At 48.6% G+C, this 248284-nt stretch overlaps 7 protein-coding genes and 2 non-coding genes across 14 annotated transcripts; 6 read left to right on the plus strand and 3 right to left on the minus strand.

Moving 5' to 3' along the window:
- Positions 1-7400: 7400 nt before the first annotated feature.
- PTBP1 (polypyrimidine tract binding protein 1) lies at positions 7401-60488 on the plus strand. 2 transcript variants are annotated; one of them, XM_077805416.1, is made up of 15 exons: positions 7401-7527; positions 13098-13128; positions 30981-31056; positions 32097-32269; positions 33855-34001; positions 43048-43218; positions 45153-45263; positions 45670-45844; positions 46936-47010; positions 48727-48875; positions 51671-51704; positions 52208-52300; positions 52762-52978; positions 56822-56899; positions 57365-60488. In XM_077805416.1, exons 1-15 carry the CDS (start codon positions 7520-7522, stop codon positions 57495-57497), a joined length of 1671 nt encoding a protein of 556 aa, XP_077661542.1. In that variant the 5' UTR covers positions 7401-7519; the 3' UTR covers positions 57498-60488. The 2 variants fall into 2 exon arrangements, with proteins under 2 accessions (XP_077661542.1, XP_077661543.1); XM_077805417.1 differs by lacking the exon at positions 30981-31056 and having other exon boundaries at positions 7426-7527.
- LOC144257537 (U6 spliceosomal RNA) lies at positions 21040-21146 on the plus strand. The gene has a single exon (XR_013344559.1). It is a non-coding gene; the product is annotated as a U6 spliceosomal RNA (small nuclear RNA).
- Positions 60489-84846: 24358 nt separating the features above from the next.
- Positions 84847-123237, minus strand: PLPPR3 (phospholipid phosphatase related 3). Of its 2 annotated transcripts, XM_077841894.1 has the most exons (10): positions 123140-123237; positions 120881-120977; positions 111429-111556; positions 92006-92125; positions 91171-91356; positions 90534-90663; positions 89765-89960; positions 89488-89545; positions 88729-88902; positions 84847-88510 (listed from the first exon to the last, which is right to left on the minus strand). In XM_077841894.1, the coding sequence occupies exons 4-10, from the start codon at positions 92078-92080 to the stop codon at positions 87209-87211; spliced, it is 2121 nt and encodes a 706-aa protein (XP_077698020.1). In that variant the 5' UTR covers positions 92081-92125; positions 111429-111556; positions 120881-120977; positions 123140-123237; the 3' UTR covers positions 84847-87208. The 2 variants fall into 2 exon arrangements, with proteins under 2 accessions (XP_077698020.1, XP_077698021.1); XM_077841895.1 differs by lacking the exon at positions 120881-120977.
- LOC144280121 (complement factor D-like) lies at positions 107176-114365 on the plus strand. Its single transcript, XM_077841897.1, has 5 exons — positions 107176-107281; positions 109342-109498; positions 109997-110141; positions 111012-111269; positions 114210-114365. Exons 1-5 carry the CDS (start codon positions 107224-107226, stop codon positions 114363-114365), a joined length of 774 nt encoding a protein of 257 aa, XP_077698023.1. The 5' UTR covers positions 107176-107223.
- LOC144280120 (mast cell protease 1A-like) lies at positions 118629-124334 on the plus strand. Its single transcript, XM_077841896.1, has 5 exons — positions 118629-118782; positions 119474-119630; positions 120059-120194; positions 121877-122128; positions 123234-124334. Exons 1-5 carry the CDS (start codon positions 118632-118634, stop codon positions 123381-123383), a joined length of 846 nt encoding a protein of 281 aa, XP_077698022.1. The 5' UTR covers positions 118629-118631; the 3' UTR covers positions 123384-124334.
- Positions 124335-129110: 4776 nt separating this feature from the next.
- Positions 129111-153389, minus strand: MED16 (mediator complex subunit 16). Of its 3 annotated transcripts, none has more exons than XM_077841940.1 (15): positions 152770-153072; positions 151510-151709; positions 151094-151201; positions 150263-150432; positions 149053-149484; positions 148609-148714; positions 148089-148244; positions 146557-146768; positions 145741-145947; positions 144731-144941; positions 143914-144047; positions 143014-143206; positions 142519-142735; positions 141495-141578; positions 129111-130753 (listed from the first exon to the last, which is right to left on the minus strand). In XM_077841940.1, the coding sequence occupies exons 2-15, from the start codon at positions 151643-151645 to the stop codon at positions 130726-130728; spliced, it is 2394 nt and encodes a 797-aa protein (XP_077698066.1). In that variant the 5' UTR covers positions 151646-151709; positions 152770-153072; the 3' UTR covers positions 129111-130725. The 3 variants fall into 3 exon arrangements, with proteins under 3 accessions (XP_077698066.1, XP_077698064.1, XP_077698063.1); XM_077841938.1 differs by lacking the exons at positions 129111-130753; positions 152770-153072 and adding exons at positions 137628-138288; positions 153247-153389; XM_077841937.1 differs by lacking the exon at positions 129111-130753 and adding an exon at positions 137628-138288 and having other exon boundaries at positions 152770-153070.
- Positions 153390-153762: 373 nt separating this feature from the next.
- On the plus strand, positions 153763-153869 carry LOC144257535 (U6 spliceosomal RNA). The gene has a single exon (XR_013344557.1). It is a non-coding gene; the product is annotated as a U6 spliceosomal RNA (small nuclear RNA).
- A 3356-nt stretch (positions 153870-157225) lies between these two features.
- Positions 157226-188735, minus strand: R3HDM4 (R3H domain containing 4). 2 transcript variants are annotated; one of them, XM_077805405.1, is made up of 9 exons: positions 188600-188731; positions 179583-179731; positions 176398-176552; positions 175146-175264; positions 166952-167075; positions 166161-166246; positions 163333-163418; positions 162436-162491; positions 157226-160669 (listed from the first exon to the last, which is right to left on the minus strand). In XM_077805405.1, the coding sequence occupies exons 2-9, from the start codon at positions 179681-179683 to the stop codon at positions 160566-160568; spliced, it is 831 nt and encodes a 276-aa protein (XP_077661531.1). In that variant the 5' UTR covers positions 179684-179731; positions 188600-188731; the 3' UTR covers positions 157226-160565. The 2 variants fall into 2 exon arrangements, with proteins under 2 accessions (XP_077661531.1, XP_077661532.1); XM_077805406.1 differs by lacking the exon at positions 179583-179731 and having other exon boundaries at positions 188600-188735.
- A 22466-nt stretch (positions 188736-211201) lies between these two features.
- KISS1R (KISS1 receptor) lies at positions 211202-221389 on the plus strand. Its single transcript, XM_077842150.1, has 5 exons — positions 211202-211445; positions 217304-217428; positions 218902-219037; positions 219737-219975; positions 220639-221389. Exons 1-5 carry the CDS (start codon positions 211202-211204, stop codon positions 220993-220995), a joined length of 1101 nt encoding a protein of 366 aa, XP_077698276.1. The 3' UTR covers positions 220996-221389.
- Positions 221390-248284: the final 26895 nt, after the last annotated feature.

Consider the following 248284-nt stretch of genomic DNA (forward strand, 5'->3'; position numbering starts at 1 on the left):
ACAGGTTTTTTTTATGTTCATGATTTTCTACTAACCTTGCTGGCGCACCTTTCATAGTTATACCATTGACAAGGGCGTGATGAAATACCCACCCACCTTCCTTACTGAAGAAAGACCGGGAATTAGAATATAGTGTATATAATATAAAAATATTATAGTTCCTTCTATTTGGCCTGACTTTGGTTAGGTCTGGCACTGGAGCAGAATGCGCTCCCATTCATGACTGAGTACAAATATTACTAAATAGTAAAGGAGCGGTTTTGCGCACACACACCTGCTCTAAGTAGCTGAAGTATGTTTGATATATACCACATTTTGAGTGCTAATGAATAGAAGACAAGGACTGCTGTGGGTACTTGTACAATATATTCTATTACAGTTAATGGAAAGTCACAGAGGAGGTATCCAGCTCTTGTGCAAGAATCAGTCATTAAGGGTATGAATTATTCAGTGATAATCCACACAGCATGTGCTATATGCAAACTCAAAAGGGGCCATATCCCTAACCCAACAATCCTATTGTTTAATTTCCTTCAGCACATAACAGATGTATGACAGGCAAGTAAACAGGACTATTCAAACAAAATCATGGGAGAAGCATACATAGGAGCAAATTGCTTTGTAGCAACAAGGCATTTTTTGAAAGAGTTGAGACGCTGCAGGCTGGAGAGAACACTACTGTAAATTGGGTCACCATTGCAAGGCCAGCCTCTAGAATAAGACATTTTTTTTGCCCAAGGTAGCTTTCCACAACACAGTTACAGGATTCCACTAAGATGAAAAACTGGGAAATAGTTTTGCAGGAAATTAAGAGTGTGGGGATAGAGATGAGTTAAAATTATGAAAACAAAATTAAAAAAAAAGAACAATGTCAAACAGAAGAGTTATACTGGTCCATATCTAATATGAAAACCAATATCTCTATGATCTGGACTAGTCAATAATAAAATTAATTCCTGTGCACATAACCTTGCTGCCATTTATTAAAATAATCAAAAAGTCATTGGGCCAGATACCTCCTGTAATTTCATTTTCTTCAATGCCATTATCCTGTGGATGAATTTGGCACATCATATCTTTTTAAATGTCCTATTTGCATGCATTGAAAATTATTGGATGAAATTAAGAAAAGGTTTTGGTTCTAGTGCACTAAAGAATAGTACCATTAAATTTGGATCTATGGAATTATTTTAATTTCAACACACAAAAAAGGATACTGAAACCCAGCCTGAAGAGGGCATACTAATGATCCCAAAGCAACATCGTGACAGTCTGGCAATATTACCATTTCATAACATTGAAATAAACATTCACAGTTCCAACCTAACTTGGAGGGGGTCTGACCAAACATTAGATCAACCCACTCAGAAACTTAGAGCTGAGTGGTAGAAGAAGTTCCTGAATTCAATAACCAGGAAATGGCTGGTTCATTCTGCAAAGGAAATGAGTCACCCAAACGCATCCAAGAGGAGCAATGAAGACAGGAAAGAGCTGAAATAACATGAACTGATAAAGACTGGAATAGCATAGACCAGTGGTTTTCAACCTATTTTTCATTTGCGAACCCCTAAAATATTTTCTATCGATGTACGGACCCCTTTGGAAATCATAGACAAAGTCTGCGAACGCCACAAGTTGAAAACCACTGTTCTGTGGTAATGACAGCCTTTCATAGCCCGCTTAGACGTGGTCTGCAGACCCCCAGGGGTCTGCAGACTACAGGTTAAAAACTACTGGCTTAGACAGATAGCACTCTCTCAGTTTGTAATAGATTAAAAAGAGGGAAAGAGAAATAATCACTAGATTCTGTAATTAAACATGGAATTTTCATTCGTTCAGTTTTATGCATACAAATTATATCTAGGTTTGATTTGACACAGTTATCACATTAAAATCCAAAAACCAAAATTTATAATGGAAACACTGACAGACATTTCATGAATAGTGCTTGGGTAGTACAATACTTAAGGCCCTACTTGAATTGTGAGATGATTGTCAAAAAATTACAGCTGAGTTTTGGACAAACCTTGGAAAATTGGAGAAAAGTAATAATGGACCTTATTATTGGGGTAATAAAGTCTATTATTACTTTTCTATGATTTTCTACTGTAGGCCACTTGGGGCTGAGAGCCAGGGATCCCGCTGTTGGCTACCCAGGGCTCAGATTGGGCGGCCAGGGCTGAGTTGGGACTTCTGCTGTCAGCCACCTGGGGCTGAGAGTGGGGGCCTGGGCCTAAGAGTGGGGGCTTGGGGTTGACAACAGGGGCTCCCGCTTTCAGGCTCCGGGTGGCCAGGGCTCCCACGGTCAGCTGGCAGGGGCTCCTGCTGTCAAAATTGCGGTGGAAGCCTAATATTGCGGAATCCACAATTTCCACAATATTGCAAGTTAAGTTGGGCTTTGGCAATGCTATTATTAACTGATCCCTGAAAGACAAGTAGCAGGAAGTACCAGCATTTGGCTGTCGCAACAAAGCAATTCCATTATAAAAGTCTATTTTAGGGAGTTCTTAACCTAGTTATAAAAAATTCACTCCTCATTGAAACTTAATATCAATTTAAAGGTCTCAATTCCAAACCCAATTTATTTAGTAATACACTGTTGCTACTTGTAAGATACAGTTACAGAATGCAAGCCCACTAATTGAATTTATTTTCATTCTTAATGCTTCTGTATCCCCAAACTGTTTGAACCAAAGGGGAAAATCCCCCAGTTTCTAACTACCTAGGTTGCTTCTGAATCCGTATCTGAGGAATATGTTAAAAAAAAAATATCAAACACAACGGGAATTTTAGCAGGACTGACAGCAATACAAAGATACTTATACAATAGGGAGTGCTCTCTCCACTAGGTCTATCCAGCCTAAGGATTCCCAGAGCTGCGCTGTGATATCATGAACAATGCACAAGAGAATGTTCTGGCATCTTAAGTTGCTGCAAAAGTTGCAAATTTTGTTTAAAACAAAACAGCCATGTTAATTGCAGGTCACTTTTAAAAAATAAGGGGACTATGTTTTGCCATTTGGCAGAAGGACAGAAGTGCCTTGGGGATGATTTTAAAAAAGTCGAAGGCCTCATTCCTTCAAATACTTGCAAACACGCATCCGCACTGGTGCACACTCTCCCACCCCCATTTACTACTGTGACTAGTTCCATTGATTTCAATGAGACTAGTCACAGCAGTGAAGTTATACAAATACATGTTTGCAGGATCAGGACCCAAGAAACTATTATAAACAAGGAAAAATAGAAAGTGACTGTTTTTTTCAATAAAAAATTATTTAGCATATTATTATTGTGTACAGTATATTTGAACACAGACGATCTTCTTGGAGAGAGAAGAATTGTTTGTTTTCATTTATCTTGAAAAGCAGAGCAGCTGTCAGGAAAGCAAGGTCATGAGGGCTGCTGGTTTTCACAGAAAATAACTGCATGGAAAAATTACCTGCACAAAGCATTTTCAGCTTGAAAACCATTTTAAAAAATACAGAGAGAGAGAAGCAGGGAAAGTTTCTCTGATGAAGTGAGCTGTAGCTCACGAAAGCTTATGCTCAAATAAGTTTGTTAGTCTCTAAGGTGCCACAAGTCCTCCTTTTCTTTTTGCTGATACAGACTAACACTGCTGCTACTCTGAAACCTGTGCAGAATGTGTTAAGCTCAACAGAAGATAACACATACAGTAAAGGTTTTAAAAGGGGAAAAAAACCTGGGTGTGTCTCCCAAAGAACCTTCAACCGCAGGGCTGGGGGTCAGGGAGAGGCTCTGTAAATCAGGCAGGGCTCCCTGCTGGCTTGTACAAAAGAGGCTGAATCATGCTGGAATTTAGCCCATTTTCAGTTGGGTGGCTGTTTTTTGTTTTTGGTGGAAGGAAGGTGAGGCAAGTCCTTTTTCCATTGTTTCCAAGGGAATGGATTTTTTTTTAAATGCATCATGTTCGCTCCAAAGAAAAATTGCATATTACCAGATGGTATATTTACTAAATGCACTAATTTTCTCTGTCAAAAGGAAAAGACATGATAAAAAAAGAACTTTTAAAAATTAACTGAGTAACTTTATTACCTGAGCAACACCCTTACCAGTGCACACAGGACTGAACAAATGAGTAGCTGAGTAACCTAGGACACTTCAAAATCAGACTTCCTTTTATGTTGTCCACAATCAAGTGCTGTAGGAAGAAATCTAGTAAAATATTGCTCAATCTGAAAATCTGTTTATCTGATATATTTACGGGAAATCTGAAGAGGCGTGCATGACATTAAATAATAAGTTTCAGTTACATTTCATTCATTCTTTCTGTCTTTTGTAAACCACATCATGACCATATGAAAGATGGCTTGCACAAGCAATAGTTCCTTGATGTTGAGTGCCTGTGTTCAAAATAAGTGGGATATCTGCATATGCTATAAATTGATTTGTAATTTTAATAGTTGTCAGTAAATTGGGTTTATTTTTTATAATTAATCAGTGGATTTAGTGCTAATTAAATTTCACTTGCTAATTTGTTGCTTCCACATCTTTCCATATTGTGAAATGGGGATGATAATCCTTTCTTTCCCCCCATCCTTTGGATATGTAAAAAAAGTCTGCTGCAGTTTCCACGGTATGCATCTGATGAAGTGAGCTGTAGCCCACGAAAGCTCATGCTCAAATAAATTGGTTAGTCTCTAAGGTGCCACAAGGACTCCTTTTCTTCTAGCTGCAGTGTTGGAGTCTAGACACTACAGAGATAGAAGGGTTTTTTCTGTCACTGTAATAAATCCACCACCCTAGAGAGGTGAAAGTTGGAAGAATTCTTCCATCAACGTAGCTGTATCTACTGTGGGGGTCAGGTTGACCTAACTACATTGCATAGGGCGTGAAATTTTTCACAGCTCTGAGTGAAGTAACCTAGATTGACCTACATTTTAGATGTAGATCAGGCCTTTGTCATGTTAGATTGCAAACTCTCTGGAGCACAGTCTGTGCTTCTTATTTTTAGCACCTAGCATAACAGGATTTGATTTTGGTTGAGGCCATTAGGCACTATTTAATACAAATAAGTATGAAAAGGTAAGAACTTACCTTTTCCCCACCTCAAGAGCAGCAATCAACACGGTGATCCATGTGTGAGGAAAAGTGATGGTATGTTCCAACACTTTCACAACTTTTTTTTACCTTTCTTTCAATCTGGCAGCAGTAAAGCCTTAGCCTAAGAAATGCACTTATGGTATACCTGATCAAGTTGCCTGAAGCTACATGGAATCAGCAGCCTGAAGGATTTGCCTCCAAATCGATGCTAGTCTATTATTTTATATATCTATATCTATATATCTTCTGTCATTACAGCTCCGCCAGTGGTAACAATGACGGGATGGCTACTGTAGACAGGGTTTAGGTGTTTCTACCACTGTGTCACCAGCACTCTTTTACGGAGGTGCTTCCATTTTGCTACCACCAGTGGAGCTATGCTGGTGGAAGTGCAAAGGTGGGAAGTTTTAAAGAAAAATTTCTATGGTGGGCCCAGGAAGAGAAGGAAACATGTCATACTAAAGGTCCTGTCTACAGGGCGATCAGAAACATGTAAGTTACAACTACCTTTCAAACACAGTTGTAACCAGTGCAGCTCTGATCCCAGGGTGGATGGAGCATTTCATTCAGTGCTGCAAAAGGGATTTTCAGTGAGGTCTGAGCCTTTACTGAAGGCAGTAAAGTTAAAGTGGCAGTGGTTAAGAGATGGGATTATTACAAATAAGAACAATGAAAGTGAATTGCTGCTAGAATTCCAGATGAACAGACCTTATCCATTTTAAGCAGAAAATTATCATTGTGTCTAAGGAAGCGTATGGCTGTACAGCAAAACAAGCTAGAGAAAGGAAACCAAATAACTATGGTGCATCATAAACAGGTTAGTAAGGGGGAAAAGGAGTTATTATTATTTGAATTACAGTAAGCACTAGAGGACCTGATTAGAGTCCCCTTTGAGCTGCATAGGGGCAAAGTAAAAATACAATGCCTGTCCTAGAAATCTTACAGTGGGACTCCATTTGGGAACAAGCAGGTATCTTCATGAATCTCTCTGAAGGAGTGGGGCCTAAATACACACAGCATGGACTAGATGACCTTCAGGGGTCCCTTCCAACCCTGATATTCTGTGATTCTGTGACTGAAAGACAGCTATCTCTGGAGCGGAAAGCATCAACTAATTCAGGGGTTCGCAAACTTCATTGCACTGCAACCCCCTTCTGACAAAAAAATAAATTACTAAACGACCCCAGGAGGGGAACCGAGCCTTAGCCCATCCGAGCCCCGCTGCCCCGGGAAGGGGGGCCTAAGCCAGAGCCTGATCCCTACCGATCGAAGCGGGGGCACCAAAGGCGAGGCCCAAAGGTTTCAGCCCCAGATGTGGGACCTATAATCTGAGCCCCACCACCCAGGACTGAAGCCTTTGGCCTTCAGCCCTGCACAGTGAGGTTTGGGATTCAGCTTTAGCCCAGCTCCCAGCAAGTCTAACACCAGCCCAGGTGACCCCACTAAAACAGGGTTGTGACCCACTTTGGGTGATTTCTGAGAATCACTGAACTAATCCATGTAACCCATGATGGATGGATGGATGGATGGATGGATGGGTGGGTGGGGGTAACAATAGGGAAGATTTTGGTCAAGAAAGCTGGTGCGATCCTGCCTCTTATGAAGAGAATCCTAATGTCTGGACAGAGCAGATAGAGTTCTTTATCTCTTTCATTAAATATTATTGTGCTCTCACAGACACACAGAATAATTTTCTCCCCAAACCACCAACTCCAGTTAAAATAAGGTTGATTTTATTATATAATTTTTAAAAAGTAAAACAATTTGATGTATTCATAAATGTTAATGAACTGCATTTAAAAAAAAATCCCCAAATGACAAAATGTGCTAAATATTTAAGTACTTTTATAAGAAGCACATGTTCCTTCTAGCTTCCTGTCCACACTCAGGCTGGCTGTCTAGGGAGTGAGGCCTTTTGGGGCTTCCTTGCCCACATTCACTATGGCTGCTTAGCGCGGTCTTTGGACTGTTTTACCATATTTAAGATGGCCACCCACTGCATGCGTACCCATATTTAATATGACAACCCAACGGGCGCGTTGGAGATCTTGCCCATATTCAAGATGGCTGCCCAGCGTGATTATGCCGTTCTTTGCCCCTATTAAAGATGGCTACTCAGTGTGGTCATTGGGCTTCCTACCCGCTCTCAAAATGGCTTCCTTTCACAATGCCGACCGTTCCTCCAATCTCGCCGCGCACCCACTCTTCATCCCGCCCCCTGCCTCCCTTTCAGCCAATAGACTTCGCAGCAGCCGCCCCCGGCCCCGCCCCCTGAGGCGAGTGATCCCCGCCTGTGTCGTCAGGCCGACAACGGCGGCAGCCAATGGGGTGTTGGCGCGGGTGAGGCGGGCCGGACGGCGCCGCCATTTTGTGAGTCTATAACACGGAGCCGTTGGGTTCGTTCTTGCTATTCCGGCGCCTCCACTCCGTTCCCTGCGGGTCTCCTCTCTGTGCAATGGACGGGTGAGTCCCCGCTGGGCCGGGCCCTGCTACGGGCGGAGACAGGAGGGGAGTTGTTTGAGCCCTCACTGGGCCGTGGGAGAACTCGGGACCTCCTAAGGGGGCTCGGGCGTTACCTGCGGGGGCGGCGGCGAGCGGTTGGGGGGAGGGTTACCTGAGAGGGGTCCGTTGTGGCCCGGGGGGAGTGCCCGGCTGGATCCCCTCCGTCGCCGCAGCCTCCTACTTCCGCCCCGGGCCCCTGTGTCGCCGTGTGGGGCCGCAGTAAGGGGGTGGGGCGGTCCCCCCGCTGCCTCCGCTCCGAAAGTGAGGCGAGGCCGGGGCGAGCGCGCGGGGCCTCGTGCGGCCACTCTGGCGTTCGGAGCCGCGCGCGCTCGGAACTTCCCTGCTCTCTTCCCCTCTCCCCCCCCCGCCCCGGGTGTTTCCAGCCGCCTCGTGCTCAGCTGCCCGGGCGTTAAACCCCCCTCCCCCCCCCCCCCGTGCGTCCGAAGACACGGTGCATGATACTCGCTTCCCTGTCTGCGCGTGGCTGGGCCCTGCCCTGGTCCGCGCACCTGGGGGCGGGCACGCGCGCTCACCCCTTGTGGAACCCCCTTTCCGTGCCCCTCGGGAAGGCTCTTCTCTCTCCCCCCCCTTTCCCCTTCCCCAAAAGAATCCAGACTCCCCCGTGCGGTCGCGGAGTGGGAGGAGGGTTGCCATGTTTCCTGTAAATTGCCTGGGTGTGGGCCGTAGCGTCTGCTTGGGGAGGTGCCTGGGAAGCGCTGCAACGTGCACCCACTCACCTTAGGAGTAGCAATCGCTCAAGATTGTACCGGGCGGGGACTCTCGCAGGCGGCAAGATCGTGGCTTTGGGCGCACCCAGAGCTGCCTCAGTAATGGGTTACGCTGCCATTGTCCTGGCCTTTAACAAACGCGTTTTGAAGTGTAATTTGGCGTATACACGCTCACGCTAGGCTTTGAGGAGCTTGAATGCCTTCGGTCATAGTTAAGGAATTTAGTGGAAGTATGGTTCCCCTTGCCCTGCTACCTGGGCATCTCAGTCAAGAATTTTAACGTTCATAAACCAGTCGGAGAACACTTCAATCTCTCTGGTCACTCGATTTCTGTGGCTATTCTTCAACAAAAAAACTTCAAAAACAGACTCCAACGAGAGACTGCTGAATTGGAATTAATTTGCAAATTGGATACAGTTAACTTAGGCTTGAATAGAGACTGGGAGTGGTTGAGTCATTACACGAAGTAAAACTATTTTCCCTTGTTTACCCCCCCCCCCCAGACGTTCTTGTTAACTGCTGGAAATGGCCCACCTTGATTATCACTACAAAAGGTCCCCCCGTCCCCCCCCCGCAGCAATAGCTTATCTTAAGTAATCACTCTCCTTACAGTGTGCATGATAAACACCCATTTTTTCATGTTCTGTGTGTATGTAAATCTCCTCACTGTATTTTCCACTGAATGCATCCGATGAAGTGAGCTGTAGCTCACGAAAGCTTATGCTCAAAGAAATTGGTTAGTCTCTAAGGTGCCACAAGTCCTCCTGTTCTTTTTGCGAATACAGACTAACACGCCTGCTGCTCTGAAACCTGTCAGGTTAAGCTGTAACAACACAACAAGTCTTGTGGTAGTGTTTCCTTGCCCTTCTGTTGTTTAACTATCAACCTTTTCCCACATAAAACTTGCCTTGCTAATGATGTGGCTCCTGTAGTTTTGCTGGATTCAACTTTTGAATGCCAAGTAATGCTGCTTCTCTCTAGTGACCACCCCATCTATTTTAGAGGCACTTCAAAATGTGGTGCTTATTGAAGACATGACTTAACAGAAATGAGACCTTCTTATTTACCTTGTCTGGAAGAGTAACTACAGCAGTGTGCTGACTTTTAAAGAGAAGAATGTTGTCAGTCAACCCAAAATATTTGGCACTTCCAAAGAGACAGTATTTATGTATCCCAAAACCCTAAATTAGAGAGCCTAAATTAATGACTGGCTTCGTAAAAAGTTTCATTCACAACAATGTATCTGAAAGGCATCACAGTCTGGTTCCTTATATGAAGACTACCTTAGTTTGCTCAGGAACTTCAGTTCAGCTTGTTACACTTTTAACAGATAACTGCTCAACATGTTGAGTTGGGATAAAACTTTTTCTATAACTTTAATAATTTACAGCTGTAACTAATTTGAAAAAAATGCTATTGTTTTTGTGAGTATTCTTTCTACTAATCAGGCTACATTGTAGCAAAACTAGCTTGGTTATCTAAATTAAAATATTTATGTAGACAGTTGTAGCTTTTCATCCTGTAGTGGAATTGCAGTGGAAGTGGCAGTATGAGCTGAAGCCTAAAATTTTAATTATTCCATGTTGGTTAAAGATCCCAGGACATGGTTCACTTTCCTTTCAGAGTCTAGCTGCTGTTTGCTGGGTTCGTGATGAGATGTGTGGAGTTTGTTTCTTCTGGAAATTGTTCCACTTCTGCATAGCTAACTGTCCATGACCTTTCATCAGTATTTTTCTAATGCTTGCAATCCTGCTTAGTTGCATTCTTTTTCTTAAATTGTTTTTGGTATAAATTGTCTTGTTAAATATGCAAGGGAGATTGATATGGCAAAGATTGCATATTAGAAAATGCCCAAAAGAATGTCATCCCAGATCACTACTTTCAGTTTTCTGTCCATCATTCCAAAGGAAATGTTAATCTTTCTATGTGAAATTAAATTTTGCTGGAATTGGTGGCCTGTACTGTTAAAAACTAGGAGAAAACTTGGTAACTTAGGCTTGGTTGCCAGGATCAGTGAAACTTGCTTCAGAAATGGCTGTTTAAGAGTATATTCAAACTGAAAACTGACTTCTTTTTAAAAAAATTGTCTAAAAGCTGTTGTGTTGTGTATCATGTGACCTTAGTTATCAGATTTACAAAAATGTTCCCGAACGGAACAGTTTTTGGCAACTAAAAAAGCTGTTCTTGCTGGATAATTTTAAATACCATTCTCTGTAAAGGCTACTTTATGTAAAACATTTCCTGTGTGTGAGGCCCTCAAGATGAACAGGAAGCAAAAGAAATTGCTCAAGGATAACTTTGAGAGGTTTGGAAACTTTAGGTGCTCCTCACTATTTTTCTGCCTCTCTGGATGGTTTTTCTTTGATTCAGGTGTGCAAGAAGAACTCTGAATGAATGGCAGAAATGGTATTTTTTTTAAACTGAAGAAATACCAGTATGTTAAATAACTTCGGAGTGGTTACGTGCACAGCATTCAGTTGGATTTTCCACTGATGTACAGATGGGTTTAATTACTCCACTTTAAAGCTCTCCCCCTCAAGATAAAACAAAACCTATCTGTCTTCAGTGGTGACTCTGAACACCAGTGGGATTGTAAAATCCTGCAGTCTCATACAGAGTTTTTTTTAATAGCAGTCTGAGCTAGAGAAACCATAGTGTAGTTTCTTGGCATCAGCCACTGGAGTAGATTGTGACTCCAGCTTTAAATTGCTGGGTTATGGTGACATGGCAGGCTGGTTCTGAGGAAGAAGTATGAGAAGTTGAGCTGGCTTATGCTAGTACCGGGGATTGTTTAAATTGGTGAAACCTGAATGATTTTGTAATAAGTGTGAACAGTGTTAATTACCTGAAAAATTACTAACATGCAAGGGAAAATGTAGCAAATGTAGGTTGTGGTAGAATTAAATCCCTTTGAGTGGTAAAATGTTTCTTAATGCAATTATGGTTACTTTTTTCATATTGCTGTGTAGGACTGCGTAGAACCCAACTTTTAGCTGTTTTCTGTGATTCAGTAGTAGGTTATTGCAGACCTATTGGCTTGTGTCTGCAGGATCCTCTATCATTCCAAGTATTTGTACAATGTATCCTGTACTGGGGAAGGCTGACACAAGAATTCAAGGTTCATGGCATGGTGTGTACCCTGAAGGGCTGCAGCAGTGGTTCCCAAACTAGGGTTGCTGCTTGTTCAGGGAAAGCCCCTAGAGGGCCAGGCTGGTTTGTTTACCTGCTGTGTCTGCAGGTTCGGGGGATGGCAGCTCCCAATGGCCGCGGTTTACTGCTCCAGGCCAATGGGGACCGCAGGAAGCGTTGGCCAGTACGTCCCTCGGCCTGGGCTGCTTCCTGCAGCTCCCAGTGGCCAAGAATGGCAAACCGCGACCACTGGGAGCTGCAGTCGGCTGAACCTGCGGACACAGCAGCTAAACAAACCAGCCCAGCCCACCAGGGGCTTTCACTGAACAAGCGGCAACCCTAGTTTGGGAACCATGGGGCTACAGAGTCAGTGGATGTGTGCCACCCACCTTTACATCACTACTTTACCATATTTTGGACTTCCTACAGCTCAGTACCTTAGTTACTCTACAGCGGCGGTTCTCAAACTGTGTCGGGATCCCAAAGTGCGTCACTACCCCATTTTAATGGGGTCGCCAAGGCTGGTGTTAGATTTGCTGGGGTCCAAGCCCCAGGGTTTCAGCCCCGTATGGCGGGGCTCAGGTTACAGGCCCTGCAGTGCAGGGCTTGGGCTTTGGTCCCCTTTCTGGGGGTCGTGTAGTAATTTTTGTTGTTCGAAGGGGGTCGCGGAGCAATGAAGTTTGAAAACCCCTGTGCTAGAGAACCTCAAACATACTGAAAGAACTTATGCCCTGATGCATGAAGTTTAATGTTCCTTACAAAATTTAAGCTGTCTACACTGCCACTTTCAGTGCTAAAACTTTAGTCGTGCTGTCATGCTGTAATGTGGGCAGTGTAGACATACCCTCAATTATCACACTCAATATTCTTGATATCCATATAACCCTGGGAAATCACCTTTGTTGGTTTTTGTTTGCTGGGTGGAAGTTATTGTAGGAAATGTATACTGTTTTGGGTGTATGTGGGGGTCACCAAGGTTTTGTTTTCACTAAGTACTTTTAACCGTCGTCCTGCTATTAGTTTAATAATTGCTGTCACTATCGTGGAAGTGCGACTGTAAGCCATGCACAGGCTGTTTTATTCAGGTTTAGATGAGGCAGTGGTATAAAAGCCTGTCTAGTCTATGCAAGCAGTTCCACTGTTGCTTACATCATTGGTATTGCACCATTCTTGGGCGAATTCCGGAAGCATTACTAACCCATCTTTGTAGAGGTAGCCCCCTGAGGGTCAGCTCCCTTGAATTATTCTGCTGAATATTTGTGCCAGCTTGATAGTCTAAGTATAAAGTTTTGTTTTAAGAATGCTTTAGATATGGATTGTATGGACTATATAGGTGAATACTAGTGACTGTAGGAGATTAATTTTGACACTTCACTCTTGCTGTGACTTGGCTCTTGGTTGTGTGCTGTTTGTCTTACGTTCCTGTGAAGAATACTGGCTTTGGTACCTGCATGCTCCTTTCTGTGGTTCTCTGGCAAAAAGGTGAAAGTTCCACTGTTAGAACTAAATACTTCGGGGTGTTGGGTCTTCACTGCAACTTCAGTTTTTTTTTCTTGTATGAACTGTCTTTGGTTCACTTGTGAAGATGGGTGCATTCTGACTAGCTTTTTTCTTACTGCTGGATATTTGTGGCAAACCTATGTAACTTAATCCTCTTCTTTCTTTTTTCCACAGCATTGTCCAAGATATAACAGTTGGTACAAAGGTAGGCACTTCTTGCTTTTTCTTTTTGCACTTGCTCAGTATTTGACCTAGTTTAGTGTTAGTTGTAAACTTATCTAAGTTAACTCTTCAATTTTAAAGGGTCTGTTTCTTATGCTACATCACAATTGTTTTTAACCAGAAGGCTTATTTAATTTTCATGTGTATTTAATACTCAAGTCAAGGCCTTGTTTTTACTCTGCTGTTGGAGGGCAGAAAGACACTTGTAATTGTCAGATGAGATGTTTAAAAACAGAAAACACAAATAATGTTGTTCAGACAAACTTGTGTTGTATCCATATAATGGGTAATACATCTTGAAAGAGAAACTGGCAGTTAATTGGATTGAGAACGCTCAACTTACTTCGTTTTTGTGGCTCTCCTGTTCAGTTGGATGTTGCAATAATCTTTTTACTGCTAAAATAAAAAGCATGTTACCCATTGATTCTTATCTCTTGGGAGTACAGTAAATATGACCTTTACCCTACCTAGTGTCTGGTTTTGAAAGTGCAGCCCTAACCCTGAGACTCAAAGTGCTGACAGGAGGAGCCTCCTTATCAATGGAGTATGGTAATAGGCTGCTGCTCAAGGAGGAAACTTTGTTCCTGAGAACTGCTAAACTGGAATGTTCAGGATAAACTAGAACTCCTCATCTTAGTTCATTGCCAGAATCTTAATTGTTTAAAGAGTTAAATTGGAAGGATTCGTCAGGTGTGGCAAATGTGAAAAGTTGAACTGTTGGTGAAATGATTCAATTTGGGACAGGACTAAGAATTTAAACTGAGCTAAAGATTCATGGTGAGACAGGTAGCTTATGTTACTTCATTTTCTATTTTATATATTGCCTTAAGCACAGGGCCATTTTTGCTACATAAAATCTAAAAGCACTACAGGGAAGCTATTAAAGCGTAGTGTCTTTCATATTCAAAGAACAGAACTAAACACTAGTAATGCCATAACTGTGGGCAAGTCTGTTAAAGTTCTGTGTGGTTCCAGTGAGCAGCAGACAGGTGGAGAAGAGATTGGCTTAACATCTATAAGGGAGAGGTTACTACTTGTGCTACAGTATTTAAAACTTTATTATTAAAAAGTATGAAAATGGCAGTGTCTAGTTTCTGCTGTGACCAAATTTATCCTGGCTTTCAGTCTATCTGCTACAGGGAGGAGTTCACATTTTGAATAGGTTGCCATGCTGCTTTATGGGCAAGGGAGAAAAAACTGAGTTTTGGTTTATAATTAGATGAATAGAATCATATAGGTTAGACTTCCTGGAATCAGTCAATTACCTTACCCCTGGAGGATCTTTCCATGTAGTAGAACTTTTAGTGATGTCACCGTAATTCTACTGTAGTGCTAAAATGTATTTAAGATGCTCTAGCCAAAGGAAGCTCTCTAGTTATGCAAGGGAAAGCGTTTGCCCAGAAGGGTTGTGAAATGTTAATTTTTGATCTTCAAGCTCCAGTGATGGCAAGAACTTCAGGATGTGTTACATTTTGGGCATGCAGTTCTTATCTGTTGCATGATTTTAATTCCTCAAGGGGGGGGGGGAGAGGGTATGGTTTGTCATCTAAATGGGGATTGGAAGAAGTCACACGTCAGCACTTCCACTTCTAGCACAAGACAGAACTACTGTCGCTTCTATGCTGCAAGTGCCAGGGGGTATGAGAGATGGATGAGAACAAGAGGAAAATGTATACACCAGAAATAGTACCTCTTGTCAGTCAGGCCCCCCACTTTTAGAAAGCCAGTTCAGGTTTTAGAAGATGACAGGAGGAGAGGATTGAATCACATGAACTAGGGTAAGAAGTTGTCTGCTCATAAATCTTTGGAAATTCCCCTCTATGTGGATAAGTTTAGAGTCATGCCTAAAGTTGTGTCTGAAGGGTACCTTCCACAGCAAATAATGCAATACATTCTGTAGTATTACACCAAAATATGCCTTTGACTTTAGAATAAGTGCTTGGTTATTTACTGTTAAATCTAATTTCTAAAGTCTTATTTTTAGAGCAGTGGAATGCTTTTCTTCTGTGGCTAATGCCACTCTTGCCCCAGCTTTATTATAGGTAATCTTCTAATTCCACACTAGCATGTCCAAAGGAATAGGAGTCATTTCATTAGATCTCAAAAACCGTATAACCTTGTATGAGAATAGTTTAAGTTGAAAATAAGTTCACACTTACCTGCAAAAGAACTGACAACAGCATTTGCAATTGCTCTTACTAGTGTCCTCACTTCATTCTAGCTTCCTGTGAGTTTTTTTTGAGTAATTGGGTTACTGAGTATTGTGCAGAGGAAACTTTCTATACAGTCTGGAAGCATTACAGCAGGATTTCTGTCGAAATACTTTTTGAACGTTTAAGCTCTGTTCTTTGCTGCAGCTGTTAAGTGTGATTTCTTAGGGCATCCATTGTTAGCAGTCACTTTATTAACATCATTTTTTTCCTCCTTTCAAAAACAGATGTTCTTTATTACTGTAAGTTACTGGATAATTATAAAATTGAACAGCAGTTGAGACATATACCACTATTGAATCTGTAAAAGATTAAAATAGGAATAAGATTTACCTGGGAATGAAAAAGCTACACCACTAGCATCCATTCCTGAAAACTGTTCTGAGAGATTGTTTGCTGGCTGTGCTCTTAAATTGGCATGGGTATTAGTTAGATACATATGTTTCTTTTAAATCAGAAGTGTTAAATGATTTCCCTCCCCATCATCCCAAATTATGTTAAGGATATGCATGAGCAGAGATGGCAGAAACCGTATTCCTTTCAGTTCATTATAAGCTTGAAAGATCATAGATTTGTAGTGACTTTTTTTCCAGACAGTCTTGGTCCTTTTGTTAAGCAGCATGGTAAAGAGAATGGTAAACATCTCTTGAACTATACTGTTAGTCAATATACTGGAAAAAAGTGAAGACAAACCCAGCAGACTAATGTGGAAGGAGGGAAAAACAATAGGGGAATTAAATGTTACAAGTTATTTTCCTGATGTCTCCTTTTAGGTTTCAGTGGTAGCTGTCAGAGTAACAGCCGTGTTAGTCTGTATTCGCAAAAAGAAAAGGAGTACTTGTGGCACCTTAGAGACTAACCAATTTATTTGAGCATAAGCTCTGTAGCAGCAAAAAGAGTTCTTGTGACACCTTAGAAACTAACAAATTTATTTGGGCGTGAAAGCTTATGCCCAAATAAATTTGTTAGACTCTAAGGTGCCACGAGTACTCCTTTTAGGTTGTCTGTCAGTCCTAAAGTTTTAGAAGTTTACACACAGCTCTTCTGTAGTGTTCACACTTCATGTTCTTTAAATCAGGTGCTTTGATTAGACTGATGTGCTGTACTTCATCCAGCCCAGCAGGCACACAGTAATTGAATAAAAGGAGTACTAGTGGCACCTTAGAGACTAAGGTGCCACTAGTACTCCTTTTCTTTTTGCAAATACAGACTAACACGGCTGCTACTCTGAAATCAGTAATTGAATAAGCATCTCCACCCTAAATTAATCTGTTTTAGGTACTTGTGTGGGCTCTTTTTTCATTATTCTGAAGTCTTTGAAATATTGTCCTTCAGTAATTTTGCTGTTGAGAACACTAAGCAGTATTTCAGTCTTGAGAATAAGTCCTATAATCTAATTTTATTGTGATTTAGTGCGGTGCTGGATAATCTTGAGTATTTTCTGGATCATAGTCCAAGTTAGCCAGTCCAGAGGTTTAAAATATGCATATCACGTGTCCTAACTCTGGGTTTCTTCACATCTTAATATGCAGATACAGCTAGTTTAGGAAATTTATTACTGTTCTGTTGCTCACAAAGCCCTGCAATTATTGGAGACCCTGCTGGAAATAGTGCTGCAGCCATAAACATGTGATCTACTTAAGACTTCCTCTTTCACCTAACTGACTTGCTATCTGGAAAGAAAAGAAGGGGATGGCATTGTGGTTGAGACATTAGATTTGGACTGCAAGCTGGATTATTTTTCTGGCCACGTCAAAGGCTCCCTGTTTGATGTTGGGTGAATCACTTAATCTCTTCATGCTTCAGTTCTCCATCTGTGAAATGGGGGTAATTTCTCTCTGTTTTGTCTGTTTAGATTGTTTTATTAAGTGTGTGCAGTGGGACTTCGATCTCAATTGGCATTTCTAGACCTTACAGTAATACAAATAATTAATGATGGCAATTTAATATTTTGTGCCAATGCACCATTCTTTGGGAAGAGAACAAATGGTATTGTATTTCATAACAATGAATTGCTTTAAAAATATCTACCTATTGGATAATCCTAAATGTAAAGCTCCATAGTGGATAGGCCTAAACACAAAACTCCATAGTACCAGACCCTGAGGCCATGTCCTCACTACCCTTTGTCGCTCAGGGGTGTGAAAAAACACCTCTCTCAGCAGCGTAAGTTTCGCGGGCATAAGTGCTTATGTGCATAGTGCTGTGTCAGCAGGAGAGCTGCTCCTGCTGACATACCTGCTGCCAGTCGTTGAGATGGTTTTATTATGTTTCTGGGTCCTGTTGGCATAGAATGGCTGGCTACACGAGTGATCTTAGTGGTGCAGTGTACAGCTGTCACTGTAAGTTCCCTAGTGTAGACACGTGGCCTTAGAAATAAATATGCAGTTTGAAAACAGAAAAGTGGCATCTGCAAAGTTAACTCTTAAAATATTTTAGAACAGCTTTTGTTAGAGTATGGTACAGGCTGACTGCCTAGAAGTGGTTTTGTGGTCAAGCCAGGCTCTTTGCCATGGGAACAAGTAATTATGGATTCAGGCAGTAGGCCAAGAATGTTGTGAGGAAATTCCAGTCCCCTCTTATGGCTCTAGTTCAAAGGCTGCAACAAGCTGGCTCTTGTGGACTTGCTGTTACAGGCGTGATCACACATGTAAGCCACATGTGTTTAATATGGACACAGGAAAAGCAGTATCCCAATGGCATGGTGATCAGAAATTGAGGGGAAATAGCTGTATGTAACAGGAATGGTAACATGTTTTGTGGAAGGAACATAAGGAATCAAATGTCATCTGATACGATTTTTATGTACAGCTACTTCAATTTATGGATAGATTATTCATCTTTATGAGCAAATTGAAAACTCCCTCTAATGGAGTATAGGAACTCAAACATTGTTGCTTTATTTGCAACAATCAATTGCACATATTCCTTCAACCTGCATTATGGGTTGTAAGCAAGAGATTACAGGTAGCACATATTCATCTGCCAGTGAATCATTGTGAAGTGCCTTGAATCCCATCTAAACCTTAGTTTCCACTCAATTACTCATTCATTCTTATGTAGAAATTAATTAGAATGACTTGATCCATAGCTTGCTTAAGCTCCTGCTCTCGTTCCTACTTTAACTTTATTTTTCCATAAGGGGATTCTTAAGAAAACCCCGTGTGATGAAATGGTGAAATGAAAACATTTCTCTCCAGATCTGAAACTTGAATTTTATTTTGTAGACTAGCGATTATAGTTAGAAATACTTGAGACAGTATTTCACAGACACTGTGTAATTCTCCTCACTCCTGTGATTTATCATTTTCACTAATAGGTAGGGAAACAGAAGAGGAGATATTCAGTGACTCACCAAAGGCTACAAAAGGACTCAGTGTCTGGTAGAATGAGAAGTAATGAGTTTTCCTGGCTCCTAGTTCTGTGATCAGTGTACTTAGACCAGGATAAAGGGGCTTTATCTAATTTTAAGTTAACAGATACCCAAAGTGATCAGCTTGTTTTCCAGCTTCATAATCACAATCTGATTTGAAGTTGATCTTCGTCTCTAACATAACAATGTTTTGTTTATAGAAATTCTGACCTAACGGTTGCCTAGTATTTACCAAAGCACGTTTTTGACACACCACCTCACTATTTTGTAATTGCACTTTTTAAGTTAGTCTTTGATCTAAACTGTGTAGGCATTCCTTAAACTGTATGTACACGGTGACATTTTATAGAGTAATTCATGTCGTCACAAGATGTTAAAGCTCTCCCAAGTTATCCCTTATTTTTGCTAAGCAAGGTGAATTATTCAGTTAACAATTATTTTCTGGCACGTAGAAAAGCACTAATTGTACTAAGCGTTTACTATTAATGCTATATAAAACATAATCTTTTGGTTTTAAACACTCTCAAATAGTCTTTAAACATCTTGTTGGTCACAAAGTGGTTAAATTAGGTAGGTGGTCTGGAACATGATATAAATGCTGAAGGCTGTTAGCTGGGGTGTGTACTACCCTATAGAGCAAGAAATGACTACCTTACATAGCTACTTTTAGCACAGGAATTTTGGGCCAGTTAAAATGGCCACACCTTTTATTTGCTCAAAGGGCAGGTTTGTTTTACAGGGTGTCTCCATAGTAGGTGTCAAGACTATTTTTTGTGAGAATGAAGGTTAGGGAGAGGCAGACTAGATGAGAGGGTTGAGGAGCAGGGACTTCCTGTTAGCTCAGTGATAAGCTAAAGACTTTCTGCACTGAGACAGGAATAGAATAGGGGCTTAAATTTTAAAAGGGGGCAGAAGCAGCAAGTAGCTGTGGTACCACTGTAAAGAGCATGACAAAAGGTATACTTTGATACTACCAACAAAAAAACCCTAATAGCTGTACAAGTTGCTGTGTGTACTTAATCTTGTAACAGATTTTAAGCAGAAACCCTTTAAAGCTTTGGTTTACTTGTTAACTATATACTGTTTTGCATTCAGGTCCTCAGGTCAGCTTGTTTGAGCAATTGCAAGATGTCATCTGAAGTAATTTTTTAAAAGTGACTAAAGTAGAAACTCAAGGAATTCTAAGACCTTCACTAGAGAAATTTGATGCTCTAACCACCATAGCAGTGCCTAAACTAGGAAAAGGGTATTTTTAAAATTGCTAGCTAAATAATTTATAAATATTTATATATCTTAAAACCTAATATAGGTGGTTTAATCTCTTCAAAATTGGGCTAGCCTGATCAGAGAGGACCCTAGAGGTAGCCTAGAGTTAGATTCCATTTTTAATGTTAAACTATATCTACAGTAAGGGTTTCTCTAGACAAAGGTACAAGTCTTAAAAATGTGTTAATGTTTTAGCTACAATTTAAAAAAAAAAAAAAACCCAACCTTTTATCCTAATCTACATATGCCTTAGGTTAGTATTAAGTAGTGTTTCAAATAGGACTAGTGAGCATTTTTTTAAAAATCTTTTTTGCCTAAAAGAATAAGGTCCATGTGGTACCACTTGTATGCCAATAACATCTGTCATGAGAGCAGCCAACAGTGAAGAGGCATTACAACCACCATTGGTTTAGACTTGCTTTGAGTTATGATACACACTTGATTATGGATGAATTTGAAGATCACCGGAGCAGCTACAGAGAGTGCCAAGCACTTGTTTTGAGTTCAGTTGGTCAGAAAAGCCTCCAGAAACATCTGAGCTGAAGTTTAGATGTTTGACTGTTTGAAGACTGATGCATGCTTTGCAATCATGGCAGCAAACCAGTTTTAAAACTACTGGTCTAAAGTTTTAAATAGACCACTCTCATGTACAGGTTGAACCTCTCTAGTCCTGCACCCCCAGGACCTGACCAGTGCCGAACCAGAGATTGTGCCAAACCACAGGAGGTTAATGCAGAGTGCCAGCAGGTCTCCATAGGCATGGGGAGTAGGGATGCAGGGGTGCTGCAGCTGCCCCAGCCTTTGTGCCCAGCATGGCGTGCTATCCAGGAGCCCCGCTGTCAACCGGGATCCTGGCCACCGGCCCCTCGCCCAGGGTCCCAACTGCTGGCTCCAGTTCCTCCTCCTCCGTCTTGGAGCTTGAATGCCATGCCCCAGTTCCTCCTCCCTCTTGGAGCTTGAGTGCCGTGTTTGCGCCGGAAGCACTGGGAGGGAGGAGGACGAGTTGGTAAGCAGCGAGGCTGCTGATGCACAAGATACTCTTGTAGTGCTTGCTTTGGCAGCACATATACTAAAATTGGAACGATACAGAGAAGATTAGCATGGCCCCTGCGCAAGGATGACATGCAAATTTGTGAAGTGTTCCATATTTTGGGGGGAGGGATAGCTCAGTGGTTTGAGCATTGGCCTGCTAAACCCAGGGTTGTGAGTTCAATCCTTGAGGGGGCCGTTTAGGGATCTGGGGCAAAAAAAATTGGGGATTGTGCCTGCTTTGAGCAGGGGGTTGGACAAGATGATCTCCTGAGGTCCCTTCCAACTCTGGTAGTCTGAGTCTATGGGGGAGAGCATCCACAGAGTCAGCACCTATGCTGGATCAGGGTGTGCTGGGTTAGAGGTGTTCAACCTGTACTATCATCACAGTTCATTTGTAAAATCTGATGCCACACTGTTAGGTGAACTCATCCAACGCTGAGATTCCAATCTTTAGACTTGGCGCAAGATCATCTTGCACCACTTTGTCAGAAGCTGGGACTGTCCAACAGGGTTAATCACTCAGTAGTGGCCCTGTTTTGCCCATTCTCTCTGAAGCATCTGGCCACTGTTGGAAGATTGGATACTGGGCTGGGTGGACTGTTAGTCTGACCCAGTGTGGCCATTCTGATGTTCTTAATGTTAAGGTCTGCTTCTCTCTTTCAATTTTGAACTCAGGGAGGAAGTAATTCTATATTCCAGTTGTTCTTTTGGTGCATTTTCACATATATCAGTTAACATTGCTGCTTCAATGTGACCCAGACTGTTCTAATTTCCTGGGACATTGATCTACCTGCCTGTAGATTAGTGGGAGGTAGGAGGGAAAGACTATGGGAATAGGAGCCAGTCCCTTACTAGTGGCAATCTCCTGTATGAAATGAGGAAAATAGACATGAGATTTACCCTAATAATTCAGACACTTCTTTTTTCTGGGTGAACTCACTCTTGAATCTAACTCCACAAAAAGATTATTGGCATATAACAGCATCATAATTCATGTTCATGGCATTAAGAATTCATTTGTCCTGTCAACTTCCATTTTAATATATTTGATATGTGAAATCAAGTCTCAGATGCACATTCCCTTGAATTGTCTAATGAAAAAACTCTAGCAGTGATCTTTTTTGAGGGTGGGGTGTGTTTTTTTTAGGGGGAAAGAGGAGGGGGTGAATCGTCCCTGTTGGAAGAAAAATGTTTAGCTAGCTGAGACAACCCTTGAATTGTCCTTCCTACCTCATAAAGAAGCTTCTAAAAATACTCATTAAACAGCATGTATATCCAGCAAGTGTTTCAACATTTATTCTTGGTAGATTGCTTCGAAAGTTCCCACAGTGATCAACAGTTTTGAAGAGCTCACTGTTTTGTGTGCTATATACTAGATCACCTGAAGTTATGGGAGCTATTACAATTTAAATTTAGTGTCTCATTTTACTGACATGGATCCCTCTTACCTTGAAAGTCTAACTTAACCCTTCAAAAACCAGAAATCAGTTAATTTCACAGGGCCTATAGACAAAATTCCTATCTGTGCAAGGAAAATGACCTGTTGACAATGGCTGTCCGCTACAGTCTCCCCAGGGACCCCGTCAATTAGTGTTGAAAGCTGTTTAGCTAGCATAGATATCCAGTGTGTTACAGAATGTGGTAGATGGTGGAGCGTGGTCTCTGTCGTGGTTTTTGTAACATTGTTTCAGCCTGCGCTATCAGCTCAAACTTTTTACATTGGGCAGAGGGCATCTGATTTTTTTTAACTATTTTTGTTTGTACTACCTTAGTGCACAGGAGCCCTAGTCATGGACCAGAACTCCATTGTGCTAAGTGCTGTAGAGAGAGAACAAAAGGATGGCCCCAGAAAGCTTACAATCTAAGTGTGATTCATTTTAGTGTATGTGACATATGAGGAAGCTGTTGGAGAGGCATTGACTTAGTCTGTCTCCCTCGTTCTCACAACAGTAATTCTGGATCTCAGCACCACAGTTGGATGGCAGTTTCAGTGCAAGCCTTGCAGCAGGTCTGCACTTAAAAAGCTGGTGCAGCTGTGCAAAGATGCTACTATGCCAATGGGATAGTGTTTCCCGTTGGTGTCGTTAATCCACCTCTGTGTGAAGTGGTAGCTATGTCAATGCCCTCCCGTCGACATAGTGCTGCCCACCCTTTGAGGGTGGGGGGAGAAGGGAGTAGGTCAGTATAACTATTCACTCAGGGTGAGGAGTTTTCACACCGCTGAGCGATGTAGTTTTGCTGATATAAATTTATAGTGTAGACCTGGCATTGATGTCTCTATCAATTCAGGAGTTTTGGGGTAACTTTCATAGGAAGGTAGAGCATTGTGGTGCAGTAGCAAACCACCTTACTGTGCCCTTTTAAATTGGTGTCAGTACTGTCTCATTGGCATAAACAACATAGGGGTTGAGAGCGGCATACTTGTATAAAAGGACACATTCTTCATATTGTGTACAACTTTGACTTCAGACATTTATGAAGGGAAATGGAGTATGAAAATATCCAAGTTGTGGTTGGTCACAGTGGTAAAGGACAAAAGCCTTAATCAGGGATTTTCTTGTCTGATAAATTTTATCGGGTCAAACATGTTGACTTTACCAGCTGACAGTTTCGTCTGTGGGTGGGTGGGGGTGTTCAGAGGTGCAAATGAGATAGGTGCCCAACTCCCATTGAAAGTCAATAGGAATTAAGCAATTACCTGCTTTTTTGTGCCTTTGAACATTTTCCCCCTGGGATCCTAAAGAGAGGCAGGTTAACAGATGCTGTTCCTTCCATCTTCACATGGAATTGATGGAACAGTGTGAGGCACTTCGTATCCAAGGGCTGGGTGTACGGCTGCTTTACAGTATTTACCACTGTTTGACCCAGAGTTAAATTGAGTTTGTATATCTGTATTTTATACTGCCAGTAAACCAGCAGAGTAGTCTTTTTTCGAATTCTTTTCATAGCTTAAATGATACCTCTGCCCCCACTGACAGGCCATGTAATGCAGTATTCTGGAAGTATGGGTTTAATTCTGTGTAATAACTTGAAAATGTGGAGGAGTCCCACAATTTCATGTCCTGTCTAAATGCTTGCTAGAGCTTTATTAGTTTTCTCTCATTAGTAGCTTTGATGCAGAGCACACTGGAATTCAGGTTTTCAATTAGCTGCCACCATGTAACATCACTAGGTTTAGTCTTTAAATTATTCATGACTAAACAGTCTATCTAGCTTGGATTGCTTTCTAGCCCTTTGCTCAGACAGAATACAACTAATTTATTTTTATGGGTGACTAGTTTTTAAGTAGATGAAGGATTATACAGATCAACTGAATGTATGGAGTTCCATAGGTGTGCTTTGAGACACATGGCAAGGCCCTCCCCTAAGATGTTTGTATTCATGCAAGCACACTCTTTGCTCAGAAACTCAAGCTAGCTAATTGGAAGTAAAATTCTAATGAAGACAAGGCAGTTTGTAGTTTTCACATGAGTTAGCAGGTTGAATTAGATTGGGTTTCCACCATAATGTTTAACTTGACCCACTAACTTATGTGAAAAATACCAACTGCCTTGTCTTTTACCTTGAGTTAACACACACTTTTTTTTTTAGTAAAGACAAGGCTGTCTTTATTTTACAAGAAGGGGAAATGGGAGCTGGCATTTGAGAATTCAAAACTATAATTTAATTTAGAAAACGTGTGTGAATGTTTATATAATCCCACAGCAACTTCCACTTTTGGGAGTATAAACCTTCCTTTCGGAATATTTTGAGGAAGGAATTATTTGAAGTTAATATTGTACAGCTAGACTACATGGTGTATATGTGCATTTTATTAGATTTATGCTGCTAGAACAACAAACCGGTAGTGCTGTGTGTGGTAGACAAAAAGCAGGCTGCTGCCATAGAAACACCCACAGTCAGTATTTAACCTGTTAATATTTTATGATGTAGCTAATCGGTGATTTTTTTTTTTTTTGGACTACAAAGACAAGGTATATAGCTACCCTGGACAAGACTTGTCGTCATATTTGAATGCACTTGCTATGCTTTGTTTTCTGCAAACAACAAGAAAAGTAATATTTCAGTAGCTATAATAAAAAATACAAATTAATAGGTTCTTACACGAACACTAATACCATTCCTCATATTGGCAGTTTGGTTACTCTTTTCTGAAATAGCAGGTGGGTAAGGGAGATGGCTTTCAGAAATTGCACTGCAAGATAAATAATGTGGTGTTATCTGTCATCATAAATGTTAACTTCAGTATCTGAAGAGCTATTTGTGCAGAGATAGAGTATAATCCTGGGCCTTTGGGACAGTAGTCTGGGAACAAAATTGCAATATTCTCAGTGGTTTGAGCATTGGCCTGCTAAACCCAGGGTTGTGAGTTCAATCCTTGAGGGGGCCATTTAGGGCTGGGGGCAAAAATTGGGGATTTGTCCTGCTTTGAGCAGGGGGTTGGACTAGATGACCTCCTGAGGTCCCTTCCAACCCTGATATTCTATGGTTCTATATTCTTGTAAAAAGTGATGATGCAGCAATTAGAAGGGGAAGAATGCACTATGGTATAAGATCTACAGGAAGTAGGGTTGTTGCTTAATCACAGTTAACTTACGCAATTAACTGAAAACAAATTAATCATGATTAATCGCACTGTTAAACAATAGAATACCAATTGAAATTTATAAATATTTTTGGATGTTTTTCTGTACTATGCTCACTTTATATTTTTATTACTCATTTTTACAGTGCAAATATTTGTATTTTTCAGTTCACCTACAAGTACTGTAGTGCAATCTCTTTATCATGAAAGTGCAACTTACAAGTTTATTTTTGCTATATAACTGCAATAAAAAACAAAATGTAAAACTGCAAGTCCACTCAGTCCTCCTTCTTGTTCAGCCAGTTGCTAAGAGATACAAGTTTGTTTACATTTACAGGAGATAATGCTGCCCACTTCTTAATTAGTGTCACCTGAAAGTGAGAACAGGCTTTCCTATGACACTGTTGTAGCTGGCATTGCAAGATATTTACCTACCAGATGCGCTAAAGATTCATATGCCTCTTCATGCTTCGGCCATCGTTCCAGAGGACAGGCTTCCATGCTGATGACGCTCCTTTAAAAAAAATGTGTTAATTAAATTTGTGACAGGACTCCTTGGGGGAGAATTGTAGGTCTCCTGTTCTGTGTTTTACCTGTATTCTGCCATATATTTAATGTTATAGCCGTCTCGGATGACCCAGCATGTTGTTCGTTTTAAGAACACTTTCACTGCAGATTTGACAAAACACACAGAAGGTACCAATGTGAGATTTCTAGAGATAGCTACAGCACTCAACCCAAGATTTAAGAATCTTGAGTGCCTTCTGAAATCTGAGAGGGGTGAGGTGTGACACATGCTTTCAGAAGTCTTAAACGAGTAACACTTTGATGTGGAAACTAGAGAACCCAAACCACCAAAAAAGAAAATCAACCTTCTGCTGGTGGCATCTGACTCAGATGACGAAAATGAACATGAGCCGGTTCACACTGCTTTGGATTGTTACCGAGCAGAACAGTCATCAGCATTGATGCATGTGCTCTGGAATGGTGGCTGGAGCATGAAGGGACATCTAAATCTTTAGCACATCTTAATATCTTGTGATGCGGCTACAACAGTGCTATGCAAACACCTTTTCTCACTTTCAGGTGATGTAAACAAGAAGCAGTCAGCATTACCTTCTGCAAGTGTAAACAAACTTGTTTGTCCGAGCAATTGACTGAACAAGTAGGACTGATTGGCCTTTTAGGCTTTAAAGTTTTACATGGTTTTATTTTTGATTGCATTTTTTGTACATAATTCTACATTTGTAAGTTCACCTTCCATGATAGAGATTGCACTGCAATACTTGTATGAGGTGAATTGAAAAAAAATTCTTGTTTTTTACAGTGCAAATATTTGTAATAAATATAAAGTGAGCACTGTACACTTGGTATCAATATATTTGAAAATGATTGAAATCAATATATTTGAAAATGTAGAAAAGATCCAAAAATATTTAAATGGTATTCTATTGTTTAAAAGCGTGAAAAAATTAATTGCACGATTAATTGCAATTTTTTTAAATCTCTTGACACCCCTAACAGGAAGTAAAAGGGGAATCAGTTTACTAAGCTTTTTAGTTTTTTAAAACACATAGACTTCTGAGTCTTCAGACATCCAGCATTGAGTGATCCTTAATACTTGCTCTTTAAATATAAACTGCATTCCTTGGTCCCAAAACTTAAGAAATGGGTGAACCTTTCCTTGTGTCTTTTGATGGCAGGAGACTATAAAGAGCACCAAATTGGTTGTCCGGCTTCCTGAAGTTGCTTTTTGTGGAATAAAATTACTAGTACAACGTGAAGTTTATGCTGGTATAGCTTACGCTAAATTGAAAAAGGCGACTATTATTCCGAACGAGTGTATACACAGAGTTATACTTGTACAGTAATTCTGTAAATTCCCCATGTAGGCAAGACAGTGTAATTGTGGTTTTCCAGTCTCTTCAGTTCTCCCTCTTCATTAGCTCACATTTCCAGCTGGGAAGCTTACAAATAGACTGCTGCTTCTTTCCGTGTAAAACAGTCTTCCCCCTCTACCTTCTGGCTCTTGTCACAACAGGCATTTAGAATGTCTTGAAGATAAGAGGGGTGTGGATTTGTGAAGTTACACGTTGATTAAAGAAACCCTGAAGTGTAGAAAACTAGCAGCAGTAAGCATTTCTTGCTTCTATACACTTGACATATTTTTAAGTGTAAGAAGAAAATGGTGTAACTCTTCAAAGTACTACAAAAGCATCATTCAATCTGGCAGATTTGGAGGAGCCAAATTCTTTCTGACATAGAACGAATGTTTCTTTTTCCAGTTGATAGTTTCCTAACCTTACCTCCCACAGAGGGCAAATAAGTGGCTTATTCTTCTAGTGTTTCTGTAGATATATCATGAGGACTTACTGCGTGAGCTGAACCAGTCTCCGCATGCTATCAGATTGATACTGGAGACTTCTGATTCCATTAAACCTTGCCTGGTGTTTAAAAAAATCACCATGATTGCTAAATTTTCTATTTAAAGATACTTGGGTTAAAAGCTGGGATTTGCAAGAGCGTCTCAGGGAGTGAGGCAGTCAACCTCCCTTAGATTTTGAAAATCCCAACCAAAATTTTTTTCTTTTTAAATAAATAAATCTTATGAATGCCATAGTAGATGGACACTTGAACAGTGAAATGTGAACCAAGATTATGCTGCTTTAGCTTGTATTTCACTGTTTGAACAATGAAAAGAGACTAATTAGGTGCACTTCTTAATAACCAGTTGCAATTTGACTCCTAGTTTCTCATACACTAGCAATGTTGCAGTTTTTAGGTACAGCAGAGGAATGTTCCTGAGAACAGATTTATTGGAATTATTAAATTTCATGGAACAACTTTGTCTTAAGTTTTACAAAGGCTTATTTTCATTTTTTTAAAAAAGAAACCTCTAAATTTAAAATGGTGTAATACTTCAGTTCCAATTGCTGTAGTGCCAGGGTTCACAAACTTTTGCAAGATGGACTGCATCTTAATAGTGACGTTCTCTTAATGCAGTTTATTGGTTGGAAACAAGGAGAGACAACGTTGTGTGCCCAGTCCACTCTCTGCAGACCACAGCAAATGCTTTGCAGATGACCAGTGACCCACAGACCACAAACTAGATCAGGTTCCCAAGTTACCTTGTGGTGTGCACCAAAGTGTTGCATTTGGCCTTGGAAAGTAGTTAGCAAGTTGCCCAACAGGATATTCAAGATGCAAATAGATAAAATATGTTTAGAATATAACTCCAGTTCATTTTGAGCTGCTTGTATGACCTACTTTTTTTAACCTGCTCATAGATGCAGTGAGCAGAGTGCTTTTGTCTTTACACAGATACTGTTACTGCTTCAGTTGTCACTAGATAGCTGCCATGTTAAGAGATAATGTTTCCAGTAATTGGAGTGTAATGATAAAGGGTATGGTTTCATCAAGATGTTGGAAAACGGAACAACTTCCCATTTGATTGAGTCAGAGGCTATAGAAGTAGATAAACCAAGTTCTCAGTTACCGGGGAAGTCTTTGTTGTGCAGTAATTTCATGTGCGGATCAAGATAAAACTATAATTGACCTACAGCTTTAAAAAATGCCCTTTTTGATAATACCCAACTTACTTATTCTGAGTTTTCAAATCCTCTCCATAATTATTTTAGACTTCAGCGTTGAGACTGTTTTGCTGTGTAGCACTAACTTAAATTAAAATTAGGGAGATGATTAGCTTGTTCTAAAACTTCATACACCAATATGAATATAAGCCATGCTGATAGTTAATGAGTTTGAGGTTATGCAGTTTTGCTTTTTTCTTACTAAAAAATGTGAGCAGCTAATGCTGTTTAAGTAAGATTGGCCTTGATCAAGAGAACTAAACTAGGTGGTTGAATCAGCTGAATACTTACATCAGTCACTGCCAACTGTTTCACAGATCTGTATGGTTTCTCTTGCAATGTTCTTTTCACTGTGGATTGCAGGGTATTGGGAGATGAAGTACCAGACTGTTCAGTATTATAATTGCATTAGAGTCAAGGGTCAGAATTGTCATAGTTGTGGTACGTGAAAAGTGTGGCATTTTAAACTGTCTCTATTAAATTTATAGTAGCAATCAGAAGTTTGTCTATGTAGTCTCTCTGGTAGAAACACAATTTCTGTTAATGAAAGCAACAATAGTTTGTATCCAAACTGATTTTAAAAATCTGCTATAGAAATTTGTTGTCCCATATAGAAATGTAACTTTACAATGAGTTACTCAGAGGCTGCAGGTTGTGCTACCTTTGTGTTCATTGGATAGTTACTTGCTCAACAAGTAGCCCCGCTGATTTCAGTGGGACTACTCATGGCATAAGGTACTATGCAAAGTGATAGTATCACAGTCTGGCCCAGTGCTTTGGTAATACATATTGTCTGTATTTCAGAATAGTTGAGTCTGTTCAGCATTTTTATTAGAATAAACTTGTACATTATCCAAGTGTTTCGAGTCTAGTTCTCCAGGGCACTTATTTTATATGGAAATTAGGGTGTTCTTTGTTACTCTCTAGACTCTAGCTCCTAAGATACTTTTAAGTCCTTTAATTTGTAAGATGGCAGACAAATGGCCACAATACTTTTTGCTGGAAGTGTATACTTGGACTCAGATATGTGGAGATATTTTAATAAAATAATGTGGAACATCCCTTAGGTTTATAATAGGACAATATCAAATAATTGACAAAAACTATCTGGGGAGAGACTTGTAGCTTTGCATTTTCAGTTCCTGATCTGTCTTTGTAACCTGCGTCTTCTCCTTGCCACCGAAAAACATGCATCATATGTCTTGTTTAGCAGCACCTCACGTAATGTGACTTAATGTCATACAATAATGTTTTTAGATGGCGTGGTTTTAGACCTTATAAGCAAGGGTTTAACTAGCAGTAGCATTTAGAGCTTTTTGACTTGTTCTTTATAACCTAAGGCAAATATTTGGAAGGGTGGGTTAGTTTAATGTTGCTGCCAGTGTGACTGGAGTATTGTTTTTTTGTTTTTTTTTAAACTAAAGAGTGGATGAAAATCTTGTCTGGTACAGGTAATTCTGCCACTAGATTTTCAGTGCCTGTTATCCTAATAGTCCAGGAAGGTATGCAGTCCAGAAGTTTTTGTTCCTGATGATCTTCACACTTTACTCTCCGCCTCCCCACCAAATTTATGTAGCTCTACACATTTGCCTGATTTAAAATTACATACGGGTGAATGAAAGGCCAAGTAGATCTACTGTCAAAGTATTTTTCCTTACACACTTCTGCTCAGTTTCTCTACCATCTTAATTTCTGAATTGTCCTCCTGTTCTCAAAGTACCTGAGCAGAATTTAGAAAAATGCTGTCAACTTACCCTTTTCCATCTTTTTCTCTTCCAGCGGGGATCTGACGAGCTTTTCTCTACTTGTGTTACTAACGGACCCTTTATCATGAGCAGCAACTCTGCTTCTGCAGGTAAAATTGCTAGCAAAAAAGTATAGCAACCCATGATGAGTGTTGAAGGTACAATTAGCAGGGCTACTTTATTCCACTTGCTCTTGGTTTAAAATCTCTGCTTTCATTCTCACTGCTTGTTCTGGTTAGGGTTTGTGTAAGACCATACAAAATATCTGACTAGCTGCTGTCCTACATCCTAAAAAGGCCTAGGAGCTTGAACAAAATTGGTATCACAGGACAACTAGTAAAATGGCCCTTTAAGAGATTAGATCCCACAGTTCATACTATAAACCTCTGCAGTTAAGCATAAATTGATCCTTAGGTTGATTTCGGACATATGTAGTCACCATGATGGGTATTATTGAAACAGTCTTACGCAGTATGGAGGTGAGTTCATAATCCTGCTCTAGATAAACTCATTAGTAATTTGAGTGCAGAATGCTGCATTTCATGGTTTGCTTTATTTGCCTCAAATTCTGCAGCTTTGAGCTAACACAATCCTCCAGTTATCTTATGTTCTCCTTAACTTCTGGCCTTTCTGCCAAGCTATATCATCTAGTGTATGTTAGTATACTGCCAACAATGTATGGCTAGCAATCGGATGATGCAGAATCCAGCTGAGCTAAGATGAAGTCTAGAGTTGCCATGTTTTCTTTTTGATATTGCCTATTTAAGGTGTGAGCCCCCTCAAAAAGCAGCTTCACCTCACCAATAATACTAGTCAAAGTGAAAAGGAAAAAGCAGACTAAAAATGTCTCAAACCTCAGAGTAGAAATATGGGCTGTGACATACTGTAAACATAAATGGTAAAATGGCCGCTTGAGAGTTAACTTGTGATTCCATTGCTACTATGTCACTTGGCTCACTTATATAATTAGAAAAAATGAGTAGAACCATGTGTCTTATTTAGGTTGCCTTAGAGCATGGAATTTCTTTATAATTTGGGGAGTTGGAAACTGAATGTGGGAGGCAAAGTGCAAGACAAAGTGGTAACCTGATGCCCTCTCTCAGATCAATTGGAACTGTAACAACCAACAATGCTTGTTCATTCTTTTCAGCTAATGGAAATGACAGCAAAAAATTCAAAGGTGACAGTAGAAGTGCAGGGGTCCCTTCGCGAGTAATCCACGTCCGCAAACTCCCCAGTGACGTCACGGAGGCAGAAGTCATTTCTTTGGGATTACCTTTTGGCAAAGTCACCAACCTTCTAATGCTGAAAGGGAAAAATCAGGTACTGTCCCAACAATTGAAAGTGAGGATTTTATGGGAGACTTGATTGAAACCATTATCATGGCATCAGCAAATAAGATGTATGTTGCTTACATAACTTTCACAACTGCCATATAGTAGTTAATAACTTCCAGATAAAATCATCTTGAACAACAGAAAATGTAAGAGCTATTCAAAAACGCCCTCTTTTCTGACTTCAGGGGCTTCAAACACTGCTTGCATGCAGTCACTTTTCTGTTATAATTGATTGTAAACTACAAAGCAGGAGAGTAGTTTACACAAGACTGATGAGCCAGCTCTTAGTCATGCTGGCCTAGTAGCCTCTTTGGTCTTCTAACTTTTGAAGTTAAAGGATGCCTAAAAATTTAACAAGTAGTCAAAGCCAAAACCCAGTTGGACAATATAGTAGGTTAGCACGAATTCATGGTGACCAGGAAATCCATTGTGGATTATAAATTGGAAAGCAAAGAAGCAAACAGTTTTACAGTTACTGAATCACATAAAATACTTTATTCTCTGATTTTTGCAAGTATGAAAGTGTGTAGTAGCTCTTTTGATTTGATATTTCATAGTACATAAATTGTATTTATGCAGTGTATCCTAAAATTAATGACTCACTGCAGCACATTTGCATCTTTGTTAGAAGTAGTATGAGATCATAAGAATAAGCAGATTTGAAGATTAGCAGAGAATTAGTGAGGTTCTACGTTACATGTGTTAATATATAGTTCATGTGGTTTCATGCACTCAATTGTTTGCAGTTTTTTAAAATGCTATTGTAAAAAAGTGGGAGATTTTAGCTAATAAATTTAAAATATTCAAGATTAAGGCCTGATTTATATCTGCAAAAGGTGAAAGTAGGCTGAAATCTGGGGTAACACTTCAGTCTGCGCTAGTGTCACTGTCACTTTGGCACTGTCAGAATTGATGGTCTCTTCAGTCTGATTATTGAAATTCTTTTGCAAACTGTTCTGTTGCCAAAAATTGCAATCTGAAGTCCTAAAAATGAGACCCAAGCAAATAACTTGGTCCCACCTGGTATTTATAACTGCACAGTGAAAACTCTCACTTGTTTTCAATATGGTTAGTCTCTTCTAAAAACAAGACTTAGTTGAAAAATTCTGTTATACAAGCAAGTGGCCTTGAAAGCTTGCATGTAAACATGTTTCAGAGTAGCAGCCGTGTTAGTCTGTATTCGCAAAAAGAAAAGGAGGATTTGTGGCACCTTAGACTAACAAATTTATTTGAGCATAAGCGTTAGTGAGCTACAGCTCACTTCATCGGATGCATTCAGTGAGCTACAGCTCACTTCGTCGGATGCATCCGATGAAGCGAGCTGTATCTCACGAAAGCTTATGCTCAAATTTGTTGGTCTCTAAGGTGCCACAAGTACTCCTTTTCTTTTTGCATGTAAACAGAGACTCAGAACACACTACTGGTGTACATCTTGCTGAATCTCACTTAATATCCTGTACAGAAGACCTTCCATCGTTCACATCACGGTACCATCCAACATTCAAATTGCCACCTTAATGTAAGCGGCTCTGGTAATAACTGGAACATGTTGCATTTGTGATCTTATGCAGGCTTTCATAGAAATGAACACTGAGGAAGCAGCAAACACCATGGTAAGTTACTACACCACCGTCACTCCAGTCCTCCGAAGCCAGCCCATCTACATTCAGTTCTCCAACCACAAGGAACTCAAAACAGACAACTCTCCAAACCAAGCAGTGAGTAGTAATTCTTTACATTGTCCTTCAATAACAATTGCCTAGCACTTCACTGAGTACCCTTAAACCGCCAATTGCCAGAAGCTGGGTCTGGATGACAAGACAAATCATTCAAAATTGCCTTGATCTTTGAGTAGTGTCCCTATGAGTGCTCCGCCTCATGTGCACATGTGCCCCATGTGCTTTTGATTGGAGACTTTCATTAGTATTGTTTGTCCAGCCTGCACATGTGCCGTTAATACCCTCAGTGCAAGACATGAGGCTATGTCAGGCTGTGTGAGTGAACTGCCCTCAATTCCTTTTCAGCCATCTTCACCTGAGGTGGAGCTTGGCGTGTTTGCCTTTGCTTTTGCAGTGCTTGTTTATCCCAACTTAGCTAGCCTAGTTAGTTCTTAATTTGTAATCACAGCTTGTAGTTTCTTGTTGGGAGAGGAGGAGTTTTTTTCTTTTCCTCTTGGGAAATCCTACCTGTGTGGGGCATGACCGGTTTACTGGGATTTAAATGTTACACCTCATGTAGAGGGAAGCTATCCCGATCAGTGCTGGAGATCAAAGTGCATTTGCTGCCTGGGAGAGTCGCGTGTTCCTCAGAAGTGTCCCTTCTGGTTGGCCCTCTAATGTAGGGTTTGGAAGAACTCAGAAAGGAGGCTGTGACTACTGATGGTGGAGCGTTCCCTTCACCCTGATTTGGAGCCAGGTCAGGAGAACTCCATGTACATCGCTCCCTTGGGGCCTCTGGCGCCCCTTCACCACAGCACTCTTCCAGAAAGGGGAGATCCTCAGAGTCCTCTTCTAAACATCCTAAGAGGAGGAGCGCTAATTCCCTCCCAAAGAACCCTCCTCAGAGATCTCATTCCCTCACCAGGTCGATGATCTCAGAGACCATGTCTTTGAGGCTCAGTACCGTGGAGGCAAAAATAACTTCCAGTGCTGGTAAGCAAGAAATCCAGTTTAAGTCCAGTCATGGTTCTCTGAAGGCCCCAGTACTATCTACTGGAGATGCACAGACCAAACACAGAGGAACAGAACTGGTGGACTTAACTCCTTTCCCCATTCCCCTATGGAGTTCTTCAGTACCTTGTAAGCCTCCAGCCACATCAGCATTCTAAACAATCGGTACTGACTAGCATGGACAAGCATACTGATCTATTTATGCTGTAGCAACATTCAGAACTGCAAGATTTTTAGATACACAAAGGACTTATCAGTGACTGCTGAACCAGAGTCCTCATTGCTGGTGGTTACGGAGTGCCTTTTGGTACTGACAGGTTTCAGAGTAACAGCCGTGTTAGTCTGTATTCGCAAAAAGAAAAGGAGTACTTGTGGCACCTTAGAGACTAACCAATTTATTTGAGCATGTAGCTCACGAAAGCTCATGCTCAAATAAATTGGTTAGTCTCTAAGGTGCCACAAGTACTCCTTTTCCTTTTGGTACTGCGAGTCACTCAGTCTTCAGAGCTCCATACATTTCCAGTACTTTCACCCCCTTTTCAACTGAATATCTAACAATAAAAGAAGAGGATGATTATTTCCCTTCAGCATCGATTGCTGTACAGGGTTCCCTTATGGTACCCGTATATGGACCTCCTTTCTCAGAGGGGTAGGAGCGGAACTCAAGGACCTCACAACTGCTGGTGGGAGCATCCCTGGGTGCCACCTCTTCCTCTCAGTGGTGGTGATGGAATCCTTGGGCACTTTATCACAGTTTCCAGGCCCCCAGCCCTCTCCATCGGAATGAAAGGGAGACTCAGGCTTCTCCTCTCCAGCAAGAGGAAGAAACATATGAATCCCAAGAAACTAGGGCAGATGAAGCCAATCCTTAAGCTGCCACTTTGTAGTTTTGTACCATCCTCACCAGATGAATCTGTAATGCCTCCTCCATCTATGCTGGATAGCTTTTGGCAGTTCCAGGATCTTGTTAGGATCCTTAGATACCTCGTTGAGGAGGTCAGAGAACCCAAACACAAGCTGCTGTATATTCTGTGCTTTGCAACGCAATCCAGAGTTGCCCTTCCTCTCAACAAGGCTCTCCTGGAACCTTCTAAAACCATTTGGCAAACCCCAGCTACAGTAATGCCCACATGTCAGAGGACTTGGAGGTCTTATTCTCCCACCCTCCACCTAACACTTGGTGTTGATACAGTTAATGAACGGGGCAAGCAACATTGTAAGTCCTCCCCATATGATGGAGACCAGAAGTGCCTGGCCCTGCTGGGCAGAGAATCCTATTCATCAGCAACCCTACAGATCCATATTGCAAATTACTGGGTACTGATGGCAAAATACAAATACATGTATAGTTTATTGAACACCTTCCTTCAAACCAAAGGGAACAATTGCAGGCTACTGTTGCTGACAGACCATTACTGGCCAGGACGTCTCTTCAAGCAGCTCTGGGTGCTGCAGATACTGTAGCCCACTTCCACTCTGTGGCAGTGGTGATGCGCAAGGCTTCATGCTTACAGCTTCCCCAGAGAAGTCTAGAATATGGTGATGGACTTTCCATTTGATGGACTGCAGCTGTTTGCGGAAAATACTGATGAGTTTTTGAGTACCCTTACGGATTCCAGGGCCACATTACACTTGTTAGGTATCTACACTCCTACAAACAAAAGGAAGTTTAGATCACAAATGGCTCAAAGTTCTTGTGATGCAATTCTTTCCATTTCAGAGGCTGAGGGAACCTCTTGAAAGACACAGGTTAGATCCTTTTCTCTGGAACCTGTCTGATGCATCTGTGCAGCAGTCTTTTTCATAAAAATATCCATTTTGACCTGGTGGTTAAGGGTTCAAACCTCAGACTTCCATTCACTTGTCAACTTCAGTGTTTTCCCCATTTCCCCCCTTTGGAGACACTCACACCCCTAGGCTTGTTGGAAATGGGAATCACCTCGGACAAATAGATGATGGACGTAATACCTGGCAGCACCACGCATTTTACTCCCTCCCGCTGCCTCATTCCCCTTTCCTGTCCTTCATGGACCCCTCTCACAAATCCCTATTAGGACAGGAAATAAACTCTCTCCTTTGTTTGCTCAGCCCAGGGGGAAAGGCTTCTATTGATGGCATTTCCTTGAACAAAAGAAAAACAGAGGGTGGAGACCCATCTTAAATCTAAGGCTCAAACAAATTTGTGAAACCTAAAAAGTTCAGGATGGTGACTCGGGGAGCTATAATTCCTTCTTTAAATTCAGGGGTTTGATTTTCAGCCATTGATCTTCAAGATGCATAATTCCATATTGTGATATACCTGTCTCACAGAAGGTTCCTTCACCTTGTCGTAGGCCAGGTTCATATTCGATATCAGGTGCTCCCGCTCAATCTCTCCTTAGCTCCATTAGTGTTTCAAAAGGTTCTCTTCATGGTGGCTGCCTACCTCCATCATCAGGTGGTCGTAGTATTTGTGCCTTGATGACTGGCTGTGCAAGGGGTTGGTCATACCAAGAGGTGTCATCTGCCATAGCAAAAACACTTTTCTTGTTCTTAGACTTGGGTCTGCAGTTGAATGTGGAAAAATCCACACTGACACCCCTTCAGAACATACAATTTATAGGGATATTCGTGAATTCTTTAGCAGACAGGGCCTTCCTTCCCATGGACAGGCTTGTGATATTATCCAACCTTGTCAAATTATTCAAGGGAGTCCCCAGACTTCAGTCGTGGTAGTTTATACCACTGAGACAGAACAGGTGAGGTTACACCTTTTGCTGTTTCCAGGGGTAGCTTGGATCAATTTATTTGCCAAACAAACACAGCCTAGAGAAACAGGAGTCAGTTTCCCAGCTGGTGAAGCGTTCCCTAGACTGGTGGATGGTTCTTCGCAGTGTAGGGGGCAGAGGTTCCTTTTCTTAAACTAGCTTTCCTAGTGGCTATTACCTTCACTCCGTAGATTCAGAAAGATTGGGGCCTTCATGGCAGACCCTCCTTTCACAATTTTCTACATGGCTAGTGTCCTTACCTGCATCCTGGGGACCTTCCTAAAATGTCTTGAGTTTCATCTGAATCAGATCATTTGCCTGCCAGTTTTCTTTCCAAAAACTTCACAAATCCAACATGAAGACAGTGCTCCATACTCTAGATATCAGAAGGCCATTATCTTTCTCTCTCTCTCTCTCTCTCTCTGTATATATATGTGTATATATATAGGACTAAACCATTTAGTAAATCCCATAGGCTTTGTTTTGTTTGCAGACAGATTAAAAGGCTGTTATTTCTATCCAGAGGGTAGCAAAAAGGAATTCAGGGCATATTATATATGTGGCCAATGGGAGCTGCAGGGGCAGTGCTTGCAGAGAGGGCCACTGTGCAGAGCCACATGCTGTCCTCCCCTTCCCCCAGGCCACAAGGGCACATTGGCCCCTTCTGGGAGCAGCATGGGGCAGGCAGGAAGCCTGCATTAGCCTGCCCATGGTAAGCACCACCTGGTGGGGGGCCACACCCCTGCCTGGAGCCAGCGCCCCAGCCCAGAGCCCCAAAGTGCACCCCAACACCTTGCCCCAGGCTCTGCCCAGAACGTCTGCCAACGCCCCAGCCCAATGAAAGTGAGTGAGGGTGGGGGAGAGTGACCAATGGAGAGAGGGAGGATGGAGTGAGTGGGGTTTTGGGGAAGAGGCAGGGTAGATGCTGGGTTGCCCTTAAATTCAAAGTGATCTTGGGCCTAAAAAAGGTGGGAGACCACTGTTCTAAATCATCAGGCATTGGCCGCTGTCAGAGACAGGGTAGAAAGCTAGATGGACCATTAGTGTGACCCACTATGGCCATTCTTAACTATCCATTTGGTTTCATTGTTGGTCCTGATGTGCCGCTAATGCTGTGGCTCAAGGATCTGCAAGGGCTAAATTTATGAATTTTATACTGTGTATTATATAAGCACTATTATATGGGATAGGGTTTGAAAATTATGCTGGTCTGAGGCTCAGGCTGGATAAATTTAGTCCTGGATTAATGCTAAAGCACTGCCAGTCCTTCTCTACTAACATGCTATCCCACCTTTATATCCTGCTGTGGACAAGACCCTAGACTGAGGCTGACATGACAGCCTCCAAGGCATGATAACTTGAATAAACAGGACAGGTCTCCAGTAGTCTTACATAATCACTTCTAGTCCTGGTAGATTTTGCAAGAAATTGGACCTTAGAATCACATGTTTTTGATTGCCCTCTTGCTTTTTCCTCCACTTTCTGATAATTTTAAGTGGCTAACTTAAACCGATAGAGCTAGAAATTAACAACTTTTGCAATCTAGAAAGCTTGGGGGTGCAGCTCTCAGATAGTTAATGCTGTTTGTTGTTCATTTCTGCATTCTCTGGGAGATGAACTGCTAAAATTATCAGTTGAAATGATAGGGAGTGAAGAACGTGGTAGCATTTTCTGAAATGTTTCCCATTCCACATTCCGGGCCAGTTAGACAAGCAGAACTTCAGGGCCTCAATGCATAGATGAGATGATGCTAAAAGGAGAGATTTAGGTTTATTAGCAACTGGGGAACTTTGGGGAAAGGAGGTGCCTTTACAGCAAGACTAAACCAAAACAGAACCAGATTGTTCTAATTTTACGTGCCACCAATCATAGAGGAGACTTTAAACTAAGGGCTCAGGGAAACAGACAGGTGTGGAGGTGCACACAGTTCAGGCAGACATCCCTTAGGTGAGGATTTATTAAAGAGAAGATGATAGAAGTTGATAGAGTACAGGTAGGAACTGAAGAGAAACAGTCAAATGAGTCCTATTCAGTTATATCACATAAAGATGGATACCTAAATATTGACAAATTTAAGTGCTTGTATACAAATGCCAGAAGTCTAAATACTAAGATGGGTGAACTTGAGTACCTGATATTAAATGGGGATATTGATCTAATAGACATCACAAAAACTCGGAACAATGATAATCAACATGACCTGGTAATATCAGGGTAAAAAAATATATAGGAATGACAGAGTAGGTCATGCTGGTGGGGGAGTGGAAATATAGTAAAAATCTTAAATGAATCAAATTGTACCATAGATTCTCTGGATAGAAATTCTATGCTTGATTTAATTTAAGAGTATAGCAATAGGAGTAGAGGACCAACCACCTGACCAGGATGGTGATAGTGACTGTGAAATGCTCAGGGGTGTTAGAGGCTACAAAAAGAGAAAAAACAATAATGGGGGGTTCAGCTATCCCCATATTGACTGGGTACATGTCACATCAGGATGGGATGCAGACACGCAATTTCTAGACCATATTAACGTCTACTTCTTGGAGCAGCTAATCCTGGAACCCACAAGCGGGGAGGTAATTCTTGGTTTAGTCCTAAGTGGCACACAGGATCTGGCCCAAGATATGAATATAGCTGAACTGCTCAGTAATTCCAACCATAATGTAATTAAATTTAAACTTCCTGGTAGAGTGGAAAACATCAAAGAAGCTTTTAACTTCAAAAAAGGAGAACTACACAAAAATGAGGAAAAGTTAGTTAAATGGAAGTTAAAAGGAACAGTCACAAACGAAATGCCTGCAAGCTGCATGGAAACTTTTTAAGCACCATAATAGAAGCTTAAACTAAATGTATTACCTCCCCCCGACCCCCCCCCCCAAGTAAAAAAAAGCAAGAGGACCAAACAAATGCCACCATGGCTAAGCAATAGAGTAAAAGAGGAGGTTAGAGAGACAGTCTTCCTTTAAAAAATTGGAAGTCAGATCCTACTGAGGAATATAGAAAGGAACATAAACTCCGGCAAATCAAGTGTAAACCTATAATTAGGTCGGCCAAAAAAGAATTTGAAGAGCATTTAGCAAAAAACACACAGACTAACAGGAAATTTTTTTAAGAACATCAGAAGCAGGAAGCCAAACAATCAGTGGGGCCACTGAGTGATTGAGGTCTAAAGGAGCACTCGAAGACAAGGCTCTTGAGGAGAAGCCAAATGAATTATGGCAGTGAAGCTCAATGCAAATAATTCATTTGGCTGTTCAACATGATCTGGAAAAAGGGGTAAACTGGGGTGGCAAAGCTTACAGATACAAAATGTCTCAAGATAATTAAATCCAAAGCTGATTATGAAGAGTTACAAAGGGATCTCACAAAACTGGATGCCTGGTAACAGAATGGCAGATAAAATTCCGCATTGATAAATGCAGAGTAATGCACACTGGAAAACATAATCCCAATTATACATACTAAAGGATGGAGTCTGTTAGCTGTCATCACTCAAGAAGGATCTTGGAGTCGTTGTGGATAGTTCTCAACCCATCTGCTCAGGCTGCAGCTGCAGTCAAAATAACGAACAATGTTAGAATGGTTAGGAAAGGGATAGATAAGGCAATAAGCATCATAATATCGCTCTCTAAATCCACGGTATGTCCGCACCCTGAATACTGCATGCAGTTCTAGTCGCCCATTTCAAAAAAAAGATATATTAGAACTGGAAAAAGCAGAGAAGCGCAACAAAAATGATTTAGGGTGAGGAACAGCTTCCATTTGAGGAGAAATTGAGAGTAGGACTGTTCAGCATGATAAAGACATTATTGGTGGGGATATGAGAGGTCTATAAAATCGTGACTGGGGTAGAGAAAGTGAATAAGGAAGTGCTATTTACCCCTTCATGTAATGCAAGAACCAGAGGTCACCCAATGACAGTAATAGACTGCAGGTTTAAAACAAACATAAGGAAATATTCCTTTGCACAATGTGAATCTCGTTGCCAGAGGATGTTGTGAAGGCCAAAATGATCACTTAATTCAAAAAAGAATTAGATAAATTCCTGGAGGATAAATCCATCAATGGTTATTAGCCAAAATGGTCAGAGATGTAATCCAATTTCTAGGTGTCCCTAAATCTCTGACTGCCAGAAGCTGGGACTGGATGACAGGGAATGGATCATTTGAAATTGCCCTGTTCTGGTCATTCCCTCTGAAGCATCTGGCATGGACTGTCAGAAGCCAGGATATTGGGCTAGATGCACCATTGGTCTGACTCAGTATGGCCGTTCTTATGTTCTTAAGTAAAGTGAACATAGATATGATTCTGAGAGCCCAGGTGTCTGATAAATAGTAATGTTGGTGCATTTTCCAGTTTCCAGTGTGTTCTATAAACAGGCTCAGAACAGGAACCTCACAAAGGGAGACTGTCTCCATTTTATGAAAATATTTTTTTCAAGTTTGTTTTAACTTCACTGTCCTTAAAACATCAAGGATTTGTAAACTTGTTTAAAATTCCTAAATAGTTTTTTTTAAAAAGTTGCTCATTAATCTTTGTTTTGTCAGTTTCTGTGGCTTGTCAAAAGTTCAGCTCTGATTTGCCAGTTGTAGCATTACTTTATAGCAGAAGACACCTGCAAGCACCATAACTAAAGAGCCTTAATTCTAGTTTAATTCTCAGTCCTGGGGATGAGGGAGTATTCTTTGCACATTTAGAAGGGTGAAGCCCCAGTATGTCGTGGTGTTACTTTTAGGATAGTTCTGTCTCCATGCCGTTTGTTTTCCTCACTCCTGTTCCATATGTTTCTAGCATGACCCTAATAACAGTTATAAAATGAAATGTGTAATGTTACTAGTGCTGCCTGTTTGGCATGGATCCAAGTAATGAGACTAGTAATCCAGACTCCATCTAGGGTGTGGGCGTGCTCTGCTTGAAGTTTTTTATTATGGAATAACACAGACCTTGCATCAACAAATGTTGAACAAGATCACTCAATTTAGGCTTTTGGGAGGGTGGGTGGAGGGGAAGCAATCACTAGTAACTGGATCATAGCACGTATGAACTCTAGCTGTCTTTTCCTGTAAGCAATTAATGCGTGTGAACTTCCAGTTCGCATTTTCATGTTGCAATGCTCTTGTTGGCTCTGAAGTGTGCAACCACTGCCAGAAACTTTGAAATGTACTGTTATGTGAACAGACTCTTAGTTGTAAATTTCCTTATACAGACTCCTAATCTCCAATGGTGGTGATCAGTGTTGTGTTCTGTGGTAGTTTCCAAGTGGGAAACTTGCAACAACAAAAAAATTAAACTTGAGTACTTCTACCTGCAGTATTATTAACCTGAGAGGATGTTTGTTTCCACAGCGGGCCCAGGCAGCTCTGCAAGCAGTGAACTCTGTTCAGTCTGGAAACCTGGCACTGTCAGCCTCTGCTGCTGCAGTGGATGCAGGAATGGCAATGGCTGGTCAGAGCCCTGTCTTGAGGATCATTGTGGAAAATCTCTTCTATCCTGTCACTCTGGATGTCCTGCATCAGGTGAGATCATGCTCAAATTCCCTCATGCAGATCAATATGGAAGAAATGGCAACAGCAGTTTGCATGGAGCAGTGTTGCTTTATCCAAAACCACCTTCATGTGATCATCCCTTCAGTGTTTTTCTCCTTTGTCTTAGGTTAAGTCCTTGCATCCAGGAATGTTTATGACTAAATGTACATGGTGCTTTACAGTGATACATAAATGTGTTTTAGCAATGTAAAACACAGAAGCATCTCAGAGAATCCATAAAAACTATTGGCTGGCACATCAAAATTTTCACATTGACTATTCAGCTTTAAAAACAGCTGGCAATGAAGAAGTATTTGACAGGTATTAAATAGAGGCATTTCAGTTACTAACACTTCCTGTAGTATCTCCTCATTTTTAATTGCCAAGTCACATTCACAATATTGGACTGCATTGCATTCGTTTGCTAGTGTTCACTCCCCACCTGAAATCTAGTTCTGTGAAGCCTATTGCAGTGATAGGCGTTCAAGATGTGTGGCAGTGAAGCAAAAAATGACTACAGAATAGGTCGAAAATTCTGTCTAGGAAAACTTTGAAGTGTAGGCAGCGGTAAGGCAGACTACACTGGGCAAAACTGTCTCAGTGAGACTACTGGTGAAGTTAGGGAGTTTGTCGATGAAATAGTGTCATGGCTTAAACCAGGAAACTTTAGTTGATGGCATTACATATAATGCTAGTAAAATGTGCCACATTTACATTCTTATAGATGCTGTCAACCATTACAAAAAAACTAGTTTAGCACAAGTGCAACAAAAGCATACATTTAAAATAGAAACTTTAATTTTTACTCTTGTACAACTAAACCAGGCTAATTTCTTTAATTGCAAAGGGCACCAGGGACTATAATTTTGCTATGTTCAGTGTCTTTTCAGTTTAAAATGCAAAGTTTGATTTTTGTACGTGAAGCATCCTCTTCCTTCAAACCCTCATTTCAAAATGCACTAAGTGCAAATACTACTACGCATGCTTTAACAGTACAAGTTTATCCAGCTAGAAGTTGAGTTTAAAGTAATTTTGAGAAGCGCCATCAGATGTGCACACTTCAAAATAGTAGCGGGTCATGTTTCAGACAGAAAGGGAAAGGACCTAATTGTATCTTTTAACAGGTAGCTAGTTATGCATGCATTATATTTTTCTCATGCTGGTAAGCATGTGTGCAGTGGCACCCATGAAAGCTTATGCACAAATAAATTTGTTAGTCTCTAAGGTGCCACAAGAACTCCTCATTATTAAAACTGCCATTGATGATTCTATTCATTGGAGGAAACATTCAGGTCTCTTTTTTGTGAAGAATCCATATTAAACTGTTTGTCATACATGGTATTAGTCACCTTGACTGCAAGACAAAGATGCAAATTAAAAAGTTACCAGTTTTTTAATCTGACAAAACAGGGAAGTGCCTTTGCTTAAACATCTTCAACTCCAGTGGAAGTAAGTAACTCTTCAGGGAAACTACTAAAGTATTTCTCTTAGCAGGGTTTCAGCATTGTCGTACTAAAGTTTTTTACACAGGAAAGCTAAAATCATGCATAATACAGCTTTGGAAATTCAAATTCAGTAAGCCTTTACAGAGATCCACAAGCCATTCATTAAACACAATCAGAACATAGTTGAGAAATGTGTTATAACACCCTATTTCCTATGTTACTTTTCCATTCTGATCTTTAATTTTAGATATTGTGTGAGCACTATAAAAAAGGAGTGCCTCTAATACTGTTTATAAACTCAGTTAAGTTTAAAGTTAGAAAAGGAAAACTATTGAAATTTAGTCCTTATAATTCCATTGTATAAAAATAAGATGAAAGTGGCTTTATTTGCAGTTTCTTACTGTGAAAAGTGGAGATACAAAGAGGAAAAAAAACTGTTAGAAACATGAGATGACATGATATGCAAACTTCATCTTGCAGATTTTTTCCAAGTTTGGCACAGTGCTGAAAATAATTACATTCACCAAGAACAACCAGTTCCAGGCCCTGTTACAATATGCTGACCCTATGAGTGCTCAGCATGCCAAACTGGTGAGTACAGTGGCAGCTCCACACACCTGAACTTGTTAAGGGATGACTTGAAAAGAAAGGGTTTCAACAGATCTAGGAATAGCTGGGTGTCTTGATTCTGTCACGCTGGAAATGTTTAATAGTACAGGGTCAAATCCTGCCCTCAGTTTCACATGTGCGACTGTTTCACTGAGGTTTCTGTGTGTAATTGGGAGAGAATTTCACCAATGAAAGTGCATTGAAAGTGAAATTTTAAATCTGTCAGGATATTGTTAAATAATTTTACAGCATGTTATCTAAGCAAGCTATTTGCACTTATTCTCACAGCTTTAAGATGTCAGAATAACTTTCCAGGTTAGTCAGATTTGTTCTTTAGCATAAAGGTACCTTTGACAAGGTAAAAGAGCTCTGGTTTGTTTTTCTGCAGTCTTTAGATGGGCAGAATATCTACAATGCCTGTTGCACATTGCGCATCGACTTCTCCAAACTCACAAGCCTCAATGTTAAATACAACAACGATAAGAGCAGAGATTACACACGGCCAGATTTACCTTCTGGGGATAGCCAGCCCTCTCTCGATCAAACCATGGCAGCTGCTTTTGGTAAGAAAGCCCCTCTAAGAATATATTGACTTCTTCCTAAAAGTCTGTGTATTGTGGGCTTCAACATTCAGAACGTGAGTAGAGTAGTGAAGAAATCTGAGTGTTGACACCTCACAGACCATAGTTGCTCATTGCACTGTTGATTCAGACCACTTTCTGTACAGAATGAGATGTTTTGTTGTTCCCTGAACAATACTAAGTATCAGTTTTTAGTGGAGTACACCTGGTTCCTCCTTTTCATTTCATAATGACCCCCTCTATAGTGAAATTAACTGTTAGCTCTGAAACCACATTTTGCAAAGTGGAATGTTGGCATTAACCCATTAATGCATTTTTAGCAACAGCTCCTTACCTCCATTCAGAAGTTACCCCCATAGATAGTATTTGAGTCTCTTTTCTGCCGGTTTGATTTGCGCGGTAACCAAGACCTCTTGTGTCCAAAGTTGGATTTACTGCTTAACCAACAGATTATGCTGTATTGGATCAGTCAGTTTAATCTCCTTGTAGTCTCTTTGGTGGCATATTAGGCTTAAGCTAATAACATGGAACACTAATATGGTTGTACCAAAAAAAAATTAACGTGCATCTTTGATAAGCCATCTCACTTCCCTTTACCAAGAACACTTGCAGATGCTTGTCTATTCGCTGTGCTGTTAGTGCCACCTGCTGTTCTGCCAATGATACGGAGTGGCTGGAGTTACTAGTTATACCCCTGGCTCTTTGAGAATGGCGTTATACTGAAACTGACATGACCTAGGAAAAAGTAACAGGCTTTTCAAAAGTGCAAAGTAGATAGAGAAAACAGTTTTTAATTGCTGCTTCAAAGCAGGAAAGTGTCTTCAAAGCTAAACCTGGAATAGGAAACTGGTTCTTGGTATTCAGCGGTGACACTTTCAAAAGAAACTTTTAGTAGCTTTGTTAGGTTTGAGACTGTTCTAATGTTATGTGTCTAGGAGCGTAGTCTATATCCTTTCTGTCCTCAGTTACATGCATTTCAAGACGTGAGGAGACAAACTGGCTGTCTGAAGTGGGGTTGTCTTGTCTATTGGAATTAGATTCATAGACATACTGTCTTACTTTTTCTTTCACAGGAGCTCCAGGAATAATTTCTGCCTCTCCATATGCAGGAGCTGGCTTCCCTCCTGCCTTTGCAATTCCTCAAGCAGGTACTGTATTTCAAACATTAAACTTGAATTCCTTAGGTTGCCTTCCAGTTGCTGGCCATTACTAGAGCAGTGCCTTTTTAAACGTTCCGTCACTGGACAGCCACTTCAACCCAAGTTGTCTTAAAATCATTAGGTTAAAAAAATAAATATTTATTCCCTCTGAACTGTTAAGTCTGTGTGCTGACTACAGGGTATAGAATGAGATGGTTTTGTAATAAGTAGACAAAATGGGGAAATGGAAGATACTGAAGTCTTTGAAGCCATCTTCACGGACAAGTGTGACTGCACTAAATGAAGTAATCAACATAGTGGGAGGGGAAAGAAGGCAAGACACAAATAGTTGAATAGTATTTTGAAAATAAAGAATTGCATCTGTTTCTGAACTCTCAACCAAGCATAGAACATTTGGTATGTTAGTGGCACTGGAATTTTAACTTTATGGCACTTATGGAAGCTTCTTCTGAAACTGGAAACCACTTTCTATTCTGTTTTAATACTAAATTGAATAAAGTTAATTAAACTTAAGTGTGGTAAATAGACAGCCCTATGAACTTCAGGGCTCATTGCAGAAATCAAAATGATGCATATATGACTGAAGTGCCAATTTTAATAAATGTCATTCTCAAACCCTTCTCAGTTTTTGGGTAGTAAATACTTGTATTGAACTTCAAATAGTAGGCTAAGTACTAGGTTGGCTCCTTTTTACTATAGTAAACTTTGGAATAAGTTACCAATAAACTGTAGAAACAGCTTAGCTAAGTAGAATTTAAGATGTCTATGGGATAATTTAGTCATGAGCCAGGTGGTCTGTCTGACCATCAATTCCTCTTTAATGTCCCATCCCTCTAAGGAGGTTGTACATATGCCCCTTAAATGTTGTGAATCATTTATGAAAGAAATTAACCAGTTGCTCTATTGGTACTTAAAGATTGAAAGCTCTAAATTGAAAGGTGTCTATGCTGCAAAAAACACAAAAAAAACCCCACCTCGACAGTCTCAGAGCCTGGGTCAGCTGTCCTTGGCTCCAAAATCTGGTGAGGGGGGTGTCTCTCAGAGCTCAGGCTCCAGCCTGAGGGAGAACATCTCTGCTATTTTTAGCCTTTTAGCACAAGCCCAAGTCAGTTGACCCAGACACCAAGACTTGCTCCTACACAGGTTTTTTCAGCATAGATGTACCTTTAGAGACTTTGTGATGAATGTTTGATATTGTGAGCATCACATACCTACAATGAGCCCCATAGAAATGCCTGTACATACTACTAATCCTTTCTCCGATTCAGTAGTGAATAACTGGTAGGAGTGTATAATTGTTTTCATTAAATGCATGGTAACAGAATGAAGCACTTGTAGCATGCATTGTTTGGAATAGTGTTACAAATGCACTGCTTGTAGCACCCTTCCTGAACCCACAGATTTGAGGCTTTGCGCTCATACAGTTTTGTAGCCTGTGGAACGTGTGAAACATTAAAACCAGCTAGATCACATCCAGAGACATCTGTCATGCAGCCGGCACCACAAGAGAGCGAAATACACTGTTAGAAGAACCGATGACGATTTCCTTCTTAGTAGTACCAGAATTGGAGGCACTTGTCATTATTAGAGTAAATGCTTTTGGACTGTGATTGGTGGGGTTTGAAGCACTCCATTCTAGTGCAGCAGACACATTAGAGTACATGCTGTTAGTTTCTTTACTGGCTAATATTCTTTAATTTCCAGGCTTGTCAGTTCCAAATGTTCACGGAGCACTTGCTCCTTTGGCTATCCCATCAGCAGCAGCTGCAGCGGCTGCAGCAGGACGGATGGGCATTCCCGGCCTCACTGGGGCAGGGAACTCCGTTCTGCTGGTTAGCAATCTGAACCCTGAGGTTAGTGGAGTTGTAATTTCACTTTTTTCTCCTTCCAGTTACCTCTACTTTCACTTTCTGAATACTAAGATTGTGGTGGAACTTACTGAAAGTGAAATCTTACTGTGTCCTAACGGAAACGGCAAAACTAGAAAAGCAGATGAAATGTGCTGTGCCAGTCCTAAATCTCAAAGCAGATCAATACTCTAGCCACTAAAGGGAAATGGGAAGGTCTATCTTTTAAATTGAAATCTTTGCTCTTCCTTGGTTGATAGCCAAGGGTGTTGCCTGTCTGCTCTTGTCCCATAAAGCTACAGTGTGTCCCTCCCTTGTGTTTTATTTATTTATTTATTTTACAATCTCCCACTCACTCCCATGGATCTCATGTAATTTGGGTCACAGAATAGCAAAGTTCCTCCCTTCCTTCCTTGGCATGTTCTAATTTTATACATTAATTCAGAACTACAGAGAGAGTTCATTCTGCCCTCTACTCTTTCTGTTTAATGTCTTGACCCCCGCCAGCTTGGCTTCATTGTACCTGTGCAGTGTTTCCTCTGCCATGTGCTCGCACATGTATTTTTTTTCCTTTCCAAGATTCCTTGAAGTTTTTCTTTATTTATGCTTTTAACTCTCAAATTTACATTTTCAATTCCATTTAACTTTTCTCAGAGTTGAAAATATTTGGTTTTTTTAAATGAAGGCAAGTAAAATTGGAATAATCCTTCCTAATAGAAAAGGATGAAATATAAAAGATCATTTGCTAAGAATTAAATATATTTCTGTTAAGTCAACTTTTGGCTGCTTGTTGGATTGAAAGTGTAGACTGTATTTCAGTTTGTGTGCATTAAAAGATAAGTCTGTACTGCCTGAAAAATAATGCTTTACTATATCTGGTAAATCTGCCCATAAAACTTAATTCCTACTACGTGTAATTATAAAACTTTTTTATCAGATGTGTCAAAGTACCCGTAAAACCTCTTTTGCTTCAAAAGGGAAGCCTGGATGAGATGAGGAATAATCAAAATATTTAATTCATTAAATTTGTTAATCTATCAAATTTCAGACTATTCTATTCACCTGACTATCATTACTGTTTTCTTCAGGGCATGAGATAATGCCAGTGGCACAGTCAGGATGCTCTGGTTACAGGCTAGATCTTGTCCCTAGAGTGGAAATTCTTACGATGCTTCAGGAGTTAACAGTGACTTCCTAAACAAAACAAATGGGGAGCCCCCTTAACTGGCAAAGGTCTGGCATTATCATTTTCAGATCAATATCGTGAAATTAGGTGCACTTTGATTCCAGATGTTATGTGCTATGCCCAGGTGTCAATGACAAGCACAGCATAATCCATTTTTCTGTGTAGGCCTTTAAAATTTGGAATTCTGATTGATTTTTTTGTAAACTGACTAGGCTTCTAAAGAACCATTTCTGAACAGCGTGAACAAATGTTTTTGCCTGAATGTAGGAATTAAGCAATTATATCATGCCTTGCATTTTTTGATGACCTCTTCACTATCCATCCAGCTTGTCTTTGGGTTAGAGAGACTTTGATACCTATAGTGAACTAACAGACTTAAACTTTTTTCACTGCTTGTATAATCAGTATTTTAGAAACTTACCTATGCAACAACTAGACAGTTAAGAGACTGTATTTCCCTGGAGTGACTCTCTCCCTCTAGTAATATGTGAAATTTCTTTCTAAATCCTAAGAGCTAATGTGGGATTGGTAGGGAGAGGTCCAGATTTCTTCCATTTGCATTGTTTTTCAATGTTTATTGTAGACTGTGTGTGCTGGTGTTTGCCTGCATGTTGAATTATCATTGTGCCTTGGGAGGACAAGCTCTTCCTGCTTACTACCCTCGCTGATTAGTATTGGCACACTGACCTCTGCAGTAAGATACTTGCTTCCTTAATGTGTTGAGTATGTGGAAATCTCAGTTCCCCTGCAGTGCCTGTGGTAGTGTCCTCTTACAGCAGACACTTCTCCTTTAGCAGTTCATTCTGATATATAGTTAGCAGTGGTTCAGAAGTTATTCTAGTTAATCTTTGGCTTTGAAAGCAGTGATTCATGTCGAGACTGCACTCCTTTAGTTTAGTTGCAGTGAAGTGTGCAACACACATCCTCTCCACGAAACATTCCTGTGTTTAAGCAGATACAGAGTGTCGTCACACTGTTTTTAGTTTGACCATTAGTAAGGTTTCAGCGTCTTCTAGAGGCCAAAAAAGTCTTGGACCATTGCTTTGAGAAGGACAGTTGGGATATTAATGTTATCGCTCTAGAAGTCACTCCGCAGTGATATTGTCTCTTACCTTCTATGTATATCTTAAGTAAAAATGCTTTTCTTTATCATTGTGTTCCACTAGGTAAAACCTATTAACTATTCTTGTAAAACAAGTATTGTATGTAGAAATCTGTAAATCTGACTGATGGAACACTACATATTCCTTATGTATTTACTGACCTGTGTTTTTTGCTACTTTTTCTTTTCTCCCCATCCCTGAATTTTTTTTCTTCCCCTGATCCGGAATTTCTTTGCCAACTGACTGCACGGTACTTCTGCTTCCTGTTGTTGCTTGAAACAAAAAATAAAATAAAAAAAAATCCCCCCTCCAAAAAACCCTGCTCTTCGGAAACCAACCTGCCCTTCAATATTAACCATCTTGAAAACTTCATCATCCATCAACCAATTTCGCCATTTCCTGCGGGGACTCTGCCCTTCCTCGTTGTGGACGATTTGTGCAACCTCGCTCTCCCCTTCGATTCCTTACCTCTTCCCTGTCCCTCCGCTGCCTTGCTCTGCTGTTCTCTAAAGAGAGTTACACCCCAATGCCTCTTTATTCTTTTCGGTATGTTATTATTCACACTTTTTATTACTTTGTTTTTCATTTATTTGAGATTACTTTTTTGATACTTCAAAAATGTACAGTTTGCAGTTTGCCATTTTTGAATGCATAATTTCATTTTTTTACATTGTTACATAGTTTGCTGTTTAGTTTAGTTTGCCTTTATTTTTATGTTCAGTTATGCATGGTTTATTGCTTTGCATGTCTTTTTATAGGAGTTTAAAATTTGTGGTAGCATGCTATATTGTCCAGTTCAATCCTTTGGCAGTTAGATTTTTTTCTTTTTGCTGAAACCCAGTATCTGTTTTCTTTAATGTATTGTTCCATTATTATTCTGCTGCATATAAGTTTCTCCCCCTAAGTAGAGCAGAATAAGTAAACTTGGTTGGAATGAGATCCGTCTGGTTGTGGATGATTTTGGTGTTGAATTGATTTGTTATAAAGTTGGATGAGACTTTTCTTTTCCTGCCTAAAGACTTTTTTCCTTGTCTCCTCACTTTCTGAAGGAGTCTATGGTGATGTGCAAAGGGTGAAGATCTTATTTAATAAGAAGGAGAATGCCTTAGTTCAAATGGCTGATGGAAACCAGGCCCAGCTTGGTAAGCATGCTCTGTTGCATCACTGTGGTAGCATAGCAGTCTTTCATAGCACTGCTGCTTGTTTAAAGGTTTAACATCCAACTAAGGATCATATTGTTATGGCAGTCAAGTTAGCAATAAATTCCTCCTCTGTGGAAGAGTGATAGTCAGTACTAATGTTACTCTTCAAAAGGTGCAGAATAAGTGTCCATTCGCTGAATTGCTTTCCTCTGTAGTAGGCTGGGGTTTGGTGTTACACTCAAGTAGATATTCTTATGCTAGACAGTATGCTAATTGTAAAATGAGAGAGGGCAAAGAATATAAAAAGGAGCAGAATAAACAGTAATACTGATAGGTGTCTTGGTGTTTGGACAGTCTGTATAGGGAAGTGGATTTGATTGGAATTTTAGGTTTGGGTTAAACATCCGCCTGAACTAGCCTTTCAACTTCTGTTCCCTTACGCTATATTTTAATTGTTGTAGCAATGAGTCACTTAAATGGTCAGAAGCTTCATGGGAAACCCATCCGTATCACCCTGTCTAAGCATCAGACAGTACAGCTTCCCCGTGAGGGACAGGAAGACCAAGGATTGACTAAAGACTATGGAAACTCTCCTCTACATCGTTTCAAGAAACCAGGCTCCAAAAACTTCCAAAATATCTTCCCGCCTTCTGCTACCCTTCACCTCTCCAATATCCCGTAAGTACCCATGTAAGGAATGTATGTATGCTCTGAAAAAGGGACACACTTCGCAAGTGGAGAGGATATTGGGTACCAGGTTCTGTGGAGCATTAATTTAAGATCTTCATTCTCTAGGTATAGCTGAGTTTGGCCGCATTCATCTTAAACAGGGGGCTGTCAGTGCACATGCAAGAGCTAACTTGCATTATGTCAACTCATCTAGATTTCCCCACAGCAGTTCTAGTTCTAAGGTCCATTTCTTCCAGAAACCTGAAGACACCAGCTGTCTAAGTTGGTCCCATTAGTCATCGGTCCTTGAGTAGGTTTGTGCTTCTATGGTTGTTCACTTAGAAAATAATTTTATATTGGTGGCACTTCTTCGAGTGATTTGCACATGTCCATTCTCCTTCAGGTGTGTATGTGTCCAGTGAACTTGAGTCAGATTTTTCCCCTGGTAGTACCCTTGGAGTGGCACATGTGCCCGCTTCTGCCTCGCATTGTTGCTTGGTGATATAAAAGACAGAACTGCCCCCGACCCCCTCTCAGTTCCTTCTTACCACATGTGACAGTTGTTGGAGCATTCTACCTTCTGTTTCCCTCTTTTTTAGCATTTCTATTGTATATTATTGATACTCGTTAATAGTTGATAGGTTATAGTCATACTGTAGTTCTATACTAGTAGGTTTCCTTTTTGTACTAGTGTACTTAGTGTACACTCCTGGTTCTTGCCCTTTCAAGGTACCAACACACATGCCATGGTATGCTTTGGTCCCCAGGCTTCAAATCTTGAAAGATGCAAGAGGCTGATGCCTGAAGTGTCTAGGAGAAGCACACACCAGGGCAGGTGCCACATCTGCATCTTATACTTCCTTTCCCTTTTGGGGTGGGCATCGAATGCCTCTGTTTCAGTTAGGAGTACTCCTCCAGTCATGGCAGGGTCTCAGTGCCAGTCTCCTTCTCCAGTACTGAAAAATGAGGACTGGAAGATTGCACCCTGGTATTGGGCATCCAGGAAATGAAGGTCCCCAGCACCAGAGTCCAGTGAACAAGCTGGAAAGGAGGGTAGTGTGTGCTTGGTGCTGAGACGCTGGTTTATATATCAGTGCACCTCCGGCAGGGTCTTCAACTCCAGCACGGGTACTGATGCCATGGAGACCAATCTCTAAGGGAGCACCTTCCAGTTGAGTGGTGCTATAGTCTGTCTCTTTGCTGCTGCAGCAGCAAGAGAATCTCCCAGTGCCATCAATGTCTGAGACACCTACTATGGCACCCAGTCTAAGTCTCTTAGCGCTGGCTTTGCCAGCAGTTCAAGAATCCTCTTGCATGGTGCCAGCAGACACTCGTAGATCTGCCAGCCCCTTGGGTTCAGTGCCAAGTACCATGAGCACCTCTGGCCACTCTAGTACATCTTGTACGGTGCTGTTGAATGGCAAGCCACCTATGATTTCCTTAATGCCATCCTCTCTAGACTGCCAGCACAACTCCTTGCTCAGATGACTCCAGTTCATAGTTCAAGTTGGAAGATGAATTTTGTGTCACAGCTGCATTGCATAAGCCATCACTCTCCCAAGGGTTTTCACCCCTGGTATCCAGCAGAACCTCTCCATTAGTCTGCTTGTAGAGAGCCGTGGTTGGGAAGAAATTGGGCTCTGACACCATATTAGTGGCCACATTGGAACCCATGGGAGTTTCCTCATGCCTCCAGATCCTCTGCACATCCTCCAGTAGATATCACTAAGCTCTGCAGCAAGAGCTGCAGGAAGTCCACTCCCAAGCTCGGTACCAAACATGGGCAGTCTGCTTTAGTGAATCCTTCTTTGGAGGTCCACCTCAGCCATTCTTGGGTTCTGCCTCATCTGTCTGAGGAGGCAGTAGCAGGTAGTATTTTCTCTCTTCCCCCCCCCCCCCTTTCCCTCCCCCACTGTTACGGGGCTCATCAGGACCTCTTAAAGAGGGTGACTTCCTCCCTAGATGTACAGTTGAAAGTAGTTCAGGAGGGCTCAGATTAGTTCATGTCTTTGGATCTATGGGGCCTTCTCAGGTGGCACTCCCCAATAAATGAGATTATTTAGGTGCCCAAGTAGCAAATGCCATGTTCCCTGCCTCCTACAGCTAAAAGGACTGAGTGGAGGTATCAGGGTGCAGCTTGCTGCTAACTCTGCTTTATAACCTCTTGGTAGTCTCTCTTACTTTTCTCCGAACCCATGTCACTAAGGTTTTTGAAGAGTCTGGACTGATTATATCCCCAACTAAAAGAACGAGGAGGACTTGTGGAACCTTAGAGACTAACAAATTTATTTGAGCATAAGCTTTCATGGGCTAAAACCCTCTTCATCGGATGCATGCAGTGGAAAATACAGTGATCAGTTAAGGTGAGCTATTAGCAGGAGGAGAAAAAACCCTTTTGTAGTGATGATCAGGATGGCCCATTTCCAGCAAAAAGAAAAGGAGTACTTGTGGCACCTTAGAGACTAACCAATTTATTTCTCTAAGGTGCCACAAGTACTCCTTTTCTTTTTGTGAATACAGACTAACACGGCTGTTACTCTGAAACCTGTCATTTCCAGCAGTTACTCACACCTTCTTGTCAACTGTTGGAAATGGGCCATCCTGATTATCACTACAAAAGGCTTTTTTTCCTGCTAATAGCCCACCTTAACTGATCACTCTCCTTATAGTGGGTATGGCAACACCCATTGTTTTCATGGGGTGTGTGTGTATCTTCTGTGACAAAGCTCTGTCCTTGCCTCTGTGGGTCCCGCGTTTCCTGGTGGATTTCGCTAGCCACAGAGGCACACTGTGACCCTCCACGTAACCCTTCTCTCTAGAGACAAGGGTCACAGTCTGCTGAGCCATTTTCATCATAAGCCAGCGAGGGAGGTGAGGAGAAGTTATCCTTCCTTGCACAGTTTCTGTTGTCTCCCAGTCTCAGTGATTAATCAGAGGGCGGGGGGAGCCCGGGCCCACCCTCTACTCCGGGCTCCAGCCCAGGGACCCTAATAGTATCAGCTATGGTAGCTGACCTTTTAGAAACATGACATGTACAATTCCCTGGGCTACTTCCCCCACAGCAGCCCTCACTTCCTCAAGCTCCAATTCATCCTTACCTCAGGGCCTCTTTCCTTATGCCTGATACGGTGTGTACTGCTCAGTCTCTCCAACAGTGCAACTTCCTCCCACAGCTCCTGACATGCACACCCACCTGACTGACTGGGAGGCTTTTAACTAGTTTCAGCCAGCCCCTGGTTGGCTTCAGGTGTCCCAATCAACCTAGCATTCTCCCTGCCTTCTGGAAAGTTCTTAATTGGCCACAGGTGTCTTAATTGACCTGGAGCAGCTGCCATTTCACTTATCCTGGTACCAGGGATTTGTGGAGCCTGGAGCTCATATCTATCTCCCACCACTTTTCTATAGCCATCTGGCCTTGCCCCGTCACACTTCCTACTGTATCTTCCACTGCATGCATCCAGGGAAGTGGTTTTTAGCCCACAAAAGCTTATGCTCAAATACATTTGTTAGTCTCTAAGGTGCCACAAGTACTCATTCTTTTTGCTGATACAGACTAACACGGCTACCTCTCTGAAACCTATCCCCAATCTAAATTCCAGTAATGTTATCAGAATGCTTCTCATAGTACAAAGTAATAACTCACTCACTGAGAAGTAAGGGAATTGCGATCTTCCATGTGTAGCAAGAAGAAATGCTTATCCATCATTCTACAGTATGACATCTTGGATGCCAGTGCAAGGATGACAGTAGAAAAGAGTTTAGAAAAGGAACTCGTAAAATGTATAGTTAAGGCATAAATTCCTAGTTCATGCCAGCTGACTAGAAAACTGACTAATTTCTTGACTTTTTTAGACCTTCGATAACTGAAGAAGACCTTAAGATGCTGTTCTCAAGCAATGGTGGGATGGTGAAGGGATTCAAATTCTTCCAGTAAGTCTAAGATTTTAAAACTGTCCTCTTGGGAGAAAACTGGTAAAGCTAAATGAAATCTACCAGTGAGTTCTCCACAAATTTGAAGGTGCTAAAGGCGCTGGGTAGTTACGGTCTCAGAGCAGAAATTTAGCTTGGCTGAATTATTGGTTGTATGGAACGGTCATTCCTTGATGATATCTGGTTTAGAGAATGGGGGCAAGGATAATAAGTGCACATAGAGTGCTGGAGATGAAATTTAGTCTAAGATGACTGCGTTGGTGGCTTGGATGCATGTTTTCATCGTAGAGACTACTCAGTCCTGTGGGAGGAAAGGAATAAATCTTTTAATGAGCAGTTTTACTTGCTGAGATGTCTGTTTGGCCTTCAGCATCAGACAAGAAAACTTCTATTGAGTCAGCAAGAGCGAGGCTACACAGAGACAGTACCAAACGTGTCCTATAACTAACTGACTTTTCTTGGCAGGAAGGACCGTAAAATGGCTCTAATCCAGATGGGCTCTGTGGAAGAAGCCATTCAGTCACTCATCGAGCTCCATAATCATGACCTTGGTGAGAATCACCACCTGCGTGTGTCCTTCTCAAAGTCTACCATTTAAAGCTTTGGAAGGCATGAGACAGAATGGACCTGACTAAAACCTCATGGGTTCAGCCCTGACCTTAAAGGGCTGAATGCTAGGAGACAACTTCCATCATTCCAGAAAAAAAAAGCCACTTTAAAAATGCAGCTGAAGTGACCTTAAAGACCAGAGATTTTATTTTTTTAAAGAGAAATCAGTTTACCGGTTTTTAAAAAAATTAAATCTAATTCATATTGCTAACCTTGCGGTGATGGGATAACAATCTTGATGGCTGTTCAAACAAAAAAAATCACAAGTTAAAGTTTACACTTTGGAAACTGCTCTGGGAATTTTCCTCTTCCTCCCTCTGTCTCTCCCCCCACCCCCCATTAAAAACAAAAACAAATGGATCCTAACAAGCTTATCAGGTTTCACACTGATGCCTTTTTTATTTTCTTTACCCAATCAAGCCTTGGAAGACCCAGAAACCACTGTGTGAATTCACATTAGCGCCTTTGACTCAGGATCTTGCAAAGTACATGGTGTGCAGGAGATCCTAACCCACCCAGTGCAAAGGGTTTTAGGGTAATATTTTCTAAGCTGCGCATCTGCTATCCTGTGCCTTAAATTCTGTTTATTTGGGAAAGAACATCATCTGAACTGTAAGGATTAGATTGGGGGAGTTGAGGAGAAAAAGTGAGTTCTGGTTGTTGGATCAACTCGTAATGAAGGACAAGTAAAGCTGGCAGAGTGGATAAAGAAAATATTTGGCTTTAATTCCTTAGGCAATTGATTGTCCCACTGTCCATGAACTGTCTAATAATCTGCATAGTATCATGTATCTTCTTGCTACTTTTCTAGTCCGCATGTGGTTTTATCTCCGTCTGTATACTCTTCTAGGTGGGAGTTAATTAAAATGCTTGGTTTATTTCATTCAAACTAAGCAGAAAGGTCTGCATGGGGAAACATTCCTATGGTCTCATTATATTCCAGTGTTGGTAGCAAGCTGACAGGCTCTCTCTTCACAAGAGCCTTGATCAAGCTATAAAATTAACCACTGTTGGACACTTGTGAAGAAAAGAAATGAGTATGAGCTTGTCTGAATTGTACATATATCTAAACACTTGACTAGGATTTGAAGAATTATTGGATATCCCATGGTTAGAAAGGTGTTCATCTGAGTCACCTTCATGCCCCTAATTTGGCAATTAACAAGACCAGTGTAGCTCCGCCATCATTCTTGTAGCATGTCTTCAGCGTTTGAGCTTTTGTTTTAATCCTTGTATTATACTTTTTGATGCAGTTGCTGTCATCTGTGCCTAGCAATATTTCCAGTTGACCAAATATTCTAATCTCTTTATATGCAAAAGAAATAGTTTAACTTTTTTATAGATCAATAAGATGATATAAACGTAATCTAAATTTACTCCTTTTGTTGGTATTACCCTTGTATACTGTACTTATTTTATTCTTTTTTTTGTAATTGAAACTGTAGGGCAGGAATTTAGTTTCAGGCTGAGGTCATGACTGAGGATGAGTAATGTAATGAAACCGATAAAACATGTTAAGCTAAGCAGAGCTTTTTTAAAAGGCAAAAGGTGTTCAAAGTAGTGAGCACCAGAGACTTCTGATTTCGATTGAGTAAATGGACCAGGCTAAAGTTTTTACTTTTTTTTTAAAACCTATAAGCCCAGATCTTTTTAAGTTATAGGAAGGAAATTTGTTAAAAGTAGAAGAATGCGGCAAGTTGGTTTTTTCCCAATGATAAAACCACTGTTAAACTGAAACACCATTCCTCTGGCTTACAACTCTTTCCCGTGCCGTTCTGCCTTCTATTTTGTATAATCCAATGTTGCCTTACATTTCCCTTTAACATGCAACCTGTTTGGATGCAAAAATAACAATAATCTTATACTTTTTCAGGGTTTTTCTGCAAATAGTGGACCAAAGTTTGTTTTTTAATTGTCTCTTTGTGTTGCAAGTTGTTTTCCTTGCCTAGCATGGAAGCTCCTGACTTGCCTGTCACTGAGGGGTTGGCAAAGTCTTAACCTTTCTTAGTTCCTCTCTGAGCTCTTGTGGTTGTGAACTATGCTGGAGAAGTGTGTGATGTCTGAATGAGAGTTCAGCTTGGGTTGCTGGCATGAGCTTGGTAGTACTGGCCTGCCTTATCTTCATCTTCTCCTTGCTTGTGGCTGAAAGGAGTTAGAAGCCATCTTAAATGAAACAATAGCGTTGCCCACAGTTTTGAGCTGAAAAAAGGGCTCAGCTAACAAGTAGATGCCGGCTCCAAATTACCATAGATCCTTATAAGCTTGTTACAGAAAAGTCTTATGATCTCCTTATCTGAAAAGCTCCAGATTTCCTTGGCCAGCATCTTGCACTCAGTAGAGCAAATTAACTGTCATTCTCGTAATTGCTATCAACCAGAGTTAATTTGCTTAATCTCCCTTCCCTCAAATCAAAAACAGTAAAACAATTTCCCTTGTAGCTAGGGGACACTGGCTGTTGAATGTGCACCCTTGAACATGCCACAAGCAGCATTCTGCCATGAAGAGAGATCCATGCGCAACCCAAGTGGAACAGCTGCAGTTTAATTTTTAAATGCATTCAATCAACCTCACCCAAGAAACTGGGGAGAGGGTTATTGGAATTAAACCTGTTTGCTGGCTGCTCATATGGATCGGTCAGCAAACAGACTATATATTTTGTAAGATGCAAGCAAATGAATTGAGGTGACCCCAGAACCCAGACAACTGTGGGTTTATCCTTTGCATCCCTATGTTTGCATGTAAAGAATGAGTAACAAAAGGGTGTAAATATTTATAATTTTTTTATACCTGTTGTAAGACATGAGGGGGCAGCAAAACCCAGTTTTTTATGGTGAACAGATGTATTGTATATTTTGATAACAGCTATTACAGGTTCAGTATTGTGGGAGGGTGACCACACACAACATCAAAATTCCATTGCCTCTTTCAAAGAATGTTTGTAATGCAAAAAGAATTGAAATTAAAACTATTTTATAACAAACTTTGTACCTTTCTGTAGATCTATTATTTACTGTTCAGATTGTAGAAAGCAGTTATTGGCCAGTCTGTACTTGTGCTTTCAATAAATTTCTTCTGTATTCTTTGCTTCTGATTTTCCTATCTTTTTATTGTGCTTTTTTTGTTTTTGCTTCTGATTTTTCCTTCTAATGTAATTTCAGCTGCCTCATTTTATATAACTTTGACTTTCGCATACCTCTGGGCTGGTGGAGTGTTTACATTCGCATCTTTGGCTACACTGAGTCAAGGGTGATGAGAGCCAGATTAAGAGCCAGAAAGGGAAAATATAGCACATTTAAGTAATCCACTCCAAACTCTTCACACTCCAGTCCTTCCATGTTTGAATGGGTGAAGTTCAGAGGTATGAGGTTACAGGGTCCTTAACTGATGCTCTGCCTTTGTCACATTCCAACACTTTTTACTTCATGTTCCTAAACTTTCCATATACTCTAGCTAATATCCATGGAATAACCTAACCTTCAAGTTAAACATAATAGCCTTTGCAGTATTCTGCTCTAGAGATGTCTGTAAACTTTTTGGTTAGCTTGATATTAAAGCAGTGAGTGATTCACTGCTTATGTTCTTGTCTCTAACCAAGCGAGACTCCTGTTCCAGTCACACCAGTATAGCACATTTCAGAGGTAATATGAGAGATGCTCTTGATCGTTGCATGTGATTTCAGTGTGCACTTGCACAGACAGACACAATTCTGGGTCTCTGAGTTGGTGATTATGATAATGACAGATAAGAATTTGTTTCTTGAACAACTCAGTGAATTAACAGTTCCGGCTTACTAAAGGTAAACATTAACCAGTTCATCTGGAAGCTTAAGGATGTAAAGTGCAAACCCAACAAAAGAGAAATGTTTTTCATCTCATTAAAAATATCTGTTAGTGAATTTCCCAAGGGAAGCTGTGGTAATCTAAACACTTAAAACTAGACTACTCAACAAAGCTGTGTTGATATATCATGGGCAAAATGGGTATTCTCATTTCTGTGAAGGATGGCTGCTCCGTTAATACATCTCGCCTAAGTTCTTTGACAATAAACTTTCATCCCTGGACTCTCAGTACAGTGACTGAGAAATGCTTGAGAAAAACACGCACTGTCATTTTTATTCATAGGTTGTGCTGTAAATGGCCAGAGACTTGTCACTGCAATAGTTTGTCCATAACAGGAAGGCAAGGTTGGTGCAGGCCAATGGGTTGCATTGTTGTGCACTGGACCCTAGTAAGTGATGATTGAAAACACAGTTGCGTTTGACTAGTCGTTCCCCAGGAGCAGGAAGCATGGTGGTAGAAAAGCTCATTGAACTAGGTTCAAAATACGTATTTGGGTCTCTGCGTTTTTTTAACCTTTTTTAGTGGAGGGTTAATGCACATTTACATCACTCTGCCTGTGTCTGTTCTGTAGACAGATCAGTAAGACCAGCCTTCAGTGTTGCCAAGCTGATATTTTTCTAATTTTTCATTTTTCTAATAGAAGGAAAAGATTATTTTCCCCCCTAAGGTGTCATGAGATTTGCAGTAGCCTCTTTTCCCTCACCTGTGCTCATGCTGCATTGGAAATGTAATGCAAGCCATAAGCAGCATCACCCACAAGAGCCAGTGAGCTAATCATTATTCATGGAAGTAGTGTGCAAGAGAAGTTCCTTTTGATGAGGGGGTTACTAGGGCTGTAGCCCAGTGCCAAATGTCAAAAGATGTAAACTAAAAAGGATAGTTTTGTCTGACTCTAGGCAGAGTAGATCCTCTATCCTTGCCCTTAATTACTGTCAGGAAGTCTGTTATGAACTGACCCTCCCTGTAGAAGAGGAAAGTGCTCCTGAATAGTAAATGGAGCACAGTAACTGTGCCCAGGTAATTCCCATATGATCCTGACCCATGCTGAATAAATTGCTTTTTAGGTACAAAGACATACGTTTGGCCCTTGGACAACACTTGTGCCGCCTTATTGGGATCCTGGAAGTGGGTGGGCAAAGCCTGCCCACTGCTAAAGGTTCCCCCCCCAGCCTAAGAGGGGGCTCCACAGGACCTGGAAAACCAAATAATTACGGGGGACAACCAATGAACAGGGACAGGAGTGCAGTCAAAGGGTCAAACGAAGGGAACCGGACAGGGACACCAAGCAGAGAACCCCAGACAGCGCCCACTGCTCCTCGAAGGCGTCAGTGGACACTGCCCAGAGGAACTCTGCCCGGAGGCGTGAACGGATGGAGGATCAGAAATAGGCCCCACAGTCACAGGAGACTCCACTGGCCAACTTCCTCACCCTGGTTTTATAGATGGCCACTTTAGCCAGGGCCAGGAGGAGGTTGGCCAGGAGGTCCTGTGACTTAGTGGGGCCATGGATAGGGAGTGCATAGATAAGGAGGTGAGGGGAAAAGTGCAACCAAAATCTTAACAAAATATTTGTGAGGATCTGGAATAGGGGCTGCAGCCTGGGACACTCCAGGTATACATGTGCCAGGGTTTCCCTCACGCTGCAAAAGGGGCAGGTGTCCGGGTTTAGGGTGAACCATGCTAAGTACACGCCTGTGCTCATGGCTCCGTGAAAGAGCCACCAACTGATATCCCCGACAGGCCTCAAGACCAGGGTGGAATATAGGCCGGCCCACCAGGGTTCCTCACCCTCTAGAGGTGGCAGGAGGTCCCGCCACTTTGTGTTGGGGCAGGACGCGAGGGTGAGGATGTGAAGGGTGTGAAGCACGAGCCTGTATAGATGCTTTCTTGGCGTGGTCCAGAAATGAACTGGCTGCAGCTCGTGTAGCTGGCTCACAGTGAAGAGGCAGGGGGGTTGGTCAGCTCCACAGGGCAGGGGCACGATGAAAAGGTCCGGAGGGCCTTGGGTGGGGGGTGGGCGCGGCACGCCCTCTTAGGACCTGGTCGAGGTAAACCCGAGCGGCAAAGTGGCTCTCACCTCCTGAAGTACGCACAGGGGAGTATGAGGTCTGGAGATCCCCATGTGCTGAGCGAGCATCAGGGGATCCAGCCAGTCTCCCCAGTCATAATCCAGGAGGTCTCAGACCCTGGTGACTTCTGCCAGGACCAACCTCTGGTGCAGCAGATACATATAAGCCCCACGGGGTCCTGCTGTGTCTTGAAAAGTTGTTTCCTTTCCCATTTAGCTCTTCCTTCCAGTTAGAGAAGTTGGTCAGTATTCCTGGAGGGCCCTTCTGCTGTGCTATAATCCCACCAGCCACATTCTGCTATGGCTTGTTGGTCTGAGGTCTCTGGTGTTCGGGGATCTCCCCCCTTCAGAAAAGGTGCCTGAAAGGGAAATATCGAGCTTCCTAGAACAGACTGAGATCGCCTAGGAGGGGAGGAATCGGGGCTTGTCCTGCATTCCTGTCCCTCTCAGCATTGGACAGTAATGAATTGCTAATTATCAGCTGTCTGGTGCAGTAATTATGCCTTCCCAGATCTGCCACTCTGGGCAAAGCAAATATCGATTGAAGGGACAGGCAGGAGCATACAGTTGGGACCATATCTCCATGGAGACGGCTGCGGCTGTCCAAATGCATGGCTCCTGAGCTCCCCTCAGCCATCCCATCCCCACACACACACTTCCTGTCTCTCCCTGCATGTGCAGCTAAGCAGCCTGGCTCATTGCCATGGAAACTGCTTGGCTGGGGCCCAGGGCATGCACAGCTTCACAATGCAGAGAGCTGGGTGAGGAGGATTCTTTAAAGGGCCCTTGGCTGATGTTTATCTAGCTTGTAGCTGTTACCTGGCACCAGCTTGAGGGGTGTTATCTTCAAACTAGCTTGCTGAGGCATGCTGATCTGCTGGAGGGTAGGAGAGGCCAAGGGGACAATGCATTTGCTTGAGAACAGATGTGCATTCTGGTCTGGGCATAAACCCATGTGTATATATGATGGAAGTTTCTATTCCAGGTTTGTCTAAGCACTAGAATTAGCTCTTTTTCCTATTCACATGCTCGTAATTGGACCGTCACTCCCTCTGTACCAATGTGCAATAAGTTCCACTAGTCTCTTGAGACTTTTAGATTGCTCAGAGTCAGTGCTAAGACCCCTGCACCTGCCAGTTGAGACTCCAACACAAATATGCTGCCCAGGTGAAGTATAAGACCAGGTGTGACTAAGGCGGTGAGAGATGAGGGAAAGTGTGTAAGAGTTGTCATACACGTGCGGTTTGTGCTAAAGCTTTGCTGTAACCAGTTGCGCAAGCCAAGAGGTGCAATCTGCTCTGACCTCCTTGTGGTGGGCAGCTCTCTCCCTGCAGTCTGAATAAACTTCACAATCCAGCACTAGTGAGAGAAACTCAGCTTCCCAAAGCGTCTATGTATGTCTAGCCTACAGTAAGGAAACTGCAAACTTCAACCAATCAACAGGGCAGTAAATGGTGTCCTCAGCCTCCTTCGAGCAGGTCTATCTGATCCAATGTTTGAAACATTGGCACCTATTCTACATTAGCACTTCCAATGTTGCTAATGCCAGTGCAGTCGAACCCATGTTTGCAAAGACAAAATGCCCCACGGTCAGCTTGTCGCCAAGGCCTTGCTTGTGAAACTCTTTGAAGATGGAAAAGTGGTATGTATCGTTGTCTTAACACACCGATGTGGAGTGTAACGGCTATGGAGGCACCTAGGCGGCTGTTAGTGCAGCCTCTCACAGCAAGATTTCTTCCCACCAGCGTTGATTGCAGACTGCAATATCGACAAAAGGATAAACCTGTCTGCATCAATAACTTTCGTGAGGCACTGAGCTCTGTCTTCAGAAGCGGTTAAATGCAGATGTGCCTAAAGCGCTGCTGTATGGCTTACAAGCCCCTTGACCCAGGAATGAGCACGTTTCTCAGCAGGCTCTCTGCTGTTCACAAAACTCTTCACAGCACCAGCGAGAAGAAACCTAAGCGCTTGAGGGGAAGTGTAACCTTTCCTTTCCGCCATAGTGCCCCGGGTGGACTTGGAAAGGCCTGAGCAGTGTGCTGTGCTGAGGTTAGACTATCTTACAGCATTTCATCCTTCTAAGAGATCCACAAGGTGACGTCAATGATTTAAACCCTACCCACCCCATTTCTAAATGCGTAGAAGTGGCGCTGGATTATCTGTTAGTCTTCCACCTCTGCCTTTCCTGCCACAAGCCCCTTATCTCTTGGTTCAGTCTTTGATTGGGTTGTCTTTTGGCCCTGTAGTCTCTCCTTTCCTGCTGGTTTTAAGGAACGAAGGATGCTAATTGATAGCATAGGCTAGATTTCCAGAGTTAACCTTTCAGTACAGGCTTATTATTGTGCAGGCTATAAAAATCTTCTGATAGTGAGGTCAGAAAACTTTTTAAAAATGATTATATTCCAATGTATTTGCCAGATTAGTTCAAAAATGATACTTTCCTCCATGACCCGTCCAACAGTCTTATTGAATTCTATACCGGGAGTTGAACTGGATCAGTAAGTCTCTTCCATCTCAATGTCTATGATTTTAGGATGCAGGATTCTAAACAGCTGGATTGTTTTTAATGCACTGTTCTTTGAGACCTAAAAAAAATCCACATCTTACGTACACCAGGGATCTTTAAGAAACTGCTTTTAAAAAAGACCTGCTCCTGCCTGGCTTGGCAGGAGCAATTGAACATTCCTGGGTTGACAACTGTGAAGCTGGGCCCCTGAGGAAGGGGAGTTAACGAAAACACATGTTGATTTCAAATATCAGAAATGGAGGAGAGGAAAGTGTGTGTGTGGTGCAGAACTGTCCAAACATGCCGGTGTAGTCGTTCTGTGTAGTGATGTGTTGAGTGCTGGGGGCTGTGCAGGTGGGTAGTGTTCTGCTAGGTGTTTGTACTGAGCTGCACCACGCAAACTGGGTGGGGAGCAATAGGGACTGACAGCCCCACAGTAGCAATGGGGGGGTCTGCCCCTGCTGTATGCCCACTGTACCTAGGGAGCGTGTGAGATGAGGTAGACGGGACCCCTCAGCTGGAGGAGTAGGGGTGCCGGGAGGTAGAGGCTGGAGCTGGGCTGGGTGGAGCCACGTAACCAGGGATGGAGGGAGGGCTGTTTCCCTTACAGAGCAGGGGCTGCTGCCCATTGTACAGAAGTGGGCTCCTCAGTGCACTTTCCCAGCCCTGAACCTGTCACCCCATTCAAGGTGAGCTGCTGCCGCCTTGTGACTCCAAGTACTGAGGCTGGCTTCTAAGTTCCATATCGCGTCACCTGAGCACCAAGGCACGTGTGTTCAGGGCTAGTTCAGAGTGGCTGTAAAACCTGCAGCTGCAGGGAGCCCTGAAATGAAGCATACACCTACATCCATGTAGGAAGTTGCTGCAGAGCAGGAGCTCCCCCTCTGCTCCCTTTCCTGCAGAGGCTGAATCCTGGCCTTTGCAAGATTGGGAGCCGGGAGGGACATAGGGAACTCCCTCCTGTCTCTGTTGGGGAGTAGGTTTGCTGTATTGCCAACCTGGAGCATTCAAAAATCAGGAATCAGGCCCCCAAAAATCATGATTAATTATCATTATTGGTTATTAATCATGAGATTGTTAAAATTGTTTTTTTCTTTGGTTTCTGAGCCTTTCATGTGCCCTAATTCACGTTTTCAAGCTTTTTCTGTAACCCTGAGGGCTAGAAACACACTTCCTTAATGAAAGCTGAGATCCTCCTGCAAACTTCTTGATTCCAGGAGCTGGGCCTTTAAGAAACACACCAAAAGTCACAAGATTCATGACAGTTGGCAATGCTGGAGTGGCCAGTTGGCAATGCTGGATAAAAGCCTGCCTACAAACTAAGGAAATCTCACTTGCTGGAATTTAAACCCCTTTCCAGCTGGGTCAGCCCCAATGTGGCTTGCCCAGCATTGGAGGGCCAGTATCCAAGGGTCCAGAGCTACTGAAGGAGCAAGAGGGCTCATGGATCTGAAGCTGCTGGCTGCCCAGGTAAAGTCTCCACCCTTCTAGTCAAGATCCTGGCTCATGTTCAGCAGTAAGCGAGATACAATTAGCAACAATGCTGAATTTAAATTGAAGGTAAAAAGTCAAGCCATTGACGTAGTTCAGCCACACCCACTGAAATATACTGATGTCATTTATGGCACAGTCAAATTACAAGAAACAATTGTGTACAACAAAAGACCTGAGTAGTAGCAATGGTTGTTTCATTGTTCCTTTTACAAGAAACCGGAGATGCTCAAAATCAAACATTTTAGGCTTCCTTAAGCAACTGTCATAAATATAAAGGGAAGGGTAAACACCTTTAAATCCCTCCTGGCCAGAGGAAAAACCCTTTCACCTGTAAAGGGTTAAAAAGCTAGGATAACCTCGCTGGCATCTGACCAAAATGACCAATGAGGAGACAAGATACTTTCAAAGCTGGAGGGGGGGAGAAACAAAGGGTCTCTCTCTCTGTCTGTGTGTTGCCTTTGCTGGGACTAGAGCAGGAATGCAGGTCAGAACTCCTGTAAAGGATTAATAAGCAACCTAGTTAAGTATGCATTAGATTCTCTTTTGTTTAAATGGTTGATAAAATAAGTTGTGCTGAATGGAATGTATATTCCTGTTTTTGTGTCTTTTTGTAACTTAAGGTTTTGCCTGGAGGGATTCTCTGTTTTGAATCTGAATACCCTGTAAGGTATTTACCATCCTGATTTTACAGAGGTGATTCTTTTTCTTCTATTAAAATTCTTCGTTTAAGAACCTGATTGCTTTTTCATTGTTAAGATCCAAGGGTTTGGGTCTGCATTCACCTATGCAAATTGGTGAGGATTTTTATCAAGCCTTCCCCAGGAAAGGGGGTGTAGGGTTTAGGAGGATTTTTTTGGGGGGGAAAGACTTTTCCAAGCAGGCTCTTTCCCTGTTATATATTTGTTATATATCTGCTTGGTGGTGGCAGCAAATAAAGTCCGGGGGCAAAAGGTAAAATAGTTTGTACCTTGGGGAAGTTTTAACCTAAGCTGGTAAAAATAAGCTTAGGGGGCTTTTCCTGCAGGTCCCCACATCTCCACCCTAGAGTTCAGAGTGGGGAAGGAACCTTGACAGCATCTATTTTACAATAATCTGGAAATGCTTAAGTAAGCCTATTAAGGCTCAAAATAATTGGGTACTAAAAGAAATTTGCAAATGGGACTTCAAACGTCAATTTTTAAAGAAGGTGTGGACCAATGATGCTTGAGAATTACTGGACTGTATGTGCAATAGCCTTGACTCTGTGCGGGAAAACAAAACCCTTTAAAAGTTCTCTCGAGGAACGAAGAACAGGAGTACTTGTGGCACCTTAGAGACTAACAAATTTATTTGAGAATAAGCTTTCGTGAGCTACAACTCACTTCATCGGATGCATTCAGTGGCTGAATGCATCCGATGAAGTGAGCTGTAGCTCATGAAAGCTTATGCTCAAATAAATTTTAGTCTCTAAGGTGCCACAAGTTCTCCAGGAACAGTCGCCATGATTTGAGAAAGGAATTAATAGGGCCGTTCTACTGTAGAATCTTAAAGGCAGGGGGACAGGAAGGGGGTTGGAGAAAGCTGTGGGAGATCCAGATGACTATCTCCTTTCACCCATTCCCGTGGAATGCTGTAATGTAGCTATGAGCTGTCTGGATTTTGAGTTTAAGCACTGGAGAGAGAGAGAGACATGCGAGGGGATGGGCCTCATCCCTTGGGCTCCTTTGAAAATCGCAGCTGGCAACAGTAGGGTCTGATAGTAGGATTCAGGTGACAGGAACCTCCCTGGTGAACTTCTGAACAGACCCAACAGTAAAGCAACTGCAGCCATTGTGTATAGGGCAGAATGCACCCAGCTGGATCTGGAGTATTGCACTGGGAGCAGGGACCTCAGTTCTGTTCCTGGCTCTGTCACTGACCTGCTGTGTCACCTGGGGGAAATCACCTTGCTCTGTGCCTCTTTCCCCACCCATCCTTGATCTGTCTTTCGATTATGAGCATTTCACAGCTGTGATTGTCACTATGGGTATGTCGGCCGTGCAATCAAAGGGGTGAATGCAGCATTTATGGACAAAGGCAAGCCAGCTTTGATCTTGCGACTTCAAACAACTAACAATAGGACCAAAGCCATGGCCCAGGCTAGCTGCTCTAGGGTCATGGACAGGATTGTTCAGTTGGAACTTTGCTGCTATTGTTCGTACTAGCTAGATCAAAGCGATTTTGGGTGTATACATGTATGGTGCTTCAGTCACACCTCTGATTGGAGTGTAGACATACCCTTTGGACAACTCCTAGCACAGCAGTGGCCTGATTTCTGCTGGACGCTACCATATTATCAATAGAAGCCCAGGGGAGACCTGTTTTCCTTTCCAGTACAGACAGGGCCCTTTTTCTTTTTAAAAACAGGCTGAAAAACAACCCCCTGCCACAAGCAGACTTCAACTAATTTATACCTCGTTAATTTTGCTGACCTCAGTAGATGTCTCTTCTTGCTTTAAACTAAATCAACAGAAGTGAGGTTTAAACCAATGGAAGCTCATTGGCATTGGGAGTTTGCAGCCATGTTACTTTTCTGGTATAGACCAGCCACTACCTACATAAGAGCGGCCAGACTGGGTCAGATCAAAGGTCAGTCTAGCCCAGTGTCCTGTCTTCTGACAGTGGCCAGCGCCAGGTGTCCCAGAGGGAATGAACAGAACAGGGAATCAGCAAGTGATCCATCCCCTGTTGCTAGTTGATCCACCCCCTACCTGGAAGGTAGCCTGGATAATCCATGCTCTATGCTGCCAAGGGCTTCATTTCGGTCATAACATGGTTTGTTGACACAGAGCTGGATTTTCCATTGTCCTACACCTTGTAATCATTTCTCACCAAGGTAAAGTGGGTGTAAATGCTGCTATCATCCTGGGCTGATTGCATTTTCTACCCACTTTGCCCTGCTGTAAGTGGGCGCATGAGGGTCAGGTTAAAGGAGAACTGGGACCTTTGTTTTACCGTTCCCTGTTCTCCACCCCAGCCCTGGCTGACTCTCCACCTGCTGTGTTGAAGTACAGCCGGAGTCTAGATTGAGCTCTCTGGTGGCAGGGGCTCTATTCCGCTTGCACCGGCAGGGCCTGTCACAAAGGGGTCTGGCTCCGGGGGCTGTAGCCACTAACCATAAGAATAAACCAGTGCAACATGGAGCAACCCAGTTAGGCTGCAACAGCCTTTGAAATGCTTTAGGAAGCCACAGGGCAGGTGTGATTTGTCTGCAGTGTTCACAAAAATTTTGTGTCTACAAGAACAAACCAATTTGTTTCTTGACGTGAATCCTACTGGCGGGGGGGCTGTTAAAATATACTGGTTGCTTCCCAAAGAGAGACCTCCTGTGAGGAGTTTGCAGTCTTACTGCAGGTGTGTCCTAGCCAGCAAATGGAGCTGGGGGAAGGATCATTACATCAGCAGTGGCATGTGATTACGGGTGGGTTTATGGGCACTTTTTGATCATTTATTTGTACGATCATAGAATATCGGGGTTGGAAGGGACCTCAGCAGCTCATCTAGTCCTACCCCCTCTTCAAAGCAGGACCAATCCCCAACTAAATAAGACTTAGACAAGGCAAGAAGAGGGCCCCAGTGTGTATCTACAGAGTGAGATGGTCCTTGTTGGGTTGACTGTAGAATCTGTGGGGGCAAGACAGCTAAACGGTGGGAGGGGACACCAGCACAATGGGCAGACACAGGGACTTGGCCCAGGCCGTAGCTAGGAATTGAGCCCGGAGGTCTCTCTCATCCCAGTCCAGCCAGCAACAGCTGTTCTAAAATGTTTGCCCTGATCCAGTCTATGGTGCTGATGGGGTCGAAAGCCGGTGGATTACACAGGTGCCAAAGCTCAGGTGTGATTCCTGTCACACATGGGGAAGTCTGAGGGCTGTCTTCCCTACGCCTTTGCTCTTAGCGATTACCTGGGCAAAGTGGATATGAAATGCTCCCAGCTCAGACTTCGCTACCCACATAAGCAGGAACATTGGACATGGCTCAGGGCCCAGGCCCAAAGGAATCTGGCCCCTTCCATCCTTTTACACCCTCATTGTGGTCTCCTTCAATTCGCTCTTGCTCTGTGATGCTCTTAAAGGGCTCTTGGCATTTCAGTTGAAACCATTTACTGAGCACAGAGCAAGTCCCTTGTGCCAGCTCCTTCACTCGGCTCTTTCCAGCCCTGTCTGCTCCAACCCCCTTGGCAGCCGGAGCAGTGCTCCTCCGCTCGGGGTTAATAAGAACGTCCGGGTTGATCAATGCCCCGAGGAGGTTGTCTTCATTACCTTCCTTGCCTCAGCCAAAGGGGGCTAAAGAGAGGGGGAAGCATCCACGTTCACAGGTGAACTCTACTTTGAATAAATGGAGATCGATCCACTCCCCGCGCAGGGTGGAGCTCCTTGCAAGGGACCCTGTGTGTCTCGCAGCACTACATTAGAGCTACCCTAGGCAGGTTACAATCACATATTTGCTTGCAGTGTAGTGCCCTGAGTGTCCTACATCCCCAGGCCAGAACTGCCCACCGAGATCTCGTGTAGACCGCAGGCCAAAGCATGTCCTTAAAATAATTCCTGGAGTTGGGGGGGGGAGAATCTCTGGTCCACAGCTCTGGCTGGAGCAGCAACAGCAGGGAGCACGGGCCAGGGGCAGAGCGGGTAGTTTATTGCATGACCTGCCCCTTCCCCTCAGCCAAGGGAAGGAGTCGGCTCTAGGTGGGACTGAAGGCAGAAGCTACGTGTCCCCCGAGGACAAAGGGTAATGAGAATGTTGTGTATGATTCCCCAGCTTGTGCTGTGTGCTCGGAGTGCTATGTTGGTGTGATTTGGTGGTTGGAGCAGGGGCTGGGCATCAGGACTCCAGGTTCTGTTCCCAGCTCTGGGAGGGGAGTAGGGTCTAATGGTTAAAGCAGGAGGGAGGGACTCCTGGTTCTCTTCCCAGCTCCGGGAGCGGAGTGGGGTCAGAGCAGGGGACTGGATGTCTGGACTCCTGGGTCTATTTCCAGGGCTGGTGGCAGCGTGGCATTTGTAGCTAGAGCAAGGAGCTGGGTGTCCGGATTCCTCCCTTTGACTCCTTGCTCTACCCGTCCCCTCCGTGGGTCTCAGTTTCCCCATCTGTAAAATGGGGATGTGAAGAATAGGCACCTGCCCCCATGGTGGGTGAGTTGCCTCGCCTCGCTAAGAGGCCTCTGCAGAAGGGGGATTACTGTCACCCTGGCCCCCAAGGCATGACTCTGACCTGGCCCCCATGGCTATGCGGAGCATGACACTGACCCCGGCGCCCTGAGCAGCCCAGGGTTGGGGGGGGGGGGGGGAGCCAGGAGGATACATGCAGCACGCTGAGGAGGAGGGGGGAGAAATTTTAAAGCAGGGGATGGCTGTTGCTATGGAAACTGCGAGGTCGGAGAAGCATGAAGCAGCGTGTGAAACCATTAATCAGTTTAACCAGGGGTGAGAACCGTTCTGTGGAGGGGGAGGGAAGCAGCATCCCCCACCCCCCTCCACCTACCCCACACACCCGGAGTCCATTCAAAACAAGTAGCCTCCGTGTGTGTCTCGCCCTCCCCGTCAGGAGGGATCCGGGGGGTTGGGGGATTATGCCACTAACGCTCTGTGTAGCTGGAAGCTCCCAGCCCTGTGTGGTACCCCCCAAAGCACCCCACACCCACTTCCCCTCCCAGGCTTAGCAGGGGGCCTCCCCATCCCCAGCCGCTATTGTCCGTTTCACACGCTGCCGTGGGGCAGCTGCGGTGCGGGAGTCAGACCCTCTCCCTTTTCCAGGATGTTCACGGGCGGCTGCGTGACCTGGCCCGTTCGCTTAGGAAATGTTTCTTTTTCCATCGCCTTGGCCCTGACCTCTGACCAGGTGAAAGATGAAGACGTGGGGGTGGGGGGTTACTCCCCTCTTGTCCAGAGTTGTACCCGGAGTGGTGGGCGGGTGGTAGAATCGGGGTCAGGTTGGCAGTCGGGTGATCTGAGCTGTTGTATGATGGGAGACACCAGGGGCCTGATATTTCAGAAGCGCGGAGCCCCTCCCCCAGAGCTCCCGCTGGCTTCCCTGGGCCTTGCGCTGCTGAAAATCGGGCTGAGGCAGCACCCCGTGTAGATGCACCTTTGGGTGCCCACGTGGGAGCTGAGGCCCGGCTGTGAGACGTAGCTCCGCTCAGTGTTGCAAAGCTAAGCCCCATTTTCTGCAGTGATTTAGGCACTGAGTCCTATTGAAAGTCAGTGTCTAAATCACTTAGGCCTTGCAATGCTGACTGAAGCGATGCCTAAATACCTCTTAACAATCAGGGAGTGAGCTTCTTGCATCTACTAGCCTCGGGGCTCTCAAATTAGGCACCCAGATTCAGTGACTGCTTTTGAAATGTTTCAGAGTAACAGCCGTGTTAGTCTGTATTCGCAAAAAGAAAAGGAGTACTTGTGGCACCTTAGAGACTAACCAATTTATTTGAGCATGAGCTTTCGTGAGCTACAGCTCACTTCATCAGATGCAACCTACATATCTATAGGCCAGAGAGCTTCCTGGCCACCTTGATATCTGATGTATTAGCTACACCTCTTCTCATCAGCAATTAAGTGATAAAGCCAAGAACTTGCTCTCCGCCACCTAATCAAACAAGTCCACCAAACAGGCACCTGCTATCCCAGCCATCCAGTCAATTCAGCCACCAGCTGAAGCATCGCATAACTATGCACCCCACTCCCTTGCCAAAAAACTCACCTAGCAACCAGCCAGCCAGCTCATACAGCAGGCAAGATCAAAGCCACGCGAGTTGGTGCCCACCCACGCCATCAGGCACCGCCCGCAGTCCTTGCACGGCTTCTCCAGTGCGGAGAGTCAGGGCTGTGATGGTTAATCCATATGTTTGCAAGCCTGAAGCTTTGGGGTATTTGTTGCTAAGCCAATTGGCAAGAGCAGCTTAGTATGATATTAGTTTAGTCCCTACCAGGCTGGGGTCCGTTCTCAGGAGAAATGTCTCTCATTGCCTCCAGTCGATCTCCTAGGTTTTATGTATTTTGGCTCATGGCCCGTCTGCGTTTTTGGCCCCGATTCACAGTTGCATCATCCCTACATTTGGGGCAGCAACAGCTGGAGTGTGAAACTGGCTTTGAGCTGCCTCTGTGCTCCTATGTTCTGGGGCTTTGTAGGTGCCTGCCTAGACCCTAGTGTAAATTAGAGCAGCCTCAGGGCTGCTCTGACTTATGCTATGGGCCCTGGGAAGCAGAGAATAGACCAGGTGTAGGGCACTTTATCTGTGCCTCCAACCCAATCCCCACTGATCCAGGACCTGGGAGGAGAGGCCTTAGCCCGCTTCTACCACAGTCAGTGTGGATGCTCAGGGCACCATTCCCACCCCTGTAAGGTCCTTTTACACTGCCAGAGTGGCATAAAGGGGCTTAGTATAACTGAGACTAAAGCCCTGCACACTTCCTACAATGCTGAGCAATAGTTGGGGCTCGATACCCAGTAATAATCTTCCCCCATGCTCACCCCACGTCATTCAGCCACCACACGGCTCGGGGGCTGACCTTAGGTGGGACGCGAATGCAAACTCGCGTCCCACAGTCAGACTGGGTCATCGGCGCCCACCCAGGATAGGGGACTTGATGGAAACTGGCAGAGTGGGGCCTGGCCCATGAGGGGCAGGCACTGGAGGCCAGAGGGCTCGTGTTCTAAGTGGAGAGAACACTGGGCCAAGGGCAGCCCTGGGGAGCTCGCCCCAGACAGAATTGAAGCTAGTTTTATTTCTATCGCCACTCCCCCTCTCCCGCCTGCACCGAGGGACTTGGGCAGCTATGCCAGAGAGGGGGCGGCTGCTGTGCTCATGGATTGACTGTCATTAAAAAAATTCACATGTGCCAATAACTCCGGAACGATTGGAATTCCCTTTGATCTCCGGGTTTGTCATCTCATTTTGGTACCCATCCAGGCCACACTGGCTGAGGACAAAAATCTATCCTGCGTGTTATCGCTCTCTTACCATACACCCCCTAGCTGTCTCTCTATCCCCATACATACACACACACCCCCTCTATACATCCCCATATACACCCATCCAGCTGTCACTCCTGTCTCACTCTCTGATAGCCAAGCGCTAGGCTGGTTAGACATATGGCTACATTAATGCTGGCCCAGAATTGGGATCTGATCAGATCTGGCTTCACACCCTGGGAGGGACCCAGAATAAATCGCAACCCGGCTCTACTCCCCAGTGTCATGGGCTGGTTTTCCACTCCCTTCATTTCCTGGCTTGTCTCATTCCCTGTTTGCAAAGCCCCATGGACGACGCTGGATATTGTACGGAAGAGCCAGTGCCCCCTGGGCGGAATTACAAACCGCGGCAAATGGGATCAGATGCTCCAGTGTGTCGGGGCTGGGGTCTGATTCAGTTTTTCTGCCCCCGTCTCGAGAGGCGCTTTGGGGAAATGGAGGTAGCCTGAGTGGAATTCAAATTCGTCCCTGGGAAATTCTTCTGCTGAGCCCAGCCTGTGGGACACTGAATGGAAATGGCTGGGGTGGAGGCTTGCGGGCCCAGGAGAAGGAGCAGCAGAGAGTAACCGCAGCAGCTGGCAAGGCAGACTTGACCACTGCATGCAGCCACAGCTCTGCCGTGCCAAAGGCTGATCTTGTAGCTAAGGCACTGGTCTGACTCAACAGCTTGCAGCTCAATTATCTGCCCTGCCCTGCCCTGCGCACCGCGTGGGGTGGACAAGTCGCTTAGACTCTTGCTCAGTTCTTCATTCATACACTGGAGGTGCTGATACTTCCTTGCCGTTGCCTTGTTAGATGGCTACGGGCTGCCTCTTACACTTTGTGCAGTGCCTAGCACAATGGGGCCCTCATCTCAGCTGGGGTCTGCTATAATACAAATAAATATAGGCCACATGCAGCTGTTTGTTCCCGTATGGACTGTATGCCTACTAGTGTGCTGCTATCGTGCTGTTTCTGTGTACATGTCTGCAGGATGGGGGTGTGTGTGGCTGTTGTGTCATCATTACGCTTCAGAGTTAACACCCACGAAAGTAGACACTTCACGCCTCTCTCAGAACCACTGCCATGGTTTCTATGGCCCAGATCCACAAAGGTACGTAGGCTCCTAACTTTCATTGATTTAAATGGAAGTTAGGAACTAAAATGCCTTTGAGGAGCACGGCCTCTGGGGCTGCAGACTGCCAGACAGCGCAGTGTCAGATCACCTTGGGGGAGTTTGCTGCCCTCTGTGACCTTGTATTTCCAGCATTTCTTTCATCCTCAGGTGCTTTACAAACTCCTAGTGCTATGAGCATCTTGGCTCACTGCTGAAATGCAGCCACCTCTGGGGTAAAACACAGCAGCTGTTTAACAGTGTCCAGCAGCGCTACACAAGAGTTTAAACAGATAGAGAAGAATACTTTGGCCTGTCAGACAACAGAAGGGACTTCATATATATATGCCTTTTGTGAACATATGGAATGGGGTGTGTGTGTGTGTGAGAGAGAGAGAGACAGAGAAATCATCACTTGCACTTGTATAGTACCTACCATAGAAGCCGCGACCACATCCATGGATTAAGCATTGCAGCAGGCCTTGGGAAGTAGGTGAACATTGTTATCATTACAGAGGAAGACTGGTCCAGTGGATAGGACACTAGCCAGGGATCCAGGTTCACTTCCCTGCTCGGCCACAGACTTCCTGTCTGACCTTGGGCAATGCGTGTCCTGTCTGACCCGTTTCCTGTCACTAACGGTCTAAAGCAGGACTGCGTAACTGGTCCACCCTCGTATAATCTCTTCTACCGAGTCCTGAGCAGCAACGTTCCATGATGCTCCAAGAGGCCCGAATGCTGGTGTCAAGATACGTTTCCAATCCTCTGGAAAATGATTTAAACTGCGCAGGCTGCTCTCTTCCACGAAGGTCTTTGAGCCGGTGCTCATGAGCTGCCCTGTGCCGATACCTGCACGCTACAGGCATGTACTCTAGACGAGATACGATTGATTAGGGACAGATTTGCAGGGTCTGCAGAAACGTACGGGCTGACAATCCGGAAAAGACAGAGGTCGTGTATCAACCAGCTCCCAGGACACCCGAAACGAAACCGAACGTCGCAATCAGCAACACCCAGCGCAATGCTGGTGCAGACTTCTGCTGCCTTTGTGGTATATTGTCAAAGGAACTCACCCTAGACAAGGGGCTGACAAGTCGTATCAACGAAGCCACTTCATCATCCGGCCACCTAGCAGGCAGACCCTGGCAGCGAGGTGGTGTTAAGCTTCAAACCAAGCTAAAAACCTGTAACCTGGTTGTATGGGTGTGAGATCTGGACCTGCTACAGGCATCCTGCTAAGCTTCTGGTTACGTTCCATTTGAGGGATCTGGGTGCCATACTCTGCATCAGATGGCAGGAAAAAGTTACCACTAACGAGGCAGCATTGGGGTGATCTCCCCGCCACCAATTGCACTGATACCTCAGACATAGGTGAGAGGTTTTTCGCAGGAGTGGGTGGGTGAGATTCCGTGGCCTGCGTTGTGCAGGAGGTCGGACTAGATGATCATAATGATCCCTTCTGACCTTAGTATCTATGAATCCATGAACTGGTGGCAGAAGTGGGATCACTACACCTGAGCCCACTCTGAGAGCAACGGTGGCAAAGGAATCAGAGGGCTTTTGTGCCATCGCCACCTGCTGGGGAGGGCTATGCCTGCACTAAGGGGATTTGGGTGGTACTCCTGACCGTAGACTCTTGGTGCTTGCCCAGATGGGACTCAGTGCCGCCACTCCCTGCGGAGACATTGCATGGGGTGGCAGAGATTGGGCAATAGATGCTGAGTGCAGCAAAACGTCCTCCCACGCGAGCGATCAATGTCTGCGCGGAGGGAGGACGCTAAGGCTGCCTTTTCACCAGCCCCCCCCGAAACACAATACTCCAGGAGCCAAGCTCCAGCCCACAGCTCCCCTGCAGTTGTCATGGTAACATGGCAAGAAACAAGCCAAAATCCCCGCGGTGCCGCAAGCTGGTCCCTCCACGACTGCTGGATCCAGGCCCCGGTTTAAGAAGGTCCTACGTGATGACATAAGGCCGCCCGGCTGAGAGCTAGAGAACCCCGGAGAACCACAGGGTCAGGCTGTGTCCAGCAGCCCTGCTGGTAAATCCCCCTTTTATCGGCATTTCAGCCTAGTCCTGCCTCTTCCAGGCACTGTAACATGGGAGACCCTGGAGTGGTGGGTGGGTGGGGGTGTATGTGTGTCCTCCACACCCCTCCAGCCCTCTGTGAATTACAGGGCAGCAAAGAAGGGGTTACACTTTGCCAGCAGCATGAGGCAGCCACTCTCCTGTCTGCTCTGTCCCCCTGCAGCCTAACCAGCTCTGCCCAGGGCTTCTGGCTCGCTCTGCGCTGAGCACCTGGCATCGCAGGGCTTGGGCCAGCCCCATTTGCTAGCTGGGACCATTCAAACAGCATGGGAAGGGCTACAGCAATGAGGCGTCTTGCACTGCCAGCAGCCACTACCCCTCAGAGGTTCGTGGCCATTCCTACCCCACCACCCCTGTCCAGTAGCAACCAGGCACTACAGACCCCATTCCTCTCAAGCTGGACGAGCTGCCCCTGTGCCCCTTTGCAAATACCCGACACACCCTGAACAGCAGGACCTAAAACAGAGAACCCGCAACCCTGGAGCCATCTTGGTGCAGAGGGAGGCAGTGTGGTCGGGGGCTAGAAGTGGGAACTGGGAGGCAGGACTCCTGGGTTCTGCCTCTGACTGTGTTGTTCCTGCTCTGTGCCTCAGTTTCCCCATCTGTAAAACGGAAATGATGACACTGACCCACTCGTCCGCTGAGATCGCCGGCATGGGGCACAGTTGGAGACAGTAGACAGGGCTAGATGGACTTCAGTCTGGCAGCGCCTGTGTTCCTAAAGTGCTTTGGGAATCTGTATAAAAACTGCTAAGGATAAAGCCTCAATCTGCTGCTGCTAATGCACTGAGCGCCAGGCTCCCCTCCCCGCTCCCGTGATGTGCCAGGTGCAGGGCTCCGTCAGCTGGGTTAAAAATAAACAACGGCCCAGATGGAGCAAATGAGCAAAATCTCCCCTCTAGCGACCAAAAAACTATAGCTAATAATAATAAAAATAGACCTAGCTCCCCCCCCCAGCGCCTGAGAACTCTGTGAATCCCCCCCGCCACCAGCACCTCCCCTCCCAGCCCAGAGCGCACGTCCTATCTGGGTGGGGTTGTCTGGCAGCTCCTTGCAGGACAGGAGTGGAAAGGCGGCTGTTGCAAATGAGCCCAGTCCATGGGTAAGGTGGCCCTGTTTGAGCAGCGCCCCTGGGGAAGGGCTTGGTTCACGTGTAGCACGTGCTCTCAGCAGCTGGTAGCGGGGCCCCTGACGTGGCATGCGGGGGGTATGCCGGTGCAATGCCCCCGCCGCCTCCCGAGAGCCAGGGTCTGGGCTAAGTGCTTGAGAGGCTGCATAGCCCCATCAGGATTGCTTTTCGCTCACATGCTATGGGAGCGTCTGCGTCGTCTTTGCCTATCCCCCTGCACGTCTGTCTGTCCAACAGCTCCATATCTGGCCACGTGTTAGAAATTAGCTAACAGGAGCTCTGTATCTAATTCCTATATAAAAATAGAGGATTTAATACCTATTAGACCCACTCAACTCTAATACTAACGTGATCTCACGTCTTGTGTCAAGTCACTTAGGGAACACTGGTTAGGTTTAAAATTGTAATGTACATTCGTTGTGACTAACTCTTGAATACAACAATTGAAACAATTGTAGGAAAAGCTAGATGACTTTCTATCACTTTTTTGCAGGTCATCAAGCTTGGAATAGATCATTTAACTTTGGAAACATCCTACCAGGGCAAGGCCCCGTGAGTTTATAGGGCACCTGCCTGGGGCTTGAGGGGTGTTACCTCACTACAAATAATAGACTAGAAACTGACCTTCAACAGGAGTGAAACTGACACTTTCAAGTCACTGTCACAATATTGCCAGTCCCAAATGTTCAAAAACTCGAGAGATTAGCTTTAAAAATGATGGATTTGGGGATCTTCTTATTTACCTTCTGCTTTTTGAGCCTTTAAGGTGCACCGGGGTCACATTCTGAAGCTTTCTCCACAGCCACGAGGACTAGAAACTTCATTTTTCTTTAAGAACGAAGGCTGAAATCATCACAGATCCACCTGACTCCAGGAGCCGGGGCTTTATGGAAACAATAATCACGAGACTCATGACAAAACGATGAGAGTTGGCAACACGGCTTTTACTGCTGTTGAAAGGCTAGTTACTTTCCAAAAGGCTCTTAAACCCAACACGACAGCGAGCGAGTTGCAGTTCTCACAGGAGAATATTTAAATCAAACACCAAGAAAATTCTATATTTTAAAGTTGAGAAAAAAACAGAGACGTCTGAGGTATCTCAGGGCCACTGAAGGCAGGAAAGGAAAATAAACAGCTGCCCAGAGCTCCTGTGCCTCTTCCTTTAGAGAGAAAGTTGGAGGGTCAAATCTTCTAGTCCTTAATCAACTAAACCTTCTATTGCCGTCAGTACCTCCAGTCATAGCTATAAAGATCACAGTGACCATGTGCTGACATGTGTGGTCGGTAACTATACACTTCATACTTAAATATATGAGCCGTCTTCTCCAGACTTACACAGTTTATACGCCTTGGCTCAGGGACTGGCTTTTCTGGCATATTCTGAACAGTGCTGAGCACACAGATGGTGCCCAGTGAATAATGCAAATCATGACAATAAGTGTTGACTTTATGGACCCTGTGGATGCAGTTTCTGTTCTTTGTTCTGGAATTGGCCTGAATGCAGCTGAAGCCTTAAGAATGGCGGGTGTACACACACCGGATACTCACACAGCACTTTCGCCTTCCTTCCTTTTGTCAACTCAGAACAGAAAATGACGGAACAAAATAGTTTTCAGTTAAAATGTAAAATTGCCTAGCAGCCATTGCTGTACAACCCAGCCTGGGGCAGAACCTACCACCCCTTGGGAGTTAAGTCGTCTCTTCTCATCTGACTCTCATTCTCCAGCCTTCCTGATCTCTGCACTGCTTTTCATGCTGTCAGCCATGGTCTCCATCCTGGGACCATTCGCTGGCGTCTCAGAGAACTGGCTGCCTTGTTTTTGCTCCCATCTATCAGAATCCTTCTTTTTTTTTTTTTTTTGCAGCATGCAGAGGCTGGTCTACTGGGTCGGGAGCAAGACCTGGGTTCTCCTCCCCTCATGAACTTCCTCGCTGACCCCAGGCCAGTGCTTTAAGGACTGATTTTCAAAGGTTTTTAGGCACCCAAAGCTGCAGCGAGGCATCTAATGGGGTTTACAAAGCACCGAACCTTCTAAGTGCATTTGAAAAATCTCACGAGGTGGCTAAATACCTTTGAAAATCTGGCCTTTAGTCTGTGTGTGCCTCAATGCCCCATCTGTACAATGGGGATAAAACCGCTGCTCGACCTCACCGAGGGGCAACCTAGGCTCAGTGCTTGGCTGTATATTTTCTGAGGCCCGCCCCCGTGTTCGCTCTAAAACAACCCCTCCTCCCTCCCACCCCCCTCCACAGAGGGATTCCTCTAAACTTCCAGATCCTGAATCTAATCACCAGCCTGTCCTTAGCGTCATCATCCTGCCTCTGTTTGTAAATAAAATACTGACCCCCTGCCCCAGGAGCACCGCTCCTCTGCAGAACTTACATGTCACACTAATGCAGGGCTCTAGTTAACAGCTTCACCTGGGCGCTTGCACCCCCTGTATGAAACTCAGGGTGGGGGGGCTCCCCCCGCCCATTGGCACCCTTGCTCTCTGCACTCAGGAATTCCACGCCCCCCCCCTGTAGCTCCCAGCCAGCGAGCCAGGCGCGTGGGCGGGCGAGGATGCTCGGGGCTTTTCCAGAGCGCGGGAATGTCGCTACACGGTTCTGCACGTTGCCAGCTGCATGCTGGCAAAGCCGCACGCCTCCATCCGGCCGCCTGAGTGGGCGGGAGAGCCAGGCCGGGCCACGCAGCGAGGTCAGGAAGGTGACTGCTGTTGGCACCCGCCCTCGGCCCCAGCTCTGGGCTCAGTAAATCCCCCCCGCCACAGCTGTTTACATTAAACATACACATTGATCCGCTTGCTCTTGTAAGTGCTGGGGGTGGGATGTAAGGGCTTCCTCTCCCTCCCCCCCCCGCCCCATAAATCCCTGCACCATTCTTCCCCACCCTGCACTTTTACTTCAACCCTGCATGTGCCTCAGGCCCTGCTGGGGCCATGCAGCACCTGGCTGGCCTTGCAAAGACATTCCCACTCACTGCCATCCACCCCACAGCTCCACCCACGTGGCCCTGGCCCATAAACATCTGAGCAGCTGGCTCTGGGGTTAGGGCGGTTTAGCTGGTTCATAAGACCGGCTTGCCCGCCCCCTCCCCTGCTGTGTGTGTGTGTGGGACCCTAGGAGGCCCAGGAGAACAGCATTAGCTCACACAAGGCAGCCCGCTTCATCGACTCGTAGTGTCAGTGTTATGAGTCAGGCATTGGTCTCTCGCGCTCTCTCTCGCTAGGGGTCAGAGCAGGGGCCTGGCAGGCAGGACTCCTGGGTTCTTAGATCCCTGAGGCTCAGGAGAGGTGCAGGTTTCTAGTGGGTTAGAGCGGGAAGGGGCAGCAGGGGTCTACCCCTGACTCTGGGAGGGTTGGGGCTAGTGGTCAGAGCAGGTGACAAAGCCAGGATTCCTGGGTTCGAGTCCCAGCTCTGGGAGGGGAGTGGTGCCTACTGGTTGGGGAGGGGGAACAGACCTGGCAGTCAAGCCACCGTGGTTTCTAGTCTTTATTTGGCCTTTGGGGCAGTCACGTCACGTCTCTGTGCCTCAGTTTCTCCAGATGCTAAGACTGCTCCGGCTTTGACAAGCACTTGCACATGCCTCTGCCGAAAGCTGCTAACAGGAACCATAACAGCACTGACGTGTAAATTACACGTGTGCGACACCGGGGGGGGGGGGTTGGTGGCAGATGTGCTAGGAGTTAAAATTAGGACCAAAAAGCTAAAAGAGCAACTGATAATTACTGGGGGGGGAGGGAACAGGGCAGGCCTCCTAAAGGCAGAGCGAGTGAAGGCGTGTGCGGTGGGAGAGGGAGGCGCTGAAGTCTGGCCCAGCCGCAGCTGCTGGCCACCTGCCTCCTAATGGAGCCCATCTCCCCTTCTGCAGAGGTGGAATTAGTTCTTCGTGGGGATGGTGAGCGAAGATGCCCACGCTGGGAAAGGGGAGCATTTAGCAGCAGCTACGAAAGGCTGGGTGGCTCTGAGGGAGCGTAACTCAGGCTCCAGCCGCCCCGACCCGCAGCAGCAGGGTGAGCAACCACCGAGGGCAACATGCAATGAGCCGCAGGGCGGATGCCACCAGCTTTGGTCGGGACGAAATGGAGCCGGGGAGAGGAAAGGGGGATGGGGGCCCAGGGCTCGGCGAGGGGGGAGGGGGGGCTGCTAGAGACATCAGCGTGATCAGGCAATTGGGGGCAGAGGGGGGGTCCTACCCGGCGCTGTGCCCAGCAGCTGGCTCGAGCATTGGCCAGAATTGATTTTTAACAGGATTCAAGGCAATGGCAGGTTGGACTGAAGAGCCTGATGGCGCTGGGAGAACTGTAGGCCTGGCAGCCCACGCGCTGGGAATCCTGCATAGGCACCCAGCCCCCAGCCTACCGCCGAGCTGCTGGCCAGCCAGTAATGCTCATGGGGCAGCCCCAGCCACAGTCAGAAAGGGGCGTTCCTGCCAGATAGGGGCAGTGGATGCTTTCTCAAGGATGGGGCGGGGGGAATGGGAATCAGGGCTCCTGGGGTCTAGTCCCAGCTGGAGGAAGAAAATGGGTGGGGGCTAATGGGGTTAAAGAAAAGGGGAGTGGGCATCAAGACGCTTGGGGCCTATTTGCAGCTCTGCAGGGGGAGTGGCTCGTGGTTAAAGTAGGGCTGGGGACTCAGGGCTCTTTTCCTCCTTGGCCCACTCACAGATTCTCTCCGTGCTAGTGGAATTTCCTGCGGGCCAGTTTGCCCAGTTTTATAGTTGCTTTGCACCATGGGAGATGCCACAGCAGTGCCCAGAATGATGCCCATTGAGTATATGGCCAGCCCAGCCCAGCGTGGCGGCCTAGACAGTGAGGTGAGGCCAGGCGAGATGGGGGGACTCATGCAGGGGTTGCCTCTCTTATGAAAGCACAGGTCGCAGGGCACAGTCGGTTCCGATTCCCAGTGCAAAAATGTCCCTGTTGAGAAACATTTTCATGCGAACCAGGGGCAAGTCGCGACTTTGCACAAGGGCAAGGAGCAGCAGGCAGAGCGATGGGGGGCAGGAGACGACTCCATCGCAGGCAGGAAATTCCCACACTGGGGCAAGGGAATTTTAAAAAGGTTTCCAGTCACTGATCTGCCGGACAACAGACTCTGCCCTCCCGCCCCAGCCAGGCTGATGTGGAGAGAGAGACACAGGTTCATTCATTTATTTCCTTACAAACACAGCAGGTTCAGACATCGCCTGACAGATGCATTTACAGTTTGGGGATTGGTTTAGTGGTGGGGTGTTCCCTCCCCCTCCAACCTGATCCAGCCCTCCTGGAGCCCCGGTGCTCCCACCCCTGCAGAGCGGGGTAAGGAATGGCAGAGGTTGCATCTCTGGGTCAGTTTCCTACCATGACGCCAGTAACTCCCCTCCCCAAGCTCCAGCAGCCACGAAGCTCCCTCGAAGGGGGGGGGACGCGCCCTGTCTCGCCCGCTGCCGGGGGACCAAGCAGGGCTCCATCCTCACCGCTCTCCCTTGAAGTTCCCCGGCGAGCCAGAAACGTGGCTGCCCATGAGAAATGGAAGAGCGCTGCAGGATCAGAGGAACCCTTCTAATTGCACCCCCTCCAAGCGGACTGGCGAGGGACGAAGGAGTGCCTGGGCTGAAGGGATCTACACATGCCCTGTCTTGATGAGCTTGGCTGATAGCACCGGTAGCATTTGGCAATGTAAGGGATCTAGGCCTGTTATTCCACTATGTAATTCCCCTCCCGCGACCCCCCAGCGTTAGCTCCCCGCACCCTCCTCCCCAGTGGCACAGATCCCAGCTAGGACCACCCCATCTCTCTAGAGTGTATTTATCCCCTTATGCAAACACCCACCCCTGTACGCATGCTTCCCGTTCACCCACCGGCCTTCCAGCTCACAGCTCTCCCACCGCTCCTGACCAGTTAGCCGTTGTGGCTACGGAGACAGATGCCTGGAGGCCACACAAAGGCCACGGGGTCTCACACAGCTGCTGGCTAGAGCCAGGGGGGACATGACACCCATTTCCGGTCCCTCCGCCTTCCCCTGTCCCATTGCCGTCTCCTGCCTGGGCCACACAGGGGCCCTGCTGAAAAGCCCACTGAAGTCAATGGCTGGAAGATGTCGCTAGGCTTGAGATCAGGCCCACACGGCGACTAAGCGGTGACCAGCTCGACTGTGGATTGGGTTCGGTGGGGAACCAGGGGAAACGGGGGCCGTTTTTAATGGGGGGGGGCAATGACGACAAAAGCATCACGAAGATGCCATCAAACTTTCCCGCGCTATTTAAAAAATAAATAAATAAAATCCCACCAGCTCACATCACAAAGCTGGTGTGCAAGCTTCCCCCCCACCCCCTGCGTTGGCAGCTCTGGTCGCTGTCTCGCCCAAGGGACAGCGAGACGAGAGACAATTTAATCAGCGCAATCAGGTTGCACCCCTCCGCAGCCCGGATGCCGTCTGTTAATTGAACAGGGCTGCTCTTCCAAAGCCAGGATCCGGCCTGGGACGCCTATGCCCTGTATCACACTTGTGCCAGGAGGGGGTGGTAAAGCGGCAGCAGGACTAAGCAGCCTGGTAGCCGCAGCAAAGCACGGAGGGTTATTTATCCAGGTGTCCTTGGCTGATGGGCGGCTAAGCCAAGTGCCCCCCTGGAAAGCTTAGTCTGTCAGCCTCCTCTGACCGCCCATAGGGAGTACAAGGGGTGAGGGTCAATTGTCCCTCGGCATCTCTGTGCGGCTCAGCACAGAGGGCAAGGAGTGGACTGGCCAGCACTGACACCTGAATAAAAGGCCCCTGAAAAATCTCGGGGCAGCCTCTAAGCCCTGGCTAATACCCCTTCCTCACCGTGTACGCAACCAGGGAGCTATTTACAGAGTCCGACAGCAGCCAGGAGTTCAGTCGGTGGCCGGACATGCCCCCCTGCAAATAAAACAGACGGAGGAGGACGTGACACAGGACGCCATCCAGGTAGCCGCTGGCGACTGGATCCGTTGGCTACCAGCTCCCAACGAGCGAGGCAAACAAATCCACATGCAAGGCTGGAGCCAGTTCCCTCAATTGGTAGCCAGGACTCCTGGGTCCTGACTGTCAAGGTCATTCATTCTCTCCCACCCCACCATCGCAACATCCGAATAAACTAAAACCCTCCCGGGACCCGTCAGCACCTGGTTAACAAATAAATAAACACGGAAAATTCTTCCCCTGGTTGGACATTTGGAGTCCCACGGAGGGCTTGTTGTTTTAACGCCTTAGAGAAGAATTCTGCAGTCCCTGCATCTTCTAGTCCACCCCTCCCATCCGGCGCTCGCAACATCTTCTCCATGTGCTGCTCCGCTTTGAGGGTGCTGTATAGAAATCCCTGGAGGCCCCCCGAAGACGAGATGCTCGCACCCGCCCTGGTCCTGGCCTTCTCCCAAAGCCGCAGCACATGGAGTGCGTTGATTGTGTAGTTCAGCAGTGGAGACGCCCACGGAGGCAGGTACCCCGCTCTGGACAGCTGCCCTGGGTTGGGGCAGGTGGGGTGGAAGCTGGGGAGGGAATTACTCCTTAAATCTCCGGTTGGCTTGGATTTTCTTGTAGTAGTTTTCCGCCTCGTTGTCTGTGTGGCCGTCCTTCTCGCTGACCGTGAGGCTGGTGGGCTTCCTCCGCAGGGTGGACTCTCGGCTGGTGGGGCCTAGCACGTTCTCCGGCATGCCCTCGCCCCGCTCCGCCGCCCCACCCCCTCCCGTCGCCACGTTGATGGTGGCCACGCTGCCGTAGCGCGGCTCGTCTTGCTCGATGTCGCTGACGGAGGAGCCCGGGGAGACGCCGGCGCTCCTGGTGGGCCGGAAGCCCCGGTAATCCTTGCCCATCTCGTTCAGCTCGTAGGCTTCTTGCCCATCCGAGCCTTTCTGGGCCACCTTCCACTCCCAGGGCCCGTTGCCGGAGGAGAGGTGCACCACAGGGTGGTGCGGGGCGTGGGCGTCGATGGTGATGATGCTGGAGCTGTCCCGCTCTGACGGCGAGCGGTACTGGGAAGAGTCGGAGCTGGTGGAGGACGAGGAGGTCTCCGAGTGCTTGGGGGTGACCGACACCAGGCCCTGCTGCTTGGACATGGCGATGACCTGCATGAGCCGAGGCGGGTTGGCCACCCGCTGGCCCGCCCCCTTCTCCGCCATCATCATCCACTTGGCCCGCACGGCCGAGCTGCTGGTGGGTGAGATGTTGGCGGTGCCTTGGCTCTCCTCGGGGATGTGAACCAGCTGGGACGCCCCTGGCCGGGGCTGGATGAGAACCCGGGGCCCCATGGCAGCCCGCTCGGCCGTGCGGGCCTGCACTGTCGGGTAGAGTGAGGAGGGGACGTGCTCCTCTTCATCCGCGCCCACTGAGTCTGAGCCAGCCCTCGCGTGCCCGCTGGCCTCCTCGGCCAGCGTCATACTCCGGCCCTCCAGGGATTTCTGCTTCCACTCAGTGATGAGCTGCTTGGAGCGGCAGGCGTCTACTGGCACGTGGATGGTCATGTGGCGCCGGGCGGGGTCGTCCATGGAGGGGGTGTTGACCCGCGGCAGGGTGTTGCTGAAGGTGACCATGTTCTCCTTGCCCATGGGGCTGCGGGGGGCCAGCAGGTCCACGTCCACGCTGGCCCGTTTCAGGCTGCCCAGGGAGTTCTTCTCCCGCTGGACCTGGCGGTTCACCCCGTCCAGCCGGGTCTGGGGGTTGAGCTCGTCAGTGCTGACCGACTTATTCTGGTGGTACACCGAGTCGTGGCCGCGCTGGGTCAGGGCCCGCAAGGCGTCCTTGGTGGGGGGGTTGGCCGGGGCCCTCTCGGTCGGTGCTTGGAAGTTGCCCACGGCGTGGTACGCCTGAGGGGGCGAGAAAGCTCAGGGGTCAGACCACACGGCAGCCATCCAATCACAGTTTGGGCGCCCGCGGGCTCCCCACTTTTAGGGCGCTTCCATCACTCCTAATGCCAGTGACTGACACCAACCCCTTGAGGGAGACGCAAAGGCCCTTCCTCTCGGCAGGGGCTCTAAGCTCAGCTCCCTGAGCCTGGCTCCCCCCCCCGGGGGCGTGAACTCACCAGGTAGGCGGCAATCCCCGAGCCGATGAGGAAGCCCACGTAGACGTCGATAGGGTGGCTGCGGTACTGGGTGATCTGGGTCAAACCGCAGACGCCGGCAGCGATGGCAAAGGCGAAGACCAGGATGGGCTTCAGAAGCTTGGTGCTGTCTGAGATGATGGAGTTGAAATACATCTGGCCAGAGGAGGGGAGAGCGGGGGCCTGTCAGAGCCACGGGTCGAGCGCTGGCCCAGCAAATGGACGGGGCTGGCTGGGCAGCCAAGGATGCGACCTCCTGTGTTGGTGGGTGACCCCCCTCCCTGCATGGACTGCCCAGGCCCTTCTGGTTCATGGGGGCACCTCGGCTAGTCCCAGGAGGGTGAGGGTTATGTTAGCTGTATGCTGTTTTGCGTGTGTGTGTGAGAAAGAGAGAGAGCAAAGCACTCTGTGTGTTTGCACACATGGGTGCATGTTGAGGGGGCATTTGATTGTATCGGGGGGCACCGTAGGTGTGTTTGCATTTGCATAAGGCAGGGGACTGTGTGCATGTATCCATGGGGGGTGCACCAAAGCTGTCTGCATGTGTGTGGAGCAGCACGTGTGTGTTGGGGGGGGCGTACAGTGAGGGGGCTTGCCTGGGGAAGGAGCTGTACAGGGGCATGGCGAGGGACCGAAATGTAAGCATGGAGGCAGGCGCGTGTCTGTGGACTTCACATACTTGCTTGCATCAGCCTGTAGGTTGCAAGTCAGGGAGATAAGGAGAGAGGCGGGTGAACTCACCGACACGTAGACAGCGGCGAAAGCTGACAGCGTGGCATGCTGGGACGGGAAAGTCTTCCTGCAAAAGGGAAGCAAAGGACAGCTCGAGCAGCCTGGGCTAGTGCTGGCAGGGACCTTGCTGCGGCACGGTGGGTGGCCGGATCCCAGCATGATACATGCAGCGGGGCCCGGCGGGGTGTGGGTGAGAAGAGACAGCCTTGTACTCCCTTCCTTTGGGGCCGTCGGGGGCAGGGTCCCTCAAGCCGAGTCCTTTGGCTCTGGACTGCACGGGACGTACCTGGCAGAGAGAATCGCATTCTGGTCGTGGCCCGAGCAGATGTCCTGGGTGATGTAAGGGTTGGAGTCACAGGAGATCCCCAGCAGCGTGTAGTTGGGCTTGCAGACCGTCAGGAAAAAGGGGGCGTGGTAGCCGGTGGCCAGCTGGATCACGTCAGTCACCAGGGCGGTGGCACAGAGTCCGAACACGTGGACCCCTGGGGAAACCATGAGCGGGTCACGGATTAGAGCCTCAGCCACTGGGAAGTCACCGATGTTCCTCTGCCCCCTCCCACCTGCCTCTCCCCCCAGCCCCTCTGTCCATCTTCCCAATCCCCCTCCCACCTGCCTCACCCCTCCCAGGTTTGGGTCAAGGCCAGGTGTGGAAGCCCCACAGGGCAATAAACATTTTCCATTTCCACAGCACTTTCCCTCCCCAAGCGCGGCGCAGACTCAAATCCCAGTGAAATGCAGCCACCACTGGGGTGGTGGCCACAAAGCCTACAGCACGAGGGCAGCGGAACGGGCCCATGACGGGGAGAGAGGCCAAGGGCATCCACGTCGTGGCAGGGGCAACCAGAGAGACACTAACGCTGAGGATGAACGTGGGCTTTGGAGCCCACACTGATCTCCGTGCTGCTGGATATCACGCTCCGAGCTGCACATGCTTCCCATGCAGGCTCCTCCATGGCCGCCCCCTCTTCATCCAGGCCCTGGGCAGCTTCAGAAGGAGGATCCCCCCAGATACGAAGAACTGAAAGGCTCCAGGCCAGGACTGCGGCAAAACCTACCCACAAACCTTACAGTCCTGCGCAGGAAGGAGTTGAAGTTGCAACCGCCGGCGTTGATGCTCCCCTCCGACCCGCTGCGCCCCTTCAGCTTGGACTGCAGGCAGTAGATGATGCCTTCCCCGACCATGATCTGGGGGGAAGAGCAGAACTCAGTGTGGGCCACACAGGCTTGTAGGCAGGAGGGTGTGTTGGCAAGTCAGAGCAAGAGGTATAAATGTAGAGATTTTGGCACAGGGGCAGGTCCTACCCTCTCCCAGCAGGGGACGCTGTAGGGAGCGGGGCAGGAGCGCTGGCTGTGGAGGGAGCTCCCAGCTACTGCATTCCCAACACAACACACATCCCCCTCCCGCACACTCTACCATTGCCCTATCGTACCAGGTGGCTGGTGCTGGGGACATTGGGGCAGAGGGGCCTATGAAGAAGGGGCACAAGTTTGGGCTGCCGTAGCCTGTGCCTGGAACTGTACGGGCCCCTGCAGTCTCTGAAGAAGGGAGGTGAACTCAAGGCCAGGCGGAATCTGCCCACCCCCCTCTCCAGAAGGTTCCTCCAGGTCTCTCCCTTCCCTTGCCCCCTTGTCTCAGCCCTCCTGGCCCAGGCGGAAAGAGAAGCCCCCCCGGGCTTGGCCCCAGCTACTTACCGAGGCAGCAGGAGCAGCGAAGGCCAGGCTGAGAAGCATCAGCAGGGGGATCATCTCCTCGTTGGTCTCCACGTACGGCATGGACAGGGCCCGGTCGTAGCACTGGAACCCCACCTTGGCTGGCTTGAAGAGGTCGGTCAACTCCAGGAAATACAGCGTCACGATGGACGAAGCCACGATCGGGAGCTGGGCGAGGAGCAGGAAGGAAGCAAAGAGGCGGGTCAGGAGCATGGTCCAGTGGGCTCAGTTTCATCCCCCTGCCACCCTACAGACCTGCCTTCATGGGCCTCAAGGCTCCCAGTCATTCCACGACCACACTCCCCTCCTCTAGCTGGGAATAGAACCCAGGAGTCCTGACTCCCAGTCACACCTGCTCTAACCATTGGACAGTCTCTTTCCTATGTGTCTGTACAGCACCTGTCACAACCAGGCTCCAGTCTCTAGTGGCTGCTGCAATAGAAATGTTAAGCAGACACTCTGTCTTGTTAATTCCTCCCCTGAGGCCCAGCGTCTCTGCCCATCCACACCACGGGTTGAGCAGACCCATCCACAGCCTCAAAGTAAAGGAAGGACAAAGGCAGATTAAAGCCACCTTAACACTCTTCCATCCGGGCCCCAGGCACAGGAAAGGAGTAACTGAGAATCAGCCCCAGAAATGGAATCATCTCCCATTTCCCCGTCCTCAGCCCCTGCAGGGCTCAGCTGGCTCCTGAGAAAGCATCTCACATTCCCCCCACACACTCGGCTTCCGCCTCGCTGCAGGGATGGGGCTCAAAAGGCAGCACACGCCCCCACCCTGCTGTGCTCTGGGTCCCCTTGAAAAGCCTCTGCTCACCTCCACAAAGTAGAAGCATGGAAGGAGTGTCATGCTATCCTTGGGGGCCTTGGACTTCTCTTTTGGGGAGATCATGGTGTCAGCTCAAGGGGCAAGCGACGGGGGTTCACCTGGGTCAGCCTAGGCAACGAGACACACGGCAAGCGTTAGTTTAGTGGCACTCAAGGGGAAGTGGGTGGGGCAGGAGTGCTGTCCGTGGGGGAAGATCATAGTTACTCCAACCCAGCACTGGAGCGAGGAGGGCAGGAGCGCTGACTGCAGGCGGGGGGAGAGGGGACTCCCAGGAACTCCAGTCCCAGCCTCTCCCAGCAGGAGGCACTGTAGGGAATGGTGCATGACTGCTGGCTGCATGGAAGGATCCAGCCACCTCACCTGCATTGCTCTGGGGAGGCTGGAAAAGGAGGGTGGGGGTGGGAGGGGTAAAAAGCAGGGCAGCATGCGGGCAGGGAGGGGCGATTACGAGAGAGAAGGGCAAAACAAGGGGTGCCTTGAATCCACCATCCTGGCCCGAAGAGGGGGAGCTGGGGGGGAGCCCAGGGCCTGGCTGGGGTCGCAGCTTGCGGGACCTGTTTGCAGGGCGTCCGACTTTGTCCATTCTCCGGATCCCTGCAAGACACTGAGGCTGCAGCAGGTTGCAGCTTGGCCAGGCTGTTGTATTCAACATGCCAGCAGGTGGGGCCAAGGGGGGGTGGTTACAGGTATGGTCTGAGTCCCCTCCCTTTGCTTCCCAACCCTGCCAGAGCCCCGCTGGGGCAGGGCTGAGGCTCCTAGCTGCAGCCCGTGGAAGGGTCCCCGCTTGTATTGCAGCCCGCGGGCTATACGCGGGAGGGGCGCCCCCTAGCGGGCCCCCCCCCCCCGTCGTGCCAGCTCCAGCCTCGGATGCCAAGGCACAAAACGCCCAGCTGCCGCGGCGGGGGATCGCGACAGGGGCCAGGCTCCGTGGGGAGTGCGGGGGGGGGGGGCGTGTTCCGTCCCCCCCGCCCCATGCGGGTGACAGGCTCAGGGAATCGGGCTGCACCTTCGCATCGGAGCCAGCGGGGGGGGTTGACCCTGACAAGCTGCCCCCCCCCCCCCAGCGATCCACGCCCCCGGAAACTTTCCCCAAGTCCTGCCCGAGGGAAGCGGACCCGGTGCCGGGACCGCCGGAGCCCACCCGTGGGGCTGGGCAGGGGGGCGCCCCCCCGGCCTTGGGGGGCTTGGGGATGGGGCCAAGCCAGCCCCACCCGGTCGCCCAGCAGGTCTGCAGTGGGACCCGCTGGCCTGGAGATGGGGGGGGGGGGTCTGTGCCACTCGGAGCCCCCCCCCCCCGCCCCCGCCGGGCTCCAGCCCTTTGTCCGGCCGCTGGGGCGGGGAAGAGCCCGGTGCCCGCCCCGCCCCGGCCACTCACCTCGCCGGCCCCGGCCCGGACAAAGGGGGCCGCGGGGCTGCTTCTGCCCCAGCGCGTCCCTCCGGCGGCCGCCGCGATCCCCCGGGGGCGCTGGAGCCGCTCGGGCGCCCGGGCAGGGCGGCTGCCGATCCTGCTGCGGCTGCGAGCGCGCACAAAGCCTGGGGCTGCGGGCGGGGGGGGGGGGGGTCGGGCTGAATTGGGGCGGGGGGAGCGTGTGCGCGCGGCTCGGCTCCTGCCCCGGTTTCCATGGCGAGCCCGGGGCAGCGAAACAAAGGAACTGGGGGGGGCGCCCAGGAATAGGAGCTGGGGAGGGGGGGTTGCAATCAGCGTCCCCTCGGATACAGCTTTGGGGGGGGTCCTGGTACCTGCCCCCCCTTAAAGGGAGAGGAAGCGCAGGGACGGCTCAGTCCACCCCCCCAGCACCTGCTTGCAGGGCGGGGCGGATCGTGCCCCCTCCTTCCTCTCCCCCCCCACCTCCCCCCGCCGCCTCTCGCAGCTGGAGATAGGGGGACTCAGGGGCGCAGCCCTCTCCTGGCCGGGGGTGGTGGGGGGAAGCCATGCGGGGGGCTTGCGGCAGGCTTTGCTGGCTGCCTGGCACGCATCGGCCTCCCCTGCCTGCCCCCACCCGGGGTTGAAATCCCAGCCCTGCGGAGACAGAGGGACAGTCACACCCACAGCTGGCCCGGGAAGCAACCAGCGGAGCTGGCTTCCCGGCACACGTTCCCCAGCTGCCAGGACCCACTCCTGGGCCACTGGATCTTTGTCCCTCTGCCTGTGGAGCGTGTCAGTGCCCGGGGCCGGCTGGGCACGTGTGGAGACCCACCGCCAAACTCACTTCACATAAGAACCCCTGGATGGCCCTCAGCTGGGATCAGCCCTGGGCCACGGTTGTGTCTTTACACAACAAGGATAGTATGGAGAAACCAGACGGGCAGAGCTTTGCCCAGGTCGCCACGTTCACTGGACACAAGCAGGCCTGGCCTGGTGGCATGCATACTCAGATATCGAACACGGTGGGCACCACTTGAGGGTTCACAAGCTATTTAAAGGCAGGCTGCACCATTCCTATACAGTCACTGTCCCCACCTGGGCCGGATCCGAAGGTTTCAGAGGCCACCGTCCCCAGCTCTCACGTGGAAACAAGAACCGCGGGCCAGCACGGTCTCTTCGTGACCACAGACACCAGCCAGATTGCCGTTTCCATGTCAAATCCCAGCTCAGACCCCCACCAACGAGTCTGCGCCTGGAGTGAGCTTGTCTGTTCTCAGCCGGCTCCATGTCCACTCATCCATCAGCCCATCCCACGCCTAGCTTCTCTATCTGCGGCATTTCAGCCCCCCTGCTGTCCCCTCCAACAAGGCCCGGCAGTGCCATGTTTACTGGGTACCGGTCGTTCCCAGACAGGGGCCCCGGAATCCTTGGCACTGGTGCCATCTTCAAAGCACCTGCTGGTGCAGATGACTGCAGGGTTGCTCAGGAAGCCGCTCATGGCGCATGACCCCTGGAGGTAGCAGGGGTACAAACAGGGCACCTGGTGGGAGCAGCGCAACGGTGAGCCAAAGCCTGTTCTTGCCCCAATCCACCCACAGCTGCCCCCCGCCCCTCCCGGGGACCCTCCCCACAGATCAGCAGCACCCAGAAAGGAAAATGCCAGGTCTGGGTCTGAGCCCCTCCTCACACCACTCCAGGCTCTGAGCTGGCAGGCCCCAAACTGGGACTCCCTCTTGGCGGCTGGCCCTGGTACCTGCCTGACCATCCCGGAGGAGAGCGCTGAACGAGGAGACCCCTTTGCAGGAAGCGCCGCGGCCCTGAGGGAGGGGTGGGAACTTCAGCAGCGTGACTGGCATCACAAAATCCTCTGGCCTGGTTACCTAGCAACACGGAGGCTGCCTGAGTCTGTGTCTGGGGATGCTCGCATCCTAGCTCCCTCGCTGGGCGGGGCAAAACTGCAGCTTCCCTAGGGCCTGTTCAGCCTGGCAGAGAGACTATGGGGCAGGCACACCTCCATCCCAGCCTCTCTTCCTTACTATAGCTCAGCGGGGCCTCCGCAGCCCGGGGGACGGGCATCTAGGAAGGGACCGGAGTTAGGATCTGGATCCAGATCCAGAACGTCACCAAGTTCAGAGGCGCTGGGGTTGAAGGCCTGGTTCTGACCCTGTTCTCTCTAAAATCTCAGGCCCCATATTCGGACCGTCCCTTGAGCTGTGGAAGAACTCGGTTATGGGAACTCTACTAAGGATCATCGCCTGCCCACGGGGATCTGTGGGCTGGTGCTGAACCCAGCTCTGCCTTCCCGAGCCTGAAGGCAGGATTTCTCCCTCTTTTTTCAGAGTAGCAGCCATGTTAGTCTGTATTCGCAAAAAGAAAAGGAGTACTTGTGGCACCTTAGAGACTAACCAATTTATTTGAGCATAAGCTTTCGTGAGCTACAGCTCACTTCATCGGATGCATACTGTGGAAAGTGTAGATCTTTTTATACACACAAAACATGAAAAAATACCTCCCCTCACCCCACTCTCCTGCCCTTCTAGAGCATCTCTCATCCAGGGATCTCAAAGAGCTTTATAAATATTGGCTTTTTTGGCCTTGCAAGCCACCTGTGTAGTGGGTTGGTATTATCATCCCTATTTTATAGATGGGGAAACTGAGGCACAGAGCATGAAGTGATCCACACACAAGGCCACACAGTGAGTCAGTGATGGAATAGAATCTAGGAGTCCTGTTGCCCAGCTTCCTACCCCAACCAGTAGATCAAAGGCTCCTCCCTGTGGAAGTGTAGTAGTCATTTTGTGCTAGGCAAGAGCCCTGCAGAAGACAGGCTAACCTTACTATTAATAGCACGAGATTCGTAGAAGCGGGGCTTGTGCTAGGCAGTTCGAAAAATTGTCTGAGATGCTGTTTTTTGACCTTGCTTTGATAAAATTGGAATGTAGACTGTTGCAGAATTTGTTGAGAAAAATAAGATAGCAGGTAAGAATATGTATAAACAAACTGCAGCTGTGATCATTATTGCCTGTAGCAAAAAGGTATAAAGGCGTGCCTCAATTGTTTATCTATGGAGCCCTACCTGGAGTGAGGGAGATACCTTGCCCCGGTGTGTAGTTCCCCTCTTTAAATTGCTTGAAAATACACAGTCTCTGATTTGTTACAACCAACTAAGAGTGAAGACTGTTTTCTTCCAAGGATCTCAAAGAGCTTTATAAATATTGGCTTTTTTGGCCTTGCAAGCCGCGTGTGTGGTGGGTTGGTATTATCTTTCCTATTTTATAGATGGGGAAACTGAGGCACAGAGCAATGAAGTGATCCACACACAAGGCCACACAGAGAGTCAGTGATGGAATAGAATCCAGGAGTCCTGTTGCCCAGCTTCCCAGCCCAACCAGTAGATCAAAGGCTCCTCCCACAGCTGGAAATAGAACCAAGGTATCATGAATCCCAATCCCCTCTCTAAGTACTGGGGACCGAGAAGTGAGTGATGCATCCGATTAAGTGAGCTGTAGCTCACAAAAGCTTATGCTCAAATAAATTGGTTAGTCTCTAAGGTGCCACAAGTCATCCTTTTCTTCTCACTGTGCTCAGGCTGCTCCTAGCCTCCTGGATTCCCTTCCTTATCTGCCAGCAGTTGCACTGGGGAAGCACTGACAGGCCCATAGGCATGTATCCAGACAAAACATGTCTCAGCTGGAACCCGGGGAAAGGGTCTGAACAAAAGGATCCTGCCAAGTCAGCCTAAGATTCACTCTACACCGCTCTGCCAGCCCGTGGATGGATGCTGTTTGAATGCAGCTCAGTTTAGGCCTAGGGGTGGGTTTTGGAACCTAGACTCCAACCCGAGTCACCTCAGGGTTAGGATTCAGTGGCACCAAGACCCCATCAGCCATCTTCATTCCATTTCTGGCCCCATTTTTTTTTTAAAAATCTCAAATCACTGAAATCCCATTAGATTCCTGTTAGAACCCAATTCACTGAAACCTCATTAGCATTTTTGACAGAAATCAGCTGTTCTCACAAGCCATTGCAGAACCAGAAATGTACAGCCCTCCTTCCAGCTTTGTCTCCACCCCAGGGGCTGGATTCATAAGAATGGCCATACTGGGTCAGACCAAAGGTCCATCTAGCCCAGTGTCCTGTCTTCTGACAGTGGCCAATGCCAGGTGGGAATGAACAGAACAGGGAATCATCCAGTGATCCATCCCCTGTCGTCCATTCCCAGCTTCTGGCAAAAGGCATTCTGGATTCAAAAGGGATCAGGCTTGAGGTGGTGGATTCCCTGCCTCTAGCTCTGTGGAATGTCTCTGAGCCTTTTCAACCCTCCAGGTGCACATCAACTCCTTCTTTATAAGATGTCCTTGGATCAGCCCCCCACATACCACCAGGAACAGATGGAGATGGAGGTGGCTATGGTTTGGGTATGTCGCCATTTGAACTGCAAGTGGATGAGAAAAGCTCACTGCCCTGGAGTTCTACATTATAGATTTTTTTTTAAAATTGCTTCTTTACACACCAGCATGTCAGTACTTGCTGCGAGGACATCTTGCTCCAAAATCTGAGTGAGTCCCATCTGCCGGTGCCCCAGCATGGAGTGAAGGGGGCATTGCCCTGTTCTTCAACACCTTCCTACGCTAACGTGCTTTCTGTGCTAATCACTGGTGCTCCCACAGTGCGGCTTAGAAAGAATGGAGAAAAATCCTCACCACACTAGACAGCTAGTGCCCTCTCCTGCCATTGCATGGTGGTGGAAGGTTCCCTGTAGAGCTGGTTGGAAATCGGGGTGTTTTTCCATGACAAATTTGGTGGTTTTGGCAAAAAATAAAAAACCTCTTAAGTATTTTGTTTCTGCAATGCCCCCCACAGTGCCTCATGCTCCCAGTCTCCTCTATAGGCCAGGCTCCTCATCCAGACTTCATCTCCCATGATGCACCATGGTCTCCTCTCTTGGAAGCAGTGCATCATGGAAGATGAAGTTCAGCTGGGCCAGCTTGCTGTGTTTCCAGCTGCTTTTGGCCTCTCCGCTCTGTAGGATCTGACTGGATCAGTGACAGACACACTGCATCCTCCCCACACCCCCGACACACACACACACACACACACACTCAGTTTGATACTATGGGAGGAGAAAGGAGTCTGTTAGCCCAGCCACTCCACTCTGCTGATGGTCTCCCGCCCTCGTTGGATGCCGCTCTGCTCCATTGCTCCTGCTAACAATTGCAGCAGATCAGATGTGGCCCTGCCTGCGCCTGATGCCCATGCCCCGATCAGCACTCCTCCTTGCTGCCTTGCCCCTGCTCTCCCAAGCAAGGGTGCAGCTGGCAGGAGATGCCTTGCCTTCCGGGTGGTGATTCCCTGGGAGATATGGTTCGTCCCCTATGCTGGGGCAAAGCAGTGAGAATCCCAACAGTACCGCCCCAGAAACACGGTGACGACCCCTTTGCCCCATCACCACTGATGGGTACTTGGGGATTAGGGGTGGGAGGGAACCAATTGTGCTAAGAGCACCACAAAAAGAACCAGGAACCTCAGAGGATGCTCCAGTCCCACTCCACTTGGGTGAGCTCCGTGGGAAGTAAGAGGTGACCCCAACCATTTCTCCACCTGTGCCGGTTCTCCCCTCCACTACTGCAGATATCTCCCCCGATAGCCTCATGGCTGGGGATGCAGCTGCAGGTCCCCTGGATATTCCGGGCCCTGAGTGACTAAGGGAGAGAAGAGAATTTGGGCTCCCAGTTTTTCAGTCCTGGTGTCCCCAGTCCTGGGACTGCTTCTCCTTTATGCTGGCCAAACTCCATCAGGTTAAAGGGACTCACTCCTGCTTTACACTGCTGAGAATGAAAGGAGATCCAGGCCCTGTCATGTGCAGTCCCTCCTGTGGAGAACGGCACTCGATCCTCACAGTCATCAGCTCTGGGTGTTCCCCTAAGCTGCCCATGAAGGCCCCCCACTGCCTGCACTCTGGGGGTACAGTTTCTTTGCCTCCCCATCCTGTAACCATGGCCTTCCTGCACATAAATGCATCATGCACTAAGCACGCACATCCGTATGCTCTGCACAAACGCCCACATGGCTTGCACGCAACCTGAATGCTTCTGTATGCACACGGGGCATAACAATCCTGGGTGTAACTCCAGAACGTCACTAGAGTTATTCTCAGGCTGAATTTGGCCCACATGCTGGTATTTTGCGTCACACTTCTCTGTCATGTACACACTCTCTCTCCTTTCACACACACACAGTCTCAGGCGTGTCTGAGCGGTGAACAGTGCAAGAAGGGAGCAGGAGATAGAAGTGTGAACATGACAACAACGGGTGGAAATCTAGCAACCAGACTATAAATATCAAAGAATATTCAGGGAGAAAGCCAATGCTAGCAGCTAACGGTTCTTCTCAGATTTTGTTCAGCATGAGTTGAGGACTGACAATTCAGTACTTTAGTGAGCAGCAGAATTAATCCTAGCTCAGAGACAGGAATGTTTGTACCATAGGGGAGTTATTTATGGCATCTGAGGATTTCTAACAGTTCCTGTGGAGTCCAAGAACTGAATCTAGAGGGGGAAAGACATGCAGCCAGTATCTGAGACCCAAGCATGGGATGGGGGGGACACCAAATCAAGCCAGACTAGAGAAGCATCCTATGTGTCCAGCCACCCTTGGACAGCTGTCATGTTTAGTGAAGATGCCACCAGGAGAGCTTCTCTGGACAGAATAATGGTTAATAGGGGCAATGGAAATCTGGGGGTGGGGGGGGGAGCCAAGTGCCCAGCCATGGAAATACTGTAGGAGTTGATCTATGGTTCTGCCTCTGTGCCTTGTTCCACTGCCCTTGCTGAGAACCAGTGTGCCCTGTAAACTGGGCGCATGCACTGGGCGAGGGGTGGAGATGAAAGTGGGACGTAGAGGGGCGGGATTGACCGCTGCGACACCCAGGATTAGGCTGGGCAGCAGGTAGGAACTGGGGTGGTCAGGCCAGATCCTGGAACAGCTACCCCTGGCGGCTGGCAAGGGACCCGCAAGCTGCTGGCCTCCACCCCTCAATCCCTTTTCCGCCTGAAGACAGCTCCCTGCTCCTCACCATGTCTCAGTAGCTCCCCATGCGGAGCACCCCCCTTCTATCCCTTTGCCCCCTCTCTGATTGTTGAGCAACTTTTAAGTGTGAGCAGCTGACTTGAGTGATGCAATAAGAACCTTTGCCAAAGCTAAGCCTGTTGTTTCTGTAACTGACAGAGTGGGATGTGACGTGCTCTGTAATCAGAACATTGGTGGGCTGGGCCAAGCTACAGGCTTGCAGTGGGTTGGAGCCTGACCTGGCACCATCTGGATTTCATATGTTGTAAAACTAGAATTTAGTTTGTTACATGGGGAGTGAGCGGGAGGGGAGAGGAGTCCTGATCTATTATTGTTGTAATATATTATATATATAATGTAATATTGATTGTAATATATCAATATATTGGATATATTATTGTTATTCTGTGGCTTCCCAAAGAACCTGTGAGCCCCAGTCGTGGACCATGGCCCCATTGTGCTAGGTGCTGTACAGACACAGAACTACATTTGCTGCTAGACAATGTGTGAGCTAGTTCAGTAGGAAAGATCACGCTTCTCATCAAATGTTTCAGACTTAGTCACTTGGGAGCCAAGTTAAACAAACAGGCTGGACTGGGACTCAGGGGACCTGGTTCTGTTCCTGGCTCTTGGGCAAATGACTGCCCTGCTCTGTGCCTCAGTTTCCCCATATGTAAAATGGGGATAATGATACTGGCCTTCTTTGTAAAGTGCTTTGAGATCTTCAGATGAGAAGAGCTAGGATTAATTACTATTATTATTATAGGTTTCAGAGTAACAGCCGTGTTAGTCTGTATTCGCAAAAAGAAAAGGAGTACTTGTGGCACCTTAGAGACTAACCAATTTATCTGAGCATAATCTTTTGTGAACTACAGCTCACTTCATCGGATGCATACTGTGGAAAATACAGAAGATGTTCTTATACATACAAACCATGAAAAAATGGGTGTTTACCACTACAAAAGGTTTTCTCTCCCCCCACCCCACTCTCCTGCTGGTAATAGCTTATCTAAAGTGATCACTCTCCTTACAATGTGTATGATAATCAAGTTGGGCCATTTCCAGCACAAATCCAGGTTTTCTCCCCCCCCCCACCCCCCACAAACCCACTCTCCTGTTGGTAATAGCTTATCTAAAGTGATCACTCTCCTTACAATGTGTATGATAATCAAGGTGGGCCATTTCCAGCACAAATCCAGGGTTTAACAAGAATGTCTGAGGAATGGGGGGTGGGGGGCGGTGTAGGTAGGAAAAAACAAGAGGAAATAGGTTACCTTGCATAATGACTTAGCCACTCCCAGTCTTTATTCAAGCCTAAGTTAATTGTATCCAATTTGCAAATAAATTCCAATTCAACAGTCTCTCGCTGGAGTCTGGTTTTGAAGTTTTTCTGTTGTAATATTGCAACTTTCATGTCTGTAATCGCGTGACCAGAGAGATTGAAGTGTTCTCCGACTGGTTTATGAATGTTATAATTCTTGACATCACCCCCACCCCCCCATTCCTCAGACGTTATTGTTAAACCCTGGATTTGTGCTGGAAATGGCCCTCCTTGATTATCATACACATTGTAAGGAGAGTGATCACTTTAGATAAGCTATTACCAGCAGGAGAGTGGGGTGGGGGGAGAGAAAACCTTTTGTAGTGGTAAACACCCATTTTTTCATGGTTTGTATGTATAAGAACATCTTCTGTGTTTTCCACAGTATGCATCCGATGAAGTGAGCTGTAGCTCACGAAAGCTGATGCTCAAATAAACTGGTTAGTCTCTAAGGTGCCACAAGTACTCCTTTTCTTTTTATTATTATTATTAAGCTCTTTCCCTTGATCCAGCATTGGCATCACAGCCTCCACCCTAGGGAAATTAGCACAATACTCACCCAGGTAAACCAGGCAAACCAGAGAGGCTTTCTGTATATAGGGAAGGTTTCTAAAGAATACTGCTGTCACCTCCGCTTATGTAAGGAACAAACCCAGCACTCCACCCTCAGCTTTATCGCGGGATAGCAAACAGACAGGCCTAAATCCTCAAAGCTAATCCGAGCCACAGTCTCTCTCCCACCCCCAGTCTTTTGGCCAGGCTGAGCTGTACACAACCCAAAGGCGAATGGGTAAAGGTGGCTTTAAGCCAGCTTTGAGCTCCCTGATTTGGGGCCTGTCTAATTGCCAGCATATATTAAAGCAAGTTCAGAGCTGCTCCAATTTACACTCATGATCTCAAGGGGCTGTTTTGGCAGCATAGGGATTGCCCCAGCCATGCCCCTTGTCTCCTGGGAACTCCCCCTATGCTGGGGGGGGGTGCGAAGGAGGAGCAGCAAGGGAGAATAATGCATGGGGGCTCTGCACCCCAGAAGGACCGTCATGGCGAGGGGGAATCCTCAGGAGGCCAGATCCCATAGCTTCACAGCTACTTTATACTATCAGGATCTGGCTCATAACCTTTATAGGAACTTCAGTGCACAGAGCAGGCGTGATCCTAAACTCGCACTGAAACTGACTTCACCAGATTTCCTCCTGTATTACACAACCATCAATGAGCAAAGGGCCAGGTTCCCTTTATATTCACCCTTGGGGAAAAATAGAACAACTCCATCCTTCCTCGTTGAACAGCCCAATTCTGGGAATCTCTCTCTCACACAGATACACATCAGAGCCGGTGGGAGGCTTTTATTAAAGTCCCATAGCTCTCTTTCATCCTCAGTCTCTGGGCGTGAAACTTACCGTACATCCCCCTCACCTTCCCACGTGCACTTTATTTGAACGAGAAGGCCAACGCGGGTGGCAGCTGTGGAAGGAGAGGAAATGTGATACATTTCCTAATGAATCCCTATGTCAAAAACGTGCACTAAATTACCCCCATGAAATCTACAAAGGGCTCTCACTGGGTGAAGTGCTAGTGAGAGCCGCAGGCTCAGGTTTGGCCACACGTTTGTCTCCAGGGCTTGAAACAGTCTCATAAGAGGAACAATGTCTGTCCTTGGCTTAAATTGGCTGTTCAGGAGCTCCTGACCTCACTATAAAGGCTCTGATGTCTTATTTAAACAGGCTAGGGGGAGGTTGTCTAAAATTGATCCGAGATCAGAACCACTTCTGGTACTGTATCTAGATACCAAGGAGGTGGACCGCTTACAAACATCTGCCAAACTCTTCATAAAAGGCAGATGGACGGGAAGATAAGGTGCTGGACTGCAAGTCAGGACGCCTGGGTTCTCTTCTCTTCCTGTCTCTGCCTTTCACTTGCTGTGTGATGTTGGGCAAGGTACTTCATTCACCTCTCCCTGCCTCAGTTTCCCTCCCTATAAAGAAGGTAATAACACTCACCCTCCTCTGCAGAGTACTTTGAAATCCTTACATGAAAGGTACTCTAGAAATATAATATAGTAACGAAAGCGTCTTACATCCAAGTGTGAAGCAGGTTTCACTGGTCTGCTCTCAGGTGAGGCCAGGCTGAGACGGAAGCCGACCCAGCTCCAATATTTGGGTTGCAAGCTCTTCCTGTTCGTTTACAAACAGTTGTTTCTACTGGATTGTGTTTGAATTAATTTTCTTGTCACTGAAACCACCGGGCTGGTGGTTTCTCTCTCTCTCCAAGCTCATCCAGGCAAAGTCTAAAATGTGGGGCTGTTGGCCTCTTTGACAGGATTCTGGCGCAACCCCCGGAATTTCAGAATTACGGCCAAGTCGCCAGCCGTCCCTCCCCCAGGATAAAGGGGATGAAAACACAGCAGGGATGCGCGGAATGTGTCCCCTCTTTGGGGAGTGACTCTGCGCCCCTTCTGAAGCATTAGTCAAACCTAGTTTTGGGGGGAAGGATAGCTGAGTGGTTTGAGCATTGGCCTGCTAAACCCAGGGTTGCGAGTTCAAGTCTTGAGGGAGCCATTTAGGGATGTGGGGCAAAAATTGGGGATTGGCCCTGCTTTGAGCAGGGGGTTGGACTAGATGACCTCCTGAGGTCCCTTCCAACCCTGATATGCTATGAATCAAGCCTGGCATGGGAACCGAGGTGTTAGCCCCACCTAGTGGTACAGATGAGAATGGCAGGAGAATAAGATTCCCCTAACCCAGCTCATTTCTTTACCACGCTCTCTGCCCCTCCGCACGCTCTCTTCCATGCTTCTGGTGGATCTCATGGGCTTGCCATGTACCACGGATCCCTGCCCTGTGATAAACGTAGGCCCCCCCGAAATCATCACGGTCCTTGGCACCGCACAGCAACTGGCCTGAGAGAGGAGAACACACACCAGGTGACAGGCGTTCGTCACAGTGCTTACTGCACCACTGGAAGGCGCTCCGATACTATGGTCATGGGCATGATATAAAACCACTAGGATCCCTCCCTTTCCCCTCTCTCAAGAGCAGTGGTTCTCAACCAGGGGTGCGGGCAGGGCCTCCTGGGGGGCCGCGAGCAGGTTTCAAGGGGGGCCGCCACGCAGGGCCAGCTTTAGACTTGCTGGGGCCCAGGGTAGAAAGCTGAAGCCCCACTGCATGGGGCTGAAGCCCAGGGCCCTGAGCCCCACCACCCGGGGCTGAAGCCAAAGTCTGAGCAGTGTAGCTTCGTGTGGGGGAGGTTTGGCATGGGCACCAGGCAGTGGCCCTGCTTGCTACCCCCTAACACTGGCCCTGGCTTTTATATGCAGAAAACCAGCTATTGTGGCACAGGGGGGCAGTGGAGTTTTTATAGCCGGGGGGGGGGGGGAAGCTCAGAAAGAAAAAGGTTGTGAGATCCCGGGCTCTGGAGTATTTCTCCGGCCCTCACAACATCCCTGTGTGGTAGAGCAGGGCTAGCCTCCCATCGTTTATATTTGGGGAACTGTGGCACAGAAAGACTAAGTGACTTGCCCAAGGTCACCTAGGAAGTCTGAGGACAGAGACGGGACTTGCCCCTGGGTCTCTCCAGTCCCAGACAAGCCCCCTACCCCCTGGGGTGGACTGACCAGCTCTAAGCCACTTCGCTCTTCTTGGCTGACTTGGGTCCTTGTGGTTCCACTTCATCTGAACTCTCGGACCCATGCAGCTGCAGAGGGGCTGCGGTTTGCACCAGAGGAGGCCTCTTGAGTAAGGAGTGCTGGATCCCGAACTTGGACGAGCTCACATGGGAGGCTGCACCACACCCCTCTGCGGTCTGCGTGGCAAACACTGACTCATTCCGCTGATCACTCCAGCAGGCAGGGGCTTGGCCTTCCACTCTCTGGCTTAGCACCTCTGCATTTCCCTCGCAGGATATTTCATTCTTTATTATCTCTGCCAGACACATCAGATTCCTCTCCGCTGGCCATCCTTCTACAGCGAGACATGCCAGTACTGCAGGGGTCACTTGCCTTGTGATAAAAATCATCTGGTCCAAGGTCCTTTCGGGTGCTGCAGTCCAGCTCCCTAGGAAACTGAGGCCCCATTACAGCAGCCGCTGATGCCTCTCTGTTGACAGCACCCACTGCCCTTGGGCCGGGACCCTTTAAATTGCTCCGTTTGCTTCTAAATCTATTGCTCCAAGGGCAGTTTTATCTTCAGATTTTAATTTTAGAGCTGAGTACCCCAAGTCATGAGAGTTTGGGTCCCACTCACGCACGGACTCGGCTCTGGGGAATACTGATGGAGGCGACCATGAGGGACACGTAAAGGCCAGATTTACCAAGGTATTTAAGCCTAAAGATGCAGATAGGTGCCTAGTGGGGTTTACAGCGGGGCAGGTGCCTAACTCCCATTGGAAGTTACTAGAGCCCAGATTGTCAAAGGTATTTAGGTGCCTAATTTCCATTGAAATAAATGGGTGCTAGGGGCCCAAACACCTGTGAGAATGCAGGCCCGGGCACCTAGCTTCATTTTAGGCCTAAACCCCTTTGGGAACCTGGCCCTAAATCGTGACATTCTCCAAAACACGATGTCAATGTCTGTATTCTTACAAACATTCTGAACACACACACACTTTCTCCCTTTCACTCACACCAGATCTTTACCTTTCTTTCTGGCCAGTTACATTCCAGATTATTTACCAGTGTCACTTGGCCACTTACCCTACTAGCCACAGGGCAGCTTCCCTGAGATCTCAGACAATGCCTCCCCTAAACCCCCTTCCCTTGGCTAAAGTTCTGTCTCCCGGCCTTGCCCCATGTCTAGAGCTATCAGAGGGGTGCAATAACCCCACCACTGAATTTAACAGGGGCAAAAACAGGTGCTGGCTTGCAGCCCTGGAGACCAAAGTCCTGGCTTCCTCCCCAGCACAGGTGGCAGAGAGAGGAATCAGGTTGCAGCAGTTCCTCCAGTGACTTGGCTTATCCTGGAGGGAGCTTTGCTAAGGAGGAAGTTCACTCAATGGCCCATTCAGTTTTGCAGAAACAGGGAGGGCAGGGAAGGGGATTTTTGCATTGTTTGTTCTTCAAACATGAGCAGTTGGGGAATGAACTGTGCTTGCCCTTTCGGGTTTGAAGAGCAAACAAACAATGCAGAAATCCCCTTCCAGGGATGCCAGGTTCAGCAGCTGGGATGGGCTGCGTCCTCCCTGGGCTGTTTGTGTTGAGAAATCATGAGATTCTCCCTAGCCCCTGGCACTGCTACAACCAAAAGGCCATTCCAGGCTGAGAGCTCAACAGCTGTTGCATATTTCCTCCCAGCTCTCTCTTTCCTGGAAATCTCCTTTTTTCCCCTTCATCCCCCACCCCCAAAGCTCTGTTATAAAAAGGAGGTCTCTGCTCTCACTCCTAGCAGAGCTGCCTCTATCTGGACAAGACACATCCCCTGAATTAGAGACAGATCGGCCTGCGTCTCTGTAGCCAGCATGGGTTACCTTTCGCCCTTCCTAGCTCTGGTTGTTTTGCTGGGCATCTCGGTGTGTGGTGAGTACATCCGTTCTCTGATCCTGCCCATACTCCCTGTTCTCTTTTCTGACTCATCCGTGCATGGCAGAGACTGGGACTGCATGTGAGGTGGATACTGCAGGGCATGCCTAGCTAAGAATTGACACAATAAGTGAAGCAGTTAGATATCTGTGCTTCCTTGCCACATACATGGGCTTTAACTTTATAGCCTCAGCAGCAGGCCTAGGGGAACCTAGTACATTTCACCGCTTTCTCTAGCCCCTTCCAGCTGAGGATCTCAAAGCACTTTACTAACCCTCTATCTAATCTTATCTATACACAATTCCACTTCACGACCCGCATCATGACAGGGAAACTGAGGCATAGAGAGGTGGACTGCTTTGGCCTAGCTCACACAGCGAATCTGGGTCAGAAGCTGGATTAGAACCCTGTCTCATACTTATAGACAATGCAGCTTCATCAGTCTCTATCTCCCAAACGCCTAAACCCATAAACTAGGGTGGCTTCTCAGGACACAACTCCCAGAGGGCGCCAGCTGCAGCTAGTTTTTTAGGCCAAAAGAAATCATCTGACCTCCTGTACAGCACAGGCCAGAGATACCCAGCCAGGGAGTCCTGCACTGAGCAGAGGGTGGAGAGGGGAGGCAGTTTGAGACAATGAGGGTAAACTGAGGGAGGCTTAGAACAAAACTTATTTCTGCTGGGGCAAAACTGTGAGTGGGTGGGGGAAGGAGGGTTAAATACCCTGCCCATCTGGGGAGAGAGGAGGGTGGTGGAGCTGATAACAGAAAAGTTTGGGTGTGGAATCAACTCGCTTGCCCTGTTTTTTTTGCTGCAATAGAACCTGATTTCCTGGAAACCAAAAAGCATCTTGGGGTATAAGTAGGATAATGCTAATAATAATAATCCCAAGTGCTTTTCACCTGTGGATCTCAAAGCACTTTCCAAAGGAAGGGTCCATTTTACATAGGGGGAAAGCGAGGCACAGAGAAGGGAAGTGACTTATCCATGGTCACCCAGCAGATCAGTGGCAGAACTTGCATCTCCTGAGTCCCAGCCCATTGTGCTAGCCACTAGTCAACATGGCCTCCCCTTGGATTAGGATACCATGGTGACTGTTGCCGGATGGATCTACAGCTGAGGTTTCCTCCATACCAAGGACTGAGATGCGGCGGACTGGGGGGCACTATTCAGATTCTTCTAGGTCGCTGAGTTGGGATCATGTACTAGAATCAAGTGCGGATCTTTCCATTGGCAGATTCTTTGCAACTGCAGGTACTGGCCATTGGTGAATATTGACTAAGGCCTCCTGCTGTTCTCCCAAGCATGCAGTCGATCCACTGCTGCAGAACATTCGGAAAAATCTTCATCTGAAACACCTGGAAGCATCTTATGATTTGTACGTGGGGCTTTCTTTTTAGTTTCTTCTTCTTCAAGTTGCTGAAGGGAAGAGAGATTTTCAAAGGTCCAGGAAAAAAAAATCGATGATTGTCCAACCAGCCAGCAGAGCTCTGCAGACACAATCCAACTGGCTGCACTGTGAGGCCAGGCAAAATTATTTGCACAGGCAGTCTGAAGCCAGGGGGCAGGTGATAGAAACCAGTTGACTCATCATGGACCGACTTCAGCCCGTTGCAAGAGAGACTCGTATGTGACGATACAGATGCGTTACATCTGACCGCTTGCTGAAGGTCCAGCCTGTCTGCCCTGCAGTTCCCCCTCCTTGTGTTTGAAGGCAAACGCGCCCTTGGAACTGAATCAGGCAGAGGAGGGTCTCAAATCTGTCTCTCTCCCACCCCAGGGGAGCGCCCCAACCAGCTGGCTGCTCTGAGGTGGGCCTCTAAAGATCTCGCTGGAGAACACAAACCGTCCACGAAACAGAATTCTTGTTTCTCGTCCATCAGAAGAGAAGGTGCTCAGACCCCCTTGGGGATGAGGGCTCGATACGTCCTTTAGCTAGATGCCCTGCTCTGGATGTGCTCACCCAGCTCCCGTTAACACTCAGGGAGACGCTCCACAGGAAAGGAAGGCTGGGCTGAGCAGGTTCAGTGGCTAATGTTCTATTTCTCCTCCCATCAGTGGGTAGCCCCAGGGGCCGTATTCTAGGGGGCTACGAAGCTCCTCCCCACCTGAAACCCTACATGGCTTCCCTGCAGGTGGATGGGAAGCATGTGTGTGGCGGGTTCCTGATCGCCGAGCAGTGGGTGCTGAGTGCAGCTCACTGCCTGGAAGACAAGTGAGTACCGGCCTTCGCATCTGATGGGGCGGGAGCGCGGGGCGGGAGAAGAGCAGGGCATGGAGGCTGGGGCCAGCTGGTTCTACCACAGACCCCAGTAGTTATTTCAGGGGATCCAGGAGTCTCTGGAGTGATGAGCACGGCCCAGATCTTACTCCCATCGCAGTCAGTGGAGGTTTGTCGTTGATTTCAATGGCTCCAGCCCCGGGTTAGGATCGTCTGAGGATCACTATGAAGGGAAAGCCCAGGGCCCAACAAGCACCAAGGCTGGATTCCCCTGTCACCCAAGGAGCACATGTTCCTTCCTAGCTGGGGCTGGGCCCACAGGCAGGGTAGTCTGGGCTGACTCTCCATGGCTGGGGAAAGGCAGAGGTTGACTACTGGCGATCGCTCTCCATCGGGGTGAACTGTACAGCCGGGAGGGAGCGGAAAGGTCTTGCAGCTCAGTGCTGTGGGTGAGCAGAGCACCTCCTGCTACCGTCTCCATCTCGACTGCAGGCACGGCAAGCCGTTCCAGGTCCTCCTGGGAGCCCACTCTCTCTCGCAGCCAGAACCGCACAAGCGCCTTTATGGGGTGCGTGCGGAGATCGGCCACCCCGGCAGCAGCACGGACACCTACGACGACGACCTCCTTCTCCTCCAGGTGCGCATGACCCACACCGGCACCATCCCCTGCTGCAGGCACGGCGCCTCCCAGACCCCACTGGAGTCAATGCGGGGAACAAACTCCTACTGACTCCTGTGGGCTTCGGGCCAGGCCCAGCTCCTCAAAGGCACCGAACTCCTGTTGATTTCACAGCTGAGTCTTGCTTGACTGGGCTGAGATCCAACAGGCTTGATACCCCACAGACAGCCCTGGCTGGGGTCACCCCGATTCACCCCATGGCAAGGGAGAGGAGGATGAAGCCCAAGGCACCGGCAAAGATAGGGCCCATTCTCCCCACCAGTGGAGGGAGAACCCTCCCCACAAAGCATCTGCGATCACACGGCTGCAGCAGGGACTCCAGTCACATTGGCACCGACTCCGTGGGTGCTCTGGGGCTGGAGCCCCCACGGCGGGGTAAATAGTGGGTGCTCAGCACCCACTAGCCACCCGCCAAGGTGCTGGGGGAAGGGGATGGAGGGGGGCAGGAAGAGGCAGAGCAAGGGTGGGGCCTCGGGTGAGGATGGAGTGGGGGCGTGGCCTTGGGGCAGAGCGGGGGTGAAGCACCCACCTGGAAAAATGAAAGTCGGCGCCTGTGTCCCGTCACCCCTAGTTGAGGTATTTCCCAGGTGATCGCCCCGTAACCTGTGCTAATGTAGCGCAGCTCTGTCCCCCTCTAGTGGCCACACCCCGTACAGGTGTGAGTCCCTTCCTGGTCCTTTTAGCTCAAGCTGTAGAGAGGCTCCTGCTGGAAGATCCAGAGGTCCCAGGTTTTATCCCCGCAGAGAGCCCAGCCAGGGGCAGCGTTACACATACAGAGTCTGTCTCTCTCACCCCGACTGACCCTTGCCTCTTTGCCTCCCAAATCAGCTAGAGGAGAAAGCGCTCCTCAACGAGCATGTGAAGATCCTGCCCTTCCAGAGGCAAGACAGGGATGTCCCAGCTGACACCATGTGCGAAGTGGCCGGCTGGGGTGAAATGAGCCACAGCGGGAAGCTGCCTGACAAATTGCGGCAGGTGGAGCGTCCGGTGATCAGCCGGGAGAAATGCAACCTAAGGATCCACCACGACAACACCATCACGGAGAAGATGATGTGCACCGACTCCAGGAAGAAGGACACCTGCCCGGTATCTATCTCTGGGGGAAATCCCTCGGCTCAGCCCTCTTGCCGGGAGGGGCGGGGGGTCAGAGCTGTGTCTATGCACTTGGGTGTATCGGTGAGAACAGGTGTATGTATGCGTGGGTATCTGTGCAGGAGTGTGTGTGTGATTATTCTGGTAGCCTACCTGTCCTCCTGCCCTCTGGGGTAAATACAGAAGCATGTAACTTCTGGAGTCCTGGGTCCTTTGCTGTCTCCCTGCAGAGCTCTGGGGTCTCATTCTCCTCTTACGCTGGAGTCAGGCCTGATTTGCACCTGTGTGAGAGAGCAGAATCAGGCCCTGAATGTCACTCCCTTGCTGTTGGAAAGAGAGAGGAAGCAAAGTCCTAGTTTGTATGGAGCAGATGTACAATCCCATAGATCTCAAAATGCTCCCCGGAGGTGGGTCACTCTTATTAGCCCCATTTTACAGATGAGGAACCTGAGGCACAGATACTTACCACTGGTCACACTGCAAATCAGTGGCTGGATCACCACTGAAGTAAATGGGACCAGGATTTCTCCCTAGATCTCCTGGCTCTTATATCTGAAGCCACTTCACCAAACGGCCTCACTTGGATACACAAATAAGGGAAATAACTAAAAACCTGGATCCTTTCCCCCTGCTTTTAGGGCTTGTCCACACGAGGAGCTATTACAGAGTAAACTATTTTTGATAACTCCATGTGTGGACACTCTTAGGGCTTGGCTATACTTGCGAGTTACAGCGCAATAAAGGAGCCCTGGGCTCACTAGCTCACTACCCGTCAACACTGGCAAGGCATGTAGAGCGCTCTGACTCCACCTCGGCGAGTAGAATAACGTTTGCTGTGCCCCCGCTGGAGTGCCGCGGAGCCAGTGTGAACGAGGTGTTGCATTACTGCGCTCTGATCAGCCACTGGAAACATCCCATAATCCCCTTAAGACAAGTGGCCACTCTTGTCATTGTTTTTGAATCTCTGCAGGAATGCAGATATGCCCTTTGAAAGCTCCGTTTCTGACAGCCGGCTGATTATCTGCTCTGAGACAAAGCAACCACTAGTGTGGAATGCTGTGTGTGTGTGTGTGTGTGTGTGTGTGTGTGAGGGAGAGGGGTGGGAGGGGGGTCTGCTGCTGTCTGAACTTGCAAAACAGTATGCTGACATGCTCTCAGCCACCCAAAAACCCACTCTCTCTCCCCTCACATACACACAACACACTCCCTGTCATGCTCCACCCTCCCCCATTTGAAAAGCACGTTGCAGTCACTTGCATGCTGGGATGGCTGCCCATAATGCACTGCTCCCAATGCTGCTGCAAGTGCCACAAATATGGCCAAGCCAGTGCACTTGCAGCGGTCAGTGTGGACAGACTGCAGCGCTTTCCCCACTGCGCTCTCCGAAGGCTGGTTTAACTCAAAAAGAACAGGAGGACTTGTGGCACCTTAGAGACTAACCAATTTATTTGAGCATAAGCTTTCGTGAGCTACAGCTCACTTCATCGGATGCATGCAGTGGAAAATACAAACTCAAAGCGCTCTACATCTGCAAGGGTAGCCGTGCCCTTATTCTGAATTAGTTTAATCCAGTGGATTAAACTAATGCACCAGTGAATTAAGGTGATTCTGCACGAGGCACTCTCATTCCAGAATAAGCGCATCCACCCATGGAGTTAATCTGCTTTAAACTCACACCCTGGATTAATTTTCACATGTAGCCAAACCCTTAGAATCAGGTCCTGCCCCACCTCGCCCATTCCACCTGTGCAAGGGGGGAGTCGAATGTGCCCGCCCTCACTCCAGAGCATTAGACACCCACTTGCCACAGGTGGGAGTGGCAGCACAAGTCTGTAGCATTTTGACCTAGCTGCCCTCCCCGCCCATGAACACTTTGCAAAGCTGAATGCAAGATAATTATCAGCATGTGAGCAAACATGCAGAGGTGCTTAATAAAACTTCTAGCTTATCTTCCAGGAAGCTACCCGGCAGGCAGCTGCCATGCAAGTTATACATCTCTTGCTACCTTGGAGCGGGGTGTTTGGTTATTTTTTTAACTCCATGTAACTTGTTTTCTGTTCAAAATGAATGGAGCCATTCAGCGAGGGGTGGAAGGGTGGGGAGGTACTAACAGGGGCTAGATCCAAGCACTGTGTTACGGCTCAAGAGACCACACCGCCTAGTGGATAGGGAATGGAATTGGGAACCAAAAAAGCTAGTTCGGTACAAAGGACTTGCCAGGTCCATCTAGCCCAGGGGATAACAGGGGCCAGCCCAGAACCAGTTGCTTCGGGGGAATGTGCAAGAACTCCACTGTAGGCAGATGTGGGACAATCTGTTCCCCCTCCCCACATTCAGTCTCAGCCTGATCTAATAGGTAGGGATTAGTTCAAGCCCTGAAGCCTGAGGTTCATCATAATTAATGACTTATTAAATTGGAATATTCCTGACATCCCTATAAATGTCCCATCTCTTTTCGGGATCTATTCCTGTCTCTGCCATGTGTGCCTGGGCCGACCACTCTGCTCTTCTGTGTCTCCATTTCCCCTCCTGTCCCTTGTCTATTTAGCCTGTAGGTTCCTTGGGGCAGGGTCTGTCATGTTACGGGTCTGTGCAACACCTGGCACGATAGGGCCTTGATCTCAGCCGGAGCCTCTGGGTGCTGCTGCAATGCAAATAATGGGGAGACACAGGGTAAGCTTCTCCCCCCTCCCCCCATCTTAGGCAAGGTGGGGAGGTGTATGTAACAGACGCCCTTCTGGGAAGGGTGGTGATGGGCAGCCACGCCCAGCGTGGGGCTGATGGGAGAGGAAGGCTGGCAGACAGCCTGGCTCCCAGCGCTAGCCATTGGCTGCTGAGCCGGCCCAGAAGGGGGCGGAACAGGTCCAGTGACACCTGGGGCACGTGGCAAACTGACCTCCACCCTGAGGCTGATCCTGTGACTTGGTTCTCCAGGGGGATTCCGGCGGGCCGCTCGTTTGCAATGGGATTGCCGAAGGGGTGGTGGCTGCTGGCTCTCGGGTCTGTGGGAACTACAAGAAGCCCGGAATCTACACCCGGATCCCACCCTACATCGACTGGATCGAGAGAGTCATGGCTTCAACAAACTGAAGGCGGACGGGTCAGCCCTGGATTGGAAGGAACCGGCTGCCTGGCCCCCGCAGGGGCACACAGCAGACTCCACGCTATTTCCCCAGGGCAGAGCTAGCTGCTAGCATGGCAGAGAGCACTCGGACACTGCAAACGTCAATATAACCGGACAGCGGGAGCTTATATGGCTGCCTCCCCCACCTGCTTTCAGCTCTCCTCGCAATCACATAAGCTCAGTGCAGCACTCCCCTGCAAGCAGCATCCCGGAGAGGGGAGGACTGACTCCTTCTACCAGCACAACGGCTGCTCCTGGAAACCACCTGGCCCAGCTCTCCTGTCTGGCCTGCCAAAGGGGCGGTTTGCAAGGGGATAGGAAGGGGAAGAGGTGGGTCACCCTACAGGATGGGCTCAAGGCTGGATTTCAGGTGGCATCTTGTCAACTCTGTCCTCCTTAGCGCAAGCCAGATCCGGAGCAAACCTGAACCACTGTGGCTGTTAATAGTGAGCACAAATATTGCAATAAAAGGAACTGATTATAACTGCGGGTCACCAGAGTCGTCAGGGTTGCACAGATGTGACACACTGGGGGTTGAACTGGGGGGATTCAAGGGAAGAGGAGAGTGTAACAGGATCTTTCCTCATCCCACATCAGACCTGGCCCTTCCTCAATGTCCCCACATGGTTAACTCACTGTCTCATGTTCTGGTGGCACTTCACTCTCCTGCTTTTGGATGTGAGATTCTCATGCTGCTCTGTGATTTAGCCCCTCTGGGCAAACCAGAATCCCTTCCCTCTCTCCCCCCCCCCCCCGAACCTCCCTACACACTGTTGGATAGTGAGGGCTAAACAAAAGGCCAACCAAACAAGGCAGACGTCCAGCAACCTCATGCTGGTCACTTGGGGCCAAGCAACACGCCTCCCTCACCAAGCTGCCGTTCCCCTTCCAGTCCAGTCCTTGGCCTCACGGATTCATTTGCACAGGGCAAGAGGAGATGGGGTAGGGGAGGGTACCGCTTCCTCCTCCCTCTCACTGGACTCCTGAGCAAGCACGAGTCCCAATTCCTTTCAATGCCAGCCTGCCCAGGCTACTTCCTTCAGGAGCCATCCCTCCTGCAGGCCTCCTAATTCCCTTCCAAGGCAGGGGCTCCTCCAAAGCTTTCTAGTGCTGTCCCTGGCTGCGGGCCTTGCCTTCTGGCTGGTGGAGAGACCCTTCCCATGTCCTCATGGCACTCCCTGCAGCTCTCAGCCATGCTCACCTGCCCCAACCCATCCACTGGGAGGCAGATCCCTAGTGTAGCTTCATTGACTTCCAGGCAGCAGCTACACCAGGGATGAATTTGGCTTCAATGCTCATGGGAAGTCTCCTTGTCTGAAGGGAAGGCTGCAAGTTTCCCCGCTTATTGATACAGATGGGAATCACCAGATTGGATCAGAACATCCTATTTCTGACCAGTGGCCAGCACTGGTTGCTTCAGAGGAAGTTGTAAGATCTATACAGTAGGAAGTTATGGAGCCATCTTTTCTAATTGCCATCGTATAGAGCAGGGGTCGGCAACCTATGGCACGTGTGCCAAAGACGGCACGTGAGCCGATTTTTAATGGCACGCTGTTGCCTGCCAGGTCCCAGCCACCAGCCCTGCTCAGCCCGCTGCCAAACCCAGACCGGGACCCCGGCAGGCAGCAGCCTGCCATTAAAAATCCTGCCTGCCCCGGCCCACTCTTCTCCGCCCCCTCCCCCCCCCCACTGCGGGGGCAGGGTGAAGAAGCTTGGTCCTGCCGGCTGCTGCTGCAGGGCAGGCAAGGTCCCCCCTCCCCTGCCTCTTCCCCCAGCGTGCTGGGTTCCTGCCCCTCCTCCTCTCCCCCTCCCCCACCTCTTCCAGCCTGCTGGGGTCCTGCCCCTCCTCCCCTCCCTTCCTGCCCCCATCAGCTGATGGCCCTTGCGAGGGAGGGGAGGAGCGGGTGGAATCAGAGCATATCCCCTCCAGCCACCTGCCTTGAGCCGCTCTGGGCAGGGGTCTGGGATCACCCCCATGACCCCAGCCCACACCCCCAGCCCTCTGCCCTGACCCCTGCACCCCCCCCACACACTCCCAACCTTCTGTCTTGACCCCTGCACCCCCCACCACACCCGCCTTGACTCCAGCACCCCCCACACATACCTAGCCCCCCCCAAACCCCATGCCCTGACTCCTGCACCCCCTTCACATGCCCCCAGCCCTCTGCCCTGACTCCTGTACCCTCCTCACACACCCGCAACCCCCTGCCCTGACTCTTACACCCCCCATGCCCTGACTTTTGCACCCCCCACATTCCCACCTGCTCCCCTTGCACCAAATGGGAGCTGCCCAGGTAAGCACTCCACACCCAAACCTCCTGCCCCAACCCTGAGCCCCCTCCCTCATTCTAGCTCCTGGCCATACCCTGCACCCCAACCCCCAGCCTGCTCCTTCACCCCCAACCCTGTACTCCGTGCACTCCCACCCTCGGCTCAGTGCGGAGAGAGACGAAGAGAATGGCTAGAACCAAGGAGAAGGTAGGTACCCACTCTATGTGGGCAGGGCCGGGATCCCAGACCGGCAGCGGGCTGAGAGGGGCCAGCAGCTGGGACCCCGTCTGGCAGGAGTCAGCAGGTAGAACCCCAGACCGGCAGCGGGCTGAGCCACTCAACCCACTGCTGGTCTGGGGTCCCGGCCACCAGCCCCGCTCAGCCCACTGCTGGCCTAGGTGAATGGAACCCCAGGCCGGCAGCGGGCTGAGCGGACCGGCAGCGTAAGATCAGCATTTTGATTTAATTTTTAAATGACGCTTCTTAAACATTTTGAAAACCTTGTTTACTTTACATACGACAATAGTTTAGTTATATAATATAGAGACTTATAGGGAGACCCTCTAAAAAACATTAAAATACATCACTGGCACGCGAAACCTTAAATTAAAGTGAATACATGACGACTTGGCACCCCACTTGTGAAAGGCTGCCGACCCCTGGGTTAGAGGTTGGTTTACCTCTTGAAGCAGGGGGGTTTACAGCCCCTCGCTCTTGACCTCGTCAGTATCTTGTGGCCGTAAGTGTCACAGCCTCATTATGCCAGTTCTAGTGCCAGGAGCCATTCAAAGAAAAGAGAACCTGGTGGACTGGGGGTCTGTGGTGGTTTTGCATGGGAGCGGGGTGGGAATCCCAGCTGAGCCTTGCAGGTTTATAGTATCTGCCAGGGAGGGGGAAACTTTCAAACTGATGGCAAAGTTCAACAGAGCAAAATAAAAACCCAGCCACAGGCTCTGCCAGGTTCATTGGAAAACAGTCGTGCCCAGTTGTGGGTTCTCCCTGGGGGCCGTGGTGCCTCTGGAGATGGCAAGGAGAGGAACTAAGATGGATGCTGGATGGACTTAAAGAAACAGCAAACATCTCCCAAACTTTGCTTCCCCAGACCAAGGCAGATCCATGTCTGAGTTACACACCAAGAGATGTGGGGGGCATCCAGGGGGTCTGGTGGCTCTGAACTTGGAGCTGGACAGGTACATAAACAAACCTCCATTTCACCAGCTGCCCGTCCCAGCCACCTCCAGGGCAAAGCCCGACTGCCGTGCATTCCCGATGCAGCCTGCTCAGTCCCAGCGGAGGTGCAGAGCGCGCCGCAGGTGAGCAGCCATCAGGGTTCTGGAGTCAACAGAAGCCTGGTGCTTGGGGGCCTCCGGCTCACCAGGGATCAAGGCTGCTTATTGGATGTTGCATGACACCCTCTCAACACAGGCAGTTGTGTACTTTGCTCTTTACACAACAGTAATAGCACAAAGAAACAACTGGCACACTAGCCAAATAACCATGTTACTAACAACACCCAACATATAGGGCCTTGTTACATGCACACACATACTGTTGCTCTGGCTGGATTCTAAAACCTAGAACCCAGTGAGCACCACTCGAGGGCTCACAAATTACTTAAAGGGAGACCACCCAATTCCACACTACACAACAGACGTCCTGCTCTCCACCTCTGCTCCCCTTCCTGCCCAAACATGCAGGAAGATGATCAGGCCCTGGCATCTGCCCTGGCTTTACTTGTACATAAGGAAGTGAGCTGAGACCCTGCAAACTCATTCCCAAGGGGAATGCACCATGGGGGCTCTGTTTTCCCAAGTCCTTGAAGCGGGGACAGGCGATGAGCACGATGGAGCACGGACTCTGCTGTTAGACTTGGCCTCATCCCGCCTTCTCTTGCATCTCCTCTGTGCACGGTTCTACTCTCTGTGGCTCTGTGGTTTCCGTTTTGCAGTGAAAGCACCTTCATGCTGATCCAAGCAATTTGCTGCTCCCTTCAAAGGCATAAGAGCCCGGCCGCGTTGTTATTTCAGCCCAGTCACGCTTCGAGGACACAGGAGATGGAGGGATCCTGCATTGTCCTGCTGGGGCTGCTGCTGGTGTGTTCCAGCCATGCAGGTAAGTGAATCGCACACCTGGGCCCGCTCTTGTTTCTCCGTCGGGATCTGCACTAGTCATGGAGTTGTGTCAACGCAACCCCGCACAGCTCACTCCCTCACCTGGCACTGCACAGGCTTTGGTGACTGCTGCAGTGAGATCCAAACCAGGTGCTGAAAGCCTGATCCAGCCACTCTTTTAACATGGGCTATGGCCGAGAGGCAGTGGGTGTATGCGGGGGAGCTGTTTCCGACATCATGTCTTCTGCCCTTAGAGGAGATCACAGGGGCCACGCACAGCGGTAGAGATGTGTATGCTCCCTGCGACACTGGGGGCACAATCTTCTACTCCCTCCAGGTTTCCCTGCATTCGACTCCTTAGCTGTTGGGCGCAGGTCTCTATCTCTCACCCCACCCATCTCCACGGCTTTGGTTTCTAGACCCTGGTGAAAGCTGGACTCTCCTTAGCCAGGTCCACATGGCTGGCCGGAATGGCAGACACCCTCACGATTTTACATGCAGGTCAAATTTTGCCCTGGGTTGCGCCACTTTGCTGGGGTTGAACTTGACCTTCTCGCCACTCGGCTGGCCCAGCCGCTGTCCCGAAGCAGCGTGGAGATGTTCAGATCAGTGGACAGTGAGAATCCTGACATCCGCTCTCTCTCCGCTCTGCCAGGTGACAGCAGACAAACTCTGTTTTCTCCCCTTCACAGGCAAGCAGGATGCTCTGATCCTCGGGGGACGCAAAGTGGTGAATCACTCCAGGCCCTACATGGCCATCCTGGAAAACGATTATAAGGAAATCCTGTGTGATGGGTTCCTGATCCAGCCAGAGTGGGTGATGACCGCAGCCCATTGCAGGAGTGCCAGGTGGGTGCCTTGATTGTTCAGCTGAAGGTTCTTGGGAAATAGGCTCCTTGGGCACTGTAGGCGTAAACTCACCCTGCACCATGGGCTGCATATAAAGGAAGAACTAGCCCCAGTGTGTCCCCTCTTCCTCCACACACTGCACATCCAGGATTCTTAGCTGTCTAGCAGGCGTCTCTCTCCCCATGCTCTTACACTGCACTATTCAGTCATAGCTTCTCAAATGAGGAAACTAAGGCACAGGGAGGAAAAGTGACTTACTGAAGGGCTCACCCAGCTGGCCAGTAGCAGATAGGCTGAGAACCCTGGTGTTCTGTTTCAGGGCCCCTCTGCTTTAGCCACAGAACCATGCTGCCTGGCTCAAGGACAGTGCACAGGGTTCTGGGTTGCCACTGATGGCTCTCTGTTCACGGGAATGTTGCTTTTCACAGAAACTTTCGAGTCCTGATTGTGCTGGGGGTTGAGCTGCTGAGCGACTCATCCAACCACGTATGGGACATCGCACAGTTTCGCCCACACCCTCATTACAACCCGACCACCTGGGAAAATGACATTATGCTGGTCCAAGTAAGTGCCTCCTCCCAGTTCTCACCCGATTCCAGGGAGCCTGGGGTCATCATCACAGTTAAACACAAGGGCTGAAAGCTGGGGAGTGTAGGGATCACTCCAAATCCACATCACCAGGTTGACAGAAAGAAAGAAAGAAAGAAAGAAAAGCCTGTGTGATAGTAATTGAGGTTTATTTGAAGCCAGGCTTCTCCTGCTGCTGGGATATCCTAGTTCTTTGGCAATGGCTAATATTCCAGGGCTGACGAGTTTACACTCCATGGACAGAGGAGCATGTAGCAAAAATGATGACCTGAGAGACTGGAATTGCCCAATGGGATAATTTGCTCCCCTGGAATTGCTCAATGGGACAATTTGCCTGGCTACTTAACATCTCCAGGGCTGGATTCTCCACTGCCCTGCACCTGCTGCATGCATCAGCACCCACGCAAAGTGCTACCGAATCATAGCTCTTTGCACTGGTGTAAATGACTGAGTGAGTTGCAAGCCAAGGACGAACCAGGACCATGGTCTCTAGGTCATTTGACTGCCCTCCCAAGTCTGTGGGAGGTGAACGTCACCCTTGTTCAAAGTGGCTCGTGCAAATCATTTAATCAGTTCTTTGCAGACATGGTATTTCTGACGCTGGGAATGAGGACAAGGGGGCTCAACATCTGCCCTGCTGTATATGTCCCACTTGCATGTACCTTTTCAGTCTCAGGGTGTTCTGGTGTCACTGACAGCATGCTCTTTGTCACATATCGCTTTGCAACTCTGCTTCCCAAGCTGCATTTGATAGGCTACCTACGAAAGGGAGGGGATATAATTTCAAGCTAAGAAACACACAAATACATCATAAAAAAAACCAGATTCGCTGACAATCCAGGCTACAAAAGCTTTTGGTTTCATGGTTCTTACTGCCAGGTGGGACCGAAGTTTTAAAAAAATGGGAGATTATGTTTTAGATTGTGTTACATCAGTACCTTGGGATCTGAACTGAGAGCCGCTGTGCTAGGCTCTGAACAGACAGAGATTAAGAGACAGACCCTGCTGGAAGCCCACACAGTCTAAACACGCAAAAGGTGGGAGAGGAAATAGAGGCTGAAATTAAATCCATGTTTAGGCACCTGGCCTGATTCTCAAACGCACTGAAGTCCCTGGGTGCTGCTGGGTGTCCAGTTCTCTTATTTATTCTCTGAAATAGAGGGATTTGGACTCCCAAGGTTTTTAAAATCTTGGCTCTATTTTCTAACGGATAAAAATGTCTGACATTCCCTCTAGAGGGCACAGGGCTCCACCAAAGGCAGCCACTGTGTATTTAAAGCAGTGGTGGCTGAAATGTGTATTTACAGCCAAAGGCCCAAACTGCACTGAAATCTGAGTCTATGGTCTGTCCACCAAACCCAAAATGTTAGGCCATCACAGGCCCTTTAGCAGACAGGCTAAGATGCTTCCCAGAGCCCTTCTAGGGTGACCGGACAGCAAATGTGAAAAATCGGGATGGGGGTGGGGGGTAAATAGGAGCCGATATAGGAAAAAGACCCAAAAATCGGGACTGTCCCTATAAAATCGGGATATCTGGTCATCCTAAGCCCTTCTATCCCTTGAGCGTTGACTGACAAACAAAAAGGGCATTAGGTCCTGTGCTAAGCAACTGAATGAGGACGTGTGCTCTGTTAATTTCTTTCTCTCACTGTCTGCAGCTGAACAACCCTGTTCCCTACAATAAAGAAGTCCAACCAGTGAAACTCCCACAGCAGGACAGGGAGATCCCCAGCACGGCTGCCTGCAGCACTGCGGGCTGGGGACACACCAGGGATGGCGGGAAGCGCAGCACGAATCTGCGGGAGGTGAACGTCACCCTGGTTCCTAGGGACTCTTGCGCATCAGTCCACAAGCGGAAAATCACCAGGAATATGATCTGTGCTGGGAACAAGGAGCACAATGCCTGCCAGGTACCTTCTTTTCTCTTGCTCACTGAGGAGAGGCCTGATGAGTAGCAGACAGGCTCCAGAGACACAGTTACCAGAGACACAGTTATCCCAGAAACCCTGAGGAATTTCTTCCCAGGTAACTGATTGGCCCCTTACTGTAATGCAATCAGCAGTCCATTTCCTGAGTGTTTTAGACCAGACCAGGCTGGGCTACAGGCAGACAGCAGGTTGATCTGCCTGTGGAACTCATTGCCACAGGATAGCCTCAAGAGCATAGCAGGTTTCATAAAGGAACTGGACATTTCTGTGGATAATAGGAATATCTGGCGTTATGATAATATGGATTTGGGGTCAGGGGTGAAGGGATATAAATTTGCATGTTTCAGGGCATGATCCAACTGCAAACTATAAGAGGTCAGGAAGAAAGGCTGCCTGGGGACCCATTATCTCATAACAGCCTACTCCTGGGGTTTTCACAGCTTCTTAAACCTATAAACAGCTGGCACTGTAGGAGGACAGATCCTAGAGCTCTGGTCTGATCCAGTGTGGTAATTCCCACATTCGTCATTAAGATCCAGATTCGGCTGTCAGGCTCATTGGACTGCAGGCTTCCTTCAGCGAGCGTAAAACGCTGCTAGTCTGATTTGTCAGCCTTTCACCTCCTCTTTGCCCTGGTGAAAGTGACTGCGTGAGATGCAGGTAGGCCCACTGAGTTCAAGGGGTGATGCAGCGAGAAGTGGGGGACCTAGAGGTTAGGGTGCTAGCTTGGAACTTCTCCTTTGCAGGCTTCCTGTATGCCCATGGTCAAGTCACTTAGGTGCAGATCAAAGGGGTTTAGACACCTGACTCCCAGAGGATTTAGGTGCCTAACTGCCTTTGACGATCTGGGCCTTGCTCTCTCGGGGCCTCAGTTCCTCCTCTGTAACCTGGGGACAATAGCACTGCCCTACCTTGCAGAGGGGCAGAGAGGGTTGAGTCAGAGATCTGAGTCAGAGGTGCTCAGATACTGTGACAATGGGGCCATAGAAGTACCTTAGGTAGTTGCCCTGAGACAGGAGAGAGATCAGGCTTCCGTGGTTCCTATGCTGTTAACATGCGGCCTGGCTCTCATGTGTCACGTCTGCAGGGCGACTCGGGCGGGCCGCTGGTTTGCGACGGTGTGGCTGAAGGCGTGGTCTCCTTCGGCAGCAAGGAATGCGGCAAGACCCCAACGGTTTATACCAAGATCTCCAGATACCTGCCGTGGATGAACAAAGTCATCAAGTCGGCCCGTTAGAGGATCCGGGGGGGCTGCTTAACCCCCATCCTTCCTGGCCAGCAACATTTCCCTTCTGTGAATCCTGCCCCAGCATCCCCACCAGGAATGGCTCCCTCATCCTGCTCCCCCAAGGGCTGCTAAGAACCCCACCCACACCTGACTCTATTAAGAAAAACACAAGCTGAGTATGTGCTTGCTTTAACCACTTTACTGCTGAACAGGACAGCAGGGGCTCACCCCAGCTGGATCTGGCGGGCTCTGATGGTGCACAGGATAATACTGCTGGGGACCCAGGCCTGTCCTAAAGGCAGTGAAAGGATTAAATGGGGAAGAGAGGTTTTTACATCTAGATAACCAGTCTGGGAGAGTAATCATTTGTTCTCTGTTTAATTCAGTGGTGACAGTGATCAGTGTGAGTTAGCGGCTGCACCACTAGGGATAAGAGCCTATTACAGCTAGCAGGGTTACTCCTTTAGCTCAAGCAGTAGACACTCTTTAGCACTAGAGGTCAGGTGTTCAGTACCCAGTGACAACTCCAGAGGATGACTGTGTGTCCATACCCCACTTTCCCAATCTCAGCCTGCCCATTGATGTTACCCAAACTGGCCATTGCCTGACCCCTGTTACAATGGCTAGGAAGGGCTCCTGATACTTCTCTCCTTTATTTGGCCCATGCAAACTCAGCATCTCATTTCCTTTGTCCATAGTTTGTTCCATCCACCTGCTGTTTCTTGTCCTATATAACTTGTAAGTTCTTGGGGGCAGGGACCATCTCTGTGTTTGTACAACACCTGGCACTAAGAAGCCCTGATTCATTTTGGAAGCTCCCAGGCCCTACCCGAAATGCACATAATAAATAACAATATCCTGCTGCTACTTTGATACTATGAAGCCTTTTGTTTTTCAGTGTGAAAAATGCTTTCTGTCTGATCCTAATAAATCTGCTTCATACCTGGTGTTTGTGCGAAACCTGCTCAGCAGAAATTTGTCCCTCTCCTACCTTCCTTTCTCCTTTCCCAGAGAGGATTTATTTGCAAATATTCCATCTGCAGATTGGGAATACCTCCTTTCCACCCCCTTCCAGTGGATGTGTGTGCTAACTGAATCCAGGACACTGTACATACTGCTTGGGATCAGAGCACCTAAGCTGTGTGTCATATGCCTTATAGTGTATGCATATGATGGGGATTCTCCTTTAGCTCAGCTAAGGGGGGCCTGTACCTGTGCCTATTGGTGCAAGTTCTGTGCCCTGATGTTCTGAGGGTAGTGAATTTGTGAGGCTGAGATAAGAACCCATGGGAAGTAGTTCTGTAGTTTTTCTTATGAGCTCCCATGCACTGAGATCAAGAGAAAAGCTAGGGGAGAGCAAAAAAAACCTCTTTCTAGTCCCCACTGGCTTTGGCTTTTGAAGTCCCCCTTTGGTCATGAAAGAGGAATGTCATCCCACTTCAGCCATCATGTGTCTGTCATGTTTACGTACGTGGGTGCACACAACACAGGCTCTCCATCGCGGCCATCTCTAGTCAAGCTTGGGGGAAGCAGCAGGCAGTTCCTGTGCTGGACCGCAGCAGAGTAGAAAGAGGCTCTCGGATGAAGGCGGAGCAGTTGGCTAGGCCTCAGCCTCCATTCGGGTAGACAAGAGGAAGCGAATGCCAAAGCTTTAACGCTTGGGGTGGGGATAGCTGCCATTGAGCAACCACAGATCTGAAGCCACCTTGTCTTAGACTGTGATCTCCTCTGAGCAGGCCCTAATGCAGTGGTTCCCAAACTTTAACAACCTGTGAACCCCTTTCACTAAAATGTCAAGTCTCTTGAACCCCCTCCTAAAAATGAATATTTCCAGGGATTTTCTCCTTTACCTGAGGATAAATTATAAAAGCAGTGATCTTGGAAATATAAAATTTGTTTTTATGACATGCTTATTATACACTATTTATTATTAATTATTTATCATGACACTATTTTTATTACATTATGAAAACAGCAACACTCTTCCAAGATCTCACTTTTGTAGCTTGTATCACTTTGAATAAGCCTGTTAGAAGACAAGGCTCCTATGTTTCATCAAGGAGTATCAGATGTGAAACAGCATAAAGGTATTTAAGAAGCCAACTCAGAGAGTTCCTCCTACACAAACATTCAGGTCTTGAGCAGTCCAGGCAAACAACGCACGTTACAACAAAGCTTAAACTTGTTCTTCATAATAATTTTTAAAACAATACTAGCTGCCTATTTAATTTTAAAAACAGCAAAAAATATCCACCTCCCTTTCCATTTCTTATAAGGAGTCTTGAAGTTTAAATCTCCTCACTGTGATAGATATGCTTGCTTTGATCTGCTTAGCTCTTGGAAGTCCGGGGGCTCTGGGCTGCTGGCCCCGTGCTGCCCGGGGTCCCTAGGGACAGCTCTGTCCACCATTAGGGAATTTTTCCCCCGAGAACCCCCTGTAACATTTTGCGAACCCCAGTTTGGGAACCACTGCCCTAATGTATCATGTTCAGTGGGATCCCCTTCCATTTCACCCCTGTTACAGATGCTTAGGGCCCTGGTACAACTACCCCCTCTTCCTCCCCCTTCCTCCTCCCCGTCAGCCCTGCCTCAGAGCTAAGCAGAGTTGAGTCAGGCCTATATTTGACTGGAAGTCCTCAAGGGATAAGTGGTGGCAAAGGTTGGTGTTCTTGTATCTGCCCCAGTGCTGTAGAGGGCGCTGTGCTGATGGAGGTGCAAAACTGAGCCCCTGATTCTACTTGTGTTCCTTAAAGATCCCATGGATTCATGAAGAGAGAGGAGTTAATCCAATGTCTGGGGCAAATTCAACTCAGGCTATTACAGCTGTAGAGGAGGATCATCATTACTCTGCCCAGGTAGATTATTTAGTTCAGAGTATTCAGAGTGGTGGGACGGGCGCTCAAAGCAACAAACTACCATTTTAGGATCCATCATGTAACCTCCTCCCATCTGCCAGCACACATGCACAGGACCCTCAGGGCTGCGCACCAGCTCAGGTCATACCTGGGTTAGTCAGTTTCAGGTGTCCCTGGTCCACACACATCACTGAATCTTGTTAGAGGGGTTTCAGAGTAACAGCCGTGTTAGTCTGTATCCACAAAAAGAACAGGAGTACTTGTGGCACCTTAGAGATGAACAAATTTATTTGAGCATAAGCTTATGTGAGCTACAGCTCACTTCATCGGATGCATGCAGTGGAAAATAAAGTAGGGAGATTTTATATACACAGAGAACATGAAACAATGGTTTGTTACAGACTGTAACAAGAGTGATCAGGTAAGGTGAGCTATTACCAGCAGGAGAGAGCGGGGGTGAGGGGGAGGACCTTTTGTAGTGATAATCAAGGTGGGCCATTTCCAGCAGTTGACAAGAATGTGTGAGGAACAGTAGGGGGGAAATAAACAAGGGGAAATAGTTTTATTTTGTGTAATGACACATCCACTCCCAGTCTTTATTCAAGCCTAAATTAATTGTATCCAGTTTGCAAATTAATTTCAATTCAGCAGTCTCTTGTTGTAGTCTGTTTTTGAAGTTTTTTTGTTGAAGAATTGACACTTTTAGGTCTGTACTCGAGTGACCAAAGAGATTGAAGTGTTCTCTGACTGGTTTTTGAATGTTGTAATTCTTGACGTCTGATTTGTGTCCATTTATTCTTTTATGTAGAGACTGTCCAGTTTGACCAATGTGCATGGCAGAGGGGCACTGCTGGCACATGATGGCATATATCACACTGGTAGATGTGCAGGTGAATGAGCCTCTGATAGTGTGGCTGATGTAATTAGGCCCTATGATGGTGTCCCCTGAATAGATATGTGGACACAGTTGGCAACGGGCTTTGTTGCAAGGATAGGTTCCTGGGTTAGTGGTTCTGTTGTGTGGTGTGTGGTTGCTGGTGAGTATTTGCTTCAGGTTGGGGGGCTGTCTGTAAAAGGACTGGCCTGTCTCCCAAGATTTTATACTCTTCCCCATATGACCAGGGAAGAGTATAAAAATATTGCTCGGGCATGTAGGAATGAAATCAGGAGGGCCAAATCGCACCTAGAGCTGCAGCTAGCAAGAGATGTCAAGAGTAACAAGAAGGGTTTCTTCAGGTATGTTGGCAACAAGAAGAAAGCCAAGGGAAGTGTGGGCCCCTTACTGAATGAGGGAGGCAACCTAGTGACAGAGGATGTGGAAAAAGCTAATGTGCTCAATGCTTTTTTTGCCTCTGTCTTCACTAACAAGGTCAGCTCCCAGACTGCTGCGCTGGGCATCACAACATGGGGAGTAGATGGCCAGCCCTCTGTGGAGAAAGAGGTGGTTAGGGACTATTTAGAAAAGCTGGACGTGCACAGATCCATGGGGCTGGACGAGTTGCATCCGAGAGTGCTAAAGGAATTGGCGGCTGTGATTGCAGAGCCATTGGCCATTATCTTTGAAAACTCGTGGCGAATGGGGGAAGTCCCAGATGACTGGAAAAAGGCTAATGTAGTGCCAATCTTTAAAAAAGGGAAGGAGGAGGATCCTGGGAACTACAGGCCAGTAAGCCTCACCTCAGTCCCTGGAAAAATCATGGAGCAGGTCCTCAAGGAATCAATCCTGAAGCACTTACATGAGAGGAAAGTGATCAGGAACAGTCAGCATGGATTCACCAAGGGAAGGTCATGCCTGACTAATCTAATCGCCTTCTATGATGAGATTACTGGTTCTGTGGATGAAGGGAAAGCAGTGGATGTATCGTTTCTTGACTTTAGCGAAGCTTTTGACACGGTCTCCCACAGTTCTTCTCAGCAAGTTAAGGAAGTATGGGCTGGATGAATGCACTATAAGGTGGGTAGAAAGTTGGCTAGACTGTCGGGCTCAACGGGTAGTGATCAATGGCTCCATGTCTAGTTGGCAGCCGGTGTCAAGTGGAGTGCCCCAGAGGTCGGTCCTGGGGCCGGTTTTGTTCAGTATCTTCATAAATGATCTGGAGGATGGTGTGGATTGCACTCTCAGCAAATTTGCGGATGATACTAAACTGGGAGGAGTGGTTGATACACTGGAGGGCAGGGATAGGATACAGAGGGACCTAGACAAATTGGAGGATTGGGCCAAAAGAAATCTGATGAGGTTCAATAAGGATAAGTGCAGGGTCCTGCACTTAGGACGGAAGAACCCAATGCACAGCTACAGACTAGGGACCGAATGGCTAGGCAGCAGTTCTGTGGAGAAGGACCTAGGGGTGACAGTGGACGAGAAGCTGGATATGAGTCAGCAGTGTGCCCTTGTTGCCAAGAAGGCTAATGGCATTTTGGGATGTATAAGTAGGGGCATAGCGAGCAGATCGAGGGACGTGATCGTTCCCCTCTATTCGACATTGGTGAGGCCTCATATGGAGTACTGTGTCCAGTTTTGGGCCCCACACTACAAGAAGGATGTGGAAAAATTGAAGGGAGTCCAGCGAAGGGCAACAAAAATGATTAGGGGTCTGGAACACATGACTTATGAGGAGAGGCTGAGGGAACTGGGATTGTTTAGTCTGCAGAAGAGAAGAATGAGAGGGGATTTGATAGCTGCTTTCAACTACCTGAGAGGTGGTTCCAGAGAGGATGTTCTAGACTATTCTCAGTGGTAGAAGAGGACAGGACAAGGAGTAATGGTCTCAAGTTGCAGTGGGGGAGGTTTAGGTTGGATATTAGGAAAAACTTTTTCACTAGGAGGGTGGTGAAACACTGGAATGCGTTACCTAAGGAGGTGGTAGAATCTCCTTCCTTAGAAGTTTTTAAGGTCAGGCTTGACAAAGCCCTGGCTGGGATGATTTAATTGGGGATTGGTCCTGCTTTGAGTAGGGGGTTGGACTAGATGACCTCCTGAGGTCCCTTCCAACCCTGATATTCTATGATTCTATGATTTGTGAGAGTGATGGGTCGTCCTTCAGGATAGGTTGTAGATCCTTGATGATGCATTGGAGAGGTTTTAGTTGGGGGCTGAAGGTGATGGCTAGTGGTGTTCTGTTATTTTCTTTGTTGGGCCTGTCCTGTAGTAGGTAACTTCTGGGTACTCTTCTGGCTCTGTCAATCTGTTTCTTCATTTCAGCAGGTGGGTATTGTAGTTGTAAGAACGCTTGATAGAGATCTTGTAGGTGTTTTTCTCTGTCTGAGGGGTTGGAGCAAATGCGGTTGTATCACAGAGCTTGGCTGTAGACAATGGTTATAATTTATCTTCCACCTTAATGCAAGAAATGTCTATGTCAGCTCAAAAGTGCATAGGCTGTGAGAGCTTCTTTTGCTGTCAACAGCTATTTTACAAAAAACCACCTCAATCAATGAAAGATCTGCTTAGGAAATGCTGTCAAGGCATCACTCTGTCCAGGTACTTAGATTGATCACCACCATCTATTTATCTGATGCAAAGCTACAGAGCTCGGTACAGAAGTTTGGAGTCAGCATGCCTCACCCAGCACAGATCTCCTGCCTGGAAGGACCAGGTACATAATTCAGAGGCACTCAGCAAATTAAATCATCCATGCCCCATGCCTCTGGATGCTAGCAAAACAGGTCAGGTTTACCTGTCACGCACTGGGATGCATAGTTCACATTTAAGGCCAAGATCCAGCTCTTTTTTTGATGGCACCTACAAAGACCTTGCATCTCTGCTCCTCACTGGGCTCAGACCAGACGACAAGTAATTTAAGGATCAAAGGAAAAGGCTGCATATATGCAATAGAGCTCTTGCTGGTGGCTAATCAGAAGTGAGTAAAGTATATTACCCAGAAAGGTCACCTTCAGCTAGGAGCGTCTGCAAGGAATTCTTATTAACGTGTATGACAGGAACACCCAGAGGCCTCAGCCCAGATCAGCATTCCATTGTCCGAGGTGCTGCACAGACACACAGGGAGAGACAGTCCCTGTCCCACAGAGCTTGCAATCTCAAAAGATGTGTTGCTATCCTCATTTCACAGGCAGGGAACCAAAGCACAGCAAGATTAAGTGACTTGACAATAGTCATACATAAATCAGAGGCACAGCCAGAAATTGAACCCAGAACATTCACCACAAGGCCAACCTGAACGGTAGCACCCCCACCAGCAGAGCGTGTTGAAACATCCCCTTCCTGGGGCTAATCATCTGTCATAGTTTCTCCTCTGACATTTGTACGAAGGGGAGGTGATGGTGCAGCAGCGAGACTGAAACATTTTGCGTCTTGGCACCTTGTAAGGCAGCTCAGAGATAAGATCAAGAGCTGAGACATTTGTTGTTGTCATTTCTTTTTTTCAGCAGAATGTGCAAATTGCTGATAAGGGAAATAACCAGTATAGTCTCACAGTTTAACTGGATGTGGGAAGGAAGTGGGATAATCTTGGTATCACAGCACTCCCGCCTCGAGTCTATTAACAACCATTTTGGAGAGGCAGATTCCTGGATAGAAAGACAACTTCTGATTAACTCAAAGATACTAAACCACAGCTAATTTTCCACCCTCCATTTCAAATTGCTCGTGAGATCTTTCATCTAATGGGGACAAATGCTTAGCACAAGAAAGGCAAGGTGCGGTACATTTATCATTGGTCTTACAGGAGCAGAGGCAGTGCTCGTACCCATTGCGCTAGGTACTGTACATATAGACAGCTCCTGTCCACATGAGCTTACAATCCAAACAGAGAAGGGCTAGGTGCGGAAACAGAGGCAGAGACCTGCCCAACATAAGGACACGTCACCTGATTCTCTGGCCAACACCCCACACACTCAACCACTTTGTCTCCACTGAAGGGCGCCCATAGCTGCCTATTACCTGGTTTCTTGTGCCTTCCCCTGAAGCAGCTAGCCAACTGTCAGTGATGGCTACTGGCCCAGATGGATCATTGCTCTGACATAAGAATTGCTCTGTTGGCTATCACAGTGGCACCTAGAAGCCTCAACTGAGATGAGGGCCTGTGGTACCAAGCACTGCACAGACACACAGTGAGAGATGGTCCCTGCCCCAAAGAGCTGACAACCGAACTAGAGAGGCCAGACAAAAAGATTATTATCCCCATTTTACAGAGGAGAAACTGAGGCGCAGAGAGATGAAATGACTTGACCAGGGTCGTGCAGGGCGACTGTGACACCGCTGGAAACTGGACGCACATCTCTTGAATCCCACCCCACTGCCCCTACTTCTTGCTATGTGTACGGACAGCACCTGTGTAATGGGAGGCCTCCTCGGCTGGGCCCTCTGGGCACTGCTACAATACAAATTATAGATGCAGAGGAGTAAGATTGGAGAGGGTGGTAGAGGGGTGGGACAGAATGTGCTGTAGCTCACGAAAGCTCACGCTCAAATAAATTGGTTAGTCTCTAAGGTGCCACAAGTCCTCCTTTTCTTTTTGCGAATACAGACTAACACGGCTGCTACTCTGAAACCAGAAAAGGAATGGAATTCCTACCCTATGTGGACACTCTTGACCACCATGGGCCGAATCAAGGTGATATCTGTGGATGTTCTTCTCTTGCCCCAGAGTAGGAGAGAGAGAGCGTGGTCTAGTGGCCAGGGCACGATCCAGGAGAACCCCAATTGTATTTCTAGTTCTGACACTAGGTGACCTTGGCCATATCCCTTTGAGAGCTATGGATGACAATCGCTATATTAGAGCGAGGTATTATCATCTTCCTGCCATTGATGGTTTGCACTAGAAACGGCTTTGATCCCAGGAACATCCTATCTGCATCTCCGGCAAGAAATGCAAACCGAGAAACATCATCTGGCTCCTTACAAGACAATTTAGAGACGCTGAACAACTTTGGGAGAGTGAGAACATAAAACCCTGATCAGATTAACTCAGATATGCATAAGAGCCACAATAAGCGGGTAATTATAGCCTGACAGAAATGTGCAGGAGATCATCCTCCACCAGACATTTGATTATATCACCGCAACACCAGTGGATTAAACCCTGGCTGCTGGTTCCTCATTGTGAGCTTGTGGGAGGGCTGAGTTGGTGGAAAGACTCTGATTGCTTCAAAGAGAAATGAGAACAGCCAATCGCGGTGCTGCAGAGATGAAGACATGAAAGTAACTATGCTCTTACTCCTGCCATCCTTTTTTGCCCAGGGGAGGGCCATGACAGAGACAAATGTTTCACAGTAACTGGTTTAACCTCTGTAAGCTTAGGGTGCTTACGACCTTTCCCACCAAGCCTTGTAAAAACCTTCCCCTAAGCTGGATGTCTGAGTGTCTTATTGGTACCCACCAGGGCTAGCGCCTACAAGGCCTAGCGCCTGAAGCACTTACGGCGCTTGCTTCTGAGCTGCGGCACCCTAGGGGCCTGGGGTACAGGGTAACCCCAGTAATTACATGGGCTAATTGGTGGACAAAAGGAGCCATGGCCCTTTATGGGGGTGCTTTAAAAAAGAGAGAGACTTTGGGGAAAATCATGGCACCAGATGGATGGAAAAGAGGGAGTTCTGTTATCAAGCCTGCCCACCCTCCCCCCCGCCATCTCCTGGGACCCCAGGATCCACCGTGGTGCCGTTGGGCCTTCACCATCCTGAGAGATGTCCTGACCAGACTGGGCCGGAGAGGGGGAACCAACGACCTCACCACTGTCTCTGACTTTGGCTAAGTCCTGAACAGCACCTCTAATGTGAGATGTGGGCTCCCGCCAACATCCCCCTCTTTCTCCCACCTTATTTCTTCTTTTTCGCTTCTCCTTCTGCCTTGTGTTTAATCAGAGTCTGGAGCAGTTGCCCAAGTTTTGTCTCTTTCGCAGCACTGACCAGGGAGGCAGCTAAAAGCAAAGCCCTACACAGCCCAGCACCGGTATGAGTTTGCCAGCCCTCTGGGTGACAGATGCTGCCGTGCTGCACTCAAATCCTGCCAGCAGCGAGGTTACAACTAAGCATCACTCCGAAGTCGCATTTTCTGGGGAGAGGAGGTGCAGATAGGGGTACGGGGGAGTGCGAAGTAAAAAGTTTGGGGACCACTGGCTTTCAGCACCCTCACTGTAAAAAGTGTTCCAGCACCACTGCCAAGCCTTGCAGATCTCCATAGAGCAGCAGCATGGCAGTATGAACTATCCCAACCAGTCTGCTGCCTCACCCCTTGCTACGGAGAAACCCTCTTTAGAGTGCAAAGGCCAGATCAGGCCTCATGACCCACTGATGCCTTGATCTCTCTACTGGGAATGCCGAGGCCCCTACTATAAATGGTTCAAACAAGCAGGGCCAGCTGGGATGGTGGTTGTTGCCATTCGTACACCTGGTCATGGAATGAGACCAGTAACCAGCAATTTAAAGGCACAGGGACCAAATTTTTAGAGGTACTGAGCAACTGCTGCTGCCCGAGCTGTGGGTGCTCAGCAGTTCTGAAATTCAGGCCTTCGACACTGTTTTCCTCCTGCATGATCATCGTCTTCAGCAATCGTTATGAACAAGGGGGCTGGATCCACCCCAGTCTCTATCTACGAAGTTTGGCTGTTGGTGCCCATCAGACTCTCTGCAGCAGGGAGGAGCCATGCTCTCTCTCCACCAACCATCGGCGCGTGGATTCAAGTGGACACCACAGAAGCTTTTCTGCATCAGACTGCTGGAGACTTGGGAACTGGACAACTGACTGTTGCCTTCTGCTCTCCAATCTCGTTCTTAAATCAACAGGAGCTGGCGGGGCAGGTTTGTTTGGATAGATCTTAGCATTTCAGAGGGGAAGACGCTGGTTTCTATGGAGACTCAAGACCTGAGTCAAGCCGATCAGACGTACATCCGGTTGCCCGTGGCCCCCCGGAAGCAGAGAATAGCCCAGTGCTCTTTGACCATACACCAGTCTTGCTCCATGGTGGCTGCTCAGCAGCAGATTCTCACCAGGCCATTTTCACTCCCTTGAAGTCCCCTTTACACTGTCAAAGTGATGTAAAAGCACCTGAGGGTGGCTGAGAACCAGGCCCTATATCCGGACAGGCCTGCTGCTCTACAATTTGTATGAGATCTTACATACGTTCTAACTTGAAAGTTAACCAATTCATTCGATTCGAATACAAATCCTGATTTCATAGTCCCTCAGTCACAAAGTCCCCCAGGATCCTGCAAAGGGACACACCTAAGCAGACCCTTCGGAGCGCGCACTGGGAGCTCAGCCAGTTGCATGAACAGGGCCACCGACTACGTTTGGAGCTGAAAATAGAAGCACATTTCCTACTACAGTAGCCAAAAAACCCCTCAGACCTCTTTGTGGTTAAAAGCTCTTTTCAGACTTCTACTAACCCCATCCCTAAAACTAAAACTATAAACAAGCCCCCCATAGCCGAGGGAACACATGAATGAACTCTTATCAGCCAGGCATCTAAATGATGAAAACCCCAGAGCAATTGTGTGTAATTGATGCCACAAAACAGATGTAATTAATTTGCACTTGTTGGAGATTGAGTGTCCACAAGGAAATGGTAGGGGAACACAATCAAGTACAGTACTTGTGCTTGTTGCTCCAGCCTGCCCCTGCTCCTCACATTAAGATAACATTGAACATGTCCTTCAAAAGAAGTGTGATTGGGGCAGCTAATGTACGAAGGTGGAGGGTGGGAGGGGAGATCAAATATAATCAGTTTTCCTTTTCAGTGTCTAATAAATGTTGTTTTCAAGCACCTGCCAGGTTATTTTCTTTCTAATTTTGCTCCTGATTTAAGCCCTCTTTCCTAATGGGGCTGAAATGAACATGGCTTTTCCCATTCATGCACGAGGAGAACCGCATGTGCATTAGATATTTGTTTCTGCAGCACTAATGTCAGGTTATTATGCTGTCTAAATGGTTTCCACAGCAATAGAATTTTTAAAACACCACAGCCATGTAGTTCCACACGACTGCTGCTGAGAGAGTAAATGAAATTAACGTTTGTTTGTTTCATCGACGTGGCATGGCTTGTGGTGACCTAGACTTTAAGCTCTTTAAGGCAGGGCCTGTCTTTCTACTAAGGCAAAGGTCCCCAAACTGTGGGGTGTACCTCCTAGAGGGGTGTGCATAAATGTCTAGTAGGGATACAGCGGGGCCTGGGCCAGCCCCTATGGGGAGCGGAGAGGGAGTGCCACCCAGCCCCTTCCCCAGCTCTGCTCTGGTCCCACCCCCAGACATGTCCCCAGCTTTGGCTGCTGGCCACGGCTCCATTCTCAGCTGGGGGTGGGGCTGGGAGCAGAGCCACACCTGGCCACAGGCCCAGTTGCCGCTCTGCTCCCGTCCCCAGCCTCACCCCCTTTACCCTGTCTGCATTGTCATCCCCCCCCCCCAGACCTGGCTCTGGGGGGGCACAGACAGGGGTAAGGGCGGGGGCATGATCCTCAAAAGTTTGGGCACCACTCTACTAAGGGCTTGCACAGTCCTTATTTCTAGACTATTGGGGCTGTTTGTAGCTACTGTAATACAAATAATTCATAGATTTTAAAACCAGAAGAGATCCATGGGTCCAGATCTAATGCATTCAAGGGTGGTGAGGGAGCTGGCTGATGTGATTGCAGAGCCATTGGCCATTATCTTTGAAAACTTGTGGCGATTGGGGGAGGTCCCGGACAATTGCCCATCTTTAAAAAAAGGGAAGGAGAAGCTGGGGAACTACAGACCAGTCAGCCTCACCTCAGTCCCTGGAAAAATCATGGAGCAGGTCCTCAAGGAAACCATTTTGAAGCACTTGGAGGAGAGGAAGGTGATCAGGGACAGTCAACGTAGATTCACCAAGGGCAAGTCATGACTGACCAACCTAATTGCCTTCTGTGATGAGATAACTGGCTCTGTGGATATGGGGGAAGCAGTGGAGGGGATATATCTTGACTTTAGCAAAGCTTTGGATATGGTCTCCCACAGTATTCTTGCCAGCAAGTTAAAAAAGTATGGATTAGATGAATGGACTATAAGGTAGATAGAAAACTGGATAGATTGTCGGGCTCAACGGGTAGCGATCAACAGCTCGATGTCTAGCTAGCAGCCGGTATCAAGCGGAGTGCCCCAGGGGTCAGTCCTGGGGCCGGTTTTGTTCAACATCTTTATTAATGATCTGGATGATGGGATGGATTGCACCCTCAGCAAGTTCGCGGATGACACTAAGCTGGGGAGAGAGGTAGATATGCTGGAGGGTAGGGATAGGGTCCAGAGTGACCTAGACAAATTGGAGGATTGGGCCAAAAGAAATCTAATGAGGTTCAGCAGGGACAAGTGCAGAGTCCCGCACTTAGGACCGAAGAATCCCAGGCACCGCCACAGGCTGGGGATTGACTGGCTAAGCAGCAGTTCTGCAGAAGAGGACCTGGGGATTACAGTGGATGAGAAGCTGGATATGAGTCAGCAGTGTGCCCTTGTTGCCAAGAAGGCTAATGGCATATTGGGCTTCATTAGTAGGAGCATTGCCAGCAGATTGAGGGAAGTGATTATTCCCCTCTATTCGGCACTGGTGAGGCCACATCTGGAGTATTGCGTCCAGTTTTGGGCCCCCCACTCCAGGAGGGATGTGGACAAATTGGAGAGAGTCCAGCAGAGGGCAACGAAAATTATCAGGGGGCTGGGGCACATGACTTATGAGGAGAGGCTGAGGGAACTGGGCTTGTTTAGTCTGCAGAAGAGAAGAATGAGGGCGGATTTGATAGCATCCTTCAACTACCTGAGGGGGGTTCCAAAGAGGAGGGAGCTTGGCTGTTCCCAGTGGTGGCAGATGACAGAACAAGGAGCCATGGTCTCAAGTTGCCAGTGAGGGAGGTCTAGGTTGGATATTAGGAAACACTATTTCACAAGGAGGGTGATGAAGCACTGGAATGGGTTCCCTAGGGAGATGGTGGAATCTCCGTCCTTAGAGGTTTTTAAGGCCCGGCTTGACAAAGCCCTGGCTGGGGTGATTTAGTTGGTGTTGGTCCTGCTTTGAGCAGGGGGTTGGACTGGATGACCTCCTGAGGTCTCTTCCAATCCTAATCTCCTATGATTCTATGATTAGATCTAGTCTGACCTCCTCTAGAACATATGCAGGCTAAGAATTTCGCCCACTAACCTCCTGTATTGAGCCCAGCAACTTGTGTTTGACTAAAGCATGTTCCAAAATAGCATCCAGTCTTGATGTGAAGCCATTAACAGATGGAGGCTCCTTGAGAGTTTGCTTCAATGGTTAGTCACCCTCACTGTTAACAATGCATGCCTTACTTCTTAATTGACTTTGTCTGGCTTTTAACAGCCAGCCAATGGGTTTTCCTTAGGCCTTTCTCTGCTAGATTAAAGAGCCCTGAAGTATCTGGTATTTTCTCCCTTTGAAGGTTCTTACACATGGCAATCTAGTCACTTAATAAAAGAGGAAAGAGCTTTCTGAAGATTTAAAGAGATTTTACCAAAACTTTTTGTACAAAATTAAGAGAATCGTTATTTACAATACAGCTGCTAGTTCAAGGACACCCCTACTACTTGTATCATCCCAGGGCAGTAATGTCCTTCTGTCACTTTCTCTGTTCCTCTGAAACAGGGAGAAATGCTCTCAATCATTAAAATATTGATACTTTACACTGATAAAAAGCCTTTCACTAGAGGATCAAAGTGATTTATAAAGGGTAAAATAAAGATAAAGATAATTCTATCTTTTCCTTTCAGTTTAGAGCTCAAAGAAAACAAAATCAATACAGGCAAAACAAAGAAGGATGAGTATCTAACTGCTCTCGGGCAGCACTGAGTGGTTCCTTTGTGATGGCCAGATAAGGAAGAGCATTGTGTACTCTTCTTAAGGTTTCAGAGGGCTGACTCTGGTCCGAATTCCCAGAGGTTTCTAAAATGGGAAGGCTGCTCTAAGCTGTTTCCCCACCTAGTGCACATTGTTCCCTTTTCCCCCTGCAAGAGGAGCTTTCATGAGTAGCTGAGTGGCATTCTCCTCCAAAGTCCCCCACAGAGGCAGTTTTTGATCCAACGCTGCTCCCACTGTTTCACTGCTGTGGTTTTGTTGGGTGATTTCAGCATGGTTACGCAGCCACATCTGAGAGAGACACGAACACAGAAAACGGGTCATCTGAAATGCAAGCTGGCACTACTGAGGGACTTTATGGATCAGGCTGGGATGGAGAAATCATGGGAGGGAATTAGCTTTTTGTCCTTTCCAGGTGATGTTTGGGAGAATCAAAGGAAAATGGAAAAGGTGTTGGAAATTATTGCCAATGAAGAGGGGATATCAGAGGAACACAAAGCTGTCTTCAAGATGATGGCCCCTGGCTGCTATTTATATGTAAAGCAGCAAACACACCAGCCTTGCGAAAACAATCTGGTATGTTTCAGAGTTCCGGTATGGTGACTTTCTATTAAAGCCAACATTTAAGACCAATTTAATCATCTGATCAGATGGCTGGTCGTTCACTGCACTGTCATTGCATAATCCAGGCTCATTATTAGGAGAGAAGTGAGAGAAAGGTGTGTGACACTACACCTCATATTCTTCACAGCAATATTGTTTATATATATATATATATGATTACGGCATAATTATGATGTATTTTAGACAAGATAAGTCATGTGACATATCATTGGGAAGGTTATGATTTACTGAATACGATTCTCCTATTTGTATGCAGGGATCATTTTCGTATCTGAAGCTAGGAACACTGCCTATGCATCTATTACAAGTATGTTTATACCTGAGGAACACGCACTAGGCAGAATGCAATCAGTCTAGGGCCTTGTCTACACTACCAAGTTTTGTCACCAAAAACTGCCTTTTGGTGACAAAACAGCAAGAGCATACACACTACAATGGGACTTTTAATCATGAAAAACGCCCCGTTTTGGTGACAAAAAACTTCACCCCATGAGAGACTTTTGTCTTTTCCCCTCCCTTTATTGAGGGGAAAGAGCCAGTGTAGACACTGCTGATTGTTTTGTCCACAGAACTGGCTTCCACCAGTATCCCACAATGCCTGCCCCGATTGCTCTGCTCCCTGTTTTGATTTCCACTGCCCTGCAGGCATGCGTCCCTCCTCTTTCAAAGCTCCGGGAAGTATTTGTGTGCTGTGCTGTCTCGGGAACAAAGAAAGAGCAAATCATTGGCATGCTCCTGGTCTGCCCTGCACTAGGCTGGCAGCAGCAGGCAGCCTGCTGCTGCAGGGGCAAGGGGACAGACTGCTGGGCTGCTTTGCCATTTCTCGACATGGAGAGCTCACAGAGCTACTCAGGATGCTGCTCTCGGCAGCTGAGGGGGCTGTGGGAGAACTTGGAGAGAATCCCAAGATGCGCAGCGATCAGCTCTTTCTTCCCACAACACTGCATTGTGGGATACGTACCCATGGTGCATTGCTCACCCTGTCGATGATGGTGCCCCCAATGTGGACATGATCTGTCAACAGAGGGAGCGAGTGTGAACACCCTTCGGCAATTTTTGTTTTGTCGACTTTTGGGTGTCTACATAGGTTTTGTCAACACAACTTGGTAGTGTAGATAAGCCCTCAATGACTGGCTGGGAAAGGCCATTAGGGAGAACAATATGTCTTAGAAGATGCTAATCTCCCACCAGGAAGCCTTCCTGGGAACCCTGCAAACAGCCTCTGAGTCATGGCTGCAGTGGCCCTATAGTCACCTGGTACTGGACTCCATGATAACCCTAGTGTTTTTCCCACTGACCAGGTGTGGGAATCAAACTGGGAGACAAAGGGTTTCCACTATATGCTAGAACTATTTTAAGGGAGGGGAGGGCTAGAAGGCCGTCTAGCCTGTGAAAGGAATAACTGGAGTTTTAAGCTGCAAGTAAGTGCAGCTTGCCTTCAAGAATCTCTGCAATCTGCCTAAAACAACATTTAGGGTGAGAATTTACTACACACATACAATTTCTTTAGTATATTAAGCTTAGATTGCAGGTTTATTTTATTTGCTAATTAATCTGCTTTCATCGGTTTGCTATCCCTTAAAATTATCTTTTGTAGTTAAACTTCTTTTTGGTTTCAGAGGGGGGGTCATGTTAGTCTATATCAGCAAAAACAAGAAGGAGTCCTTGGGGCACCTTAGAGACTAACACATTTATTTTTGTTTTGTCTAAACCAGTGTGTGGAAATCATAACTGTGGGGTAGAAAGACATGTATATTCCTTTCCACACTGAGGGAGAGGGTGAATTTCATGATCTTATGCTGTACAGATTTCTGTGCAGCACAAGATGGTATAATTTTGGGTTTACCCTCTAGAGGGCGGTGTGCACTTGAGTACTGGGCAGTTCCTTAGCTGAGCCTTCCCACGCAGAGCTGACCGCAGCATCCGTGTGAAGCTGCCGCTGGGTGTGTGCTGGTAAAGTGCAGTCTGAAGCTTGAGGGAAGGCTTGGCAGGCTGCACAGAGGTACAGTGTTAAGGGAACCCAGGCTGATGGGTCCAGCAGGCTCAGTGGTACCCCAGTTCCAAGTGGCACCCTGGGGGGAAACTGTCACAAGGTGCAGCTCAGAAGGACTCCAAATGCAGACCCATTCTGAAAAGTGATTCTAAAAATGGCATTGTGCGGTTCTGTATTCATCCCCTTTCATCCACTCCAAACCTGGTACACAGAATCTCCAGCTTCCAAGCATGCAAACACAGCCCGGGGATCTTTCCTATTCATGAATAGTCACCAGTTATAACCTGCAGGCCAAGTTCTGCCCTCAGTTATGCCTGTGCAACAATGCTGTCCTTATATCCTGCACCTAAAGCGACGTTATCTTCAGATGTAACTGAGTGCAAAACTTGGCCTTGCAGCTGGAATGTAGTTAACAATTCTGCTGACAATGTGCAAAGCGGGACAGACTCCAGCTCATTCTCCCACAGCTAGGCTAGCTTTGCAGGGCATAACAAGCAGTAAAAACACACATAGAACAGTAAAACTTTTAATAACCCTGGGGAGCGTTGTATTGAGTAAGAATGGTGCCATTTTACACAGTTTTCAGACTAGATCAGCACTTTAGGAATCTTAGTGATCCCAGGGGGAAAGGGTCAGAGAACAGCATAACCATGATTGTCTTGGCTTCCTTCCAATATCAGGGGGAATGAACATAGGCTGAGAAAGAGCCATGTATTAAAGGCAACATTTTGTCATGTGCACAGTAGTTAACATGGAAAAAACCACCATGGAATTGCTAACAATACAGATCTATTAGTGTATAAGCTAGCACAGCTTTTAAGCTGTCAAGCCCTGAATAAAAACAGCTGTGAATTAAAGGAGTTACACATGCAGAGCTTACCGGGTACATGACTTGCACTCCTCTGTTGGATATGCCCCTAAGTGAAGCCGTCTCAAGTGGTCAATTTTTGGCTGCCCAGGTGCCCTGCATAGGAAGAAAAATGCGAGAAAAACCACACTGCTGAAAAATTGTAAAAGCTGTTTCCACGATTGCAGGCTCATTACACAGAATGCCTGAGAACCAGACAACCAAGGTCAAGATGAAACTATGGACAACTGAGACACTACACACCTGCCAGAGGGAATGTCCCAATGGGGCACTGTGATAACCCTTCTCCAAGTGTAAGGGGCTGCACTCAAGGGATTAAAGTTCCACTTCTACCCATTATGATGAACTATTCCGCAGTCTTCCAAACCGCTGCCTTCTTACTACGAGTGAATTTCTATTATATAAACAGGAAGCATTTAACCCTCATATCCTGGCCAAACCACATCTTAAGAAATTATATTCTGCTTACTTAAATTCCCCCATGGTTTCAACTAAATACTGTATCTTTTCCTCCAAGTACCCGGCTAAAACCTAACATATGGAATTTGACAGAGAATGGCTACTATGCTCCACCCAGAAGTGGCTGCATTTTAGTGAGGGCTGACTTGATTCCTGACCATGCAATCTGCAAAGCACAGTGAGATTTAACAGGATAAAAGATACAATGTAAGGTTGTGTTGCATTTTTAATTCCCATCACATTTTATTCTCTGAATTCCCATTTCAGATTCCTTAGAGCCTATGTGCCAATAAAACACTATACCCATTTTAGAAACTGAAAAATTGAGGTGTAGAGAGAGCAAGCAACTCATCTGTGGTCACAGAATGAATTTGTGGCAGAGTCAGGGTTCCCTACACTAACCAATAGACAACACTCCCCTCCCTAAGAAAGGAATAGCAATTTTGACTTCTGGTCGATTTTACTGTAATCCCTAGACTACACTCCTTTCCAGAGCTGAGAACAGGATCCGGCAGTCCTGATTCCCAGTCCCCTCTCTGCTCTAACCACACTACCTGCTTGTTTCAGATTTCCATACCTGACAAAGACATCAAACTGCGATGAAACAGTGTGACCAATGAGTCCAGGGGCCTTCCCAAACTGCAGCCTGATGAGCTGCTTGTTCTGCAGCTTACTGATAATGCCATTATTGATGGGTAACCAGTCTACATTGGGAATAAGCAACTGGCTGGGGAGAAGACAACACTCATCAATCAGGGTATCATCTGGCTCGCTCGGGTGAGTTTCGTCACGACCTGCATGGGAGACGAAGCACAGAGAGAACTTTCTCTAGCATGCTACTTGCTTAAAGGACAATAAATGCTGTTCCCTGCATGTTTCCCCCTCCCCGACCCAGTATGGCAGCTCAGGAAACAAACAATTCGTCTTGTAGCCTCTCTTTCTCCCTCTGATTGCTACAGACCTACCCAGAGCCTCATTATCCCTAAGTGTTTTTCCTGTGTACAATATGGAACATCCACTGCGCACAAGATAGGATGAGTCTCTCTAATTCCAGGAAGTTTTTAATCCTTACAGCACAGCCAGAGTTTAGTCAACAGCCTGAAGAGTAGGGACATGCTGTCCTGGGTATCTGAGGTTGCCGTGTAAACAGGGAGGCAGCTTGGCTTCAACAGGCCCCAGATCCGGATCACCACCATGAGCTCTCTAAGCATCCCCAGTGATGCCCCGTCTCGCAGGAAGCTGTGCCCTGGCCGCACAGGGGATCCCTGCAGGGAATAGGAGGAAGGGCAGAGAAGAGAAACTTTTATGATCTGGGTTCACAGACATCCCCACCGGAACCACTTCCCATACAGGTGATCTAGCTAAGGTACTTATATGGCCCCCATTATTGTCATCATCTGCTAAATTTTGCAGCACGGCAAGAGGTTAGTTTAGCGCCATGTGTGTTTGTGCTCGCTGTAGGCACCCACAGAGCAGAAGATCAGGAGTTCTGGCGTCCATCTCTGATTTCACTTACACAGGTGGCTTCTCCATTCAGAGTTACTCTGGATTTACGCTGGCATGAGCATGATCAAAACCAGGACTTGTGGTTTCTATTCCTAGCTCTGCCACTAATTTGCTGAGTGATCTTGAGTAAATAATTTTCCCTCAGTAAGAAGAAAATAATGCTATTGACAGTCTTAATTAACATTTGGAAAGCACTCAGAGACTTAGATGAAAGGCCCTAGAGAAGGGTTATTATTTCCTCTGTGTAGATCTGCACACTCAAGTTCCTTTAGCACACTGCAAGATGAAAAGTTACACTGAAAAAGACGCACTTGACATTAACACTGGCTTCAGCGCAATCCATTTCTAGGACAACAGCACACACTGGGCACACTGATTAACCCAACAGCACATGGCCATTGAATGAAAGAAGGCTTTCACTACCCTCCACACACCACACTGCCAAAGATGGAGGACAAGTTCTCACCTGATTAGGGAGACTGGCAAGCAGATAGAGCACAAAGTCTCCCACCCACTGGATGAGCTGCTGCAGGGACTGCAGGGTAGTCATCTCCAGGACAAACTCCTCCGTCTTCAGGTTAATCATCACTTTGTCAATGTCTGAAAAGGAAGCAAGACAGCTCCTAGCACAGGGAGAAAAGAGGCTCTGGGAGTTTCCAGCATTGTGAACAGACTGCTCTCCTCGCTTTTAAACCCGGCTACCGACTACAAATGCATGCAACTTTATACCTAACCCAACAGTGCAGCCTATAGAAGGCAGTGTAGCCCAATGGGTAAGGCTACAGGAGACTGGGTGCTGGTCCCATCTCTGCCAACTGCCCTGCTGTGTGTCCCTTCCCCCACTATGCCTCCGTTTCTCCTCCCACCCTTTGTCTGTCTTGTCTAATAGACCATAAGCTCTTCAGACGCAAGTCTCTGCCCTGCAAGCCTGACTCTGGTTGGAGCCTCTATGTGCTATCGCAGTATAAACAGATACACACCCCTGAGGATCCTTCATGCCCAGTGCCTGTAACAGCCTACATGGAGTTGTCCACATTATCCTGTTTCATTGGTGGGCATCTGGTCTTTGACACCATCATCTTTTGGGGTTCCACCAACACACCTCAGGTTCACAAGCGAGTGAACTTTTGCTGGGACTGGTAGCCATGAAGGTGTGGAACTCGCTCCCCGCATGGAGTGTCCACCCTAATCTAAGTACCCCCAACAAAAGACTGATTCAGAAAGGGAGGGAGCTGATCAGCCATGCAAACAGCCGTGCTGCATCAAGGGATGCAAACGGCTACCTATGTCCGTAATCTTGGAGCAGATCTCGGTGAGCCGGTCACCGGGGCTCTTGTCTGGAGTGTTCAGGAAGTGCGGGCGGAGCAGCGATTTCAAGGTGCAGCTGATGGCGATCAGAAATAGCTTGGCATGATAGTCACACACGCGTGCAACAGTGTTGGAGGAAAGCTTGCAGAGAGAGGCCTTCATGGCAACGATGCGTGTGGAGAGAACCTGTTTGACGGGGACACACAAGGATAGGCACAGAAACAAGATCAGATTTAGAATGAGCCTACTTAAAACCGCTACTCCCCAGCATCCATCACCCTGAGGAATGAATGCTGTTCTCCGTGTGTGCTACAACTGGCCACAGTACCCATTTACATCAACAATAGGCTTTACTAGCCTACCAAGAGTTTCTCCGAAAGCTGCTACTGGGCAGGAGCTGCTGAAATATAATACTCTGAAGGCAGAGTAGCGAAGACAGTGGTACCAACCTTACGCTTAAAATGCTACGCCTAAACCAGCAATGCTCTATCACTGGGGCAACTCACTGGACACTAGACAAAAAGAAAAGGAGTACTTGTGGCACCTTAGAGACTAACCAATCTATTTGAGCATGAGCTTTCGTGAGCTACAGCTCACTTCATCAAAGCTCATGCTCAAATAAATTGGTTAGTCTCTAAGGTGCCACAAGTACTCCTTTTCTTTTTGCGAATACAGACTAACATGGCTGTTACTCTGAAACCTGGACACTAGACAGTATGCTAAGTTCATGCACAAGAATTCTCTACATAGTAATCACCCTGGCTGAAGTCATATGCCCTTCCCAATCACTCCAAGCCCCCAACAGTACATAAGTACCAGATTTGGAGAGGCAGTGTAGCCTAGTAGTCAAAGTAACCCGTGGAAGTTCACTGGAAACCAGTGAAGTCTGGAAATTAACATCCCCTTATCTACTCCTGTTCCTTGACTCCCCTCCTACCAGTCCACACTCGGCACTGTGCCAAGCGTTCCTCTGCTGTTTCCTCACCTGCTGCAGGGCTGCATTCTGGCGCATGTACTCCTCATGCAGCTTCTCCACCAGGTTCTGCACCATGTTGGGCTGAACATGGAGCAGGATATCCCACCAGTCGTATCCCGTCACCATGCAGTATTCCAGCAGGAACAGCAAGTGGCGGAGAGACATGTTCATGTCCAGCACATGGCCCATGGAGGGAGAGATCCGGAGCATGCTCAGCTGAACAAAGAAAGGAAAAGGAACACACATCAAGAGGATCCATCCACTCTAAGGGACTAACACCACATGGAATCAAAGTGGCAGGAGATCTACAAAACCTCCAACAGAGAACAGTGTCAGCCATGTTCCAGTAAGTTTTGTCTACACTACACCCTGCAAATGAACCTCCGCTATGATCTGCGGAGACAATCTCCCAGGATATGGGCAGTTCAGTCCCCATGGCAGTCTCAGACCTTAATGTCTTTGATAAAACTCGCAACAAGAGGCCAGTTCTGGAGAGAGGTGTGCAAATTGGACTGAGACCTACTAAACTCATTCGACACAAGTTAACGGACTGTATGTCTGACCATAGCAATTTTTAGTTACTACTGAGCTGGAGAGACAGTTCTGTTAAACAAAGGGAAAATGCAGGCACTATCTTGGATGAGGCTGCCTACTGGCAAGATCAAATGGACTTGTAATAATGTCCCCTGGGAACTCCTGGAAGACCCACTGCTTGAGCCAGTTAAGAGCAAGCAGAGCAGAGCCCTGGCAAACTGAACAGAGTTTGTCCTGGCCTAGAAGAGCAAATAGGTCTTTTCCCACATCTAGCATAACAAGGCAAAGTACCTTGCCATGGTTATCAATCCCAACCAGGGCCAGTGAAGTCCAGGAGAGCTGCATGGCTTTGAAATGAACCAAAGGACCGGCAGCCCGCTGCCTTTTGATCGCCTGCTCATCCACTGAGCGCTGAGAGGAAGAACCATAGAACACTGCCATGGTCTGCAAGGACAGGCGATGAACTATGTGGACGCTACCATCATGGAAGGCCAAAGCAAGACCTGAGGACAAGAAATATCTGGGGTTTAGCAAGTGATTCCTGTGAGTGTAACCCATCCCACCCCAATGAGACACAGACAGTTGTCACAAAGTCAGACAGCAGCTCTGAAGACAGCCCAGTGGTCTCCAGCCTACCACAAGCCTTTCTTCCCCATCCTGCCCTGCATTTTTACAGTAATGAGAATACTTGTCTCTTCTATAGGGTCTGCTACTGGAGGATCCCGAAGCACCTTGCAAACATTAAGACTCAGTCTCACCCACTGGGAGGTAGGTACACAGTACACTCATTCTGTTGTGTGTTAAACACTGATGCGCTCAGCCCCGTACCAGGCAAAAAGCAAAGAGGGGCCCTGCCTCCCAAAGCCTACAGTCTAAGAGTACATCTACACTGGAGCGGAGGTGTGATTTCCAGCGCGGATGGACGTACACACACAATAGCAGTGAAGCTGCGGCAGCAGGGCAGGCTAACCACCTGAGTACGCACCTAGGGTCTCAGATGAGATCGTGCTTGGGATAGCTAGCCCCTCTCACTTGCACTGCTCTTTTGAGCAAACTACCTCAATCAAAGTTAGTGCGCGTACGTCTACCCGAACTAGAAATTACACACCCAGCTGCAGTGTAGATGTATCCCAAGAGACCGGCACACATACGACATGCTGGGTAAACTGAGGCAGGGAGGGGGTTAAAGGTCTGATTTGCAGAGCACCTGCTGCTCCCACTGTCTCCATGGGGGAGTTATGGGCGCTCAGCACCTTGGAAAAGCAAACATTATTCTAATCAGGTCCTTGTAATCACCTATCACTGTGGTATCTGAACACCCTAAGTGATTTGCCCAAGTTCACCCAGCAAGACAGTAGCAGAACCAAGAGAAGAACCCAGAAATCCTGACTCTCGTCCTCCACTCTAACCGCTATCCAGTATCCCTCCTCAAAGCCAGCCTCGTTAATTGCACTGCCTGGACAGCCGAGAACAGGAGCCCTGACCTTTCTAGGTTTCTTCGGTCCTCACTAGTAGACATGCAGAAAGTCCTTTCAAGTTGGGATACAGTAACAGAAGGCCTCAGGCAACCCAGCACATATGACAGCTACAACAGTTCCTCCTGTGTAAACTCTTCCTCATCGCTAGGGGGCTGTACCCATCCCCACTGGGAACAGACTTAGTCCAGTTTTAAAGGACTTCTTGATTCCTGCAGGACATCCTCTATCAAGAAACACACAAACACACTCCAAAGTAGCTGGGGCTCTCTCTGTTCATAAGTGAGATGAACAGAGGCAGCAAAACTTCCATCTGCAGCTAGATGTTCAGAAAAGAAGCCTCCTTACCCAGTCCAGGGAAGAATTTGGTGTCATTGGCCACTTTCAGATCAGTATTGGTTAGGGAGATTGGCAGTTTTGGCAAAGCCACAGCTGAAACGCGATCCAAATCATTGGTGGCGGAGAGAATCCGCCATTTCAGTATCATCGGCTGCTTGTCTCCAACTTGACAGAAAAACGAACAAAATAAACGACAGAATTTCACATAAAAAAGTCAGAGAAAGTGCCACAGACATCCCAGTCTTGAATTCTCCCCCACCCCAACAGCGTGCTTGGAATTAAACATTGATTATGAGTTTATTCACTCAGACGGATGCATTTTTGTAGACTCATTAGTTTTACAAAAAAGTTGTGGGGTTTTTTTTTCTAAATCCATCATGACGGAGTGCTCTTCTCGTGGTGATTACCGAACGCCCAGAAGAATAAGGATGGGATTTCGAGTCATAATTGAGTCAAGAGTTTACACTAGGTTTTGATAGTTCTTTGGCTATGCTCCTGTTTTTGAGGAGCATCAGCTGCTGAAACTCACCCACGGGAGAGATCTGCTGGAAGATGTTATTGACTGGCAAGCCCTCTTTCCGGAGAGACCAGCACTCCACGATGCTGCTGTTCTGGTTGGAGGCACAGAGCAGCACCTTCAAAGCAGAAAGGAATTTTCAAACCAGGCACAGTTACAAAGCCATGTCTTTTGTGCCCACCCTCTAGACCAAAAGGAAGAGGGAAGATTTGCTACTGTAATTGTCTGCATGAAATTCAGAATAGGAAAATACAGAGTACAGGGTGAAAAAGTGAGAAACAAAAAATGTGTGCATTAGTAGAGCTGGTGGGGAGCCCAAGTTTGGAACAGCAGATGGGCTGCTGGTTAGTGCAAGAGCAAAGCTATAGGGAGGAGTTTATAGATCAAGTGGGTCCTTCCCTTTCCTAAGCATTTAACTCTTGGAATACTAGTGTAACATAGGAGGAGGGCGCTCACCTGCTCTGACATGTCCCTGGCGAGGAATTTCAAGTGAGTGATTGCCGGATACTTGTCCTTGCGGGCTGGGTCTGTGGTGCACCGCATGAAAAGGGAGGGCAGAATCTCTGTGTCAATTTTGCATTTCTCATTCACTACGCTGACGCAGACCTTGTAAAACTGGACGGGAGAGGTGCTGCTGCCATCTGAGGTGGCTACCACGATGTTTCCCCCACCCGTGAAGGCAATGTCCGCCAGGGCGACACGGCACCGCAGACGGCACAGGCTCTCCGTGGATGTTAGCACTTGCCCGTTGGGCTTGAGGAGAGAGACTGTCACCAGGCCGCTAATGGTCACAGCGATCCAGCCTTCCATAGGCTTCCCACCAAACAGAGTCAGGGAGGGAGAGAACTTGACCCGGGAAAACTTCTCGCCAAAATTCGATGCTCCGGACTGTGAATGGAGATTAACATACACAGAGCGGTTAGATCCTAGGGCTGAACGACTCTGCCATTACCTGAGTCTCCTTTTAATATCACTTCAACATGGCCTAGAGCAGTGATACTCAGATCTCAGTAGTACAGGAGCAAAATCGGCGATCAACATTACCCAAAAGAGCCACAGTAGTGTTAATTCACTGTTTCATTTACTATATCTATCTATCTATAAATTATTGTCACAGCAAAATGGCTGAGCAAATAGTATTATTTTATCAATTAAATTATTTAACAACATAGTAGAAGCATCCTGACTGGTTAATACTTAAATCACACAGTGTTTTAAAGCATGTGCTGCAAAGAGCCGCAAGGCATTTCAGCTGTAAAATGGGACAAATATTTTTCTCATCAGCGTATCGTGAGGCTTGTGTATTATGAGACGTCCTGTGGAATGGAAAGTTTGCCAAAGCCCCTGGATCTTCTCTGGAATCAGGGAGATATTCCAGATCAAGCAGGCTATATGGTAGATATATGGTCCCCATTTCAAAGCACATCTTACAATTCTGAAGGCATTTATCCTCACAACACCCTGTGAGATAGGTCAGTGCTATTCTCCCCATTGTACAGACGGCAGAGAGGCTAAGTGACTTGCCCAAGGTCATACAGGAAGTCTATGGCGGAGCAGGGATTTGAACCCACATCTCCCTAGTCTTAGACTACTGCCCTAACCACTGGATAATCCTTCCTCTCTGATTCCTTCCTTGCAGGTTCCGTGTGCAAGTGCTAGAACAAACCTTTTCCACGTGCAGTGCTAGCTTCACCCCATTGTGCAACCAGGAAAGAGCCACAATTGGATCTCCCTCCACCATGCTGCCCACAGTGTTCTCCCAGCTGTTGGCCAGGTGATCTGTCATGCTCCAGCACTTGATGTGTCCATCTGCATCTGCTGACAGGAGCCTGGAACCTAATGCAATACAATCAAAAGAAGAACAGAAACGTCAGAACACGTCTCACAGAGATTACCAGGAACCCAGCCACAGGCATCTTCAAAGCAATGCATAGGAGGGAGAGGCCCCCCCCATGCAAGACAAAAGGGTTTAGTAACATTACACTTACACCAACATAAGACGAAAATTCTTAATTCAAGCAGCAATTTAATCTTAAGCACCGGTTCCCACTGCGTACTGGTGATACTGTGAAATCATACCTGGGTTGGATTATTTCCTCAATGATTCAGCAGATTCAGGGCTCTCACCTGTTGCTGGATTTTAAAAGTGCCTCCTTCAGCACCTTGCAGCTCTTACAGGTTGGAGTTCAAGAGGTGACTCCTGGCACCTAACTACCCCAGGAGACCAGTCTATTGCTAATAACTAACTCAAGAAGGACGGGAAGCACAGTCCTCTATGAAATCCACTATGGACCTCACAATGCAGATCTGACTGAACTGAACACTGCAGATATTACATGATTGGCACTATACAAAGATTTCTGATAGCAGGAACCTAAAAGAGAAAGACCTCCATAAACTCCCACTATATGCCCCATCACACTGTGAGCAATTTTATGAAGCCAAAAAAAAAACCAAAAAAACCAACACCCCAACCAACTATAAGAGCAAAGCTTACCTGACTGATCCCATTCCAAACAGGTGATGATTTCAATGTGCCCAGAGTTAATGGAATAAACATCCCATGGATGCTCAGTGTCCAGGATATGGATCATGTGGGTAAGATCTAGGCAGGGAGAGACACCAAGTCCTTTCAAAAATTTGCAGTGGAATTTAATTTAATTTTTTAAAAATTCAATTTTTTACTGTAGGAAATTAGTGAGCTTTAATTATTTTTATAGGACCATAAACATATGTTGCTTTACAAGACCAAAAAATAAAGTCTCTGCTCTGAAGAAGTGAAGATCTAATTAGAGCGTTTTTCCACAGCAAGACTAGTCTGGAGCAGGGGTTTTTCCAGCTGGGGGTCATGAATAGGTGTTGAGAGGGGGAGCAGATAAGAATCACAAACCACAGGAATGGGACAAACTGTACCTTTTTCCTCCTCATTTTTGAGGTCTGTTGTGAAAGCAATCAGGTTCCTGCAGGACCAAGCACATACCAGTGGGATGGAAGGACAGTGGTTGCTTTTAGGCCTTTTCTCCCACTCACAGACATATGCCAAATCCATTATGCCCTGGAAGACCTCCAAGGCACCACTTGCCTGTTGCAAGCCTATTCATAGACTGCTGTGCCTAGGAAAGAGAAGAATAAATAGGACTAGAATCTACTGTACAGTCACACACGCAAAGGACCACAAGTACATTGCCAAAGATCCCCTTTGTAAAACAGCAGCCATTTTCACTTTCCCAAGGAAATGTGTTGTTTTGTGCAATCCCCACTGAAAATAAGGATGCACTGACTTACATTATCAGTCAGAGCAGCCGGAGTGGAGAATTCCCATCATGGCTAGTTTTAAACCTTACACCTTTTAAAGAATCCTATTAACTCCTGTGACACAGCTGTACCTTCTGCTCCCATTTGCGTTAATTCCTTTCCTCACCACTCTTTCTTTTCTCCCATGTCCTCATTCCTACGGAGATCTCCCACCTAAGATCCTCCATCCTTTACAGCTCATTCCTTTGTCCCTAAATGTAAGCCAGACACAGTAATCCTGAACACCATTACAGATCCTCAACACCATTAATTTGAGTTTCTCTTAGTAGAGGGTACTCCATACTTGGGAGCCTGAGAGCAAAGAAAAGCCCATGGAGCTCATAATCTTTACAGCCACAGTCACCTGATTTAAAGGTTAAGTTTTCTGCTAAGGTGGAGAGAATGTAATCATACAAAAAGAAGAGGAGCCACAAGTACTCCTCTTCTTTTTGCGAATACAGACTAACACGGCTGCTACTCTGAAACCTGTGATCATACAGTTTATCCACTGTACCACTCCTTCCCAGGTAAAAGAATATCAACTCTCCAATCCAAATGCCATATTGCTCATCTTACTTGTGGGCAACTTATCTCCATAGCCCACTGACGTAACTGTTCTTCTGTTTAAAGGAAAAGTACAGTGAGATTAAAAGATAAAACAAGAGCCAACATGGTGGGCTGGATGGTCTCTTCCTAAATGGCTTAAGCTTTCTTGACATGTAGGTCCAGTAAGCACACTGGATGATATAATTAACTCCCTCTGAGCTTCTGTATAACAGTCCCTGTTCTTAACCTGGGAATACGGCCCCATTAGCCACATATGCCACCTGTATACAAGTGCTACCTCTCGAGTGGAAACATTACCCTCTTGTTACTAGCCTTGGATCAACGCTGGTGAGTCTTAGATGCTGTCAGAAAAGAGTATTTTTTCTGTACGCGATCAGCGACCTTGGCGCCGTGATGGTCACCCGAGTACCAGAGGGGTCCCCCAGAGGTGTCACTGTCAGGGGCTACACTGGAGCTGGCTGCCAGTATTTCTCCTCCACCCAGGAGCCCCTATCAACAGCACCACGCTGGGATCCCTTCACTCCTAACAGTGGGGTAAGCCAGGGTCTTCCACCCAGGCCACCCCCAATGCCACCAAGATACAGGGGGTTGGGAAATCCCCTCCCCCCCCACAGTCATTCATGGGGATGGGGAAGAGTCCACCCACCTCCTCCAAGATAGGGGGGACCCCCTTCCCCCACAGAGGCAGGGATAATAACTACCCCTCCCCCCACACAGGAAGGGGGGTAATTACCCCACCCCCACCCTAGAGAGAGGCGGTAACTGCCCTCCCCCGCAGGAGAGACTCACCTATCTCCCCCCCTCCCTGCGCGCCGCCTCCTCTCTGCCCAGAAAGGCCCCCTGCCCGGGCTGCCTCTGAACGGGCCGGAACAAACCTCCGCTCCCAGGGAGCGGGCAAGGGCCAGGGCTCGGCTCCGGAGCCCGAAGGAAGGGAGGAGGCGACTCGCCCCGCTGGCCCGTCTCTGTCAGAGCGGGAGGCGGTCTCGGAGCCGTTTGTGGACAATTCGCTCAGGCATCCCACAGGGCAGCCCCAGTGTGAGGGCCTCCTTCAGCCGAGGGCGCTGCTCTGTTAATTTGCATACATTCCTACCCATAATGCCAGACGGCTGAGAAGCTGAGATGAGGGCCAAATTTAAGTGGATTTAATGAAAATAAAAGGTTATTATGAAATAAAATAATGATATGTATTAAGTAAACAAGAACATTAATTAGGTACATATAGTTGACAACATACTAAGATCACCCTTACTGAAAATAAAATAAATTTTTAGAGATATAAATACCAAGCTGGTCCACCTTGAATTTGTGCTCGCTTCGGCAGCACATATACTAAAATTGGAACGATACAGAGAAGATTAGCATGGCCCCTGCGCAAGGATGACACGCAAATTCGTGAAGCGTTCCATATTTTTCTTGCCTGCCCTTCCCCTCTTGTAAGGAAACCTCTCCTTAGGGCATTTCTGTTAACTCCCTCTGCAGCAGGGTTTTACAAATTACCCTAGTATTTGGGGCTGGGGCTGCCCAAATATTCCCCCCCCCCCCCAAAGAAAAACCCTCTGCCTTTGGGAAAGTCCAAGGCCCCACCCCACAAAAATCTCATTATTCAGAGGAACCCAAAGCAACTCTTGCATATTGAGCTTCCCCCATAACCCAATCTTACCCCACAATCTCACTCTTCATTCCCCAAATACATAGACCCAGATCCACCCCACTGTTTTTTCTACTGGGTTACATACAAATAACTCTAGTATCTTGGTATTTGCATCCATGCAAATAAACCCCAGCAACTTGTTATTTGTGTAGACCCAAATAAACCCCAATATCTCAGTATCCAACAAAACTTCACTATCTCAAGTAAATTTGCAGAATTCCCCAGGCTCTCTCTCTTTAGGGAAAGTGACGTACCATAATCTAATTGGCATGAGTTCCTGCCTGGCTTGGGATTTTGTTACACCCCATAACTTGGACCAAGTTTGCCTGAAGTTCAACGAACCCAGATCAAGTTTTAAGCCACAGCCAGACCAAATCTGGAGCCAGCCATGTGGGGGCTTGAGGTCGGCACAAGTGAGTGCTGAGGTTCAAGCAAGCTGGGGAGTGAGTTTTGGAGTGAATCAGGGATGCTGAGGTTTGAGCAAACACCCACCCACCATCCGGTGCCAGGGTGGGATCTGTGGTTTCAATATGAAACTTCAGGGACCTGCAGAACACGCTGCCAGCTGCTTCATTCAAACCAGAAAATTCCCAAACACAACTACGTTCACTGCTGTTGCTGGGGAGGAAATCTGTGCCAAACCCCATTCTCATGGGCATTGGCAGTTTCATGTCCTCCTGGCTCCCATGAGCTGGGGAGGCATGGTGGGGGTGCAGAGAATTACCGCCCCTAGCGACCACCCTGACTTACCCAGCTCCTTGACCTGTTCCCATTCCCTTTCCACGCGGCCCACTCCCGGGAACAAGAAACAACCTGAGACCTGGGGATGCATTCAGCTTCTTGACAGCTGGGCAGCCCTCTTTTAATTATTGTTAGCTCTCTTGTGGTAGTAGCCGGCAGGCTGTGTCATGGACCAGGGCCCCAGGGGCTGCACAAACAGACGCTCCCTGTCTCCCACTTTGCATGATGCAGTGTGACCAAGCAGGGCCTCTGGGACAGTTCTCTCTCCCCTGGGGGGCTTAAAGTCACTCCTCTGGCCTGGCGCTCTGTGGACACACCTGAGGCGCTGGGTTGGTCCCCCAGGGGCATGCAGCCAGCTGGTTTCATGTGTGTGCATGGTGCACCTGGCAAGTGGAACAAAGCATTGCGTCCCTTGTCCCCTCCACATGATCACCCCTGCTCCTCCACCCTGTCCAGCAAAGGCAGATGGAGGCCGATCTAATGCACTTGCAAACCCCAAATGAAAAAGTGCAAGATGAGAAAACCAGACAGACAGAGAGCAGGTGGTGCTGGGAAGCCCTGTGGGCTCAGTCGTTGAGCCTGATGGCTCCAGTCGGAACCCGCAGGGGGCTTCAGAGCGAGGACTGTTCCACACTCAGCCTCGGCTCTGCCGGAATGAACCAGCCAGTTGGGCTGGCCAGAGGCCTCTCAGTCACTCTGATCCCCCTACAGCTCTCCCTCCGTGCAAGCTTGCTTCGCTCCCTGGCTCCTGCCTTCCCCCGGCAGGGGGTAACACTTCTCCGCCCTGGGTGGCGATTAGAGACCTCCTAGGGCTGCCTGGGGAGCCAGTAAGTGGCAAGAGCGAGCGCTCCACAGGGCTCCATCAGACTGGTGCCTTTAATGCCCGTGTGCCTGTGAATAAAGCTGCTCATTAGGGCCCAACTGCCCTGAGTTCCCATGTTCAACTGCAGCTTGCAAGGGGCTAAGGCAGCACCGTCTGTCCAGAAGCAGGAGAGATAAGGCACAAAGCCCAGCCCCGTGACCCTGGTCCCACTTTCAGCTTAGGCTGGGGTGGGGTGGGGAGGGGACCAAACGGGCATCTCCCCTGGCTCCCTAGAATCCAGGAGTTTTGGGGAGTGTACATGTGGCCCCAAGGGGCAGATGTGTGGCTAGATGGAGGGTGATTGTCAGTGATCCAAGGGGGCAGGTGCATGAGTGATGGAAGGATGAGAGAGGGGGCTGGAGAACTAAAGAGAGTGGGCAGAGAGAGCCACAAGAGACTGACTAAAGAGGGACTGAAAGAGACAGCAGAAGGAGGAAGACGTGGCAGATCACAATAACATCCCCCCCAAGAGAACGGAAGATTGAAAGAAGAGCAGAGGATCTGGACCAAGCTGTTCAGATTTTGGATCCTTACTCACAGGTTGTATCAGGCTTCTGATTCTACCCACTTTTTCCTCTTCCCCCCCAGCCCGCTGCTGCCAAGAACAGAGGAGTCTGCCAGCCCCGTCTCCATTAATATGGCCACACAAGGGGGTTGGGGGTGATGGGGGGGGGTTCACGCCCATGCTCTTGTACAGAACAGGCAAATACAAAGCAGAGACGTGTGTTCCTGCTGGCGGAGCGAGCCATTGTCCCATTTCTCGTCTGGGTGCTGAGTGGCGCTCGTGCCCGGCCAAAGATGCTTTATTTTGCTAGAATGCAATTTGCAAATGAACATGGGGCTCCTGGATCCAGGGGCTGAGAGCACTGGCTGGAATTAAGGCTGCTGAAGGTAGATGGGCTGCAGGCTTCCCTAGCGTAGATACGACCATGGCCTTTCATCTAAGCTGCAGCCTCCTCCCTGCTTTGTCTGTTTGACAGTTTAAGAAATCAGCTATTATGGAGAACAAAGCTCCATAATACATAGTAGGTAGGCGTAAATTATATTTTCAATCACTGTCAGTTTCACAACACACAGCCTGCTAAGTGGATTTAAACTCAGCCGGTGGTGGCAGCTGGCAGTGCTACATCAGAAGCCCTGGAGTTTCTTCCAGTTAGGATGATTCATAAGTTAATTGCCTCACGTCTGAGCACGACGGGATATTCCATTAGGCCAGGTCTTCACTATGGACCACACAGCGGCACAGCCGTACTGCTGTAAGGCCTCCTGTGTAGCCGATATAGGCTGATGGGAGAAAGCTCTCCCACCGGTGTAATTAAATCACGCCTCACCGAGGGTCTCCTGCCAACACAGCGCTGTCCACACCATGTGCTTTTTCCACACCCTTCACCGACAAAAGTGCTTGTGTAGACAAACCCTTAGCGTCCTACACCTCTTGCTAACAATACCACCCTCAAGCCCCGGCTTGGACAGAGGGCGATCGCTATGACACGACACACGAGCAGACAGATGACTCCGGAGCACCATGATTTATTGTCCTTGTGCACATACCTTCCCCAGCTGAGTCAGCTCACAAGGAATCGTTTTTTTCCCCTTTCAGCAGAAGCCCCGGTTTTGGCCTCTGGTTTACAGCAGACTAAAGCATTACCAACACCACACAGTCACCAGTCCACGCATGGATTTGCTCAGGCACAGCAGGTGAATGCTGCGGTGAGAACAGGGGACGGTCCTTTCAACAGAGGCAAGAGCTAGGGCTGGCACGTACAAGTGACACAATTAAAAAGAAAAATCGATAACCATTCCCGGAAGCACGACACACAACATCCATGTCCACATTACAATCCGCAGTACGGTCCTGATCGAGTGCTGGGCTGCACAGAGGCACTGTCCGTGCCAAGATCACTTTGGTTTGCGACATCTCACCAGACCAGGAGCATGGGCTGGAGAGGCAGTGTGCAGAGCTGGCAGAAGGGGACGCCAGGCCCCAGGGCAGAGCAGAGCAGGGACTGTGGCAGGAGTTTGCCTTTTCTGCCCAGAGCAGCTCCCAGAATAGTGCATGGCTTTGACATGCACAAAAGCGCACCCATGGGAGGTCAAGGGCTGCGGTCCGCTATGCTGCATTGTCCAGCTAGAACAGACCCCCACCCACGCCCAGGAGAGCCTTGCTGTCCAAAGCAAATCAAGGGTCCTCCACTGTAGGATGAGAGGTTGTTTTGCTGAAAAAAGTTTTTTACATCCAGCTGGTTTACAAGGGAAGAGGAGATGTCAACGGAGCCTGATTCTCCACCCACTCAGTGTACAGCCTCACTCACGAGCTACGCTGGTGCTCAGCGAGAAGAGGGGAAAGGGGCCTGATCCTGCCCTCCGGGGGCCTAATTCTGGTCACTAACCCATATAAGTCAGGAGTAACTCCAGTGAAACCAAGGGAGCCGCACTATAGCGGAGAGGAGAATCAAGCCCCGAACCTGTGCAGAGAGTACAAGTACGCGCACCTCAGTCGGGATTCTTTACTGCTCACAGCTACAGAGAATCCCAACACAGGAGCGTTTCCCCGCAGGGCTGATCAGACACAGGCAGTGCGGGATGGTGGAGAATCAAACCTGGCCCATCCCTTTAAACCAGCTGCTATGTACAGGTGAGAGCAGCTCTTGATATGCACCAAATGAAACAACCCAACACGTAGTATACATATTAAAAACCACACATATCCGAACGGGCTCGTTACAGCACTAGAGAGCTGGAAACGGAGCCATTTAAATTGCGCCATGATATAAAACTCCCCCTGCCCTCCCCCCGCGCCAGATACCCCTGGCAGACCCAGGTGGCCCAAGCTGTGATGTTCAGCTCTGACCACCCAGCCATGCTTGCGAGCGGCAGGACTGCTAAGGCCCTGGCTTGGATTCCACAATCACCAACACACATCTGTATAAATGACACACTATTATATTAAGAAAAGGCCCCCACACTGCAGAGAAAGCCAGACCTTTGTGTTATTGTCTCACTGATAACTGTACCAAAGCTTAAACAATAGCGATCTGGCTTCAGAGGGCTGTTTGCTCAATGCCAATCTACACGGAGACACTAAACAATGGGCTAGTTACTCCCACTCAGGGCTGGCTCCCTGGACAGCTTCTCCGCTGAGCTTCTGTCAGAACTAACAGATCGCTCTCCCTAGTCCAAAACCAAGCAGCCAGCAGGGGAGGGGAGCGCTGAGTCCTGCTTGGACACGTCTTTGAGCTTTTCACACAGATATTTCACTCCTTTGCCAAGGCTAGATAAGTGCTAATGCGTGCATTCGGTGGGATCTACACCCCCTATATGCCACTGGATTGTATCCAGGGCTGACCCTGCGAAGTTTTAAAGCGCTCTGTGGCGAGTGGCGAGCGGAAGTAGGGTTAGGCACCAGCCAAAGCAGGCTGTTGCAGTCTGTGGTAATTGACCCCAGGCTCTTCCCCTGCCTCCCTGGTCTGTGAAATGCAATTTACAAGTTATATGTTCCAGGCAGCTGCTGGACATTCAGGTCCTGATTCGGCAAAGCACTTCAGCCACTGCTGAAGCTTTAGGCTCCTGTTGAAGTGTTTACTGAGCTGGGGAAGGAGACCAATTCAGATGCTCAACGGCAAGGTCAGAGCCACTGAAATGCTAAGACCGAAAGGGAACTGTTTTGTCACAAAAATACTGCTCCAAATTCACCCCCGGGGGAAGCCAGAGGCACCCAGGGACAGGCTGTTTGTGTTTAAATGAGCTTCCAGGGAGCGCAGCTACTGCTGGGAGATAGCGCCACGCCCAAGGCAGGGCTAGGCAGACTGGTCTCACACCATAAGCGTGGTGATATCTGGCAGCCGCAGCAGGTCCTGGAGTCTCCCTGCCAAGCTAAGAGGCCAGTGAGTCAGAGAAATGAGGGCAGGATGTGGCCCGAAGGGGCTGAGATGAAGGGCCCATATCCACTATTCAAGAGCGATCTTGTTCCCCAGCACCAATAAAAGCACATTTCCATTTTATGAGAACAGGACTTTCACCATCGCCCCGAACCTGGCTGGATTCTGAATCCGGAACATGGCTTGGGGGGCAGAGACACAATCAAGATCCCATCTACACTACAAGAGGGAACAGTGCCGCAACAACAGCTGATATGCATTTGACAGTGTCGATGGGCCCTCAGAGGGAATCCTGCAGGGATGACGCTTCCTCACCTCCCACTAGCCTACAGGCAGCAGGGGAGACCCCTGGAGTCAGCTCCTACCACCCTCACCCGCAGGACTCTGCCCATCCAGGGCAAAGGCTTCAAGAGAGGCAGAGTCCTCAGTCCTGACCATGTCTTTGAGAAGGGGTTGGACACTTGAGCATGACAAAGGTTGATGTTTTGGGCTGTCCAATAGGTGGTTCCATTCCGGACAGAGTGGGCTGCCTGGGGGGTGCTTGCAGGCCTCTGCCAGACCCCCCCGCCTGCAAGGAGCAGAGATGGTGCCCTCCACCAGGTACCAGGAGCGGTATGGAGAAGCCTTGGGTGGAACCAGGAGCACCCCAGGGGTGGGGAGGAAGCTGGAAGTCACACCCACGTGTTGCCAAGCTTGTGCCACACGGGGAAGAGACAGTGGCAGCTGCGGGAGATGCCTGCAGAGCTTCAGCAATGGGCAAGGGAAGACTTCCTGTCTTGAAGCAGGGCACAAGGGATGGCAATCTAACCCACTCCACACAAACCCACCCGCCAGTTAGGCCATTGCACAAGTGCAGAGAATCGTCGGAGAGGGTGGGGACACACCCCATTTGTACGCTGAGAACTGAGTGGACGGATAGCAGATCTAGGGATCGTAGAAGCCTTCAGAGCACCGAGTGGGATGTCTTCCAGGCTTATCAGCTCATCTGCTCCAAGTAGGTGGACAGCAGTAACTCTGGGGGCAGGAAGACTCCGTGTTTGTTGCTCACTTTCATTTGGCGTTTCCCTTCAAAGTCAGAACCTGGACAGAGAGAGGAAGGAATCTGAGTTCTTTTTTCGGAGCCAGATCATGCCTCCATCTCTCACACAGTTAGAGCAAAGACCACAGGATTTGGGCCTGCAACTGGGGTCATATTCTGGGACCAAACAGAAAGATGAAGTGCTCTTCTACTCACTCACCCCAGCGATCAGACCAGGTGGGTCTCATTAGTTCTGATCCAGGGGGGATAAGCTAGATGAGCACCTAACACAGAGGCATTGACAGTGGTGTCCTGCCTGGAGAAAACTGCCAGCCACAGCCACACTCAGGAGAACTCTTGGGTTGAGGTTTGTGTTTGGTTACTTAAAGTTGACGTTTTCAAAGTCACCTGAGGGTGCTGGGCAGCCAAGTTGATAAATGCAAGCCCCAAAGAGGAGGTAAGTTTGGGCCAGATCCGGAATGTTTGCATGCACTGGGTTAAGAACAGGGCAGGAGCACACCTGCTTGCAGATCCCACAATGACCTCTCACAGCACTGCCCAGAGAGAGGCGAGTAGAATCAGCCAGGTTTTAATGATGGGGAAACTGAGGCACAGCATGACAATATGACTTGCTTGGCCCGGCCCACATCTGAGCTGCTAAACCACTTGTGCCTCCCAGCTGCAAGGTGCTGTATTCCCAGTAGGATTTGTATGTGCTCATTTCCAACACAAAAAGTTAGCCTCGCCCCGTGAGCTCCCTTCGCACACAGACCGCACGCAGCATGCCCTTCCAGCCCATAACACCCTCCAGACAGACACTCTCCTGCTGGCTTCTGGTGGCCAGGCCAGCTCGCTGCCTGGAAGGGAGCCGCAGACAAAGGCTGATGCAACAAGAGACTGACTGGGCCAAGCGAACAGCTGGTTGTTTTGAACCCACTGAGCCAAACCTCCCGATGAACAAGTGGAAGGACGGAAGCATGCTCACTCCCCAGTGAACAGCTCACCCAGAGCAGCAGCCGATAGCGAGATCAATTCTAGGACCGGCAGGACGTCTTCCAAGGGCTCAGCCTTGCGGTGGGATGTCGAATCTCTGGGCCAAACTCGGCCCTGGTATAAGCAGCAGCAACTCCCACTGACTTGCCAACATGCCAGAGTGAATGGGGTTCCCAGCCCAGACATGCCACCCAACACACTCCAACTCCATCTTCCCTAATGCACACCCCGCTAGCTGTAATCAGTACTGCAGCTTGGGAACAGATTCCTTCCTTTCCCCACCCCTGGGCCTTGCCAGAGGGTGCATGGAATAATGACGCACAGCGGGAGGGAAGCAAAGCCCAGGACAGTCGAGTGGGTTGCAAGAAGTTCATTGAGCTGTGTAATTAAGGGCTGCATCCTGGCGTTTGGATTCTTAGGATCTGGCCCTAAGAGGACTGGCCATACAGAATGGTGCTTAGCATTTGAGACAGCAACTTGCATTTCCAACTGCTGTACAAACAGTAGCTAATCAAACCCGGCAGCACCCTAGCGGGGCAGGAATTAGGCACTGGAAGATACCCCAGGCTGCACGACTCCTCACTGGCACAGCTGGGATTACAATGCTGGAATTCCTGCCTCCCAGCCCCATGCGGCCTTCAAATAATCTCCCAGGGTAACCCACCTGACTCCCCAGCTCCCAGAGCCACAGGGAAACGCTGGCAGCGTGTGGTGAGAGTTATCTGGGAGCTGCAGTGGAAGGCAGGCAGGGGTGACGGAAGGGTGGGGAGGAAGAGGGCTTAGCTGGAGAGGCTTGATAGCAATGGAGAGAAGAGAACCAAAACAAGGCTCTTACTGGCAGAGACGAGGTCCATGTACTGGCAGAGGGCATGGAGCAGCAGCCGCTCAAAGCTGGAACAAAAACAAACCAACCGGGCTTTGGTCACAAGTGGTTCTTTAAACTCCACCATCAGAGCTCAGGGATCAGAAGCTTCACAGCACGTTAGGCCCCCGGCGGCAAACGAGCTATTGGTCTAGATAACCTGAGACTGGAGCTAATCCGGCCATCTCTCTCTGAAGAGGACGGGTTGGTTGATTCCCTCTCCAGCGAGCGATCTGAGATCAGATCCGACTCTTGGGGTATGTCTACACTGCAGTCAAACACCCCGGGGCTGGCCTGTATCAGCTGACTCAGGCTCGCGGGGCTATACAATCAGTGGAGACAGCCAGGCTTGGGCTAGAGCCTGTGCTCTGGAACCACTGAGGGGGAAGGGTCCCACAGCCCGGGCTCCAGCCCAAGATTGGACATCTACACTGCGATTTTATAGCCCAGCAGCCTGAGCCCTCCCGAACGCGAGTCAGCTGCCATGCGCCAGCCACGGGCGTTTTCTTGCAGTGAGGACATACCCGCGTTTGGTGGACGGAAGGCAAACGACTGGGTTCGAGGGGATGCAGGCAGAGGCCTCCGATCCCCACAAGTCCATTGCAACAGGCATCTCCGAAGAACTCGAGTCAAAGGCCCCTTCGTGGGGCAGCTCTGTCTGGTTCGTGCCTGCAGTCTGCAAGATCAGCCCCAAAGATCCTGTGTACCTGACACCTTGACAGATTGACCGTCACACACACCCAGTGACCTCATTACTAAGCGGGAACCAGCTCAAGCAGGAGTCACCATGCAAAACCCTCCCTCCTCCCACTTCCTCTGGGACAGGAGCAAAGGTGTCCTGCCGTCCCAGCAGCAAGGAAAAAGGATTACCTATTGTCCATCATTGCTGTGTAGACAGAGTGAGGGGTGACGGAGAAAAAGGCCAGTAACTCCTCCTCCAGACACTCCAGGGTCCCCTGCAAAAATGAGAATCAAGTGGGGGTGACAATATGGCTGAGAAGCTATTTGGAAGCTTGAAACCAGCATCAGGTCACCACCTGCAGGCTAGGAGCTGCGTGCATCCAGAAAGCTGAGCCAGCCAACAGGCCGACCCGCAAATAGAATGCCACAAGATCCCAGACATCTCCCTCCGAAGTGGATGGTTGCCAGGATATTGGGTCTTCCATACCCCTGGGCAGCAAGCTTCTGTGTGTGTTCCCTACATGAAGTCACATTCTGCTGCCTCACCTGTGCAGGCAGGGAGTTGATGCACACAGCTGGTCACAGGGACCGGGCCTCAGGAACATCTCTGCTTTTGTAATCAGAGCCAGGTTTGGGAAAAAAATAAATATAATGTAGCATTTCAGATTTGACTCCTTGGCGGGTGGCAGATCAGCGAGTCCCAGCAGACCAGGCCCAGATGTCAGGGCAGGTGGGCCCAAATGAGCAAATTCAAGGGGGGAGGCAGGGGTGATAATGGCCTGTCAGAGGGGGTGTGATGGGACAAGGGGCCAGCTGCCCAGTAAGATTGCCCTGGAACTGCTGTTCCAGGAGAGTAACAGAGCTGGCTGGGAGTGCAAAGCTGCACGAAGCAGGATCACCAGAGACCCCTGGGGAGGGAGGCTGTGAAACCCTGGGACAAAGGCTGGGCTGAGGGACCGTTTCACTTGCTTACGTTTGGACAATAAACCCAATCACAAGGATGCTGGGCATGGAAAGCTGGGGAGAAGCCATGCCATGTCACAGTGCCTTCCTGCAAGCCTTTCCAGACCCACTGAGAGCAACTGATCAAGATGTAGGACGTGAAGCACCAGCCTTTAGCTGTTACCAATGGAGAGGGAAAATCATTCCAATCAGGGCATTGGATCAGGACCCCTGGGTTCTGTTCTCAGTTCTGCCACTGATCCATGCAGGATCTTGGATAGGTCACTTCTCTCCGCAGCCTCAGTCTCTTTAATCTCTGTATTTGCCCAGTGCCCAGCATAATGAGCTCCTGATCTCCAGTGGGGCATCTAGGCTCTGCTGCAATACAAATCATTCAGATGGGTGTTTGGTGGGGATGGGACGGGGGAACCTCGTTCTCTGCAGCATGAGGCAAGCAAGAATCCAGGAGCAGCAGCTCCCAGCTCCAGAGCTTGTGAAGAGAAACCTCAGCGCTGGTGTGTTTCCCCTAAACAGTCTCTCCCAGAAAATATTTACATTCTCGTTAACAACGGAGCAGCAGCTAAAAGGCCTCCGGGAGGTTACTCTGGCTTCCTGTCTCCCGCCTGCCCCCGAGTATAATAAGCGAGGAGCTACAGCACAGCTCTTTGGAGCACCGTGACCTAAGAAATTAGCAGCAAAGATTGGTGCAATTGGAGAGCAAATCAGAGCAGCCACGCCAGGCACAAGCTGGAGCTGCTTTTAAAAGCAGGTGCTGAACAGAGGCAGCAGAAAAACAGACCAAGAAAATTATAGCACTGAAAATCAAAATCAAAGGAAGCGGAGACCAAGGGCCCTTCGGTAACAAGGGATAATTGTCAGTGTATGCCTAACGATGTGCCTGGTCATACCAGATCAAGCGTAATGTCTTCCTCCCATCAGTGGAGGTGCATGATGGGAGCGTGTACCCAGCCGGTAAAGTCTAGATACGCTTGTGGATCCTTCATGTCATTCCCTTCTCCACCTCCTTCCTACAGACCTTGCTCCCTTCTTTCCTCATGTTTGATCATCAAACTCTCGCAGAGACAACTTCATCCTCTGGCGCGAACCAGGGCTAAGGCGTCAGATGCCCTGGAGGGATAAATCCTCCATCTCCGGAATAGGAACAGCACAGGCTGGGGCAGAGCAAGCTTCCCCACAACGGCCTGCCAGCGCCCCTCAACCCAACGTGGAGAGGTCGCCTCTATGGAGGAGGCTGGCGCTGTCTCAGTGCCCCACTGGTTCCTTGGTTTTCCCCCTGCCGAAGTTTATTAATAAAGGGAGGGCAGCTGTGATTTGTGTGATGTGGACACACCAGGAGCTAGCTGGAGACCTAGAGACACTCGACCCTCTAGCCCCCGCCCCCAGGGACTGAACAGCCAGCAGACGACAAGAATTCAGTCCTTACTGACCCGGATCACATTGAAAACCCACAACCTACAGATTACAGGCTCCATTTCCCTCCTGCCCCACTCCCAAAATCTCTGAGCCACTCTGTTCTTGAGCTGACTAGACTTCTCTGGTCACACCTTGTGCACTGCGATTTCGACACCTGATTCCCATGAACTGTACTGGGTGGAAACTTCAACCCAAGCTTCCTGTGTCAACTGCAGCATCTTCAGCATCCACAATCTGCAGCTCGTGACGTACCTGTGCTGGCCTTAAGCTAACGAGCTTGCTAAAAATAGCAGCGAGGCCAGGGTGGCTTGGGCTGCGCAAGCCCACCTCACCCCCCGGATACTTGCTTGCTTGTGCGGCTGGCACCACCGCGTCCTCACTGCTCTTTTTAGCGAGCTGGCCAGATTGAAGCTAGGGCAAGTACATGAACACGAGCTGCAAATCACACCGCCAGCTGCAGCGTAGAGATACCCTCGTGTAGCAAGCTGCAGCCGCACCAGGAAGAGTCAGAACAAGCCTTGGCTCCACCCACTGGATAGAAGGGGCACGTGGGTTACCGACCCTATAGGAAACTTCTAGTTCTAGATGGGAGCTTCCGGCACCTGGACAGTCACCAGACCAATGACGTGACAGGGTCTCACCATGGGGATCCTGCCTCGTCTCAGCGTGGTGCGAAGCCGGCGGCTGATGCGCTGGAAACATTCTTTCGGCGTGTAAGCAGGATGCTCTGGAGGAAACAAAGAAACAGATTTAAAGAATCGGCATTCCCAGTGTTGTTCAGGGATGAGACAGCTGTAGCCGCAAGCCAGGGACTTGAATGAATGTTGGAGAAACCAGGCAAATGCAGAGCGAAGGTCGCACTCCTCAAACAAGGTGCACAAGTCACCATAACTCTGCCCCAGTGGGGATGTCAGCCAGGCATCTTCTCTTCTTAGCATGTGAAGGGCACAAGAGGCAGCAACCTTCCCCACCAGAGCACCACCAGTGGAGGGGCATGCCGAGGGCAGCTTGGCCAAGAGGGATCTGGAACAGGAAGAGGCACGCTGTGCCAGTCACCCCAGTGATTCCCTGCAGCTGCAAGCCCCGTACGCCTGGAATAAGGGAGACAAGTTGCTTCCCCCCTGTCCTGAACCAGCCTCAGGACCAGCACAGGGATGAACTTACCCCCATAGCTCCGGGTGGCATGACCTGCCCCCTCTCACCTCTGTGGGGTCCGGACAGACATACCTGATAAACTGAGGCTCAATATTAACTAGGTCCCTGCTGATTCTTTTAGCAGAGAGGGAAGGTTGTCGCGCTTCTCTGGCACAGAGTGATGTAGGAGAAAATGTGAGCAGGGTGCAGTGGGGCAGCAAGGTGATGCCCGGGAACGTAACACCCACTTCAAGATTCAAAGTCACCCCTGTCCAGCCTTTCCTTCCCCTCTCAGTACCTTTCCACGTGTCCTCTGCTTTAACAGGGAGCTTCCTCTTGTGCTTCTTCTTGGCCTCTTCCTCTAGGTAGAGCAGGACCTGCTCCTGTTCCTCCCCAGACCGGTTCATGAAGTCATTCCAGATCTGCGAAGGGAAGTCACACCACAATTTCAGTGTAGACGTGTGCAGGGGACTCCAATTCAGTCACCAGAACTCGGCCACTTCAGGTACATGCAACGCCGTAGTCTCCTGGCACCACCTGAAACTTGGATAAATTACGGCCTCTCTAGCCAACCCCCCCAGTCCTTGGAGCTTGTCAGATGGGGCCAATCTGTTCAGTGAAGTCCTCGGGCAGCCTAGAAAATCCACAGCCTGCAAGGAACAGAGATGAACAGACTACTTGACAGGAAGAGCCTTGGCTGCCTAGCCCTGCCCTTGTAACAATGCCTGAGTTCGCACCAGAGATACTGGATCAGAGTTTGAAGCTCGTAACACCAGGGCTCTGAACTTGATACTTATTCATTCTGGGAGCAGCTCAAGGTGTTAGTTCTGATCCAAGAAGTTCTGCATGGCCCTGGTGTGGCAGTGATCCCCCTCCAGGAGGTTTTGCTGTCAGCTTCTGGGGCTGAAAGCAGTGGAACCTGTGGCAGGATATTCTCAGAATGGGCTTTGGACTTTGCTCCTCTGGCCCCTGGAATATTCTAGGACTCTCCGCAAGATGCATCTGTCTGGGTCAAGCGGTTCACTGATCACCAGATTGTTTCGGGGGCAGGAAATGCAGGTTTGCTGTCTTTTTTGGACCCAACCTATTAATGGGTTTTTTAAATGAATGTGATGAGTGCTGAAATGATGGTGCCATTTATGAAATCCAACTGATCTCAGAGCTAAAGGCTAATTAGTCTTTCTAACCCACACCACACTTTGATCATAAAAGGCTACAGGCATACTGGGTTTATTACTGGTTTCAGTCCTGCACTCACAGCACCAGCCCTGCCCCTGGATCTTAGATAAGCTGGGGAGAGATCAGCTTTCTCTGCCTTAAAAAGCACACACGAGCAAGGTGATGCTCTATTCTATTGGTCAGATTCCAAGGCCAGAAGGGACCATTGTTATCATCTAGTCTGACCTACTGTATAACACAGGCCAGAGAACTCCCCCAAAATAACTCCTAGAGCAGAGCTTTTAGAAAAACATCTCGTCTTGATTTAAAAATTGTCAGTGGTAAAAAATCCACCACAATCCTGGGTAAACTGTTCCAACAATTAATTATTCTCACCATTAAAAATTTACACCTCATTTCCAGTCTGAATGTGTCTAGCTTCAACTTCCAGCCAGTGGATCCTGTTACACTTTTCTCTGCTAGCTTGAAGAGCCCATTATTAAATATCTGTTCCCCTGTAGCAGGGTGGTCACCTGCTCCTGCCTTAAAAGGCTTAAAACAGCCCAGGGAGAGGGCTGTGGCAGGGAAGGAAAAGCGGGGCTGATTGGGAGAAGCAGCCTCAGCTGGGGGCCATGCACCAGTCAGGCGGCTGCTGGCCCTTATAAGAGGACAGTGGGCCAGGAGCACACAGAGTCTCCTCTACCTGTGGAGGGAGATGGGCCTTGCTGCTGGGGAGCGTACCAGGGTACCTGAGGTGAGGCAGTGCTGGGGAAAGCCAGAGGAGCTGGGAGGCTCCAGACTGGAAAAGCCCCAGGCTGCAGGCCTGGCAGACGGCCTAAAAGAGGGTACTGGGGTTGCAACACGGCAGCCCAAGGGTAGGCAGAGGCAGCGGGTCCAAACCCCCCTTGCCTATGACAACTGGCTTATACAGACTGCAGTTGACCCCAGTGAAAGGGGGCTAGATGGGGACTGGCAGTAGTCCATAGGCTGTGGTAAGGTGGGGATAGAAGGTGGGGGGTTCCCTGGGGAGGGGAGACCCAGATCTGTGGGGTATTGCCTGGAGGGGCAGCACCCCAGGTAAAAGGGCACCAGTGTCCGGGAGGGACACGGGGGCCAGCGATGGCAAGACACCAGCAGAGGGTGCTCCTGAGCTGGTAAAAAGAGAATTCCCAGACAGCCAGCAGGAGGCGCCGCAGGGGTGAGTCGTGCCCTGTTACATCCCCATGTAGGTACTTATAGACTGAGGATCAAGTCACCCTTGAACCTTCTCTTTGTTCAGCTAAATGGATCGAGCTCCTGGAGTCTGTCATTATACAGCGTGTTTTCTAATCCTTTAATCCATCTCATGGCTCTTCTCTGAACCCTCCCCAGCTTGTTAACGCTCTTCTAAAATTAGGGACACCACAGCTGGACACAGCATTCCAGCAGAGGTTGCACCAGTGCCAAATACAGAGGTAAACTAACATCTCTGCTCCCCTCTTTATGCATCCCAGGATGGTATTAGCCCTTTTGGATATAGAGTTGCACGAGGAGCTCACGTTCAGCTGATTATCCACATCCCCCCCACAATCTTTCTCAGAGTCCCTGCTTCCCAGGAGAGAGTCCCCCGTCCAGGAAATATGGCCTGCGTTCTTTGTTCCTAGATGTATACCTTTGCATCTAGCCATATTAAAAATGCATATTGTTTGCTTGGGCCCAGCTTGCTAAGCTATTCAGACTGCTCTGTATCAGTGACCTGTCCTCTTCATTACTTACCACTCCCCCAATTTGTGTGTCACCTGCAAACGTTCAGAGAGGATTTTACAATTTCTTCCAGGTTATTCATCAAAATGTTAAACCACGCAGGACCAAGAACAGATCCCTGCAGAATCCTACTAGAAATGCACCTGTTCAATCATGATTCAAAGTTTACAGTTACATTTTAAGATCTATCAGTTAGCCAGCTTTTAATCCACTTCATGTGTGCCGTGTTAAATTTGATATCTTTCTAGTTTTCTTTTTTTTTAATCAAAATGTAGTGCAGTACTAAGTCAAATGTCTTACAGAAGCCTAAGTATTACATCAACACTATTACCTTTATCATCCAAACTTGTAATTTCAAAAAAAAAAAAAGTTAATTTGAGAGGATCTGTCTTCCGTAAACCCATGTTGAATGGCATTAGTTATACTACCCTCCTTTAATTCTTTAATAAATCAAGTCCTGTATTAGCTGCTACGTTATCTTGCCCTGGATCGATATCCTACTGACAGGCCTATCATTACCTAGGTCATCCCATTTACCCTTTTTAAATATTCTAGTCTTCTGGAACTTCCCCAGTGTTCCAAGACTTTTTGAAAAAAAATCAATATTAACAGTCCAGAGAGCTCCTCACCAGCTCTTTTAAAACTCTTGAATGCAAGTTATCTGGACCTGCTGATTTTTAAGATACCTAACTTTAGTAGCTGTTATTTAACATCCTCTTGAGATACTAGTGGAATGGAAAGAGTGTTATGATAGGAGAGGACCCCCCTCCCCCAAATACAGAACAGAAATATTTATTGAACACTTCTGCCTTATTATTGACAATTCTACCAGTTCCATCTAATAATGAACCAATATCATTGTTAGGATTCTTTTTGTTACTAATATACTTAAACAACTCCTTCTTATTGTCCTTAATTCTGCTGGCCATATATTTCTCCTTTTGTCCCTTTGCTTCCCTTATCAATTTTCTACCATTCTTAGCTTCTGATTTATATTTTTTACTATCAACCTTTCATTTTTTATTTTATTTTTTAATTTTTTATAGTTGCCTTCATCTCCCCTTTAAATCAAGCTGGGTTTTTAACCAATATAGCCTTCTTCGATTGTGGCTTTTGGGGCATCTAGTAAAATTTTTCTAAGCAATTTCCAATTATCACTCACTCTTTTTTTATTAAATTCTTCCTCGGAGATGACTGGGCTCATAATTGTCTTCCACATTGTGAAACTGCATCTTTTAAAGCACCAAATATATATACTGATGGTCTGGACTTTATTCCGTTTGCACATTTTAAACAAGTCATGATCACTTGTACTTAAGCTACCATTAATTTTTAATTTTGTGATCTGTCAAGATGGGGTCTAATGTAGAATTCCCCCCAGCTGGATGCAACACTTTATGAGTTAGGAAATGGTTATCAATAATATTTAGAAATGTCACAGATGGTTTAGTACTGACAGCATGAGATATCCAGCTTGAGTCACTCAAACTGAATCCCCCATGATCACGTAGTTTTCCCCGACACACACACGTACGTTATAGGGAGGTGCATAAGGAGATGGTCATCCTGCTCCCTAGTGTGATTTGGTGATCTGTACCAAACACCAACTAATACCATATCTGGTGCTTTATCTGTTAGACACTGATCCATAAACATTCAACATCGTTTTCTTCCACATTATCAGCAACTCAAAAACAGGTAATGCCATTTTTGACAGAGTGCACTCTCCCTTTTTTGCCCTCTTGATCCTTCCTAAATAGGTTAGAACCATTGATTTTAACATTCTACTCCTGGGACTCATCCCACAAGGTTTCAGTCATGCCATCTAGATCAAATGTATGCTCCTGAATAAGCAACTTCAATTCCTCTTGTTTGTTACCCAGGCTCCTAGCATTGGTGTACAGGCAACTAAATAATTTCTTCTCTTCATGTCCTTTGGTCCCTTGATTAATTTTTGTCCTCGGCATCCTGATTCTGTACTAAATGATGCTTGTATCTTCCCACCTTTTTACTCTCCCTGTTTGTTAGCAGTTTAATGCCCTCCTGACCATTCAAGCCAGCCTGTGCCTGAGAAAATCAGCTCCTCTTCTACCAAGATAGAGGCCATGCAAACTATACAGCCCCCTCTTCCAATAGAAGGTGGTCCAATGTTCCACAAAACCATACACCATTTACCTAACCAGCAGTTCACTTCCAGCATCTTCTGCCTTGCCTTCTCCTTTGTTTCTGGGATTTTTGAGAAGATCACTTGGACACTTCTCTTCTTCAGCACGCTTCCAAGTTCCCTGAAGACATCTTCTATCAGTGAGATCTCTCACAACACGGTATCATGAGTGCCTCTATGAACCAGCACCAATGGTTCCTTTTCCACAGAGTTCCAAATCCGATCCAGCCTTAGAGAGACATCTCAGGGCTTGGCTCCAGGAAGGCAGCACACCATTCTGGTTTCTGCTCGTCCCTTGCAAAATGTTGTTCTGATCCTTCTGAGCATTGAATCCCCAGCAAAGATAATCTGTCTTCCTCAGACCTTTGGAGAACTTTGTGGACAAGCTTGATTTTTCTGACAGGTTGGTCTAAGCTGCCATCCACACGCGTGTCCTGTACATCTCTCCATTCCTTGGGGCCTGCTGGATCTTGAGAGATTTTCTTCAGTTTCCATGTTAAGGACCTGACATTGATTGACAACTTTTAGCAGCATGGAATTCCTCTTGGTCCTCTGCTCTGGTGGTCCAAGCTTGCCCATCCTCATCTATCCCCAGCTGTGTAGAATGCCACTGTGACCTCTTGCCTCTGGTGATTACATATTGCTCGGTCTCTGACTGCTTGGTGGCCGGCTCCTTTCTTCCTTGAACTTGGAGTACTGATGTTTCCTGAGCCTGGCTGTCTAGGAGCTCCTCAGCTTCTGATTTTCAGTAGCGTCTCTACTTGCCCCTCCAATCTAAGAATTTTCTCCTCCGGCACAGCCACCAACTTGCCCAGGAAGTCCCTTCCGGCTTCAGGCAGGAAAGAAAACATGACATCTGTAGCAGGTCACCACCACGTGTTTACCGCTGGCCACCTAAAAATAGCATGTAGAGCTGCACCTGGGAGAGCGCCTCTCACAACTCCCTCTGCAACTGTCCTGTTAGGTGCCTCCATTCATGGCTCTCAAGTGACTTTATGCCAAGTCTCCCTGCTTAGCTCAGCTCTGCCCTGCCCCTCATCACCACTCAGACTTCAGACAGACGAAACGCCACTCACCAAGTCCCGCTACCTCCAACCCCAGAGTCTGCAGCTACACCTTCCGACACTCCCCTAGGAGCTGCCTCTGTTTGCGTGCAATGTTAAAAGCCTAAACATCTAAGATAGGAGAGAGAAGAAAACCTTTCCAAACTTCTTGTTACAAAGCAGATTGCTACATCTTGTCCAGCCAACGGCAAGATGAAGGTTTGGCAAGAGACCTGTTTTGATGGAAGTGACAGCGCACTGCAGGTCACACAGGGTTAAACATCAGGCACGAAGCAAGTTGTTTGATGCTGCAAGTGTCAAAAGTGGCATGGAGAAGGGCCAGGCGAGGCAAGCCTTGATTTAGCAAGCACCCGTTTAGCAGGAAGTGCTGCTTGCTTTGATAGAGAACTTCCTGAAACTGACAGCTCCTTTGAGCCAGACCCTGAGCAGGAACTAGTTTGGCGCTGGAGTTTTTGCTCCTATGCACAAAGCCTCAGTATCTCTGCTCCATCCACAGGCAGCCTCCAAGTCAGGACATTAGCCAGCCACATGATTTTTAAAGCTTGGTCCAACTACAGACCAGAAAAAGACCGACAAGGGAGCAGAAGGTGGTTTTCACCGTGCAGGAGAGATGGTCTCTGCAGACCTAGATGGAGCGTTGCATGTTGGGATGCAGTGTCACTAAAACACCGCAAGTTCCACTATGAACTTGGGCAACTTGCTGGGCACACCAAGGCTTTACCTGGTGTGATCATTCACCAGGCAGAGCATGGACAGCAACGTTCTACCAGCTGTTTTTGTTTCCAGCCGTCACCCGCATATTGGCTGCCTCACACACCTGGGGAAGGTCTCAAATGTCAGGGCTGGAGACGCTGAAGAATGTTCCTCGCAGGACACGCTCCCTCCCAAGGCACCTGGTATGAATGGGCATCCCGGGCGGTTAAGTCAGTGAAGCAGGTGGTGGGCATAACAGCTCATTACGACATCCTACTCCAAGCCCTGGCCACTGAAGTCCTTCCCCAGTTAATTACCCATTTAATCTCCTCACAGAGAAATGATTCTAGCTTCCCCGGGATGAGAGACCAACAAAAGCTGCCCTCTATTAAGTGAGCTTCTCAAATGATGCCCCTGCAGCATCTGCTTGTCATACAGCCCCAGGGGGCAGGAAGGCAGACAGAAACCATCACTGACCGGGCGAGTCAATAGCAAGCATTAAAACACTGAGTTTCTTCACAGCTCTCTCAATTTCACTGCCTTAACGGAGGAAGCCATTGCGTTCGCAAGCTAACAGTTCTGCTGGGGCGAGCCCCCCCCGTTCAGCTCATTGTGCAGGCTCTTGAGGGTTTCCTGGCACAGGCCACGCCTGCAGCTGCGACGGGCCCATGGACGGGGAGCTTGGCAATGTGCCACACTGTCTACATCACCCCAGGGAACTTGCCTCCCACCCTTTGACCCCCCAAAATAGACCAGGGAATTGGCTTCTTAGCTGTTGCAACGTCAACCCACCCCCTCCTGCTGTCCCATCAGCTGGAGGCTGTTTCTGGACAGAAAAGGGACTCCAGTGTGCATGAAGACATGGCCTCCCATCCCCATCTATAAATACTCCAGTGATCACCCCAGGATAGACCCGTCATAGGACAGCCAGGAGCTTGGACTTTAGAGATCATCTCCAAGGCCCCTGCCCAAGGGAAGCCTGAGAAGGCACATCACAGCTCTTCCCCCAGGCAGAGGAGTTTGCAATTGTCTGGCCCAAAGGTCTCCTGGTAGGGATTTCCGCTGCTTTTGAGGGAGGATACGGAGCCTTGCTCCAGCCACAGGAAGCCCAAGTAAACGGAAGACCCCTGAAAGCCAAGGGAGCACCAATCTTTCCACGCGTGCCAGCTTTGCCTGGAGAAGTCGCACAGCCCAAGGCAAAGGAGGGTGCATGAGGAATTGTGCTTAATTTGCATGCCAGCACTTGGCTCTCAGATGCGCTTGCTAATTGCATATGAAGCGAAGGCTCCCGCCCCACTCAGGAGCCCATGAGGTGCCCTGGGAAGGGCAGGATGGAAGTGCTTCAGGGAGGTTAAAAGAACCTTGAGGCCCCAGTCTTCATCACTTTCCGACCAGCTAGACCCCCTGGCAGCATGGACTAGTGGGCTGAGCTCAAGGCTGGGAACCAGGAGCTCCTAAGTGTTGTTCCTGGCTCCAACACAGACTCACTGCGCAGTCCTGGCCAAGTCACCTCCTTACGGCACCGGGAGGCTGAGTGTTAGCCAATGTTCCTACAGCGCCTTGGCAGGAACAGCAAGGATCTGAGGTCCAAGCGTTACTGTTACTGGACACTTTATGCCCAGGTTTCCCAGCGTGAGCCTGAAGCGGGTACGATCACCCCCGACACCTACCTCCATGTACATCTCGTTGTTGCAGGCCTCTGTGAAGATGCTTGGGGCAGCAGAGTGAGTGAGTTCCCCATCGTCATTCCCACATTCATCCCGCTCCAGCAGAGTCATCAGGTACCGAGCTAGGAAACAGAGCCCTTTAGAAACAAGGAGCGGAAGCTCCAGGCAGAGCGGCTCTCAGCAAGAGGGTTTCTGATTATTGGGAGCGACTCCAGCTTGAGTCCCAGCCTGGGGATCTAATGCTGACACAAAGCAAGAGACACACCTGCACCAGAGCTAGGGCTGGGCAGGACAAAGAAGGGGAATGGGGAAGGAGAGCTACCCAGGAGCCATGCCCTGCACTGGAAACATAAGCAGGAATTGTTTTTAGCCCCTTCCCATCCTCCCAAATCAGGGATCAAACATTCAACATGACAGACTCAAAGTCATCAAATCCCAATACGGGATTGTTCCCTACAGTACATTTCCCGGAGCTGTCCCAACCAGGTTTGGAGCCTCCACCATGTCCTCTGGGAGACTGTTCTTCCCTCGAACAGCTCAGACCACTCTGAACTTGTCCTCTCCTGAGATTTCCTCAGTTTCATCCCATTACTCCCCACCAGATCTCACATCAGGTAAGATCACTCACTCCACAGCTGGGATCAGCTTCACACCACCGCATCATGCAAACCCATCGCTAGCTGACTAGTCAAGATAGCGCCTTGGAAGTCATTAAACAGAGGGGCAAAATCTACAGGAAAATACATCAGGAGGGGCGGAGTCTGAAGACAGAGGGGCGGAGATCAGAGGGAAATATATTAGGGGACATTTTAAATCAGCAGCAGCACATTGGCCAAGGTTTGCACAGGTGACCATGCAATCTGACACACCTTAAATGGAGCTGGGTTTCACAGGGTGGATGCTCAGCACTTCTGGAAGTCAGGCCTCTTTAAAAGTTCTCAAGTTGAGTACCCAACCCCACCACCCCAAAAGGCACTTGACACCTATGAAAGCCTTGGCCTGTTTGTCCAGAGGGCTCCGCGCAGTCACCTCTGCAGTGACTAGCTTCAAGCTATCTCAGTTATGTACCTGGCACACAGCCTGGCGATGAGCAAGTGCGGGCAGGGCCAGATTCCACCAGACTCACTCACCATGAGCCATCCCTCATGCTGCAAGCAGCTCCCAAGGAAACAGACCGGACTACCCCAGGGGTAAGAGACTGCTTAGTGCTTAAGGGGAAGAGGCTGCATGAAGCACAAAAGGGCTTGATCCTTACTGTTCTCCAGCCTCTGAAGGCTCTTGCGCCCCTTGGCCTTTGGGATGAGGTCGGAGTTGCGGATGGCCTGGTTAACATAGTACTGCTTCCGTTTGGAGGGGGAGAACCTCTTGGATGGGGAGCTCCCCAGAGGAGGCAGGCAGTCTTCAATCCTCCTACAGAGGCACAGAGAACACACGGTGAGAGGTGTCACCTGCCAAGGGCTCTGTTCAGATCCTGAGACCACCACAGGCTGGCCCAGCTGAAAGGTTCTGGGGACCTAGGACAGGAATAGTAAGAAGAGGGGACTGCAGGGCAGCCTTGAGGATCGGATCAGCTGTGTCTGGGGAGCCCAAGGCTGGAATAGCAGTGGGCCTGCAGGTCAGGACTGTGGGCCAGCACGAGAGCTCTGAATGGGGAACCCAGGGCTGGGGTAGAGGTCAGGACTGAGATGCATCAGCAGAGCTAAGCAGAGGAGAAGCCCAGCAGAGGAAAGCCCAGATAACACCTATTCTCATCAGGCTTTGTGCCAGTCAATGACAAGTTCACCCGACGTCACAGTTAAGACTCCCAAAACAACCACCTCCGTTCTTCAGGCTTCAAAACCCAACTTGATTAGATTGCTTCAGTGGCTATGTAGTAACAACAAGATTTGATGCTTAATTAACACTGCCAACATGCAAGTAAATAGACAGCCTGGTTCTCGGCAGAACGAAGACAAATTCCATCTGGCGGCCCAGATTCTCAGACACCCATAGACTCTGTTATTAAAACAGAGCAATGAGCACACTCAGATGCCGGGTTAGAAAATGTGCTCATATGGGGGCTAGACCTGGGCAGGCAAGCCTCCACAACCAGCCAGTGGAGCGATCCCCAGAGGGACGTGTTTTGTTCTGCTACACCAGTGCAAATCTAGAGGAATTCAACTGGGATTTATGTAAGCATGAAAGGAGACTTGGGCTTGGTGATTTCTCCATGTTCCCTGGTGCGATGCATGAGCGTGGATGAAGTGAGACAGCTCTCTCCAGTAAGGGGTGACTACATCAAACCCTGACTTACACTTCTTCTAGCAACATTCCAGGGGGCATCAACCATAGCCGCTGACCCTCTGCACTTAGGCAAGGATCTCAAAGCACTTTAGAAAAGGTAAGTACTATGGTCTCAATTTGAGAGATTTAAAAAAAAACAGCCACATAGAGCACTTTAGGCCAGCTCTGGAAGTTTTGCACTGGTATAACTATTTTGGTTGGGGTGTCATTTTTCACCAAAATAGTTATACCTGGACAAAAGCCCTAGTGTTGCTGTATCAAGATGCCTTATACCAGTATATGTTGTTCCTGTCAGGGAAGGGGAATAAGCTATGCTGGTATAAAGCACCTTTATACTGGTATAACTGTGTCCACACCAAGGCTGTGCAGCTTGAACTGTATCACTGTAGTTAAAGCGGTAGCCCTTGTCTAAACACACAAGTCGTATGTGATTTGTCCAATTTCACGAAGCAGAGCTAGGAACAGAACCCAAGATCCCAGATTTTCTCCCCCGATCTAAAATGGGAGTGGAGGTGGTTAGTAACTCTGATATGTTCATAACTCTGAACAAAACATTATGGTTGTTCTTTCAAAAGGTTACAACTGAACATTGACTTAATACGGCTTTGAAACTTTACTCTGCAGAAGAAAAATGCTGCTTTTAACCATCTTAATTTAAATGAAACAAACACAGAAACAGTTTCCTCACCTTGCCAAAATTTTTTTTTAACTTTCCCTTATTTTTAGTTTACAATTAACACCGTACTGTACTGTCTCTGCTCTTTTTGTTTATCTCCCGCCTGATTGCGTACTTCCAGTTCCAAACGAGGTGTGTGGTTGACGGGTCGGTTTGTAACGCTGGTGTTCGTAACTCTGAGGTGGTAACTCTGTTGGTGGCAACGTTATCCTAACCCCTATAGAAAAGTCACGAGAGAAAGCGTGCACATCTGGAAAGTACAGGAAACCCATTTAGAGATAAAGCTACAAGCTGAATACCTTGCCTGCAGAGCAACCTGAAATTAGTGTATAAAAGGCCAAGCAGGGAAACAGAACTACTTGACCTTCAAAGTGAATACAACTGATAAATGAATGAGATACTCACTTGCTACTGCCCTCTTTGATACAGAGCAAAATGATTCCATCTACATCTACCTGGGCTGTTTGCCAATAACAAGCATTATTGCAATTAAGCACCCAAACAGCGAAAGAAAAAGACCCAGCTTTGATGTATTCACACACTACAGGCTGCTTTGCTTTTATTGATCATATAAATCCATTTTCAAGGCCAGGGTTTTTATATTATGCACACATACAGACCCGGTCTAGCTCTGCGGTAGTTATTTTTTGTCAAGGTCCAGATTTCTTGGTCAAGGTATAGTCAAGGTCCAGACCCCAGAGAGAACAACAAAATAATGATCATAACAAGTAAATAAAAAGATTTCAGGGTCTGTTCTAAAGCATCTGGCAGTCCAGATTTGGCCCACAGTCCATCTACTGACTACCCCTGGTCTAGCTGAACCTCTTGATAAATATTAAACCCAAGCATGAATTTAAGAGGCGTTCACTGAAGATTTAAGTTGACCGTTTTTCTTTAAGAGCACAAAACTTTCCATCTGATTATTTTTTAAAACCTGCAACTGTTACAATTAACACCCAAGATCAAAATAATTTAAGACGTTTCCCTATTCCCCACCCCCCACCCCACCCCCTCAATATCTCTGTGTGTCTGGCAGCACACTGTGCGCAATCAGTTTCACTGTTTGTTTCCCCTTTGGTTTGTGTGGGTTTCCACACAGCAACAGGAGACAAACATTTAAAAAAAAATTAGAAAATTGCACAGCTGTAAAAAAAAACAAAACAAAACTGGCAGAAGGACCGGGGGGGCTGAAACTTTTTTTTTTAATTGTTTGAAACTAACTACATTTCAATTGTCTCTTTAAACGGAGACTAGTTTGCAAGCTTACAGGAGCAGAGGACCGCCAGTACTCCCACCCCCACCCCCACCCCCTCCAATGCTGTTTCCTCCAGTTACTACACCCAGCTTTGTGTCATTGAGGTCCTGCTCTTCAGACCAACGGGGGCCTTCCTTGCACCTGGGGATGATCACAAGGGCACCCACGCAGCATCAGCCAGGTGAGTCACAACATTATGGTGCTTGGGGCCAAAGTTCATGCTCACTTTAAATCTATATCCTCAGCCTGGAGTACTGCAGATCGGAGATCGTCTCTCCCCCACATCTCTCCAAGGTAGCCGGCAGTAGTCTTTTTACTCATCCTCATCCGAATCAGGCCAAGGGCAGGAACCCCCTTGGTTCTAGGACTACCTTCCTGCAATAGAGCCAGGAGAGTCCCACTGAAGCTGCCTTTGAGGCCTATTCTCTGAACTAGTGGATAGAGCACTGGACTGGGAGTCAGGAGACCTGGGTTTTACACCTAGGCTCTGCCACTGGCCTGCTGCAGGAGTCACGTCAGATATGTGCCTCAGTTTCTGCACCTGTAAAATGGTGGCCTTCCTGCGTAAGGCACTTTGAGATCTACTGATGTGAAGCAATGCATAAAAAAAGGATTATTCAATTCCTGGCTCTGCCACTGACTCACTATGTGACCTTGGGCAAGCCACCACCCTGGTCCCCCCTCCCACCCTTCGTCTGTCTTGCCTATTTAGGCTGTGAAAATGCTGCACCCACTGAAGTCAACAGGAGTTTTTTGCTATGGATGTCAGTGGATCCAGGATTCCACCCTAAACTCTTTGGGGCAGTGATGGTCTCTCACATGGCCCTTGTTTGGGTGTTACTGAACTCCAGCTAACCCAGCTTTGATCCACTGAGATCTCTCCTTGCCAATCCCTTTCTGGGACTATTTTGTCTGCCCAGTTTAAGCTGTACGCTGGGGCCCCTGGCTAATGGTTTCATTTTGTTTGTATTATTTATAACATCCCAGGTACAGTAGAACCTCAGAGTTACAAACACCCGGCGTTACGAACTGACCGGTGAACCACACACCTCGTTTGGAACTGGAAGTACGCAATCAGGCAGCAAAGCAAAATACAGCACTGTACTATTTTAAACGTAAACTACTAAAAAAATGAAGGGAAAGTTTAAAAAAAAAAGACTTGACAAGTTAAGGAAACTGTTTCTGTGTGTGTTCCATTTAAATTAAGACGGTTAAAAGCAGGGGTTCTCAACCCTTTTTGTTCTGAGGCCCCCCTCAACATGCTATAAAAACTCCAGGGCTCAGCAGGGCTGGGGAGTGGGGAGGGAAAAATTCAGGGCTCCAGGCCAAGGGTGGGGCCATTGGGCATATGTATAGTTTGACTTCTATTTGGCGGGGAGGGGGGCAAAGGCCGGCAGGGCTCAGGCCAGCTCCGCACCGCACGGTCCCAGGAAGGGAGCGCCACCCCCACCCCGACTCACCTCAGCAGATGGCACCCACCTGTCTGGGGCCATGTGCTGGTGGCTGCTCCCCGAGGGCTCTGCCAGCCCCGGAGCTGGCTCCCCACCTGGGTAGCTCTGATTGGCTGCATGAGGGGCTGGGAGCTGAGAAGCAGCCGCAACCCCAGGCCCCAGCAACAGACGGGGGAATGCCAGGGCTCCCCACTCCATGGCACCACCAGCCAGAGGAGCAGCTGCCCCTCACTGTCTGGCTCTGGCTTCCCTCCTAGGATCTGGCCTGAGGGAGGGCGCTGAAGGAGGAGGAGGTTGGGGGGGTGGAGCTGCCCCCAGGACTGCCCCACTGTAGGTAAGGCACTGCAGTTTGGGGGGGCAACACCCTCATGTCCCCTCAATTCTGCCCATGGGCTCAGGATTTCAGCCCCACGCTGCTCCCGGCTTCGGGGGAGAGGTGGGAAGGAGAGCTCAGGGTTCCAGCCCCATGCTGTCCCCAGCTTCAGCCCCATGGGGGGCGCCAGGGATGGGGCTTCAGCCACACACCGCTCCCAGTTTCAGCCCCACGGGGGGGTGCTGGGGCTAAGGGTTTCAGCAGTGGGGCCCCACAGCCCCCCGAAAGGGCTCGTGGACCCCCAGGGGGCCACAGACCTGCAGTTGAGAACCGCTGGTCAAAAGCAGCATTTTTCTTCTGCATAGTAAAGTTTCAAAGCTGTATTAAGTCAGTGTTGAATTGTAACCTTTTGAAAGAACCAGAACGTTTTGTTCAGAGTTACGAACAACCTCCATTCCCGAGGTGTTCGTAACTCTGAGGTCTTACTGTACTTTGAGATGGCGATTTGATGAGTAAGTCACAGCCCAACTGTGCACAGGTTGTAAAGAGCAATTTACAATTCATGACTCAACTTTATTTAAGATTTAAACCTGCTCCAGCCAGCCTGAGAATCCAAACACAAGCAGCATTGTGCTAGGGTCTGAGACCACGCCAGAGACTCCCAGCGACGGTCACTGCAGGCTACGTTTGGTGTAAAGAGTAAATGGCATAAATGACAACCAAAAAAACACCAAAAACAAATTAAGTTTCTAATAATCCCAGATATTCTTTAAAAAGAATGAAATTGTAATGCAGGGAGTGTCCTGAGAGCGTTCTGTCGGACTCCTGAAGTCTGACTACTCAGAAGGAAGAGACCTCGGGGTCCTTCAATCAAAGCAACTGCTATCTGGATCATGCTAATTCCATAGTGCATAAGGAAGAGTGGCCTCACATTTAAGGCATCGGATTGGGATTCAGGAGATCTAGGCTCAAAGCCTGGCTCTGCCACCAATTTCCTGTGTGGTTTTGGGCAAGACACTTAGTCTCTCTGTGCCTCAATTTCCCCATCAGTAAAAGGGTATTAGAATCCTTCATCTTTCCTGTTTAGATTGTAAACTCCTTGGGACATGGGCTGTCTCTCACTATGTGTCTGGATGCGCCATGCTACTGTAACTAATACTGGCTAAGAATTCCACAGACAGGTGACAGAGTAACAGCCGTGTTATGCATCCGATGAAGTGAGCTGTAGCTCACGAAGGCTCATGCTCAAATAAACTGGTTAGTCTCTAAGGTGCCACAAGTACTCCTTTTCTTTTTACAAACAGGTGAGTTTGATCAGTTACACTTCCCAATGACTGGCATATAATTCACTGGGGAAGACCAGGCAAGGGGAACATTGGGAACCTTCCACAGAAGTCACCTCTATTGTGGAGGTCTGGTACTTTAGCTCTAAGAGTCGTGCTTCAGTGGCAGCTTGAGGTCAATAACATAGGTGGATGGTTTAACCCTCCACATGTACTTATTCAGAAAGAGGAAAAGGCCCCTCCGCTGTAGCCCCAGGAGTATTGCCTGGCTCCACTGAATACTGCCAGTCTGGGGCCCCATTACACATCCCCCCTCATGAAATGTGCATTACATAAATGGGGGCATTGGCACAGCTCCCCTCACCATCTGGAAGATGGGAGGGTTGTGCTGGCAGGTTACCAATTGCAAACAGCACACAGGAATGGGTAGAAGGCAAGGTTTTTAATTGGCTTCCACGTCCTGATTTTTTCTTAAGCAGGGCCACACCACGGAGAGAATCTCTATTGTAAAATCTCTCCCCCCTTCCAACTGGGGCAGGGACAGAGGGTCAGACACGATCTTGCAAAACAGAAGCAGGAAATTGGCGTGACGACAAACAGAAGGAGATGGAGAACCTTGCGCAGTGCTGTAGCTATAGAAGAGAAGTAGAACCTGCACAGATGTCTCTGATATAAGCATGGTTTAAAAAAAAAAAAATCATCCCACACATATAGCTGAACTGGCTCATCATAAAGTTGACGTGCACGGAGCCAACAGGTTTCATTCAAGTGTCTCAAAACCTGTAGGCCTAGAGTTAGTACCAAATAGCTTGCTAAACCCAGGGTTGTGAGTTCAATCCTCGAGGGGGCCATTAAGGGATCTGGGGCAAAAACTGGGGATTGGTCCTGCTTTGAGCAGGGGGTTGGACTAGATGACCTCCTGAGGTCCCTTCCAACCCTGATATTCTATGTATTATACTGTTCAACCATTAAGTGGTACCATGTAGAATACCAAAACCTGCCCTGGTAGCCCAGGGGCCTGTTGCATTATCTGAGATTTGTTTGACTTAAAGAGGATTTTGCAGAAGAGGAAAAATCCAAGACAATGCACGTTCTGAAATCCCCAATTTTAATGACACCTTAAGGCAGTCACAGTTCTCCATAGCAGGGCAAAGAAAAAAAATAAAGAGGACTTTTCCCTCTGACCTCAGCTGGAAAAGTTTTTAGAAATAAACAGGCAAGTTTCACCATAGAAGGCGTGTTCCAAGACTTTGGTGCCAAGTTTAATTTGCCTTGTGCTAGCAGGTTAGCTCTTGCCATTCTGCCTGGTATCCTAGCAAAAAGCACCATGCTTATAGGAAAGCTGGCAGGCTTTTCTTCCTACTCTGAGACTATTTCTATGCAAGGGGAGCACTTTTGCACTGTCACTGATTAACCCTGTTCCTTAGAAGAATATTAGTGTGGAAAATCTACCCCGAGGCTCTTCTGCTGGAAGTTATGGTTTTGCAGTTCATCTTGTCTGTCAGGAATCAAAACTTTCTTCTGATCTCTGCTTCCGGACTGGCACTTGGAAGGGTTTAATGTACCTGAAAGCATTCGTTCTAGTCTGCCAATTCAGCCCTCATCCAAGTCTTTCCCACATGACTTTAGTGGCAGATTTCAAGAAGCAGTAAACCTAGGGGTGAATGCTTTATCCCACTGGAAGGATGCTATTCCTCCCTGATAACGCACAGCACAGCTTGCTAGCTCCAGCTGTTCTTAAGCTCATAGCTACTACGAAGACAGCATCGCCTAGACAGGGCACTGGACTAGGACTAAGGAGGCATGGGTTCAAGTCACAGGTCTGCCACTGGTTTGCCAGCTGACCTTAGGAAAGTCATTTCACCCGTGCCTCAGTTTCCCCCTACCTGTCAAATGGTGATAATGACCTACTTTGAAAGGGATGACTGGAAAGCAGGATATGTGAACTAGGTGTTAGTAGTAGCTACCAAACAGTTCAAGCAGGAAAAAATCCACACCAGAAGGTGACTGGCATGCCTTTTGAAGGTCCTGTCAGAGCGACAGACAACCGGTTTAATACTATGTGGGAATCTACGATCTTCCCCCTCCCTGCCAGCTTTTAAATGGTAACAGATTCATTGTCAGCCTTGGAGACTCACGACCTCGCAAGTCCCTCAGTAACAGGCCCTTCATTTTCAACCCGTGTCAGTAATAGCAGGTTGCCCAGATACTCCGACAGGCAGACCAGGCTCATCATCATGCCAAGGCCTGGTCACAACATCTTAGAAAGATGGCAACATTTTTCTGGCAGCAGCGTGAAGCCAAGCTGCTTTTTCCTAGTTGTCCCAACCCCACCACTTGCTTGGCCAGCGCCTTCCAATCCTTTTCTCCACTTACACAACCAGTGGCCTAGAAAGGGGGCTAGTTCTTGTTACCACTCTTCTCCGCCCTGAAGAGCCCTTCTCCACACAGATCACCTCGGTGCCAGCAGCTTCCCCCAGAGACGCTCTCTGCCGCTGTTCTTCAGCATCACAGCATGGACAGCATTGCTGCTAGAGCGTGTAAAATCTCACCCATCACTGCTTTTTACTCTAAGAGCGAACACGTTCTCATCTCCCACCCTTCGCCCCCCCCCCGGCTGGGTTTGGTTTAAAAATAGGGGTGGGGAGCAGAGCACTCAGCACACTTGTGCAACCTTGAAGTCACTGCTCTAGAGTCCAGCATCTAGCAACAAACAGTCCAAACTTCCAGCCATTTGAAATAGTTTTTGAGCCAGTGCTAAAGCAAGCCACAAACCTCACAATGACACAGATTTCTGCATCACAGCTCAAAAACAGTTCCTTAATGCCCCCCCACAGGTTTAGAGGAAATCATTGGAATCATCTGATTTCATTACAGGAGAGCTGTAAACAAACAGTTTCTGGCCTTTACTACTTTATGAACAGGATATGCTGGAATGGTCCCGAACGCCCCTCACATTAGAAACTGGGTTTGCAGAATTAAGCCTCATGCATCAGTCCCAAGGAAGATCGCTGTTCATGCTAGGACAATAGCCATGGGAGCAGGGCTTCCCTATCCAGTATGGACAGCATCCTCCTTCTAGAAAGCCATCCTATATGGACTATAACCCCCGAGTACAACATGGCTTCCAGACAGATAGGATCTCTAGAGCCCTGCTGGTAACCAGGGTTTTACCCATTTTAGCCTGCACCCGCTAACTGTGGCTGATCCCCATAGCCAGGACCAAAGGGACAGGACGGTCCTGGGGCCATTTCTAACAGGAGCCTCCAACATGAAATTGGTCATTTCAGCAGATGACAGTGGCAGACTCAGTTTCCCCAACATGCCCATGGAGGCAGGTCTGAGCCCCGGACACCCAACAGGCAGAACAAGGAGCACGGGGAGTCAGTAGCTCTGCACACTAAATGCAGAGAGACAGGGACTCCGTGTGACCCCAGGCCCAACTCATGCCCCCTCTCAATGTCCAGCTTTGCTCTCATGTAAGAGGTGGACGATGATGCTAACTTAACTCCATAAAAAGAACAGGAGGACTTGTGGCACCTTAGAGACTAACAAATTTATTTGAGCATAAGCTTTTGTGAACTACAGCTCACTTCATTGGATGCAAATAAATTTGTTAGTCTCTAAGGTGCCACAAGTACTCCTTTTCTTTTTGCGAATACAGACTAACACGGCTGCTACTCTGAAACTTAACTCCATAAAGTATTTGGTGACCTTGGATGAAAGGTGCTATAAATGCAGAGTGCAAACAATAATTAGTTAATTATCCGAGTAATAACCCTGTGTCCCTTATACACCCAATGCTTCCAGCCTGCTGTTAACTAAGAATAGAAAACAAAAGGTCTCATGGTATAAAACATGTTACCATTTCCTGAGATTCATCTAACTCAGCTGGTTTCAGCCTTATCCATACTTGTGATCCCCCTCTACAACAGGAGCTTTCTGGGACCTTCCCCACAATCTAGCCCTGACAAATCACAGGGTAGTTACAACACCCAAGGTTCATTTCCAACTCCCAGGTCGAGACCCCAGGATCTAAAACCAGCTCTGGTGGACAGCCTGAGGTCTGATTCTCCTTCGCCTTAGACTGTGGAGAGGAAGGATTGTTTAGTGATTAGAGCACTGAACTCTGGAACTCAGGAGACCTGGGTTCAATTCCCAGCTCTGACACACCTCAGGCAAGTCTCTTGGTTGCTATGTGCTTCAGTTTCCTCTCTAAAATAGAGAATCCCTCTCTACCACACAGGGGTGTTGCCCGAGTAAATACATTAAGTCTTCGATACTATGGGAACAGGGGCCACAGAAATACACATCTAAACCCCTGGACCACAGAAATACATAGCCACAGCTGTGCTGACCTCACCCCCTAGCACAGACACTATGGTCCTATAACCCCCAGAGTGCAGACAAGCCCTAAACTAGGCAGACTGTGGTGTCATTTACACTGTTTCCATATGAACATGTTACGCAGCCATCCTGGTTGGGGACAGAATACCCACCTAGGACTGCTACATTCAGTGCAAAGCAGGGAAGCACTGGGCTGGGGAATCCCACAGGCAGGAGGTCTCAGGGTTGTCTATATGAGACGGTTGCACTGGTTTTATTCCAGGTGTTACTTGAAACCCATGTACTTAAACCGGTGCAAAAGGCTGTGTGAACACTTATCCCAGTTTAAGCCAGGCAGCTTGTTTCAATTTAGCTTAAAATCAACTGGGAACTGAACAAAAAAAAAAAAAAAAAAAAGCTTCTCCAGAGGAATTTGCCTCAAATTAACTTAAACTGGAGCAACTTCTGCATTTAAACAAGGCCTAACACTTTCAGGGCTGTCCTGCATCACAGAGGCAGATAGCTGGATCACGGGCCCTTTGGAGCTTCAACGAGCCCTACCCAGAGCAAGGTGAAAGGTATTTGCATTCCCTGGTCGGATGATCGGAAGGGAGGAGGAAACAAGAGTAATGACTTTCTGGGTGTCACCAAGACAGAAGGGTGGGGGGGAGGGAGTGGCCTTAGCACCTGTGCCGGGTGAAGCAGAGGCCCTAGACCTGTATGGGACCAAGGTCTCCTTGTAGAGGGAAATGAGGCAGAGGAAACCATTGGCTGTTCCAGTCTCTATAGGGTACCAGGACACCCTCTTCTCTAAAAAGAAAAGGAGGACTTGTGGCATCTTAGAGACTAACCAATTTATTTGAGCATGAGCTTTCCTTTTCTTTTTGCGAATACAGACTAACACGGCTGTTACTCTGAAACCCTCTTCTCTGTAGATCTGAGCACTTGTCAACTGGGCATTAAGCAAAATGACTGACATCCACCAGAGGCTCAGTGACGTGCGGCCTGGGCTCAGTCCCCATGGGGTGCAGGATTGGGCCACAGCGCTGTGGGGCGCACAGCCTTGAGACCAGAAGACTGGAGCCATTCAGGTTCACCTGCCTGGGGGTGGGGGCAGTTCCTCTTTTCTGTCTGCCCCCCTTGGGGCTTACAAGGGGTGGGGTAATATGGTACCAGAGAAGGGTGAAGGATACTAAAATTTATCACCACTAGGGAGAGTGATGCCCCCACCCTCAGAGAGGGGGAATCTGACCAGGTGTGGGGACTGAGCCCCTCCCTCCCTGGGGTTGGGGGGCCGAGAGAGGGGATCTCTCTTATGTGGGAGGGAAACAACCCCCAGAACCCCCACCCTGAAAGGTGGGATGATCTCCCCTGTGCAGACAGGAACACCCCCCACCCCCGGGAAAAGGAGATCTCCCCTGTGTGGAGAGGGAACCCGCCCCCAGGCTGCCCCCCCTCCCAGGGAAGGGGGCTCGGGATCTCCCTGGGGGGCAGAGAACCCCCACTCTGGCTGCACCCGAGAAGGGGAAGAGTTCTCCTGTATATGGACCCCTGGGGAAGGGAGCCCCCCAGGGACAGACGAGGGAACCCCCCAGGCTGCCCCCCCCGGCAGGGCCCCCCCCAGGGACGGACGGGGGAACCCCCGGGTTGCCCCCCGGCAGGGCCCCCCCCAGGGACGGATGGGGGGAACCCCCGGGCTGCTCCCCCCGGCAGGGCCCCCCCCAGGGACGGACGGGGGAACCCCCGGGCTGCCCCCACCGGCAGGGCCCCCCCCAGGGACGGATGGGGGAACCCCCGGGCTGCCCCCCCCCGGCAGGGTCCCCCCCCAGGGACGGATTGGGGGGGACCCGGGGACCGCCGCCCCACTCACAGGTAGGGCTCCTCCGGGGCCCGCCCGCCTCCGGCCTCCCGGCCCGTCAGCACCACCATGGCGGGACCGGCCGAGGGAGGCGGCCGGGCGGCTCCGCTCCGGATAAAGCGGCCGCGGTGCCAGCCCCGGGGCTCCCCCCCCCCGGAAATCGCGTCAGCGGCGGGGCGGGCCCGGGGGTTAACCCCTGCGGGCCCGGGGCGGGGCAACAGAGACAGAGGGGGCAGCTGGAGGGGGCAGGACGGGATGGGGCAATAGAGACGGGGCAGCAGGGCCTGGGGGTGCGGCAGGTCGTGGGGCAACAGAGACAGAGGGGCAGCAGAGGACGGGGGGGCAATAGGGCGAAAGGGGCAGGATGGCCTGGGGGTGGGGCAGGGCGTGGGGCAGTAGAGACAGAGGGGCAGCAGGGTCTGGGGGGGCAGCAGAGGACGGGGGGCAATAGGGCAAAAGGGGCAGGATGGCCTGGGGTGGGGCAGTAGAGACAGAGGGGCAGCAGGGCCTGGGGGTGCGGCAGGTCGTGGGGCAATAGAGACAGAGGGGCAGCAGGGCCTGGGGGTGCAGCAGAGGATGGGGGGCAGGATGGCCTGGGGGGGAGCGTAGCATGGAAGAGGGGTGCAGCGTGGCTTGTGGGCAGGATGGGGCGTAAGGGCAGCAGACCCAGGGCAGGAAGCCATGGCGGGGGCGTGGGTTGGGGCAGGGAATGGGGCGGGAGCAGGGAGCTCAGCAGAGCATGGGGGTGGGGAGCATAGTTTCAGGGCAGCAAAGTTTGGGGCAAAGACTGCAAGGTGTCCCGGAGCACAGCAAAGGCTTGTGGCCTAGCACAGTTCTTACACACACACACACACCTGTGCACCCACACAGTCAGACAGGTGAGGCCCTGGGGGAGACGGTGGGACAGGTTGGGGGGCAGTGCCATCCATAGGCTCAGTTCTACCTCTCTCGGACCCTAATGGTTTTACCTACCTGGGCTTCCCCAAGGTCTGGCCAAGATTAGGGCCACCATATTTCCCAAAGGGAAAAGGCGACACCGCGTGGGGTTGGCCCGAGCTGCTCGCCCGGCCCCCCTCCCTGCATGGGGCTGGCGTCGCTGCTCACCCAAACCCTGCCTGCCCCATGCGCCAGGCTGGGGCTGGTGTTGCTGCTTGCCAGAGCCCTGCCTGCCCCCTGCCTCCCACCCTGCCCAGGACTGGCATTGCCACTCACCACCCTCCCCGGACACATACTCCCGCATCCCAGGGTTTTGGACCAAAGTGGCCATTTTGTCCCGTTTGCTCTTGCCAACTTGCCCGGGACAGCTTAAAGAAGGGACAGTCCCGGCCAAACCGGGATAGATGGTCACCCTAGCCAAGACAATGGTGACAGTGGGTTGGCAGAACGTGCGGAAATCATGAAAGAAGTGACACCTGCTCCAGAAACTGAGGGTCCTTTGTTGAGGGGAGTTAAATCATTAGTGTCCTTTGTGCCCTGCGGCTCCAAAGCTGCTTTTGGAACCCCCAGTCAGCAGCCAACACACCATGGAGACTGTGCCCTTCCCTCCCTGACTATGCCATTTGGACTCTCCGCCTGCTCCCCTGTAAGATCATTTGGAAACACCAGCTGGACCACGTTACACTGGAGAGGCCTCTCGCCTTCAGTTTCTTTGTGGGTTTCAGTGTATAAAGCCCTCTATGGCCTGAGTCCTGGCTTAGACAGTTTGGGACCTCAGAGTCTACCTCTCCCTCTTTACGCTCCATCTTCACAGTTGAGATCAGTTGGCAAACTATTGCTAACAGTTGCCAGTTCTGAATTCTGGAAGGGGCGCTGGGCGTTCCGGGCCATGTGTCTACACTGGGAGTGCTCTCCCTCTGTATTAGACCAGCAAAGCGCTCCTGGTGTGGACACAGCTCTATTGGCAAAGCTGTCCTTTTGCCAGCTTACCTTAATCTACATGCAGCCCGAGTAATACGCGCTATTCCATTAAAAGCACTGCTTTGCCTGTACAACTGCGTCTACACTAGAGGCCTGCGCCAGCCCAGCTCAGGCAGTCTGCCAGCTACGTTGGACAAAATCTATAGTGTGGACATGGCCTGTGCGGGGGGACAGCCTCTGCCCTGGAATTTGTTCCCCCAGGAGTCTGACAGAATCTGAGTTTGTGGACCTTTATCCTCTTTTGTGCCCGAGAGGCTGGTTTGGATGGTTGGGCTTTGACATCCTTGAATGGAAAGTGCTAGGATGGGATGTGCGCTATTACTCAATCCAGAGGAGGGTTCTATGGTAGCACAGTTAAGCTGGCTCACTGCCCAGGCCATCTGAAGCAGAGTTTGTGATGAAAACCGTGTGCAGCACAGCTGCACCAAGCAGGGCTGTTGTGTGTGTGATGCCGCTTTCCTCAGCTTCACCTTGGTTTCATTATTTTTTCAGCAAGATGGGCCTACAGGCCTTTTGCCCTGCAGTGGCTGAAAATGAAAATGATATTTGTGTTTGCAGCTGTACTGAGTTTGCTTTGACATTGACATACCGTTAACCTCCTATATTCGCTCTCGGTTCCCCCTCTTTCCATTCCCAGGGCTGTACTTTCTCCCTAGAAATGTGCCCTCTCAATCACATGGGTGAATTAAAGGTATGATAGAGTCACAAGAAGTTCAGAGAAACATCCCACTTTTGAATACTGCTGCAAACTCCCTGGGTTTCCAAAACTGGGCTGGGAATCTGTCAGTCTAGTTGCCAGCACCACTGTATCCGAGCATCTACTCGTGTCTCTGAGGCCTTGTCTACAGAGGAAAATTTACCAACAGAACTATCCTGATGTAATTAGACTGCTGTAGTTATTGCTATAATAAGATTCCAAGGTGGTCACTCTGTCTGTGTGTGGCCAGGGATTCATGGAGATTGGGGGTGGCTCTTATATTTTCCAGACTGGTTCTGTCATGTCTTGCAAACAAGCTGGACTGTAGCGATGAACCCAAACCCTGGATCTTTATCTTGAACTTGAAGCAAGTTCAGCTCCAGACCTGAATTTCATGGTCTAGGCGTAGCTCTATAATGGATCGATCCAGAGCCCTGGATCCAAACTTGGAAGTTTGGATTTGAATCCTGAGCCAAAATCCACAGCTGGAGCCCACTTCTAGTACACAGGAAGGGATTCCTTTCCCTTCTCTGCCCATCCCTGTATCCCAGTTATAGGGTAGTAAGGATCAGCAGGAGTCGGACAGAGCTAATAGTTTCCTAAATGAGACGCGCTCTATACACAGCAGTCCTCTCCCATCCTCCCCTTCCCTGCTTTCACAAAGCTCTCATGGACACAGTTTACTGAGCCTCCCGCTATCTGTTGAGTTCTGCTGTGAATAGTTGCATCTGTATTTCATACCAGGCAGAAAAGTGATCGTCCATATTGAACTACCTAGGTACCACCGTGTGGCTGTGGCTGGGTACATACCTCCATGTGTCTGTGTTGCTGGAGGGGTTAGCCTCCTGGCATGTCTGGGCATGGGATGTGGCAGCTGCTGAGCAGTACAAGCCAGCACTCTTCAGTCTTTTAGGACAGGAAGCAGCAGCCTGCAGCCAGTTGAAACGGCAAGAGGAGGAAATTTCACCAGTTACCTATATTGGAAACCCTCGTCTTGCATAAAGGCCCCGAACCATGGAAGTTAGGAGCCTAAATACCATTGAGGATCTGGGCCAATGTCTCCTGTGACCTTTAACAAATTAACAGTGTGCCAGATATATGTATCATGTGTACAATACATTCCCCCCATAAACAAAATAAGTTTGGAGATGCCATTACCAATGTTCCTGCTTCATAACAGCATTAGGACATGCCATAGTCCTTCCATTCTGGGTTTAAATCTTCTTTATCTGGAGCGACACAGCCGTGGTATCATCTGGTGATTGTATTTGTGTTGATTGTACTCTTCAGTCTGCCCAGTGAGTAGTTCTAAGGGCTTTTTTGTTTCACAGTCAGTGTTTTCTTCACTTGCTCTTTTAGCATCACAAATCATATTTTTGTCAACAGATGTGATTGCACCCATATGAACAGTCCTTGGGTGTCTGCAGATTCACCTAACTGTCCATTCTCTGTCTGAATTGCATATTACCTGAGTTGATCTGCTAGTTACATCACCATGCCAGGGGGCCACTGACCTCTTAAATTTTGCATAATTATGATGGAGTTTTTTTGTGAGATTTCAGAGTTCTGGCATTTATAACATAGAATGATTTCAGTTGTCATCCATCCATCCAGCTCTGTTTTATTTTGTTGTGATCTGCAGCTCTAGGCATTAAAAGAGACTCCTTCACAAGTAAAAACTAAAAAAATAAATTAAATAAACAACCCCAGTGAGGACCTCAGTGTTGCATCTCATCCCCTTGTTGTATACTAACATCAATCTGAATCCCTTATCAGAGCACCGGCTGCTGAGTTGCCAACAGCATACTTTACATGCCCATAGGGACACAAAGGAAACATAAGAGGAATGCTGGACCAGATCCTCAGCACGACCCCACTGATGTGAGTGGAGTTGTGACATACTGACAATATCCTGGACAAACCTTATGAAGTTAAGATAAACTCTAGTGAATTAATGTTAACCTGACTGAATTAGCTGTCAGACCTCTGGGGCCATTGTGTTAAAAGTGAAAATTGTGTATGTGCTATTGTGGAATTGTCCGTAATGCCTGTAGGAGGAGATGGATGCTAATATAGGTCCTCCAGTATCAGTCTCTTGGAAGCCACCCCCAGGATCTCTTTTCGACCGGGTGTTCTGGTCGAAAACTGGATACCTGGTTACCCTACCCAAGAGAGGTGACAGCCAGGGGAGCAGGAAGCCTGGGAGTGGGTGACCTGGCTGGACCATTGAAGGGAAATACAGGTGCACTTGCCCTGAATTGTGACAGGAGTAATCCCAGCTATGGATCTGGCCCCTGGTTTTCTTGTTTTTTGCTCGTTTCAGAGTTAGCGGCGTGGCTTGTTTTCTGAGGATTTTGCTGCTGTAATTACAGGTTTCAGCCAGAGGAAAGGAGCCTCTGTGCTGAAGTGGTATATTAAAAAAAACACTCTTTTAATTTCAGAGGTTCACACTCTGCAGCCTGTTGTCTTGTTATCTCAGCAAATATCCCCTCTCCCTCCAATCTCTGCCGAAGGTTTAACAGCTTATAACCAAGCAGGTTCTGAAAGGTGTCAGGCAAAATAAAGATCACCAACAACCTCAGCCAAGTCTAGGCATCCCCTCCTTCACCCGCTGATGGGAAGGACAGAATGCCACAACTCTCCAATCCCTGGGGGGCTGCCCATTAAACAACACCTCCAGAGGAACAGCAGAATGTTAGTGCTGGCTGTCCACCTGTCGGCTCCAAGGAACCCACCTCTCATCCTCTGCTCCCTGCAAAATGCTGGAGGCCAAACTATTGTGCAGCCAGCAGGAACCAGACAGTAGGATGCGGTTTCTTGATTCCAGTTCAAATCATCCATCTCCTGCTTGCGGTAAGTTTCAGAGTCATGGCGAAGGGATAGGAAGTTGGCCAGGGTATGTTTCCAAGCCCCTATGTAATAGGCCAGCAGCATCTGGCTGGTGGTAGGTGTTAAAGCTGCTGGGAAAGGGTTAAGTGGGTTTAGCTGCCTCACTGAAGCAGGTGGCTCACTACCCCACCTGGATGTGAGAGGGGTGGGAGTGAAAGTCTGGGGAGAGAAGATCTAGGGTGTGGGCTGAACAGTGCAGAGGGAGGAACTCTAGGAGCGGCCAAGCCTGGGGTGATGGTTTAAGGTGAAAGTTATGTGGCCTTATTAACAAGGAAATGAATAATGATTAACTTCAGCAGGAAGGCGAGTTTGTGGCCCTGTGAAGTGTGTGGACTATGTTTCTGAGGAGGTCAGGACATGCTCACCCCCTGAAAATAGGGATTTATAAAGGAAACTGCCTTTCTTGCTACAGCATCACTCCTGGACTTTATAAAGACTTCGGCTGTAGCTGGCTTGTGTGTGTAGTGCCCAGTGGCCCACAGCAAAAGTCTTTAAAAGCCATGCAGCCATTTTAAGGCACCTTTATAACAACTAATTACCTTCCCCTTGGAGGAAAGCTGCACAGCTCTGTTCTTCCTTTGGGCTGGGAAAGAGAGAGAGAAGCAGAACGGCCTGCAGAGAAAATTGTCTTCAGAGGAAAGAACAGGCCTCTTTACTAGCGATTTAAACAGTCGGCTCCATTCCCTTTTATATCTGGCGGAGGCAGGAACAACCTGTTCACTGCACTGCTAAGAGATGGGACCGTGGGCGATGGGTAGCATGGGCAGGGGAAGGCTGTGCCTTGTGTGGCCCTGCCCACACTCCACCCCGAGGCCCCCTCCTGCCTGTTTCCAGTTCCCTTCCCGCTCTCCTGTGGCCAAGAGGCTGGGGAGGCAGGCTGGGGCTGGTGCACACAAGGCCCGGGGCACCGGGGCTGGGCTACCCTGCGCCGCCTGTCCGTACGCCCAGCGTTCCAGGACTGGGGGTGCTCAGGGGGGCCGGTGGCCACACACGGGGGGGGGGGTGCTCCGGGCTCTGGCAGGTGAGGGGGGGTCAGAAGGGGAGGAGCGGGGCAGAGGTGGAGGGGCTGGGAGCTAGCCTCCCCCAACAACACAGTCACCCACCGCCCATGGATGGGCCTCTCTGTGCATGAAGGGAGAAAAGGGGCTTTAAACTACCTTTGCCCCCCTCATATTCTGGGACCATGCCAGAGCCTGCTCAACCCCTGGTGTAAATTACTAACTCACAACTGACTTACTATGTCCCGGTAAGGCCGTGCATTCTGGCCATCCCCACAATCCACTCCTATCTTGGGAGCGGGACATAGAGCCCTTCTGCCAGACCGGCACTGGGCCTTACGCATGGGGGATTCTCGGGCAGCCATGTTCCCCCACTTTCAGGCCCCTTTCCACGGCATAGAGAGGCCTTAATGTAAGAGAGAATGAGGGCCATCAGGTGTAAGGTTTGTAAAATGAGAATATCCCCGATGCCAGAGGAAACCCTTGGTGGCTGAGGGAAAGGAATGGGGTGTCTGTCTATGGATCTTGACTCCAGCTCCCTTCTATGCAGCCAAGATAGAGTAATGAGAAATTTTTCTCCTGCCGTCTTCTCCTGCATGTTCACCATTTGCTGATTTTTTTTTTTTAAGGGCCACAGTAAGTTTTCACCTCTTGCCCTTTGCTGCCAAGTCAGAGGAACAAAGACCACAGGCTGGATTAAGCCCTACCTGCACATTTAGTCAAGTCTTGACATTGTCCTCAGGTTTGGGAAATATCCCCATTTGCACGAATTCAAATCAGCGGCGTGGGGTTTTATTCCACGAGAGAGACTCACCCTGGCAAGGAAGTGAGTTAGAGGCAGAAACTGAGACTCCCATCACTGCTAAACTTTCAACACTTGCTATTGCACGACTCCCTTGAGTTTAGGCTGGGATGTTTCTCTTCTACAGAAACATCCTAGATTAAAATTTGGACCCCCACCTTGGAAGGATGGTCCGGTGGCAAAGGCACTGGACTAGAACTCAAGCTAGGTAGGCTCCGTCCCAAGCTCTGCTACAGACTCCATCAGTGATCTTGGTCAAGTCACTGAAGGCTTGTCTGTTCAAACAGTTAATGCATGAGAAGCAGGGTGTAAAACTAGGCTGTGTGCACTCCACTCCTGGGCACTAAAGGTGCTGCGGTGTGCTTTGAAACGGGGTAGATGCAAGAGCAGTGGGGAAACCTTCGAGCGCAGCAGCATGGTCCACCTGGACAATTAATGGCCAGCAGTTAGCAGGAGGTAGTGTTACACCTCAGCTTGCCGCGTACTAACTGTTAGTATAGACAACCCCTAAGTCTCTCTGTGCCTCTGTTTCTCCTTTGTTGGGAAAAAAAGGGGACAACAGCACAATCCGTCCTCTCAGGGGATTGCAGGGAAAAACACTGTGAAGACTGTGAGGTATTTGGATTATACAGCAAGTGAGCCATAGAAGCACTTCAGCTAGGTAGGTGCAGCTCACTGTATGAGCCTTTTGTTGTGCATTTTCTCTAGTGACTGTTGTGTTTCCATCTCTGGAGAAAGCACGTTGAGGCAAAGAGCCTGTAAGCGACATTTTCTCCACTTCTCCTCCGTTATTCAGCCTCATGCCTGCCAATCCCCCCAAGACGTCCTGGATTTCCTTTGTTGCCTCGTGTTATTTATTTTGATAGCGAGCCGGACGCAGTTAATCCTTCTGGTCCACGGCAGGGAAAACATCACCGGCTGTGTCAGAATCGCGCAAACGGAAGCCAAGGCCCTCGGGCAGAGCAGGGATTCAGAAGGTGAAAAGGGCCTCCCGCAGTCTCTCAGCAACCCCCTGAGGGACGGGCGTGAAGGGTGGCCTCCTCTCTGGTTTGGGCCAAATGCAGAGGAGAGAAGTGAGGTGGTAGATGTTAGACTCCCTTATGCTACATTATTAGGATGATCCGTAGTCTGGTAACACCGAGGAGCCTGCACAGACACAGGCCAAGCACCCAGCCCGTCTTTACAATCTAAGTGTAAGACAAGTGAGAACCAATGGATATAGACAGACAGGGAGTACAAGGAAGCACTCTTGGTCTGCACTCACCCTCCCTTAGGCTTTCAGGCCCCGATTCAGGAAACCACTGAAGCACGGGCTTAAAGTGCTGTCCTGCAGAGGTCTGTTTTCCTGACTCCGGGCCTCAGACCACCCTTAGATCTACTCACACCCCCATGCCCCCGTGTAAAGCCTTTGGTGTCACTCGCACGGTGAGGTGGGGGACATTAAAGCAAGGAGAGGGCTACTTGAATCTACTTTGTCTTACATCCGTCTGCTCATTGCTGTCTAGCTGCACACCTCTGCCCTGCTCCCCACTGCATTTGTCACACTAGACTCATGCCGTAGGACAAATTCAGAAGGGATGTTAAAAGGAGGGAGAGAGGGAGGGTTACACACTGGAAAGTGGATGGGGATTTACGTAAGTCTTGAGTGGACGTAGGCTGAGCTGGGACCTCTATGCTGTTGGGACAGGAACACGTGTCATTTCCCCCTGTTTCGTGCTCACCTCTGAAACTGGCCAAGCAGCATCCATAGAATCATAGAAGATCAGGGTTGGAAGAGACCTCAGGAGGTCATCTAGTCCAGCCCCCTGCTCAAAGCAGGACCAATCCCCAACTAAATCATCCCAGCCAGGGCTTTGTCAAGCCAGGCCTTAAAAACTTCTAAGGATGGAAATTCCACCATCTCCCTAGGGAACCTATTCCAGTGCTTCACCACCCTCCTTGTGAAATAGTGTTTCCTAATATCCAACCTAGACCTCTCCCACTGGCAACTTGAGACCATGGCTCCTTATTCTGTCATCTGCCACCACTGAGAACAGCTGAGATCCACCCTCTTTGGAACCCCCTTCAGGTAGTTGAAGGCTGCTGTCAAATCCGCCCTCACTCTTCTCTTCTGCAGACTAAACAAGCCCAGTCCCTCAGCCTCTCCTCATAAGTCATGTGCCCCAGCCCCCTGATCATTTTCGTTGTCCTCCGCTGGACTCTCTCCAATTTGTCCACATCCCTTCTGTTGTGCGGGCCCCAAAACTGGACGCAATACTCCAGGTGTGGTCTCATCAGTGCTGAATAGAGGGGAATAATCACTTCCAGCCTCAAGCTGTCTGTGGTGCAGTTTGCACTGCAGGGACATATGTGAGCAAAGGCTTATCCCCTTTGTTACTTTGAGCTCGTTGCCACCCCACGGAACCTCCTGACGGTGAGGCACGGTGCTGCAGACTCTCTGCCTCAGTTTCTCCAACCAGCATTTCCAGCCTCCTCTGGTGGTTTATGTGGTTCAGCCTTCCAGCCTGGCCAAGTTCAATCCCCTTCCGGGAGGGCAGAGTCCAAGGTCATAACCCAAGCAAGTGCAAAATGAAAGTTTTGTCCCTGCGGGGCCTAATTCTAAGTGTAGCCTCTTTAGGGTCATGCATCCCTGCACCCTCTGGGCTCAGATCTCAGTTGCTTTCCTGCTGCTGCTGGTGGGAGATGCCATTGTCAGGGCCTGGCTTAAGAACCTTTGGCAGGTCCCCAGGTCCCTCCTAATAGTTCCCCATCAGGGCCTGCCTTCCCTCCCCACTTCCGGGCTCCAAACCAGCTTCTCTCACCATTGATCTGCTCTCATCCCCCGAGGAGTGGGCTCTCTCCTTTCTTGCCTCTACGGGTGGGTGCGGGGAGGGGGCTGATAGAAGCTCATTAACCCTTCCAGGTCCGTGTGGGGTTTGTCTCCATTCCATACTGTGACTCTTTGAGAGCCGAATCCAAAGATGACTGAAGCCAAGTGGAGTCTTTGCATTGATTCCTGGGAGCTTTGGGTCTGGCCCTGGTCTGACTCAGTGGGAGCCACTCTGGGCTCTAAAGGAATTTGTGGCACTTGCTAACTGCATCCTCGGTCTCACTGCTGCCAGGTTGGTTTGGATGCTGAAAAACCCTTGTTCCTTGCACTGCTTCCAGTCTGGATCTCGCTCATTCCAGCCACTGGAGCTTTGAACGAGGGAGTTTTTGGATAAGTAGTTCAGGGCTCTGTGGAGTCGTGGGGGTTCGGCTTGATGAGGCCTCCATGCTTTAACTGCTGTAAAATATCCCAGCAGAGAGACTAATGTTCTGAGTTCTCAGTGGAGAGCTCTAGACCTGGCATTTAAATGACTCATTGATCCTTTGTGGACACCCCCTTGCATGTGCCTTGCAGGCCCTGATAAGGAGCTGACACAGCCTGCCACCTTTCAAAGGGCACCTGCCACCTTTCAAAGGGCACTCCGGCTTCTCAGTGGGGGTGAGGAGTGTAAAATTGACAAACAGGCCATTGCTGCAAAAACTGGTTCACATGTTCCTAGCCCCATGTCATTGCTTTGGGACATTACTTCAACCGGAATTGTGGGTCAGGTCCGAGGGGTATTGAATATGTGTGATCGTGGGGAGTTCTGCCCACACGTTTTCCTCCCCCTACCTCAACATAGCTGTTAAGGAGGGGGTATTTTAGATGCATGCCTGGGGACCGGTTGATCATTGTCCTGCAGGTTGTGCAGAATCCAGAGCAGAATGCTCCCACTTCGCACTGGTGTAAATGACTGCCAAAGGTGCAGACAATGAAGAATTGGGCCCACAGTGCAGGGCATGGATGGATCAGGCCCCTGGTGTTCTCCGTCCATGCTGAGCTACTGTCATCTTAGAAAGAAAATGGGACAAGAGGAATGAAAAGGAATCAGATTACAAACCGCAGTGGTACATCCGCCCAGAATAGGAAGACAAACGTTAGGCAAAATCTCCTATTTACAGAGCATTTTAACCCACTGTGTGTGCTGCGAGGGCAAAGATCAGACCTGTCATTACCACCACCTTATGTAAAGATGAAAGTCTCTGCAGGAGTCTGACACTTTAAAATGCTTTTCTTGAGAGGGCAAAATATAAATTCACCACCTTTCATGTGGAAATGGGTCTGTATTGATTGTTTGGGCCACACCGGGAGCTGTAAAGGTCCGTCTTTCGTAGCAAAGGTCACGTCCCTCTCCTCTGTTCCTGGCTCAGCCATCAACTTGTTGACCTCAGCCAAGTCACTTTCCTTCTCTGTGCCTGAGTTTCTCCACTTAAGGGCAGGTCTGAGGCTACTTCACCGTCTTTGTAAAGTGCTTTGAGATGGTTCTTTAACATTGTTTCATTATTACAGCTTTAAACATGGCAGGCTCTAGAGGCAAAGGGAGAAGTACCAGCCGCTACAGAGTGCTAGCAGACCTGCTCTGAGCCTTGAAATTGGTGCTTGTCTGGGACAGAGGCCTCATTCGGGCCCTCTACGCAGGGGTGAATTCCACCCAAAATGCAGACCTGGATCCCAGGTGTTGACATCACACACCGCACCAAAGGTGGGAGGAAACTGCGGGGGGCAGAGGGGTGGTTCAAACCCATCTCTACTTTGAATATATGATCCTTGGTGATCTTTGTTAGGGATGCATGGATGATTTCAGGGTTTCTGCTCCCCGCCCAGGACAACGGCAACCCATCTTGTCCAATGCAGAACTACAAAGGGAGGCTGCAGGGATCTATAGATCAGAGCAGGAACTTTAGGGTTAGAAACTGGCCTGGCCTGGGATTTTGCCCTTGCAAGACTGACTCATGCGTAGGGACTCCAGACATGCCCTTTACAGGAAACATAGGCATTGCCAGATGGGATCGGATCCTTGATCCATCTAGTCCAGTATCCAGTCTCTGCCAGTAACCAGCGCCAGCTGCTTCAGAGGAAGGCATAAGAACCATGCCTTAAACAGACGGGGGATAATTACGCCCCACATAGGTCTCAGAATATAATAGGATCTGGAAAGTGCGGGCATGTTGGCATCTCATTTCCTTCCCTGAGTCTGGGTGCAGGACAAACCCTGCTTGACTCTTCAATCCCGCCATCGAATCATAGAAATGTAGGGCTGGAAGGGACCTCAAGGGGTCATCTAACCCTTTCTCCTGTGCTGAGGCAGGGTTACCTGTACCTAGACCATTCCCGGCAGATGTTGGTCTAATCTTAAAAATCTCCCAGACCCTAGTAACCTGTTCCGGTGCTTAGCTATCCCTATCGTTAGAAAGTTTTCCCTAATATCTAACCTGAATCGCGCTTGCTGCAATCTCTCTCCATTGGATTTTACTTTAAACCAGTGGTGTCATGGTAAAAAGACGAAGAAGAATTGGGCATACTAACCTTTCTGCTGTTCCAGGCCAGGCAGTGGCATGGAGGTAAACTCCATATTCCCCAGATGAGAAGTGGGTAACATTTACCCTCGACTGCTTTCAAGAGTTTCAGTCTGTGATCCCGTAGCAGGACATGGATTTTAATTAAAATATAAGGACAAGATGGTCCTAGAGGGATGATTAGGATTAGCTGACGAGGGATTAGCGGGAACAATGAGGAAGGAATCAGGCAGCTGCACCCATGGTTTTGCAGAGGGTTAGGACAGAAACCTCCATAGCAAAACAAAGCAGGTGGAAGCAAATCTCCCCTGTCCATTCAGTCCAGGGACCCTTTTGCTAACAACAAGCCCCTCACCAGGATGGTTTCCATTGACGTGTTGCCTTTCATGCTGAGGGTGGCAGAATTTGATTTTTATTTTTCCAGATTTTGCTCCATTTAAAAAAAAATGATTTTAAAGGATTTTTTCTATGTTTCGATATTTTGATTTTTACACTTGCAGGACATTAAGAGGGAGGCAGTGCTGGGGCTAAGGGGTTAGGACTGAGCTGACTGCGGGGCTCTACGGGGATACTTTCACGGCCAAGGGGCCCAAGGGCCCCCCCCTGGCAGAACGTGTGGGGGAGGGGGCAGTCATCCTGACCTGGCGAAGCAGAGACCCCCCGGCCAGGACCTACAAGGAGGAGGAGGAGTCCCCAGCCCCAGGGACAGAGCCATTCAGCAGCAGGGTGGCCTCCTCCACAGCTGGGAACTACTGCTCCTCGCAGCCCTGGCCAGGGCACTGTGCCCCATTAGGCCAGGATGACCGCAGCTTCCCCTGCATCTTGTGCCTGCAGGGACCGTGTGCCACCCCCCAGCAGCCCTGTCAGCGCCCCGTTCCCTCGTTCCCAGGCCACTAGGGCTGCAGAGGGCTCCCTGAGGGGCTCGTGACATCAGATCTTGCAGACACCCACCAGTTACCGCTTCATATTCTTTTGGGTCGATTTCCACGTGTCAGCTAAAATCCGCCTGTTCTCACAGTTGTGGGTTAAAATTGAACGCTGCCAAGTCTCCACGACACCACAAACACCTTTCCTCTAACACTCGCAGGATGACTTCTCCGCCGTGTAGCAAGACATCACAAGGCGTAGGCACAACCGAACTCCTCCAAACAGGGTCTAAGTGGTTTCTAGCACGCTGCATAGGGGGGAATTACACCATTGATGATCACAAGTGGAGAAGAGCTTGGTTTTGTGGGAACCTCAGCTGATGTAAATGGACTTTGTTTCATTGACTTCAGCTGAGCTTTGCTGACTTACATCAGCTGAGGAAATGTTTATTCAAACAAAGTTTCCACTGAGTGTCCCCTGGAAAGGTAAGTGGCAAACACACGGAAAGCCTTCAGACCGGAGGGTTGGGGGTTTTTTGCTCCACAAGGGGCAATCCACATATAATTCTGATTAATTAGTTCATTAAAATGGTGAATTCTTAATGAAGAACAGGGAGGGATAGCTCAGTGGTTTGAGCATTGGCCTGCTTAATCCAGGGTTGTAAGTTCAATCCTTGAGGGGGCCATTTAGGGATCTGGGGCAAAAAGGAAAAAAAAATTGTATGATTTAGTTGGGGATTGGTCCTGCTTTGAGCAGGAGGTTAGACTAGATGACCTCTTAAGGTCCCTTCCAACCCTGAGATTCTAAGAGCTTGATGTCTCCCCAAAAAACATTTCATTTCTTAGCCCTGGAATATGTTAGCCTTTGTGAACTCTGCTGTGCATTGAGCGGGAGTTTTCAAAGAACTATCCACGGTGGCTCTAGGGTGACCAGATGTCCTGATTTTGTGGGCTTTTTCGTATATAGGCACCTTTTCCCCCCCTTCTCCTGTCCCGATTTTTTACACTTGGTATCTGGCAGGGCCGGCTCTACAGTTTTTGCCGCCCCAGATGGCAAAAGGGAGAAGCTGCTGCCGATTTGCCGCTGGTGGGACAGAGGGGCTGCCGCCGAATTGCCGCCACGGCGGAAACACTGCCGTCCCTTTCTACCTGCTGCCCCACGCACCTGCTTGGAACGCTGGTGCCTGGAGCCGGCCCTACTGTCTGGTCACCCTAGGTGACTCCAGGAGCTCTTCCTTGGGTGATAGCAGCTAACTTAGACCCCATCTGTGTGTATGTGGAGTTGGGATGATTTTCTTCAACGGGCATGTCTTTGCACACAGGTTTGTGAGATCCCTCTGTAACACCTCGCAGTCTGCTTTGGACTTAATGATCTTGAATGATTTTGTATCATCTGCAGATTTGGTCACATTACTGTCCACCCCCTTTCCCAGATCAATAATGAATGTGCTGAACAGCGTAGGTCCCGGTACAGATCCTTGAGAGACCCTGCTCTTCACCTCTCTCCATTGTGAAAACTGAGTATTTATTCCTACCTGTTGTTTCCTATCTCTCAACCAATTACTGATCCGTGAGAGGGCCTTCCCTCTTATCCCAGGGCTACTTCATTTCCATAAGAACCTTTGGTGAGGGACCTTGTCAAAAGCTTACTGAAAATCCAAGTACATCATATTGACCGATCACCCTTATCCAATTCCTTGTTGACTCCCTCAAAGAATTCTGATAGATTGTGAGGCATGATTTCTCTTTACAAAAGCCGTGTTGACCCTTCCCCGGCAAATCATGTTTATCTACATGTCTGATAGTTCTGTTCTTTATTATAGTGTCTACCAATTTGTGCAGTTCCCCAGCCTCTAACTGCCGGGATTGCCTTTGGAACCTTTTTTAAAAAATTGGTGTCATCCTAGCTACCTTCCCAGTCACCTGATACCGCAGCTGATTAAAGTAATAGGTTACCTACTAGAGTTAGTAGTTCTACAATTTCATATGCAAGTTCCTTCAGAACTCTTGGGTGAATCCCATCTGGTCCTGGTGACTTATTCCTCTTTAGTTTATCCATTTGTTCTAAAACCTCTTCTACTGACATCATGTCCCCTGTTGTACCTGTTTCCTTCCCCAGGTAAATATAGACAAAAGCAACACCATGGAGTCTCTGAAGATGTAAAAACTCTTCTAAGCAAGTGCACAGGGTGTTGGGAGAGGCACGAGAGAAGAGGTAACGTTTATGAGTTTAAGAATATCTAAAGGTCTCTGTAGCTATTCAGCAAATGTTGTTTCTCCCTCAGTTGTTCTGTCACTCACTCTTAACCCAGAGCTCTGTTCTTCTCTACAGTCGCCATATTAGTCACAAACCTGTGGACACTTCAGTGCTGTCTGCTAAGGGCTTTGAATGCACTCAGGACTGGGCCGCTCAGTGAGTTGATGGCAGGGTTTCAGCTTGGAACCTCTAGAGCTAAATATATGATCCTCTGCTGCCTGATCTGAAAATAGCCCTAACTTCCTTAGGCCAGGCTGCAGCAGGCTCATCTGTCACTCTGTGGTTCGGCCACCACCAGAGTGGGAGAGCGCTCCATGTGGAGTCAGCTCCATCCCTGCTAGGCTTTTTGGGGAAAGAATCCCATTTGCTGAGTGGTTGACCATGTTGTCTGTTCCTGGACACACCTCTGATCTTGCCAGGAGCCCACTCCCACTTAGCATTATAGGACGGGTAAGATGGTCACAACCCCCTGAACACCAGTTCACACCCCACCAGTGCAGCTCCACCGACAGTAGCCATAATGGTGGGTGCTAATGTTGCCTGGCAAAAAGGGCTGGAGGATGCTAGGCACTGTGTCTACAGGAGCATCACCACCAATGCAGCTTCACGGCTGCTGCTCCTCTGAGCTACAGCCAAGTCACCGCCCTATTCGAAATCTTCTAAAGCCACATTGCGCCATTCCCTGGGGCTTTGCTCCGCTTTGACAAAGGTTTTCAGCCAATTTAGACGTGTTAGCCAGAGCCCTGGGTATTCTACAGCCCAGAAATCAGCACGAGACTCCATCCCTTGCTACAGAAACGGACAGCCATTTTTTTAGAATTGCATTTCTCGCCTTTGTGGTTGTGAAGAGCATGTTTTTACGCATGAACCAAATGCAGGGTTGTCGTCCTGAGTCAGCAGGCAGCTTGAAACAATAGCTGTGAGAGATGTGAACTGCTCTGTTCAGAGCGCTATGAGTGTTAACTCTGGAGCAGTCGCTGTTGACTTTGAAACATAATGATGTTTTAGAAAAGAACGCTGTTAATTATTTCTCTCCTGATCATTTTAGCAGGAACATCCACCTAGTCTGCTCACCCCCCCAGTCCCAAAGGGCCTCTCATGATTTCCTGGGTACCAAAATCTCCCTGTGTCCCCTGTTCAGATTTCTCTCTCCTCCCAAACCCAGCAACTTTCATGGGAAATAATATTTATGCCTATGAGGCCAACCCTGCACCTTGGGAAGTTAATGGCAAAACTCCATTGACTTTAATAGTGAAAATCAGACCCACCAAACACCTTTCATCGGTAGATTTTCTAAAACAAAGAATAGCGTCGTTTCTATCCTATAGACGAGGAAACAGAGGTGCACAGATTGGAAGGGAGTTGCCCACCGCAAGTCAGAGCTAGGGATAGCGCCAGGCTCCTCTGATCACCACACCAATGTCCTAACCTCTGGACTACTCCGCCTCCCAGGGGCAGCCTTCTGTTTTCTGAGACTGACCACGACGCAGGGGGGATTGATGTTCCACAAAGCACTCCGCAATGCACAGAGTGAACCAACTGCAAGCAGAAAGGAAAACTGCCAACTCCTTCCCGTGACGGACGGTCGGCTGAGGGGGTGTCGCTAACGATGGTAGGTGCCACGGAGCGACTTGAACCCGTGTTTGGTTCCCAGCTCTGCCACTGGACACGCTTCGGGCAACTGCTACTCCACAGATGCAGCTGCACACTAGACAGGGGACTGGTTGCAGCCCGTACCATTGCAAACAATGCCAGGAAGTCTGTGCTGTGCGCTCTGTCCATCACCCACGCAGAGGAAGGCTGGTGCGGCCCCTACTCTTCTCTCTTCCTTTCTCCAGTGAGTCCCCGGGCAGCAGAAAATCCAACCAACTCTCTGGAAAGTCCTTATCACCGCAGCAAAGGGCAGAGAGGCCTTTGACTGGGTTTAAACAGCCCCGGCATGGCTGACTCAAAGCCATAGTTCCTCATTCATGCGGCACTGAAAATACCAAAGACCAGCTATTGGGATGGAGGGTTAATTAAACCTGCGTATAACCGACTTATTGACCCTCCGACGGCCTGATGTTCCCAGCTAGTTTCAGTGTTAAGTGTCGCCCCCTCCCCCCCCATCTGCTTCCCTCTTCCTTCTCCTTAATTAATATGTAGTCGTTAATGGAGCTGGTGTACTTGTAGAACATGAGGAGCTCCACCTATTCCATAAGCAGTCATTAGCAATGTAATTATTTTAATGTGTCTGGTCACTCAAGAGCCGCTGAGCAGCTCTTCAGAAATATAAGCCCTGCTTATATGGGACGTCACGACATAGAATCTTTCGAGAGTGGTCTTGCTAATGTTTGCAAGGGACTCTTCAGGTAGGAAGCAATTGACCACCCAACGGAAGCTGAGGACACACAGTGTGCTCTCCGACGGCAAGGAGAAAATGCCAACTCCTTGGTGCGACAGTCGCCAGAGGTGGCGGTGTTTAGGATGCTAGGTGCACGTGGGGGTCCTTGCGTGTTACCTGTGCCTGCAGGACTCAGACACAGGGCTCGCGCAGAGTGGGATAGTGAGCGGTCTTCTGACGCTGTAAAAGGAGCCAGATTCTAGTACCTCCGGTTAGCTGAGACATTCTCTCCAGGCTCTCAGCTGGTGTATAGCCATCGGTGCCAACTCCTACATCAGTTAGGGGAATGAGGAGATGCCACCAGGTGGCAGAATTCCACTTTGCCATGCCGGTCCTCAGCTGATATATGGCCCCTTAGGGTACGTCTCACTGCAATAAAAAATCTGAGGCACCGAGTCTCAGAGCCTGGGTCAACTGATTCCAGCTCACGGTGCTTAGGCTGCAGGGCTCAAAATTGTAATGTAGACGTTCAGGCCCGGGGTCTGAGACCCTCCCCCCTTGTGGGATCTCAGAGCCTGAGCCCAAACATCTGCACTGCAAGTTTTAGCCTCGCAGCATGAGCCCTGTGAGCCTGAGTCAGCTGCTGCAGGTCTTTTATTTCCGTGTAGATGTATCCCTAGGGACCATCCACTACTGACATAGGTCAGAGCAGCCCCTAGGCTGTTCTAACTCATACTGAGATAGTCAGAGACTGGGCCTCAGAAACAGATAACTGTAACTAGATCCCTGGTTCTCCCCACTTTTTGAGCTGTGTAGAGCTTGGCAGTGGGAGAGAATCTGGGCCCAGGCTGGCGTGGGGATCAGTGGGTTCTCTGGGCCTTTAGAATCATCCTTGGAGAGCTGCACAGAGCTGTCTCAATCCAGGAGCAATTTGGTGTCTATTTTTCTCTGTAACCTTGGCAATATTTGTAAAATCCTGGCTGCAGAACAATTATAACCTCAGGGCCCTGTGTGAGGCTGAGAAATTAGAAGAAGAAGGAAGAGCAGAAGGAGAAGGAGGAGATGGGGAAGGAGGAGCAGAAGAAGAAGATCAGATGAGTGGCAAGAGAGTGACCCAAGAGTCTGAGTACCAAACAATTACACCTGCTCTGAGGTGAGAGGACAGAATCAGTCAGGTCAGCCAGTGCCACAGAGACACCAGATGACAATTCGGAGATGTGCTGCACGGTGACATTAGTAGACCTCAGGCAAACGCACGTGTCCTTCTGGCTTCAAGAGGAGCCTGTTCCAGTGAAGCCAGGTGTAGGGGTGAGAGGCCGCAATGCCCACGTGCAAGACAATGAGACCCTACAGGCTCAAAAGCTAAAGCCAAGGCTGTGCCAAGGCCTTACGGGCCAGCGCTGAAGCACAACACCTGCTTCAATCCCTGCTTCTGATCCCCAGGATGGGGGAGGCTCATGGGCCAGCTCCTGCAGGGTGCTCAGCACCTCCTGAGAGTGCCTATTGATTTCAGTGGCAGTGGCAACAATTCAGATATTTCTGGGGTGGGGGTGGGGAATGCTGGTCCCCATGCTCAGCCCCCCTCTTCTTGCAAAGACCCCACCTCTCTCTTACCCACACAGTGCACGAGCTGCTGCCCCCAAGAGCTGAGCTCTCCCCTGCACCCCGCTACATAGGAATCGACTCCCCATGCAGCAGGTCACGGCACCATTGGACCTGGCTGCCCCTCTGTCAAGACGGAGGGACAGCTGGGCCAGATTTGAGCAGCGTTGCAGCCCTGTGAGCCAGGTCACAACACCACTTGCTGCTATTTGGCCCAGTTGCTCCGCTGTCTGTTACAATCACGCAGCTCGAGCAATGCTCTGGACAGCTGTAGCAGCGGCTGTCCTGGCTTAATACGGGACCACAGCTTAAAAGTGCTCCAGCCTCATGCCCCCCTCACTCTTGGGCCTGTAGAATTTTAAGCAATTGCAAAAACCATGCAGAGGGGGTTATCACTCCCCGGCCCCGAATGGGCACCATTGTTCAGTGGGTGCCCAGCATCCTCCTGCACCAGGCCCTGGGTGCCTAGAAGAAGCCCTGTTCACTGCCCAGTTCTAGCTGGCGTGCACAGGTGAAAGAGAAGAAGGTTTCCATAGTCCTGAAGTCAATGGGAGTTAGGTGCTGAAATCCCTTTGAGAATATGGCCTGAGTGCTCTCTGGGATAGACCTTTTACCATCTCCCACTTTCGTATTCAGCTCACACACGGGTCCTTTCTCACTTTAATTCCCCGCTGTTTTGCTGCTTTGCCTCTCTTCCCCCATCCCACCGCTCACATTCTCTCCTTGCCCTGCCGACTCCAGGTTTCAGCAGTGTTACAACATGTGCCATCTACGCACATTGTGTCTGTGTACGCCTTGCATCGGAAAGTCTTCATCAGCAGCACTAAAATCCCCAAAGGCCATGTCTGCACCAGCACGGACCTCAGCAAAACGTTTTGTCGGGACAGCTGCACCGCTTGTACGCTGGTAAGTGTAGACATGGCCTAGGCCGAGCGCTGTTCTGAAGCTGACAACGGACGCCTGGAGGTGGATCCAGACCAGTTGGGGGGCTCATCTCCCACCGGACAGTGAATGCGTTTGATGCTGGCTTTCTGACACTGCATCAGCTTCTGTGCGAAGTTTTCTTTCCCCCGTCAGCCGTGCTAATTTGGCCATTCTGCAATCACCAGCCAACAAGCAAGCACTAGCAGGCTGACAGCTGTTCCAGGGTCCTGCAAGATGGAACCGTTTTTTATTTTTTAATGCTACGGACAGCTAGCCCCTAGATCTCCCTGCTACATGAGAAGAATCATTTCCCCCTTCAACCATGATGATTACTGCCCAACTAGCTGGCTTTTAAAGTGCTAGCAGGTTGACAGCCACTCCTGGATCCTACAAGCTGAAATATTCTTTTTTTAAAAAAATGCAAGATATGTTAACCTTTGGAACTACCCCCCACATGATATGTCTGAAGCAACAGTAATAAAAAAGGATCAGCTGTCTATGTGGATGAGACCAACAACTGTGATTACACTAGGTAAGATTAAAAGGGCCTGGGCTCTCAATCCTCATGCTTCAGGGTATAAAGTGATCAGCATCTGGGTTCATAAGTGCAGTCTCCCTTCATGGTGCAGTATTGTGCAGTTAGGTGCATGTCTTTGGGGGGCACCTTTCTCTGAGGACTCTACTGGGGAAAGAAAGAGCTGGGCCTTTGTACGGTCTGTAGTGTAGACGTAGTCTCAGTTGCACAGGGCATGACCTTTTCCACAGCCCTGAACCATGCAGTTAGGTCGACCTAGTCTCTCTGGGCCTCAGTTTCCCACCTGTGCAATGGGGATAACAGCACCACCTTACCTAAGAGGTGTTGTGAGGTTCTTATCCTATGGTAGCAGGAGAAGCTTGGATGGATCTTCTCTTTATCCAAGGTACAAGGCGTTGGTAATAAGATGTTTCCCCAAGAGATGCCCTGAGCTGAGAGAATAGAACCAGTCCACAAGAACACCTGGCATTTCCCCAGCGCCTTTCATTTTAAAGCACCTGATTCCTGACTGTTCACCCCACTCCGGTAGGGCCGGTAAATCCTATGCTCCCCGCTGGCTTTATTCTTGGGGGACCCAAGGCGCAGAGAAGCTGAGGGCTGTGCCCCGGGTGATGGGGAGAATCGGCAGGGAATGAACCCAGGAGTCCTGGCCTCTGAACTCCTGCATCTCACCCCCCCCCCGCCCCTCTGACTGTGCATTTAAAAAAAACCCACTTTTGATTTGTTCTCAGCTGCTGTTTATTTCTTTAACAGGGTGGGGGGCATCTCCGCGCGGCACCCCCCAGCAGAGAGAACAACTCCTGGACCTGGGGCAGCTGCCCACTGGGTGGGACTTTTCCCACCGCCTCGGGTCGGGAGCAGCAACCCCCCCCCCCACGCCCCGCGCCCGTCTCCCTGCGGACGCGCCGCTCCCCAGAGGCGCCTCCCCCCAGGAGGGGCTCCCGGCGTCTCCACTACAAGAAGAGGGCGAGCGGGAAACCAGAGCGGATTCGGAGCGCGGCGGAGCAGAGGGGACGCGGCGTCCTGCTGAAGCGGTTTTCTCTGCCTTTGGGGCTTGATTCCCTCCTAGGGCAGCGCTCGGACTCCTGGGTTCCCCGCCGCGGAGTTGCTGCTCCGGACGGAGGACGCGGGGTAGCAGCCTGCAGGTTAGCGCAGGAGCTAAACCCCCCGCCGGCCCCAAACTTCCTGAGCTACTTAGAGCCGCCCCTCGGGAAGGGAGCTCGCCAGGCTCGGGGACTTCGTGTTGCTGAAGGCAGCGCTGGGAGAACCCCACCCCTGACCCTAGGGGCGAGCGGGGAGCCTCCCTGGGGTCCCCTGGCAGGAGACCCGCCAGCTCCATCGCGGGTCAGGGCTAAGGAGAGAACCCAGGAGTCCTGCTAGCGAGCGGCCCCTTCCCCCTCCAGGGAAAGGCAGGGGTCCTGCGCTCTGCGCCCCAGGACCATGCGGGGAGCATCTGCCAGCGCCCTGCTCAATGCCTCTCTCCTGCTCCCCAACCGCTCCTGCCCTGGGGGGCTGCTCTGCACCAACAGCTCGGAGCCGCGGAGCCCCCCACGCCTGGTGGACGCCTGGCTGGTGCCCCTCTTCTTCGCCCTGCTGATGGCGCTGGGGCTGGCGGGCAACTCCCTGGTCATCTACGTGATCACCAAGCACAAGCAGATGAGGACGGTCACCAACTTCTACATCGGTGAGTTGGGCACAGGGGCGCGGTGGGGCTGGGCAGGGGGGCGCGGTGGGGCTGGGTGCCTGGGGCTGGGCAGGGGGGCACGGTGGGGCTGGGCGCGGTGGGGCTGGGCACGGGGGCGTGGTGGGGCTAGGCACAGAGGAACCCTGGGGCTGGGCACGGAGGAACCCTGGGGCTGGGCATGGGGCGCGGTGGAGCTGGGCACAGAGGAACCCTGGGGCTGGGCACGGGGGCGCGGTGGGGTTTAGAAATTTAGAAAAATTTGATCCGAGCCATTAGTAGAATGATACACTGCCAGAGTGATCAAGTAAGAATCAAGAGGAGAAGAAAAAATTGACTTCCAAACAAGAAATCTCCTGGTGATTCATAATCTAATGACTATCAGTCTAGGCACGGGCAGGATGTGCATCTCAGGATGTGAGGGAGCAGAGGGTCTGCCCTCAGTGGAGGGAGCAATGGACAATGAAGAATATAACATCAAAATATATATATTAGGGGTCAGCCAGAGTTGAAGATCATCTGGTAGTGTTAAAAAGCAACGGCCGAGCCTGCGTCCCAGCCCAAGAAAGCAAGAGAGAAAAGAGAAAGCAAATTGTCAGAGAAAGACGCAAAAGATTTACACAGAAATCAATGTGCAGGCAGTGGCAAGAGAGGGAACCCATTAGCAGTTGAAGATTCACGCTGGTGGATGGATGCCTCACAAGAGAGGGGGCGTATTCCGGAGCAGTCCTTCAGGGTTAATTTCCTTTGAAACAAAATTGACCTACAGAATTATTTGGGCTATTTAACCTCTTTGTCAAGGGCCTGGAGGAAAACATAAAATCTCGCTGCTAAAGCTGGCAGCTGACCCCCAAAACTGCAGGCGTGGTAAGTAACGCAGAAGACAGGTCACTTATTCAAAACAATATGGATCACTTGGGCTCAAGCAAACAATATGTGTTTTAATACTGCTTAGTGTAAACGTATGCAGCTGAGAACAAAGAACGTAGGCCAGGATGGGGGTCTCTCTCCTGGGAAGCAGGGACTCTGTAAAAGATTTGGGGGCTGTGGTGGATAATCAGCTGATTAGGAGCTCCCAGTGCGATACTGCGATCAAAAGAGCTAATGCGATCCTGGGAGGCATAAACAGGGGAATCTCGAGTAGGAGCAGAGAGGCGATTTTACCTCTGTATTTGACACTGGTGCGACCGCTGCTGGAATCCTGTGTCCAGTTCTGGTGCCCACAATTCAAGAAGGGAGTTGATAAATTAGAGGGGCTTCAGAGAAAAACCTGAAGAATGATTACAAGATTAGAAAACCTGCCTTAGAGTGATAGACTCCAGGAGCTCAATTTATGTAGCTTAACAAAGAAAAGGTTAAGGGGTGACTTGATCACAGTCTATAAGTACCTACATGGGGAACAAATATTTAATAATGGGCTCTTCAAACTAGCAGAGAAAGGTCGAACACGATCCAGTGGTTGGAAGTTGAAGCTGGACAAATTCAGACTGGAAATAAGGCGTAAAATGCTAAGGGTGAAAGTAATTAATCAGTGGAAGAATTTGCCAAGTGTCGTTTTGGGTTCTCCACCACTGACAATTTTTAATGTTTTCCTAAAAGACCTGATCTAGAATTTATTTTGGGGGCAGTTCTCTGGCCTGGGCTATACAGAAGTCAGCCGAGATCAGTGGTTCTCAACGAGGGGTATGTGTACCCCTGGAGGTACACCGAGGTCTTCCGGGGGTACTCAACTCATCTAGATCAGGGAGTGGTTGGATGGGTTTAGGGGGATTGCAAGTGCATGGCTGGCATTAGGGGGTGGCAAGCAGGGCAACTGCCTGGGTCCCCACACCACAAGGGACCCCACGAAGCTAAGTTACAAGCTGGGGCTCGGGCTTCAAACAAGGCTCACAAGTGAAAAATGAGTTCAATTACCACGCTGAAGTGTAAGTACAATATTTATATTAGGGCTGCCAAGCGATTAAAAAAATTAATTGCGTGATTAATCACGCTCTTAAACAATAATTGCGTCCCATTTATCTATACAGTGTTCACTTATATTTTTTATTACAAATATTTTCACAGTAAAAAACAAAAGAAATCGTATTTTTCAATTCATCTAATACAAGAACTGCAGTGCAATCACTTTATCACGAAAGTTGAACTTACAAATGTAGAATAATATACACAAAATAACTGCATTCAAAAATAAAACAGTGTAAAACTTTAGCGCCTTCAGGTGCACTCAGTCCTACTGCAGCCAATCTCTCAGACAAACAAGTCTGGTTACAATTTGCAGGAGATAACGCTGCCTGCGTCTGGTTTACAGTGTCACCTGAAAGGGAGAACAGGCATTCGCATGGCACTGTTGTAGCCGGCGTCGCAAGATATTTACGTGCCAGATGCACTAAAGATTCACATGTCCCTTCATGCTTCAACTCCCATTCCAGAGGACATGATGACGGGTTCTGCTCGATAATGATCCAAAGCAGGGTGGACCGACGCATGTTCATTTTCATCATCTGAGTCAGATGCCACCAGCAGAAGGTTGATTTTCTTTTTTTTTTGGTGGTTCGGGTTGTGTAATTTCCGCATTGGAGAGTTGCTCTTTTAAGACTTCTGAAAGCATGCGCCACACCCCGTCCTGACCAGATTTTGGAGGGCACTTCAGATTTCTTAAACCTTGGGTCGAGTGCGGTAGCGATCTTTAGAAATCTCACATTGGTACCTTCTTTGTGTTTTGTCAAATCTGCAGTGGAAGTGTTCTTAAAACGAACATGGGCTGGGTCATCATCCAAGACTGCTAGAACATGAAATCCAGGGCAGAATGCGGGTAAAACAGAACAGGAGCTGCTCAAGCACACGTAGGAGTGAGAGCAGGGCTTAATTTGTGCCGGGGCTTGCCAGAACTTAGCCCCGGCACCTCTGGGCCTGGCAGTTCGTAGCCCCGGCACCTCTGGGCTTGTCACATCCGTTATGAAAGTAAAAAAATTGCTTGAGCCCCACTGCCCTGGCCTGGCACCTTTTTCATTACAAATTAAGCACGGAGTGAGAGGCATCCTGATCAGTGCCCTCAGGAAGACGGAGGCACTGTGAAACTGTGAAGGAAAGTCAAAGGAGAACTCGGGCCTTTTGAGCCCTCTCCAGCGCAGGGATTCTGCAGAGGGTTTAACAAAACTCCTGACAACCCAAATCTTCGGAGTCTGTTCATGGTGACGATTTATTAGTGACTCTGGGGGAGACATTTTAGGCAGGAGCTTTCCCCTTTTTGTGCTTGAAGATCTTGTACGTTGTGACGGCTAGTTGTTAAAAACAAAACCAAACCAAACAGCCAGGGGAAATTACAGGCCATTTTCTAGGCCCGTGAAGGGCCCATTGGGGTACTGTGGGAATACTAGGAAGGAGGCTGCTTGGAGGTTGGGAATCAGCCCTAGGGAAGATCAGTATCTCTGAGAGCCCATTCAAGTAATATAGCATTCAGACTTGTGACCCGGCTATTCTGCCCCGGAGCCCCACCTCTCCCTTCGCCCCAGCAATCTCCGCTCCTCCTAGCCCCAGGCATCAGTTACAATATGTAGCTGCAGGCCGGTTATTTGTCACTTTGCATCTAGTTTCTTTGGAGAGATTTTGACCTTTTTGTGATGCCCAATGACAGAAAATTAGAGTCTAAAGTCTGCCTATCCCAGTCCCTCCCCCACCATCCTTGCATCCGCTGCTTTTACAATTAATCTCCTGGCTCATTGTGAGAATCTCCTGTTCTGTGTGCAGTAACCCAGGTTACCGAGAGCTTTTTCCTCAGCTAAAATATTGAGGGGCCTGATCCGGCACAATAGAGTCAATAGGGGCCTGATCTGCAGCTGCCCTGTGTTTTCTGTCCTCGTGTACACCTGTGCAAAGTGGGTGCAAGATGCAAGATCAGCTCACAGGTTTCCACTCACTGGTTTATGGGGTCAGTGACCAGACAAAGCGCCAAGCAGGGCTGGATCAGGCCCTTCCAAACGTCACCATCCCTTGCAGTGCAAGTAGGAGCAGGCACCTGGGATAGGACGGTGAAGTAAGTGACACTCGGCTGTACCGAACCAGCTGAAGCTGCATGAACGTCTTCACCTGACTAAGGCAGCTCTGGTCAGTGCTGCCTGGGCAAAGCAAACCTTCAGGGCGGCCCCACATAGCTTGTACATCCCTTATGGAAGCGCTGTCAATCCATCCGTGCTTACCAGAACCCTGCTGCAGTCCAGGAGCACAGGGGTTAACCAGGACATCCCGGCTGAACCTGAAATGAGCCAATACCGCAAGGCCCCCTGACTCAGAGGAAACCCTGGTCCTGGGGGATATTGACTTTCTTGACCTTGATTGCTTAAAAAAATGATCGTCGTGCAATGCATTAGAGAGAGAGGGCTGGTGCCTGGTTTAAATCAGCATAATCCCATTGAAAGCAATGGCGCAACACCTATTGACCCCAGCTGAGGACCAAGGTTATATAGATCCTCTTCCCAGCCCCAGGAGGGATCCCCTTTCTACAGGTGGGGAAACTGAGGCGCAAGAGGGGTTTGATGACTTATCCCAGGCTGCACAGCGAGCCAAGTGTCAGAGCTGAGATTAGATCTTAGGAGTTCCTGGCTCCCAGCCCCATGCTCTAAGCACTAGACCTTGTTGCCTCTTGATGCTGACGTTACTAGAAACTCCCCCTCTGTACACCTCACAAATCTCACTCCAGGTGCTCTTTGCGTATGGCCCCGATCCAGCAAAGAGCAAGCAGCATCCGGGAAGCACTCAGCATCCTCCAGGCTCAAACTTCCACTCCGCTAGAGCAATTACTGCCCCTTAGCCAGTGTCAAGGCTCTGTGCTGTCAGGAATGGGACTCAGCTCCAAACCCTGGGCTCCCAGCCCCCCCACACTGGGGTTAGCTCACAGGGGCAAGTCTGAGACGGTTCAGAGGCTATTGAGACGGGTGTGACTTACGCCTTCTTCCAGCCCTTCGTTGTGTATGTAGATTCCCTCTTGCACTGGTGTAAACCTGGAGTAACACCCCTAAAGCCAATGGAGTTAATCCAGATTCATACTAGCATACAGGAGACCCTTCCTCTCTTTTACGGCCAGCGGGCCCTTAGACACCCCAATCTCCCCTCACACATTTCCTCTGAATTTGGCCTACCGGGCATAGTGGAATCTGAGAGGGAATCAAAGCTGGATTAACCGACAGGCCCAGGAGCTGGAAGATAGAGTTATAAGCTTGATGCAGGTGACGTTTTGTGGTCCCTTGCAGATCTTCGGCCGGTGCAAATTGACCCAGCTCCATTGACTTCACTGGAGCAGTGGCAATTCCCATCCGCGGAGGCACAGCCCCTGTGAATCTGTGGGTGCAGCCAGGAAAGCAACGAACAGAGGGGTGGAAATAGAAAGGCTCCAAGTCTGGTGCTCTCTGCGCCGGACCATGCCTCTGCAGGTGGAGACTGGCCCTTTACGTGGGGTGAAGAGGAGGGGAAATAAACCAAGGTCTGCAGCATCAATAGAAGGAGGGTCAGTTGTTCTGAACACGTCCATTTCCCAGCAGCAAAGTCTTTGTTTCAGACCCGTTGTTCCCAGAACGGCAGGGGGACGATGAGAACTGAAACAGCAAAGGCCAGCTCATTTGCCTTTTAAATCGACCCCGTTACTGCCATATCTAAGCACCTCGCCATCTTTAATGGATTTAGCCTCACCACACCCCTAAGAGGCTGTTCTCCCCATCACACAGGTGGGAAACTGAGGCACAGAGCTACTAAGTGACTTGCCCAAGGTGGCATAGGGAGCCTGTGGCAGAGGTAGGATTTGAACCGAGGCCTCCTAAGTCCAAGGCTTGTGCCCTAATCACAGCATGACCCTTTCTTTCTTTTGACAGCCAACCTTGCCACCACAGATATTATCTTCCTGGTGTGCTGCGTGCCGTTCACTGCCATGCTGTATCCCCTTCCCGGCTGGATCTTCGGGGAGTTCATGTGCAAGTTTGTCAATTACATCCAACAGGTGAGGCATTGGCTTAGGGCTTCGCTCATTACTGTGGGCAGTGCTGGGGTGACTGCGGGGGACTTAGTCTTCAAAAGAGAGACTGCGTGGGCAGCAACAGGGCGAGCTTTGTCCTCTCCTTCCACACAGGCACCTCACACATATATTTCTCATGCAGTTGCGCAACACACACATGGCCTACGTGCATGCTATACAAACAGAAAAGTTAGATAAAAAACATACTCTTGCTGGAAGGTTGCAGCATAACACGACTTTATGATAAACACACAGTGACCAAAACCAGAGAGAGACAAAGCAGGCTGCTCCCTGCAGCGAGGCACAGATCTTGGCATCACTGTGGATAGTTCTCTGAAAATTTCAGCTCAATATGCAGAAGCAGCAGTCCAAATGGCTAACAGAATGGTAGGAACGACTAGGAAAAGGATAGAAAATAAGACAAAAATATCATAATGCTACTATATAAATCCATGGCATGCCTACATCTTCAGTACTGTGTCCAGTTCTGGTCACCCAATCTCAAAAAGGAGAAAGTGGAATTGGAAAAGGTTCCGAGATGGGAAACAAAGATGATCAAGGGTATGAAACAGCTTCCGTACAAAGAGAAACTAAAAAGATTAGGGCTGTTTGGCTTAGAAAAGGGATGACGAAGGAGGGATATGAGAGAGGTCTCTATCATTCTGGAGGGCTTGGAAAAAGCCACTAGAGAAGCGTTATTTACCCTTTCATGTAATACAAAAATCAGGGATCACCCGATGAAATGAATCCGCAGCATGTTTAAAACAAACACAAGGGAGTACTTCTTCACCCAACACACAGGCAACCTGTGGATCTCCGGGCCATGAGATGTTGTGAGTATAAAAGTATAAATGGGTTCAAAAAAAGGGCTAGATAAGTTCCTGGAGGACAGGTCCATCAATGGCTAATAGCCAACATGGTCAGGGATGCAACGCCATGCTCGGGGTGACCCTAAACCTCTGACTGCCAGAAGCCGAGAGTGGAAGACAGGGTGGATCGCTGCAAAATTGCCTTGTGTACATTCTCCCTGAAGCATCTGGCACTGTTGGAGTTGGGATACAGGGCAAGATGAACCATTGGTCTAACCCATTTTGGCAGCACTGATGTTCTTATGTAAATCCCCCCACCTTGATTTAGGCTGACATTTTCCAGACTAACTGGAAATGTCCCAGATGGCACACGTCCATACACAGCCTGCAAGCAAGGCCAGGAACCCCCCTGCTCTTGTGGCGGTAGCTTGCATTTCCAACATGCCACACCACGCAAACTGAGATCATCGGCTTCCAAGAGTAGAATACTCAGACACAGAGAGCCAGATACTCAGCTGCTGTGTATTGCCGTATCTCTGTTACAGCCGACCTGGCGCCAGCAATGCACGGGGTGGGTGCGTGGATGTGTGGTTCCCCAGCCAACTCCCCTCCAAGGCGCTCCCCTCTCCGCTTCTGCCTCCCCTGGCAGGTCTCCGTGCAGGCCACCTGCGTCACCCTGACGGCCATGAGCGTGGACCGCTGGTACGTGACCGTGTTCCCGCTGCGTGCTCTGCGTCAGCGCACCCCCCGGGTGGCCGTCGCCATCAGTGTGGGCCTCTGGATCTGTGAGTAGAGCCGGTGTGAGTAGGGGAGACTGGGGAAACGTGGCCCTCCTGAAGTGGTGCCGGGCAGCTGGGGTGAGCTGGCCGGGAGGGACCGTCACTGGCACTCCCGGAGGAGGAAGGGGGATGGAGAGATCCATGTGGGCATGAGGGGACAGAGCCTACTGGGTAAGGGCCCCTTTATTTTTTAAAGAAACTGCCTAGAACCATTTATGCAACCCCTGGCCCAACCCCTGACCCAATAAATGTCAGGGTTCAGATAAAATGGGACCTGCATCTGAACCACCCCTGGGCGTGGTTTGCAAAGCCAAGCCCTACCTGGGGAGGTTGGGGATGTTCAAGGATGGGGGCTGAAATAGGAATTTGGGGGATGTAAGAAGGGAGGGGACAGCTGTAACACAGGCATGAGCTGAAGCTGCTGGCTGTGTCAAGTGGAGTCCTTCCCCACCCTCAGGGAATGGACCGTTGGCAACTATCATCCTCATAACCTGGTTCTGACCCTTCCCTTTGTCCCTCCAACTCATTTCCCCTGCGACCCATGATCCTTCCTGGTTCTGGTTTGGGTCTGTCCCTCCATCCTGCTCCCCCACTGGCTGGGATCCTGGTTCAGTTCAGTTCGGACCCTTCATCCCCTGCTGACCACTAAAGCAAGCACCCAGCCTGGCGCTGGGTCACTGACTCTGGCCTTGCTGCCCACGGCAGGTTCCTTTATCATCTCCACCCCGGTGCTGATGTACAACAGGTTGACGGAGGGCTACTGGTTCGGGCCGCAGACCTATTGCAGTGAGTCCTTCCCCTCCGCCTCCCACGAGAAGGCCTTCATCCTTTACAACTTCCTGGCCGTCTACCTGCTGCCCCTACTGACCATCTGCGTCTGCTACATGGGCATGCTCTACCACATGGGACATCCCACCGTGGAGCCCGTCGATAACAACTACCAGGTACCTGGCTCCTCCCCCCTGCACTCCCCACACATGCCCATCGGGGGCGTGTGCATGTGTAGATCTACATAAGACCTGATCTCCAGAGGCTTTGAGCACCCACGGCTTCCACTGGCTCCAGCAGGAGTTGATGGTGCTCAGGACTCCTCGACCACAGGGCCAGATTCATCCCTGGCCTCTGTATCCAACGGTGCATGTAAGGTGATGCTCAGGTGCATGGCCTGTGTCTGCAGATACTTGCATGTACATACACCTGTGTCCACATGCTTGTGAACAACACATGCTGCCATTTGCACCCATGCACCCACTGTTTTGTTTGCACATGAATGCACGCATAGGCACCCACCGATACTTGCACGTGTGACCCACCCCATGTGATGCTCTGTTGCCCCCGGTGGTGGCCCATAACTAGGGGTGGATAAGCTTGCCACGGCACTGTTCTTTTAGTTCAGGCAGCAGAAGTTCATGCGCTCCAATCCAGAGGTCCCAGGTTCAATCCCCACTGCCAACCACCTCCTCGGGGTGTGGTGTTATACACACATGCAACCACTTGTGCGTATACCTCTTTACACATGTCCACCCACTGGCATGATGGCTCAACTCCCACCAGAGCTGCCTGGCTGTGAATGCTAACACACACACCCTGTCTCTGTGGCTTGCAAGGTGCAGCAGCTGGCCGAGCGCTCCGAGGCGATGCGGGCCAAGATCTCCCGCATGGTGGCCAGCATCGTGGGACTCTTCACCGTCTGCTGGGGGCCCGTGCAATTCCTCATCCTCGTCCAGGCCTTCAGCCCCAGCTTCCAGCACAATTACTACATCTACAAGGTGAAGATCTGGGCCCACTGCATGTCCTACACCAACTCCTCCGTCAACCCGATCGTTTACGCCTTCATGGGCCTCAACTTCAGGAAAGCCTTCAAGAAGGTCTTCCCCTTCATCTTCAAGCAAAAGGTGGGCTGCACCCATGCGGGCAACACCAACATCAACACCGAGATGCACTTTGTGTCCTCGGGCACATAGGGGGGTGGACATGCCCCTCCCTGCCCAGAACATGAGACCAGATGACTCTCTTTGCTGATAAGAACTTGCAGCTCGTAGAGCCTTTCATCCCAAACTGCTTTACAAACCATCTCACTCACCATTGTAATGCAGCCACCTCTGGAGTGGAAGGCAGCAGCTGTTTGTATAGCCCAGAGCATCACTGCCTGGCAGTTTAGGACAGAAAGTGAAGGAGGACACTCCGAAGGAGTGGCAGGCAGGCGGTATGTAATTACCCCAAAGAGACCAGGGCTAAATGGCTAAACCATTCCCACTAAAAACGGCCTGGGACTTTTAACCCCACAGAAACAGAACCTCTGCTTTTCCTTTGAAAGATGTGCTCCTGAGGGCATTCAGCGCCAAAAAAATAACAATTCTGTGCACAATATTTTAAAATTCTGCAAGTTTTATTTGTCAATAAATAAATACAGGGGCTCCAGCATGGCAGTGGGGAGCACAGGCCACTGGCTGCACGAAGATGGGAGATCACGCTGCAGCCCCCCCATCCTTGCCCCCAGGACATGGACTCAGCAGTGAGGCTGCACCTGACCCTGACACAGCACAAGGCCTGGGCTTGCCCCAGAAACACCCTGGGGCCCTGCCCCTCTGCGCCAGGCACACCAGGTGTGGGACAGGCAGGCTCAACCAGGCAGAATCCAAGAGTGGAGGGGCTCAGTGTGGGGGGATCCAGGTGTGGGGTGAGAGGATCAGGTGTGGGACAATCTGGGAGCAGGCAGCTCAGTGGCGGGTCTAGATGTGGGGGGATCTGGATGCACAGGCTCATTGCGGGGGGTTCCAGGTGCATGGGTAATGGGACTCTTCCAGGTGAAGGTGGGTGGGGCTCAGCAGAGGGGTCTGGGTGTGGGGTCTCAGCAGGGGGGCCTGGGTGCTGGGGGAGTGGGTCTTGGTGGGGTGGGGGTCTGCGTGCAACTAGTTGGGGGTCAGTTGCATGGGGATCTGGATGTGAGGGATCGGGGGGTGCAGGGCGTGGGGCTCGTCAGGGTGGGGGTTTGAGTGCAGGGAGCTCAGTGGGGGATGGTCTGGGTGCACAGGTGGGGAGGCCAGAGGCAGGGGGTCTGGGTGGAAGGGGCTCCAGATGCAGAGGTTGAGGTTCTGTGGCGTGGGGTTGGGTTTAGGTATGGAGGGCTAGTGGGGTTCTGGGTGTACAGGGTTAGGCTTGGCGTGGGTGTCTGGGTATGGGAGGTCTGGATGCATGGGGGTTGGGCAGATGGGGGATCAGGTCCCCATACAGTGACCCCTCTCTCTGCAGCTGAGGAGCGATGGGGGCAGGAAGCAGGGGAGGATGCTGAGCTTCCTGCAGCTGAGGGGGGGAAAGTCTGGGGGGGGGAGGGTCTCACACAGCCCCAGCCACTCCTTGCAGAGGAAGAGGAAGTCCTGTCCTCTCCTGCCTCCAGCCTAGCCAGGATTAGCAGCTGATCCTGGCTCAGGGTAGGAGCCACTGGCGGGGGTGTCCCCAGCCCTGCAGTGATTTACCTCTCCGCCGGCTGCTCCGGGTGCCTGAAACGATGTACCTCTGCAGCTAGGGAGTGGTGCGTGGCTGCTCTTGCAGCTTCCCTTGGCTTCCCTGTCAGAAAGTAATTTTTCTTCAGGGAAGCAAAGAAATTGGCGGGGGACATGAATTATGCGCAAGCGCAGTGGTGCAGAATTCCCCTAGGAGTAAAGATGTCACCCTCCCTCCGACAGCACCGAGCTCACTCAGTGGAGGAGAGCGCCACCTTCTGGATCACTAGCAGCACCTTGGATGTTACTTCATCAGTCTCCCATCTAAGTGGGGTCCAGCAAGACCATCCAGTAGCTCAGCTCAAGCTTGGACTTGTTGTGTAATTAGACGTGGCTGCGGGGAAAAGGTTTATATCTCAAATCCAGGGAATTGCTTCTGTCATATAAACACTAGACTGGGCTGGTTTCCAGAGGCACTCATCTAGGGTCAATGAAAACCCAACCATCTCCCTACAAATCCTCCCAGCCGTGGCCACTGAAAACTGGGGACCATCATTAAGGACTCACTTAATGGAGGGTTTGGGAATAAACTTTTCCTGGGGTCAGGTCTAACTTAAGTAATTATGTGGCTCCCATCACCACGGCATCTGGCCACCTCACACTCTCAGCCTCCCATCCTCTGGTCATGCAGAGAATTATAGGAACTGTTATCCCCTTTTTACAGAGGGGGAACTCAGGCACAGAGAAGTTAAGTGACTTGCCTAAGGTCACACAGGGAACCAGTAGCAGAGCAAAGACACCAACACAGCTTGCCAGGATGCACGTCTAGTGTCCTAACCGCTGGGCCAGTTTCTTCCTGTGGGAGCTCCTCCACCTTTCCCTGAAGCAGCTGGTACTGGCCACTCTCAGAGATGGGCTACTCAGCAGACCCCCTGGACTGATCCAGCCTGGCTGTTCCTGTCCTTATAAAGGCTCTGAGAGAGCCTGCTACTGGGAGACTGCCTTGAGCTTAAGTGACCCATTGATCCTGGCTAGGACTAGCTGAGCCTGCCAAGGGGGAAATGTCTGAACAGGGGCTAGCAGCTCCTGTTTGCCACCAGCCTCTGAAGAGCATGCTGTGCTCTTTCTATCTGCAGGGGAGACGATTGCTGGGTCTGAGGAATTTATATCATGGTGGGGGGAAATCTGAGCCTATCCCAGCTCATGACACCTGTGACCACGGAAGGCCGGGGAGAGCAGGCGGTTAACCGCAGCTCCCTGAGGGAGAAGTGGGGTCTGCAGCTCAAGGCATCGCTCACGGTACAAAAAGAGGTGAATCAGATTCCCAAAGAAGCCAGGAGGTGTCGGGATGGGCGCGGCTCCCTGAGTTCCTGTACAAACGGGGCTCTTTGCAGAGGCAGCTACGTAAAAACGCCACCCACTGCTTTGTGCTTGTGGTGGCTTTGCTCCGGTTCCCACTCTTGTGAGGGTGGGGAGAAAAAATTGCCGTTTATTTATAAATAGAGTAAAACCAAGTCTTTCGTTAGCCTCGCACACAGAGTCTGTCTCCATCTGTTCCAGGACTCCCGGAGCCCAGCACCTCCTGTGCTTATAACGGATTAGCCCCTCGGTATTTTCATGGAGTTGATTAGTGACCGCTGAGAGCAGAAAACTCATCTCGCTTGTGACCGAACTCTGCTGGAGGGGAGGGGAGCTGAAATCCCCCTGCTTGGTTTGACGGCACATCTCTGGCGAAGCCACAGTCGGGGTGCTGCGGAAACCCAGACGTTCTCTGCTCCAAGGCGGGGCTCGAACTGGGGCGGGATGGGAAGGCGCGAGACTCTCCCACACTCCGCCCATCTGAGACCGGTCCATGGGCTCAGCATCCTTGCTGGGCACCACCGGCCTCTTGTTGGGGCTCTGGCTGGTGCCCATGTAGTTACTCCTCCTGCGTTGCTGGGGGCAGGTGGGCAACCAAGAATTGTGGGTACTGGGTTGCCTAGCAACGGGCGCTGCTCGGTGGTGTCCTATCATCTCTTCGGCCGCCCCGTGGCTGTGGACGTGGCAGCGGCAGCAGCTCAGGGTGGCAGGTGGCATCGTCTCTCCTCCCTGCCAGGGGCAGGTGCATTCAGCCCCTCGGCGTGGTTGGGTTTCGGCCCAGGCGGGAAAGGCCTAACCCCACGTGGTTCCCTGTAATGGGGAGCTCTGCCCCTTTAAGGGCCAGGGGGCCGGGGCCAGCCCTGTTAGATTATCAGACCCAGCTGGGAAGGGGCCAGTGATTGCTATAAAGGGCTTTGTTAGGTGGGGGGGCAGATACAGGAAGGAAATTAGTGCCCATAGCTGGTGGAAGAGAGAGGCAAAGGGCCCCGCAGCCAGGTCAGGGGAATAGCTGCCTTATAAATCAATTGTGCCCTAAGGCATAGGCCTGAAGAGGCTTTGAGTGTGGGCTGGGGAGACAGGTCAGGAGCTTTATGCTCCCCTTTGGGTACTCCTCAGGGTCCTGCTCTGCCCTCCGTTGTCCCTAAATCTTGCACAACTCCTGACACTTTGCTGTCTTTGGTTGGATGAATTCCTGAAGGTTTCCTCACATCTTTTTAGTTAAAGATTCATCTTTAATTCCTGGAGACTCCAGGACAATCCTGGAGCATTGGGAACCCTCCCCCCCTACCCCCCCCCCAACTTACTTACTTGTAGGACAGTGATTCTCAACCAGGGGTATGCGTACCCCCAGGGAAACATCCACTCATCTAGATATTGGCCTAGTTTTACAACAGGCTACATAAAAAGCACCAGTGAAGTCAGGACAAACTAAAATTTCGTACAGACAATGACTTGGTTATACTGCTCTGTATCCTGTACACTGAAATGCAAGTACAATATTTATATTCCAATGGATATCTTTTATAATTATATAGTAGAAATGAGAGAGTCAGCCATTGTTCAGTACTAGCGTGCTGCGACGCTTTTGTGTCTGATTTTATAAGCAAGTATTTCTTAAGTGAGTTGAAACTTAAGGGTAGGCAAGACAAATGAGAGTCCTGAAACAGGGACAGTTGTCTGGAAAGGTGGAGAGCACCTGGTGTAAGACACAGGAGCTGGAAGATGAAGTCAGCTGAGTTCAGACTGGCAAGGTACAGGTTTGTCACAGTGAGGGTGATTAGCCGCTGGAGCAGGTGGCCAAGGGATGGGGTGAATTCTCTGTCACTGGGAATCTTTCTATCAAGGTTGGAGATAAAATATACACCCTCATTAGACCCCAAGTGAATGGGCTGGATGCAGGAAGTACTGGTCGAGGTTCTCTGGCCCGGGTTATGCAGGAGGACAGCATCAAAGATCCCAACAGCCCTGCCGGCCTTTGTATTTATTAAACCCCTAGCAGTTCAAGTAGTCCCTGTGCATGGTCCCATTGAGCAGGGCACCTTGGCGAGACATAGGCTGCGAAGAGAGATTCAGAATCCTGTGGAGTCCAGGCCGATTGGTTTTGCTCCTGGGGCTGGGCACCAGAAGCCAGCAGGGCATTGACAGCCCTGTAGCTATAGCTGTTTGGTGGCCTGTGTGAGCTGGCGCACTTGAGACCCCACCGACAGGCAGGCAGACAGCAATTCTGGGCCCCAGGGCAGACCAGTCAATGGGCCCCCTAGCAAGTATCACCTTGCTTGCGTCTAGGAGTCAGGGCCGGATGAACTTTTTGTGGGCCCCCATGTGGGTAATGGAGCATGGTGCGGGGAGGTCAGTACCTGGTGCAAGGGGCTGGCCAGGGGCAATGGGGCATGGCATGGAGGGAGCGGCCCCATTGCCAGCGCAGAGCAGGGATCCCCCTCCCAGCACAGTCCTAGGGGGCAGAACAGCTGAAGCTTGGGAGCACAGAGCAGTCCCATCTGCCAGGGCCCCGCCCATCCGTACCTGCCTGGCGCTGGTGTCTGCGGTGGAGAGGAGGCATTTCCTTGCAGGGGCGGCATGGGGCAGCCACTGACTTTCCCCGCCCGCCGCTTCTGCAGAGTGGGCCCTGCGGCCTGCCCGGGCAATTTAAAAGGGGCCGGGGCTCCCGGCCACCACCCCCACCAATGAGCCTGTCTGCCAAACCCCCATTGCAACTGTCCTGCTTCAGAGCAACAATTTGAGAGAGGCAAAGGGCTCCCACAGGTGAGGTAGCCTGAACTCAGCTCGTGCTCCTGAAGAGCAGGGTAAGAAGCACGCGGGCTGGGGATGATGTGTCTGGAAGGCTGGAGTTACCATTGGTTTGCAAGCAGACCCCAGCTTTGGTCCTGTTCCCCAATGGATTTTGGACTTGGAGCCATGGGGTCCAATTCCTGCAGCCGGGGTCCTGTATGCAGCAGCTGCACTGGACTGTAGCAGGCTATGGCAGGTGTTGGTAGCCCTCTAGTGGTGATGATTTGCCATAAAACCCATCCAAAACAAGTCTGACTGTCCAAAAAACTTGCAAAAAAGGCATGAAATAAGTGGGGATGGTCACACAGCCGCTATGAATGATGGTGGGGAGGAGTCTGGGGAAAGAGCTGGGCATCCTGTTCCCCCTGGCTCTGCCAGAGCCTCTCAGATCTCCTGCTCTTTTGAAACACACAGGCCTAGCCAGTTATACCACAGTAGCCGAGTCCCCAGAAACTGCAGCGCTCAACTAGTCCCCTTGCTAGAAGCCTCATGTAGAGAGACCAAGAACTAAGTAGGCCATGAAGCCTGAACTCCCCTGTCAGCCCCGGGGCCCGGGTGGGGGAGGTCTGATAACCTCGGAGTTGAGAAACAGCAGCAGAGCAGAGTAAGGGGAGCTGGTACAGGAAGACCACCAGCCCTGGTTGTGGAAGCGTTCATTGTGGGGGGGGGGGGGGGGGAGTTTGTAGCCTTGCGGGGGATATAGGGGAAAATAAACCATCTTTGATCCCCTGATGCTGAAATGTACCAACCTAGTGCATGTTGGAGTACATCCTGCTGGGTGAAGTAGCTGATCATCCCAGAGGGGGGGATTGTGGGGTCTCCGCAATAGCTGGCGACTAGTGTTGGCTTTTATGTGTGTCTAACTGGATGGTACCGAATAGACAGCCTTGCTAGCAATAGTGAAGCCTGTAAACTCTACCCTTGACAATGGAACAAGTGAGCCCAGCAGTGACAGCACCTGGGGACGGGGGTCTCCCTTTCTGAATATCTAACCTGCAAGGCAAAGCCATTTGAAACTTCACCTGCCCTGTTTTCGTCCCCTGCCAATGCATCAATCAGTTTTAAGCAGTGCGTGGTGTTCTCAGGCTGGAGGGAGGGTCTCTGAGTGTTCCAGGCAGAAAGGGCATAAGAGGCAGTGGAGGGAAATGAACTGAAATGTTCGTGCCTGCTCTGGCTTTTGTGTGAAGAGAAATGGAAAATGGGGCAAACATTACATTGGCTTTCCAAGTGCTGGGATGAGAGAGCGCTTAGAGGAAAGAATGACTGGGGACAAGGGAGTTTCTAATTCATCCTACAGCTTTGGCACAGCGTGGCATCAAAGCGTTTGTATCCAGCCAGTGACTCCCAGTCCCCTGTGCTGTAACCACCGCACAATCGTCCCTACTAGAGCTGGGCATAGCCTCCAGTAGTAATCCCGATTCCCAGTCCTCTGCTCTAACCACTAGACTCTACTCCCCCCAGGAACAGAACCCAGGTGTTCTAACTCAGTCCTTTGCTCTAACCTCACTCCACTCTCAGAGCTGGGAAAGAACCCAGGAGTCCGGACTCCCCCCCTTCGTCCCCCCCCCCACTCTAGCCATTAGAAAGCTTGTCCTCGGCAGGTTAAAAATCTGTAACATTACTGTTTAGACGGAGAAAAACCTTGGCTCTGGCAAGACCACAAACCACCAGCTCCCTTTACCTCCGCCTGCTCTTCCAAGGTGTAATTTTTGCAAGAAAAAAAAGATAACTTATAAATGTATTTCTTGGAAGATGCTTGGCCTCCTTGCCGAGCCTCATGCTGCACCTGAACCTTGCACAGAGATCTGAGCTCCCCAGTGCCTGGTGTTTCAGGCCCGATGGCATCCCAGTTCTGTGAGGTACATGCACAACTCACCTGCCTCCAGCAGGCCTCTGTGGTCATTGCTTCTCGCGCCACTAGATGGAGAAATGGCCCCACCAGAATGAAAGCCAGGTGCAGGGAGGACAAGCTATTGCTGAAATAATAATGCATTCATTTGCAATCACAGACCCCGACCGTGCCCCATTAAAGGCAATGGGAGCTGTAGGGCCAAGCCCATCTAGTACTTTTCAGCTACCATGGGATAAAGCCGGAAGAAGCATTATTTATTCTCTGGTTTAAAGAGGGGGAAACTGAGGCACTGAGGCAGACGTGAGTTGCTCCAGGTCGCATGGTGAGTCAGGCTGGGAACGGAACCCAGGACTCCTGACTCCCATTCTGAAGACCCTTTTCCCAGAGGGTTGAAGGTGCCTGCTCCTATTCCGCAGGGGTGCACCAGGGGGATGTGGGGAGTCTCAGGCTGCAGACCGGAGGGGGCAGCAACAGAAGATCAGATCTGGGTTAGAGGCCTCTAGGGGTAGGGAACTATGGGGCTGAAGCAGGATTAAGTATACCTAGCCCAGCCCTGCCGGGTGTTTGTCATGTACTGCTTCATCCTAGATCCGGCAGATGCTTCCTTTTAAGGGGCAGCCAGCATGTGTGAGCGTGTGCTCGGGTCCATCCCCATGTGAATTCAGCTTGCTTTTACCTTCGAAAGGTTCCTTCATAGATGCGCAGAAGCCTTGGAAAGGTGGGTTTTCCCAAGTGCTCAGCACCCAGAATTGGGAGCCGCTGAGTGCTCTGGAGCATCTTATCCAAACAAACACTTTTACTACATTGCTGGCCTGTGCAGGCTATTGGAAAGGACCAGCCACCCCTGCTCCCAGGTGAATCCTGTTCTTGTATCCAGGATCCTTTGGGGGCCATGCCCCCACTGTGAGATTCATAACATGCTTCCAACCTTAGCCGGTGGGATTGGAAGGACCCAGGAGCAGATTTTTCTATTTGCCCATGCTCAGATCTCATGGTGGGGAGGAGAAGCTGGTTCTGACATGAAATCAGACACGTTTGCCCTATAAGCCCCCTTCTGCAAGGCATATGTTTTGGGCACAACCTATATTATAATGAATATGGGAGCTGATAACCCTGGCTCCTCCTGCTCCTTTATTTGCCCAGAAGCCCTTTCCAGTAGCCACTCCCCTCACTAGCCTTGCTTGTAATTCTACCCTCCCCCAGAGACCCTAAGGGCTACTATCCTGCCTAGCAGGCAGGATATAGTTACAGCCACTCTGGTTTGTTTACTACAAGCCTTGATCCGCTTTAGGGAGCGTCCCCAAAGTGAAACATTTTCTTTCCACTTCCTTCGAATGCAGGTGATTATTTTCCTTACACTGGCTCCCTGTGGGCCTTTAACCTGCATGCCCAGCTGGGACTGGTGCGATTCAGTTCCCCTCCACAGGCCAGTGGCCAAGAGAGGCTGAGTTAAAGAGCAGTGGCTATTTGGCCTCCAAGTGCCTAACTCAACAGGATCCAAAAATGGAGATTGCTTTGACAGCAGCACACAGGCTGGTGCAGTGGACGCCCGCTTAGCTTCTGCACCGTTCAGCCCAGTGGCTGTTTGCACTCACTTTGCTGCCAGGAGAATCAGACCCAAGATGTCTCACTGCCCGGTGTGCTTCGCATGAGGAAAGACCTCAAGTTCCAAACCAGTTTGGGGCGGGGGCTAGACAAACAGGTTGGTTGACTTCAGCGTGCCTGCTCCCATAAGGAAAGCAAGCAGGGCTCTCCCTGCTTCTGAATCAAACAGTTTTGTCCAGCCAGCAGGGACAAGGGTTGTGTAGCTGAGCTGATAAATTAGAGGAGACACTTCCAAATATGACAGTTACTATGTTACTAACATAACAACACCCTAATGTAGAGTAAATTTCATCCCTAGACCCCACAGCACTTTACCAAGATAAGTATCATGAGCCCCAATTGGGGAAACTGAGGCACAGAGCAAGGAAGCCTTTGCTGGAACTAGAAGTCTCCTGACTGCCAATCCAGTATCCTAGTCATCAGACTACACTGTGGTATTAATCTTTTATTAAGAAACCCTCCTGACACTAGTAAGGAATTTCGAGACACTTTCCCATCCAAAGCATTCTCCAGGCAGGGAGTGCTTCCTATTACCTCTCTATTCAGTGCCTAACACAGTGCGGACCTGATCTCTGTTGCGGCCTCTGCAGTAAAACAGTTTGTTCTGCATCCGTACAGTACCTAACACAATGGGGAGATGGTGAATGCCGGGGCCGCTGGGCGCTCCGGCAATACAAATAATAAAGGACAATAATGTAATATTGAAACAGGTTCTTTTAAAATGCTGATCTGGCCCTATCTCAATAACCACCTACCAAATACAGGTCCCGCTGGCTTCCGCAGCTAGACAAGCCGAGTGATCACCCAGCCAGAGAGATCCTGAATTTCAAACACATTGCTGTGTCCTCTCCCCCAGCTCAGCACGCCTTTGTTTGATTTTGTTTTTGTTTTTTTTCCATGCGAGTTCTGAACTAGGGTCATGAGGAACGCTGCACTTGAGGAGAGGCTCACCCCACCGCACGGAGATAAGATGTTTCCAGGGTGTCACATTCCACATTGCGAAGGTCTGCTCTGTCCGACATAGGGTGCACCTACGTTAGGAACAAAGGCATGGTGGGGGTTAAACCACATGGGAGCTGATACAGAGAAACTACCGTGGTAAAATCCCAGTGTGGACAAGGCAGTTGTAGCATTGACATGCATTAACAGTTAAACACTAAGCTAGTGTTTATCTTGAGCTGTTAACACATGTTAAAACTGCTCTTGGCTTGTCCATACTGGGTCTTCACTGCAAAAAAACAGGTGGGATTTTACGTCTAGCTAGTTCTCTCTCTGTAAAATCCTAGTGGAGACGAGGCACAGGTAGTTTCTACCTCGATGTAGATAGTCAAGGTCGATCCATCGTGTACCTGGGGCTGACTTGGGCCGACTATATCAAGGTGAAAACTACGGAGCCTTGTCTCTAATGGGATCAGAGCTATCTCGCTGAAAAGACACACCTGGTTTTGGTCATGGTAGCAGACACATGGGAAAACACCTTTTTTCCTCGTGAAGACAAAGCCAGTAACTGAACCAGGGAACTACCCTAGCTGGGCCCGAGGGTGTCATCTTTGAACCGCTCTGCCAATCCAGATGCTGGGGGTGGACAATAAAATGTTTGCCAATAGCCATTTGCATTTCTGTGGCACTTTTCTTCTGAGGAGCTCAGTGTGATTTGCAGAATAGTGCTTTAACCTTTGCATGTAGGCCCTTGTAGAGGGTGTTATCCCCAGAAATGCTGAGGCCCGGATGTGAAAGATAGGGGCCTAAATACCTTGGAGGATCTGGGCCAGAGAGATCAGCTGACTTGCCCAATGTCATGTGGCAAAGACAAGAAAATAAGATCATGATAGGTATACCAGGAATTAATTTGGATCTAGAACTCCTGATTCCCAATCCCTGTCCCCTTCCCCCCAACCCCCAGCTTTAACTACTAGACCATACTCCCTCCCATATCTGAGAATTGAACCCAGGAATCCTGACTCCTCCCTGTCTCCTTTAGCCACTACATAACATTCCCTGCATCATTATTATTTCTTTTTATTAGCAAAGCACCTAGGAGCCTTAGTTATGGACCAAGACTCGGTTGCACTAGGCTCTGCCCCAAGGAGCTTACATCTAACTATAAGACAAGAGACAACAGAGGGATACAGACAGGCAGGAGAGTACAACAAAATGAGACAAAATTGTGAAATTTTTCTGCCTTACAAAGTTAACCTTACTTGAAAATCAGGATTTTGTTTTGTGCCTTCCATCCTTGTGTTGCTCACCACAGCAGTAACCAGAAGGAAAGGGTGTGTGATGTAGTGATCCTAAATCACACCCATAATGATGCATTCTATGATAAGGGTAATCATCAAATGTCATGCTTCAGGGCATAAGCAGTTTGCCTGCAGGGGTCAGGAAGGAATTTGCCCCACCCACGTCCGGCATTGCACAATTGTCCAGGTCACCGCACTTATGTCTCTCTCTACAGCAGTAGATACTGGCCACTGGCAGAGAGAATTCCAGACTTGTGGGACCAATGTTATCTGACCAACTTCACCTTTCAGCCATTGGATCTAGACAAAGGCATAACAAGATCCTCCCCCCTTCTTCTGATGCAGCTGGTAACTTGGAGCAGCTTAGAGCAGTTAGCTGCCTCTCAGCTCACATTTAGGACTCAGGTGACGGTTCCTAGGATCATTGGGTCTGAGCAACCCATTGCATCACAGGAAATGTTCCATCTTCTCACCACGCCCTCTTCAAGAAGCTAAGGGGATGACAGGGTGAGCTCTGAAAGGTCGTAATAAAGTTCTGACCTAAGACATTTCAGTGCAAATGCCCAGGGTGCTTTTTTCTCTCCCAGTTTCAGTGCGTATGGAGGGCAGGTCATCCTGAACAGCAGCTATGCAGATGATTAGCTGCATCTGGATCTTCATCCGCAGGATCTCCCAGCCCATCATTTCTCCCCTTTAGCCTTCTGATGCAACTTAAATCCCCTACAATTGGGACCAGAAGGTCTTTCGCTCTCTCTGCTGGGCCCCCAAGGCCTCTGGTTTTGTGCATCGTGTGTCCTGCATCATCATCTGTGCAGCAGGGCCTGGCACGAAAGTTTGCAGGAGAGGCACTATGGTCAGAACATTGGACTGGGAGCCAGGAATTTGATTCCTAGCTCAGCTTCTCCTTCCGTCTGTGGCTTTGGGCGAGTCACTTAGGCCCAACTTTACAAAAGTGGTCCCTAGGTTGGGGTCCACAACTTGACACAACCTGGGCTGATTTTTGAGGTGAGTTTTTGGGTGCCCAGCACCTCTTAAAATCAGGCCCACCATGTCTCAGGTTGGGTGCCTAAAATTAGTGTCCCCTTCTGGAACTTTTGGCCTTGCCTTCTGTGTGCCTTAATTTGCTCATCTGTAAAATTTGGGGGGGGGGGGGGAGATACTTGACTGTGTTGCAATGTATCTATGAGGACTGATTGGTGTTTTAGTGAGCTTTGGGCATATTAAGTGCTAATTATTAAGACATGCTGGATTCTTTCCTAGTTTAGGTAATGTACTTTTCTTTACCTGTGCACCAGTAAGTTTGTTTTTATTGTCAACAATGAAACAAAATGCAAGGTTAAATAATTATTCTTAATGCACCGTTATGATTGAGAAAGACCTAGCATTCTCGTGGCAGCTGTAACTGAGACAAGCACATGCTACAGTTAACATCACAAGCCATAATATAAGACAATAATCCCTAACTCTCATATAGCACTCTTCATCTCTAGATCTCAAAGCGCTTGACAGGTCAGATTTTCTAAATGGGGAAACTGAGGCACAGAGCAGGAAAGTGACCTGCCCAGCAGGTCACCGGCACAACCCAGACTGCATGCAGGTCTCCTGAGTCCCAGTCCGATGCCCTGAAGAACGCAGGAGTCCTGACTCCCATTCCATAGTGCTAACCATAAGACTGGGCTGACTCATTTGTATGTGCCCTGTGACAATGAAGTGTGCTTAACTTTACACAAAAGTGTCAAGTGAAGCATACAGGTCAGTTTGCCAATCAAGGCAGCTGTACGCCCTAACTTTTTGAATTTCTTGATTTTTTTTGTATAATTAAAATTGCAACCACTGGGTTGTGTTAACAGAGACTTGTGTCCCTTACAAAAGCATCTATTTGAACCTTTCTGGGTTGATCTTCATAGCCTTCTTGACCTTCTATTAAGTTGCTGCATTGCAATTTTATAGCAGGAAATAACTTGTGTTTATAAAAATAAAATTCAAGTCCCCTGGTATTGACTTGGTTGTTTGAAATACACTAATTTCCTGCATGAAATTAAATAGTTGCAAGGATAACATCCGCAAGGGAATCCAAACAACAATACAGACTCTGAGGACGCTGTGATCTTCTAGTGATTGAGGTTGCAGCTGGGAAATAAATTGGATTTAGTATTTGTTTAGTGCCAGCAATGTGCATGGCACTGTACAAAATGCAACAGTGCTGCTGTGAAAGTTTCTCTTCAATGAACATGCTTAAATCAGTGTTGTCAACTCTCAGGAAACCGGAGAGCTGGCTGGTTAATATGTGTTGGGGTCAAGGTAACTGACCAGCTAACACGTGTTAAAACTACAGCTGCCTTGTCCACAGTAGGATTTTACCATGTGTCAGCCGATGTGTTAAAAACACATTTCTCTTTCTAGTGAACACAAGGCAGAAATGTTGAGTGACCCCGTGGCAGACTCTTTGTGCCTGATTCTCACTTGTGCTGAGCACCTTCCATTTGTACTGAATTCAACTGGACTAGTGAGTTCTGAGCACTTCTGAAAACTGGGGGTACCAGAGTGTCAGATTCATGATAGTCTGTTATGTCTGAAGTTAGACACCCCAAATCAGTGGGCACACCTGTGAGCTTTTGGCTGTAAACGTTCTGTGCCTCAGTTTCCCTCCCTGTGAAAGGAAGACAGCGAGACCGACCTTTGTAAAGTGCTTTGAGATCCATAAAGGAAACATGCTGTGTATTTATAGGTTTCAGAGTAGCAGCCGTGTTAGTCTGTATTCGCAAAAAGAAAAGGAGGACTCGTGGCACCTTTAGAGACTAACAAATTTATTTGCGCATAAGCTTTCGTGAGCTACAGATGAAGTGAGCTGTAGCTCACGAAAGCTTATGCGCAAATAAATTGGTTAGTCTCTAAGGTGCCACGAGTCCTCCTTTTCTTTTTGTGCTGTGTATTGTAATTTTCTTATAAAAATGACACCTTTTTATACCCTCCCCACTGCTCCCTGTGTGTCTTCTAGTCACAGCTGCTGATTTGACTTCCCAGAGTAGTCTTTACTTCTGTTTGCGGGCTCAAAGACCAAATCAAAGAGAGGCTATAGCTCAAGCAGAAATTACAGGCTTGATGCAGGACTGGCGCGGAAAGTCATCTGGCCTGCGTTGTACAGGAGATCAAGGGAAACATAATGATCCTCTGGTCTGACCTCCTGTAAATGTTAAGATTTATTCAGTTTTTCCCTGACTGAAATATCCCTCTGAATATCTTCAAGGGAGCTGCAAATTTCAAGGAAAGTAAAAAATAAAATAAAATCCAGGACACATACTATTTAGAGAACGATCAGTCCAGAGCTAGATTAAAATAAAATTAAATAAAATTTAAAAAAGAGTTAGGGGCTGATTCTGCAAAGATTTAAGCACAGGTGGGTAATGGGAGTAGCCCCAGTTGCAGTAAATGGAACTTCTCCTGCGAGTAAAGTTATTACACACGTGCTTTGAGTGTTTGCAAAAAAACCCCCCAAAAAGTCAAATAGAGAGTGCCCCTTTAAATTCTACCTTCCGGGCTCTTTTGAGACGCTTCCTAATGTGCAACACCACCAACCTAAAGGCAGTTACGCTTCAGCCTTTTTTTCTTTTCTTTTTTTAAATTTAAAGGAGCCACGTCTATATATACGTTTGTGCCGATGGACAGCACATCCAACCCCATGGGCAGAGAATAGAAACCGGTATTTATCTTCTAAACAAATGCAGAGTCAGGAGTCTAGGGGATGATTTCTGATGCTTTGGGGGTATAATCTTTATGGGAAACTTCAAATTATAACAAAACAACTCAAAAAGCAGACTCTCAGCTGCAGATCTCAAAGCCCTTTGTATCTTTCCCACCCCATTTTCCAGATGGGGGAACTGAGGCACAGACCTGCGTGGGTTTGAACCCCTTTCAGAGCTTTAAAATCCTAATTCTGCAAACGTTTTAGGCAAGCAACTAATATTCATGGACACAGCCCCTCCTCCCCATCAGCTTTTAAAAGGGCTTGAGTGTGTGGTTGCAGGATGGAGCCCTCAATTTTAAATTTTGCAAATAGGTAATTAAAAAAAACCTACAGATCAACAGTTTACACCAAAATTACACCAGCCACTTAGAACAAGGATCGTGCCTGCAAAGATAATAAGTACAAAAAAAACAAAACAAAACAGGTAATGGGGTGGCCACGAGGCTCAAAAACAGCTTCTGGGATTTTTAATCTCCAATCATCACTGAATAATCTGGGCAGCCCCTACCCTCTGCGCGTTTTCGGGAGCCGCTGGGGAAATGGGAGATGGTCCCTAGCTGGGCAGCCCACTCCTATGGCAGGTCTCTGATTCAGAGGTTAGGAATTTGCATCTGATTGCTATTTGTCACCCAATGATTTGTCTATCCAGCCATGAGCACGCCTTAGGCAGAAGGGGGAGGGGAAGGGGCCAGGGCTTGCATTGCCTGAAATGAGAAATTTACCAATCAGGCCAGATAGGGGTGCATTAAAACAAACCCAATTAAAAGAGAGATACCGAAAAAAGAAAAAGAAACCAGGATCGGCCAGGTTCCTGGGCAGCAAGGTGGGCCAGCTGCCCGGGGACGCTCGTGCTGCCATGGAGCTCCCCAGCGGAGCAACTGCCTTGGGTGAGCGAAGCTCTTTCCTTCTCCTCCTTCTCTCCTTTAAAGTGGGTTCAAAGCCATAGGCCACCCCGCTAGCTGAAATCTAAGTCGCTGGGAGGAGGCGCAGGTTTGCGAGGGGCTTTTATTTTTGCATTAGGGAAAAATTTTTTTTAAAAAAGCGGGGGGCGGAGTGGGGGTCCCCTCTAAACAAAGTTGCCGCATGAATGGGGGGAGGGGGATTTCCTACAGCTGAGCGCTGGATGCCACTTTTATCGACTTCCCCAGTGTCGAGGCTTTATTAGCACGATCACCCGACAACGCGCCCCCCCCTCTTTTTTTTTGCGCCCCCTTTAAATTCTGTACAACTTCCAAAGAAACGTAGCCGGTTGGGGCTGGAATGCAAAGATCCCTTTTTGTGCTTCTGGGAGGAAATCCTCTTGGCAAATAAGAGATCGGACCCCCTTTTTGCGGGGGGGAGGAAAGGGGCTTCTCCCCCACCCGTGGGGGGGGGGGAAGCAAAGACTCTGGTGTGGTGCGGTGAAAGGCCGTGCAGCGTTTCTCCGGGGGAGAGGGGCCACGCGCCCCGGGAGGGTTAAATGCGAACTCTCCGCCTGTTTTATTTTTAAAGGGCTTGTCCCTGGCTTTGCAAAAGGCTCCATTTTTTTTTTCCTCGCACCAGCAAGAGTTGGACACTGACCTTCCCGTGCAGGGCAAAGCATTTCAAACCCCAAACCCGCCCCCCAGCTAGAAAGGCCCTGGATAGTTCCAGGCACTCACCGGCGATTCCCCATTCAAATCCTGAGTTTTGCTGGGGCTGATCCCCCCCGCCGTGTATGAGATTTTTAGAGGAACCCTCTTCACGTAGCAGGTTAAAGAAAGAACCCAGTAAAACCATGTCGATTGTGTGATTTCCCCCCCCCCCCGTTTGCTTACATGGTTGGGGATCAGGGTCTATTGATTCTACAGGGCTGACTTGCAAATAAAATCCATATTTGGGGAGGGAGGGGTGGATATGAATGCTGCTGCTAGAAATTCTCTAAGGAAGCCCTTGGAATTGCCTTTAGATTTTTTCTTTCTTTTTTTTTTTTTTTCTTTTTGATATACAAAACTCTTAGTGTCTTTTTGTTTGCCTTGTTTCTTGCCACGTCTGAACTTAACCTTTGTTACTTCTGGCTTTTTAAATGTAACCCCCTCCTCCGATTGCTTGTGTGTGTGTGTCTGTCCTGCCTCCACGCCATTTCCAGTTGTGTCAATTGTTGCATGTGTTTTTTTTCAAGCCGAGTGACTGAAGTTTGATTTCCACCCACCCTTCAAAATAGAAAAGCTTGGGACAGCTTGACTTGCATGAAAATGGGGGTGGTAAGAGAGTGTATTTAACCTGTCACGTAACAGCTTTTTCCCCCTTCCCCATAATCTCCATTTAGGCCAGGTGTCTGCCCCTAAAAATAACAAATTCTGTGCTTGTTAGAATCTAAATGACTTATTACTGTTTGATCATTATTACAGTAGTACCGAGAGACCTACTGTGCTAGGAGCTGTGTGTAAATGGACAAGACGGTATTGGAGGGGAAGCTGAGACTTGTCTGAGGTCAGGCAGCAGCAGGTCTGTGGCAGATCTGGGAACAGAAGGCAGGTTTCTGCAGTCTCTGGTATCTCCAGTGCTAGCCTGCATTGCCTGTCAGGTTGCCTCACTAAGATCCACCTTAGTAAAACAATGGGGTCAATATCACAATTCAAAAAGAAATGTGGGAATTTAGTGTTCACGAAACTGAAGAACAAGTCGCACTGTCTGGGGCCGAGCATGGAATAAGCAAGGCTCGCGTTCCACACGCGTCCCACCCCGCAACTGCAAAATCTTTTGCTTCCCAGCTTTATGGTCGCCCTCCCACAGCATCTCAGCCCTGTCCTGGATCTCAACTTGTCCTCTGCAAACTCAAAACCTTTGCTGGAGGTTGCTTCTTGAGAGGCAGAGGTCTGACACCGGAAAGCGATTGTGTGTCAGGATTGCAGAGTTGTTACTGTGCCGCTTCGTGGTTAATATTAGTCCGTCCTGTTAATGAGACCACAAACTTCTAATCAGGGCAGCTGGTGGGAAATATTAAATGGAATTTATTGACAGGCACATTCTCTTTAAGATTTGTTTGCTTGTTTTGGCTCTGCCTAGCAAAACGGGGCCCTGATTCCCAATTAAGGCCCTTGGTTATTACTGTAATATAAATAATTTACTGACCTGGAGGCTCTAGGAATTCAAATTACCATGGTGTTTTCCTTCTTTTCCTGTCCTCGACTGTAGCTTCCAGTTGCTGGGTGCAGTTAGAACAGCTGCTTCCATCTGCTCCAGAGGTGGCTGCCCTACAATGATGGATGTCATGATATGTTCTGTATTTTAGTTTGTAAAGTGGCTTGGGGCCCTGGGGGACAAAAGGTGCTATTTAAAAAGTTGCTGCGATCTAGTAGAAATAGTTTATATTAAAGGTTACACCAGTATCCTTGTTTCATATTCCTAATGTCTGTGGTTTGGCTGCTGTTACAGCCTGCAGCGATTTTTCTTTCACCAAAAGCTGAGTAGGTGCACTTTTCGCCTGAACTCAGATTATTTTAACTACAAGCTAATGTTGTAAGCAGCTTGTTTAGAATATGTTCTGGCAGATTCCCCCCCCCTCTCCCCCCTTTGTATCTTCAACAGCAACAAAGCTTCAGAATTCAAAAGGATACTTTCCAACCTTTTGTAATTGTGTGTGTGTCATGAATAAACTGATGGTCCGTGTATCCTTCAGAACTTGGAATGAAAGTGAATGGCAGTGACTCTTAGAGCCCTGCCCTAGCCACTAAACTGCATTCATTTGCTGTGTGATCCTAGGGAAGTCACTTCTCTCTGGGCCTCAATTTCTGTATCTGTGAAATGGGGATCATATCCGTTCAAGAAGGTGGGGTTACAATTAAAGTAGGCCCTGTGGCCTGGGACCGTCTTTCCTTCTGCATTTCCATTTGTTCCATGGTTTCTGGTCTATGACTGTGCCTCTGAGGCACCACGGCAATACAAATATTCTTTAATTGTTCTAATTGTATTTTTTGGGGGATCCCAGGGCTACTTCCCCACTGCCTCGTGTAGCTGGTGCATGGGTGGGTAGAATTCTGACACCATCAGGATGGTAGTATTCTGGACTGGTGCCAATGATGACAACAGACACAGGACAAACACCACACTCCCTTGTTTGGTGTGAGGGTGTGTGTGTGTGTTCTTAAATTGTGAGTCTTGTGGTATTGGCTGTTTCTCTTAGTCTCGGAGCTGAAGTTCTATGTGCAAATCTCTGATTGATTTATTTATTTTTAATTGTTTCTAGCCCTCATGGTGTAAATTCCATGATTTTTTGCGGGGCCTGACTCTCAAGCTTTTGGACACTTGGGGCTAGCGACACCGCATCGGTACAGGCAAGACCAAAAGCCACTTCCTAACACTCCCCAACGCGATCAATGTGGGTTATCGATGGAGTTCCCTGTTCTCTCCTGCAGCTAGCTCAACCGTGCCATAGCAACAAACAAATTCTGGAAGGGAGGAAATGGCTTCTCTTGCTTTAATGTGTGGGAAGACCAAAAGGGGAGGGGAACGGACACAGTGGGCAAAAAATACATTTAAAAACCAAAATGCAAAGCAGCCTGCCTGTGCTAAAGGAGGATCTGCAGCGTCTCTTTGAAACCGGACAGTTCTGTACCCTCCTGTCCCATTTTCCCCATGTCCTGATGCAGGGTGTCTGGCTTTTCTGATTTCTTTTTTTTCCTCACCTGATTTAATTTTTAAACCGTGGCAGTAGTACTTGTGAGAAACACTCCCCTTCCCCCCACCCCCCAGCGTTGTTGATCTTCTGATTGTTCCTTAAATGGATTCAAAGTAAACTGAAAGCAGTTGTCCACTCCAGGTCATTACACCATGTCTGTGCATGCGCTATGTGGCGAGGCAGCGTGACACAACAGAGCTGTCCATCAGCTTGCAAAACCCTAACTGTCTGCTATGGTTTATTTTTAGCTGAATTCAACTGATACCCCCCCCCCCCCTTTTTTTTTGCTTTCTTTTTTTCCTCTTTTGAGCATCTGCTCTCGTGGGAAGTCAGTGGGGTTAGCAGCTGAAGTGCCAACATGCTTGTTTCTAGCACATCAGACTTTGGAGACTATTTTTAAAATGAGTACAGCAGTGCCTGAGATCCAGGCCCCAGTGTGTCAGGTGCTGTACAGACACGTCATAAGATAGTCTTACAATCTAAGTCTAAAGTGCTTACAATCTAAAGGGTGGGAGGGGAAGTGGCTTACCCAAGTCACACAGTAGGTCAGCGGCTAATCTCTAGAATCCCTATCCCTTAGACAACACTGCCTTGCATAGGGTGTGGTTTTAATTGGCTTCCACAGGTATCACCAGGCCCTTGGGTCTGAATCTCATTTAATTCAAGACCCCTTCTCCTATACATTCTGATGTGGCTTTCAAGGTCCATTAAATGGATCTGTTCTGGCTGGGGGTTCAGGAGGGAACCCCTTGCTTAGAAAATATTTATTTTGACGCTACGTCCATCTCCATTAAGGAAATGATCCATGGAGGTCAAACGGCAGGCATCCCGTGGCAACACCCCCTTCGTTTGCTGCCCCTCAGCCAGGGATGAAAACAGTTTGGCTCTGTGTGTGTGTGTGTCTGTGTTTTCAGCAGGTGTCTAGCGCGGGTCACAGTGGCTAAACTATTTCAACCCTGCTGCGCTGGCCCTGGTTGTGTGTGTGCACGCTGTTAATAGAAGTTGTCCCCAGTAAATCTCTTTGTGCGTCAAGACGGGGCCCTGATCTCGCCCTGCCATGGTCACTTCAGAACGTTTCCCTCCTTTGCACAAAACGGGCACCCAGTTTAAGAACTGAACATGAGAATTGTCTCCAGACATGCGCATCTACCCATTGCATAGGTGGAAGCCTCACTGGAAAGCAGTTTGCCCCCCCACCCCGGATATGTTTGTCCAATCCACAAGACCAGATTTCCACACTGGCATCCCAAGCCCTCTTGCCCGCTTTCATAAGCATGCTTAGATATTCATTTTGCACAGGAATATAGTAGAAACCTGTACAAGAGATCACTTGATGTAGGTGCCCCAAAATACCTCCCCACTCCCAAAGAATACAGTACACCTCTGCTTTAGCTTTATTAGAAGGCAATGGATTCCCCCCACCCTCAGTCCCTCACTGAGCAACTTCTTACCTAATAAAAGATCCTTTGTATTGCCAGTAGGTGTTGGGTTAAATTAAGCTAACTGTACAAAAGAGACTTCTAGTTGCTCTGGTTTTTGATCAGTGCATTGATCAAAGTTGGCAACTCATAGCAAAACAGAGAGCCAACCACCAAAGAAGTGTGACCAACGAGCTCATGGTTACTGTAATGACTCGTGTTCCAGTTGTGATCTGTCTCTCTATGAATGAAGCTCACCACCCTTTTCTTGTAAATGGAGAGGGTGGAGGAATGAGCAGAGACTTCTCAGCCTTGTTTGCGCCTTTCCCGCCGTTGTGATCGCTGCCCCTCCCTCCCCCCAGTTGGTAACTGCTGGTATTATTTATTTTGCAGTAGTGCCTAAAGGCCTGGGCTGAGCTCAGGGGGCCCCATTGGGCTAGGCATTGCACAAACAGATAAGAGACAGTCCCTGCTCTAAGCGCTTATGATCTAAATAGACCAGACAGATAAAATGCAGGAGCAGAAATAGGCGAAGTGACTTGCCCACGGTGACCCAGCAGGTCAGTGGCAGAGATGGGAATAAGACTTCAGCTCTCCTCACTCCTGCTTCCATTGCCCTGTCCTCCAGTCCATGGTGGGAGCCCTAGTATGGGCCAGTGCTGCAGGTGTTTGAGCCGTCCTGTCTCCTACACCTGCTTCGGTCAGGGGTCGAGGATGTCCCTTACAGCTGTCCCGTACTGCAGGGGACTGCTATGAAATCTAACACATTTCCAGTGGTGGCACAAAGCGTAAGCAATTTTCTGGGGCCCTGATCACCCTCAAAAGGCCATGCGTCTTATTTACTGTAGACTTTTTAACAAGTAAGTGTGTGTAATAAAAAAAAAAAAAGATTTGTGGAAATAATGCAATTAGTATTTTTAAGGGGTGGGAAAGGGGGCCCAAAATATTCCCGGTTAGGGCCCCCAGTGGGCTAGCAGTACTTCTGCTTGTTTCTCGGCCACAACAGCTGTGAGATTATGGGACCCAGTTATATAAAGCAGTCCCCACCTCATGCCTTTGAAATGCTTTCTCCTCTTGCAGCACAGAAGGGAGAAAGCGATATCCAGGTTCTGTTCCGTTGGCGCTGCGGCGTCTGGCTTTAGCAGGGCAACGTGGGGACAAAGTTAAGACTGATCAGGCCCACGTGCGCTGCGAGACACAACCACATTTGCAGCGGTCAGCGGAGAAGGGCTGGGCGAGCCCGTCACTCCTTGCTGGACTTGTACTTGGAGCTCTGCCCAGAACTGGGTTTTGAAAGCCGGGGTCTCGCCCAGCTTCCTCTGATTGGTGTGCATGGGAGTCTTCCTATTCTGAGAACTGTGCTTGTCAGACCATAGGGGAGCAACCCCTTCCCCACCTCCGCTGTATAATTAGGAACACAAGAGCTGCCATCTGGGGCTGGACCAGTGGTCCGGCTAGTCCAATATTCTGACAGCACTGGGGCTTCATAGAATCATAGAATATCGGGGTTGGAAGGGACCTCAGGAGGTCATCTAGTCCAACCCCCTGTTCAACGCAGGACCAATCCATAACTAAATCATCCCAGCCAGGGCTTTGTCAAGCCTGACCTTGAAAATCTCTAAGGAAGGAGATTCCACCACCTCCCTAGGTAACCCATTCCAGTGCTTCACCACCCTCCTAGTGAAAAAGTTTTTTCCTAACATCCAACCTAAACCTCCCCCACTCCCTGCTTCATAGGAAGGTGAAAGAAATCTGGGTACATAGACACAATTAAGGTCCCAGCCACAGTCCAGCTGGGACCTTGTTTTATGGCATGGCAGGCAGGAAAGCTCGAAAAGCCTGGTTCATAGAGGTAAGAGAATCTCAGTGTTTAGTGGCAGCATGGGCTAGTGGATAGAGCACTGGACCAAGGCTCAGGAGCCCTGGGTTCCATTCCCAGCCCTGTTGTGTGACCTTGTCCAAGTCATTTCACCTGTCAGTGACCCTGTTTTCCCTCCCACCTTATCTGTCTGTTTACACTGTAAGTTCCTTAGGGCAGGTGCGTCTCTTACTATGTGTCTATACAGCATCCAGTATCTAGTCTAAGCCTCCAGGTGCTACTGGGATACCTGTGGACAAGGACAACTTGGGTTAATGAACTGCGGTGTTCTCAGGGCTGCTCTCTAGAAGCAGCCTCTTGTTCTCTCTTGGGTGCCCTGGGTCTTGATCAGGCTTTCTAGGAATTGTCTTAAAAGCCAGTTGATCCTGCTGTTTGCTTTGCAGCAGGGAGGGGTTGTGGGGATTCTGGGGGTGGGGGCTGACCTTTCAACAGATTAGTGGCTCCCCTCCAGCCTCTGCTTAGAGGAGAAGCCACAGACCAGGCCTTTGCGTCAGGGCTCGCTAGGGTGATGTCACTGGTCTCCAGGTGAGTGCCTTTGGCTGTCCAGACAAGACAGTAAGAGCGTCAACTCCAGCCTTGTGCCACAACGCGGCTGGTAACTCCTGAGGCTTGGATGGAGAACCTGTGGCATGGGCAGGCTCCATGTGCCCTAGCCAGACAGACCACACGGGGCACCCTTTGATGTGATCCTTCTCCTGGGTGCCCAGGTCCTTGCTGAATGCTGGAGAAGGCGGTAGATGCTTTCAGGAAAGGCCCTTTCTCCTTCACCCTGCATCAGGTTCCAGCTGCTACTTTTTACTGCTCAACAAGGGACTGTTACTAGAACAGCTTAGAGGTACCAGTTGTGGAGTGTGAGTGTGTATGTCAGAGAGAGAGAGAGACCCTCTCTTTATAAGAGTGGAATCCACCATGTCCTAGTCTTATTTAGTGTGCATTACAGTAGCACATGAGAGCCCCGGCCACTGTGCTTGGGGCTGTACAAACGTAAGAGGTGTGTACGCTGGAGGCCTAACTTCCAACTCTGGTAGGCCTCACGGCTTGCAGTGGCTTTGCCTCCGCCCTGGGGCAGCGACACTGAAACGCCCCATGCAGGCAAGGCCACGGTATGTGTGGTGTTTATTTGTGGTAGCACCTGGGAGCCTCGGTCATGGACCAGGACCCCAGTGTGCTAGGCGCTGCACAAAGACTGTGTCTGCCCCAAAGAGCAAGTAGAAGAAGAGACAACAGGTGGGTACACTCTGTATTAAGCACCAACACGAGACAGGCCTGGTCTAAACACCGTTTTTGTACTGGTGTAACTTTTGGCTCCGTGTGTGACTTTTTTGGTTAAAAAATATATATATTAGCACAACCCCCAATGTGGACACAGTTACACTGGTAGACCCCTTTGCACTGGTATAGCTTATTCCCCTTTCCTTATGGGAAGCAGCTACACTGGTATAAACCTCTCTATACCAGTATCGCTGCTTCAGCACTGGGGTTTGTATTACTGTAATGACATAGGTTTAGTTCAAGCCATGCAACTTTCTTGTGTAGGCCAGGGCAATGCTGGATGCCACACAGCCTGAGCGATCTCCAGATAACTCACACCTCCCTTGAGGGTTTACATCTTCGTGGAGGAGGAAAAGCCAGCCATTGTGTCTTTTCATAGCTAACTACCGGCCTTTTATAAACCTGCTTTTGTCTCCTGTCCCCACTGCTGCCTACAACATCATTAAACAACTAATGTCTCCATGACTCAAAATGCTTCCCTGCTAAGATGCTTGCTCAGCTTTTTCTTGGCGCTGTTTTTCCCAGCTGTAACCTCTTGGAGAACTGGTCTGAGATCAGTTCTTATCCACAGAAGGTAGGACAAGAAGTAATGGGCTTAATTTGTAGCAAGGGAGATTTAGGTTCAATATTAGGAAATCTTTCTGACTCTAAGATAGTTCAGCTCTGGAACAGGCTTCTAAGGGAGGTTGTGAAATTTCCATCATTGGAGATTTCTTTTTCTTTTTTTTTAAGAACAGGTTGGACAAACACCTGTCAGGTATAGTCTAGGGTTTACTTGGTCCAGCCTCCGCACAGGGGGGCTGGACTTGATAAATTCTCCAGGACCCTTCCAGCCCGACATGTCTCTGAATTGTTTGTAACCACTGGGCTGGGACCCTACCACCTGTGAGCTGCCAGGGTCCCAAAAAATCCGTTTGCCTTGTCTTCAGCAACGAATGAACTCCTTACTCCTGGCCATGATATTGCTAAGAACGGGGCTTTATTCACTTTAATAATGACAAAATAAGGAGTTTTTTAAAAAATAATCTACATGGACGTAATCCTTCAGATACGACATTCAATCCTTATGCTGGTAAATTCACACTTGCACACAAATAGTGTAAACCCCATTCATAGCCCTCTTCTCGCCTCTTTCCACCTAATTCCATTTTATTTATCATGCCGAGACTCAAGAGGGTCTTAGACCTCTAGCCATTAACACCGAGACCAGTTTAGAGCTAAACACTCCAGTTGAACTGCTTCAGCGGATATGTAAATTGGTACAATGCCCAACACCAACAGCACAAATGCAGTTCTGTCTGGACAAAGGTGCTTTAAGGTACAGCTTATTCCTGCATATTTACTATACAGATATATAATTGCCTGTGTACAGCCAGGGGATTCTACTGCTTTCTGTACGCCAGCTTCTGAACAGATTAAAATTAAAGCGGTGCAAAAATTGCATTGACAAGCCCCTAGCGTATAGTCCACAGCCTGCATTTTGCAAACATAAACAGTCACTCTGGCTTAAACACACACACGAGATGGTCTAGAAACATTTCCCTCCTTTTCTGTTTTTCTCCTATGTAAATCATGCAAGTCTGATCCAGCTTCTCTAGCTGTCTCTGGAAATCATGTGTCCTGCTCCACCGACTGATTTCTCTGTAATGCGTTCTCTTCAGAAGGGACTAGATTTCTGCACCTGCTCCAACTGGTTCAGAATAAACTGACCCCCGTGTCTCGGAAGCGCTCAAAGCCGTTCATGAAATGGGTCCTTCATTAAATGAGTCGCTGTCCTGCTTATGCCTGGATTTGTCTGCAGATTTCTCCCAGCAGAGCTCTGTTGTCTGATGCACTCGCCTTGGAAGTGCTGCTTCTCTGTCTCCAGCGTGGATGGGCAGGGCTAGAAATGTGACACACCCCCAACCCAGTGCTGGTTTAAAGCCAGTTTAATCACACTTTCAGTTAAACTGGACCAGGCCTAAGGTCCAGTTACACTGTGATTTCTACCACCGTGAGGAATCTCTGTTACAGCCTGATGGTTCCCCTGGCGCGGTTACACTGTGGTTCATTGCTGCTAAGTTTAAAATGGAGTTAAATTGCTCCCAGTCCTCATTCACAGCAGGAAAACTCAATGCCCTGAACGATTGCAGGGAAACAAGGAACCTCACTTCCATCCCTTCTGCATTTGTCTAAGAACTAGAACAATATTGGTGGAGACTAAAAATAAAAAATGGGGGGTTTTGTTTTTTGCCACGTTCCCCCTCCCCTTCCCCCCCCATCTCTTGCCCACTCCAAGAACACTGTTTAAAATGCAGCTTGATCCTGTCTGGGGCTCAAGCTCCTAGTGTATTTGTAACTGTGTTGGAACTACCGTGTTGCAGCCGGGTCGACCTCAAAATGGTGGCACTTAGGGTGTGGATTGGACCTCTAAGCAGTGAAGCCCAAGAGACAAATTAGCGCGGCAGCTGCCTTCTGTTGTACTCGATCTTAGATCTGGCAGTCCAGCCCGCAGGGGGCTAATGACTTTACCAGACCAGAATTCAACTCTGTCAGTCCTCTCAGGAGCTTTGGGTTTGCTTCCCGCCGCAGCTTCCCTCCGTGCCAGCAACAATGGGAGTGCCCGAGTTAACAAGTCTGTGGTGTCATCCAGACCTGTCCTGAACCGGGTTAGACGCACTCCAAGCTGTGCTTGCTGGCTGCCAGGGGAGCTGAACTGCTGGGAGCGTGGCCTAGTGGATAGGGCACCGGACTGGGAGTCAGGAGACGTGTCTTCTGTTCCCAGCTCTGCCCTGCGTGACTCGTGGGCATGTCACTTCCCTATTCCCTGTCTTTCCCCTTCCCCTTTGTCTCTTTCGCCTGGGCTCGTTGGGGCAAGGACTCTTTCACTATGTGTCTGTGCAGCTCCCAGCCCAAGGGGGCCTGGGTCGTGGCTGGATATTACTGTAATAAAAGCCCAGTGTTGGGAAATCTTAGTCTAGTATAGACAGATTTTATTTATTTATTTATTTATTTTAAATAGTACTGGGAAA

Source organism: Eretmochelys imbricata, chromosome 25 (assembly GCF_965152235.1).
Source record: "Eretmochelys imbricata isolate rEreImb1 chromosome 25, rEreImb1.hap1, whole genome shotgun sequence".
NCBI classification, from domain to species: domain Eukaryota; kingdom Metazoa; phylum Chordata; order Testudines; family Cheloniidae; genus Eretmochelys; species Eretmochelys imbricata.

Bases quoted from the DNA above. Each gene is read 5' to 3' on its own strand.
- PTBP1 (XM_077805416.1), top strand. The intron at 32,270-33,854 runs GTACTGTCCCAA...GATCTTATGCAG, and splicing joins TGCTGAAAGGGAAAAATCAG to GCTTTCATAGAAATGAACAC. The intron at 56,900-57,364 runs GTAAGTCTAAGA...TTTTCTTGGCAG, and splicing joins AAGGGATTCAAATTCTTCCA to GAAGGACCGTAAAATGGCTC.
- PLPPR3 (XM_077841895.1), bottom strand. From the start codon at position 92,080: ATGATCTCCCCAAAAGAGAAGTCCAAGGCCCCCAAGGATAGCATGACA. The intron at 90,664-91,170 runs GTAAGTAGCTGG...TCTTCCCCCCAG, and splicing joins TCGCTGCTCCTGCTGCCTCG to ATCATGGTCGGGGAAGGCAT. The intron at 89,546-89,764 runs GTACGTCCCGTG...TCCCTTTTGCAG, and splicing joins AATGCGATTCTCTCTGCCAG to GAAGACTTTCCCGTCCCAGC.
- LOC144280121 (XM_077841897.1), top strand. From the start codon at position 107,224: ATGGGTTACCTTTCGCCCTTCCTAGCTCTGGTTGTTTTGCTGGGCATC. The intron at 109,499-109,996 runs GTGAGTACCGGC...TCTCGACTGCAG, and splicing joins GCTCACTGCCTGGAAGACAA to GCACGGCAAGCCGTTCCAGG. The intron at 110,142-111,011 runs GTGCGCATGACC...CTCCCAAATCAG, and splicing joins ACGACCTCCTTCTCCTCCAG to CTAGAGGAGAAAGCGCTCCT.
- LOC144280120 (XM_077841896.1), top strand. From the start codon at position 118,632: ATGCTGATCCAAGCAATTTGCTGCTCCCTTCAAAGGCATAAGAGCCCG. The intron at 120,195-121,876 runs GTAAGTGCCTCC...CACTGTCTGCAG, and splicing joins ATGACATTATGCTGGTCCAA to CTGAACAACCCTGTTCCCTA. The intron at 122,129-123,233 runs GTACCTTCTTTT...TCACGTCTGCAG, and splicing joins AGGAGCACAATGCCTGCCAG to GGCGACTCGGGCGGGCCGCT.
- MED16 (XM_077841938.1), bottom strand. From the start codon at position 151,645: ATGGATTTGGCATATGTCTGTGAGTGGGAGAAAAGGCCTAAAAGCAAC. The intron at 144,942-145,740 runs GTGAGGAAACAG...CCCGTCAAACAG, and splicing joins AGAATGCAGCCCTGCAGCAG to GTTCTCTCCACACGCATCGT. The intron at 138,289-141,494 runs GTAAGCTCTGCA...TGTCTCTCTCAG, and splicing joins GAGTGCAAGTCATGTACCCG to ATGTGGCTGCGTAACCATGC.
- R3HDM4 (XM_077805405.1), bottom strand. From the start codon at position 179,683: ATGAGGATGAGTAAAAAGACTACTGCCGGCTACCTTGGAGAGATGTGG. The intron at 163,419-166,160 runs GTGAGACCCTGT...TCATTTTTGCAG, and splicing joins GACGAGGCAGGATCCCCATG to GGGACCCTGGAGTGTCTGGA. The intron at 160,670-162,435 runs GTAAGAGCCTTG...CTCTCTGTCCAG, and splicing joins CATGGACCTCGTCTCTGCCA to GTTCTGACTTTGAAGGGAAA.
- KISS1R (XM_077842150.1), top strand. From the start codon at position 211,202: ATGCGGGGAGCATCTGCCAGCGCCCTGCTCAATGCCTCTCTCCTGCTC. The intron at 211,446-217,303 runs GTGAGTTGGGCA...TTCTTTTGACAG, and splicing joins GGTCACCAACTTCTACATCG to CCAACCTTGCCACCACAGAT. The intron at 219,976-220,638 runs GTACCTGGCTCC...GTGGCTTGCAAG, and splicing joins CCGTCGATAACAACTACCAG to GTGCAGCAGCTGGCCGAGCG.